Here is a 214,985-nt window from a genome sequence, read left to right on the forward strand (position 1 = left end):
AGATGCTGTGATCATTGGGATGTCCACCATGGAACAACTGCAGGAGAATCTCAAGTGCAGCGAGGAGGGCCCCCTCCTGCCCGGCGTGGTCGAGGCCTTTGAGAAAGCTTGGCATCTCACAGCCCACGACTGCCCCAGCTACTTCCGCTGAAGGCTTTTGCAGCCTCCTGGAGAAACGAGAGCACCCATCGGAGACCCCCACCCCTCTGGACTCCTGTTTCGCCACAAACACCCTCTTCTGCTTCAGAGATTCCTCCCTTTCCCTTGGAATAAACCCAAGCCAACACCTCTGTGGCCTTAGATCAAGAGAGCACTTTTCCCTGGCAAGATTTCTGCCAACGCTTTCTGGGTCCCTGAAAGTGGCTTTCACCCTTCAAAATAAAAATATTGGTTGCACCTTTTAGCTCTCTTCTCTGCTTCCCCCCTCAGAAGTTATGCACGTCAAGTAGATGCTTCTTAACACTTTGGGACTCCCTGCCTGTTGATATCAGGCAGGTATCTTCACTATACCTTTTGGTGCCTGCTAAAACCATTTTTGCTTAGACAAGGCTACCCAGATGCTGTGAGCCTTGTTGTTGTTTTGTTGTTTAGTCGTTTAGTCGTGTCCGACTCTTCGTGACCCCATGGACCAGAGCACGCCAGGCACTTCTGTCTTCCACTGCCTCCTGTAGTTTGGTCAAACTCATGCTGGTAGCTTCGAGAACACTGTCCAAACCACCTCGTCCTCTGTCGTCCCCTTCTCCTTGTGCCCTCCATCTTTCCCAACATCAGGGTCTTTTCCAGGGAGTCTTCTCTTCTCATGAGGTGGCCAAAGTCTTGGAGCCTCAGCTTCACGATCTGTCCTTCCAGTGAGCACTCAGGGGTGATTTCCTTCAGAATGGATAGGTTTGATTTTCTTGCAGTCCATGGGACTCTCAAGAGTCTCCTCCAGCACCAGCTGTGAGCCTTAGTCTGTGTTTAATAGAGACTTCCAAAAAGTTAAAATAATAGACTAGAGTTTCTTTGGGTCTTGTTTTAACAATCCAGTGATTTATAAATTTTATGAAATCAATACAGTAGTACGTCAGGTTAAGATCTTAATTCGTTCTGGAGGTCCGTTCTTAACCTGAAACTGTTCTTAACCTGAAGCACCACTTTAGCTAATGGGGCCTCTAGCTGCTGCCGCTGTGCGATTTCTGTTCTCTTCCTGAAGCAAACGTTCTTAACCCAAGGTACTATTTCTGGGTTAGCGGAGTCTGTAACCTGAAGCGTCTGTAACCCGAGGTAAAGGTAAAGGGGACCCTGACCATTAGGTCCAGTTGTGGCCAACTCTGGGGTTGTGGCGCTCATCTCGCTTTATTGGCCGAGGGAGCCGGCGTACAGCTTCCGGGTCATGTGGCCAGCATGACTAAGCCGCTTCTGGCAAACCAGAGCAGCGCAAGGGAAATGCCATTTACCTTCCTGCCAGAGCGGTACCTATTTATCTACTTGCACTTTGACATGCTTTCGAACTGCTAGGTTGGCAGGAGCTGGGACCAAACAATGGGAGCTCATCCCGTCGTGGGGATTTGAACCACCGACCTTCTGATCGGCTAGTCCTAGGCTCTGTGGTTTAACCCACAGCGCCACCCGCGTCCCTTGTAACTCGAGGTACCACTGTAAAAGAAATGCTCTACCCCTGAGCTGAGGCCCTTTCCTATAAAGAAACTGGTTGTTCTGTCAGAATAATTTCTTAACTGGCAATGTTTTGCAAAGGTTTGGTGGGCTGCGTAGCATTCCCTACAGTAGGCCAAGCCCCTCCCACCAGTGCTTTATCTGACCCTTCAGCCAAATCTATATAATCATGCCCAGGGGTGAGGTAGTAGCTGCTCTTTTTCATTTGAAGTTCTGAGCCTGAGCAGAGACAGCGACCGTATCTTGGAACACATGGAACTATGTGGGGAAGGGGGAGAGCAGTGGAGGTTGGAGAAAGATGTAGGGTTTTTTTTTTTTGCAACTCATCCTGGCAAAGCTGCTGATCTCATTTTAGGATTGTCTGCACTCCCTCGCAGTGGGTCTAGGAGCAAGTGGCGCTGTGGTCTAAACCACTGAGCCTCTTGGGCTTGCTGATCAGGTTGGCGGTTCGAATCCCCACAACGGGGTGAGCTCCCGTTGCTCTGCCCCAGCTCCTGCCAACCTAGCAGTTCGAAAGCACACCAGTGCAAGTAGATAAATAGGTACCACTGTAAATGACATTTCCGTGCGCTCGTTTCCATCACGGTGTTTCTGTAGTGCCAAAAGCGGTTTAGTCCTGCTGGCCACACGACCCAGAAACGCTGGCTCCTTCAGCCTGAAGCAAGATGAGCGCTGCAACTCCATAGTCGCCTTTGACTGGACTTAACTGTCCAGGAGTCCTTTACCGTTCACCTTTGCAGTGGGTCTCCAGAGTTTCAGACGGGAGATATTTCCAACCCTGGAATCAGCAAAGATTGAACCCCAGAAACCGCTGCGTGTAAAAGCAGGTAATAATAATAATAATAATAATAATAATAATAATAATAATAATTTATCATTTATACCCCGCCCATCTGGCTGTGTTTCCCCAGCCACTCTGGGTGGCTTCCAACAGAATATTAAAATACAATAGTCTATTAAACATTAAAAGCTTCCCTAAACAGGGCTGCCTTCATGGTATTCTACCATGGAGCTGCAGTCCTTCCCCTCCGAAGTAAAAGCATGAGTCTAGTCCTCATGGATGTGAATAAGCTTCTGCGTGTTATGTAAAAAGCTGCCATGTATCAACTCTAGACTAATGAGTCCATCTATCTCAGTACAGTTGGCACTGAGTAGTAGCAGCAACAGCAGCAGCAGCTCGCAAGGTTTTCTGGCTGGGAGTCACGAAATTAAAAGACGCCTGCTCCTTGGGAGAAAGGCAATGGCAAACCTAGACAGCATCTTAAAAAGCAGAGACATCACCTTGCCAACAATGGTCCATATAGTTAAAGCCATGGTTTTCCCAGTAGTGATGTATGGAAGTGAGAGATGGCCATAAAGAAGGCTGATTGCCGAAGAATTGATGCTCATGAATTATGGTGCTGGAGGAGACTCTTAAGAGTCCCATGGACTGCAAGAAGACCCAACCTATCCATTCTGAAGGAAATCAGCCCTGAGTGCTCACTGGAAGGACAGATCGTGAAGCTGAGGCTCCAATACTTTGGCCTCCTCATGAGAAGAGAAGACTCCCTGGAAAAGACCCTGATGTTGGGAAAGATGGAGGGCACAAGGAGAAGGGGACGACAGAGGACGAGGTGGTTGGACAGTGTTCTCGAAGCTACCAGCATGAGTTTGACCAAACTGCGGGAGGCAGTGGAAGACCAGGAGTGCCTGGCGTGCTCTGGTCCAGGGGCTCTGGTCCTTCGGGGACTGAACACCTGGGCCTTCTACATGCCAAGCAGCTGCTCTGCTAAGCTATGGGCACAGCTTGGATTTATCCAAATTGGGGTTTTTTAAAGGGTGTGTAAAGGAAACAGACCAAAACTTTAAAAGTTCTTCATACAGGTTTATATCTATATATAAAAATACGATAAATAAAGTCCTTAGATGAGCAGTTTAGTCCTCTAGGAACAGTCCTGCTCCTGCCTAGTTGTCATCCTCATCACAGTTATCCTTTTCCTCCTTCCTCCTCTTCCATCCCTTCTGTGACGTCCTCTCCCTCTTCGGCCAGCTGCTCAAAGTCTCCTGTCTCGGCATTCCACACGCTCCTGATCGTCACCTTGAACTCTGCCATCGTGTACCCAAAGAGTTTCTGAAACAAAGAGAAAAGTGATTGCCACGCCCAATGTCCTTGGCCACAGCTGCTTATGCGAAGAAACAAAACACACAAAACTGCCCCCTCTTTGTACCTAAATCTGTATCTTATTTGCCTAGCACAACAGCTACATTTCTGTAGTTGAGGAGTGAGGGTGGGCTTCTTCTCTGGGCAGTTTCCCAGGTGTCCACTTCTGGGACTCTACCCAAACAATGAGGTCTAGCAACTTGAAACAAGTATGATGTGGTTCTGAACTGAGCCAATCTTCCTCTCCATGAGAAAAGGACAGAAGAGGGAGGAGACTAGACAGCGGAAGTAAAGGTAAAGGGACCCCTGACCATTAGGTCCAGTCGTGGCAGACTCTGGGGTTGCGGTGCTCATCTCGCTTTATTGGCCAAGGGAGCCGGCGTACAGCTTCCGGGTCACGTGGCCAGCATGACTAAGCCGCTTCTGGCGAACAAGAGCAGTGCACGGAAATGCCGTTTACCTTCCAGCCGGAGTGGTACCTATTTATCTACTTGCACTTTGATGTGCTTTCGAGCTGCTAGGTTGGCAGGAGCAGGGACTGAGCAACGGGAGCTCATCCTGTCGCGGGGATTCAAACCGCCGACCTTCTGATCAGCAAGTCCTAGGCTCTGTGGTTTAACCCACAGCGCCACCCGCGTCCCAGACAGTGGAAGAGGTAGCAGTATTTATTATATTTACAGCCCAACTTTTTCTCCACGGGGCTCAGGGGGGCATACATGGTTCTCCTTTGCCCTCATGTAATCTCCACAACAACCCTGTGAGGTAGGGTTAGGCTGAGAGAAGACAGTGATTGGCCTGAGGTCACCCGTTATGCTTCACGGCCAAGTGGGGATTCGAACCCAAGTCTCCCAGTTCCTAGTCCAATCCTCTAACCCAGTGCTTCTCAAACCTGCGTCCCTGGCTGTTGTTGGACTACAACTCCCATCATCCCCAAGTAGCAAGACTGGTGGTCAGGGATGATGGGAATTGTAGCCCAACTGCAGAAGTTTGAGGAAACACTGCTCTAACCACTACACCGTGCTGTCTCTCACAGTAAAGCACCAAAGTCCGCGGGGATGAGATTCATTGACTCCAAGCTTCGACGCGTCGACCTGTAAGGAAGACGCCTTGCACAGCAGCAATCAAAGACACCCCCCCCCGCAGGCCTCGGAGATCCCTCGGTTGAGGGATCCACCCTGCATTATTTGCCACTTGCTCACCAGGATACGTGCTTGTTCAGGGGTCAAGACGCTCCCCTCTTTGCAGACCTCGTAATCCGAGATTAAGGTCACCACTCCTGCAAACAAGAGAGGAGGATTAAGAGGGGAAGTGGCTAGAGTGAATTGGCTTATAGAAGTCAGTTGGCCCATAACCTGGCCATGCTGGCTGGAGCTCAGGAAGTACTGCTGGTACAAATCAGGGTTCCAGAAATGGGTAGAAGGCTGGCAGAGGATGTGGGGGAAAGGATATTTTTTTTGCTTCCTTGCAGAGGTGTTCTTGAGAGACCTACATTTGCTGCCAGTACGTTTCTGAGCACAATTCAAAGTGTTGGTGTTGACCTTTAAAGCCCTAAACGGCCTCGGTCCAGTATACCTGAAGGAGCATCTCCACCCCCATCGTTCTGCCAGGACGCTGAGGTCCAGTGCCGAGGGCCTTCTGGCGGTTCCCTCATTGCGAGAAGCAAAGCTACAGGGAACCAGGCAGAGGGCCTTCTTGGTAGTGGCACCCGCCCTGTGGAACGCCCTCCCCTCAGATGTCAAAGAGATAAACAACTACCTGACATTCAGAAGACATTCAGAAGACATCAGGGAAGTTTTTAATGTATGACATAGTAGTGTATTTTTGGTCTTTGTGGAAGCCGCCCAGAGTGGCTGGGGAAACCCAGCCAGATGGGCGGGGTACAAATATTATTATTATTATTATTCAGAGCTTTCAGCAGCCGCATAGCTGTCAACCTTCCCTTATTCCAGCGCCGTTTCCCGCTGCTATCCCGGAGTGTTAGATATCCCATAGACTGTCCCCAGGACAGGTGAGGCTGCTGATCCCTTATTTTCAACTCTGAAAGTTGACAGCTATGCAGCTGGCAAAGTTCCTATCAGCACAAGCTATCAGGGAAGAGGCCCCCTTCCTCCCAAATTGAGAGACAGGAGGAAGGAATGAACATCTGCTGAAGAAGGGGCAGAATCGACCCCCTGCATATGATCAGGAGACCCCCACACACAAACCAGGACTTTCGGTTGGATCTATGGCGAACCAATATATCGTCTGCTAGCAGAGATAACTGCGGTGAAGAGAGGAAGTTGGAAAATAAATCTGACCACCTAACTCCCTTGTGGGCTAAAGGGCACAGCCTCAGATGTCCTGAATAAGAAATTCATCACTGTACTGGGGGAAAGACATATCTTTGGGGAGGTGATAAGCTTCTAGAGCAGGGTTTCCCAAACTTGGGTCTCCAACTGTTATTGGACTACAACTCCCATCATCCCTAGCTAACCAGGACCAGTGGTCAGGGATGATGGGAATTGTAGCCCCAAAACAGCTGGAGACCCAAGTTTCAAAAACCCTGGTCTAGAGAAAGGGAATATGATTGGGTCGAGCACTGAATAACTACTCTTAAAATAGATTTTAAAGTTCGCACCTTCTTTCTTAATTATTATTATTAGGACTGGGAAGGAAGAAATGAATTGGATTCTCTATTTGTCAATGAACCAACACAGAAGGAAAAGGCTGTGGACAGTTAAAAGCAGTAACAGGTAACAGACCTTTTAAAAGAAGCTTCAATTTATTGCCTAGAAAGATTTAAAAAAACAGACTGGAGCTCAGAATTGCTTATAATTTAATTCCTTACATTTTTGCGTAAATCCTCGTTTCCCTGTGCTGAGCTGATGGAAAACGAACATGGGAATTTTTCACTCTGGCCCAATGCAGGGAAGTGAGGACAGCCAAATAAATCATGCTAACACGAAAGGAGACTCACACACATAGTTTTCTTCTCTTGAGAGTTGGGTCCACGTTAATGCACGGCTAAGCTATTTCCAATACCGTGCCCATAAGAATGTAAAAAGAGCTTGCTGGATCAGAGTACCGCCCCATCCAGTCTAGGCTCTGATTCCCACAGTGGCCAATCAGATGCCCATTAGGGGAAACCAGCAAGCAGGATTCAAACACATGTCCACCCTCTGTTCCTCCATGAATGTGTCTCATCCTCTTTTAAAGCCATACAAGTTGGTGGCCATCACTGCCTCCTGTGGAAAGGAGTTCCATAGGTTAACTCCGGGACACATCTCTCACCTTTTTTCAGCGCCGTCGGAAGCCCCAGCTGCCGCAGCTGCGGCTCCATGGAGTGGGGAAACTGTTCTAAGGGCCCCATATCCAGATTGACGGTGAAGGTTGCTTTGTTCCCAGCTCGGGCGAAGTCGTTCTCTTTAAACTGAGAGAACCACCTGGGGGAGGGAAGGAAGTGACAAATCTATTAAGCTTAGCTGTTTGCAAAACCTTGGAATCTGGATTTAATATTTATACAGTGGTACCTCGGGTTAAATACTTAATTTGTTCTGGAGGTCCGTTCTTAACCTGAAACTGTTCTTAACCTGAAGCACCACTTTAGCTAATGGGGCCTCCTGCTGCTGCCGCGCCGCCGGAGCACGATTTCTGTTCTTATCCTGAAGCAAAGTTCTTAACCTGAAGCACTATTTCTGGGTTAGTGGAGTCTGTAACCTGAAGCATATGTAACCTGAAGCATATGTAACACGAGGTACCACTGTACGCCGCTTTTCTAAGGAAAGAACACTCAAAGTGTCTTACAATACAAAAAAAAAAAAAAAAAGCACAGGCAAATAAAATGGAAAACATAAGAATTACATACAGTCATATCTCATGTTGCGTCCGCTTCAGGTCGCGTTTTTTCAGGTTGCGGACTGCTGAAACCAGGAAGCACCGGAACGGGTTACTTCCGGCTTTCGGCAGTCGCGCATGCGCAGAAGCGCTAAATCGTGCTTTGCACATGCGCAGAAGCGCCGAACGCAACCCGTGCATGCGCAGACGGGGTCGCGAACACTGCGGGTTGCGATCGTGCATCTCGCACGGATCACGTTCGCAACCCGAGCATCCACTGTACAGTGGTACCTCGGGTTAAGTACTTAATTCGTTCCGGAGGTCTGTTCTTAACCTGAAACTGTTCTTCAACCTGAAGCACCACTTTAGCTAATGGGGCCCCCCGCTGCCGCCGCCGCGCCGCCGGAGCACGATTTCTGTTCTCATCCTGAAGCAAAGTTCTCAACCTGAAGCACTATTTCTGGGTTAGCGGAGTCTGTAACCTGAAGCGTATGTAACCTGAGGTACCACTGTATCCATACTACAGTATCAAGAATTATGACATATTCCAGCTTCCTGTTCCTAATTGTTTATAGAACATAAGGGAGGACCCTGTTGCTGGATCAGGCCCACTGACATCTAGTCCAGCATTCTATTCTCACAGTGGCTGAACAGTTGCCTGTGGGAAGCAAGCAAGACATGAGCACCAGAGTCCTCTCCCCTCCTGCAATTTCCAGCAATTGGCATTCAGAAGCATTGCTGCGTCTGACCTGTGGAGGCAGAGCCGAGCCATCATGGCTAGTAGGCATTGATAGCCATCTCCTCCTCCTCCTCCTCCATGAATTAGTCCAATCCTCTCTTTAAAGCCACCTTAAAGCTGGTGGGAATCACTTCCCCCTGTGGGAGCGAGCTCCACAGTTTAACAGTGTGCCGTGTGAAGTACTTTCTTAAGGCCCTCGTATTTACGGGACTGCGTCTCCTGGTATGCCCCGCAGAGGACCTTAAGGGCCATGAATAAGCATAATTAAGAGGTCCCGGGCCCTAAGGAAGTCAGACTATCCTCCACCAGGGCCAGGGCCTTTTTAGTGATGGCTCCGACCTGGTGGAATGCTCTGCCCCAGGAGACTAGGGCCCTTCACAATTTAACCTCCTTCTGTCGGGCCTGTAAGACAGAGCTATTCCGCCTGGCCTTTAAATTGAATTCAGCCTCATCTTTTATTTCCCTTCTCTTCCTCCCCCCCCCCTTTTATGAAGATTACCTGCTCTGAGACCCCACAGCTAATTCTCCCCTGGCCTCCTCGCTGGCCCATGTAGGACAAATTCAGCCAGCTAGCCCTGGTGATTGTAGATGGATTTCCCCTCAATTGATTTCTGAACTTTGAATTTTATTGTTATTCATGTTTTTATACTGTATTTTATGCTGCTTTTACAACTAAGTGTTTTAAATTTCTTGTTAGCCACCCTGAGCCTGGTTTTTGAACTGGGAAGGGCGGGGTATAAAGAATTTTTTTTTCTATCTATCTATCTATCTATCTATCTATCTATCTATCTATCTACAGTGGTGCCCCGCAAGACGAACGCCTCGCAAGACGAAAAACCCGCTAGACGAAAGGGTTTTCCGTTTTGGAGGCGCTTCGCAAAACGAATTTCCCTATGGGCTTCCTTCGCAAGACGAAAGCCCATAGGGAAATCTCCAGGACAGCGGGGAAGCGCAGCGCATCTTCCCCACTGTCCTCGGACCTCCTCCGAAGGCTGGCGGTGGGGCGGAGAGACCTTCTCCCCGCGCCAGCCTTCGGATGGCTGTCCTGAAGACTTGCGGTGGGAGGAGGGTTTTCCTTCCCACCACCAACATTCAGAATGCTGTTCTGAATGTTGGCGGTGGGGAGGAAAAACCCTCCTCCCACCGCAAGCCCCGGGAACAGAGGAGAAGCGCTGCGCGCCTTCCCCTCTGTTCCCGGACCTGTCCTGAAGGCTTGCGGTGGGGAGAAAAGCCCTTCTCCGCACAGCCAGCCTGGCAAGCGGTCTCCATAGGAACGCATGAATTGATTTTCAATGCATTCCTTTTGGGAAACCATGCTTCGCAAGACGAAAAACTCGCAAGAAGAAAAAACTTGCGGAACGAATTAATTTCGTCTTGCGAGGCACCACTGTATCTATCTATCTATCATCTACCGTATTTTTCACCCCATAGGGTGCACCGGCCCATAGGGCGCACTTAGTTGTTTGGGGGGGGGGAAATAAAGGGGAAAAAATTATTCCCCCCCCCCCAGGCACGGGGCTGGGGCGGGGGAAGCCCGAGCTTTCCCCGACCCCAGCCCCCAGAACAGACTGCTCTCCGCAAGTCGTGGGAGGGCTCCCGTGGCTTGCGCAGAGCTACCCAAAGCCCGGGTGCGACTGCTCAGCGCGCCCGGGCTTTGGGACAGAGCCAGCTCTGCGCAAGCCGCGGGAGCCCGGTGGCAACTCCCGCGGGCTCCCAAGGCTTGCGGATAGCTTCCTGAAGCCTGGAGAGAGAGAGGGGTCGGTGCGCACCGACCCCTCTCTCTCTCCAGGCTTCAGCGAAAGCCTGCATTCACCCCATAGGACGCACACACATTTCCCCTTCATTTTTGGAAGGGAAAAAGTGCCTCCTATAGGGCGATAAATACGGTATCTATCCTGAGTCTTCCAATGTTCACAAGCAAGACGTTATCCCCTAACATTATAAGCGACAGAGACGACTCGGAAAGGCTTACTCTGCAACTTCCTCTTTGGTGCGATTGGTGAAGAGAAGTCCAACCTCTCCCCGCAGATGCTTACTGACCTGAAAAACAAAAGGAGAATGGAGATAATAGGGAAATATTCACTGCGTGCCCCTAATTTGTCACACACAGAATCTAAGTTGCAGAAGTCATTGGTGAAACTGTTTACACTCCAGACACCCCACCTGGTGTAAATTATCTTTGTATTCATCAGCTGGGCTCCGTCCTAAGGCCACCATCATCACTTTGTTTTTCCCGAAGAATATCCTGCAAAAAGGGAAATCAATCGATCAAATCTACTGCAGGAGGAGACCCCAATATCAAACATTTCACACCAACATGCTCTTACTCAACAAACACTTAGCTAACTCATTTTGGGAGTGTATTTAAGCCAGCAATGCAGACAATAATGGATTAAGTAGATTTAAGGAGCAGATCACTGTGGGATGTGGGAGTCTCTTCTGTAAGGGCCAATGATCTCAAAAGCCTGTTCTGAGTAACTCAGGGCCTTTACTGTAGCTACCATTTTTCTGCAAAACAGCATCCTGGTCAAGATAATAGTTGGCACCCTCTAGCAGGAATTTCCAGAAATGATTGAATACATATTGTTCCGACAAGCTCTACCATATGTGACTATTCTGTATTGTATTACTTTTGCTTTAAATGACCCACCAGTGTTGTGGTTAAACTGCTTTTATTCTACATTGTTGACGGTTGTGTAGAAAGTGACTAAGAAATGGATGATGGTAATAATAATAATAATAATAATAATAATATAATAATAATAATAATAACCCCCCACCTCAGAATCATGTCCTTTCCAGGATACTCCATTCCTCCACTATGACAGTTCCCTCACTCTTTTCAACAATTACCGTATTTTTCGCACCATAGGGCGCACCCAGTTTTTAGGGGGGGAAATCAAGAAGAAAAATCCCCCCCCAGCCCCAAAGAGCAGCGTACAGGCTGCGCACAACCTCTCCCTGCCGGAGGGGTTGCGCGCGGCTATGGCACAAGCCAAGGCAGCGAGCAGGATGGATCCCGCTCACTGTTTTGGCTTCCCCTTTAGCCCCGTGCAGCCTCTCCTTGCCGGGAGACGCTGCGCAGGGCTTTCCTGGCTTTACTGGGAGGTGGGGGGGATTCACCCACCTCCCGCAAAACCGGCAGAAGCCGCGCAACTCCTTTAAAGAGATCACGGCTTCTCCTGGCTTTTCTGGGAGGTGGGAGAACGGACTGATGCGGCCAGTCAGTCCCTTCTCCCTCCTGTGGAAAAGCCCGCAAGAGCGCACGGAGCTTGTGTGCAGCTCTTGGGGGCTTTTCCCGCCTGCCTCCCCCCTGCATTCGCTCCATAGGACGCACACACATTTTCCCTTGCTTTTTAGGAGGGGAAAAGTGCGTCCTATGGTGCGAAAAATGCGGTATCTTATGGCTGCTGAGCATGCACAGTCCTCCATCGTTCAGGGGGAGGTTCTCCCTGAAAGGTGTTTTTTCTTTCTTTCTAAGTCAATCCAAACACTTTTGCAAGCAGGTCAGAGAAAGAGTCACGGGCGACCCGACTTCTTCTTTTTACCTGCTATGCTTCCAGGCATTCCGAATATCCTTCAGCTTGTTGTTTCTCATGTTGGCGATGGAAAAAATAAAGAGATACTTGTAGGTGTCCACACATTTCCGCAGCTGGAGGTGAAGAAGTTTAGAAGTCAGAATGTAAGACGAATCTATTCTCTAAATAGAAACAGCCTTTAAGATTCAGAATGAAGGAAGAAACCTTTAACGTTTCTGTTTTTGGGGTGCGATAGTTATGTTATCATTATATTGCTTCTGCCATTTTATATTATGGCCTCATTTTACTTTTTGTGGTTTCTGTTCTAAGACAGGCAGAAAAATAAAAATCCTTCAAGACTGTGCATTTACATGACTCTAAATTGCAACATAATCCCAAGCCAAACCCCTCCAAAGCAATTTTTCACACGGGATCAGAGTCATGGTTTGCAATGTTGCTTACCTCTTCTATTAAGCTCTGTTTAACTTCTAATCCTTTTTTGGCGGTTTTTGTCAAGGAGACTGGAAGGAAGAAGAAAGAGATTCAGTTGCATATGGGACACTCCAGCTGGGCAGCCACAGGGAGAGCCTAGCTAAGGCGGTTTCCGGGGCAAACCTGGAGTTTGTGCAAACCTGACGTTTTGCTCAGTGTTATATTTGACTTATTGCTTTACCCTGCAGCAATTGTCGTAGTTATGGTAAGTCAAGCTATTATTATTATATATTTATTTATACATTGCGTTCTTCCCTGACAGGGACTTAAGGCGGATTGCAGATGGAAATAAGATCAGCTAAAAACATAGGGGGGTGGGAAACAATAGTTAAAGAACAATGAAGCATTAACAGAATTAAAACTATATACCGTATTTTTCGCCCTATAGGACGCACTTTTTCCCCTCCAAAAATAAAGGGGAAATGTGTGTGCGTCCTATGGGGCGAATGCAGGCTTTCGCTGAAGCCTGGAGAGCGAGAGGGGTCGTTGCGCACCGACCCCTCTCGCTCTCCAGGCTTCAGGAAGCTATCCGCAAGCCTTGGGAGCCCGCAGGAGTTCCTGCCGGGCTCCCCCGGCTTACGCAGCGCTGCCTCTTATCCCGAAGCCCCGGCGCGCTCAGCAGTCGCTGAGTCCGCAGGAGGGCTTGCGGAGAGCAGCCTGTTCTGGGGGCTAGGGTTGGGGCAAGCTCGGGCTTCCCCCGCCCCAGCCTCGCGCCTTCGGGGGGAAATAATTTTTTCCCTTTATTTCCCCCCCCCCCCCCGAAAAAACTAGGTGCGCCTTATGGGCCGGTGCGCCCTATGGGGCGAAAAAGACGGTATAATACGAACACGCACATTTTGGGTATTGAATGGCATGACAGAATTTCAAACAAAGATGTGCTCTCCCAAACCCCCATCCCTAGCACGTTCGCATTCCTGTCTCAGCAACATTCACGCTTGCTTGGTCATGTTCACAGAATGGAAGATGGCAGGATACTATGGGGAGCCAGCTTCCAGCCCCAGACCCATTTGGCAGACCAACTCTGCATTACAAAGATGTCTGCAAACATGACACAAGGCTGGCAACATCAACTCTGCTCTGTGGGGATCCTTTGCAAAGGACCACCAGTGCCTGAAGACAGGCAGTCAGGCTGTCCATCCATAGCAGTGACTGCTGGGAGGAGTGCAGAGAGAAGAAATGTCTGGTGCATCTGCAGCAGCACAAGCAGGTGCCTTCATTTGCCCCACCTGAAACAAAACACGTCTCTCCCGTATCAATCTCTACAGCCACAGCAGGCGCTGTAACTCTCCAGTGGCTTCACCCCCAAAAGCACACTCCTCCACTGTCTCCTGAGACAGATGGATCCAAACAACAACACTATAGATCCGTGGTTCCCAAAGTGGGGCACATGCCTCACAGGGGGGCAATTTGATTTTTAAGGGGGGCAATTTGAGAATGAGTTACTAACAGTTAATGGCCTTCTAGGCTTCCTCCACGTGAACAGGAGCTCACTTTTTGAATAATAAGAATTACATGTCACCGGGGGCTGGGGATCAGGATTTTAGAGATGCTTAGGTGGGGCCTGGCCAAAAATGGTTTGGAACCACTGCTATAGATAGAACTGTAGAGTTGGAAGGGACCATGATGGTCATCTAGTCCAACCCCTTGCATTGCAGGTGAAATAAAAAAATTAAGGTCTTATATATATAATAAATGTTCATAAATGTACCAACCAAGCACATACATAGATATGTGGACCACATGTCTGGAGCAGCACAGGAAGACCACCCTGAAACCATTTTGACTCCCAAACTGACCAAATGTTTTCTCTGCAAGGAGGGAGGGGGTGAGGGAACCTTCCCATTGTCTCAGGAAGTGGGTAATCACCATCTCAAAGGAATGCCTAGACTACCAGGAAAGGCAATCAGATGGGGCATTATCAGATAACCTGGCAGACCGGAAAAACAACAACATCCAAATTTCTGTTGTAGACCACCTTTTCTGTGATGTAGGTATGTTTGTGGGGGGTGTTCTTAGGTTACACCCCTTCTGTGATGTATGTATGATGAATGGAGGGGTGGTCTTGAGCTCCAGGGTAGGTAATTTAAAAATTTTTAAAACAAAAATTGCCCTTTTCCCTTATGGGGTATCCAAGAGCCCATATAGAGTCCTTACGTAGGTTCCCTATTGGTAGGTGAAAATAACAAAGGCCAACCAGAGAATACTGAGAAGCAAAGCAGCTAGTAAGCTTGATCTTTATTGCTCTGTTGCAACAGGGTGCTCCCTTCACAAGCAGGAGAGGAGGAGGGACCCAGAACAATGGCGCGCAAGGCCTTATAAAGACTTTTGAAATTGCCACCCTGTAGCTCAAGACCCCCCCCCCAGAAACATCATACATACATCACAGAAGGGGTGTAACCTAAGACCACTCCTCAGATACATCACACCTACATCACAGAAAAGGCGGTCTAAAACAGAAATTTGAATGTTGTTTTTCTCCTGCCGTTGTTTATCTCCTGTCTGGCAGGTTACTTGATTGGATTGCCTGGGGAGCCTGGCCAGTCTTTTGTAATGATAAATACTTAGTTCCTGAGCCAGATCACAGGCTTACCCTATTCATACACAGATATACCCTTAAGACAGGATATGTGAAGGAAAAGACAATGGGGAGGCTTTTCCATTTTCCTTTGACCTTGCAGAGAAAACATTTGGTCATTTGGGACAGTTTGGGAATCAAAAATGGTTCCAGGTCGGTCTTCCTGTGCTGATCTATGTATGTGCTTGGTTGGTACACTTATGAACATTACCATATATCTAAGACCTCAAAATTCCTATCACACAATGCATGTATCTTTTGCCCAACATGGGACTCGAACCCACGACCCTGAGACTAAGTTGTCTCGCGCTCTACCGACTGAGCTGTCCCCTCAGTCTAATCCTAGCCTATGAGAACCATAAAGTCACAACAAAAGCAACACGGCACCAGCCCCCTCATTAATACAATAATAATGGACAATATTACGGCTATACAGTATAGGTATAGCTTCCAACGTTTTAATTATCACTCTTAGGCTACATAAAGCTCTGAACACTAAGCATACATAGGCGTGTGGGGGGGAAATACATAGGTGAGTAGGAAAACGCTCCTTGAGGACCTGCGGCATCACTCACCCTTCTTGTCCCGCTTGGACTTGGGCATCTTGTCCAACACGTGGGTTCTGCGCCTTCTTCCTGCTACTGCTCGGCGCGGGGGCTGATGGGAAGGACGTAGGCGTCGAAAAAGACGCCCGACTCGCCAATAGGAACCCTTCTTTCTCACCTCTCCGCAACCGCCGTCGAAGACGCCCGGCGACCTTCTCGGCTAATTAAACTGCGCTATAAGACGGGCTGAGCGAGGCGCATCAGTTCTTTTTTTTTTTTAAATCAGGCGATTTGAGTAGATAGTCCCGAGAGGGGTCCTCGCGCTGTCTCGGGTGGCTCCTCGTCATAGGCAGGACCCCGGGGCTGCTTCCGCTCAGGGCCTGACGGTCTCTGTCACATAGAGTTTGAAAGGAAGATACGCCCTGGAGGTTCAACTTGTGGGTTGACTTTGGACACCATCTCCACCAGCTTTCCACGCAGAAAGTTCCAGGTTAAATCCTCAGCTGAGCCTTCGGGTCGCGCTGTTAATAATCCATGTTGCTGCCAATTAATAATGTTTTTAAACATTTCTACCCCACATCGGACCTAAATTAGCAGGAACTATTTTTTCTCCATTTCTTTATTTATACTTTTCCAATTCATACATTTCACTTATTTTATACATTTCACTTATTTTACCATCATTTTGACATTTCAAAACTTGACTTCCTTCCCCCTCTTTCTGCGGTTCCTTAAATTGGTTTTTAATATCTTCTGCCTATCCAAATTAATTTACTCATTTATTCATTTTATTTAAATATATACTCTTACAAAACTGCAGATTATTACAACAACCCTGCCAATGTTTTTATCTGTTTATAATTTACCTGTAAATATTCAATAAACCATTTAAGTACATTCTTTTGTAAAAAAAAAATTGCTATCTTGATTTCTTATTGAGCAGGAAGTATTCCCACATCCTTTGTTGTTCGCTTTTGCTTCTGGGTAGCAGATACAGGTGTGGTTAAAAGAATAATAATTACAATGTTTATATATTTATCACATTCTCCGCCCTCCGCGTACGAAGGGAAGGAGAAAAGTCTCAAGGGGCTTCGAAACTCCTACGTCCAGATCACTGGGGGGGTCACTCTAACTCTTCTCATCACATATCTCTATGGAGGCAGAAGGCCTAGGAGCTGCTCTCTATGGTCCCGGAAGCTCTATGGTCCCGCGGTGCCCGATGGGATAGCGAGGGCCTCCTTCCCTCTCTTCACCCACCCCCCCAATTCTCCCCGGCCTGTCATGGCGGCGTCCTGGTTTCTGGGGCCTTTGCTGTCACTCCGGCTGTTTCTCCTGCTCTCGCCTGACCCAGCGGGCGCCGTTTACGAGGACCAAGTGGGCAAGTTTGACTGGTGGGTGACAGGCCGAACTGACCTCACCTGCGGAACTCCCTGCCACAGGAAGTGCTGATATGAGGGAGGGAGGTTTCTGATATAAGCTGATGGAGGGAAAGAGAACCCCTGATCAGTCACTGCTAGTTCAGACCCCCATAATTGATTGATTGCATCAATCCGTTCTTTGATGTTGCCTAATATTAATATGTATTTATTTATTTATGTATCCCACCTTTTTCCCTAACAGAGACTCAAAGTGGTTTACATAGTAAATCTGGATTATTTTGAAAGTTGCATGAAGTTTTGCATTAAATGTTCGGTGCCTGACAGAACTGACCACATTATTTCACTACTTTCTGCTATGTGCTCTTCATTATTTTTAGAACAAAAATACACCCCTTTGTGTTTCTAATAGGAGACAGCAATATGTGGGAAAGCTTAAGTTTGCCTCCTTGGAAGCTTCGCAGGGCTCCAGGAAGCTCATTGTGGCCACCGAGAAGAATGTGATGGCTGCTCTGAACTCCAGGACAGGAGACATCTGTGAGTATCTCTTAGACAGTGGACAGGATAGGGCCTGTTTATACCTATTGCTCTGATAGATGCATTGGTGATAACAACTGTATGAGGAGCAGGGGCTTGAGTGGATGTGCAACTCAGACTAAGGCAACTTCGCATGTAGAGTACCCGTATTTTTCGCCCTATACGGCGCACCTAGGTTTTTTTTGGGGGGGGAATAAAGAAAAACAATTATTCCCCCCCCCCCAGATGCGGGGCGGGGCTGGGGCGGGCGAAGCCTGAGCTTCCCCCGACCCCAGCCCCCAGAACAGGCTGCTATCCGCAAGTCTTGGGAGCCCGGCGGGAACTCCGGCCGGGCTCCCCAGGCTTGCGGATATCTGCCTGAAGCCCGGGGCGCACTGCTCAGTGCGCCCCAGGCTTCGGGATGCAGGCTGCTATCCGCAAGCCTGGGGAGCCCGGCGGGAACTCCCGCGGGCTCCCCAAGCTTGCGGATAGCTTCCTGAAGCCAGGAGAGCGAGAGGGGTCGGTGCGCACCGACCCCTCTCGCTCTCCAAGCTTCAGCGAAAGCCTACATTCGCCCCATAGGACACACACACATTTCCCCTTAATTTTTGGAGGGGAAAAAGTGCGTCCTATAGGGCAAAAAATACGGTATTTGCTCTGAGTGCGTTAGGCTAATGGTAACAGTACCACTCTATTCTGCCTTGGCCAGACCACATCTGGAACACAGTGTCTAGTTCTGGGCACCACAATTTAGGAAGGATATTGACAAGTGTGATCGTGTGCAGAGGAGAGCGACCAAGTTGATCAAGGGTCTGGAAACCAAGCCTTATGAGGAACGGTTGAAGGAGCTGGGAATGTTTAGCCTGGGAAAGAGGAAACGGAGAGGGTATACAATAGCCATCTTCAAATATCTAAAGAGATGGAAGAGGGAACATGCTTGTTTTCTCCTGCTCTGGAGGGTAGGACTCAAACCAATGGCTTCAAGTTACAAGAAAGGGGATTCTGACTAAACGTCAGGAATAACTTTCTGCCTATAAGAGCTGTTTGACAGGGGAACGGGTTCCCTTGGGAGGTTGTGGACTCTCCTTCCTTGAAGGTTTTTAAGCATAGGTTGGATGGCCATCTGTCAGGGATTCTTGAGCTGTGATTCTTGCATTTCAAAGGGTTGGACTACATGGCCCTTGGGTCCCATCAAACTCTGCAATTCTGGGAGGAATGGGTGCTATTAGACAAAATGGCCCAACCCTTGAAATGTAGCTTCCTCTGTTCATCGGACTCCTGTTTCTTTTTAAGTGTGGCGCCACGTGGACAAAGGAACTCCTGAAGGAGCGATAGATGCAATGTTGATCCATGGACAAGGTAAGTGAAGCATTTGTATTCTAGCTGAGTTATTAGGTCTGTAGTGCTGGCCATAATATTTCTTAACGATCTCACCTCCCTACAAATTCTGTTTCTTTGAGTGTTCCCATTTTACAGAAAGGAAGACTGAGAGTTCTTTCTTTTTTTATTATTATTAAAGATTTTCTTGTTTTACAGAAGTAAGTGTAATGTCTCTCGTATTTTTTCCATGTAACATTTTTACAAATCCGTTTCATTTGTTGAGACATTAGGGGGAGAAAAAAAAGGGGGGTGGAGTGAGGGAAGATGGGTGGGGGTGGGGTCGGGTGGCAATGTTTCTATTATGTTTAATGTATGTAGGGTTTGGTGTCAGCGTTGCTTGTGCTGTTCACTTGTGTTCCTTTGGTGGTGAGAGAGGTTGGGGTTGGCCTAGGGTGTGGTTGTTTGTTTGTGATTGGCTGTGGTGATCTTTGTTTTCGTGTGTGAGTGGGGTGTGTGTGTGTTTTGGATCAGGTTAGCCATATTGATTTGTATGCTGTCGGTGGATTATTGTCATTGTCTTGTTGGGCTCTGTATGTGATAAAGGCGAGCCATAAACGCGGGAAGACTGAGAGTTGAGTGTTGAGAGACAAAACTATGAGCCCAGCAAGTCCTTGGCTATTTTACAATAGGGGCAGGGATTCTTGTTTTTTCACTTGAGGCCCGCATTCCCTACTGAGTCAAAAGTGGGCAGAGCAACAAGTGTGAATTTTACCTTAGCACAGTCTGGTTTCTACACACGCACCCATATGCCTCTCTTTATCCTTTGGGCATGCAAGAACCATTATATGAATCCAAGGACATAATTGCAGTCATATAAAAACCCTCAGGAAGGGTGCTGAGCTGGTCCAGGAGAGGGTGTGTCCTGGGGAGAGTACTGTGTTCCTCATCCCGTTGTATAGAGTTGAACACAAATGGAAGAGACAGAGTGGCTGCAAGCCTTGCTTGTCCCAAAACAAAATGAGGAAAGTCAGGTGCAGATCCACCACCCCTTTATTATGAAGGAGGGATATGCTTCTTCTGAGCTCTATTTGTGGGTATTTATAATATACCGGCTGTTTTCACCACCCCATCGTATAGATGCCATCACTGTCTCCAACGGTGGTCGCCTCCTGCGCTCCTGGGAGACCAACATCGGGGGCTTGAACTGGGAGATATCGATGGATGCTGGCAGGTGAGAATTTTGGGTGGGTGGAATGTTGGGGAACTCGTTTGCAACTTTTTGGGGGTAATGGCAGATTTTTAAACACCATATATAGGGTCCCGTTGATCATGTTCTTCCTCTGCATTGTGAGTGTATACAGAGGTTGATTCTCCCACGATTAAGAACTCTTTCCCTGGAAAATCTTCTGTAGACATTGTGTTCTTTTGCTTAAGGAATGCTTCTTCCTGTTTTATCAAAAGGGTTGCAGAAAGCTATCTGACTTCGGCATAAATCAGGTGTAGTATTTTGTCAGTTCCTTGAAAAAAAGTACATTTATAGAGACCTGCACTGGTTGCCGATTTGCTACCGGACCAAGTTCAAGTTGTTACTTTTAGTAAATAAAGCCCTGAGCGACTTGGGACCAGTTTGCTTGTGAGATCACCTTACCTTACCCCATACAAGCCCACTTGACCGCTCCAGAGAGAGAGAGAGAGAGAGAGAGAGAGAGAGAGTGAGTTTTGGATTTGATATCCCGCTTTATCACTACCTGAAGGAGTCTCAAAGCGGCTAACATTCTCCTTTCCCTTCCTCCCCCACAACAAACACTCTGTGAGGTGAGTGGGGCTGAGAGACTTCAAAGAAGTGTGACTGGCCCAAGGTCACCCAGCAGCTGCATGTGGAGGAGCGGGGAAGCGAACCCGGTTCCCCAGATTACGAGACTACCACTCTTAACCACTACACCACACTGGCTCCAATCTATGGAACTGGCACTTTTGCAGAAGCCACACAATACTTGTTCCACATTTTTAAGAAATTGCTCTTTTAGTGTGGCAGCACCCACACTGCGGAACTCCTTGCTGATTAACATTAGGCAAACACCTTCACTCTTCTCTTTTTGGGGCCTGCTAAAAGCACTCTTGTTTAGGCTGGCCTATCCAGGCACATAGAACGCTGGTGCCTGTTTTAATCTGGCTTTTAACTTATTGTTGGTTTTAATTATTTTGGAATGTTTTCAATAGCTGTTTTTAACTGGCTTCCCCGCCCTTCCCTTATAATTCCATTCTTTTGTTCTTTTCATAAACTGCTTTGAGGTTTGTTTCTGCAGTCAGGCATAGTATCAGTTTTGTGAAACAAAATGAATCTCATCCTCTAGTCATAATTGTTTTAGCTAGTTGTATGTTTTTAATTCTGCGGTGAGTTCTCTCGGTCTGTGGCTGTACTAAACCATTTGTGTGTCTGACTGTTCAAGTTTTCAGATGGCTAGTTTGGTGGGACTTCAGGACATGGTGAAACACGTAGCCATCTTGAAGAAGAACGTGCTCTCTCTTCACTACCTCTCCAATGGCCATCAGAAGTGGTTAGAGCATTTGCCAGAAAGGTAGGAGGTGATCGTGAGCCGTGCTCATCTCTGGTTCAGGGAGGGGCTGTAGCTCAGTGGTAGAACACCTGCTCTGCATGCAGAATACTCCCAGGTTCAATCCATCTCCTGGAAGGGTTGGGAAATAATAGACCCAAGTAGCTGAGTGATCTGCCATACCCCCCAAAAAATAAATGCGCTCCCACACAGGCAGAAAAACATTAGGTCATTGTCTTCGTAGGAGGCAAACGGGGTCTGCAAATGGGGTGTTGCATGCTGCTTATTCAGGATTTAGATTCCTCAAGGACCTTTAGGTTCTTCTTATGCACATTGGGATGGATCAGTTGAATAAGAACAAGTGGAATACGAAAACACACGGGAAGGGCTGTAGCTGTTGACGGAGCACCTGCTTTGCATGTGGAAGGTCCCAGATTCATCTCCTGGTAGGCCTGGGACTGTCCTCCACCTGAAACACTGGAGAGCTGCTGCTGGTCAGTGTAGGCAGTGCTAGCTAGCCAGACCAGTGGTTTTGACTTGCTGTAAAACCCTTTCCTATGTATTCCAGCTGCTCCGTTCTGTTCCACCTCCTCCACCCCCCTCTCACGGTTTTCTGTTTTATCCGCCTTCTGATCAGCTAATCAGTCAACTTCCCATGCTCACAGTCCTCATTGGTCTGATCTTGGGGCTCCCTTCTCCTCAACTTAAGTCCCCCCTCTTTTTTTGGTACTTCTACAAACCTTTGGGTGCCCCCCAGTCTGGTGATGTGCATATGGTGCTGTTTTGCCTGTGGAAATAACATCACCAGCAGCCTGGTCATTGGATATGCATTGTCATTCCATGTAAATCTGAAGACATTTGTTACTGAGGGTTGCACCTCCATGTTCAGGGGCAGCCTACCACTGATTACTAGGTTCTGATGGTAAACAAGAGGTAGCTGCTCTTGTCATGCTTCCTCGGGGCTGCTTTGCTGGTAGGCTGGAAGGTGACCACGTAGATCCTGGAGCGAGCCTGGAGCTTCCAAGCTCTACCTTCCCCTGTCCCCCAAAGACTTGTGGTGACAGCCGGCTGACTTAATCAACTTCTGATATTCCTTGCTAGTGAGGTTGTCCAGTATCAGCTGGTGTATTCCCACGGGACAGGGTCGGTGCACGCAGTTGGAGTCAGTCCTCAAAGCCACTTCAGCATCGTAACCTTCAGCGTTGAGGATGGAGAGATCACAAGACAGGTAGGACAAGGTCTGGGCTCAGAATGGAGTTTCTGTTTCCTTGCAAAAAGCTGGGTTTTTGCTTACTTTTTTCTCCAGCAGGGAGGATTTTGGCATTTGGGAAATTTGCAGATTTAAGGCTGTGATTCTGTGCGTGCTTACTTGAGGGTGAACTTGACTGGCCCCTGTGAGAATTATTCCTGAGTAGCACTGCAGTGTTTAATCAGTTGGGTTAGTAAACTGTAACTGTGCACTCCAGAGGTGATTGGACTCCCAGCTTCCATCCAATAAAGCGAGATGAGAGCCGCCACCCCAGAGTCGGTCACGACTTTACGTTTACCTTTAGCAGGGACGCGAGTGGCGCTGTGGGTTAAACCACAGAGCCTAGGACTTGCCGATCAGAAGGTTGGCGGTTCGAATCTCCACGATGGGATGAGCTCCCGTTGCTCGGTCCCTGCTCCTGCCAACCTAGCAGTTCGAAAGCACCTCGAAGTGCAAGTAGATAAATAGGTACTGCTCCAGCGGGAAGATAAACGGCGTTTCCGTGTGCTGCTCTGGTTCGCCAGAAGCAGCTTAGTCATGCTGGCCACATGACCCGGAAGCTGTATGCTGGCTCCCTCGGCCAATAAAGCAAGATGGGCGCCGCAACCCCAGAGTCAGTCACGACTGGACCTAATGGTCAGGGGTCCCTTTACCTTTACCTTTAGCACTGCAGTGTTTAATCAAATGGGTTAGTAAACTGTAACTGTGCACTCCAGAGGTGATTGGACTCCCAGCTTCCATCAACCCAGCCAGCACAGTTAGTGGTCAGGGATAACAGGGGTTGTAGTCCCAACAACATCCAAAGGAGCCACAAGTTCTCTATCCTTCATTAAAAGAAGGCAGAGGTTACTGGGGACAGTAAAGGCAAGGGATGGAGGGAGCTAGCTGAGGGGCAGCAAAAGCAAGAGTTCAAGGACAAGGAACCTGCGGCCGTCCATCTGCCTGTTGGACTCAGCCCCAGACAGCGTGGCCAACTGTCAGGGATTATGGGAGCTGTAGTCCAGCATCATCTCATAGAATCATAGAATCATAGAATCATAGAGTTGGAAGAGACCACAAGGGCCATCGAGTCCAACCCCCTGCCAAGCAGGAAACACCATCAGAGCACTCCTGACATATGTTTGTCAAGCCTCTGCTTAAAGACCTCCAAAGAAGGAGACTCCACCACACTCCTTGGCAGCAAATTCCACTGTCGAACAGCTCTTACTGTCAGGAAGTTCTTCCTAATGTTTAGGTGGAATCTTCTTTCTTGTAGTTTGGATCCATTGCTCCGTGTCCGCTTCCCTGGAGCAGCAGAAAACAACCTTTCTCCCTCCTCTATGTGACATCCTTTTATATATTTGAACATGGCTATCATATCACCCCTTAACCTCCTCTTCTCCAGGCTAAACATGCCCAGCTCCCTTAGCCGTTCCTCATAAGGCATCGTTTCCAGGCCTTTGACCATTTTGGTTGCCCTCCTCTGGACACGTTCCAGTTTGTCAGTGTCCTTCTTGAACTGTGGTGCCCAGAACTGGACACAGTACTCCAGGTGAGGTCTGACCAGAGCAGAATACAGTGGCACTATTACTTCCCTTGATCTAGATGCTATACTCCTATTGATGCAGCCCAGAATTGCATTGGCTTTTTTAGCTGCCGCGTCACACTGTTGGCTCATGTCAAGTTTGTGGTCAACCAAGACTCCTAGATCCTTTTCACATGTACTGCTCTCAAGCCAGGTGTCACCCATCTTGTATTTGTGTCTCTCATTTTTTTTGCCCAAGTGCAATACTTTACATTTCTCCCTGTTAAAATTCATCTTGTTTGTTTTGGCCCAGTTCTCTAATCTGTCAAGGTCGTTTTGAAGTGTGATCCTGTCCTCTGGGGTGTTAGCCACCCCTCCCAGTTTGGTGTCATCTGCAAATTTGATCAGGATGCCCTTGAGTCCATCATCCAAGTCGTTGATAAAGATGTTGAATAAGACCGGGCCCAAGACAGAACCCTGTGGCACCCCACTAGTCACTCTTCTCCAGGATGAAGAGGAAAGGGCACCGTGTTGGCTACCGCTGAATCGTCACAAAGCCTTTTGATTGACTAAAAAGGAAAAACAGCAACAGGTGCCCTTGATAAATAGGGCGCCATATTATATCAGTATTTAGACTCTTAATGAAAATGTCTCTGCTGTGTGTGGTGGAGAAGGGAGCTGCTGTTGGGGAGGCGAATCCAGTTTCTCAACACTTTTTTCCTTCTGCAGGTCAGGGTGGCAGCCCCCTGGGCAAGGACTCTGAATGGAGCTTGTGGCGTGGTCGGAGAGGGAGTCCTCTTGTGCGCCGACTCAGCCACTCACTCACTCTATGCCTTGTCCCTGGATTCTGGGGAAGAGGTGAAGCAGATTCCACTGCAGGTGAGGGGGTCTAGGAAGCAGGCTGGTAACTTTGGATGGGTTTGGCTTTCAACTTGGCATATCTGAAGGGTTACTAGCTATGGCAGCTATGTTCTCCTTCCCCTGTTGGAGGCAGTGTGCCTCTGAATGCCGGTTAATAATCACAATACCTTTGATTTATTAATTGCCTCCTAAACCTTACTCTCAAGGCAATTGACATACATGATGCAGTGGAACCTCGGCTCCCAAATGCCTTGGGAGCTGAATGTTCCGGCTCCCGAATGATCGTAAACCGGAAGTGATTGTTCTGGTTTTCAAACGTTCTTTGGAAGCCGAACATCCAGCGCTGCTTCCGATTGGCTGCAGGAAGCTCCTGCAGCCAATCGGAAGCTGTGCCTTGGTTCCCGAACCATTTTGGGAGTCAACTGGACTCCCGGAACGCATTCTGTTCGGGAGCCAAGGTTCCACTGTAGTTAAAAACAGATTTTGTTTTTGTTTTTGTTTAAAGATGCATTTAAAACAAGACTAAAAACCTAACAAGTGGGTACTCTTGATAAAGACCCATTTATTTAGCTGGGGAAACCTGTCGGGACAAAAATGTCCCCAGTTTTTTCCGGAAAGCGCATTTACGGGGAATCCCCAAGTCGGGAGATTGCTGCTGTTCTCAGATTCTGTGCACAGAGTTCGGTGAGATCAGAGCACTGCATTGTGATGGCTTACTGGGCTAGATTCAGCTGTGCTCTTCCAATGGCTTTTGTAACGCAGCTGATTTTCCCGTCTTTTTGACGCTGCACCATCTGTGTCAGCGAACCCCTGTGGGAAGCTCAATAACATGGATAGCCTCCATGGAGGAGGAGAATGGCTATCAATGGCTGCAAACCACAACAGCTGTGCTCTGCCCCTGTAGTCTGAGGCCTTTGAGTACCAACCAGTTGTTGGAAATCACAAGCCTTTCCATTCAGGCATCCTTTTAAGACTTCTGGTTGACCACTGCAAGAACCGTATGCTGGCTTAGATAAGTATTCGACCAGATCTAGCTTCAGGGCCCATGCTTTTACGTTATAGGATGTAGTGATAGCTGTCAGCTAGGATTAGGCAAATTCCCCTGTTGGAGTCCATACGCCTCTGAATCCCAGTTGCTGGGAATTACACATGGCAGAGTGCTGTCGTGCCCATATCCCAGTTGCTGGTTTCCCATTGAGGCAACTGGTGGGTAACTGTAAGAACAGGATGCTGGACCAGATGGGCCAGTGGTCTGATCCAATGTTCTTGCGTAGCAATGGACACCAATGTGGATTACACAAATCCATGGGGAATAGGGCTATCAGGGGCTATATACTCTCTCCACTGCCGGAGGAAAAGGGGAGAGTTATTGTTGCACTCTGGTCCTGCTTCCGATTCCCAGAGGCATCCTTTGGTTGGCCGCTGGATGCTACAGGGCTCTTCTTAATAATAATAATAATAATAATAATAATAATAATAATAATAATAATTATTATTATTATTATTATTTATTATTTTTACACCCCCCCCCCCCAATCTGGCTGAGTTTCCCCAGCCACTCTGGGCAGCTCCCAATGAAGTGTTAAAAACAGTACAGCGTTAAATATTAAAAACTTCCCTGAACAGGGCTGCCTTCAGATGTCTTTTAAAGATAGGATAGCTGCTTATTTCCTTCACATCTGAAGGGAGGGCGTTCCACAGGGAGGGCGCCACTACCGAGAAGGCCCTCTGTCTGGTTCCCTGTAACCTTACTTCTTGCAATGAGGGAACCGCCAGAAGGCCCTCAGTGCTGAATCTCAGTGTCCAGGCTGAACGATGGGGGTGGAGACGCTTCTTCAGGTATACAGGACCAAGGCCGTATACCTCCTCTTACATCTCACATTTGCCTGACTTGCCTCCACCTCTTCCCCCCTCCACAGTCCCTTGGTCTGGAGTTTGCCAGTGGCTTCCGGCCTCGTTTGCTTTCCTCTCAGCCCAATTCCGCCAGCGCTTCCCGCACCCAGTTCTTCCTGCAGCTGTCTCCAAGCCACTTTGCGCTGCTCCAGCATCGGAACGGCGTGCTGAGCCTCCTCCGGGATTTTCCGCAGGTAAAAGGAATGGTGCCCTATTATTATTATTTTTTAAAAGGAAAAATGAAGATGAGAAGCTGTTGCTGCAGTGCCAACACCTTGATGTTTTACCTGTGAAAAGCCAGTCCCCTTGAGGAATGTTACCAACTCTCTGCCGATGTACATTGAGAAAGGGCTGTAGCGCAGTGTGTGTGATCTCTCCATAGATCAGGAATGAGGAACCTGTTGTCCTCCAGAGACTGTTGGACTCCAACTCCCATCAGCCCCTATGATTGGCCATGCTGGCAGGTGGGATGGTGGGAGTTGTAGTCCAGCAAGTTCTGGGAGTTGTAGTCCAGCAAGTTCTGGAAGACCACAAGCTTCACATCCCTACATTAAAAGAAGGCAGAGCTGTGATGGCAGTAACCCACCTGTAAATGTAAGTGATGGTCTAGTTAGTGGGTGGGGAGCCTGTGGTGACCTAGAGGATGTTGCACTATAACTCCATCAGGCCCAGGCAGCATGGCCGGTGGCCAGGGATGATGGTGGAGCCCAGCAGTGCCTGGAAGGTGGCAGGTTTCCGCATCTCTGCTGCAGAAGGCTCCAGAACACCACCTGTTTTAAAAAGATCGGGGCAGCCAGTTTGAGAAGTTCTCCCACTTAACTACAGCCCATCTGCTTTGCATGCAGAAGGTCCCAGGCTCAATCTCTGACATCTTCAAGTAGGTCTGGGAATGTCCCTCTTTCTAAAACCCTGGAGCATCACTGCCAGCTAGTGCAGACAATACTGAACTAGATGGACCAGTGGGTCTGATTCAGCATATTCCTTATGTTAAAGATTTTCTTGTTTTACAGAAGTATGTGTAATGTCTCTCGTATTTTTCCATGTAACATTTTTACAAATCAGTTTCATTTGTTGAGACATTGGGGGGGGAGGGGGGAAGATGGGGGCGGGTCGGGTGGCGATGTTTCTATTTTGCTTAATGTATGTAGGGTGTGGTGTCAGCGTAGCTCGTGCTGTTCATTTGTGTTTCTTTGGTGGTGAGAGAGGTTGGGGTTGGCCTAGGGTGTGGCTGTTCATTTGTGATTAGCTGTTTTCGTGTGTGAGTGGGGTGGGTGGGTGTTTTGGATCAGGTTAGCCATATTGATTTGTATGCTGTTGGTGGATTATTGTCTTTGTCTTGTTGGGCTGTGTATGTGATAAAGGGGAGCCATACCGGGGTAAAGGCGTCTTCTTCTGTTTGTCCCCTTGTTGGTTTCAGTTTACTGGTTAATTTTTCTATTAGGGCTGTTTCCCATACTATTTGGTACCAGCAACTTCCTTATGTTATCGAAATCCCTCTCTGCTCGAAACCTTGGGAACTCTGTCTCTCTAAGAGGAAGATCTGAGCAGAGTGAGCTGGTGATGTGTCTCGGTGCAGGGATTTTTCAGTAGGCAGCCAGTCCTCCTGTAGTCTGATGTTCAAGCTCAGGTTTATCGCCTAAGCTCCTAGGCCAGGGTCACCCAAGGGAACTTTTATCCAAGTGCACCTCTCACCCCACCAAGCCCAGTGTTCCTTCCAGGAGCATTTTCCTTATTCATTCTCTCACTGCTGCGTTTCTCAGGCTGTCCTTGTGACCTTCGCAACCACCAACGAGAAAACGGTAGCTGCAGTCCTCACCTGCAAGGCCGAAGTGGTAAGTTTGAGGGTGACAAAGGCCGAAGTGGTAAGTTTGAGGACCCTCGTACCTACGGGACCGCCTCTCCTGGTATGCCCCACAAAGAAACCTACGGTCTGCAAATAAAAACATCCTGAAGGTCCCAGGCCTCAGAGAGGTTAGGCTGGCCTCAACTAGAGCCAGGGCCTTCTCGGCTGCGGCTCCAATCTGGTGGAACGCTCTGTCACAAGAGACTAGGGCCCTGCGGGACCTGACATCTTTCCGCAGGGCCTGCAAGACAGAGTTGTTCCACCAGGCCTTTGGTCAGGGCGCAGCCTGACTCCCTCCTCTGGCAACCTGCACAGAGTTTTGCTTAATGGTTGCCATCAACTTGATTTTAATTAATTTTTATAATGAAATATTTTTAGAATGTTGGTTTATTTGATTGTTTGATTATTTGATTGTTGTTAGCCGCCCTGAGCCCGGCTTCGGCTGGGGAGGGCGGGATATAAATAAAATTTATTATTATTCTTCTTATTATTATGACATGTTGGGTGAAATCAGAAGCTTGTCTTGTCCCTGAAATGCCCTCGACTTCCTCAGGATCATGCTGGCTTTTGTTGCTGCAGTGTGATTACTTGTCTGCATTCAGGCAATCATCTCTCTACTTTTAATAAGCTGAGATACAAACATTTTGGCAACTTCCCTTCTCTCTTGGTGTGAGCCAGCTAACAAATGGGGATGTCTTTAATTTAACTTACCCATTTTCTCTGAATCAGTAACTATAGTTAATAGCTCTGGGATGAGCCAGGATATGAAGTCAACTGCAAACCATGGCTTAGTGTCCTGGCTTGTTACAGAAGCTGTTAACCATAATTTCTCAGATTGCAGGAAACAGGAAATGCAGCTGGACTACAGCCCTGGGCAGCACAAGCATGCTTACTTGGGCTGATGGGTACTGTAGTCTGAAACATCTGGAGGGCACCAAGTTGGGGAGGGCTGAACTATAGCTGACAGCTTCGTAGTTGGTTTGCTGGTTTGTGTGAAAGGAGGCAGCTAGTCTTGTTTCATATCTTGGTTTGTTCATTCTTGTTACCTGAGATTCTCCCACTGTGTGACTTTGGAAACCTTGTGGTAGACTTATTTTGTGTTAAAGAATAAAATTGCAGAAGGCAATTGCCCACACTCTGAAATTAGGTCTTCTTGTGAGCCAAAATACTGGTGAGTGCAAAGAGGGCATTATTGCTTTGTTTTTTAAATAACAACAAATTAAGTAGTAGCTTAAAGGTAAAGGTAAAGGTACTCCTGCCCGTACGGGCCAGTCTTGCCAGACTCTAGGGTTGTGTGCTCATCTCACTCTATAGGCCGGGAGCCAGCGCTGTCCGCAGACACTTCCGGGTCACGTGGCCAGCGTGACAAGCTGCATCTGGCGAGCCAGCGCAGCACACGGAACGCCGTTTACCTTCCTGCGTAAGCAGTCCCTATTTATCTACTTGCACCCGGGGGTGCTTTCGAACTGCTAGGTTGGCAGGCGCTGGGACCGAACGACGGGAGCGCACCCCGCCGTGGGGATTCGAACCGCTGACCATGAGATCGGCAAGTCCTAGGCGCTGAGGTTTTACCCACAGCGCCACCCGCGTCCCCAAGTAGTAGCTTAAATGAATGCTATTTATAGTGGTTTCAAATGCTCAGAGTGCTGCATGTGGATTATCTTGTGATCCACACAACAACCATGTAAAGTAGGCCTGCATTATCATCCCCCTTACCAACTGCAACATGGCAGATGATAACGTGTCTGACACTTGGAAAGATGTGAATACCCAGGCGCCAGAGCTAAGGTTGTGCAGCGGCTGAGAGGCTGAGCTATGGCTCGCAAAGTCCCCAGGTCAAATCTTGCCTGCCATGAACTCACCTCTGACCTCATATCAGTTCACAATCTATGGTTTGAGAGAGGCCACCAAATCAGCATATCACACATGATTTGTCCCGACTGTGGTTTGTTGGTACGTCTGTGTTCACCATCCATTGACAAGCTACGGTGAGAACTGTCCTTTTGCCTTAATGACCATGGAGACAGGAGTGAACTTCTGAAGCTGATGGAAAATGGAAGCAGGCGGCACTTCCTGTCCTAAGTTTGGAAGCTCAGAATAATGGTCTAGGTTCACATCTGTAGTAAGCAAAAACTATGATTTCAGGTGTAACAGGAAACCTTGGCCTTATGTTATGGCCTTATGACCATGAGGTAGCACAAGCCTTGGGTCTGCACACTTTCCCCTCTTCTTTCCCATCTGAAATAAGAGGTTTTAGGGACGCGGGTGGCGCTGTGGGTTAAACCACAGAGCCTAGGACCTGCTGATCAGAAGGTCGGTGGTTCGAATCCCCATGACGGAGTGAGCTCCCGATGCTTGGTCACTGCTCCTGCCAACCTAGCAGTTCAAAAGCATGTCAAAGTGCAAGTAGATAAATAGGTACCGCTCCAGCGGGAAGGCAAATGTTGTTTCCGTGCGCTGCTCTGGTTCGCCAGAAGTGACTTAGTCATGCTGGCCACATGACCTGGAAGCTGTATGCCGGCTCCCTCAGCCAGTAAAGCGAGATGAGCGCCGCAACCCCAGAGTCGGCCATGACTGGACCTAATGGTCAGGGATCCCTTTACTTTTACCTTTACTTTGGTTTTAGAACCAAGGGCAGTTCGCTGTAGTACTACTACTACTAGTAGTAGTAGTAGTAATTTATTATTTATACTCTGCCTATCTGGCTGGGTTTACCCAGCCACTCTGGACAGCTCCCAACCGAATATTAAAAACACAATACAGCATTATACATTAAAAACTTCCCTAAACAGGGCTGCCTTCAGATGTCTTTTGAAAGTAAGATAGTGCTTATTGCCTTGACATCTGTTGGGAGGATGTTCCACAAGGCAGGCGCCACTACCAAAAAGGCCCTCTGCCTGGTTCCCTGTAACCTCACTTCTCAGAGTGAGGGAACCGCCAGAAAACCCTTGGCGTTTGACCTCAGTGTCTGGGCTGAATGATGGGGGTGGAGACACGCCTTCAGGTATACAGGACCGAGGCCATTGTACACCAATGCAAGGAACTGTAGTTAGTTCCAACTGTGGCGAGTTAGAACAAATTGGGATCAAGCCATGCTTCAATACCTTTGTTTTTTAAAAAAACTCAACTGAGTTAGAACAAACCACAGTTTCCTGAGTTTGTGCACAGTGGGGAGCTATTAATAATTATAAAAGCAGATGTTTTCAATCTTTCCTTGCATGCAAAGGAGGAGCAAGGAGGGTGAGAGCATGACCCTTTGATTCATGCAGGCTCGTTCTTGGGACAGGAAACCATGGTTTTCCATTATGTCTGAACCAGGTTTACCTTGCATTTGAAGTGTGCGGTTTAAAGTGCTAGGGTTTAAATGTATTTCGTGCACCCCACCCCACCGCAATCTTCACTCCTTGGGTCAGGTAGCTACTCTGTTGCTCGTGGTGACACTGCATGCATGTCGGTGGCCTTGATATTAAATCCTAACCCACCTTTCCTTTAATTTCTTCTGAATGACACTTAAGGAATCCTTATCCTGCCACAACCAGTCCTACGTAATTAATCTGTACTTGGCTGAAACTGGGCAGAGGCTGCTGGATACCATTATCAGCTTCACCTTGGAGAAAACTTCTACGAGGCCAGAACAGGTATGGGGAGTGGTCTTGGGGAGAGAGCGGGAGCAGAGGAGCCTTGGTGGGTGTCTGAATTTTCTGTGCTGTCCATGGGCAACACAGTGGGTGAGACTATATATATTAATCACAAATTGTATTTGGGGGGCAGCTCAGAGCAGACCCATTTAAATTAATGGACCTAAGTTCTCAGTTCTCCTCAAAGTAGACTTGGTGAAATTATGACCTACTTGATCCCATTAATTTTGACAGGTCTGCACTTAAGTAAAACCTGGTTGGATACAATCCAAGTTTCCCCTCCAAAATAAAGTTGATATGAACAACAGGCCTCAATCATATAACTACCCACACCAAGAATCTTAGCAGTCTTCTCAGAAGGCTTTAAGTTGCTTCCTTAATTGCTTGACATCTTGCTAATCCTGCAAGCTGATGACACCCTGATGCTCCGTCCACCTGCCCACTCCTTTCCCCTTTTTCTTTCAGCTTTACATTCAGGTATTTCTGAAGAAAGACGACTCCGTGGGCTACCGAGCCCTGGTGCAGACAGCGGATCACATGCTCTCCTTCCTTCAGCAACCAGGTGACCTTTCTGCTGTGTTGCACAGTTCATTTATTGCATATATTCCCCACAGAGCTCAAGGGGGCATATGCAGTTCCCTCTCTCATTTAATCCCTGTGAGGTAGGTTAGGCTGAGAGGCAGGGGTGAGCTTCATGGCCCAGTCTCTTGGTTTGCTAGTCTGACATTCTAACCACTACCCCACACTCCAAGCTTTACCTTTCTGGTAACTGGACGACAGAGAGCTGGCTTTGCCAATGGCCTAAGAAGCAGAATTAGAAGCCCTGGCTGTCTTTCCAAGCATGTGTTTCTAGGATTGCAGTCTAAGAGTTGCATCTGCCTCAGAGTAGACCTGTTGTAACCAATGGAGCTAAGTATGATTCATTCATTTCCGCTAACACTGGATACACTGGATTCCGCTAACACAGGATACAGCCCCCCCTCCATATTTCCTTTTACGACCGCCTATGCACGCGGGTGGCGCTGTGGGTTAAACCACAGAGCCTAGGACTTGCCATTCAGAAGGTTGGCGGTTTGAATCCCCGCGACGGGGTGAGCTCCCATTGCTCGGTCCCTGCTCCTGCCAACCTAGCAGTTCGAAAGCACGTCAAAGTGCAAGTAGATAAATAGGTACTGCTCCGGCGGGAAGGTAAACGGCGTTTCTGTGCGCTGCTTTGGTTCGCCAGAAGAGGCTTAGTCATGCTGGCCACATGACCCGGAAGCTGTACGCCGGCTCCCTTGGCCAATAAAGCGAGATGAGCGCGGCAACCCCAAAGTCGGCCATGACTGGACCTAATGGTTAGGGGTCCCTTTACCTTTACCTATGCATCTCTTGTTTTTTTCTCCACAGGGAAAGTTCTGTGGAGCAGAGAAGAGTCTTTGGCTGAAGTGGTCAGCTTGCAGATGGTGGATCTGCCCCTGACAGGCGCGCAGGCAGAGCTGGAGGGTGAATTTGGGAAGAAAGCAGGTAAAGCCACAGTTGGTGTTTCTTTCCCTTTCCCAATCCTGAGGAAACTCAACAAGACCCTCCTGGTCAGCAAGGCTGCCAGGTAGTGTTGCGCAGGTGGATTGCAATTTATTATTCACCCTTCACCCTAAAGGTAACAACAGTTAAAACACAACATTAAGAACAACTTTTAAAAAGATAAAATTACAAAAACAAGGTGGGTCCTAAAAATATTCATCTCATGTGTCAAAAGCTGGGGTGGGGGTGGTGTAAAGAGGTGCATCTTCAGCATTCTCCAAAAGCTGTGTAATGAAGGTGCCAAAATAATCTCTGCAGGGAAGGTTCCATAACTTAGTTGTTATATCTCTGATACTGCGGCTTATGTTCTTACTCCAGTAAGTACATTTCAAATATTTTCTCCTTTGTCTTTTTTGCTGTCTTGGAACCAGCAATTCAAGGTAATTCTCCAGATGTCTTTTTCACTTGCTTTTCTTGACAATCTTGCTTTGGAAAGGTGTGTGTGTGAGAGAGAGAGAGAGGGGGGGGGATCTGTGTCAATCTATGGGGCTCTATCTGTCTTCCATGAGCTTCCTTGTCCTGTTGAGTTGTGCTTGCTGTCTGGACCACACGGCTCCACAAACATGCTCTCCTGCTTGCCAGCAGTGAGGAACTTTGTCCTCTCTCCAAGCTTGGAAGAGGATGAGGGATTTCGCATAGGCTTCAAGCTTTCTTTATTAGAGAGGCTCAGAAATGTCAGCCAAGTTAAGAATATGAGAATGCAAGAGCAATACTGAATTGGTGCAGTGGCTCATCTGGTCATGCTGCAGGCTCTTCCCTCTATTTTAACCTCTTAATTGTTGGGTGTGACATGTTTTCTTTCTCCCTTTCCAGATGGTCTACTGGGCATGTTCCTGAAGCGCCTGTCCTCTCAGCTCATCCTCCTCCAGGCCTGGACCGCTCACCTTTGGAAGATGTTTTACGACGCCCGCAAGCCCCGCAGCCAGATCAAGAACGAAGTCAACATTGACAACTTGGCCCGGGATGAGTTTAACCTACAGAAGATGATTGTGGTGGTCACAGCTTCTGGAAAGGTGAGGAGTCTGCTTGTGAGCCAGGAACTTAAGTTACATAAGAGAGCTCTGCTAAATCAAGGGTCAAGTCTTATCTTTAGTTCAGTGGCAGAGTGCCTGCTTTGTAGGACTGGGAATGTCCCCTGCCTCTGGAAACTTGGAAGAACCGCTGCCAGCCAGTGTCAACAGAACTGACCTAGGTGGACTCAAGGGTCTGACTTTGGTATAAGGCAGCTTCCCATGTGTCCCACTATCGTCAACCAGATGCCATGGTGGGAAACCCACAAGCAAGGCATGAAGGCAATGGCCTTGCGTTAAGAGGTGGTAGACTGCCACTGAACATGGAGGTTGTGCTCCTAACTCTTGTGGCTAATGAGAACATTAGGAAGAGTCTCACTGGATCAGCTCAAAGGCAGCCACCCTCTTCCATCACACACAATATTTAAATCATAGGATTGTAGAGTTGGAAGGGACCCAAAGGTTCATCTAGTCCATGGGTATGCAAACTAAGGCCTGGGGGCCGGATCCGGCCCAATCGCCTTCGAAATCCGGCCCATGGACAGTCCGGGAATCAGCATGTTGTTACATAAGTAGAATGTGTCCTTTTATTAAAGATGCATTTCTGGGTTATTTGTGGGGCATAGGAATTCGTTCATTCCCCCCCCCAAAAAAATATAGTCTGGCCCCCCACAAGGTCTGAGGGACAGTGGACCGGCCCCTTGCTGAAGAAGTTTGCTGACCCCTGATCTAGTCAAACCCCTTACAATACAGGAATCATTTTCCATGCGGATAACCACATGCTGTTGTGTCCGCTTGCTGTTGTGCTATCAATCCTCTTTGCTATATGCACCCTTGCGGCTTGACCATTGTGTGGTCTTTGTGTTCTCTGTCCAGCTCTTTGGAATCGAAAGCAGCTCCGGGACCATCCTGTGGAAGCAGTACCTCCAGGACGTGCGGCCGGGCTCGTCCTTCAAGCTGATGGTCCAGAGGACGACTGCCCACTTCCCCCACCCTCCGCAGTGCACCCTCCTGGTCAAGGACAAGGTCAGGACCCACGTCTGTGATTGCCGGTTTGGACTTGGGAGATATTGTAGGGGGAAAGTTCGTCTGTGGGTAGCTAGCAAGGCCTGAGTTTGAAAACTGAATTGAAAATTGAAAATAGAATTGCCAGTATCATAATGGCAGTATACAAAGCTGTAGTGCAACTGCATTTGGAATACCGTGTACAGTTCTGGTTGCCTCACCTCACAAAGGAAAAGGTTCACAAAAGGGCAACCCAAAATGTTGAAGGGGGTGGAATGGCTCCCCTTATGAAGAAAGGTTGCAGTGTTTGGAATGTCTTAGAGAAAAGGCAAAGAAGAGGCAACATGGTAGAAGTTTATAACAATTTTGCATGGCACGGAGATAGTGGATAGAGACATTTTTATCCCTCATATCACTGGAACTTGTGGCATCCAATGATGCTGATTGTGGGAAGATTTGGGAGAGAGAAATGAAAGTCTTTCTTCACGTAGCACAGAGTTAAACTATGGAACTTGGTCCCACAGGAGGCAGTAATTAGAGAATTAGAGAAAATGCAAGTAGGTGGAGAGGGCTGTCAGTGGCTACTAGCCACAATGGCTATACTCTGCAGCCAGGAGGCAACCATGCTTCTGAATATTGGTTGCTGGAAAGCCACAGGAGGGGAGAGGGGTCTTATGCTCAGATCCTGCTTCTTGCTTTGAGGCCACTATGAGAACAGGTTGCTGGGCTAGATGGGCCCATTGACCTGGTCCAGCAGGCTCTTCTTACTTTCTTATGAGCTTCCTGTCCCCGTGCCTCTTCCTCTCCCAGGAGACCGGCAAGAGCTCCCTCTACGTCTTCAACCCCATCTTTGGGAGGTGGAGTCAGGTGGCCCCTCCAGTGCTGAGCCGCCCCATCCTCCAGTCCCTGCTGCTCCCCATCATGGACCAAGATTACGCCAAAGTTCTGCTTCTGATCGACGATGAGTTCAAGGTAGGCTCTGCCTCGTCTGTCGGTTATGCGGAAAGCCTCTTGAAAAACCCTCACACTTCTTTGACCTGTCCTTCCTTCCTTCCTTCCTTCCTTCCTTCCTTCCTTCCTTCCTTCCAGGTCACAGTGTTCCCAGCGACAAGGAACGTCCTCCGGCAGCTTGAGGAAATTGCTCCGACCGTCTCTTTTTACTTGGCGGACACTGAACAGGGCAAGTTGATGGGACGGAGGCTGCAAAAGGTACTTAGCTCTCATTTCCCCCTTGTTAAGATGGTGTTAAATACTCTTGTGTGTTGTTGTGGGCCTGTAACTGAGGAGTTTAGTGCCCCCCCATACTGCTGGCGTGTCCGTCCAGGTTGGTTAACTCAGAAGTGATGTCATCAGTGGGTGCTCTTGGGCTTACCCTGGAAGTGGAAGTTTGAACCAGCCCCAGTAAGCATGGAGATTGATGGTAGTTGTAGTTAATCAATTTCCAGAGGGCCAAAGATCCCACCCACCTGCTGCAGCGGGATGGGGCTCTGAATGCATTAAGCTTCTTGCGCAGGGAAGTTGCATGCAAGCAAGGAATCGTCCTTTCTTTTTTTCTTTTTTTAAATAATTTTTATTGAATGATTTTATGTTACAAAATACAATACAGCCATACTACCACTAAATATAATTAAGAAATAAAAATTACATACATCAATATTTAGTTTGTTATTTGTTATTTACTGTCTTATTTCCTCCCAAACATTCCATACAAAAAGACACATATGTGCAGACACACCCACACCCGCACACAAAATGATAATAATGAAAGTAAATATTTTTCCCATTTTATCTTTCAAAATCTTTTCTTCAACTCTGACTTCCTGTCAAGTCCCTTTGCAAATATTTTATCTTACAATCGAATGTACACAAAACAATAAACCTTTCTATATAAATTTTCCAATACATTCTAAAAACATAATAAATCCTTAATTGTTGCCCACCGCCTTTTAGTTCCTTTATCACTCGAATGCTAGCATGGAGTCAAAACTATTATTGTATTTTTGAACATATTTTCTATAACCATCCCATTTTTCCACAAATTTTTGCTTTGAGTTTCCTCTGAGTTTACTAGTCAGTTGAGCCGTCTCCACCAATTCCTGCAATTTGATTTGCCAATCTGTTATTTTTGGAGGCTCCAGGAATCGTGCTTTCAGTACATCTCGGACTGGGGGCCTTATATTGGGAGGACGGGACTTTCTAGGAACTGGCTTGACATTTTTTATATCCTGGGGTTCTTGGCCATGTGTTGCAGGACCTGACAACGGAGGAGAGCTGGGAGATCAGCATCCCCCCTGACGTGCAGCGGATCGTAACCATCAAGGGGAAGAGGGCCAATGAACACGTCCATTCCCAGGGCCGGGTGATGGGAGATCGCAGTGTCCTTTACAAGGTAGGAGAGGGTGTGGGAACGTCCAGTGGGTCAGACAACATCACATGCCTTTGCAGTTCTCACAGGAAGAATAGAAAGATGCCTTATAGTGAGGCTGGTCATTATTCTATCTATCTCAATATAGCCTACACTGACTGGCAGCAGCTCTCCAGGGTTTCAGGCAGGATTCTGTCCCAACTCTACTTCGAGATGCTGCCACGGAATGAACCTAGGGCCTTCTGTATGCAAAGCAAATGCTCTAATGCTGAACCTTGGCACTTCCTCGTAAAATAAACTTAAGAGCTTAGTCCTCATGATTCTTAATAAAGAGCTGATTTATCGTATTTTTTGCTCTATAAGACTCACATTTCCCTCCTAAAAAGTAAGGGGAAATGTGTGTGCGTCTTATGGAGCGAATGCAGGCTGCGCAGCTATCCCAGAAGCCAGAAGAGCAAGAGGGATTGCTGCTTTCACTGTGTAGTGATCACTCTTGCTGTTCTGGCTTCTGAGATTCAAAGTATTTTTTTTCTTGCTTTCCTCCTCCAAAAATTTGGTGCGTCTTGTGGTCTGGTGCATCTTATAGAGCGAAAAATACGGTAAATAGAAGCATAGGAAATTTTCTTATATCTAGACAGATCTCTGGGTCCACCTGGCTCAATACTGTCTGGTTGGCAGCAGCTTTAATATTGAGCCATTGTAATTCCCCTAAACAAGAGCCTTGTCCTTGTGGTTCTTTAAAAAGGGAGCTGATTGAAACTGAAACATAGGGAACTCTCTTATACCAAATAAGACTGACCAGCTCAGTATTGGTAACACTGATTGGCAGCAGTTCTCCAGGGTTTCAGACAGGAGATTTTCCAAGCTGTACCTGGAGGATTGAACCTGAGACCTGCATGCAAAGCGGGTGCTTGAATACAGAGCCATGGCACTTCTGTTGGGATTACACTCCTCCCGAGCTGCAGATACGTGGATTGTTGCATGTTACATGTCTGTTTACATTCCAGCACCGATTGCTGGAGTCCTAGGGCGGAACTTCTGCTCTGTATTGCTTTTGTTTTCAATTTCTCTCTGAGAAGACGGCAAGGAGAGAAGACATGTTTCTCTTTGTCCTGATTTATGTATAATAAATGTGTAGTTTAGTATGTGTCCATGCCTCAAGCCTCACCTGTTGCGCGGTTTACACTGCTGAGAAATGTGTGCTCAAGGCTGCTCATCTTGAGTCACAGACGCACGTCAGAGGAGCAGAGGTCGATGGATCTCTGCAGCGGCAAGGCTGAGAGGGAGACGCTCCAGCTGAGGCCGAACAAGCTGGCTTTTCGTCCCCCGATTCTGACAACTTCCCCATCTGAGTCGCATTGTTTCATGCTGGGAAGGGGACACACAGGCTAGTAGGGCCTGTTTCAAGGTGTCAGCCTTTGTCTTGTTGCAGTCGTTGAACCCAAACTTGCTGGCGGTGGTGACGGAGAGCACGGACACCCACCCGGAGCGCACGTTCATCGGGATCCACTTGATTGACAGCGTCACTGGCCGGATCATCCACTCCTCGGTGCAGAAGAAGGCCAAGGGGCCGGTCCACATTGTCCACTCGGAGAACTGGGTGGTGGTAAGCAGTGTCCCCATGCCTTACCCTTTCATGCAGGTGGAATTTGTGAGACCATCATGAAGGAGTTGTGGAAGGAGAAAGGCCTTGCCTAGTGTGCCATTGCCTGGGAGTTTGGGGTTTTAGTTAGGATCAGCTGTTGTTAAAATACCATACAGTGGTACCTTGGTTCTCAAACTTAATCCATTCTGGAAGTCCGTTTCAAAACCTAAACATTCCAAATCCAAGGCACACTTTCCCATAGAAAGTAATGCAAAATGGAGTAATCCGTTCCAGACTTTTAAAAACAACCCCTAAAACAGCAATTTAACATGAATTTTACTATCTAATGAGACCACTGATCCATAAAATGAAAGCAATAATCAATGTACTGCACTATAAAATAAATAAGACCGTATTGTAGATGATTAAAAATAAATAAATTCTAACCTGCACTGATGATAGTCATTGTTTGGATGGGGGGCTTTTATCCATTTCCACAGTCACACAATCAATCAGTAGCTGAACTGGATTCCACACAGTGACAAAAACAAATTAATTGAAAAAGCCTCAAAACCAAAAACGCAAATTAAATAGCAAAAACAAAAGCGCCAACTTAATCCGTTCCGGAAGTCTTTTGACTTCCAAAATGTTCAAAAACCAAGGCGCAGCTTCTGAGTGGTGCAGGCGCCCCAGAAACAATAGCCGACAGCTGCATCAGACGTTCGGCTTCTGAAAAAGTTTGAAAACCGGAACACTTACTTCCAGGTTTTCAGCATTTGAGAACCAAGGCATTTGAGAACCAAGGTACCATTGTATTAAAAGTAGTTTAGATTGATCACTATTAGTATTTTTATTCTTACATCTGAGCAAGCTTTCCCCTCTCCCACCGCAGTACCAGTACTGGAACGCCAAGGCCCGCCGCAATGAATTCACAGTTCTGGAGCTGTATGAGGGGACGGAGCAGTACAACGCCACGGCCTTCAGCTCCCTGGACCGCCCTCTCCTGCCCCAAGTCCTGCAGCAGTCCTACATTTTCCCCTCCGCCATCAGTGCTATGGAGGTCACCATCACAGAACGGGGGATCACCAGCCGCCACTTGCTCAGTTAAGGAGTGGGCCGGGTTTTGAGCTTTCTGATCAATCGGGATTTGAGAGTGTGGCCACCTTGAAGTGGTGAGGGAGCAGCCCCTTCCTTTCAGTTTCAGAACATGCAGTGAAAGGCTTTCCCACCAACTTTTACCAAAGGCCTAGTGGTTTGGAGTGGTGAGGAATTTGAAGACCCTTTACTATTTCTGCAGCAGGGTCTCTTGTCCCCAGTGTCCTAGAGCCACCCAGTCAGCATGAAATCGGCTTCTGAGCCACCGAGAAAGTGTCTTCTTACTTTTCATGCCGATTGGAGTGGAATGAGGCAAGTCAGCCACTGAAGTTGGCTCCTAGGATCACTCTAGGAGGCGTGTGGGAAGAACACCAATGAGTTGTTATCTATGCTCCAAAGCTAAGCATTTAGGAACATGGAGAACTTAAGTTGCTTCTATTTCCAGAGAATGGTGCACAAGTTCTGTTATGTACAATGGGTTTTCAAGGAAAATGTCGGACTTGTGTTCGACCGAGCAACTCCTCTGGAATCGCCTCCGACGTGATTAACGACCTGAGCCTCTGATAAGGCTCCAAGCACGTTCCCATTACGCAGAGTATCCAGCACAGGGAAGGATGAGAAATATGAGCTACATGCTAAGAGTTTTATTTCTAGTTACGCAGACAGAAAAGAAACATCCTCTCTCTGTGAAAGCAGAGAGCAACGGAAAAACAAAGGAACAGGAAACCAGTAACATCACATCCGTCTCCTGTCTTCCGTGAGACTTCCAACAGTCTGGAATGTCTCTGGAATGCAAAACAGAGTCTTGTGACTCTGAGAGCACTGCACAGTGGCAACACACAGAAAGCAACAGAAAGTACAACTTGGATCACCCCAAAAGGAGATACAGGAGACCTCCAAATCATTTGCCCGTGAAAATAGTAATTCTAGCTGAAAGGCAACACATGGAGATCTGCACTGCAATGCATTCCTGATCATGATTACCGTATAATCTTAGAAAATTGTATAATCTAACACTTCTGTTGCTCAGGAATTTTGTGGCAGTTGTTGAAATAACGTTTGCCGTGGTGTTTGTTTCATTTGTAACTCTGCAGTTGGACTTCCTTCTGGGGCGATCCTTTCACTCCCCAAGGCTCTGTTGGACCCGCGGCGGCCAGAAATCCCTACAGAGCAAACTAGGTAAGGAAATTAGGGTGGGTGTAACTCCTAGGCCTTTGGAGAAGCCTTTGAGTGTGTGCAGCAGATTTTAGACAGGCAATCTAGTAGAAGGACTGTAGGAAACTAGGATTGGCCTCAGGTAGAAACCAGATAGGTCCTGTTCTGTGAAGCACTCTTCGTTCCCTTAACATTCACTTTTTGGTCTTGCTCTTGAAATCCTTTTTATGCTGCCCCAAGCCAGACAGCTTGTCCATCGATAGTCCAGTGTGGTCTACTGTGATTGGATTCCACTCTCAAGGAATTCCTGCAGAAAAGAAAGGTCTTTCTCCCATTATCAGGATTGGGGATTGGGGAACCTGTGGCCCTCCAGCAATTACAGTGGTCTGGGATGATGGGAGTTGTAGTCCAGAAATATTTAGAAGGCCTCAACCTCCAATCATCATTATTGGTTCCACAACCCTGAAGTTCTAAACGGACCTTTTATTTATTTAACAAAATTAAGATACCACTTTATTGTGGGGAAACCTTTAAGCAGCTTACAAAGAAATATTAAAATCATCAGTAGAATGCAACATGAGAAGGGAGGGGGGCTTTGGGGAGTTTCCTTCATTTTCCTTTTTTTTTCTTTTTTTTCATTTTTTTCCTTCTTTCTTTTTTAGTATACTGCCTTTCCATATTGCTGTACACAAGGCAGCTGAAAAAACAACAAAATATACAGCATAGATCTCGCATCTTTTAACAATGTGATCCAATACAAATACAGTAGGTCACAATAGAAGATATGACTTAAAGTAATATTCAGTAATCCGTTAGAATATAGTAATATGCAATAAAATTAACTCTCAAAATATCAGCAAATAATAATCGAACAGAAATTCACTCTCAACAATTTCAATAAATTATACTCAATGAAAACAACAGCGAAGTTACAATATATAAAATACCACAATATTGGGGGGGGGAGCCCCATGGAGCAGTCCGAATGAATCTTGTGGAGAGGTGACTGAGCCTGTTGCTTGGATGTCCTGCTCTTGCTTGCCTTTTTCCAGGGAAGAAAACTTGATCCCGTATTCCCCAGACGTGCAGATCCATGCAGAGAGGTTCATCAACTACAACCAGACCATCTCCCGAATGAGAGGCATTTACACAGCCCCGTCAGGCCTTGAGTCTACATGTCTGGTGAGCCCTCTTAACTCCTCACTCGAACGATGCACTTTCTTCAACAAGGGGGTGATGGTCACATGGGGCTTAGATCAGGGACAGGGAAACTCTGGCCTGCCAGTGGCACCGTACAAGGACAGAAATGGACTCCTTGGCCTGATTCAGTACCCCCCTGCACCAACTATATCCAAATATTTGCTTGAGGCAGGACTCGGCTGTCCTCGGCCTTTCGTCACTTCTATTTTCTTAATTTCACCCGCAGGTTGTGGCGTATGGCCTGGACATCTACCAGACCCGAGTCTACCCCTCCAAGCAGTTTGACGTCCTGAAGGATGACTACGACTACGTCCTGATCAGCAGTGTCCTTTTCGGGCTGGTCTTTGCCACCATGATCACCAAGAGGCTGGCTCAGGTGAAGCTCCTCAACCGGGCCTGGCGATAACCAGATTTGCAGAAGCAAACCTGCTGGGGCTGGACAACAAAGACCCTGGTCCACAAGGAGAGGGAGGATCTCAGCCACATTGTTGATTAGATAGCTGTTACCCTGATGGAACAAGATCTGTGGGGTCCTTTTTTTGTCTGCGTCTCATCTGCTGGAATAGCTAAGCCCAGTTCCTCGTGGGAAATGAGAAACGTCGGGAACAAGAATATGCTATGAAACAAAAGACTATAAAGGTTTTATTTTTTCCTTGGGAACTGGTCCAAGGTGGTCCAGGTGCTTTGTCTTGACTACCTTGTAATGTAACACAACTGATCCCATCTCTGAAGCACCTTTGCCATAAAAGTCAATCTCCGGGTCTTCAGCCTGCATCATCACATACATTTTACTTGGGAGTAGGGGAGGGAGTCCCCTGCCTTTCTTGCCCCAACAGTTTCTGATCCACCCCTTACCCTCCCTGAAAACCCTTAACTCAAGAAAGCAGTTGGAAAAAGACTGGATTTGCAGTTGGGAGAAGAGGACAGTGGGAGCCAGCCTTCCTCAACCTGTTGCCTTCCAAATGTTAGACTCCAGCTTCCATCAGCCAGCATGGCCCAGTGGTCGGGGATAATGGGAGCTGTAGTTTGAATAACATCTGAGGGAGGGGTGGGGGAGATCAGGTTAGGTTAGGGTGGCATAGGGGAATTTTGGAAGTATGCTATAATTAAAATGGATTTGAATACAGATCAGATCAGCTTGACATTTAATAGCTCAGGGAAGGGGCATTGGAGAAGATGTGACTATTATGGTCTAATATTCTGGTTGTTGCACTGATATTTCCCCCCATTTGATCTTGTGTTCCTGCTGCAAACACACATAATTGTTTGACTGTTTCCTGTGATGTTGATCTCTTTGCTCTAGGGCTTGCCGTTTAAATTACACTGACTGGTGTAATGGTAAATGTGACTGGTAGGCTCTGAAAACATATCCTGCATTGGGGTGAATGGAAGTACTTGAAGCTAGGTTTCCTCCCTTGATAATATAAAATAAAAAACCTTTTAAGTTCTAAGTGAACCCTTTTTGCTCTGCATGTTCTTTACCATGGGATGTATCAGATTGTCCTAATCAGAGTAGATCCATAATGGTCATGGCCAACTTGGGTCCAGTAATTTCAGTGGGACTACTCGGAGCAGGATTTAGATACAACCCCATGCGGGTTTTGTTTTTCCTTATGGGGGGCAGGAATGTTGATTTTCTGGTGCTGACTTGTGGCTGAACTACACCTCCCATCAACCACAGCAAGCATGGTCAATGACCAGGGATCATAAAATCATAGAATTGTAGAGTTGGAAAGGACCCCAAGGGTCATCTAGTCCAACTGCCTGCAATGCAGGAATCTCAACTAAAGCATTCAAGACAAATGGCCATCCAACCTCTGCTTAAAAGCCTCCAATTAAAGGAGAGTCCATCTTCCAAGGGAGTCCATTCCACTGTCGAACAGCTGTTAACTGTTAGAAAGTTCTTACTGATGTTTAGTCGGAATTTCCTTTCTTATAACCATTTGTTTGAGGATGATGGGAGTTTAGTTCGGCAACATTGGGAGGGCCAGAGGTTCCCCAGAGCTGGTTTAATAAGAAGAATCTAAACCTACTTTCACCAGCCTGGTGCTCTCCAGACCACAACTCCTGCCACAACTTAAGGGCTGCCACAGAGAAGGCGCTCTTCATAAGCCGGGTCACACTCCCTGCATCTCTCCCAACAAGTGACATCCACAAATGCTACCACAGCAGTTCTGTTAACACGGCCTGAAGCCAGATTGGGATGGATCCAAGTAATGTCTTTCCTCCAAACATGTCTCCAAAGCTGGGTGGCCACCAGAAGCGCAACCTTCTCTTTCTGTATGCTGGCACAACAATAATTTTTACCGTTGAAGAACTGAGATGCAGACAGGCTCATGCTTACCCCAGACCACTTATTCTGACCATTAATTATTGACAAATACTTACATAGCAGCCAAACATGGCAAATCACTTTCTTTTCTTATTACTGAAATCAGCCTGGGTCCTGCTGTGCAGAAGTGACTTCATGTTCCTCAATGTACAAATGGGGAGAGGTGGGTGGGAAATGGCACCATTTTCTACCCTGAAAGCCCAAGATCCAGGCCACCCCTTAACCAGCCCAAGAGTAAGCCAGCTCCTCAGTCTCCCCAGTGTCCTTATAGTGTGGTTATGTGCAGGAGAGATGTTCCCTCCGATTCAAATCAGTAATAAATTATTACTGGTTGAAGGCTCACAACTGAGACCAGGCTTCACCAATCTGGTGCCCTACAGATGTTGTACTACAACTCCCCATGGCTGTATGATGATGTGATTTATTTTGATGAAGAGGGTAAAGCGGGTATGAAAGGATCTGTATTTGACTCTTCTAAATAATGACAGAATAAATCGCAAGATCTCTTATATTTTCCAAAACTTAAAAGTGAATACCCAAATTTGATTTCCAATGTTACACCACCTAGCTCTGAAGATAAGAAGGAAGGAGTAGAGATCCCAACTCCTAGCAGAAGCAACGTTGCAGGAGATTATGTCCAAAGGGAAATGCCAAACTTCGAATGCGACGAAAATACTGATGCAGTTTCACAGCTGGAAATCAGATGCTTATCTAGTAAAGACATCCCACCAGTAAAGATTGTCCTACACAGCAAGGACAGTGCAACCCTGTGAACCCTCTAATTGGGAGGAAATTGAGCAGATGCCAAATGCGGAAGCTCATTTACGGAGAAAGGCTGCACAGGAAGAAATCGATGCACTACATCAAAATAAAGCATGGCCACTTTCCCAGCTACCTACTGGAAAGAAGGCAATTGGATGTCAGTGGGTTTTTAAAATTAAGGTTACACAGAGGCTGACTGCACAGGAAACACTAAAAAATTTAAATCAACCAGAGGCTACATTTATATGTTTGCAAATGGACCTACTTCTTGGGGGAGCTATAAGCAAAATTGTATGACTCTTCCTTCTACGGAGTCTGAATATATAGCAGCTACAGAAGCCAGTAGAGAATTACAGTGGTTTGATCAACTAATGAAAGACTATGGTCTAGTGAGAGAGAAACCAATTCAACTAATGGAGAATAACCAGAGCTGTCTAGAGCTGACTCAAAGTGATAAATTTTGTGCAAGAGCAAAGCATATCCAAAATGAAATATCATTTTATACATGAAGTTATACGGGAAGAACTTGTAAACATGTCATATTGTTCTGCAAAGGAAATGATAGCAGATAGTCTAACGAAACCTCAGGCAAAAGTTTCAACTCTCTTCAAAACAAAATGGGACTGATACAGCAGACTTCTGGGTCAGCGCCAACGACGAATGGCGGAGTTCCTCCGATCGCAGGAACGGGCTCTGTGGAAATTGGGTCTTCCCGCCGCGGCGAAGGCGGGGGCCCGCTAGAAATCCCAGGCGGAGAAGCCTGGGAACGTGGGGTTCGGCAGAGCACCAAGAACGCCTCCCCTACTCACGAGGAAACCCCTTTTCGGGGCTCCGGAGTGAAGTGGGGTGAGCAGCACGGTGCTGCGAACCGATCGCTATTTCCATGGAGGGAAGCCGCGCAGCCATCGCCGGAGAGCACTGACTTTTTCCTGATGACATTTGGACTCTAAATCAAGTACCCGTGAGTAAAAACGGAGAATTGGATTAAGAAATTTGCAAAACTTAGGAATTAGGCACGAAGCGGGAAGGTTTAAACAGGAAGTCCGCCTTCCGCTTTTTGTATATAGACTGAAGCAAAGACCTTGCAAGCTAATAGCCTGGAAAACTGCTTTAAAGTTGGAAATTTCCTGCATCCACAACCAATAAAACCCCCTTGGAAGCAGGAGAAAGGGGGGGGGAACTTGACTGTTTAATCCTGCAGGAGGAGAGTAAAGGAATTTAAGTTTCCATCGTCCCAAACCTGGGGACGGGGTGTCGGGACAGAAATAGTTTGAGACGTCCATTGATTGAAAGCAGAGTACTTTGACAGATAGTTTAAAAAAAAAGAGAGAGAGAGAAACAAATTAACTTTAACGCTACTTTATGTACTTCTGCATTTTAAAGAAACAAAGTTTTGAAATCGAAAGTAATCTCCTTTGTTGGATACACTTTAAAAATGGATACAAATAGAAATTGTGTCCCCTAGAGGGAGCCTGTCAGTTTGTGGTTGCAGTTTACTGGAGACTCTACAGCTGCGAGATTTGGATCGTGGGACCAGCCGTTTGACCTTGAACAGAAATGTGTTGGAAGGAAGATTTGGTGTCTGTCCTTGGCATGACAAATGTTTTGCTGGAGCAGCTGCATGAGAAAATGAACTTGATGCATGAAAAATTTGACTTGATGAGTGCTGTGGCCAGTGAATATGATTTAACAGAGAATAAGGATAAAGAAGTTATACAGCGATCAATTCAGGAATCTGGTTTAACAAGGCAAGTCCAAGGGCAGATGAAGAAGGAAGAGGCAGTGATTACTCCTCAAACAATACAAATGGAGAGATCCAAAGTCCTGCAGGAACAAAAGCCACTGCGTTGGAAGATTGAACTTGGAGAGTGCTGGGAAGTGTTTGAAGTCAAGGAAGCTTTTAACTCTAGTGGGACTGTGAAACAGGTGAATAACTATCTTCTGGATAAATATTTTTTGGATTACAAAGATGACAACGGGGAGTGGGACTGGGGGGAAGGGGCCAGCCTGACGAAGGAAAATGGAAACTATTACCGGATGGAACCCTCCGGAGACCCACTCCCCAAGAAACCAACAATAGACAAAGAAGTGCGTAAGCACAAACAAGAACAAGAAAATTTGCAGAAGGGGCCTAGAAGAGATTTAAGGGCCTCGGACATAAGAACACCAGATTGATGGACTGGATGTAATGGACAGAAAGGACTGACACAACCCGAAACCAGGAAGAAGGGACGTTGGATAAAAATTTGAGATATCAAGGGAAATTATTTTGTTAATTTTGGAATTAGTGTAACATTAATGAAATATCAGGGAATATGCTGGAAAGGAACTAAATTGGCTTTAGCAGAAATGATTTAAGGAGATATGTATGAATATGATGTAAACTTTGAAATTTTAAGATTTTTAAGATAAGATAAGGTCAAAGAGATTAAGGTAAATTGAATAACAGATTATATTAAAAGATGGAAAGGTGATGTTGAATCAATAAATAAGATAGATTGTGAAGATTAATCATTTAAATTAAAATTGAGACATGGGAAGAATTTGCTGGAATAACAAATTAAACTAGAATACAAAAAGGGAGGTGTGAGGAGGTTCAAGAAATAAGCAAATGAAAAGTTGTAATCAGAGATTTGTATTTTTTTTCTTTCTTTTTTTGGTTTTTTCTTTTTGTTTTATTTTTTGCTGTATTTTTCTGTTTTTCTTGTTTCTTTTTTGTGTTTATGTATTGATGAAATTTTGAATAAATATTTAAAACACAAAACAAAACAAAATGGGACTGACACTGAGATCCAGCGGCAAGGGCCTTCTGGCGGTTCCCTCATTGCGAGAAGTGAGGTTACAGGGCCTTCTCGGTAGTGGCGCCTGCCCTGTGGAACACCCTCCCTTCAGATGTGAAGGAAATAAGCAGCTATCCTATCTTTAAAAGACATCTGAAGGCAGCCCTATTCAGGGAAGTTTTTAATATTTAATGCTGTATTGTTTTTAACACTTGATTAGGAGCCGCCCGGAGTGGCTGGGGAGACTCAGCCAGATGGGCGGGGTATAAATAATAAATTATTATTAAATTATTATTAAACTTAAAGCAGAGAGAACCATCTAATCTCACCTCTGGTGTGAAGCTCCTTGAATTACCAATAGCCCAATTGCTACCTCTTGGGGATCATCCATACTGTTGTCCAATGTGGATATTAGGCCTTTTTTATAATTTTTATTATTTTCTTTAATAAAAACAAAACAAAACACATACAATATAACAATAATAAAAAAAGACATAACATTTTGTCCGAGAAGGGGCTTGTGGGACGAAAGCATCCAAAATGCAGAGTAAAACGCCCTGAGATCTTTTGATGAACAATGGGAAGGGGAAGGGAAGAAAAGAGAAAGAAGAGAAAAGAAAAGAGAAGAGAAGAGAAGAGAAGAGAAGGAAAGGAAAGGAAAGGAAAGGAAAGGAAAGAGAAAAGAAAGGGTTAATGATCACAAGGGCTACGGCATTGTAAGTTTGAATTCTGTGATGTCATAAACCTTTGCCAGAGGCAGTTATGTCAGTTGAGGCAGTTATTAACAGTAGGCCTTGAGTGCAGTCAGGGAAAAGGCAGGGAAGGGAAGGGAAGGAAGGACGAAGGAAGGAAGAAAAAAAAATCAAAATAAGTGGGGTTATGTATATGGCATGGCAAGCTGGTGGTCGTCTGGATGTCCAACATGCCCCCCTGCCCCCCATTGAGGAGATATGAGGAGTTTCCCTCAAAACCTCGGTCAACCTTGAGGTGAACTGTCAGTTCCCCTCAAAAACATTTGGAGTGATGTGTCTGATGGGGAGTTCTAGCAGTTGCCAGTGTTATTTCAGTGGGGAAGATATCGAAGATTTTTCTCCTCAGAACACTTCTCCCGAGAGCAGGCCGGGGTTTGAGCAGGCGGGGGGGGGGGGCAGAGACATGGGAGTGTTCTTCCATCTGAGGAGTTTCCTGCTCTTTTCCCCACAGAAGGTGCTTGAATGCAAAGTTCAAATTATTTTCTCTAGATATGGTAACTGCCTCTCAAGGCCTGAAGGATCAGAGATGCATTTCCAACAGGGATAACAGACAGCGTGTTCATCAAATAAATAAATACAAATCCCCTCAGGAGTTTTTATTTTGAGGGTTTTTTTTTCCCTGAGAGAAGGCCTTGCTTATATTCATTTTGTGGAAGCTCTTCCAAGGGCATTTGGCTTTCCTAATGAGCCACAGTATGAAATTAAATTCACAACAGATTTACCTCATGAGTCCATCAAAGGGTGTGAAGGGTTTGCCCAGCGTTGGTTCTCAAACAACCCCACCCTAACCCAGACCACTTGAAAATTACCAAGGGTCTGCATATGAAATTCAAATTTTAATACTTTTTGAAAAGCAATAGGAATATTTGTATTAAAAATACAATTAAAGATATAGCATTGTAAGTTTGAATTCCGTGATGTCATACACCTTTGCCTGAGGCAGTTATGTCAGTTGAGGCAGTTATTAACAGTAAGCCTTGAGTGCAGTTAGGGAAAAGGCAGGGAAGGGAAGGAAAGGAAGGAGGAAGGAAGGAAGAAAAAAAATCAAAATAAGTGGGGTTATGTATATGGCATGGCAAACTGGTGGTCGTCTGGATGTCCAACATGCCCCCCCGCCCCCATCAGTTCCCCTCAAAAAAATTCTAGCAATTGCCAGTGTTGTTTCAGTGGGGAAGATATTGAAGATTTTTCTCCTCGGAACACACTTTTCTCCTCAGAGCAGGCTGGGGTTTGAGCAGGCAGGAGGGCAGAGACATGGGAGTGTTCTTCCACCTGAGGAGTTTCCTGCTCTTTTCCCCACAGAAGGCGCTTGAATGCAAAGTTCAAATTATTTTCTCTAGATATGGTAACTGCCTCTCAAGGCCTGAAGGATCAGAGATGCATTTCCAACAGGGATAACAGACAGCGTGTTCATCAAATAAATAAATACAAATCCCCTCAGGAGTTTTTATTTTGAGGGGTTTTTTTTCCCTGAGAGAAGGCCTTGCTTATATTCATTTTGTGGAAGCTCTTCCAAGGGCATTTGGCTTTCCTAATGAGCCACAGTATGAAATTAAATTCACAACAGATTTACCTCATGAGTCCATCAAAGGGTGTGAAGGGTTTGCCCAGAGTTGGTTCTCCAACAACCCCACCCTAACCCAGACCACTTGAAAATTACTAAGGGTCTGCATATGAAATTCAAATTTTAATACTTTTTGAAAAGCAATAGGAATATTTGTATTAAAAATACAATTAAAGATATAGCATTGTAAGTTTGAATTCCGCGGTGTCATACACCTTTGCCTGAGGCAGTTATGTCAGTTGAGGCAGTTATTAACAGTAAGCCTTGAGTGCAGTTAGGGAAAAGGCAGGGAAGGGAAGGAAAGGAAGGAGGAAGGAAGGAAGAAAAAAAATCAAAATAAGTGGGGTTATATATATGGCATGGCAAACTGGTGGTCGTCTGGATGTCCAACATGCCCCCCAGCCCCCGTCAGTTCCCCTCAAAAAAAATCTAGCAATTGCCAGTGTTGTTTCAGTGGGGAAGATATTGAAGATTTTTCTCCTCGGAACACACTTTTCTCCTGAGAACAGGCCGGGGTTTGAGCAGGCAGGGAGGGCAGAGACATGGGAGTGTTCTTCCATCTGAGGAGTTTCCTGCTCTTTTCCCCACAGAAGGCGCTTGAATGCAAAGTTCAAATTATTTTCTCTAGATATGGTAACTGCCTCTCAAGGCCTGAAGGATCAGAGATGCATTTCCAGCAGGGATAACAGACAGCGTGTTCATCAAATAAATAAATACAAATCCCCTCAGGAGTTTTTATTTTGAGGGGTTTTTTTTTTCCCTGAGAGAAGGCCTTGCTTATATTCATTTTGTGGAAGCTCTTCCAAGGGCATTTGGCTTTCCTAATGAGCCACAGTATGAAATGAAATTCACAACAGATTTACCTCATGAGTCCATCAAAGGGTGTGAAGGGTTTGCCCAGAGTTGGTTCTCAAACAACCCCACCCTAACCCAGACCACTTGAAAATTACTAAGGGTCTGCATATGAAATTCAAATTTTAATACTTTTTGAAAAGCAATAGGAATATTTGTATTAAAAATACAATTAAAGATATAGCATTGTAAGTTTGAATTCCGTGATGTCATACACCTTTGCCTGAGGCAGTTATGTCAGTTGAGGCAGTTATTAACAGTAAGCCTTGAGTGCAGTCAGGGAAAAAGGCAGGGGAGGGAGGGAGGAAGAATAAAAAAGCATAGATACTGTTGAAAGATTCGGGACAGATAAAAGAAAGTCCCTTTTCATGCAGTGCATTGTTAAACCACAGAACTCACTCCCACAGGAGGCAGAAATAGCCATCAACTTTCTTGTTGTTTAGTGGTTTAGTCGTGCCTGACTCTTCGTGACCCCATGGACCAGAGCACACCAGGCACTCCTGTCTTCCATTGCCTCCCGCAGTTTGGTCAAACTCATGCTGGTAGCTTCGAGAACACTGTCCAACCATCTCGTCCTCTGTCGTCCCCTTCTCCTTGTGCCCTCCATCTTTCCCAACATCAGGGTCTTTTCCTGGGAGTCTTCTCTTCTCATGAGGTGGCCAAAGTATTGGAGCCTCAGCTTCAGGATCTGTCCTTCCAGTGAGCACTCAGGGCTGATTTCCTTAAGAATGGATAGGTTTGATCTTCTTGCAGTCCATGGGACTCTCAAGAGTCTCCTCCAGCACCATAATTCAAAAGCATCAATTCTTTGGCGATCAGCCTTCTTTATGGTCCAGCTCTCACTTCCATCCATCACTACTGGGAAAACCATAGCTTTAACTATACGGACCTTTGTTGGCAAGGTGATATCTCAGCTTTTTAAGATGCTGTCTAGGTTTGTCATTGCTTTTCTCCCAAGAAGCAGGCGTCTTTTAATTTTGTGACTGCTGTCACCATCTGCAGTGATCAATCCATCAGCTTAGATTACTTTAAAAGATCAGACAAATCTGAGGAGGAGAGGGCTACTACTTGCAAGTAGTCATGATGGCTATGCTCTGCCCTCCACAGTTGGAGGCAGCAATGTTTCCAAATAACATTTACCAGAAACCATAGGAGGGAGAGTTGCTCTTCTCTTGCTTGAATTGTTTTTTCAAGGTGTATAAAATACATCTCTGTAGAGCAAATAATTGCATTGTATATCTGTGGTTTTCCTGAACAATTTTATTTATTTTTACTTATTTTGGGGGGGTTAACGCCAAGTGTTTTATTGTTGGGTTGACCTTGCATTATTCCTATCCATTTATATATTAGGACACACAACTAAAGCTTTAGCAATTCTGTTTGTGATTTTGAAGTGTGGAATCTACACACACATATGCTTTGAAAGCATTGCTTTGTCATCTTTTAATTCCAGCAGAATACCATAAGCCTAAAGAAGCATGCCTCCCTGGCCAGAAGCAAATTAACTAGCTATATTTTGGAAGAGCAGCAAAACTTGTAGAACGTTTACCAAAAATCACTGTTGTTTTTTTTAAGGGGTGTGGGGGGGGAAGATGGGTGGGGTTGGGGTTGGGTGGCGATGTTTGTATTTTGCTTAATGTATGTAGGGTTTGGTGTCAGCGTTGCTTGTGTGGGTTCTCTGCTGTTCATTTGTGTTTCTTTGGTGGTGAGAGAGGTTGGGATTGGCCTAGGATGTGATTGTTAGAAAAAAAAGAAGCTGGCTCTTATTTTCTGTTCTTCTCTCCGCCCTCTCAGTTGTATCACTGGCTGATTACCAGATCTTGTGCAGTCTGTCCTCAGGTACAGATAGGGACTGTCTGCTGCTGAAGAAGAGAGATTTAGGCGTGTATAAACGCATATTGGGAAACAGGAGCACTTTTGCCATGGAGCAAGCACTTGCCATGGAGTAAGCACTCCTCTCCTGACAAGTGTGGGGAACAATGTAAGACACTTTTGTTGCCCACTAAATTAGCACTGCTGTTGGTGGATAAATAGAAAAAAAATAAGGCTTTTAATAACAAACAAATGCAACAAAACAACAAATGCAACATCAACATTTATTAGCACTGTGTAAGGATGGTCATGAGGGCAGCAGCGCTCCACTTGTTCTATCCTGTTTTCCTATCAATAGCACCAGAGTTCTTGAACAGTGTTCCTGTCTGCACTTAAAGGTGTTTTGTTACTAAGCAGTATTTTAGAGATACTTGTAGTAACATCTCATTATTTGACGGTGGTTATGAACAGAAGTGTGTTTTTTATATATTTTCCTTTCACTCATGTCTTTTGGGAAGCCTGAAAGTGAGTGCTGTTTCCTGCCCCCCCCATGTACCTACTGGCAAATGAAGTGTATCCCTAGTGGGTGGGGGTACATTCATAGATACTATGGCTCCGGACACTCCCCCCTCTCTCATGAAGAGAAAGAAATTCTTTAGTGATGAGAGGGAATATTTTTCTTGCTCCCGCAGGGCACTTTTCCTCTGGAGGTTTAGACAGGTTCTCTTTTTTTAAACTAGTATAGCCTCTGTGCTTGTATGGAGTGCATGATTTAGCAAATCTGTTATACCACTTAAAGTGTTAACACCTCTTGGCTAAATTACCATTTGAAGAAAGGAAGGGTAAGGGGTAGATTTAAAAAACAGGGTTAGATTTAAATCAAAAACAGAAATTCAAGTTTTCACCAAAGCCAATAATACAAGTTTGGTCAAATTAAATTTCTACTAAAGCCTCAGCACTAACGGATCATGTTTCCTGCATTAAACAGACATATCTGCAACCCTGGCAAATAAAATTGAGAGCTACATGCCTCCTTTATCTACAGGAGATTGGGGTACAGGTCTCTATGTTTCAAAAATGTGGGTTATTACTTTTTTGTTTGCCCCCCTCTGGTCATTAGTGGAACAAACAGCTGTGAAATGGCCAGTCTGGGTTCATAAATTCCAAATATGTTCCTAGTCATTTCAGCCATGAGCAGACTAAATTCTCTGCCCCCCTTATGTACAGGAAAATGGCCAAAGCCCATCCATCCTAATTATGAATTTGTATGTGCTTAAATAACTTTTGCTGGACTTTAGCATATTTGAAGTTTGGTTTTAAAATGGCAGAGAAATGGTGAAAACCCCATTCACTCCAAAACCTGCAGACACACTCCCTTCCATACAGCCATATATTTGATAGGAGTTCTTTGTCCTTGCCACAGTAGTGACAGACTCCACCAAGCGGCTCTGATGAAGTTGCTTGGCCATCAGACGGAGTAGTTGTTCTTGGTTGGCCGATGCCAAAACCTCCTTCCGTATTCACTTGCAGCTGTTGTGAATGGAAAAACAAGAGCAACGGTCAGATCCATTGGCTCAGGGATGGCCAATTATTGCACTGAGGGGCCATTTGGTTCTCTGGGCAGTTTTCGGGGAGGGCAGCAGGGTGGTTTGCCTCCGAACCTGACTCCTCCAAAGGTGGTCAGGCTCCATAAGGAACTGCATGCCACAGACAAAGAAAATGGCTTGGTCTTCCCTGGTCTCCTGCACTCCAGAAGGATCCCCGTGTGATCTGGATCAGGCCCTTTGTGCTACTGCATATCTGCAGATGGCAAAAAGACCATGTGGTGATCACACAGGGCCCCCGGACGTTTCACGGTCTATTGACCCTGTGCCACCACTGCGACTGCTTTCTTCGCTGCCACCATCCCGCTTCTCACGGGGACACATGGAGTCCGGACAGTTGTTAACATTAACAAATAATCAAGTTTATTTTTAAATGCAGGAACAAGCGTATGGTTACAATTTATTTTTCTCTTGTCAGTGTCCTAATCTTAGTTCCTAACAACTCCAAACTGTTTAATCCAACTATCTATCTGCCTCAACCTAACAATTCCTCTCACTCTCTCACAATACAACTCGACCAACCCACTGCCTATTCCAACCTCTTCCTTCTCCAACACCCAAGCCTCCACTCCCAACTGACAAACCTCAACTCCCAACAACCAAACCTCACCTGACTTTCAAAACCTCCCACTCTATCTTTTACTCCCCCCTTGCATTCTCACTGGCCAATCACATCACACCCATTTTAACCCTTTCCTTGACCCATCCTAGGAGGCAAACGCCACAGACCGCTTCTGTCCAGAGTGGGGAAATCTGTACCAATCTCACCCCTTTGCTGCCTTGCCAAGAGGCTTGTCCCTGCCTCCTTGGCTTCTGCTCTGTTGCTTTTCCTTTAAAAGTTCTTAATAATGGCTATGGTACCACTGCAAGAACCTCCCCCAAACCTCTGTCTGTTGCCATTCCTGCAATTCTTCCCTTCAGTAACTCACATATTCCTGAATATTCTGTAGGAGGTCGGAAAGATCTCATAGCGTCTTTCTTCGGACTAGCTTCCAGAGAGCGATCAACAGCTGTGGGAAGTGCTGGCACACAGCTGCCTTGTATTCCTCCATCATGAGGATGGTGTGCAACAGGCTGGTGAAATTTTGCTGGGAGAGAGAGAGGTGCAAGTCACTTTCCCCACATTATTTTGCCCTGAACTGGATTGTTCCCTTATGTTTTATGGGGCATCTCAGCATGTCATCATGAACAGAATAGCATGGACTGTATATCTGTTCTTATAATCCCCCATTGCATCATGGAGGGGGGCATCCTAGCCCCTTTAGGAAGAAGCCATAGCTCAGTGGTAGAGCACTTGCCATGCCGCTGAAAGAAATAATTATTCCTTTATTCCCCTCTCTGACCATGACTCTCTTACGACACCACAGAAGGTCCCAGGTTCAGTCCCTGGCAGGCTCTGCAAAGCGCTGCCTGAAATCCTGGAGAGTCACTGCCAGTTTGTCCTGACAATACTGAAGGAGATGGACCAAGTGTCTGACTCAGTATAAGGCAATTTCCTGTGGCCCAATTGGGCAGAAGAAATATTAAACCCTTCTTCTCGCCCACACAAAAAGGTCCTGACTCCAGATGTAAATAACCCGTCACCAACATTTGGGGTTGGGGAAAGGGGGACTGGCCCCATGGCCACGGAGAAGTCTGGGAGCAGAGTTACAACTCTCAAGTAAATAGCAGAGCAGCTTTGATTGGGTGTTGCTTAGACATCTGGAAGAAGCCCCTTCCTTCACACATCTCTTTATTCCTTCCTTCCATCCCTTTATCATGGGGTAATAGATTCAGGTGTGTTTTGTTTCTGGCTTTTTCCTAAACGAAAGCTGGCCTTTTTCAAGATGTACTTTGCGTGTGTGTGGAATTCTGTGGCAACATCATCTTTTGGGGCTTTTCTTTCCTCTGTTCCCACTGAACTGCAGAATACAGAAAGCCCTAAATATTACGAGGTTCTTTGTCCTTACCACAGCAGTGGAAGACTCCACCAAGGGCCCCAGATGCAGTTACTCAGCCATCAGATGGAGTAGTTGTTGTTGGTCAGCCGATGCCGAAACTTCCTTCCATATTCTCTGGCAGTCTCTGTGAATGCAAAAACAAGAGCAATGGTCAGATTCAAGTCTTCTGCTTGCTGCCATGCAACAGAAAGAGGAAATGGCAGCAAGGGCTTTCTGAGTAAGCCCTGCAGATTCCTAACCTTTCCCTTAGCCCAGTAGAACCTGGAGGGCTCCATACCTGAAGGGAAACTGGAGGAGATATTGAACCACTTTCGCCAGGTGGTGGTGCGACAAGATGGAGAAAGCGAAGATTGCCATGCTTCTGCCTTGCACTGTAGGCCCCTGGCTGATCTTATAGAAGGCTTCCAGCAGCACCTCAACCTGTCAGAGAAGGAGAGGGTTACTGAGACAGTACAAGAAGTGGGGCTGCCATCCTAGGCAGCGTGTGGGATGTTCAGCCTTCCTGCTTTTTTCGGGGTTCCAATGACAGGACCTAGGAACTTGGGGAACTCCCTCTCCCCCTCTTTCATGTACACATGTGGGTTGAGAAACAGCTGTACCTTGTGCAAGACCAACTTACACTGGCAAGAGGGCAGCAATTATTGATGGGACAATTCTGGAACTGGTCCTCCAGTGGAATTGAGGAGACAGGGAGCTCTTATGAGGAGTCCTCAGCCTCACATTGCTCGTTCCAGCTCCTTCTATGGTACCACTGCAAGAATCTCCCCCAAACCTCTGTCTGTTGCCATGAGGAAGTACATTAGCTGGGGAGGAAGAGATTTGGAGAATGGTTCCTGACACTGTGGGGAGTGGGGTTCTCCAGCTACCTGGCCCCCACACTCAGGGAGAGAGTTACTTTCTGAGCAAGCCCTACAGATTCCCAACATCTCTCTTAGGCCGGTAGAAGCTTGAGTGCCCCACACCCGATATGGAACTGGAAGAGGTACTCTGCCACTTTCTCTAGGCGATGGCAAACTAAATGCAGAAAGTGCAGGTGTCTACTTTTCTGCCCTCCATTGTAGGGCCCTGGGTGATCTTGTAGAAGGCCTCCAGCAACACCTCAACCTGTCAGAGAAGGAGAGGGTTACTGAGACGGTACAAGAAGTGGGGCTGCCTTCCTAGGCAGCGTGTGGGTTGTTCAGGCTTCCTGCTGCTTCTTTTTGGGTTCCAATGACAGAACTTGGGAACTTGGGGAACTCCTGTGGAATAGAAATATGCAGATCCATCTATGCAATTAGCATAAATTAGCTTGATTAGGCACACTCTCCCTCTCCTCCTCTCTCATGTACACATGGTTGAGAGATGGCTGTGCCTTGTTTTAGACCAACTTACCCTGGTAAGTGAATAGTAGGTATTGATGCAGAATGCCGGACTGGTCCTCCAGTGCAACTGAGGACACAGAGCTCTTATGAGAAGTGCTCAGCCCCACATTGTTCATTCCAGCGTCTCTGCAAAGGAAAGCCAAAGAGTGAGATAGGGTCTCACTCACAGTACCCAACGCTGGGATGCCCTTGAGAGCAGCTCCTCACTAGCCTCTGTCCCAACAAGGAACTGAATCATGCAGTCCAGCTGAAGCTGGTCAACCCCCTTCTAGGTGGTCCTGAGCCGGCTGGCTTTTGGTACCACTGGCTAGAGCCTCCTTGGAGCTAGAGGAATCCCTGAATGCATCCAGTACTTCCTCTTCGCCATCTTTTCGCCAGCTATACACCCGTAGTTTCTTTAGCATCAGTGTTCATCAAGGCAAGGCTAATTTAATCTCTCCTACAGTTATACCTCCTTACCTCTAGTGCTTTGCCGCTGAACTGCTTGATAAATTCCTGTAGCAAGTGGGAAATGTCCAACGGGTTGTAGCTGCTCTCAACAGCAAGGTCACTGGCCAGAAAGCTTGTGGCCTCCAAGAGCTGCTCCGCAGGAAGGACCTCAGCAGCACTTTTGCACAGCTCTGTTCTCTAGATTGCTAATGCGCTCAGATGCCTTATTGTCCCTAAGTGTTTTTATTATTTTAAGAATTTCATAACGTACTGCTTATTTACAGTATTCATGGCCCATTGAATAGTAGAAATGAAACAGGGCTGCTTGTGTCAGAAAGGAAATGGCTGCCTTCTCAAACCCCCAGTTGTGGTCCCTCAATTCCCTGGAAGTGCCCAGCAGCTTCCATTGCCTCCCGTCCTTCAAAGAACCCAAGCAGCAGCACCATAGAAATGAACCTGGGGGTATCTGAAAGTGATTGATAATTGGGGGGGGGGGGAATTAGCACAGCATTACCTTGGAGGAAGATCCTCCCTCCTTCCAGGCTGAATTCAGAGATTTCATCTTCACTGAAATCAATTCCCTGTCCATAAGAATAGAGAGAAAAGAAACATGAACGTCAGAATATGGAGTCCCAGAATGCAACCAAGGCCCCATGGGTTCTGTGCATGTAAAGCAGTCTCACACCACTTTAAAGAGTCCTGGCTCCCCCCCCCCAAGACCAAGGGAAATGTCCTTTGTTAAGGGTTCTGGGAGTTGTTAGGAGACCCCTCTCTCCCTCAAAGAGCTGCAATTCCTAGAGTGTGTAGCAGTCCATGGATATGTTTTGGTGGGAAAAGGTTTAGGGAGTCTTGCAGGCAAGACATTCCTTCCAGTCTTACCTTTGCGCTGCAGGATGGGCAACAGATGGCAGAGGGTCTCTGCTGCCCACTGTCTGCACTCCATATGCGGATCCAACATGTACAGGCAAGAAACAGCCACCAGTTGACCAAGGGGGGATGCAGGAAGCGCTACCGAAGTCTGAGAAGAGACCCAGAGAAGTTACTGCCAAGAGAAGCAACCCATTATTGATGGCAGTGCTTTGGCCCGCCAAGCATTCTCAGAATATAATTATAATATGTATATCCCGCTCCCCCCCCCCCCGGCTGGATTCCAGGCAACTTACAGATAAAAAAGAAGCACAAAAAAATAGAAAAAACAATCATCAAAAAAACAATTAAACATGGATAGAATTAAAAGTATAACTCCCAGTACGTTTCCGAGCACAATTAAAAGTGTTGGTGCTGACCTTTAAAGCTCTAAATGGCCTCGGTACTGTATACCTGAAGGAGCGTCTCCACCCCCATCGTTTAGTCCGGACACTGAGATCCAGCGCCGAGGGCCTTCTGGCGGTTCCCTCATTGCGAGAAGTAAGGTTACAGGGAACCAGACAGAGGGCCTTCTCGGTAGTGGCGCCCACCCTGTGGAATGCCCTCCCAGCAGATGTCAAGGCAATAAACAACTATTTTACTTTTAAAAGACAACTGAAGGCAGCCCTCTTTAGGGAAGTTTTTAATGTCTGATGCTGTATTGTTTTTAATATTCAGTTGGAAGCCGCCCAGAGTGGCTGGGGAAACCCAGCCAGATGGGCGGGGTATAAATAATAAATAATAATAATAATAATAATAATAATAATTATTATTATTATTATTATTATTATTATTATTATTATATTATTATATAATCTCACTTTATCCTACATATAATTACAATGGAGGAGACCAGCCCTTTCATTCAAAGCAGTCAATTACCCAAAATCGGTTGGAATAAGAAAGTCTTCTCCTGCCAGTGGAAGGAGGAGCCAGTCTCACTTCTCTAGCCAGGGAGTTCCAAAGTCAGCCACTGAGAAGGTCCTCTCATGCAGCCCCACCAAGTGTGCCTGGGAGGGAGGCAGGACCGAGAGAAAGGCCACCCCCAAAAGGTTTGGACCCAGGCAGGTTCGTAGGAGAGAATGTGGTCTTTCAGATAGCTTGCACCTGAGCTGTGTAGATTGCAGCCTAAAATAACCTTGTGGACTCAGTCCAAAGGCTCATCTGGGCCACCCTTCTGTTCTCACAGTGGCTAACCAGATGCCTAGGAGTAGCCTGCAAGCAGGACCCGGGTGCAACAGGTCTCTTCCCAATTGCAAACTCCAGAGTGCAGCCAATTCCTGCCAAATTCCTGCCTTTGAGAGCAGCTCCTCACTAGCTTCTGTCCCGATAAGGATCTGAATCCTGCAGTCCAGCTGAAGCTGGTCAACTCTCCTCTAGGTGGTCCTAGAGAGGCTGGCTTTTGGTACCGCTAGCTAGAGCCTCCTTGGAGCTAGAGGAATCCCAGAATGCAGCCAATTCCTGCTGAAAGAAGGCTTGCAATCTGCACCTATCAGCTGATCCATGCCAAGGGCAAAGCCCACTAGGATCAGCTGTACTATGGTCCAACTCTGTTCTCTAGATTGCTAATGTGCTCAGACGCCTGATTGTGTCCTGGGCACCTTGCAGGGTGGGCCTAGAAGGGGCAGCCTGAAGGCTTTGACATACCTGCATTCCTGCAATGCTTCCCTTCAGTAACTCACATATTCCTGAATATTCTGTAGGAGGTCGGAAAGATCTTGTAGTGCCTTTCTTTGGACTAGCTTCTTCTAGCTCTTCATTTCGGTCCTCACTGAAGCCTTTGGGAGCAACATCAGCCGCATCCATAGAAGGTGTAGTTGGGATGCTGGATAGAAATGGATGGGGGGGGCGCTTCTGAAAGCAATTGATGCTGGGGAAGGAGATTGGCACAGCATTACCTTGGAGTAAGATCCTCCCTTCTTCCAGGCTGATTTCAGAGATTTCGTCTTCATTGAAATTAATTCCCTGTCCATGAGAAGAGAGAGAAAAGAAACGGGAACGCCAGAATGTGAGGAATGGATCAGGCCCCCAGGCAGAGATGTCACATTTTTGACAGATTTCTAAAGATGCTAATATTTAGAATGGGAGGGGTGTTGGATGGAGAACCTTTTCGCAAAATGGGAACAAGGAAGCATCTCAAAGCAAATTTCTGTTTGTGTGTTGATCTGGGAAGCACAGATAACATATGTTTGCATTAAATGGAAATGACATTCATTCTTTTCTTCTAAAAACTTGCCCAAAGGTCAACACTTTATTTGACCTTTGATAGCACATTGCCAAACCTGGTCGTACCTGAAGTATATGCAGGTTATAGCAAAACCCAAGGCAGTGATTCAGCTTAAAGGTTTTATTGCAGCCCCAGTTTTGAATAAACATTCACAAACTCTTTATTGTAATATATAGATAGATAATTTGAGGATCTCTACAATTTTATAACATGCAGATAGAAATATGTGTTGAGAAATCAGAGAAAGGAGTTGAGGGAAGTCCAGGGGTGGGAGGTTGGGTTTTCTGTTCAGAGGGGGGAGGGGGGAGGGAAAAAATAATGTGCATGATGTATTTTTGTTAAAATTATTGTGTTGAAATTTCCAATAAAAAACAAAACAAAAACAAAGAAACCAAAGTTTTTATTGTGGCCCCAAGAACAGACTGGGGGAAAGGGTCTGATTTTTAAACTCTTTAGCCAGTCCCTGGCGACACCCACCTAATGTAAGGTTACCAGACGTTTCTGGGGACAGTCCCCGGTTTTATAGCTCAGTCCCCATACAAAATCCATTGAGACTGAAAAGAGTCCCTGGACTCATTGAAAAAAATCTGGTAACAACCTAATGCATGACTGGCTGCTTTGCACCAGGCAGTGAATCACAATGCAGGTTTGAGGTTCCTGGCCTGCCTTGTGATGCGGTCTCAATCTCAGAGCAGGAGACACCAAGGAATGTACATAACAGGACCAGTATGCTATGTTCTAGAGCTAAGTCCACAGGAAATGTCAACATTCACTTACTGCCAGGAGTTTTTCAGATGCCATATTCTATACCGACTAAGCAAGGGCCACTACAGCAAACCTCTGCAAGGCTCTACACGCTGAGGGTGCCAGAACCTCCGTTCAAACGGCCACACACTTTGTTGCTGGGCAACAGCCCTTGGTGACATGGAATGGACGGCCACCGTGCCAAGATTCTAGGAGAGACAGTGTGTCATAGTAGACTTGGACCTGGGAAAGCAAGGTGAAAAGCCCCACTCAGCCTGGAGACTCCCTGGGTGACCTTGGGCTAGTCACTCACTTTCAGCCTAACTGGCCTCACCAGATTCTTGTGAGGAGGAGAAATATGGACCTTACCTTGAGAGAAAGACAGTATATACATGCCATAAACAGATCCATAAACCACCAGTTGTGAAAATACCAGCTGCAGAGTATTTCTTCCACAGGATTTTGTACTTGATAGTCCCCTATGCTAGACTGAGAATATCCCTTCCAACTTGCCTGCATTTAGACACAGTCACAAGATTGAAAGTGAAGTCAATTTGGGTTCAAGCAAGACCAGAGGCTTAATGGCTTTACTGAGGCCTCAGCAACAGACTGGGGAAACAGGGAAAGGGTCTGATTTATATAAACCTCAGCCAGCCCCTGGCAACACCCACCCAGTGCATGACTGGCTGCATTGTGATGTGGACTCAAGCTCAGAGGAGACAGAAAGCACCTGCTGAAGTCCCTGAAGGCAGCACTGGATACAACCCTGTATTTTCAGCAGATGCTGTTAAGTGCTGAAGGGACAAGAAGTTGAGTTTTTCTATTGCCCCCACCTCCCACAGGCAAGAAGACCCTTTTCAGTCCTGCTTCCCAGTGTGAACAGGATGGAAGACATTGGCAAAGAGCTTTCTCTTTATTATTTACGTTGGCTAAGCAGTCCCAATAGCCTGGTTCCTGCAGGTAAGATGTATTATGAGAGAACTGATGGAGCATCTTCTGTTCTTCACAAGGGGAAGTGGCGTGGGACGGTGAAAAAGGGCTGTTGTGAACATCCCCATCTCTGGGTGGCAGGAGACTCCAGGGTATCTGTGCTTACCCAGGGTTCTGTTTCCTTGGAATGAAGACAACATGTCTTTTGGCAAGCCTGAAAGTTAATGCTATTTCCTGTTCAGCTCCCCCCCCCCACACTTACTGGCAAATAAGGTGTATCCACAAAAATTCTGGGCAATGCACGCTGTACAGTGGTACCTTGGGTTACATATGCTTCAGGTTACAGACTCCACTAATCCAGAAATAGTGCTTCAGGTTAAGAACTTTGCTTCAGAATGAGAACCGAAATCGTGCTTTGGTGGCGCGGCGGCAGCAGGAGGCCCCATTAGCTAAAGTGGTGCTTCAGGTTAAGAACGGACCTCCAGAACGAATTAAGTACTTAACCTGAGGTACCACTGTACAATTACAAAGGAATAAAGTGAAACTATGGAAAAGGGGGGGAAGTGAGGGAAGAGGGTATGAGGGACAGTGGACCGGCTCTGTGCTGAAAAAGTTTGCTGACCCCTGGTTTAGCTTCTAAGGCAGATTGAATATTCAGATTGCAGCTGTAATAAACGAAAATCTGCCCTTATTCCATTATAAGAGCCTTTATAGTCCTTTGCAGGTTCTCCATCGGTTGGAGAAAATAACAGGGGACAACCATAGAATATTGAGAAGCAAAGCAGCTAGTAAGCCTGATCTTTATTGAACTGTTGCAACAGGATGCCCGCTTCACACGCAGGAGGAGGAGGAGCACGGACAAAGGTGTGCCTGCCCTTATATAGAAATTTTAAATTGCCCGCCCTAGAGTCCAAGACCACCCCCAGATACATCATACATACATCACAGAAAGGGCGGTCTACAACAGAAATCTGACTGCGTTGTTTACCTCCTGTCTGGCAGGTTACCTGTTAATGCTTTCTTGATTGGATATCCTGGGGAGCCTGGCCAGTCTTTTGTAATGATAAATACTTAGTTCCTGAGCCAGGTCACAGGCTCACCCTACTCATACATAGACATACCCTTAAGACAGGATTTGTGAATGAAAAGACAGTGCGGAGGCTTTTCCATTTTCCTTGACCTTGCAGAGAAATCATTTGGTCAGTTTGAGAGTCAAAATGGTTTCAGGGCTGTTTCCTGTGTTGCTTCAGACATGTGGTTTATATATTTATGTACGTGTTTGCTTGTACATTTATGAACATTTGTTATATATATAAGACCTTACATTTTTTCTTTCACAGCATACACAAAACTTTTTTTGAAACACTATTTCTCTCTCCCCTCAGCATCCCAACATTTCCAATGGTTTCTGATGGCACCAGAAGGCTTCGGTGAGGACCAGCTCAAGCTTCAACTGACTGCTGTCATCGTGCCTTAGAAGTTGGAAGAAGCAGGTATGTATTAAAATGCTGCAAGATCTTTCCGTCCTGAAGAAAGCCAAAGAACATGTGAGTTACTCAAAGGAATCATTGCAACCACGCAGGGATGTCAAACCTTTCGAGCTGCCCCTTCCGGGCCCACCCTGCTCAGAGGATCCATATGGGTATATCTGTCGATCCATGTGCTGAACAGGACTTGGTAATAAGAAGCAAACATGCTACTTTGGAATGACTTTATTTCTTCCATTAACCAAGATCTTGAGACACAAGCTCCAGATGCTACTTTTAAGGAGAGTCAGAGAGATGTTGAAATATAGTACAAAATCAATTCCTCTTTAGGCTGGGATTTGATGTTATCGTGGTTATATTGCATTGCTATAAAGGATACACAGTATGACAATAACCTTTTGATATGCCCATGCTATTTTGGAGTGTTTCTTGTTTGCTTTAATAACTTTTTTATTAACCATTGAGATAAGAAGCAGGAAGACTCAATCTGGGATGGCAGAACCCTTTCAGACAGTCCTGCTTCCTTGTACAGTCTAAGTAATGGTAATAAACAAAAATCTGCCCTTATTCCCTTATGGGGGACACAAGAGACCTTATAGAGTCCCTTGCAGGTTCTCCATCGGTAGGAGGCCAACCAGAGAATATTGAGAAGCAAAGCAGCTAGTAAGCCTGATCTTTATTGAACTGTTGCAACAGGGTGCCCCCTTCACACGCAGGAGAAGGAGGAGGATCACGGACAAAGGTGTGCCTGCCCTTATATAGAAAATTTAAATTGCCCGCCCTGGAGTCCAAGACCACCCTCAGATACATCATACATACATCACAGAAAGGGCGGTCTACAACAGAAATCTGAGTGCGTTGTTTATCTCCTGTCTGGCAGGTTACCTATTAATGCTTTCTTGATTAGATACCCTGGGGAGCCTGGCCAGTCTTTTGTGATGATAAATACTTACTGGTAGTTCCTGAGCCAAGTCACAGGCTCACCCTATTCAAACACAGACATACCCTTAAGACAGGATTTGGGAAGGAAAAGACAATGGAGAGGCTTTTTCATGTTCCTTGACTTTGCAGAGAAATCATTTGGTCAGTTTGGGAGTCAAAATGGTTTCAGGGCTGTTTTCCTGTGTTGCTTCAGACATGTGGTTTATATATTTGTGTATGTGTTTGCTTTATGAACACTATATATATATGTGTGTGTGTATATATATATATATATGACCTTAATTTTTTTTATTTCATAACCCTCTCCTTCTCTGACAGGTTGAGGTGCTGCTGGAGGCGTTCTACAAGATCACCCAGGGCCCTACAGTGGAGGGCAGAAAAGTGGCCATCTGCCCTTTCTCCACCTTACCATCACCTGGAGAAAGTGGTTGAGTACCACCTCCAATTTCCTATTGAGTATGGGGTACTCAAACATCTACTGGACTAAGAGATGCTGGGAATCTGTGGGGTACACAAAGGAAAGGATGCAGAGGACAGAGGAAGAACACGTTTAACAAAGCCCAAGGCTTGAGATGTCTGCAGGCAAGTCATGTCTCGTTGGGGCCAAGCTGACCTTATTCGCCCATAGCTGTACTTGGACAGAGCTGCAGCAAATGATCCAGCCGTCCTTCATCCCTGGCTGATGGAGCAGGAGAGAGCAGGCTTTACTTCAGCCCTGCAGTCCCAGAGCAAGTGCTGACTGAAGCCCCTTTTTCTATTGGCAAGGATGGAGACAAACAAGCACAATCTTCTTATTATCTATTTCATGTATGAATCGCTTCCTATGAAGACTCTTGTAGGCGTTACACAGTACAATAAAAAGAATGTTCTGAAACACAGGTCAGTTTCTGTGGTGCTTATAAGGAGTTCCTTGCTTTGAAACTCTTCAGGCGCCGTGCTTCTGTTGTAAACGAAATCTGTCCTTTTTCCCTTATGGGGTATCCAAGAGCCCATATAGAGTCCTTATGTAGTGTTGTAAATAAAAATATGCCCTTTTCCCTTATGGGGTATCCAAGAGCCCATATAGAGTCCTTACATAGGTTCCCTATTGGTAGGAGAAAATAACAGAGGTCAACCAGAGAATATTTGAGAAGCAAAGCAGCTAGTAAGCTTGATCTTTATTGATCTGTTGCAACAGGGTACTCCCCTCACACGCAGGAGAGGAAGAGGACCCCCCAAAAATGCTGTGCAAGGGCTTATAAAGACTTTTGAAATTCCCCTCCTCTAGATCAAGACCACCCCCAGAAACATTATGCATTCATCACAGAAGGGGTGTAACCTAAGACCACCCCTCAGATAAGGCGGTCTAAAACAGAACATTTGCATGTTGTTTTCTCCTGTCGCTTTGTTTATTTCCTGTCTGGCAGGTTACTTGATTGGATTTCTTGGGGAGCCTGGGCAGTCTTTTGTAATGATAAGGCTCACACCCTTATTGAAACACAGATTAAGACAGGATTTGTGAAGGAAGAGACAATGGGGAGGCTTTTCCATTTTGACCATGCAGAGAAACATTTACTCAGTTTAGGAATCAAAATGGTTCCAGGTTGGCTTTCCTGTGCTGATCTATGTACGTGTGGTTATGAACGTTGCCATATATCTAAGACCATAAAATTCTTTTCACAGTAGGTTCCCTATTGGTAGGAGAAAATAACAGAGGCCAACCAGAGAATACTGAGAAGCAAAGCAGCTAGTAAGCCTGATCTTTATTGATCTGTTGCAACAGGGTGCTCCCCTCACACGCAGGAAAGGAGGACCTCGAACAATGGTGCGCAAGGCCTTATATAGACATTTTAAATTCCCTGCCCTGGAGCTGAAGATCACACCTCCATACATCATACGTACATCACAGAAGGGGTGTAACCCAAGACCACCCCCCACAAACATCCTACCTACATCACAGAAAAGGTGGTCTACAACAGAAATTTGAGTGTTGCTGTTTTTCTTGTCTGGCAGGTTTTCTGATAATGCCTTTCTGGGTAGTCTGCCCATTCCTTTGAAATGGTGATTATGATTACCCACTTCCTGAGGCAATGGGAAAGTTCCCTCACCCCCTTCCTCCTTGCAGAGAAAGCATTTGGTCAGTTTGAGAGTCAAAATAGTTTCAGGAATGGTGGAAGAAGACTGGAAGAAATTTAAAGACTATCTTCAGAAATACTGTAAAATTAATGAATGTTAAAATGATGTTGGATTGAAAATAAGTGGCATTAGCAACAAAGTTAATAAGAATATGCAAAAATGAATTGATAATGGATGAAAATATAGAGTTATAATATGTTAAGATACAGAGTTAAGATAAACGAAAGAGGGTAAGGATTTGCTGATTTGATTATTTAAATGGGAATACAAAAAGGGGAGGTGTGAGGAGGCCAAGGAAATAAGCTAATGAGTTCAAAGTTACAAAAAACGGATTTGTTTTTAATTTTTTTTTAGCTATTTGTCTTTTGTATTTTTATTCCTCTTTTTTCTTTTTCATGTATTTTTCTATGTTCTCTTTTTTTGTATCTTTTTCTTTTTATATGACCTTTTTTCATTTTGTAAACTTATGTTTTTGTAAAACTTCAATAAATATATTTAAAAAAACAACAAAACAAAATGGTTTCAGGAAGGTCTTCCTGTGCTGCTCCAGACATTGGTACATTTATGAACATTTATTATATATATAAGACCTTAATTTTTTATTACAGCGTTACATAGTACAATAAAAAGAATGTTCTGAAATACAGGTCAGTTTCTAAAGTGCTTGTAAGGAGTTCCTTGTTTTGAAGCTCTTCAGGCGCCACACTTCCTCAGCAAAAGTGTAAACCTCAGGGGGTCTGTGGGGCTCCAATTTCCTGGGGTGGGGGGGGGGACTTATCTGGGCTCCACGGGCCGCAGACACTGCCAGGCAAATGGACAGGCTCACCTGATGGGCTTGGTTGCAACAGCGTTTTACTAAGGGTTCCACGTTTGTTTGTGTGTGAGTGTTTTGAAAATTTATAGCCTACCTCAAAGGGGCTATTGCCCCCACAAAGTGCCTTCATTCTGAAACACCACCCACTTTTTTGGAGCGACAGACTGTAAGGCTGTGAGGATGTCTGAACTAGTCTGACACGAATATAAATACCATCGTGAATATATTTTACAGGGACAATAATCATCTTGTCACAGTTGCAGTGGGCATGACAAACAACAACCAGGAGTCTGTGGGACTTTATTATTATTATTTTTATTGATTTTAATTCGTTTTGCTACATCAAACATTAAAACATACAAAAAAAACATACATAACACATACATACAAAAAGAGAGTACATTAAAAAAAGAAATAATAATAAAAAAACAAAAGAAAAAACATCTCCTAACATAAGACACCAACAAATTAACTTCCATTAACTAAATAACACACAACATTAATTGACTTCCCTTCATCTCGGTTTCAGAATATATTGTATGATTTTTTATCTGCAGTTTCTTTTCCTCAAAAAACTCTTTACATCACAAGTGTTACGTCACACCTACTGTGATTTTTAGATTTTTTACCTCTGTTTCCATGTATGTCATAAATTTATTCCATTCTTTATTAAACTTTATGTCTTTTTGATTTCTTATTTTCTGTGTCATTTTTGCCAGTTCTAAATAATCAAATAGTTTGGTTTGCCATTCATTTATAGTTGGGATTTTTGATGTCTTCCAATTCTGCGCTATTAGAGTTCTGGCAGCCACTGTCGCGTACTGAAAGAGTGTTTGGTCTTCCTTTTTGATTTCCTCCCCAATTATCCCCAGCAAAAAGGCTTCGGGTTTTTTTTTAAGGTATATTTGAATATTTTTTTTAGTTCATTGTAAATAGATTCCCAAAATTTTTTGATAGGCTCACACAACCACCACATATGATATGATTTAAAGTCTGTGGGACTTTAAATGACTGTTTTTATTAGGGTGGAAGGTTCTGTAGGCCAAAGGCTACTTCCTGACATATGCTGAGGTTTGTAAGGACAACACTGAGGAAGAGGAGCTGACGGTCATACCACTCCGTAGCTCTGTGAGGGAAAAGGGTCTGCCAATAACTTTCAGCACTCCTAACAAAGGCCTGTACACAGGATTATTTGAGGGAGCTCCATGACAATGAGGTCTTGAATGTATAGTGCAGATGAGATTTCTGCTGTGTAATTCCTGGGTTACCTCTCGGTCTGGGTGATATATCTATATATCGTCCAAAACCGAAGTCTGTTTTGTGATACTGGTTTCATAATTTTTGACCTGGCATTATAGCATGAATCATTATGTGTGTGTGTGTGTGTGTGTGTACTATGCAAAAATCACAATGTGGTGCAATAAACGAAAATCTGCCCTTATTCCCTTATGGGGGACACAAGAGCCCTTACAAAGTCCTTTGCAGGTTCCCCATCGGTCGGAGAAAATAACAGAGGCCAACCAGAGAATATTGAGAAGCAAAGAAGCTAGTAAGCCTGATCTTTATTGCACTGTTGCAACAGGGTGCCCTGTGCAGGAGAAGGAGGACCACAAACCAAGGTGTGCCGGCCCTTATATAGACATTTTTAATTGCCCGCCCTAGAGTCCAAGACCACCCCCAGAAACATCATACCTACATCAGAGAAGAGGTGTAGCTGAATACCACCCCCAGACACATCATACCTACATCACAGAAAGGGCGGTCTACAACAGAAATCTGAGTGCGTTGTTTATCTCCTGTCTGGCAGGTTACCTATTAATGTTTACTTGATTGGATACCCTGGGGAGCCTGGCCAGTCTTTTGTAATGATAAATACTTAGTTCCTGAGTCAGGTCACAGGCTCACCCTATTTATACACAGACATACCCTTAAACAGGATTTGTGAATGAAAAGACAATGGGAGGCTTTTCCATTTCCCTTGACCTTGCAGAGAAATCATTTGGTCAGTGGGAGTCAAAATGCAGGAGGTTCCAGGTTCAATCCCTGGCTGCTCTGCCGAGGGCTGGGCAAGATCCCTGCCCGAAATCCTGGCCAGCCTGTTAGTGTAGACGATACTGAAAGAGATGGACCAAAATTCTGGCTCACAGAATCACAGCTTGATGCAACGCTGAATAAATAAAGGATATGTATTCAATAATTATTAACGTTAATATGTAATAAACACAACCATATTTGCAAGTAAGCAATACAGTTCTACCAGATACTGATCCTTACCCCATGATTCTAGTTACTTTATAGTGTAATGCTATCCATGTCTCCTCAAAAATCATTTCCATTAAGTTCAATTGGTAAGCATTGGAGCCCTTGTCGAGAGCCTCTACAGAGTCCCATCTTGGGCTTTAAAGGCTGCAAACGTATGCCTAACCGGCCAGGAATAAGCTGCACTGAACTCAGCAGGGTTTTACTTGGGGGACAAAAATAGGAACGTGCTGTCAAGTCACTAGTCCGTACGTAAAGCGGTCTTGTACTTGGCGCATGCGCACAACGCCATCGAGACCGAAACTCGCTGACTCACGTTTCTGCGCATGCGCCCTTCCCAGGCGCCTGGAAAGCAAAGAGCTAAGAGAAAGCATGTGAAATGACCGCGCCTCCAGTCACTACCGGTATTCGTTCGGTCAACTTGGAAACCATGGAGTGCTAGATTTGCTCCTCGGAAATAGGAGGAGGGATTTGAAGCAGCTCTAGTGGCTCGGCAGTCTCTATAAACAACCCCTACATACTTTGCCTCGCCTGTCAAAAAGCAGAGAACTTCCGCTTTGCAATGCGGGTGGGACCTTTTAGCCACTCAGCTTCGAAAAGAACGGAATTTTATTGGAAACACTCCGCAACGCCTATCTCTAAGGCGAAGCTGCGTCTCTAAGCGGGGATTGGTCGTCGCCGCCACCGCCCCGTCGTCACTTCCGTCCTGGCCCGGAAGCGGTCTCCTGGCCTCTTCTTTCCTCGCCTCAGCAACTCAAACGCTTCTGGAACCTGAGCTGAGGAGAGTCGTCGTCAAGATGGCGGCGTCGGGGGGAGGCGGTAGCGCCGGTTCTTCCCCGACGGCAACGGCGGAGCGGGAGCCCGGCTGGGAGGTGGCGGTGCGGCCGCTCCTCTCCGCCTCCTACTCGGCCTTCGAGATGCGGGAGTTGCCGCAGCTGTTGGCCTCCGTCATTGAGAGGTAGGCGGGGCGTGGGGCGTGGGCGGGGCTTCGGCCGGTGGTGGGCGTGGTCCGGCCAACACCTGTTCCCGCCCCTTTGGCGCTGAGCGGGAGTCATGGCACGTGGAGAGTGACTTGCAATTGTTGCTGCTATAAAATGGGGTTGAAATTTACAGGTCTGGCGACCGACATTTCCATTTCGAGTTATGTCTCCTATCCATTGATATTGATGGACCCAGGTTGGTTGGTCACGTGCATTGAGCTCAGTGGATCAACTCTGAGCAGGCATGACACTCGACGATTTGATCCTTTTTTGGGGGGGGGGAGGAGATTTTTTTTTTATAGAGTAAATATCTCCCCCCCCGATTTATTATATTATTACTTTTTTATGAGGGACGTGGGTAGCGCTGTGGGTTAAACCACAGAGTCTAGGACTTGCCGATCAGAAGATCAGCAGTTCGAATCCCCGCGACGGGGTGAGCTCCCGTTGCTCGGTCCCTGCTCCTGCCAACCTAGCAATTCGAAAGCTTGTCAAAGTGCAAGTAGACAAAAGTACCGCTCCGGCGGGAAGATAAACGGCGTTCCCATGCGCTGCTCTGGTTCGCCAGAAGTGGCTTAGTCATGCTGGCCACATGACCCAGAAGCTCGGCCAATAAAGCGAGATGAGTGCCACAACCCCAGAGTTGGCCACGACTGGACCTAATGGTCAACGGTCCCTTTACCTTTACTTTTTTATATACTGTCCTTCAAGAGACAACAGGATAACTTACCACATAATACCCAAAATACATGAAGTAATAATAATAAAATAGGGGGGAAAGAAAAAAGGCATATGCTAGCATAGAATAAATGCTGATTTACTAGCATATATTATACCTGCATTTTTCATTATTTGGTGAGGGGAGAATCAGCATGGTGTAGTTGTTAGTGAGTATCTGACTAGGGAGCTGGGAGAGGCAAATTCAGATTATTATTATAGCTCATTACCTGCTCTTCACTCTAAGGTTCCATGGCGGGGTTAAAACAATTTAATATTAAAACGTATTTAATCCCCCCACTCAGGCACATGAAGCTTTCAGTGGTTAGCTTCGGCCAGCACCTGTCTTCACTACCTCAGAGGATTGTTGTGTGGCTAAAATGGAGAGTTCCTCACAGGACAGTTGGCGTATAATTATAAGATATAAGGAAATATATAATCTATTATTTTGTGGTGCTTGGGGGCTAATTAAATTATGGGAAGCTGGTTCCCATCAGCCCCAGCAGTGGTGGTCAAACAATGTGTGAGTTGTAGTCCAACAGCAGCTTTGAGGGCTACCTCTCTAGTAAACAATTGTTTTAATACTTTATTGTAGGTATTTTAATGGAGGTGTTTAGTTCTGTAATTCCCATGGTGGTTTTACAAGAAAGCTTGTTACCAGAAAGGTGGCCTTGTTTGTGGTTTGTAGCACCAATTTAGGATTGCCCTTCGTGTCTCATAGGCATGGGCATAGCTGGGGGAGCCAGGGAGGGGCCGCTGCCCCCCTAAATCAATAAAAATCAATACAAAAACATAGCTAACTGAGGTTTACCCCCCCCCCCCAACCAAAATCTTGGCTACGCGCATGCTCAGAGGGATTGAGGTTTTTACGCTATAATGATCATCCTTAAAGTGCCTAAGGGGTATTTTTGTTGTTACTTATGATTGCTTCCAACTCAGTTTTATTCCTGTTGAACCCAGTGAAGTTACTGGACCGAAGTTAGTCATGTCCATTAATTTCAGTGCGTTCACCCTGAGTAGGACTAACATTAGATATAACCCTAAGTTGAACATTAAATGTACATTAAAAATTGTCTGCCTCCAAAGCATTTGTCAGAATAAAAATGCAGAAACGCAACAATAGTAAAATTGTATGCTATGTACAATTTACGTTATTAAAGCAGCTTCAGGAGAGGAACATGAAACTGCTTGGTCAATTTCAGAAGAACAGCAAGACGTTAAAATTTTAAAATTCAATGCTTTAGGGGTTTTTGTTTAAGTCTTGGTTGCTTTCCTAAAATTCGAGAGAGAATGGGGACCACTTGAACCTCTGTCCAGGGGGAAGGGGGGGGGGAATTCAATAATCTGGGTGCTGCTGTTGGATTAGCCTTGTTGTAGTTAAATTTACTGTTTGTTTTTAATTTTGTTGCATGGTACATAAAATAGGATACGCTAACAAAAACAGCAGGACCATAACACAACAGTGCATATCAGTTGGTCAAAGAAGTGTAAGGAGCCACGTCCAGAGGGTCACACCCTAGACATGTTGGCATATGTCTGTTTCGGGAGAGAATGGAGTGTGCCTTTGCGGGTGAAGACAAGCCGCTAGAGAATCACAGCACCCACTGTTGTTGCAGAGACTGATAACTCGTAACTGCTGCCTCCCATTGTTATTTCTGCTCTGTTATGGAAGCCGCCCAGAGTGGCTGGGGAAACCCAGCCAGATGGGCGGGGTACAAATAATAAATTATTATTATTATTACTATTATTATTATTATTATTATTATTATTATTATTATTACTATTATTATTACTATTATTATTATTATTATTATTATTATTATTATGTTAGCAGCACTGAAATGACCTCTCCGGGGCACAAACCTAGGCAATGTATGGAGGTCCAGGGCTGCCCAGATGACAAGATCCCCTCTCTCGGCTTCACTGATGTGGTCCAAAGGAAAACAGAGCAGTACATTTGGCACTAGCTTAGCTGCAGGAGCCTTGCTATTATTGAGAGGGTGCTTTCCATTCATGAACAGTTAATCAACAGCTGCAGAACAGATGGGGACAATAATAATCTTAATAGGAATTTCTTTTACTTTTAATGAGCAGTACATCATAGCTCAGTTGGTAGAGCATGAGATCAAGGTTATGGGTTCTAGCCCCATATTGGGTGAAAGATTCCTGCACTGCAGGGGGTTGGACTAGAACGTCCTCGTGGTTCCTTCCGATTCTTCAATTCTGTGGTTCAGTGATAATACTGATCCTTCCTGGGATCTAGTGAGATTTAGGGCAGCTGTCACTGTCTTTTTCTGGTAGAGCTGCCATGCAGAAATTCAACCGATACACCTTTCCCTCCAGCTGGGAGGTTTAGGGAGGTTTTAAAATGTCACAGTTGTTGATGTTCTGTCTTGTGCAGCTGTCAGAAGCATCCCAGCTTCATCAAAATAAAGGTGTCACCTCTGTTCTGATTCGCACAATAGTTCTGAAATAATATTGCATTTATGTGAGTGCTACAAAGCCCTCTAAAACTACCACTGACCACAGTCTTTCCCTTTTATGTATTTTCTACCATGTTTGTTCTTACAAAGCAGCTTTCAGTTGCGTTGCTTTCGTGTCTGCTGTATGGGTGTCATTTGGTGGTGGTTTTGTTTTGCCACTTAAACTGGTTTCTTCCACAATTGCTCGTGAGTGCATTAATAGCCTTCTCTTTAAATCAGAGTGGGAAACCTTGGATCCTAAGACCTAATGTAGCAGCAACCCGCAAGTCCTCTCTCTGGTCTTCAGGACTCCTCCCAGGCCTCTCTTTCTCCTTTTCTGATGATTTTGCCTGGTTGGAATGTGTCCTTGAATTGTGATAATAATGCTTTGTTTTTGCCTGACTGGAGAGAAGTGTCTCTTTTGGTGTAGAAACCTCTGGTATTTGCACGGCTGGAATGCAGTACAGTATACTGCACAAAATTAAGAGTTGCATCCATTGCTTTGCATACTTTGAGCTTTGGTCCTGCCCACCACTGGCATGTAGTCCCTAGAAGGTTCCTGAAAATGAACTTCTACCACTGCTTAAGTAAAGGATTTTCTAGATCAGCTAACAATGATAAAAACAGAGGTGCTTCAATACAATGGATGTAGCATAAACCACATTAGAACAGTAGCAGGAACAAGCGGAGCACCCCCCACCCCGGCAGAAAACAAACTATTCTGAAATGCCCTTCATCTTTCCTTGCATCAGGTTGTTTTTGTGCCTCTGTTGTGCAACTGTCTGCTTTGAACCCTCTGTTTTGCAGAATTGCACAAACTTCATCCAGCTCTGTGTGTGCATTAGTGTGTGTTCATGCTTTCAAAGTTCTGGGGAACTGCTGTGGGGCATTAACAAAGCAAACAGCGTGAAGCTCATTGAAGCAGCAGAGAGGGGAAAAACATGTAAGTGCAAAAGGGTGCTTTGACTCTTTTGGCTGTTCCTCTTTGAGGCTCAACTCCTGAGTTGTTTTGTTGTCCCATCGCCTGGATTCTTCAGAACTTCCCAAAACGATTTGAAAAGGGATGGAGTCAGTCTGATGGAGCATTCAGAAACTTCCTGTTATAGTTGTAAGAGCTTTTTTGGCCACTTTTTGTAAGTGTGTGTCAGGTCCATATTATATGTTGGGACCCTCCTACTCAGTAATGGGTATCTGCTTTGGTTGGCCTGATGGGTGAACTCCATCCATTCTTCTCAGTCACTCTGTGGTTTTTGTTACCATTGGCCATGGTATGTACCTGAACTTGCTATGTGAGATGGGTATTGGGAGCACTGTGTTACAGTTGTCCAGGCCCCGCCTATGGGACTGTGTGTAGAAAGTAGCAATTGTTGTTGTTGTTTAGTCTTTTAGTCGTGTCCGACTCTTCGTGACCCCATGGACCAGAGCACGGCAGGCACTCCTGTCTTCCACTGCCTCCTGCAGTTTGGTCAAACTCATGTTGGTAGCTTCGAGAACATTGTCCAACCATCTCGTCCTCTGTTGTCCCCTTCTCCTTGTGCCCTCCATCTTTCCCAACATCAGGGTCTTTTCCAGGGAGTCTTCTCTTCTCATGAGGTGGCCAAAGTACTGGAGCCTCAGCTTCACGATCTGTCCTTCCAGTGAGCACTCAGGGCTGATTTCCTTCAGAATTCAAACCTGGGTCTCCCATGTCCTAGTCCAACATTCTAACCACTATACCACACTGGCATTGGAAAAGTTCACTTTGGCCCCCTTGCAGTTATTCTGTGGGAAGTAGTAATCTATTGCCAAAGCTGTTTAACATATACCTGAAGCTGTTGGGAGCTTTATACATAGGGCTGGTTCAGAAACTTCAACTAGTGCAGAACTGCTCACCGGGACAAGATGGTCTGCACATATTACACCGATCCTAGCCCAGTTGCACTGGCTAACAGTTAGTTCCAAGCCCATTTCAAAGTCCTGGTTTTCACCCATGGTGCCTTAAATAGCTCAGGACCTCAGTATCTCAAGGACCGCCTCTCTCCATATGAACCTAACTGGATCTCTGAGCACAATTCAAAGTGTTGGTGTTGACCTTTAAAGCCCTAAACGACCTCGGCCCAGTATACCTGAAGGAGTGTCTCCACCCCCATCGTTCAGCCTGGACACTGAGATCTAGCTCCGACGGCCTTCTGGCAGTTCCCTCACTGTGAGAAGCCAAGTTACAGGGAACCAGGCAGAGGGCCTTCTCCGTAGTGGTGCCCGCCCTGTGGAACGCCCTCCCACCAGATGTCAAAGAGATAAACAACTACCTGACGTTTAGAAGACATCTGAAGGCAGCTGTTGTTTAGGGAAATTTTTAATGACTGATGTTTTAATGTATTTTTAATCTTTGTTGGAAACCGTCCAGAGTGGCTGGGGAAACCCAGCCAGATGGGTGGGGTATAAATAATAAATTATTATTATTATTATCATCTTCATCATCATCATCATCATCTTCTGAGGCCCTTCTTCATGTGCCTCCTCCTGGAAAAGTGAGCAGCGTTTCCCAAACTTGGGTCTCCAGCTGTTTTTGGACGACAATTCGCATCATCCCTAGCTAGCAAGATGAGTGGTCAGGGATGATGGGAATTGTCGTCCAAAAACAGCTGGAGATCCAAGCTTAGGGAATACATGTCTGGAGGGTGGCCACACAAGAGCAGCCTTTTCTGTAGTAGCTCCCTGTTTGTGGGATGCTCTCCCCAGGGAGGCTCGCCTGGCTAGATGGATCAGTAAGTCTAGCTCAGTCTAAGCAGCTTCCTCTGCTACTAAGTCAGACCATTGGTCCCTTTAACTCAGTATTGTCTACACTGACCAGCAGTGGATCTCCAGGGTCTCAGGCCAAGGGTCTTTTTCTAGCCCTTCCTGAAGACACCAGGGATTAAACCTGGGACTTTATGCAGGCAAGGCAGGTGCTCCAACACTGAGCTGTGGTCTCTTCCCATAAAATGTTTTCTTTCCGAGGCTTAAGTCCTCATAGGGTGAGTCCAGGGACATAGAAAGATGCCTTATACAGAGATAGGCCTAGCTCAGTACTCTCTAGTCCGACTAGCAGTGACTCCTGGGTTTCAGATGTAAGTTTCTCCCAGGCTTACCTGGAGTAGCTATAGTCCTGCCCCAGAGGCAGCGTTCTGTGGGGAGAGGTAATAGCTTGGTGGTAAATTGAAAGCTTTACAATATCTGCAGGAAGTCCAGTGTTCAATCTCCAGCTTTAAAATTATTTTAATTGCATTGTTTTAACCCAGAGTTTTCCAAACTGTGTGTCGTGACAGGTTAGTGTGTTGACTGCAGTGTGTAGGTGTGCCGTGTGAATGCTCCCCATGCCCCTCCCTGGGCTGGAAAGGGATTGCAGTAGTTTAATCTCCAGTTCGCTAGTAAAACTGAATTACTGTGTCACAAAAATGATGCATGTCTAAATTTGTGCGTCACCAACATGAAAAGTTTGGAAAGCTCTATTTTAACCTTTCGATGGGCTCTTTTGCAGGGAAGGATGGGATAGAAATGTAATAAATAGTTTCAAAAAAGGATCAAGGCTAGCAGGGCTGGGGTGTGTGTGGTGGGGAAATTCTTCTCTCCCTGAGACTGGAAAGCTGATGCCAGCCAGAGCTGGCAGCACTGAGTTAGACGCTCACCTAACTCCCCTCCAGCTCTCAAAAGGTTAAGTCATAAAAGAGTGGGGTGGTTAGTGGTGCTGCTGCTGCTGCATCATCAACTTTGGTACTACTTTTGACTGTGAAATTCTCTGGATATTTTTACTTGACATGCTGGTGGGATTCCCCCACTGGGTTAAACTTTTGATGAACATTAGAGGAACTGCTAGTTACTGTTTTTATGTTGATGTGATAGTTATACTTTTGAGAATGCGCTGTTGTTGTATTTACACTGTTAGGTTTTTTTATGTGTGAATCGATCCAGTTGCTACTCTTGTTGCAACAATTACATTACCAAAAAACCCAACCCTCAAATTTTTCGGAAAGCACATTCTTGCTGATATTTTAAAGAATATTGGGTTGGATTCAGGATAAGTAGATTTGCTAGTAGTTCCATTGTGGAGGGCAGTAATGTTTCTGAATCTTCTTCTTTGGCGATCCCTCATAGCAGAGTAAGATTGTCTTCCATGAACACGGTCTTAACAGTGTTTCTGTAAGTGACTGTGGAGACCAATTCTGGATCCACACGTCTTTCCACAGTGGGGGACATAGGTTTCCGGGCGGGAGTTGATGATGGTGGGGGGTTGCCAAGCGTGCCTTCCTCTTAGCACACTTCTCCTTTTCGTCCTGAGTTTGAGTGTCTTCATAGTCCATGACATTTTGGGTAAAGGCTGTGCTCCAGTTGGAGCGCTCTCAGGCCAGTGTTTCCCAGTTGTCAGTGTTTATCCTACATTTTTAAAGATTTGCTTTGAGAGAGTCTTTAAAACCCTCTTGTTGACCACCAGCATTATGCGTTCCATTTTTAAGTTTGGAATAGAGCAGTTGCTTTGGAAGACAGGCATCCAAACAACATGACCAGTCCAACGAAGTTGATGTTGAAAAATAATTGCTTTGACACTGGTGATCATTGTTTCTTCCAGTACACTGGCATTAGTTCACCTGTCTTCCCAAGTGATGTGTAACATTTTTTGGAGACACTGGAAAATTTCTGAATACCAGACACCGAGCTGGTTTCTGAATACCAGTTGCTGGAAACCACAGGAAGGGAGACAGTGCTCTTGTGCTCGGATCCTGTTTCAAGTTTCCCTTTGGGGCATCTGTTTGGCCATAGTGAGAACAGGCTGCTCGACTAGATGGACCACTGGCCTGACCCAGCAGGCTCTTCATACGTCCTTATGGATACAACCTGTGATCTTTAACATACTGTATGCATATGGTCAAAGTGCAGGGCAGTCCCTCTGAGAGCATAGAAATAACTGCTTCATAATCCGCTCTCTGTCTTCTTTCTCTCTCTGCAGTGAGTCTGAAATCTTGCACCATGACAAACAGTATGAACCTTTCTACTCGTCCTTTGTCGCCCTTGCGACGCACTACATCACCACAGTGTGTGGACTGGGTGAGTGTCCAGATTGCGAGTTTTGACGTTCTGCTTGAGCCATCATGCCTTCTCTCCTTGTTCTTACCAACAGGTGTCTCTTTCCCTTGATGGCTTGTAATTTATAAGGCAAACAGAGGGCTAGACAGGGAAGGGGAGGGTTGCAAACCAGAAATGTACTTCCAAGGTGGGGAGACAGATCAGCAAATGGTAAATCAGTTTCTGAGGTTTCTTTGTAGGGAACTAACACCTCTTTGAATGATCTGACACCTTTGGCTTTTTAGTACCTAGAAATCAGCTGCAATCTGTGGCAGCTGCCTGCAAAGTCCTGATTGAATTTTCCCTGCTGCGACTTGAAAACCCAGATGAGGCTTGTGCTGTTTCACAGGTGAGAGGAGAAGCCTTTTTCATAGTGTATGAGAATGTGTGTATGTGTGGGTATAGTTTAATAGTAGAGCCTATGCTATGCATCCAGAAGTTTCCAAGGCTTGACTTAAACCAGGGATGCAGAGCTTCTATGCTCCCTTGCCTGCCCTGAATGTTGCTGGACTCCCATCTCCCATCATCCTCAACTGGTAAATAGTCAGGGATGGTGAGAGTTGCAGTCCAAAGCACCTGGAGGGCATCAAGTTGGCAAAGGCTGGTCTAGATTAATACCTTGTCCACCTACCCCTTTGCATGCTGCATCTCAGCAGCCCAGAAGGAAGGCTCACCAATACGTGAACTGGGATTTTATTTAACTGGAGTTGCCAGGCATTGAACAGTTGGGGAAGCCTGGGGTAGAGAATATGCGGGATTAGATGGTCCTGTTTCCTTACTGGGTAGAAAGTATTGCATATTGCAGCATGCTGCAGAGTGCGTGCAGATTAGACCACACAGATGGAATCACTGAAAAGACGCAAAGTGAGCTTTGTAAGGTTTAATAACAACTGCCCAAATATACATCTTACAGTCATCCCTTCTACATAGTGTCTGTAACCATCACTTATCCACCCACAGGGGGCAGAGTATGGTACATACAGCACATTATATACCGTTCACAATTGCTGACACATGCAATATGTTAAAGAAAAAGAAACACTGTAATCACCTTATTTGGCTAATTATAGTGACTTATCAGCACCTGCTACACAGCTGCAAAAACTAGGTCAGGATATGCACCCTGGCTTTTAAAGTAGTACACATCTTGTGGAACAGTAATGAACCCTAATATTTAAACAAGATATTCAACAGAAAGCTTCAAAAGCCTTGCAAACTGCAGCATGATGACAGTCTTACATTTTTGGCATACAGAAAGATAGCCTTGATGACGTGGTACCACTAGGCCCATCTCTACTTACCTGTTAAGTTAAACTTGTGTTACGTCAGATGAATGCGTCTGTCATGGTTGCCTACTTTGTATTGCTTTTAAAATGCAATTGCTGTTGTTTTCTGTGTTGTTTTTATTGTGTTGTGTACATCACCATGAGATATACTAATAAATAATATATGGGAGATAATTAATAAATAATAGTAATAACTGGGACACCATAAAAATTCTGCTGCCCATGTTTACTGAAATACCACCAAAGCATGTCCTCACATCTGCCTTGACCTTTGAAGTTGTCTCTTTCTCTTTAGAAACACCTGATCCTGCTGATCAAGGGCCTGTGTACTGGCTGCAGCCGCCTTGACAGAACCGAAATCATCACATTCACAGCGATGATGAAGTCAGCCAAACTACCCCAGACAGTGAAGACCCTCTCTGATGGTGAGAACTGTGGTATGATGTAGCAGGTTAGAGTGTTGGACTGTTACCTGTGAGGCTAGGGTTCAAATCCCCACTCAGTCACGTTACGCTGCATTAAGCTCACTTGGCCATTTCTCATCCTTGCCTACCTTGCAAGGTTGTTGTGAGGATGAATCAGTTAGGGGCAGGGAGAAGCCCGAATGCTGTCTTGAGCTCCTTGGAGGACAGGTGGGATATTAAATGAAATAAATAGGCAAACTTTGTTGTGAGCTCTCTCATGCTGAATGTGACCAGATGATCACATTCAGCCTTTCTGAATTAATGTGTTTTCCTCTCTCACTTCTGCAGTGGAGGATCAGAAAGAGCTGGCATCTCCCGTCAGCCCCGAACTGCGACAGAAGGAAGTGCAAATGAACTTCCTCAACCAGCTGACGTCTGTCTTTAATCCCAGAGTGGCAACCTCTCCAATCCTGCCACAGACTCAGGTGTGTATGGAAACCTGGGGACTCCCTCTGTCCAGTGACAACAGTTCAAGTGAAAGGAGCTGGGGAAGGACTACAGCTTAGTGGTAGGGCACCTGCTATGCTTGCAGAAAGCACTCGATTCACTCCCTGGTAGCATCCCTTGGTAGGGCTGGAAAAGACCGCTGGAGGGCCGCTGCCGGTCATTGGAGACAGGACTGAGCCACTGGTCTGATTCAGTACAAGATAACTTCTTATGTCTTAAGGCGGTGGTTCTCAAACTTTCCTCCTTGCAAGCCACTTGAAAATTGCTGAAGGTTCTTGACAGACCGTTCTGCCAACTGCAATGTCCTGTGCTAGGTTTTGTCTGATTTTTTATTGTGTTTTCATTGCTTCTTTTATTTCCTGTACAGTGGTGCCTCGCAAGACAAAATTAATTCGTTCCGCAAGTTTTTTCTTCTTGCGAGTTTTTCGTCTTGCGAAGCATGGTTTCCCATAGGAATGCATTGAAAATCAATTAATGCGTTCCTATGGAGACCGCTTGCCAGGCTGGCGGTGCGGAGAAGGACTTTTCTCCCCACTGCAAGCCTTCAGGACAGGTACGGGAACAGAGGGGAAGGCGCGCAGCGCTTCTCCTCTGTTCCTGGGGCTTGCGGTGGGAGGAGGGTTTTTCCTCCCCACCGCCAACATTCAGAACAGCATTCTGAATGTTGGCGGTGGGAAGGAAAACCCTCCTCCCACCGCAAGTCTTCAGGACAGCCATCCGAAGGCTGGCGTGGGGAGAAGGTCTCTCCGCCCCACCGCCAGCCTTCGGAGGAGCCTTCCGAAGGCTGGCGACGGGAGGAGGTCTCTCCGCCCCACCGCCAGCCTTCGGAGCAGCCTTCCAAAGGCTGGCGGTGGGGCGGAGGGACCTCCTCCCGCCGCCAGCCTTCGGAGCAGCCTTCCGAAGGCTGGTGGCGGGAGGAGGTCTCTCCGCCCCACCGCCAGCCTTCGGAGGAGGTCCGAGGACAGTGGGGAAGACGCGCTGCGCTTCCCCGCTGTCCTGGAGATTTCCCTATGGGCTTTCGTCTTGCGAAGGAAGCCCATAGGGAAATTCGTTTTGCAAAGCGCCTCCAAAACGGAAAACCCTTTCGTCTAGCGGGTTTTTCGTCTTGCGAGGCGTTCGTCTTGCGGGGCACCACTGTATTACTCTTCATTGCATAGAATTCAAATTGCAATACACTAAAATACAAAAGCACTATGTAAATGTGGAGCGGCACCATGGCTGGTGCCCATTTCCCCTTTTTCTCCTCAGGGGGAAGGTGAAAGTGACGACCAGGCGTCCACGGACCAAGCCTCTGCAGCCAAGACGAAGAGCATATTCATTGCTCAGAACGTGGCCAGCTTGCAAGAACTTGGTAGGGAGAGGATTTAATGCTTATGACTACTATCACTTGTTTTCAAGCGAGCAATCTTAAAAGAAAGGAAGAGGGGGGAAAGTAGGAAGTTGGGTTTCCCTAGCTGTATAACGTTTCCATCGGCTGAGGCTGACTATTGTTGAACACCAGTTGCTAGAGGGTGGGCAGGAAAAGGGTTATTGCCTTCCCACCCTACTAGTATTCCTCCTGAAGCCATCTGATTGGCCACTGTGGGAAGAAACAGGAGGCAGGACGAGATGGATGGCGGGATGGCTCAGTTGATAGAGCATGAGACTCTTAATCACAGGGTCCTGGGTTTGAGCCCCACTTTGGGTATAAGATTCCTGTATTGTAGGAGGTGGAACTAGATGAGCCTCGTGGTCCCTTCCAACTCTACATTTCTATGAAAAGGAATTGGTCTGATCCAGCAGGGCTCTCTTTTTTTTGTCACACTGCTTGCCTTTCTTCTTAACAGGTGGCTCTGAGAAGCTGCTGCGGGTCTGCCTGAACCTCCCTTACTTCCTGCGCTACATAAACCGCTTCCAGGACGCTGTGTCTGCTAATTCCTTTTTCATCATGCCAGCCACTGTAGCTGATGCCACTGCAGTCCGTAACGGGTAAAGAGAGCTCCCCTTTTTATGTTCTCTTCTCCCCCACCTTCCAATCTATCACCCAGTTTGGGTTGGACGTTGCCTGTTGGCCCTGGCTTTCATCTATTCAATGCTGGGTTTCAGCACCAGGGGGCCACTGATTTCCCTGCCTTGGTGAGTCCCATGCTACCCTTCCAATGCTGTCAACCTTCTTTCTGCAGGTTCCATTCGCTGGTGATTGACGTGACCATGGCCTTGGATACTCTCTCCCTCCCTGTTCTGGAGCCTCTTACTCCCACAAGGCTGCAGGACGTCACTGTTCTGGCTCTTAGCTGCCTCTATGCAGGTGAGCACTTGCCTGACAGTAACATAATGAAACTGAACTTGGCACATATTGTCATTCTGATCTCAGAGTGAAAGGATGGACCTCTTCCTCTTCTCGGCTCTCCTTATGCCCCTCCTGTTCCGATTAAGTTTCCCCTTTGTTGAATTTTAGATTGCAAGCTTCTCTGGGCATGGGCCTACCCTCTTCTGCTTTGTCACGTGATGTGCACGTCAAATGGCGTTGCATCAGCCCAATAGTAACAATGGGTTGTATCTAGTTAGTTCTACCCAGAGTAGACCCATTGAATTTACCAAACATGATTAACTTGGGTTGATTGGTTTCATAGGGTAAGTATAACAATCCATTTAAATTAGTGGATGTGACTAACTTAATTCTACTGCATCTATGCCAGCCTCATACCCTCCAGGTGTTTTGAACCACAAGTTTGCAGCAGGGGCTGATGGGAGTTGTAGTCCAAAGCCTCTGGAGGGCAGCGGGCTCTTGAAGGCTGGTTTGTGCCTAGTCTAGTTTAGTTGAATACAGCCCAGTCACGGTGCCTACCTGGTTTGTGCTTTGGAAACTTGTCTTTCAGTAGGAACTCTATAGAGAAGCACTGACAGTTAAAAAGAAGTTTCCTCAATTTGCGATTGGGGACACTTCTTCTTGCCCCTCTGCCCAGGCTTACTATGGGATGTAGCTTACAGCACTAGGTGAGGCTCTGCCTGACACTGAGATCCTCTCTTTCTCTCTCTACCCAGGTGTGAGTGTTGCGACCTGCATGGCCATCCTGCATGTAGGCAGCACCCAGCAGGTCCGAACTGGGTCCACAAGTTCAAAAGAAGAAGACTACGAAAATGATGCAGCCACTATTGTGCAGAAATGTGTAAGTGGGGAGGCTGGATGCTTAGAGGAATCCTTTGTGTGTGTCCACAAGGGAAGATACGGTGCTGAATTTGCAACCCAAAGGGTTTTTGTTTGTTTGTTTGTTTGTTTTTTGTATGCATGCATGTATAAATGGCAGCTTTTCATTAAGTCCTGAAATTTCTTGTTTCCATCTATGTCTGCAGCTTGAAATCTACGATATGATTGGGCAGGCCATCAGCAACTCACGCCGTGCAGGTGGGGAGGTAAGGGCGATAACCTCCAAGCAGAACTCCTTTGTCTTGGCAACTGTGCCCCATATGGCTGGCTGGAATGAAATGTTATTTGTTTTTTCTGCAAGGCTTATATGTAGGCACTTGATTGTAATAAGGCCTCAAAGCAGTTTACCAAAAGTGGTAGTAGTTTCTTGTTGTTTATTATATTAGTTGCTTTTTGAAAAAAATAACTCAAAGTAACTTACAGTAAGTAACACTTACATCAAAATCAGTGAAAAACACAAGGGGGGGGAATCTTAAAACACATTCAGATTTTTAAAAAGCAGGATTAAAATATCCCACCCCACCCACTGAAAGAAAATAATGAAACAAAATATCATTTGAAAAGTAGTTTAAAACTGTTACTTAAAACTGTAAAAAATAATTAAAATGAATGATAAGCTGAAAACCAGAATAAAACAACATTCTGCAGTTCTGGGTAGGCTTTGTCCAAACAAAAATGGTTTGGAAGCAGTACAGTGAAAGCACACGCCTGGTGTCAACAGGCAGGGAGTTCCAAAGTGTAGGTGCTGCTACACTAAAATATTGATTTCTTACAGATGTGGAATGAATATTGTGTGGCATCTGTAACAGTGCTCGTTTTGCAGATCAAAGTGGTTGTGGAGTTAAACATGGGTTTTTATGTGTTCTCACTCTTTTCCCCCTCTTTCCTGGGATGGCAGCACTACCAGAACTTCCAGCTGCTTGGCGCCTGGTGTCTGCTGAACAGCCTGTTTCTCATCTTGAACCTCAGCCCCACAGCCCTGGCTGATAAGGGGAAGGAGAAAGATCCCCTGGCGGCCCTCCGGGTACGGGACATCATTGCTCGTTCCAAAGAGGGAGTGGGATCCCCCAAGCTGGGGCCTGGGAAAGGGTAAGTTTGGTATCAGTCAAGAGAGTAACATCAGGGACTCCCCCCCCTCACCTTCCTGTATCTTAGATGCAAAAGCTCTTGGGTTCTTAAAATGCTTCCTTTTTCTCTTCTCCATAGGCACCAGGGTTTTGGCGTCCTGTCTGTTGTCCTTGCCAACCATGCCATTAAGCTGCTCACTTCCCTCTTCCAAGACCTGCAAGTTGAAGCTCTTCACAAGGTGAGAGAGAGAAAGACAACTCAGATCAGGGTTCTGATGGGTTCTGCTTTCCAAACATGACAAAATAACACAGCTTTGACCCTCCGTCCTCCAGGGCTGGGAGACCGATGGCCCCCCGGCTGTGCTGAACATCATGGCCCAGAGCACATCGATCCAGCGAATCCAGCGGTTGATCGACTCCGTGCCCCTCACCAACTTGCTCCTGACTTTGCTGTCGACCTCGTACAGAAAGGTACCTTGGGCTTCCTTCAACCTGGAGGTCTAGAAACTCGCGCAATTTTTTTACATCATTTGTAAAAGTCATCTTTTACAGTGTGGTGTAGTGGTTAAGAGCAGTGGACTCGTAATCTGGTGAACCGGGTTCGATTCCCCGCTCCTTCACATGCAGCGGCTAGGTGACCTTGGGCTAGTCACACTTCTCCGAAGTCTCCCAGCCTCACTCACCTCACAGAGTGCTTGTTGTGGGGGAGGAAGGGAAAGGAGATTGTTAGCCGCTTTGAGACTCCTTAGGGTAGTAATAAAGCGGGATATCAAATCCAAATTCCTCCTCCTCCATCTTTGAAGTCTAAGCTTTCAAGAGCTAAGCTTTGCAGAAAGCAGCTGACCTGACCTGGTCTTTCTTCTCCTTCCCACCCCACCCCGCCGACCCAAACTTTCAGGCTTGTGTTCTTCAGCGACAACGAAAGGGTTCCATGAGCAGCGACGTGAGCGCTTCCACAGACTCCAACACTTACTATGAGGACGATTTCAGCAGCACCGAAGACAGCAGCCAGGGTGCGTGCAAAACAGGGGAGGCCTGGGGATTTGTGTTTCGTGGTGGCAGCAGTAGAATCAGTAGAAGACCCTTAATTGCATGTTACACTCTCGTCTCTTAAACAATCTCTGTGTTTACTTTGGGGTTTTTTCCTAGATGACGACAGCGAGCCCATCCTCGGGCAGTGGTTCGAGGAGACCATCTCTCCCAGCAAAGAGAAAGTGGCCCCTCCTCCTCCACCCCCGCCCCCACCCCTGGAGAGCTCCCCTCGAGTGAAGAGCCCCAACAAGCAGGCCGCCGGAGAAAACGGGAACATCTTGGCCAGTCGCAAAGATCCAGAACTGGTGTGTGGTGGGAACTTTCTAGGGTTGTGTCCAGCTGGTTTTGCTCAGAGTAGACCCATTGAAATCAGTGGTGCATAGTTGAACCATGAGACTCACAAGAGGCAGTGATGGACAAATTCACGGAGGACCCAAAGATTATTCTGTTTCTTTGTTTTGAGACAAGTACAGTGGTACCTTGGGTTACATACGCTTCAGGTTACATACACTTCAGGTTACAGACTCCGCTAACCCAGAAATAGTACCTCGGGTTAAGAACTTTGCATCAGGATGAGAACAGAAATCGTGCTCTGGCAGCGCGGCAGCAGCAGGAGGCCCCATTAGCTAAAGTGGTGCTTCAGGTCAAGAACAGTTTTGGGTTAAGAACGGACCTCCGGAATGAATTAAGTACTTAACCCGAGGTACCACTGTACACACAAACACTCACACCGGTTACTGCAGTTTGCCGAATAAAAGGCGCCCTTTACACAATGACTTTCAATAAGGAGTACATGGGCCAGGAAGGTGTGTATGGGGTGGGGTGGGGGACAGTACTGACAACCATATTCAATACCTGTTGGCCTTTGGAAGCAAAAAATCTTGGGCCTTCTATTTTTGAATACAAAAAGTGAATTTTTGGGATGTGACGGATCTGTGGGGAAAGCACAGCTGATTACCGTATTGGCCTGAATATAAGCCTCACTTTCCCCCCAAATTCTGACTGTGAAAAGTTAAAGTGCGGCTTATATTCATGACCATTTGATTAGTCAAACAGTGCCAAGAGCACGGCAAAGCGGCACCCACCCTGTACGTAGTCCCTCGTCTTCTCCCCCAAGGCCAGGAAGCGAGAGAGCGAGGAAGGGGAAAGGCCGCTGGCAACACAACATGGCTCGCACCCCCATTATGCAGCCAGGAGCCACGAGGAATGGAGTGGCTTCTTTTTCTCTCCACCCCCCTCCAATTTTAAAGGTGTGGCTTATATTCAGGCCAATACGGTATTATCCTCCTGGTTCCGTTCCAGTTTCTGTTTGGCTCATGCATCTTTCTCCCCTGTCTTCTCTTCTCCTTTGGCTTCTAGTTCTTAAACCTGGCCTCCAATATCCTGAACTTTGTGACTTCCTCCATGCTGGACTCCAGGAATAATTTCATACGCAACTACCTGAGCGTCTCGCTGACAGAGCAGCACATGGCCACGCTGGCCTGCATCATCAAGGAAGTGGACAAGGACGGGATCAAAGGTTGGGGAGGAAGTCCTTTCTCTCTCTACCCCCTGCCATTCTAGCCTAGTGTCTTTGCTTGAGACCCTGGAGGGGAAATTTAGCCAGATCTGGGATGGGCAACCTTAGGCCTTCACAATCCTGCTTTGCATCCTCCTTGGATGGTTTTTTTCCTGGCTGGAATGTCTTCTTGAGCTCTGATGATGTTTCTGGCTTGCCTGGATGGAAGGTAGAGAGGGATGTGTGTAAAAACTAGCCATCTCCAGCAAAGTAAAATTTACCCTTGTTGCCCCACCCATTTTTGCCTCTGGCCCCGCCCACCACTGGCATGTGGCCCCCAGAAAGTTACCCAGAGGGGAATGTGGCCCTTGGGTTGAATAAATGGTTTCCCCACTCCTGAACTCGATGGATCACTGGTCTTGACATGGTCCAGCCAGCTTCATATTTTCATAGGGCATGTCCCTAGCTGTCTCTGAACCTGGCAGATGTGAGTTGATGGTTGTAAGGGCAGAATTGTACACAAACAGGAGACTAGAAATGGCAGCCCTGCGTCTCCTCTACTTCTGGAGAAAGAGGGACACAGAAGGGGTGGCCATCTTTGGTGGCGTCTTTCGTCACTTAAAAGTTCTGGCTGAAGTTCAAAGATGGACGAGTATAATTATAAGCAGAGTGCTTACATAGTGCTTACATAGTGCTTCCTTTTTTTTTTAAGAAATATTTATTGAGGTTTTACAAAAACAAATATGCAAGAACACATAATAAAAGAAAAAATAAAAATACAACATATAAAAACACAGAAAAAATAAGAAAAATTAAAAACAATTCCATTTTTCATAACTTAAAGCTCATTTGCTTGTTTCTTTGACCTCCTCACACCTCCCCTTCTTGTATTCCCATTTAAATAATCAAATCAGCAAATCCTTACCCTCTTTCATTTATCTTAACTCTATATCTTAATATTTTATAACTCTGTATTTTCATCCATTATCAATTCATTTTTGCATATTCTTATTAACTTTATTGCTAATACCACTTATTTCCAATCCAACATCATTTTAATTATGTTTTTACCTATTTATAACCCTTTTTTCATATTCTCTTAAAGCATTACAGCTGTAAACCACTTAATTTCTATCCAACATCATTCTAACATTCAATAATTTTACAATATTTCTGTAGATAATCTTTAAATTTCTTCCAATCTTCTTCCACCGACTCTTCTCCCTGGTCTCGGATTCTGCCAGTCATTTCTGCCAATCCCATATAGTCCATCACCTTCATCTGCCATTCTTCCAGAGTGGGTAGATCTTGTGTCTTCCAATACTTTGCTGCATAGTGCTTCCTTCTGACACCACCTCAACTGAGAGGTTCCATTCAGCTATGCCGGGTTTCTGTTTATTTTGTGTGAAGTGGTGGGATCCTGGGATAACCAGCTGACTCTGACCTTTGTCATAGGTACCACAGAGGAGGAGGAATTTGCTGCTGCACTGTATCACTTCAACCACTCCTTGGTGACCTCGGACCTCCAGTCCCCCACTTTGCAAGTGAGTCTTGCATTGCTTGTGGGGCTAGTAATAAGAAGGATCTAGGGGGCCCCCCACCTCTTAGGAAAGCCAGGGCCAGCAGTTTAGAAATTAGCATGGGGGAATGGTGGGGTGGTGTTAATGTCTGAAAATTTGATGGCCAAGTTGAATCTAGAACAGTGTTGTGGAGCCATCTGTGGCCTTCTGGGAACCATTGGACTCCAGATCACAGCCGCTAGCATGGTCCAGTGGTCAAGGACAATGATAGGAGCTCAGTGGTAGTACATCTGCTTTGCATGCAGAAGGTTACAGGTTCAATCCACAGCATCTTACAGATGCCATATAACACTCATTCCGTATTTGTAAGAACTGGATCTTTTAGTGTGGCAACACCTACGTTTTGGAACTCTCTGCTTTTTGATACTAGGCAGCTGCCTTCACCATACTCTTTTTGGTCCCTGCTAGAAACATTCTTGTTTAGAAAAGCCTACGCAGTTGTTTAGAAAGCTGATGTGAGTTTTTAAAATCTTTTTTTTTAGGTTGTCATTTTAACTTTCTTTAGTGTTAAATTATTGTTAGTTTTTCTTACTGATAGCTTGATTATGTTACCTTTTTTGTAAACTGCTTTGAGGGTGGTAGTGGTGGTTTGTTTTTAACAACTGAGTGTATAAATTTTATGAAGTAAATAAAACAACAACTCTGGAGAGCCACTGTTGATCGTATAGTTAACACTGAGCTAGATGGTCTGGCTCAATATAAGGGAGCTTCATACGTCCCCCAAATTGCTCCTCTGTGCTGACAAGGAAGTCCCCTTTAGCAGCAGTTGTTTAGATTTTATTGAAGGACTTCATGCAGGCACTTATTTTTCCCCTCTTGCCAGAGCACTCTTCTGCAGCAGCTGGGCGTGGCCCCTTTCTCCGAAGGCCCCTGGCCCCTTTACATCCACCCCCAGAGCTTGTCTGTCCTCTCTCGTCTCCTCCTCATCTGGCAGCACAAAGCGAGCACCCAAGGAGACCCTGACGTGCCCGAATGCCTGAAGGTTTGGGAGAGGTGAGCAAGGGGTTAAAGGAGAGCTGTAGTCAAGGCCTTGCTGAATAAGAAACAACGGGTCTCATCAACTAGTATCTTCACCGGGATAATCCTCAACTTCCTCCCATGCCACCGTGTCCCTTATATATGTTAAGATTGGAGTCCTACTTCTTAAAACATGTTGGTAGACCTTAAGGCCCCTGCTTGGAAGTTCCACTGCCCTCAGACGTTCGGGTGGCAATCCAGGGGAGGGCAGCCCCAAAGTGATGGAATCTTCCCAAGTCAGCACCTTCCTTGTGTAGCTTTTGTCCTTTGCCAGAGTTGTACCTGGTGCTGTTGAGCTCCTTGCTTTGCTGTGACCCGTTCCCTGATTCTTCCCTTCCCCCCTTGGCAGGTTTGTGGGCACCCTGAAGCAGAATGCCATGCAGGGGACGCTCCCTGGCGACACCGAGGACCTGAACGTTGAGCACCTCCAGCTGCTCCTGCTGATCTTCCACAGCTTCTCCGAGAAAGGCCGCCGGTCGGTCTTGACCCTCTGCATCCAGACCATCCTGGAGCTGATGGCCAACCTGGATTCGCAGCTGAGCTGCGTCCCTCTCCTCCTGGCCCGCCTCCTCTTGGTCTTCGACTACCTGCTTCACCAATATTCAAAGGTTCCGGTGTACCTGTTCGAACAGGTGAGCACTGTGGATGGGTGTTGCTCTGCTACTGGGTGCTGCAGTCCTCAGGCCAGGGATTCTTTAACTGCGATTCCTGCATTGCGGCACACGGGTTGGGCTAGATGACCGTTGGGGGTCCCTTCCAGCTCTATAGTTCTGTGGTTCTGTGATGAGCAGCCAACCAAACTGACGTCGTTCTTTTCTCCCCTCACATCTGTCCTCCCTCTGCTTGCCTTTTTAGGTGCAATACAACTTGCTCACCCCACCCATTGTTTGGGCTGGCGGGTCCCAGGATGGCAGTCGGCGAACCTCTTCTCCCCTCTACCACGGGTTCAAGGAAGTGGAAGAGAACTGGGCCAAGCACTGCTCATCAGGTATGGTTTCCTTCGACAGTTAGTGGCATTCAAAAGGTTCCAAGCTTATTTTAGGACTTTTCCGAATGCAGCAAATCTTTTTTTAAAAAAAATTCACCATGGTGGTGGAGCTGATGAGTGTATCTTCTCTTCAGCTGAAAAGCCTCCACAAGAGTGGCTTTAAATACAATCAATTTACAATCTTAAGAAAACAACCCACATGGGGGAAAGGGGCAGGGAGGGAGTGGGGAGGGAAGAAAGGAACTTGGGCCGCCATTTTTTAAGCAGTGGTTTTGATAAAGATCAGGTAGCACAGTTCAGGAGGTGCCTGATGGAGCTGAGCTTTGGCAAAGCCGACAGTGAGCCCTGCTTCCCATCTCCTGTTGAGGCAATCTGAGGCTTGTCTGTTTTTGGAGGCCCCCCCCCCATGCATGGCCAACCTGCAGTACAGGTGTCCCCCACACTTACACATGATTGACCCGCATGTAACCCCATATATACATAGTGCCGGGAAATAAATAATTTGATTCAAACCAGGAAATGATGGGAGAGAACTGGAGAGTCTTCATGGCTCGTAAGGCAACCCTCCCTGGAGCCCAAATAGAATGTCTGTAAGGGTGGAGGAAGCCTGGAAGAGACCAGAGGCACAGCAGCGGGGCTTTGTTTAGACTGCACAGTCTTCCTGCCTAACAGCTGATGGCGCATGGTAGCATAGCAGCGGCTGCTTTTCAGCACATTCTCCAGCCTCTAACTGGCCCCAGAGCTTCAGTTCCAAATATCCAATTTGGATATTTTGGGATACAGTATTTTTGGTCTAGATGGGAGAGAGAGTGGCAGAGAGGGTGTTTAATGGGTGTTTAGATGATGTTCTCCACTATATGCAATTTCACATTAAATGCACGGAATCCAGGAGCGTAACCTCTATGTAAGTGGAAAGTTTCCTGTGTTTCCATTCTGGTTATGGAGGGAAGTTGCTTCCCCCCTTTTACAGCCTGCACTACTTACATGGACTTCCTGGCCACTTTGTGGCTGCTGCAGAGCTGCTTCAGAGTACCTGCTTCACAAAGCACTGCCAGGAATTTGCTGGGTAACCTTAGCTCTCTCCTCCCTCGTCTGCAGTAACGGGAATTGCATGGGCAATTGCAGGGTGGCTGGGTCACTTATGTCTTTGGCAGTGGTGTTTCTGTATTCTTTATTCCCTTTGGGGTGGCATTTGAAAGCCTAGCTGTCCTGGTTTCAAGGATCACTTACGTCTGTGTTCCCTTGGAGGCAACTTAAAATAACCCAGTCCTTTGAATTGTTCTCTTTCTCCCAGATGCAGCCCCCCAACCCAGGTTCTACTGCATTCTCTCACCAGAAGCACCAGAGGACGATCTGAACCGCCTTGATAACACGGTACCTATAAGCATCTCCCATCCCTGTAGGACTTGAATTTTGCTACACTGGGCAAGGCTTCCTTGGTGATGTCCAGCAGTGTTTGGCAGCTGGCTTGGGACCATCTGCGGGCCCCCGTTGATCATTGCATGTACAACGTACAAGACCTAAAGCTGTGTTCCCCAAACTTAGAATAGCTGCTTTTTCTCTTTTGAGGGTGTGGTCTTAACCCATGTGCCCCAGTGCCCTCTGTCTGCATGCAGAGGGTTGCAAGGCCAGCTGGCTAGCCCCAGCTGGGTTGTCTCCTTCCAGCTGTCCCGCTGCAAAGACCCATTGGCCTCTGCTCTGACGTACGTCAGCGACCCAGGCTTCAAAACCAGGGCACACTATGTCATCAGAGCGAACTGCGCACACAGAATAGGCGTGAGGCTTGTGGAAGCATACTACAACTATGGATTTATTAATCATAAATCAGGACAAAGAAACAAGTCGTCTCTCTCTTTGTCTTTTCAGAGAGACAGAGTCAAAAGCAAAAGCTACACAGTGGTACCTCAGGTTACATACGCTTCAGGTTACATACGCTTCAGGTTACAGACTCCGCTAACCCAGAAATAGTGCTTCAGGTTAAGAACTTTGCTTCAGGATGAGAACAGAAATCGTGCTCCGGCAGTGTGGTGGCAGCAGGAGACCCCATTAGCTAAAGTGGTGCTTCAGGTTAAGTACAGTTTCAGGTTAAGAACGGACCTCTGGAACGAATTAAGTACTTAACCTGAGGTACGACTGTAAACATAATGGATGTTCCAGCAAGCTGTGCTGGAATGTAAACAGACATGTGACACGCAACAGTTCCATGTCTGCTCCTTAAGGTGGAATGGAATATTCCCAACGCCCTCTTCCCTATAAAAAAGCATGATTCAGAACAGTGTTTTGCACAATCTGCTAAGGAAGATAATAACACAATAAAATTCAAAACATTTACAGTTAATTAACAGTTAATTGCACATTTATTCAAAATCCAGTTAATTTAATTAATTCAACAAATAACTTGATCCATCAATACCAGCTTTTCAAAGTATTTTTATACCTCCTGTGCCTCACTGCCTCCCCCTTGCCTCTCAGCTCTCCCCATTTCCTCCTTTGGGAACTGCTGGCCTAAAGGAAGGCATTTTTCCTGTGGGGGCGAAATTGTACTTTTAGCAGATCCTCTGAACCAGAGTGGCGAGTGGAGCAAAGCCACAGTGAAACAGTTTGGACTCCTCTGCTTCTCTTTCAGGTGTGCGAGGTCTTGTTTGCGAAGGCCACAAAATACGATGACCTGTACTCCGCCCTCACCTCGCTGCTGGCTGCTGGCTCCCAGTTCGACACCCTCCGAAGAAAGGAGAACAAAAATGTCACCGCACTGGTAAGGGCGCCCCTGGCTCCTGAGCCAGACTTTGATGTGGCTGTTCTTCTGCTGCCCTCTCCAGATAAACTTGAATTTGTTTCACTAGATGAATCTGGCAGGGAGCTCAGCTGCTGATCTGTCCACTAAGTCTATTGGCAGTGGTGGTTCATCTTTTGCACTGTGCAGTTTGCGGGTGGGGCAGGCGGCAGCAATGTGGCTCAGTTGTGGGACCTAGTGCGGCAGCAGAATAAGTAAAGGTGGTCTCGAGTAGACAGTAGAGGCCTGTTTGAGACTCTGGTCATTGAACTGGCATGATGATGTGAGCCTTATTTGCCCAAGACATGAGATTTGTATGAGAGGAAAGGGTCATATACTATGGCTGCACATGTGTTCTGCTTGCAGAAAGTTTCTGATTCAATCCCTGGCATTTCTGGAAGGTAGGGTTGGGAGAGACCTCTGCCTGTGAAACTTTGTAGAACCGCTGGCAGTCAGTATAGGCAAGGATGTACTTGGCTGGACCGATGGGCCAACTCAATAGAAGGATGCTTCCTATGTCCTTCTGCAGGGCTTTCTATATCAATTAGGCTTCCTTGCCTTTGGCTTCCCTTTCAGTTTTAGTCCCTGAGGGTTGGACTGCTGTAACAGAACTGCAGCTAGCTAATTCTTTCTTGCTTCCTCTTTTGCTCAGGAGGCCTGTGCGCTTCAATACTACTTCTTGATCCTCTGGCGGATCCTGGGGATCTTGCCACCCTCCAAGAACTACATGAACCAGCTGGCGATGAACAGCCCTGAGATGAGCGAATGTGACATCCTGCACACCCTACGCTGGTCTTCCCGTCTGCGTATCCCCACCTACGTCAGCTGGATCAAGGTAGCTGCTCCGCTTGGCATGAGAACTTCAGGTTTTGTAGGTCGTCTAGATGGAATCGTCCCCATTTCCCCTGCTTGTCCACATCCAGTGATCCACTGTGTAGCATTGTTTTAATGGTTGTGTTTGCCATGTATTGCATTTTCCTTTCATTGTAAGTCTTTGAGACTTTTTTGGTTTATTGGAGTTGACACATATAAATAAATACAGCTAAACCATGGTTTACTGTTACACCAAGGCAGACTTGTACTTCCCTCCTGCAAGTGAGCTGTAAGAAGTCCTACTTTAGGATTGCGTACAGCTTAGCAGTGGCGTAGCGTGGGTTGTCAGCACCCGGGGCAAGGCAAGTAATTTGCGCCCCCTAACCCGTGGATTTGCGCCCCCTAACCCTAACCCCCAGATGTTGCGCCCGGTGCAGCCGGCCCCCCTGCACCCCCCACGCTACGCCACTGCAGCTTAGCTGTTCTCTCCAAAGTCAAAACTGTCATTAATTATAACTATGGTTTGCTGAAACAAGGCAGCTAAATAAACCATGGTTAGAAATAGCCTCCCAGTCTATAGCCTCCCAGAGTGGCTGGGGCAACCCATTCAGATGGGCAGGGAACAAATAAATTGTTGTTGTTTTAGCAAACTATAGTTAAGATTAGCCACAGCTTGTTGGATTTTGGTTGTTTCCTCAAGCTGCTGTTAAACAACAGTTAGTCAGTTACAAAACAAGAATATCCTCCCTCCCCCAGCAACAGGATGAACACCTAAAATAGCCACTGCCCCCATACATGGAGCGGCAAAAAATATATTTCTCTGGTGCTGAAAAGTTGACAATGTTGGCGCCAGCCAATCTTACATGTGGGAGACTACTCCAGAGATGGAACAATAATAACACAATAGTGCTTAAGCGTTGTGGTCAAACACAGCCACTCTCTGTTCTCATGCGCTGCTGAGACCCCGGAAGCTACCCGTTTGATTCACTATGGCACACACTTTTCATGAAATTACCTTTCAGCATAAGAGATGCTGCAGGCCTGTTGCAGTTCTCTTTCCCACGGTGTATTGTCTCTTTTTGTTTTCTCCTTCTTTCGCTTAGGATCACCTTGTTAAGCAGGGCATGAAATCTGAACACGCCACTTCTCTTGTTGAGCTGACCTCGGTCAAGTGCAGCTGTGTGAAGTACGACGTGGAAATAGCAGAGGAGTACTTTGCCAGACAGGTGTGTGTTGAGGTGCATAGAACTAGTGGCAGCAGCTGGGTTTTTGTTACCTGCTCTGATGCAGTGCAGAGGGTAGTGAGAGGACTTAGATGCACAAGAACATATTGAACTTGCTGGATCAATGCAATGGCCCATGTATCACAGCTTCCTTTTCTCATAGTGGCCAACCAGGTGCCTGTAGCAAACTGCAAACAGGACCCAAGCACAAGAGCACTTTTGCCCTCTGTGGTTTTCCAGCAGCATCCAGCTGTGGTGGCAGAACATAGCCACCATACTAGGAGCCACTGATATCCATATCTTCTCTCGTTAATTGGTCCAATCTTCTTTTTTTAAAGCCATCCAATTTGGCAGCCATCTCTGTCTCCTATGGGAGGGAGTTCTGTTGTTTAACTATGCACTGGGTTAACAAGTCCTTTTGTCTGTCCTGAATCTTCCATGGAGGATAACAATAATAATAGAATGAGCTGGCAATATCCAGATGCTTCAGACATCTTTTTGAATCAGACTTGCCCAGCACAGCTGTTGGCACCCGGTTAGCAAAGGCCAAGTTAGGATGTGACCCAGATTCCCAATCCTATCTTGCCTGTGAAACACATTTGGGTGATTTCAGGCAAATCTCTCTTAACCTAATGTGCTATTTCAGGGTTCTATTTTGAGACTAAAACAAGCTGGCTCCATGCAAGCCACCCCAAGCCTGCTAGGAGGGAAGATTTGGGATCCAAAAGTTCTCAGTAAAAATAACCTCTGCCGTTCTTTCCAAAGATCTCCTCATTCTGTGGGATCGACTGCACCACCATCCTTAGGCTGCACGAGATCCCCAGCTTGCAGTCGATTTATACTCTGGACGCCGCCATTTCCAAGGTCCAGGTCTCCCTCGACGAGCACTTCTCCAAGCTGGCCGCTGAGACCGATCCCCACAAGTCGTCTGAGATCACGAAGAACTTGCTCCCGGCTACCTTGCAGCTGATCGACACCTATGCCACCTTCACCAGGTAAGTGGGCTGCATCGTATTCCTGGAAGGGTTGTATACCTCGGCCCAGTATACCTGAAGGAACGTCTCCACCCCCATCGTTCTGCCCGTTCTGGCGGTTCCCTCATTGCGAGAAGCAAAGCTACAGGGAACCAGGCAGAGGGGCTTCTTGGTAATGGCTCCCGCCCTGTGGAACGCCCTCCCATCAGATGTCAGAGAGATAAACAACTACCTGACATTCAGAAGACATCTGAAGGCAGCCCTGTTCAGGGAAGTTTTTAATGTGTGACATTTTAATGTATTTTTAAACTTTGTTGGAAGCCACCCAGAGTGGCTGGGGAGACCCAGCCAGATGGGCGGGGTACAAATTAATAATAATAATAATAATAATAATAGTAATAATAATAATAGTCTTAGAACAGGGGTTCCCCAACTTGGGTCTCCAGCTGGTTTTGGACTACAATTCCCATCATCCCTGATCACTCGTCCCTCTAGCTAGGGATGATGGGAGTTGTAGTTCAAAAACAGCTAGAGACCCAAGTTGGGGAAACCCTGCCTTAGAGCCCTGTCTAATCAGCCCAAGGGCCCATCTACTTCAGCAGCCTGTTCTCACAACAGCTAACCAGATGCCCATTAAGGGGAGCCCTTAAGGAGGTCCTGAATGCAGCAACCCACTCTTCACACCTGTGATTCCCAGCAGCTGGTATTCAGTAGCATTACTGCCTCCCAACAGTGGAGATGGACCATATCCTTAGCCTTCATTTCATTTCATTTTTCATTTCACTTTTAATTTGTTTACCGCCTTTCTATATCGATACACGTGAGGCAGTTTACAAACCGTAGACAAAAGCACAATTCGCAACAAAAAACACATATCCTATGCCACTCTGATCGAGTGCAAATAAGTCATAATAAAAATATGAATTTAAAATAAGCAACTTACATCAAATAAAGTCATGTTCAACGATCAATTTAGAATAAGATATTGCACTATAAAATTAACCTTTGGAATATCAGCAAATAACAGCGAAACAAAAATTCACTTTCAGCTATTACAGGAAATAATTACTAGACGATAATCAACAGCAAAGTCATAATACATAAAAGACAATGTTAAAAGATTGAACTCCTCCATGAATTTATCCGATCCTGTCTTAAAACCATCCAAGTTGGAGGTCATCATTGCCTCTTGTGGGAGGGAGTTCCACAGTTTGACTATGCCTGCTCTGAATCGTCCAGCTTTCAGCTTCTCCAGGTGGCCTGGACTTCTAAGTATTTTGAGAGAGGGAGGTATCTTTTTCAGAGACCCCCAAAAGTCTGAATCGGGAACTCCCAACCTCCCTTCCCCTGTCCCTGGTGCAGGTCTTACTTACTGCAGAGCCTCTCGGAAGAAGGCGCTTCTGAGAACAAGCCCACAGAGGAGAAGCTACAGGGCTATGCAGCCGTCCTGGCTATCGGCTCCAGCCGATGCAAATCCAACACTTTAGGTAAGTTGTTTTTTGCCCTCCATCCCTGGTGTGGCTTCACCGCTGTGATTGCATTCCCAGATGATGTTACGGCTCCTCCTTGTGTAGAGCACATGCATTCAAAATCTCCTGGATTCAATCTCCAGCATCTCCACTTGGTTGGGGGAGGGGGCTAGCGGGCAGCTGAGCTTGGAGTCTCTCCAACTCCATGAAGTTCCTGGGTGGAGTTTGAGTTCGTGCCCTGAAAGCGTGTCTCTGTTTGCCGGTCTTCTGTGGAGCAGGGCCAGCCCTTGTCCAGAACTTGCCATCAGCTGTGCAGTCTTTGTGCGAATCATGGAACAACATCCACACCAATGAATTCCCAAACATTGGCTCATGGGTAAGTCCAATTTTATAAATATTATTATTATTGTTTATTTTCTGGCTGCAGTGGCAAAGGGCTAAGTATTTTTTCCCCCATTTGCTACCCGCGATGGGGCGAGCTCCCATTGCTCGGTTCCTGCTCCTGCCAACCTAGCAGTTCGAAAGCACATTGAAGTGCAAGTAGATAAATAGGTACCACTCTGGCGGGAAGGTAAACAGCGATTCTGTGCACTGCTCTGGTTCGCCAGAAGCGGCTTAGTCATGCTGGCCACATGACCCGGAAGCTGTACGCCGGCTCCCTCAGCCAATAAAGCAAGATGAGCGCCGCAACCCAGAGTCGGCCACAACTGGACCTAATGGTCAGGGGTCCCTTTACCTTTATATTTATATACTGCCTTTTCCTCCAAGGAGCTCCAAGTGGTGTATACAGGTCTCCCCTTCCCCATTTCATCCTCACGACAACCCTGTGAGGTAGGTCGCTGAGAAATGGTGACTGGCCCAAGGTTACCCAGTGAGCTTCATGGCGGAGAGGTGATTTGAACCCTGGTCTCTCAGGTCCCAGTCCGACGATAACAACTTGGTTGTTGGGAAAAGGAAGCAGCTCACACTGGCTGCTTCACCTTCTCACATTTTCCTCTCCTTCCTCCTTGTCAGTGGACCTTTACAGTGGTGAGCTCTCCTCTCTGACCACTAGATGGCAGGCTCATCCGCTCGTTTAATCCCCTCTTCTGCTTAACACTGTTGGAATACTGCCGGGGAGATGGGGGCATTTGCCAGCAGGCCCCCAGCTGTCTCCAACCACCGGCCAGCAGCCGGGCGATCTCCAGTTCCCGGTGCAGCATCAGTCAGCGACACGAGCCTCAGATACGTTTAGAGACTCGGCACGCTCTTATCAGCAGAGTGAATAAATCCTCCCAACGGAAGTGGCGGACAGAGACATGTTTGAGCATTATTTACAGCAATTTATTCAGCATAGTTCAGGAACAAAGGAAAAACATGTCTGCTTCCCTTCGTCTCCAAGCAAACAGCAGCAAAGCAAAACCAATATACAAACAGAAGTTCCCAGCAAGCCTGTGCTGGAAGTAAACAGGCATGTGACACACAACAGTCATGCCTGTTCCCTTTTAAGGTGGAAAGGAACTATATCCTAACAAACACATCTCTCAAGCTAGCTACAGTATGAGGTCTCTCTCTTCAAGAAAATCTTTAATAAAAATACATTTTAAAAAAACAACTCAGCAGAGCACTACCAGTTTTTTTTTTTTAAAGCTAGCTATGAGGTCTCTCTCTCTAGGAGGTGAAGGGGAAAAAGGTGCTTAAAACTTAACTTGACCAACCCCCCAAAAGCAGCTGTGGGACAGCTATCCTTAAAGCAAAACCTTGCCTTATGGGGTGATAAGAACCACAAGATGAGCCTGCTGGATCAGGCCAGTGGCCCATTTAGTGAAGCATCCTGTTTCACAGTGGCCAACCAGATGCCTCGATGGGGGAATCTCCCCGCCAGCAGAATCCACACACAAGACCACCCTCCCTTCTACAGTTTCCAGGGACTGGTATTCAGAAGCAAGACTTTCTCTATACATGGAGGCAGATTGTAGCCATTGCAGTGGAAGTCTTTTGTGTCTTCATACAGCTGCAGCTGACGGCCATAAAAGAAGCAGCTTTCTCATCTGTATTTTCACCCACCCAAACCTGATTATGAAACACTCCCTTGGGCTGTTTAGTTTAGGGCTGTAGCCAACTAAGTCCTACTCAGAGTAGACCTATTGAAATGAATGGACATGCCTGACTTAGGACCATTTGTTTCAGTGGATCTCCTCTGCGTAGCCCAATGCTGGGTACAACCCCTTAAATTTTATACACCCTGGGAGTCAAGTTTTCCTTGGTATTGTATTTATTTGCTGATTTTTAAAAAACGTTTTCCTGCATATTTTACTCACTCTTAATTGTGCACTCTAAATAACCCTGGAATAAATATTAAATGAAGAGGGTAGTTTAGGAAATGTATTTAAAAAACAAAAGCAAATGAGTTTGAGCTAACTCAGTTTTACTCAGAGTAGACACTCTGAAATGAATGGACCTGGGAGAGGCATGTTAATTAATTTAGTGGGCCTACTGTGAGGAGGACTAGCATTGGATGCTCTTTTGCTTGCTTCTAGCGCAACGCTTTTGCCAACGACACGATCCCAGCGGAGAGCTACATCAGCGCGGTTCAAGCCGCCCACCTTGGCACCCTCTGCAGCCAGAGCCTTCCCCTTGCGGCCTCCTTGAAGCGCACCCTCCTCTCCTTGGTCAGGCTCACTGGTGATCTCATTGTGTAAGCTGAAATGTGTTTGGTTCACAGACAGCCCCTCTTTCATCTAGACCAATGGGCATCACTTTGGGGTGGGCCATCTGTCTGTCTAGCTGAGTACTGAGTGGCAGCAGCTCCCCAGACGGGACATTTCCTAGCCCTACCTGGAGATACCATTGCAGATCCTCTTCTACTGAGCTAGGGCTCTTCCCTTAGACCAGCGGTTCTCAACCTGTGGGTCGCCTGGTGTTGTTGGACTACAACTCCCATCATCCCTGAGCTCTGGCCTTGCTAGCTAGGGGTGATGGGAGTTGTAGTTCAACAACATCTGGGGACCCACATGTTGAGAAAGGCTGCCTTAGACGAAGGAACACAGAACACTGCCTTGTACCAAGTAAGACCATTTGTCCCATCTAGTCAGTATTGTTTGCACAGACTAGGAGCAGCTCCCCTAGGTTTTAGACAGGTGGTGTTCCCAGCCCTAGCTAGAGATCCGACTGGGGATTGAACTGGGGACCTTCTGCATGCAAAGCAGGTGCTCTGAGCTACTGGCCCCTTCCTCTTCAGCCTTTTGAGTGCCCTCTTTTCCCTCCCTCCACCTCCAGCTGGTCAGATGAACTGAACCCGCCCCAGGTCATCCGCACACTGCTTCCCCTTCTCCTGGAGACCAGCACGGAGAGCGTAGCGGAGATCAGCAGCAACTCCCTTGAGAGGATCCTGGGCCCAGCGGAATCGGACGAGTTCCTGTCACGTTTCTATGAGAAATTGATCATGGGCTGTTACAACATCCTGGCCAATCACTCTGACCCCAACAGGTATGGATTCTTTCACAGCCCTGAATGCCTTGAACAATAAGAAGAGTCTGCTGGATGAGGCCCATCTAGTCCAGCATCCTGTTCTCACAGTGCTCAACCAATGGGAAGATGAAAAGCAGGATTAGAGCACAAGAGCACACTCCCTCCTGAGGTTTCCAGTAACTATTACTCAGAAACATTGCTGCCTCCGACTGTGGAAGCAGAGCAGAGCCACCAGCCATCAAAAACCATCTCCTTGGTCTTGTGCTCCGTGAATTTGATTTGTCCTCTTTTAAAGCCATCTAGGTTGTTGGCTGTTGCTTAAATATATGCCCGGTTCTTTCCCTGGAGGCAATGCAATGTCCTCCATTGCTTGCATCCTTTTCCAAAGTGCTTTTATACAGTTTCAGCAGAGCAAATCCCTTGTGCAGATAAATCCAAATGTAACACGTGTAGCTGTTTCTGTATAGCTGAACTGCAAAACTGGTCTTAGCTGGGTCTCTTCTGCAGGCGCCTTGTTGTTCTGCTGATTCACTAAAAAGGTGGGGCCCTATTGCCCCTCTTCCCTCAGAGGGAATGCAGCTCATGAGATAAGAAGGCCTCGAAAGGCCTTGAGCATTTCTAAGCAACTAACATAGAATTGTAGAGTTGGGAAGGGACCCCACGGGTCATCCAGTCCAACCCCCTGAAAGAAAACCTACTGCAGCTTTACTGTAACATGGTTATCACACCCTCCCATGGAAGCGACTTCCATAGTTTAATTCTGTGCTGTGTGAAGAAGGACTTCTGGGTTTACCACAGGCATTTGATTGACAACTGTGAGAAGAGGATGTTGGACTAGATAGGCCATTGGTCTGATTACGTTTTTAAGCTGAACTTCCATGGCTGCACTGGGTTCCTTCCATTAAAACAAGTGAATAACCAATGCTGCCCTCCTCACTGTTAAAAATGTGTCCCGTGCTTGGTAAAACTTAATCTCTAGGTAAAGTTCCCATCTCTGGAAAAACAATTTCCCCTTCCCTTAGTGGCCTTGATGAATCCATCTTGGAAGAATGTCTGCAGCATCTGGAAAAGCAACTGGAAAGCAGCCAGGCCCGGAAAGCGATGGAAGAGTTTTTTTCCGAGAGGTGAGCTTGGCCATCCACCTCCCTGTTACCTCCGCATTTCTGACATGCCTTTCTGCTCAGGTGCTGCCGAACTCCTGTCTCCTGTGCAGCTTGGCCAGGTGACCAAGGATGATGGGAGTTGTAGTTCAACAGGGGTCCCAGCTATGTCACCCTCTGCCAACTTGGTGCCCTTCAGATCTTTTGAATGACAACTCCCTGTATACACTGGGGCTGAATGGGAGTTGTCCCAAAACATCAGGAGGTTTATGGAGGCTGGGTGATGCGCTAAGAGCCTAAGCAAATGTCCATTTAGTTTTGAAAGGTGTCCAGACAGATGCCTCTAAGAAAGGTGTAAGTGGAGGAACGGAGGCCAAAGCCTTTTCCCCTGTTTATTTACTTTTTTACTTACTTATTTATAAAAATAGTTACAGACTGCATTTCATAAGAGAAAACCAGAGTGGTTTACAAAAACCACATGAAAAACCATATATAAATCCTAAGATCAGAAATAAGCTGTTATGGAAAGATGCATTCTTAATCACCTGCAGAATAGAAAAGTTTTCGGCAGGCATGAAATGAAAGGCACCTGCACTGAAGGCTCTGTATCATTGTTGTCAAATGAGCCCCTCCAACTCTGGGAATGACCCAAGGATGCTCCCTGCAGGTGGTCTCAGCAACTGAGCTGGAATTTAAGGGCTCAGGCAGTCCCTGAGGCACTCTGGACCAAAGTTGGTCAGGGCTTTGTAAATTAATACAAGGACCTAAATCCCATATATCTGCTATTCTAAGTTATGCTGTTTCCAAACATGGCGGTTCCGTTTTGCCATCAATGGGGCTTAATGGCATGTAGCGTGGGGAGGACAGACTGCAAATTCCAACATTTTCTTCGGCTCGTGACACTTAACGTAAGTTGTGTGGCTACCAGCCATCTTGTCTAATGCCTTCTATCCAATGTTCCTTTTGAACCAGTGGAGAACTGGTGCAGATCATGATGGCGACAGCCAACGAAAGTCTTTCGGCGAAGTTCTGCAACAGGGTCCTGAAGTTCTTCACCAAGCTCTTCCAGCTGAGTGAGTGGTCCTGCTCAGTCCTGCTTTGTGGCTATAGTTTTGACTTGTACAGGAATAATAAACTGTTCGCTGCATTTAATGCTTGCTACGTTATGCAGAACGTTGGCGAGGTGCTTGCTTTAACACGGTTGCTGGTGCATGGGCCCGGTTCCATCTGAAACCTTCCCCTTCCCTCAGCTACTACTGAGGCTGTTGGAGGGATGAAGGGAATCTACCACCAGCCCCAATTGCGTCAGATCATGTGAAAAACCCTTATCTCCATTCCTCCTTGTGGGATAACATCCTTCTCTTTTCCTCTCCCCTTTTGTGGCTGCCCAAATTCAAGGAGCAAGGCAGTTGCTTCCGAATTTCTACAGCTCTCTTTTATAGACACACTGTTGCTTAGCAAAAATCTCTTGAAACTGACTCAGGGATGGGGGGAACCTTGGTAGACACCAGCTCCCATCAACCCCAACCAGCATGGCCAGCATTCCAGAGGGCCCCTGGGCCCCCATCCCTGCATGATAAAGAAATTCTGCCGTTAAAAACCCCTGACTTCCTTTGTAGCTAAGCAGGACATGACACCTGCAAAAGAAGCTCGCCAGTTTCCTCTGCAAACTCATCAGATAACTCACTTTCCTTTGTTGCAAAATGCAGGTGATCTTAGCCTGCAGTATTTGGCTAGAGCAGTGCTTCTCAAAATTGGGTCTCCAGCTGTTGCTGGACTACATCTCCCACCATCGCTGAACACTGGTCCTGCTTGCCAGGGATGATAGGAGTTGTAGTCTGACAGCTGGCAGCTCCACTGGGATAGATGGTTGTCTCTCTCTCTCTCTCTCTCCCCCCCCCCCACCCACGGTAAAATAAGTGCTGGTGAGCCCTTGGGGAAACTGCCTTAGGAGCAGAGGAAGATGCCTGATACAGTGAGTCAGACTGTTGGACCACTTGTCTCACTATTGTCTGCAATGGCTGGCAGCAGCTGTCCAGGCCTTCAGGCAGGGAGTCTTTCCCCAGCCCTTTCCCAAGGTGATGCAGATTGAACCTGGGATCTTATCCATACAATCTCTGTCCCCGAACCTCTCAGCTTTCCGTGGAGGTTGCTGGTTGCTCAGTTCCACCTTCTTTTTCTCTATCTCTTTTAGCTGAGAAGAGCCCCAACCCCAGCCTCCTGCGCCTGTGCGGCTCCTTGGCCCAGCTGGCATGCGTGGAGCCTGTGCGCCTCCAGGCCTGGCTGACCCGGATGACCACCTCACCCCCGAAAGAGTCTGACCAGCTGGAGGTGGTGCAGGAGAACAGGCAGCTGCTCCAGCTGCTGACAACCTACATTGTCCGAGAGAACAGGTAGGTGGATCGGCCCCATCCAGGTGGGGGGGGGGGGTCTAGTTTTTAGCCACATGGGAAGTTGCCATTGGTTTATCTAGCTCAGTACTCTCTGCACCAGTGGTTCCCAAAGTGGGCAATACTGCCCCCTGGGGATGGGGGCGGAATTACCTAGGAGGGCCCTAAGGCAGAGGAGTTGGTGATGCAAGACTCCCGCTAAGGGACTTTAAATCAGACATTGGGAAACTGGTGCCACATCCTCAGGCTTTGATCATCTAATGTTTATTGGATGGATTTTCCCCTAAATTGATTTTTGAATTTTGAATTTATTGTTATTCACACTTTTATACTGTATTTTATGCTGTTTTTGTTGTATCACAATTAAGTGTTTTAAATTTGTTGTTAGCTGCCCTGAGCCCAGTTTTCTGAACCGGGAAGGGCAGGGTATAAATAAAAAATTATTATTATTATTATTTATTATTAAGAAGTTACCAACAACCAAGTAGTTAGTAAGCGTCATATCGGAGGCTCATGCAACTAGCAGACTTTGAAATGCTGGTATCACTGGATCAGGTTCATCATTTTGCTGGCTTGATTAACCTGAATAGCTTTGATTGGATTTGGAATGAATGTGCAGATAATTGAGTTTCATTGTGTTACTACCTTCCATAGCAGGTTGTGCAAACCACTATTCTGAATGATGCTTTTTGTAGGGCGTGGGCCGCTGGGGATGAGTTCATGGAACCAAGGGGGTGCTGGGGCCCTGAAAACAGTTCAGGAACCAGTGATTCATACACTGACTGGCAGTGGCTCTCCAGGGTTTCATTTTTTTTTTTGGTTTATATGATAATATTTTATTAGATTTTAACAAAACAAAAAAAAAAAACTTACACAGTCTTAAACAATAACCAAATCATAAGTTCAACACAAAAAGCATAGAAAAAAAGAGAGGGAAAAAAAAACCAAAAAATTTATCTTGAGGACAAGATAAAATTAATGAAATTATTGTAAAAAGGAAGTGGTTTGAGTAATAAGGTGAAATAAGAATTTGTAAGAACGATTTGATTATAAATGAAAATATGAGGATATTATATGGGGATATATAATTAAGGGTAAGGTAAGAGGCATGAATTTGCTGAACATATCTTTAATTGGAATACAAAGAGGGAGGTGGGAGGGAGTCAGGAAAATAAGTTAAAAAAGAAAAAATGGTGAGAAATTGAAAAGAGGCTCTCCAGGGTTTCAGAGCAGATTCCCAGCTCTACCTGGAGGTGCTGCCGGCGATTGGAGCAGCCGCTCTGCCGTTGAGCGGCTGCCCTCCCCCTTAGTCTCCCAAACCCCTGTTTCGATTCAAGTGGTTACAAGCGTGAGCTGTCAGGATGCTTCCCTGCAGTAAGTAAATGGGAATGACTTGATCTCAGTGTGATGGGGTGCTACTGTCTTGCCTTTCCAGCCAAGTCGGGGAAGGCGCCTGCACTGTCCTCCTGAGCACTCTGATCCCGATGGCCACGGAGATGCTGGCAAATGGTGACGGAACCGGCTTTCCTGAGCTGATGGTAGTCATGGCCACCCTGGCCAGCGCCGGTCAAGGGGCGGGGCACCTCCAGCTTCACAGTGCCGCCGTCGATTGGCTGAGCAGATGGTAAGAAGGGTGGTGGGAAGTGTCTTGTCTTGTGTGTCGGCCTCTCCCTCTCCCCCTCTCCTGAACAGAAATGGCTTAAGGTGGTTGGATGGTTTGTATTGAGATGCAAAGGCGTTTGCCTGTCCATAGCCTGGAGAGGTGAACTGAGCCACTGGGGCAGGGCATGCCTTCTTTTCTTTTCTTTCTTTCTTTTATTTAATTTTCAATATTTAATTATCATTATGAATAATGGTCTGGTAGGAAATACGTAAGAAGAAAATGGGGGGGGGGGACAGCGGTAACAAAACAACAACCAGGGTTCACAGCCATTGCATCATAAAATAAAGTATGTTCTCAAGAGACTATACATTGAATTAGATGTTACGACAAAATCCTACCTGAAAGAGTACAGAGCTAAAATTACAAATTCCAAATGTTGCCATATTTCATTGGGACTTGTCATTCCTGTGATTAGGTTGGAGATCCAATATTCTAGGCCAATTTTCTGCCATCTTCCCCGCCAACCACTCTTTTTATCTCACGCTGTTCTAGCAAGAAATACTTGTCTCAGAAGAACGTCGTTGAGAAAATGAATGCCAACGTCATGCATGGAAAGGTAACGCCTCTCTTTGCTTCAGGGGTATGTGCAGTTAATTCCCTTGTGGTCTTGTAGATCAGGCAGCACCAAGGGGGAGCCAGGGAAGAAGGGATGGAGGACAGGGCAATATAGAGCCTCCTTCCTGAACACAAGGGTGATCCTTCCTTGCATAGAGAATCTTGAGCTCAGTCTGTCATGGTGACTTTTGCCCAACAGTTGAGAGAAGCATTATGGTCTCTGGGAGTCTACCCTGGTGGATGCAGTCCAGAGAAGCCCACCTTTGCTTTGTGCAGTTTAGTAGAATCGGCTTGGAAGGTGTATCTGAATACTTGCCATGGCAGGGAGCTGCCTTATACTAAGTTAGACTATTGGTCCACCTAGTTCAGTATGGTCCACACTGACCGGCAGCAGCTCTCCAGGGTTTCAGGCAGGGGACATTTCCAGCCCTACGTGGAGATGCCTTTGTGGATTGAAGCCAGGACCTTCTGCTTGCAAAGAGGTGCTCCACCACTGAGCTATGGCCCATCCACAGTGCGGTGGTGGAGAGAGGACTTCTTGGAACAAGGGGCATATTCCAGCCAGGCAAAAGCACTTGGGTAGGGCATGGTTGGTTGAGAGTCCCAGGGGGCAGTACAGAGAGGTCCACAGGCCTGAGTCTCTCAGCAGAGTCAATGCTGCAGCCTGACTGTCACGTTGCCGCAGGATTTAGTAGAAAAGTCCTCTTTCTGTGTGACTGAATGCCTCCTCCTCCTCCTCTTACCTCTTGCAGCACGTGACTATCCTGGAATGCACCTGCCATATCGTCTCCTACCTGGCTGATGTCACCAATGCCCTGAGCCAGACCGGTGGGCAGGGCCCCAGCCACCTCTCGGTCGATGGGGAGGAGCGGGCCATCGAGGTGGACTCGGACTGGGTGGAGGAGCTGGCCGTGGAGGAGGAGGACTCCCAAGCTGAAGACTCGGTAGGTGGCCTGAGACTCGCTTGGCAAACTGGTCTAGCAAAGTGGCGAGCCCACTGTGTTCTGTGAAAAGGTTTATGAAGACAAAACACTAAATTGTAAAAGACCCCTTACATTTAAGGCTTCCTTTTTTGCCTTTGTGTGAGGCTAACTCGGATTGGTTAAATTTAAATTTAGAAGGGCTCTTAATCTTCCCAAAGCAACAGATGTGATGGTAAAACTGTGCCCATACTGTACAATTTTCAAGTACCACATGCATGAGGATTTCCATGAATGAAGGGTGTTTCATATCTTTTTTTCCAAAAGCTCCTTGCAGTGCAGAAAAGTAGGGCATTTGGGAGAAGGTGACTCTGGTTTAGCCTTCTCCCTGAGTTTCTACTATTCTACATGCAGAGATTTTATCACTTTTTTAAAAATAAAGGAGCATTCAGCCAAGTGAATTGTCCACAGGTCTGATACCTCTTCAGCTGGTTGTGAATACAAAGCCATTGTGTAAACATTGATCTGAAGAGAGCTTGTGTAGCTTTCCAGCTAAAAGTCCCTTTCTTCTCCTCTCTGGTGTGTGTATGTGTGTAGGATGAGGACTCGCTCTGCAACAAACTTTGTACGTTTACCATCACTCAGAAAGAATTCATGAACCAACACTGGTGAGTCACCCTTGATTTTGAAATTTGAGTTGCGGGGCTTCTCTGTGGTCACCCGTTGTCTTGTGGCGTTTGTCAGCCTGATAGCCCTGTCCTGGTGACCCAGGGTAGGGGGAAGTGCCCATTGCTGTGCTGGTCATCCAGCAGCCAGTCATCATGCAAACACAACCGAAATAAAAACCCTTTCTCTGCAGGTACCACTGCCACACCTGCAAGATGGTCGACGGTGTTGGGGTCTGTACCGTTTGTGCGAAGGTTTGCCACAAGGACCACGAGATCTCGTACGCCAAGTACGGCTCTTTCTTTTGCGACTGTGGGGCAAAGGAGGACGGCAGCTGCCTGGTATGCTTCTCTGGTGATTCGGGGTCTTGTGATCTGTGGGGTGTTGGTGGCAGCCCAAGTGAAGGGGTGAAGCCACGTGCCGTGTGTGAGCCTGACCACATGGAAATCCTGCTCCTGATTTTGCAGGCCTTGGTGAAGAGGACGCCCAGCAGTGGCATGAGCTCCACCATGAAGGAGTCTGCCTTCCAGAGCGAGACCCGTGTCCCTGAGAGCGTCGTCCGGCACCCCAGCACCTCCCCCACGGACAAATCCAAGACCTCCATCAACGACGGGCGGGGAGGGTCTGACGAGGAGAAGCCCAAGAAGAGCAGCCTGTGCCGGAACGTGGAGGGCTGCCGGGAACAGCTGCAGTCCCAGGTATGGTCCTGCTGGGCTGAAGGCCTCTCTCTTCAAGGGAGGAGCCTGGTGGCGCCATGGGGAAACTAGGGGGGCACCTGCCCCTTGAGATCAGGGACATAGGAAACTCCCTTAGGCCGAGTTAGGGCAATTGGTCCAACCAGCTCAGTATTGTCTACACTGACTGGCAGCAGCTCTCCAGGCTTTCAGGCAGGGAGTGTTTCCCCAGCCTTTCCTGGATTGAACCGTGGGCCTTCTGCATGCAAAGCAGGCTCTCTGCCACTGAGCTTCCCCTAAATAAAGTAAGAGTCTAGTCCTCATGGTTCAGAATGAAGTTCTGAGTTAAATCGAAAGCTGTCTGATACTGAGCCGGACCCTTAGTCCATCTAGCTCACTGGCAGTGGCTCTCCAAGGTTTCAGCCAGGAATCTTTCCTGGTTAGGGTCGGGGATTTAACCTGGGACCTTCAACATGCAAGGCAGATATTCTTACCATTGAACCATAAAGGTAAAGGTAAAGGGACCCCTGACCATTAGGTCCAGTTGTGGCCGACTCTGGGGTTGTGGCTCTCATCTCGCTTTATTTGCCAAGGGAGCCGGCGTACAGCTTCCGGGTCATGTGGCCAGCATGACTAAGCCGCTTCTGGCGAACCAGAGCAGCACACGGAAATGCCGTCTACCTTCCCACCGGAGTATTTATCTACTTGCACTTTGAGGTGCTTTCGAACTGCTAGGTTGGCAGGAGCAGGGACCGAGCAACGGGAGCTCACCCCGTTGCGGGGATTTGAACCGCCGACCTTCTGATTGGCAAGTCCTAGGCTCTGTGGTTTAACCCACAGTGCCACTCGCGTCCCCCACTGACCCATATCCCTTCCCTATTGTTTACTTGATTTGCTGCCAGAGCCCTTGTGAAGCAAGGAGGCCACTAAGGCTGTTTCCTTTTCTCTCCCCACCCCCCACCAATCTTGCTGCAGGCCAACTTCTCCTTTGCTCCTCTGGTGCTGGACATGCTGAACTTCCTCATGGAAGCCATCCAGGTCAACTTCCAGCAAGCCTCAGCCATGGGCAGCAGCAGCCGAGCCCAGCAGGCCCTCAGCGAGCTCCACACCTTGGACAAGACGGTGGAAATGACAGATCAGTTGATGGTAAGAACCTTGTGGTTTCATTTGAAGCACACAGGGCAGTGGCTCCTCAATAGTCTTCCCTTCTCCAGAGGGACCCCAGGAGCCCATCCCCAGTGGCCAGCTCACCTCCTTTCACTCCAGTTGGCTCCAATCAGCAGGCGCCCTGCTGCAGAAATAGTAGCACGTGTTTGATCCCTACCCCACTCTGCCGACAGCCCCAGACCACTACACATCTGAACGCAGGAGGTGGCATTCACTCTTTACTTTCATGCTTTATATAAGAGCTGATCACAAGAGCACTCTCCCCTCTTGAGGTTTGCAGCAACTGGTATTTGAAAGCATTGCCGCTCCCTGCTCTGAGGCAGAGTATAGTCATCATGGCTAGTTGCCATCGGTACCCCTCTTCTCCATGAATTTGTCCAGTCCTCTTTCGGACCCGCCCAGGTTGGTGGCCATCTCTGCTTCCTATGGCAGCAGTTCCACAGTTTTAACTCTGTGCCACATGAATAAGTCCTATTTTTTATCTGTTCCTCATCTCCCAGCGTTCAGCTTCATGGGCTGTTCACAAATTCTAGTGTCCTGAGAGAGGGAGAAAAAACTTTTTGCTATCCACTTTACGCCTTGCTGCTTAAGGGCCCCCCCTGAAAGGCTCTGACTTCAGCCTTGGCAGGGCTCCAGACGCACTTCTGCCATAGCCGGGAGGAAGCAGAGTTCATCGTTATGACTTCTGCCCAGTATTAAGCGTGAACAGAGACTCTTCCTTCCTTTGGTGTGGCACCGCTCACAGGCTTGGCCTCTTCTGTGCTCTTCCCACTTCCCCAGGTGCCAACTCTTGGCTCCCAAGAAGGTGCCTTTGAGAACGTCCGCATGAACTACAGTGGGGACCAGGGCCAGACCATCCGGCAGCTGATCAGCGCCCATGTACTGCGGCGAGTGGCCATGTGCGTGCTTTCCTCGCCTCATGGGCGCCGCCAGCATCTGGCCGTCAGCCATGAGAAGGGCAAGGTGAGTCTAGACGGAGCAGGGAAACATCTACATTTGGGGCAGTCACCTGCAATGTGTGTGTGCATTTTAAAAATCAATACGTTTTATTTAATCTTCCACATAGCATATTACACTACGAATGACGCTCGTCTTACCCAGAGTAGACTCGCTGAAATGAGGAAAACAAAATTAGTCCTGTCCAACTTCAGTGGGTCTGCTGTGAGGAGGATTAGTCTTTGATACGGCTCCATAAGCTTCTTCCATCAGAGAGCCAGCATATGGTGTGGTGTTTAAGAGTGTTGGTCTAGGACTGGGGTCAGCAGCCTTTTTGGTCCACCGTCCCTCAGGCCATGTGGTGGGCCGGACTATATTTTGAAGAAAAAAATGAACGAATTCCTATGCCCCACAAATAACCCAGAGATGCACTTTAAATAAAAGCACACATTCTACTTATGTAAAAACACCAGGCAGGCCCCACAAATAACCCAGAGATGCATTTTAAATAAAAGGACACATTCTACTCATGTAAAAACACACTGATTCCTGGACCATCTGCAGGCCGGATTGAGAAGGCGATTGGGCTGCGTCCGGCCCACGGGCCTTAGGTTGCCTACCCCTCGTCTAGGACCTGGGAGATCAGAGTTCAAATCCCCAGTAAGCTGAGGCTTTCTGGGTGACCTTGGGCCAGTAATGGTCTCTTAGCCTAAACTACCTCGCATGGTTGTTGTGGGAATTGAATGAGGAGGTGGAGAACCAGGTACGGCACTTTGAGTTCCTGGAGAAAAGGTGAGATATAAATGCAATAAATAAATAACTATTAAGTTCAAAATACGTTAGAGTATTAATATTCTTACGTTTGATTATATATATGCATAATAAAATAGCTTGTTGGTGCCATATATCATTACTTAGCAGTTCATCCTTCTACAGAGATAAAGAACTATCTGGTCTGTAAATGCACAAAGTCAGTTTCTTGTCTTGAAATTCTCACTTGTCTCTTTTTGTATTGAGTTACCAGGCTCCCATTTATCAGTAGCGTCTCACAAAAACATACTTTCCCCCTTTAATACAACTGTTTAGCTTAGCTATATTTTGACTGTTCTCATTGTTGCCTTACAAAGCTCTGTGCATTTACATAGTCTTGTAGTGGGGTTTGGGAAACTTTAATGAGCATAATGGTACCGTAGAGATGAAGCTGACGACTCTGGGCTGTTCAGTTCCCATTCAAGTGCCAAAGTGCCTCACACTCTCTCTGCAACGCCTCATGTTTGTATTTTGCTCTTAAATGCAGATCACGGTCTTGCAACTCTCTGCGTTGCTGAAGCAAGCCGACTCCAGCAAACGGAAACTGACCCTGACTCGCCTGGCATCTGCCCCGGTTCCCTTCACTGTGCTGAGTCTGACGGGGAACCCTTGCAAGGAGGACTACCTGGCTGTGTGTGGGCTGAAGGTAAAAAGCATGGCAGCAGCCTCTGGGGCCACAGCGCCGCTGCCTCTCTTGGCATGACTTATATTGGGTCCGTTAATTGCAGTGGGATAAAATATTTTCTCTCCAGTTAAAAAAATACAAAAAAGCTACCTTGACATAGTAAAAGAGTGTAAACATAGGACAGCTTGGAAGAGATGCCTCATGTAGTGGTGGTTAGAACCTGGGGGGATTTGAACCGGGGGGAGACCTGGGTTCAAATCCCCACTTGGCCGTGAAGTTCACTTCTCAGCCTAACCTACCTCACAGGGTTGTTGTGGGAATTAATTGAGGAGAAGAACAACAACCATGTGCGCCACCTTGAGCTCCTTATAGAAAAAGTGGGATATAAATGCAATCCATCAATCATTTTCCAGTTTATGTACTGTATTTTTTCGCTCTATAAGAAGCACCAGATCACAAGACGCACCTAGTTTTTGGAGGAGGAAAACAAGAAAAAAAAAATTCTGAATCTCAGAAGCCAGAGCAGCAAGAGGGATTGCTGTGCAGCAAAAGCAGAAACCCCTCTTGCTGTTCTGGCTTCTGGGATAGCTGCGCAGCCTGCATTCGCTCCATAAGACGCACACACATTTCCCCTTACTTTTTAGGAGGGAAAAAGTGAGTCTTATAGAGCAAAAAAGACGATATATTAACAACTTATGCATTCTCTCCAGCATTTAATCGGTTTATTTCAATTTCTCTCTCTCTTGACAGGACTGCCATGTGCTCACCTTCAGCAGCTCTGGATCTGTCTCGGACCACCTGGTCCTTCACCCCCAGCTGGCCACGGGCAACTTCATCATCAAAGCTGTGTGGCTGCCAGGCTCGCAGACGGAGCTTGCCATCGTCACTGCGGATTTTGTGAAGGTGCAGTGAAGTTGGGAAACAGGTTGGGGGCAAAGGATGGGACCTTTTAGGGTCTGATCTAGAGAAGTTTGCCGTTGTGCTGCTCCTCAGCTGGGTATCCTGGACCCAAGCTGCTAAGGGCCTTGTAAATTAATGCAATTTTTTTTTTTAACCCGGCCTCATAACATGTGGGCAGACACTACCGACTTTGGAGCAATGGAGTTATGTCCTGGTGGTAGTCTGTCCCCATTGACAGTCTAGCCCACAGCATTTTGTTTTTTTTTTTTAAATAATATTTATTGAAGTTTCCAAAATACAGAAAGAGAAGAAAAGAAATTATGAAGATACATTCAGAACCTTATTTTCAAACATCCACTTTCTGGGACTCCCCCCTTCCCCCACCCCTACCGTATTCCCCTTTCATATTGTTGTTTCCACAAGTTCTATTTCTGATTTAAAGCACAATTTATATACCCCATTGTTCAAATTTAAATTTATACAAACCTTATGCAACACCCTTGATAAAAAAAAAAAGCAAAAGATCTCTCCCCATAGCCCACCCCCTTTTCTTTCCACAATGTCCCCCTTTTTTCCCATTAAAGTAAAAGCACACAGAATAAAAGTATAAAAAAATAAAAAATATATTAGAAAAAAGAAAACCAATTCAGAAAATAGTTGCAAGCCTTTGGATTCTAATTCTCCCTCCCCTTCCCCGGTTTAATTTCCCTTATCCTCCAATCTATGTTTCCAGCCTGGAAATCTTAAGTCCATCAATCCCATTTTTCCCCCAACTCCTTGCAGAATTATTTCCCATTTTTAGGATTACTTTTTTTAAAAATTAATTCCTAAATCTTTAAAAATGTCAAATTATAAAATTCCCCCCATTGTTCTTTCAAGGTTATAGTCCAGCTTCCTCTTGTTCCGCTGCTAAAACTTTCTTATTCAGAAGTTTAGTAACTCTACATGGGTTGTTGTTATTCAGGAACAAAAACTTGCGTTCAGTCCCTTCCTTCTTCAGTAAGGTATTCTGTTGTCTCCTTTTAGTCTAAACACCCTGTAGACGAGATTCAGTTTCAGTTTTGCAGCTTTCCCAGGAGATAACCAGTTCTGTGAAATTCCGAAGTGTTGTATTTTTCCCGGCTTACGCCCATCTTTGTAATGTCCCGAAGCTCCTCTAGGGGGGTTGTTGTAACTTTGTTTCCAAAAATCCGATTGTTCTCCGTATTTTCGCCATTTTGTATTCAAGTCTTAACAAATTATATCAAGTTGTAACAAATTTGACCAGCAAGGTCCTTGTAATAAAATCCTCTTTAAAATTCCGACTTTGACAGCTACTTTGACAGCTGTCAAAATCACCGGCTCTTTTCACCAGGCTCACTCCTCAATCGCCCCGGTTCCCAGGGAGGGGGGTGCATTTTCCTTCTCCTTCAATTCTTCCTCCAGCACAATTCTTGTACTTTCCCATCATGGAATTCTTGATTTTAGCAAAGATACCGTTCTTTTTGGGCCTTGGCTTCCCAATCCTTGTTTTAAAATGTCTACAATAGGGAGGGGGACTGACTTCCTTTTTAGATCCCCCCCCGCTCGTCTCAAATCCCAAAAATTTTTCTTCTTTTAAACCCGATTTCCAATTTACTCACGGGTTGTTGTTAAAAGTCCAAATTCTCAATGGAAGAAGTCAGCGCTCTCCGCCGGATGGCATGCGGCTTCGCTCGGCAGGGATGGCAGAGGACTCAAAGCACCACGCTTCTCCCCGGCACCCGATCCGTAGCCTTTAAAAAGGCTCCTTCACGAGTCGGGAGGGCGCTAGCGGTGCTAGCCGAGTCTCCAAGTCCACGGCCCCCGTGGCCGTGGTTTCTAAGGGTCCCCGCATCGCCGGTGCGGTAAAACCCAGCCCCTGCCGAGCCGGCTCCCTCCGGAGCTCGGAGGGAGTCCGCCATTCGGCGATGGCGCCAACCCGGAAGTCTAGCCCACAGCATTTTGACTCAGCTGGAGCCTCTTCTCATAGTGGCCAACCAGATGACCCAAGGGAAACCCAGAAGTTAGACCTGAGCATTGCAACGCTCTCCCCATTTGAGATTCCCAGCAATTGGCTTTTAGTCCATCAGCATGCATCTAGCTTCTGACTGTAGCCCTTTTTGTTGGCCCCAAACTACTAACTGTCCCTTCTGTTCCAACAGATTTATGACCTCTCAGTGGATGCCTTGAGCCCGACTTTCTACTTCCTGCTGCCCAGCTCTAAGATCAGGGACATTACTTTCCTGTTCAACGAAGAGGGCAAGAACATTGTGGTCATCATGTCGTCTGCCGGCTACATCTACACCCAGCTCATGGAGGAAGCCAGCAGCGCCCAGCATGGCCCTTTCTATGTCACCAATGTCCTAGAAATCTCACACGATGACCTGAAGGTAACACAGCACTGCATTTTATATTTCTGGTACCTGGATCGATGAAGGTTTCACAATACGACACCCCTAACTATGATCAAGTTAAAAAGCACAGGTCCCAGTACCAGTCCTTGTGGGGCGCTACTTTCTACATCTCCCCATTTGGAGAACTCTCCATTTCTTCGTATTTTTTGCTTCCTGCTACTTAACCAGTTCCTGATCCGCAAGAAGACCTCTCCTCTTATTTCTTGACTGCTAAGCTTACTCAGTCTTTGGTGAGGCACTTCTTTTTGAAAGTCCAAATACACCATCTCTACAGCTTGTTAACACTCTCAAAGAACTCTTAATAGGTTTGTGAGTCAGGGCTACTTCAGCAAGGCTTGTTCTTCTACATGCTTGGTTATTTTATCCTTAACAGTACTTTCCACCAGTTTTTCCAGTTAAGCTAACAGGACTGCAATTCACAGCATTCACCCCCCCCAATGCCCTGATCCTGTTTCAGTCTCTTCCCCTTCTGGAACATGTCTCCTGGCATCCAGCAAAATGTGGCCGTGTGTTTAAGAGGGTATGTTCTGTATAGCAAGCGCAAATGGAAATTGAGCAGGTAGATCAACAGGTTATTGTGCATTCCTGAGAGGATATTTTCCTGCGTTGTCCCCAACCCAGCCCTACACAGAGTAGACCCATTTAAATTACTTGACCCAGTCGCTAAAAACTGCAGGAGGGGCAAGTGCTTTTGTGGTCGGGTCCTGCTTATGGGTTGGGGCATCTGGGTGGCCAATGTGAGAACAGGATGCCAGGCTAGATGGGCCACTGGCCTGATCCAGCAGTCTCCTAAGTTTTCATGCCTCTTCATTTCAGTGGATCTCCTCTTGAGTGGGACTCACATTCATAGAATCAGAGAATTGTAGAGTTGGAGGAAACCCTGAGGATCATCTAATCCAGCGGTTCTCAACCTGTGGGTCCCCAGATGTTGTTGGACTACAACTCCCATCATCTCTGAGCTCTGGCCTTGCTAGCTAGCGGTGATGGGGGTTGTAGTTCAACAACATCTGGGGACCCACAGGTTGAGAAAGGTTGATTTAGTGTGACTCCCTGCAATGCAGGAATGTAAAGCTGTCCCATTGGATTGGATGTAACCCTGAGAACTTTTGCGGGCGCTGCTGGCGCTCCCTTGGCGACCCCTGATCTTGCCACTGCATCACCTTTGACATCCTTTCCTCCCACAAGCAGTTTGGCCTCAGGAGTGCTCGGCATCACCTGAACTTTCTCAAATGCCACATCGAAGCAGCATTTGGGCCAGGGAAAGCATTTCCCAGTTTGCCTTCTTGGTAGCCTTCAGAGTCCCGAGTCGCATCCAGAGGTTTTCGGGTCCCGACATGCCTCTTTTCTCCCTGTTCCCTGCAGGACAGCAACGGTCAGGTGGCCGGAGGCGGTGTTTCTGTCTACTATTCCCACGTCCTGCAGATGCTGTTCTTCAGCTACTGCCAAGGCAAGTCCTTTGCGGCCACAGTCAGCCGGGCCACGCTGGAAGTCATGCGCCTCTTCCCCATCAACGTCAAAAGGTGAGGCCAGCTCCCCCACCTCCTGCTCCTGTGGCATTTTGTGAGGTGGCTGTTAGGAACACCTTTCTATACAGTAGGCTGTGGAGCATAGGGGCATAAGAAATTGCTTTCTACTGAGCCAGATCACTGGTCCACCTAGCTCAGTACAGTCTGCACTGACTGGCAGCTGCTCTCCTTAATTTCAGGCAGGGAACATTCCCAGAGATACCGAGGAGTGAGTCCATGGGATTTTGAACTTGAGACTTCAGACATTCTTCCACCGAGCTATAACTCTTCCTTTAGAACACAGGAATGTAGGAAAATGTCCTCTGCATTGTCTGCACTGATTGGCAGCAGCTCTCAGAGTTTCAGACATGGGACATTCCCAGCCGTACCAGGAGATGCTGCAATATATTGAACCTGGGACTTTCTGCTTGCAAGGCAGATGCTCTACCGCTGAGCTATGACCCTCATACCATAGCTGCCTTATAAGGCAGACCATCAAGTTCAGTATTGCCTACACTGATTGGCAGCGGCTCTCCCTAGTTTCAGGCAGGGAACATTCCCTGATACAGTCAAACCTCAGGTTAAATATGCTTCAGGTTGAGCATTTTCAGGTTATGCTGCGTGGCGACCCAGAAGTAATGGAGCGCGTTACTTCCGGGTTTCACCGCTCGCACATGCGCAGACGCTCAAAATGACGTCACGCGCATGTGCAGATGCGGCGAAACACAACCCGTGCACGCGCAGTCGCATGTTACATTCTACTCAGGATGTGAACGGGGCTCTGGAACGGATCCCATTTGCATCCAGAGGTACCACTGTATACTGAGGAGTGAGCCACCAGTCCACGGTTGCCTCTGCTTGTGATGCTAGACTGACTTTACCTACCCTTGCAGCTCCAACGGGGGCAGCAAGACCTCCCCAGCACTCTGCCAGTGGTCAGAGGTGATGAACCACCCTGGCCTGGTGTGCTGTGTGCAGCAGACGACCGGTGTCCCTCTGGTGGTGATGGTGAAGCCAGACACTTTCCTGATCCAGGAAATTAAAACCTTACCGGCTAAAGCAAAGGTCAGTTTGTTTGCTTTTTTGTCTTCAGACTCCTTCTCCCTTTGGGCAGTTTCCATAGGTGACAGGGAAAGCAAAAGGGGAGGAGGCTCAAGTTAGGGAGGAAGAAAAAAACAAGAGCACCCAGTAAACCAAGTAGAATTACAATGAATGGAAAATTATACAGCCTGATAACGTAAAAATGTAACATTAAATCGGCTTGCAGAGTAGCACCGTATTCCAAATACTGTGTGTTAGCATAGGATTTTATTTGCCAAAGAATAACTTGCCAGCTTGCTGGTGATTCTGTGAATCATGATTTTCTGGATTGGCTCCATCACATTGTATTTGACATTGTTTTTGTAATATTTATACGTTCAGTTGGTTTATATTTCTCAATTTCTTGCAATGGGTGGTGGACAGAGAAGCAGATCTAGCTGTATTCTTACCTCCTCACCCCCCATGTCTGTTTTAAACTTACTGAGTTCCATATTTCATTAAGTAGTTTAAATGCATATGAAGATCTGCGGAATGGTGCCACTTCGACTGATCATTTCCCTCGCCCCTTTTCCAAAGGCATCTCAATGTGTTCAATGGCCCTAGTGAAGGTGCAGTCAATGTGCTGCCCCCCAGAAGTTGCTGGGCTATGACTCCCTTTCATCCCTCACCACTGACCATGATGCCTGGGACTGATGGGGGTTGGAGTCCCAATGACATCTGGAAAGCCACACAGATTCCCCATCCCAGGGATTCCGCATCCCTGAACTAGACCGTCAATTACCTTTACTGTCTCTAGCTACCTCTGTCACAGTTCTGACCATCACTTGCCTTTACTGCCCCTAGTTACCTTGTGTCGCAATGCTGCCTTGCTTTTCTGCACGTTGCTATACTGGTTTATGCTCACCGTTGGAAATGTAAGGAGCTGCCTACCTTTTGTGTATCTTTGGCCTTCCAGATCCAAGACATGGTGGCCATCCGGCACACGGCCTGCAACGAGCAGCAGCGGACCACCATGATCCTCCTGTGCGAGGATGGCAGCCTGCGGATCTACATGGCCAACGTGGAGAACACGTCCTACTGGCTCCAACCCTCCCTCCAGCCCAGTAGCGTCATCAGCATCATGAAGCCCGTCCGCAAGCGCAAAGCGGCGGCCATCAGTAAGTCGCTGCAAGGTCAGATTGGCTAGGGACTGTGAAGTGGTGCATACACTCTCTGCATTGTGTTGTTTGGCTTACTTATCCGAATAATCTGATTTTTATTAATCATTACTACTACTTCTGTTATAATCGCTATTGTTCCTTACTATGATTATGGGGTTGTTGTTTTTGTTTTCACTGCCATTGATACCCATGGATTTCATAAGCCTAATATTCTTCAGGAAACTGTATTATTCAGACGGACCGTTTTGAACCCGAGATTCTTTGCACAAGCAGCCTTTATGGCTGTGTTTCTGGGTCTCATTGTTTGTCTAGCAGTCTTGTGTTTCTACGTGGTAATACTGCATTGCAATATTTTATATGAAAGTGTGGTTTGAGAATACTCAAAGAAATAAAAGCAAATGAAATCGAAACTTCCCCCTACCTTTAAAGGGGCCTCAATCTAAAATTAAATTTAGCATAGAAGATAGAAGAGGAGGGAGAGATTACGGATGAATGTTGGGGAAATGCTGTTACATGTGTAGTTTTATTTGACTTGAGTTTGAGATAAGGCCCAAGGATTTGAGTTTGCAATAAAGGGTGTAGAATCACAGAAGTGTAAAAGCTGGAAGGTTCCCTGAGGTCATTTATTTATTTGATTTATGTCCTGCTGTTCCTCCAAGGAGCTCGAGGTGGTGTACATAATTTTGCCCCCTCCTTTGTCCTCACAACAGCCCTGTGAGGTAGGTTCAGCTAAGAGGCAGTGACTCACCCAAGGCCATCCAGTGGGCTTCAGGTAGTTTGAAGTCTGGTCCCCTGTTCTGACACTGCACAACATGGACTTTTGCTGGTACTCTGAGGAAGGTATCTCAGGCAGGACAAGAGAGGAAAGAGCATCATGTAGATTCAAGCGACTTGTTGCAAGCATTGTTGCTTTACTCCCAACACGGCCAGCTATAGGTAAAGGTAAAGGGACCCCTGACCATTAGGTCCAGTCGTGACCGACTCTGGGATTGCGGCGCTCATCTCGCTTTATTGGCCGAGGGAGCCGGCGTACAGCTTCCGGGTCATGTGGCCAGCATGACTAAGCCGCTTCTGGCGAACCAGAGCAGCGCACGGAAACGCCGTTTACCTTCCTGCCGGAGTGGTACCTATTTACTTGCACTTTGATGTGCTTTCGAACTGCTAGGTTGGCAGGAGCAGGGATCGAGCAACGGGAGCTCACCCCATCACGGGGATTCGAACTGCCGACCTTCTGATCGGCATGTCCTAGCCTCTGTGGTTTAACCCACAGCGCCACCCCCGTCCCTCTACCGTCAGCTATAGCTGGTGGTTAAGTATGATGGGTGTTGGGAAGTCAGACATCTGGAGGGCCACAGATGTTCCTCATCTCTCCCTTGGTGCAGTATCCTGGTCCACTGGCCCAAAGGTGGGCTTGTGGGAGTGGTTTGGTGCAGGTATACCAAAGAAGGATGTCAAGAACGCTAGAGGGATCAGTTCTAGTGCTTTATTGTAATAAAGAGTAAACTTACAGTAAGTCAGCCTGCCAGGCCTTGCTGTTACAAGCATGGAACAGACACCACAGCAGTGAGAGGTTGCCATGACTTGTCTGCGACCAAGCAAACACTCGTCCAGCCTTTATGCACAAAGCAGCATACGTCAGTTTGCCCAGAACCTCCCATCACACCTGGCTGGTGAGATCATAGATGGCATAGAAGCTTCTTCCCTAGAGCCCAGCATCCCAATGCCTACAAATAAACACAGCATCAAAGCAAGCCAGTTAGGGTATACCAAAGCAAGGGAAAAAATAAACACATGTGAGCTCAACTACCAATTATTTTCAGGTTATCTTGACTACCAGGATGGTGTTTGTAGGCCTTCTGGAACATTTCTTTTTTGTTCGAAATATGCGTTTATTTTATTAGGTGGGCAGCAAAAATGTATCTTCTGATGGTTTTTAATATCTGTCTGTCCATCCTCTCTGTATACAATTGGCCTGCTACTTACGCGAGGGTTCAGTTCCTAGGGTCCACGCCCAAAATGGCACAAAATTTGGGTATCACCTAAACTGGACTCTAGGTAGGTTGTAGGAGAGCCCTTCTCATGATCTTGCAGAGAAATCCCACTGGGGGTGTGGGTGAGATGAAAATAAATGGAGAGTGGGGAATGACTGGTTTTCCTTGCTCTTCATTTATTTCCTATCCCTGCTCCCCTCTGTTGGTTTCTATTTCCCTCACTGAGCAGCAGAACTCCTTGTCACAAGACATTGTTTACATTCCACAGTCAGAGTTACTGTTGGGTTCCCACGGGAATGGGAGACTGGATGTGACGTACACTGGTTTCCTGTTTTTCAGTGTTCTCTCAGTTTCTTTGTGTCAAGGGAGTTGCTTCTCTGCTCTCACAGAGGCAACATGTACGTTTGTGTGTTCTCGGTACAGATGAGAAATAAAACAATTAGCAGGTAGCACGATACCTGCTTATCCTTTCATTGCGGACAAAGAGATTACACTCTGCTTGTATCAGCTCAAGATGGACCAGAGCTGGTCAAATCTCACACCCTCCCCCATGTCATGTTTCGATCACGTATGTAAAGTGAGTGAAAGTTGCGGGCCCAGTATATATTTTTAAATGTATATACTGCCTTTTGTCAATAAACCATAAGACAGTTTAAATACAGTATAGAACATAACAAACTACACATAAACACACACTTAACATAATACCCATACACCACAAAACATTGAAGCGGTTATATAAATACTAATAATAACAAGCGATAAACAGTAATACATAATAAACATAGTGGATGCATACTAAGCAGCAGTGTCAGATTATAAACAGTGTCAGTCTAGTGATTAACTCCACAACTCAAACCCCTGTAAACTTGCAGAGTCTCACAACAGGTGCCCAAAAGTTTGAACTCTGCTCTTTTTGATTTTATATGATTTAGTGTTTTAAGCTTGATTCTGTGATGCAGTTTTGTGGAGCTGGTGGATTACTTATTGTGAGTTTAGAGATTACTTTATAAATGAAGAGTTCTCCCTGATTTTAACTTTCAGTGTTTTTTATCACTCTCCTCCCCCCCCCCTTCCTCCAGCAACCCGCACCTCCACCCAGGTGAATTTCCCCATTGACTTCTTCGAGCACAACCAGCAGCTGACGGACGTGGAGTTTGGTGGCAATGACCTCCTGCAGGTCTACAACGCCCAGCAGATCAAGCATCGGCTCAACTCCACCGGCATGTATGTGGCCAACACCAAGGTGAGCATCCTTGTGAGGACCGGGGTGGTACTGGGGGTCATCTCTGGCCCATTTATTTACTTATTTCATATAATTTATACACCCCTTGTTTGTAAAATAAATCAATCTCAAAAGTGCTTTAGCAATAAGAAATAGAAAGCACAATAATTTAAGGCATTCAAAAAGTTAAAATACCAAAAGCAGTAAAAACTTCCATCAACTTTGCAAATAAAAATGTTTTTGGGAGATGCCGGGAAGAGTACAGCAATTGTGCCTGCCAGGTGTCAATAGGAAGAGATTTCCAAATTGTAGGTGCTACCACACTCAAAAATTGTGTTCTTACAAATTTGGGATAGTTGTTATGTGACACGTGGAGCAGTGCCAGTGCTGCCGATCGAAGCGTTTGAGTGGGCACATGTGGAGTAACACAATCTCGTAGGTAAACTGGTCCCAAGTTGTTAAGGGCTTGGCCTGGCAGCAAATCAGCAACCAGTGCAGACCTCTGAGCACAAGATGTTCTATGCCAGCCTTTCTCAACCTGTGGGTCCCCAGATGTTGTTGAACTACAACTCCCATCACTCCTAGCTAGCAAGGCCAGAGCTCAGGGATGATGGGAGTTGTAGTCCAACAACATCTGAGGACCAACAGGTTGAGAGCCGCTTATGCCATGGGTAGGCAAACTAAGGCTCGGGGGCCGGATCCGGCCCAATCACCTTCTAAATCCGGCCTGCGGACGGTCCAAGAATCAGCGTGTTTTTACATGAGCAGAATGTGTCCTTTTATTTAAAATGCCTCTCTGTGTTATTTGTGGGGCATAGGAATTCGTTCATTTTCCCCCCTTCAAAATATAGCCCGGCCCCCCACAAGGTCTGAGGGGCAGTGGACCGGCCCCCTGCTGAAAAAGTTTGCTGACCCCTGTTCTATGCTGACAAGGTTTCACTCCTGTCGGTGGTCACGCTGCAGCATTCTGCACTGACTGCAGCTTCTGGATCAAGCATGAGGGAAGCCCCACGTAGAGTACATTGCAGTAATCTAGGTCTTTTGCACTCTCTGTTCCCCCTCCGCCTTCATGCACGGTGCCTTCCCCTCTCCCGCAGCCTGGCGGCTTCACCATCGAAGTGACCAACAACAACAGCACCATGGTGATGACCGGCATGAGGGTCCAGATCGGGACTCAGGCCATCGAGCGAGCCCCCTCCTACCTGGAGATCTTTGGCCGCACCATGCAGCTGAACCTGAGCCGGCCACGGTGGTTCGACTTCCCTTTCACCCGAGAGGAGGCCCTGCAGGCAGACAAGAAGCTGACCATCTTTGGTAAGATTCCCGAGGTTCCCCCCGTCCACGTTTTAAACTCTTGACTTTTGGTAATTTGTCTGTTTCCAGTTTCTCCGGTGGACACCACCAAGTGAGAGATCGTTGTGCTTCTGCTTTACAGTGGACCCGCCACTTCCGCAACGGTTTGGTTCCAGAGGTCCACACTCAAAGCCAAAACCATGGAACCCCTAGAACCCCCCCCCCATACAATCACCCCTACTGGTCCAGAGTGGGCCTTGCCCTCTGCCTTGCTTACTGGCCTCTGGGAGTGTCCCACCTCCTCCCCAAAGTCTCATAAGCAAGGCGGAGGGTTTAAAAAGCTCTTTCTGTGGTGGGTTTCCCCTGCTTCCCATTAATTTATTTTTCGGCCGTGTGCCTAAGGTTGTGATCACGCAAGAAGATTATGCATGAGCTGCGGGCCCGCTGTGTTTATTTATTGCCTTTAATACACACACTCACATATGTTAGCTTCTTACAACATATAACATCACACACATGTAAAATAAAATATTGCACCCTAATCCCGAAGGGGGGTGTTTAGGCAATACATCCCAAACAGCATCCCGATAACATAATAAAGTTCTTGTTGTGGACATTTTCATTCCATTAGTCACATCTGTTGTTATGTTTAAGACAGCTTTATTTGGCTAAAACAGCAGGTGTTGGGGAATGAATTCCAAAGGCCTATCAGGGCAGGTCGGCTTTTTATAAGCAACAACTTCATCTGGCACAGCAAATAATAACATTCCAGGGACAGAGGAAGAACAAGGCCGTAAACTCATTCATTAGTGTGAGCAAATCCCTTCACATGTCTTCATGGACAGCTTGGGTATTCCCCCCCCCCCGAATCCTTTCTTAATATTTTCTTTTGCTCTGCATCTTAATTACCAGCAACTCCCTGTTTGTGCAGGGGTTGTGTTCCGGGTCATGGTACCCATAAACCGCTCCCCACCCATTATACCCCCATTCCTCCCTCTTCCGGGTCCAAAACAAACCATGTGTCAGCGGTTGCATGTCAATTGGATGTTCGCAAAATGGTCGCCTCCCCCTGTATATACCGATAGTTTATTTACTACACTGTCCCAAACAAACTTTCATGTTTCATGCTGCAGCATTCTGGACTGACTGCAGCTTCTGGATCAAGCATGAGGGAAGCCCCACGTAGAGTACATTGCAGTAATCTAGGCCTTTTGCACCTTCTGATATACAGTTTTACGTTAAAATAAAGTTTTTACAGTGTGAGAGGAGTTGCCTGTTTTCATTTTTAGCCCTGTCTATCAGAAAGCCATACCAAACAGTTGCCAAAGAGTCTTTATGCTACAAGCCTTGCTCCAATTTTATTTTATTTGTCAATCCGCTCTACCCTGCCCCCCGTGGGCTATTTGCCATACTTGATTGCATTATACCTCATCTCCCAAGGGGCTCAAGGTGGCATACATGGTTCTCCCTCCCTCCTCATTTAATCCCCACAACTACCCTGTGAGGTTGGCTAGGCTGAGAGGCAGTGATTTGCCCAAGATTACCCCAGCAAGCTTCATAGCTGAGGGGGTGGGGGTGGGATTTGAGCCCTGACCTCTCAGCTCATAGTCTGACACGCTAACTGCCACGCCTTGCTCGCTCTCCCTGCCTTGCTTGAAAGGTACGGAAAAAAGCCATGGCTCTTCTCCTCTCTTGCAGTCGGGGCGTCTGTGGATCCTGCCGGCGTCACCATGCTGGACGCCATCAAAATCTATGGCAAGACGAAGGAGCAGTTTGGCTGGCCAGATGAGCCCCCGGAGGATTTCCCGTCAGCCTCAGTCAGCAACGTCTGCCCCCCCAACCTGAATCAGAGCAACGGAACTGGAGACACAGAATCGGCTACTCCGGCAGCTGCTAGCGGCACTGTTCTCGAGAGGTAAATCTTCAGAACCGTATGTTCCTTTTTCGACTTACCACCCACCCTGTCTTCCTGCAGGTACCGTTTATAACTCCAGGAACGTAGGAGCAGTTTTGTGGTCTAGAACCCCTTTGGATTCTATAATAGAAGGTGGGGGGGGGGTCAGGGCAGTGCTTTTGCTCTGAGCAAGCTGGATCCTCATTTCCCCACCTTCCAGGCCGATGTTTGGCAAATGGGTGTGATGACTCTCCTAATTAATCCTCTGGTGTCCTAATGATGTCGGGAGATTGAACCCACCCACTGTATTGCGGGGGAGAATCCTTTGCTCATCAGCTGATGGGCGTATGTGTGCTTAAATCTTTCTTTCTGTAAGGCTGAACTGCATGTAGGAGTTCCTTGCGAGGTTGTGGCGTGAGTGGACCAGCCGGGCAAGATTTAGCCCACCTCCCCAACACTCAACAGCTGATGGGGATTAGATCCTGCTTTCTGCAGGAATTGATTGTGTATGCCACTTCACTGCAGGGAACCATGCAGAGTTGAAACCTGCCCTTCGCTCTGCCTGTCAGTTGGTGACATCTGGTGACTGACAGGTGGGCGTGGTTTTTTGGTCCTACAGGCCAAATCTGAACTCCTGGCGGGCCCAGATTGGGACATCGGCTGGAGGTTCCCCTCCCTGCTGTAATGGCCGTATTGTTGTGTGTTTGCACGTGCATTGAATGAGTGGTGGCAGGGAATTTTACAAGAGCCCCCACCCGTGTCAGTTCATCCCTTACAGCGCAGCATGTAAAGATCCTCTCCGGCTCCTCTGCCCTGGCAACCGAGAGGTTGTGGTGCCCAACATTCACCATGCAAGTTCTGCACATCACCGCAGAAACGTCTCTCCATCTCCTCCTCCCTTTCCTCATTTTTCAGTCAGTCTCTAGGGAGACCAGACTCTGCCATGTAGCTCTGAGGGAGAGGATGGGGATGTAAAGAAAGAACGAGGAATTAAAACTGTTGTCCCTAGAGGGCAGCAGTGCTCTAGGACAGGGGTTTGGCAACATGGTGTCCTCAAGGCGTTGTTGGACTTCAGCTCCCATCATCCTCCCTGCCTGTTGGCCTGTGCTAGCTGGCTGAGACTGATGGGAGTTGCAGTCCACCAACCACTAGACAGCACCACTTGCTTTTGAGACTCAACTCCCTTGTTCTCTCTCTCTCTCTGTGATTGGGAGGGTGGAGATGGAAGGAGCAGCCAGTGGCAGGCATGGCAGGAGAGGACAGAGTTGGGGCGGCCACCTAGAGCCAAAAATATATGTATTTTGGGCAGAGAAAATTCATCTGTGAGGCCAAACCAGCCTCAATGTGCGCATGTTTCTTATTTTTGCTAGAACCTGTGTGGCCTGCTAGTGTTGTGTGCTAAAAACAAGCATGGTGGTGTTGGGCGGAAAAAAACAACAGGGTTGGCTTTTGCCACCCAGCTCCTCAAGGGCCTCTTGAGTCCCCCAAGTCCATGATTGGACAGAGAAGAATGGAGGCAGGAAACAGTAGAAGGAAAGCACGGAGCTGGACCTCAGTGTGATGGAGTCGGTGGGGGACAGGGGAAAGTACGTGTGGAGCAAATGCATACCCTTTGTAGTTCCTGGAGAGCAACAAGGCAGCAAACCACCTCTTGCGTTTGGGAAACGTGTGAAGGACTCGTGGCTGAGTGTAGGATGGATACACACACTCAGTGATGGACACTGACATCCATTGACTAACTCCCATTCAGTGGCTGCTGCCCAGTCACTGACACACAATCGCTGACACATGGCTACTACAGGGTTGTGTATATGTCCCGCAGTTGTTGTATCTTAAATTAAAAATGTGAAATTCTTGCGCTGAGGAAAGCTCCGTTCTGTGAACTGCCAAAATAGATTCAGTCAGTCTGAGAATATTTCCTCTGTTCTTGTGCATCATTTGTTCTGCAAGCAATCTTTAGCCACTAAAAAATCTTGTTTAGCATCCAACCCCCACCCCCACCCCCGAACACAAACATTGCCTCTCAGATTTTAGCAGCCGCTAACCTGCTGACGTTCAAGTGCATTTCCACACATATGAAGGCTCGACACCTAAAGAAAGGAAAACAGCAATATGAAATCTTGAGATTCCGAGGAAGCTGAGTTCTGTGATCCGTTTTGCTTATTGTAGGCCCTTCTGCACACCTGCAGAATTGCGGCTTACGCATGTCCCATAACGGTTAAACCCCACTGGAAATAGGAGCAGTGTGTGAGGTGTTGTAGAATTTACCCTTGCCTTCTATAGCACAGAGAATCACCTTTGGCTGGGGGTCGGGGATGCAGAGGGGAGGCTTGGGGGTGCCTCTCAGACTGGCCATTTCCTGCTCATTCTCTTCTCAGGCCTCCTTTTAATTCCTTAAAGCTAGTAAAGTAACTGTTGCTTGAAATTGTTTCTGACCTTAGCCCCACTTCTCTCTCTCCTCAAACACTTTCATTTAATTTGCCTGTTTCTCTTCCCTCCCCCTTTAATTTTTTTGGTATGGTTTGCTTAGGACGTGTTTCTTCAATATTTTTCTGTGAGCTTCATATCTTTTTTTATTTATACGTGTATATACATATATATATTTTCCTTTTCCTTTGCTTCCCCCAAAGTTCTGAAACTGAGTCCTTAACCACCCTGGACCGGTTAGTATACTATCTTTTGTTTTCTCTCTCTCTGTGCACGAATGATTTTTTGCTTTATTACTTGTGTGTGTAAGACAATAACAGCACATTGCTTTGATTTCTGTTGGTTGGTGTTTTCTTTTTTAAAAGTGCGTAGATAATCTTGAAAAAGTGACCTTCATGCTGCTTTTTTTTACATTAGGACCTCTTGCATGGCAGATCAGCCAGCCAAGAAACCCAAGCAAAATTGAAATGAGCTGCTTGTCTCTTCTCCCGCTCGGCTTTCCCCCTCAATCTCTCTCCCCCTGCTCCTTTTGACTTCTGATTGGGAGAGATCTGCTAATCCTTGTCGGCAGCTAAATGCATTTAATTATTTTTTAAAATATTATACGTTGCTCCCCTCCCCCTGTCCAGGAATAAAGCCTCTCTGAACCAGCCTTGCAACAGAGGCCTGAGGCATACATAACATTAAGCTATGGTTTGTTGAACAAAACTATGGTTTGTTCAGTTTAAACTATGGTTTGTTCAGCCTACGGTTAAGCTAAACTTTGGTTCATTAATCCATGGCTTGGTGTTATGCGTGAACCCAGCCCAGCAGTTTAATTCTGGCTTAACTATGGTTAAAGGTCACTCATTAACCGGGGATTGTAGGTGGTTTACAAACCTTAGTGAATGTTAACCGTAGCTTTGCATTACAAGCAAACCCCAGACCTCCTAAGGGAGTTGTAACTTCCACAAAGCTACAGAGCCATGAATGAAGAGCAGGGGGCAGGGGACCAAAGTGCTCTCAAGGTTTGGCTGCTCTTGCTGGTGCTTTCTAACTCTTCTGCGACGTTGCAAACTGATGTTCAAGAGATCTGCCCGATGCCTCAGCTTCAGCTTGTCAACCATGGTTATTCCTAGCCATGGTTTAGCATTATGGGCAGGGCAAGCCCATAAAAGCTACATTTTTTAAAAAAAACAATCAGTATTACATCTCTCCTCCAATAAAACCTGTTCAGACATTCCATAACATAACATACTCCCAGCCTCCAATCTCAGCAAATGGAACATAACTTACTTGCAAGAAATCAGTCTTTTAGTGTGACCTGTTCTCTTGCACTCCCTGCCTGTTGATATTAGGCAGGCATCTTTGTTTCACTGTTTATGATCCTCTAGAAGCTTGGTGTGTGTGACCCAGGAGAGGGCCTTCCTCTGGGGGAACCACTCCCCACTGAGCTGCCTGTACAGCTTTTGTCGAATCCCGAGACGCATCCATTTGACACTTGAGACGTGTGTGTTTTCGGGTTTTTTAATTTCTAATTTTCAGGTGGGTGTGTATCCGCCTTGAGACTTTCAGGTGAAGGGCGGATCATAAATCTTAACAACAACAGCAATAATAGCACCCAGATATACCATTGGGGATCGGGATGCGGGTGGCGCTGTGGTTTAAACCACAGAGCCTAGGACTTGCCGAACAGAAGGTCGGTGGTTCGAATCCCCGCGACGGGGTGAGCTCCTGTTGCTCGGTCCCTGCTCCTGCCAACCTAGCAGTTCAAAAGCACGTCAGAGTGCAAGTAGATAAATAGGTGCCGCTCCGGCAGGAAGGTAAACGGCGTTTTTATGCGCTGCTCTGGTTCGCCAGAAGCGGCTTAGTCATGCTGGCCACTTGACCCGGAAGCTGTACGCCGGCTCCCTTGGCTAATAAAGCAAGATGAGCGCCACAACCCCAGAGTCGGTCACGACTGGACCTAATGGTCAGGGGTCCCTTATACCATTGGGGATTGGACCTGGGACCTTCTGCATGCAAAGCAGGTTCTCTGCCACTGAGCTCCATCTCTGGCCACTTCAGCTAGCAGCTCCCTTGCCTGAGCTTCTGGCCTGTCTCATCTTCCCTCTCCCTCCTCCTCCCACCCCTTGCTTACATCGTGCTGCTTCTGCATGGACCAAAGGAGCATACATTTTCGTGGGCAGGGTGGCCGTTCGGTTTGCAAGCTCTGGAGCAATGCGGCAACATGAAATAGAGCCACTAATGTAATCACTGTTTAAGAGTTTTCCCCATTGTGCAATTGGTGTGCGTAGCACAACGGAGAACAGCGTGGGTCTGTGCTTCCAAGGAGCTTACAGTCTGAAAGCAGACACAATGGAGATGTGAGAAGAAGGGGAGGATAATGCTGGAAAGGGGAAGGAGAGGCAGTCATATCAATTACAAGTACTTGGGCTGCACCAAGGAAGCCGCTTCTCTTGTGGACTAGCACCTTGTCAAATCCTGAAAAGTCTGCTGCAGCGGTATTGGGGCTCGGCGTGGGCAGTTCCACAAGAACACTGAAAGAGCGTTGGTTGGATTAAGGGTTAAACTCAGTGTCAGTCCTGCTCAGAATAGACCCACTAAAATCAATGGGCATTGCCCACTGATTTCAGTGGGTCTGCTATGCATAGGACTTACTGTATTTTTCGCTCTATAAGACACACCAGACCACAAGACTTTTTGTTTTTGGAGGAGGAAAACAAGAAAAAAAATATTCTGAATCTCAGAAGCCAGAACAGCAAGAGGGATCACTGTGCAGTGAAAGCAGCAATCCCTCTTGCTGTTCTGGCTTCTGTGATAGCTGCACAGCCTGCATTCGCTCCATAAGACACACACACATTTCCCCTTACTTTTTAGGAGGGAAAAAGTGAGTCTTATAGAGCAAAAAATACGGTAGTTGGATTACAATCCAGTCTCTCGCATTTGGTTATCTCCGCTCGTTTATGAAACTCACTGGGTGACCTTGGGCCAGTCGCTGCCTCTCAGCCTAACCTGCTTCACAGGGTTGTTGTGGGGATTAAATGAGGGGTGGGGAAAACTGCATAGGCTTCTTGGAGGGAATAGGTGGCATATAAATGCGATAAATAAATGTACCCATTCTTCTGACAGGAAGACAAAATAGGGAAGTATTATAATTGTGCGTGTTATAATTCTGTGGCCCAGGGCTTAAAGATTATTGTTATTTTCTTAAATGAAGTTGTTGCCAAAAAAAGGGGGGTGTTGAATATTTGTGCGCAATGGCTGCTGGAATCTCAGGAGCCACATTTGGGTTGTGTGCATCTCCAGATCACTTCTGCCTCGTGTTTGTCAGAGCTGCATGAGCTTCCAGGAAGCTTGATTTAATTTTTCTTGGGAAGTGTTTCCGGTCCTCCTTGTCTTCTCGATGAATTCTCAACCATTTTCTTCCCCACAACTAAAAGCACCCAGTGGTGCTAGCTTTTCCTTGTTGTGGAGTTGCTCCTGGACCCCCTGATTATTTTAGTTGCCCACTTCTGCACCCTTTCCCCCAGTTCTATGACATCCCCCTTTTTTTCTCTTTTGAGATGGGGCAGCCAGAACTGCCCCCATAACTGCATTCTTTATTTGTCTTCCCAGCCTGACCGTGGGAAGCTGCCTTATACTGAATCAGACCCTTGGCCCACCTAGCTCAGTATTGCCTGGCACTGACTGGCAGCAATGGCTCTCCAGGATCTTAACCAGGGTTTTCTCCCAGCCCTACCTGGAAATGCTGTGCAAAGCAGGTGTTCAACCACTGAGCTACCACCCTTCCCATAATGCAACGGGATGCTCTTTTTTTCCGAGTTAAAAAATAAATAAATTGTGGAAGTGACGTTTCCTCTCTACAGGCAACCAGGTAGGGTGATTGCATCCTGGAGAGATTTAAGGGTGTGTTTTTTTGCCAGAGATGTGCCAAATCTGGGCTTTTTTGAGTGCTGTTCCTCACCGTCTGCCATCCAGGTTTGCTGAAAAAGATGTTATAATATTCTGCATTTTTTGACGGGGGAGAGTGACCTCTTTGGGAACAGCAAACGCCCCCTAAAGCCCCTCTGAGCAGCCTCTTTATATGGCTCTCCCTAACCCCCCTTCTCCGCAAAAGTACATGTCACGCCACCCCTTGATCTGCTCCGCACGTGTGTGCGCTTCTCAGAGCAGAAGAGGGGGGAGGCGTGCTGATGAATCAGTCCTGTCAATGTCATCCAAGTTATCCCTGCTGCAGGCTGTGTAAGGAGAAACGTTCTTATCCTCTTTGGGGAGAGAAAAGCCTCTCTTTCTCCCCCCACCCCACCCTCCCCATGGATTTGCAGAAGCGGCCCTAAGTTTTTTCTCTGAGCGGGAGCCAGGTTTAACTCTCTGGTCTGCAGCACAATGAATGAGATATGCACGATGCCTGTGGCAGTATTTTTTATTTTTTATTTTTACATTTATCTTGCTGCGATTCCTTTCTCTCTTTTGGTGGCGCCGGCAAGGGACTTGGCATCTCTTAGCGCTCCCTCTCTCCCTCCCTCCCTCTCTCTTTCTGAGCCACCCAGAGCTGCTGCTTGCCATGAAGCAAAGAAATAAATAAATCTTAAGGAGTCTTGCCTTTTTTTTCTGAAACCAGCTTTCTCCTTCGTTTTTTACCCCCTCCAGGCTAGTAGTCAGTTCTTTAGAAGCTCTGGAAAGCTGCTTTGCCGTCGGACCAGTCAACGAGAAGGCAAGTAACTTTTCTTGAGGTTTTGGGAACGTTGCGGGTTTAGCTTTGGGGCGGGGAGGGTGGGAGGCAGATGCACAGCAAAGGGGATCAGCCACCCTCTAAGCCCTGATCTCCCCTCCACCCACCCACCCCAAAAGTGTTCTTATTTGCTGATTTGACTTTGATGCCGCTGGAAGCGGAGATCTGTCAGGAAAGCTGCCTAGCCAAAAAAGAGAGAGGGAGAAAAGGGGTTTTTTTTGGAGCTGGGTTTGAAAGCCAGTGTTCACTTCTCTGATCATTGCCAGCAGGGAGACATTTGTTCCTGCACCAGAGGGGTTTTTTGTGGGGGACGGTGGGCTTGTAGGAGACCTGGACTTCCTGGGTCAGACTTTACTGCTGCACTCCAAATGTCTGGTCTCCATCAGTGGCTCATTTGGGAGACTTTATAGCAAGGGTAGAGGGCCTTTTTGGCCCTGGGGGCCAGATCTTTATCTAATACTCTACAGGATAACCTTGACAGCCATTTGACCCCCCCCCCCGCCAACTCTGCATTTCCGGGACAGGCGGGCCGGACCACCCACCTATCATCTCACTTGACAGCATTATGCCCTTTGGAGGAAGATAGTGACCAAGCAGGATTGAACTCCCCGCCCATCAGCTGGTGTGTTTTGTGCAAAGATCCCATGAAGAACCAGTATACATACCTGAGCTAAGCAGGCTTGAACACCCGCCCTCAGCGGATGGGTCAGGGGCATAGGCGTTGCCGGGGGGTAGCTCCCCCCCAAATCCTCAAAAAGTATTAAAAAGCATTAAAAATACTCAGTTCTGCAGGGGTTGGGTATGCACACTGGTTCCCCATGGAGAACATGCGCAACTGAACCAAACAGGATTTAATTCTCCCTTGTTCCCGACCGGTGGGGTTACATCGCCCCATTGACAAGTGGATATAGCTTAAGGGAAACTGGATCCCCATGGGCCAGAGGCACCCACCCTGCTTTATTTGGTAGTTGACAAACACATTCAGGCCTTCCAGGGTCCCAAGTTACTCTATTTTTCGCTCTATAGGACGCACCGGACCATAGGACACACCTTGTTTTAGAGGGGGAGAACAAGAAAAAAAAATTCTCCCCCTCTCTGCTCAGCACCGCTTCAGCGAAGCGGCAGGAGAAACAGAGCCCCTTCCATTTCTCCTCCCACTTGGCTGAAGGGGCACTGCGCAGCTCTCCCTCTCTGCTGAAGCCAGGAGAGTCTTGCTCTCCTGGCTTCAGTGAAAGGAACCTGAAGCCTGCGGAGCGCAGCGGGAACTCGCTCTGCGCTCCGAAGGCTTCAGGTGGCTTTGGGTTCCTTTTGCTGAAGCCAGAGGGAGCGCTCCCTCTGCGCTTCGGAGGCTTCGCGTTGCTATCGCTGAAGCCAAGGAGCCTGCATTCGCTCCCTAGGACGCACACACATTTCCCCTTAATTTTTGGAGGGAAAAAAGTGTGTCCTATAGAGCGAAAAATACGGTAAGCTTCCAAAGAGCCGTGTTGTTGTTGTTGTTTGTCTACAGCCAACTTTATGGGACTGTTTACTCTTGTTTCCTGCCTTTCTGCCTGATTATGCTTTTGGGTGGAAACTCCCAACTTCAGAGGCACCGCTAGCTCAGTTTCTGTGCCCCGTTTACAGGAGAAGAGCAAGGCTGCCGCTCAAGAGTTGGCTACCATGCTTCTGTCGACGCCAGCCCCCTCCAGCGTCCAGCAGCAGACCAAGAGCCTGCTGGCCAGCCTCCACACCAGCCGCTCGGCCTACCACAACCACAAGGTAAAGCCACAGAGCCATCTTCATTCTCCTACCACACAAACCTTTGGGGTTCCATGTCCTAGGCGCCAATGGCTTCCCTGAGTTTCCCATCCTCGACGGATTTATTTTTGGCTTTCTTGTGTCTCAGATAAACCCTTGCGCTTCCCTGTAGATGCTGCAGAGGGGTCTGGGCTGGCTTTCAGGAGCTGTTCCCTTGAGGCCTCCCTGTCTGCAGCTGTGGAGAAGGGAGGGTCTGTATGTTCCAAAACAGAGGTAGCCGCTGCCGTGCTGCTCTCCTGATGCTGCTGAACTTACATCACCCAAACCAGCGACATCTGGGGCATAGCTGTCAACGTTTCCCTTTTTAAAGGGAAATCCCCTTATTCTGAATAGGATTCCTCACAAGAAAAGGGAAAAGTTGACAGCTATGATCTGGGGGGGGGGGGTACACCATTGGCTGTCCCTGCCCTGGAACAACTCCCCGCAGATTCACAGAAGTAGTGGTGGCAGGTGTGGAAGAAAACCAAGCCTTCACTTCGTGATTAGGGCAACAGAGTTCAAGACAAGGCAATTGTGTTGGAGAAGAGACCCTCACCAGCATTACTCCTGTCTGAACTGATCAACGTGGCGTTCTTCTCTCATATACAATGCTTAACTGCTTTTGCAACGTTAACACGACCTGGTTAATAAGAAAGCAAAATAAACTAGCTTTGCAGGGAAAACAACAACAAGAAACCCTCAAACATTCCTCGCTTCCTTCACCCTTTCTCTCCCACCCTCATGCTGACTCTCTTTTACACTCTGAGGGAGATGTGGCCTTAAGAGAGAAGCAGGCTTGGGCTTATTACAGGCCCAGGTCCTTGAGACCCCAGACCTATCCATTTTGCTTCCACTAGCAGCCTCACTGAAGGGATGTGGGCGGCACTGTGGGTTAAACCACAGAGCCTAGGACTTGCCGATCAGAAGGTCGGCGGTTCGAATCCCTGTGACGGGGTGAGCTCCCATAGCTCGGTCTCTGCTCCTGCCAACCTAGCAGTTCGAAAGCACGTCAAAGTGCAAGTAGATAACTAGGTACCGCTCTGGCGGGAAGGTAAACGGCGATTCTATGCGCTGCTCTGGTTCGCCAGAAGCGGCTTAGTCATGCTGGCCACATGACCTGGAAGCTGTACGCCGGCTCCCTCGGCCAATAAAGCGAGATGAGCGCCTCAACCCCAGAGTCGGCCATGACTGGACCTAATGGTCAGGGGTCCCTTTACCTTTAGCAGCCTCACTGAGGTGCCCTCAAGCAGTTTGTGAGAAACTCCCAGGAATTCCCCCAGAAAACTTCTGCTGATAATATAGTACTGATAATAACCAGAATGAAGGGGACAGAGTGCTCCAGAGTGGATCCTGTTGCTGTGGGGAGGAAGAACTACAGCCAGGGGGGAGTTTCCTCCAGTGGACTCTTGTCTCTGGCCTTCCCTGTGGAGCGACTCAGACACGTGAAGTGTCTCCGGTTAACCTCCCCCCGCAGTTCAAGTGCACTGCTGAGAACGAGGTGGATGTTTGGTCTCTTGATCAGTCCAGGATTTGCTCCTGAGCCTTCCTGTACTCTGTCCTCTTTCTTTCTTTTTTAAAAAATTGATTAACAAACAAAAGTGCAAGCATAACAGGAAGAAAACAAAGAATCAGAGATTTAAACTGCAAAGCATCACAGGCTGGAAGGCTGTGCAAAGTTACAGCTCAGCTCCAAAGGGATAATAAAGTATTAACGCATACAAAGATTCCTTTTACAAATAATAAAAGATTTATAAAAATAGAAGTACTCTCCACCTGTGTGTTCCTTTATAGAGCCTTTTTTCTCAATAATATAGTCTTAAGTGAGCCATGCATTTGTATATACTGGTGACACTGAATGACCGTGTGCCTCAAATAGTCATTTGAATGCTGCCTCTTAGATACTTTAAGTTTGTGAGATACCTTTCCAAGAAGGGCAAACTGTGTTGTTGTTTTTTTAAAAAAATAATGCTTTGTTATTCATTTCCCACATATATACAACACGTAGTCATCTTCATTTTGATAAATCCGGTAATTATATCACAAGAGATACATACAGTTTCAACTATGTGCTTTCTACACGAACCTATGACTTCCCACCCTCTCCATGTTTCCTTTATATTAAACATCTTGCTTTACTTAACCATTGTTAGTTTATAAAAATTCTCTTTTCTATTTCAATATAATTTTCTATCATATGTATTATTTACAGAAATCATTCAAAGGTAACTACTGTGTTTAAGTTACAGCTACTTTTCAAATAGTTTTTGAAGTTATCCCATTCTAGAATGAACTCCTGTCTGGGTTTATCTCTTTCTGAAAGGGAGGCTAATTCTGCATATTCTGTCAATTTGAGTAACCATTCGACTCTGGTAGGGAGTTTATCATTTTTCCAATATGTCGCAATAAGCACTCGTCTTGGGTAAACTCTTCTCTCTTTGTAGGATCAGGCTCTGCTGAGCAAAGCCATCCAGTATCTGACGGCTTCAAGCAAAGAGGGGAAGGACCTTGACCCGGAAGTGTTCCAGAGGCTGGTCATCACTGCCCGCTCCATTGCCATCATGAGGCCCAATAACCTGGTCCACTTCACAGAGTCAAAGCTGCCTCAGCTGGAAGCAGGTGCATCAAGCTCCCTTCTGCTCCCCTTCCCTTTGCCATTTTTGTTCATGCGTTGGCTTCTCGTTCGTATTTCTGACCCTCGTGGTAGTAATGAATTGTATTTGTTTGGCTATAAACCATCACAAAGCAAAATTGCATTCAAAACCGAACCACAGATTTGGCTCCTAATTTTGTGGCAGAGAAACATGCAAGGTTGCCTAGCTTTCCTCATCCAATAGTGAAAAGCACGCTAGATCATGTGGTGCAACAAAAAATTTCCTGTGGCTAAACTTGGGACAGATATTTTTCACAAGGATCTTGTATAAAGGGCTCTGGGTAACATAGTGAACTGCTGTTTTACAAAGAGTACAGAAATTCCATTCCAAGTGTAATTCTTACAGCAGCAATCCAGAAAGGCAGAGGGTATAACAATTTAAGTCTTAATTCATGGTGAATTGGTGAAGACTGTTATTCCAGCAGGCCTTTGAGAACTGCTTTTAAGGAAGGGCCTTTCAAATAGTGCTATGCTGTTTTTACTGTTTGTATTTTAGTAGGTTTGTTTTTTTACATTGTTTTAATTCCATTATAGTTTAATTACTTTTGAACTATTATCTGTTCTATGTTTTTAGCTTTCTACATTCTATCTGTGTTTGTTTTAGTTTTTGTACTGTGCTTTGAGTCCTGGCGCTGGGAAAAAGACAGGGGATGTTGTTGATGATGATGATAATAATAATAATAATAAAAGCAATTTTTGTCAGAGCCAAAGTAGTTAATGAGAGCCAGTGTGGTGTAGTGGTTAAGAGCGGTAGTCTCGTAATCTGGGGAACTGGGTTCGCGTCTCCGCTCCTCCACGTGCAGCTGCTGGGTGACCTTGGGCCAGTCACACTTCTCTGAAGTCTCTCAGCCCCACTCACCTCACAGAGTGTTTGTTGTGGGGGAGGAAGGGAAAGGAGAATGTTAGCCGCTTTGTGACTCCTGAAGGGGAGTGAACGGCGGGATATCAAATCCAAACTCCTCCTCCTCCTCCTCCTCTTCTTCTTCTTCTTCTTCTTAATTCCAGATGGTTAGCTTTCTGATAGTTTTAATAGAGGGATGCAACATATTTCTGGCTTGCTCCATGGGATGCTTTGGGTGGTCTGTTTTTGACATAGTTAAAACCAAACAAACCTGCAGCTAACTAGCTAGCTAGCTAGCTAACTCTCTTCCCTTTTCTTTTAAAACAACGTTCAGAAGGGGGTGAAGAAGCTCAGGAGACCCAGAAGAACGTCGAAGGAGAAGGGTGCACTTTTATTACTCAGCTGGTCAACCATTTCTGGAAACTGCATGCCTCGAAGCCCAAGAACGCCTTCTTGGCCCCTGCTTGCTTGCCAGGTACTCGCTTTCTATCTTTAAAACTTGCTTGAGTCGCTTGTTCCTGAGCTCACCTGCAGGGCGAGCAAACAAGGAACTCGGATAGAAATGTAGGAAGCTGCTTTACACCAAATCAACCAATTTGGCCTGTCCAGGGGGTATGGGGTGCCAAGGTAAAGGTAAAGGGGACCCCTGACCATTAGGTCCAGTCGTAACTGACTCTGGGGTTGCGGCGCTCATCTCGCTTTATTGGCCGAGGGAGCCGGCGTACAGCTTCCAGGTCATGTGGCCAGCAGGACTAAGCCGCTTCTGGCGAACCAGAGCAGTGCACGTTTACCTTCCCGCCGGAGCGGTACCTATTTATCTACTTGCACTTTGACATGCTTTCGAACTGCTAGGTTGGCAGGAGGGGTGCCAAGAGGGGCAGCCAAAGAAGAGAAGTCAGGGGAAGGGAAACAGTTTTTGTCCCAAGCGCTGCAGCTCATTTTGAGGACTTTTCTGGGGAGGGGTGGGAAATGTCCAGAGGCAAAAAGTGGGTGTAGCAATGAATGTGAATGTTACCTTTGCCCAATAGACTGCCTTCCAGCTGGGCAAAGGCAGAGGTTTCTGCGCAGACACACACACACACACACACACACACACACACACACACACACGTCCTCCATCCATGCAAGCAAAGAGGCATTATCACAGTTCAAGCCAGGCAAGAGCACTTGCGGAGGGTGCGGAATGGAGCCAGTGAGTGGGCGTGGCCTTGGGAAGAAGCCCAAGGGCCAGATGGAGAAGCCTGGGGGGCCATAGTTTCTTCACTCTTGCTTCTGGTCCAGCATACAAATGCCCTGGGCTGTTGAAGGAGGCTTTCAGTGCTCCATCCCTCCTCTGCTAGCCCCCAACAGACTAGTGGAACAAAACTGCAGGCTAGTAACTTCCTTTGTGGGCTTTATTAACCAGGTGGAATTGGTCTGTGCCATCAGATCAGCGACTGCAGCACCTTTCCCCTCTTGTTCCTGTAGGCAAAAAAAGTAAAAGATGCAAAACACCTCAACACATCAATTGTCAAATTCCTAAAAACAATTCCTTTCTTTCCCCACCTTAGGCTTGACCCATGTGGAAGCCACCGTCAATGCTCTTGTGGACATAATCCATGGCTATTGCACCTGCGAGCTGGACTGCATCAACACGGCCTCCAAAATCTACATGCAGATGTTGCTGTGCCCGGTACAACTCTGAGCCGCTTTGGTTTGGGGGCAGGGTGGCGGGAGGAAGGGAGAGATGCCTGGGTGCAGCCAAATCCGTTCACTCTGGCTCTTCTGAGGCTCCATCGCTCTGCAGGGAGACTGGAGACCCCTGGGCTTGAAAAGGTTTCTTCTGCCCTTTCATACGCTGCCTGCTGTTCATCATCTGCATGTCTGGGGATTTGGGGAACGGTGTCATCTGATGACGCATAGCAGTCTCTCCCCCTCTCACCTGAAGGAGAACCTCCACCACCAGAGAAGAACGCAGGAAATGGCCTTATGCAGAGTCAGGCCCTTTGTCCATGTAGCCTAGTGTTGTCTGTACTGACTGGCAGCGGTTTCAGGCTGGGTATCTCTCCCTTCCTTACCTGGATGAATGTGGGAGTTTTTCTCCCTTTCCTTAACAATGAAGCAAGATTGTAGCCGTTGTAGTTGCAAATGAAGAGTAGAATTAAACAGGTACAAATGAAGCTGCCTTACACTGAGTCAGACCATTGGCCCATCTAGCTTAGTATTGCCCGCACTGACTGGCAGCAACTCTCCTGGCTTCTAGGCAGGAGTCTCTCCCAGCCCTACCTGAAGATGCTGGTGATTGAACCTGTGACCTTTTGCATTCAAGGCAGGTGCTCTGCCGCTGAGCAACCGCTCTTTCTATCTATCGAGAGGACATATCCACATAACCCCTTTGTAGACGTAGCTCACAGGCTAGAGCATATCAAGCTGCTCTTAATGTTGTATTTTAAATGCTGGCGCCCTGCCCTGGGACCTTATGGTGAAGGGTGGATAATGAATCAAATTATTATTATTATTAACGGCTGGTGCTTTTCGGGGGACATCAAGCAGCAGGTTTCATCTCCAGTCAAAAGAATTTTGGAAGCTGGTCTGGGGAAGATCCTAGCCAGAGATCATCGGTGGCATGCCGTTTCAACAACCGCATGGAACAATGGCAGGTGAATGACACAGGCCAACTTTTGCTTTGCTTGCTATCCAGGATCCGGCCGTGAGCTTCTCCTGCAAGCAAGCTTTGATCCGTGTGTTGAGGCCCAGGAACAAGCGGAGGCACGTGACACTGCCCTCGTCTCCTCGGAGCAACACCCCGATGGGTAACTAGTACTTGGTTTTTGGCTAACATGGCTGTGCTGGAGGAGTTCCTCTCTTGTGGGGCCTGTGCCATATGAAACCCTAGTTTAAAATCCCCCCACAAGCTGACCCGCAGTCAGAATGTCAGAATTTTGGTACTAGGCAAGATCCCAAGAGAGCAACTGTGCATCCTACAGAGATGCATGTGGCTGGGATTGGAGCTTCCTAATTTGTACCTCCTTTCCTACACCTGAAATTCCATAGCACAGGTGGAGAACCGTTTTATGCCCAAGGGCCAGCATGACTAAGCTGCTTCTGGCGAACCAGAGCAGCACACGGAAACGCAGTTTACCTTTCTGCCATAGCGGTACCTATTTATCTACTTGCACTGCATGCTTTCAAACTGCTAGGTTGGCAGGAGCAGGGACCGAGCAACGTGAGCTCACCCTGTCGCGGGGATTCGAACCGCCGTCCTTCTGATCGGCAAGTCCTAGGCTCTGTGGTTTAACCCACAGCGCCACCCACGTCCCTCTACTTTCAATAGTACTCGGTCACAAATAGCTTTAATTGGATTGGGGCTAGTGTGTTTAAAAGGCAGCAGTTAGAAAGTGGAACGATCATATGCAGAGGGCCACATTCTGCTCTCCCAGCCTGAGGCTGACATGCATAAGACTGTACCACCCAGTAGGGGTCGTGGCTATGCAAGAGTGTCAGCTCACTTGGTGGGGGAGCCGACTGCACATCCAAGGCCTCCAATCCTGGCTGCAGCACAATGCAGCAAAGCATTGTGGGATTTCTATGTGCCCGTGCCAATGTGCATTATATACGAGGCCGACAACACCACTTCTGCCCCAGGAGATAAAGACGATTATGACGATGATGATGCAGAGGATAAGATGCAGAGCTCTGGGATCCCGAATGGTGAAGACATCCGGCAGGAGAGCCAGGAGCAAAGCGAGGTGGACCACGGGGACTTTGAGATGGTGGTAAGTCTCACCGGCTTCATTTCCAAAAGGGACTTGGTGGGTAGGCAGTGTGATCCTGGACTTCAGCTCCTATCATTGACAGCCCCATTGGCTGTGCTGGTCAGGGTGGATGGGAGTCGTAGTCTCATCAACATCTAGAGGGCACTGCCTTGCCAACCCCCTAGACCAGACTGATGTGACCAGACGGATCGTAGGAGGAGGCAGTGGTCCATTAGGTAAGCACAAAAATTGACCCTCTTTCAGGCTCAGCATCAAAGCTGTGTAGGCTGGGGATCAAGAACCTGTGGCCCTCCAGGGGTTGTTGGACTCCCAGCATCATCCAGTATGATTCAAGGTCAGGGATTAAGGGAGATGGGAGTCTAGCAGCCCCTGGAGGGGCACAGATGGCTTTCGTCTCTGCAGTAGAACTTCCTACCTTCTCCCTCTCTGCTTTAGAATTTCAGTAGGCCGCTTGAGTGCATATCATCAGACATTTTGTTGTCCTGGTTTTCTTAAAAAGTTTGTTGTTTATTGTTTAACAAGTGGGGTGGACACCAAACAGCCAGTAGACTCTGTGCAAAAAACACTGGCCTTTTAAGGAAAACTATGTGTCCTGGCTGTACCTTGTAAGATATTTTTTTTTGTGTGTGTGTGTACTTGCCCAACAATTGGGTTCTGGAGGCTGCCCTGGCATCTATCTGTCTATCTAGCAAAGTGCAGAGGCAGCATACCGTATGCGGAAGACAAATATCTGAAGGGCAGCTCTCATGTAGAAGCTGGAGCAGACTTACTCCCCGTTGGCTCCAGAAGGCAGGATTAAACATAGGACATGCTCAGAATGGGTTGCATCCTGCTAACTTCTATTCAACTTAAGCCCATGATGGAAATTAAAGTTTGCTGTGGCCATAAATTCCAGTGAGTTTGATTTGAGTAGGCCTAGCATTGGGTGCTCTTTTGTGCATCTCATGTGCATTTTCAACAGGAATTAACCAGATGGTTATTTTATAGCGCTGCTTTGCAGTGTGCATTGGGCAGAGGGTGCTATGGCATCAAATCCACTTCTCTTTCTCCCCTAGTCCGAGTCGATGGTGTTGGAGACAGCTGAGAACGTGAACAATGGCAACCCCTCTCCTCTGGAAGCCCTCTTGGCTGGGGCTGAGGGGTTTCCTCCCATGCTGGACATCCCCCCAGATGCCGACGATGAGACAATGGTGGAGCTTGCCATTGCCCTGAGTCTGCAACAAGACCAGCAAGGTGAGAAGCACCTACGGGGAGGCGGCATGGAGGGAGAGGGTCAGGTTGCCCCCAGTTCAATAAAGCTGTGCTCTGCCTCCACTGTCACAGGCAGTAGCGCTGAATACCAGTTGCTGGGAATCAGAAGTGGGGAGAGTACTGCTATTGTACTCAGGTCCTGCTTGCTGGTTTCCCTTTGTGGCATCTGGTTGGCCACTGAGAGCAGGATGCTGGACTAGGTGGGCCACTGGCCTTATTTTGTAAGCTTTCATGTACAGTGGTACCTCGGGTTACATATGTTTCAGGTTACAGACTCCGTTAACCCAGAAATAGTACCTCAGGTTAAGAACTTTGCTTCAGGATGAGAACAGAAATTGTGCTCCAGTGGCGCAGCGGCAGCAGGAGGCCCCATTAGCTAAAGTGGTGCTTCAGGTTAATAACAGTTTCAGGTTAAGAACGGACCTCCGGAACGAATTAAGTACTTAACCCGAGGTACCACTGTATGTGGCTTAGGATGTTCCCAGTCTGGTTTTGTAATTTTAATATTGAAATTTGTTTTATACTTAGTTGTGGATTGCTGCGAGCCCTTTTTTTTAATCCGTGGGAAGAATTATAAATTTAATTAACCTAGGTAAAGTAAAGGAACCCCTGACTATTAGGTCTAGTCGTGGGCGACTCTGGAGTTGCGGTGCTCATCTCGCTTTATTGGCCGAGGGAGCCAGCGTACAGCTTCCGGGTCATGTGGCCAGCATGACTAAGCTGCTTCTGACAAAACCAGAGCAGCGCACAGAAACGCCTTCCCGCCGGAGCAGTACCTATTTATCTACTTGCACTTTGACGTGCTTTTGAACTGCTAGGTTGGCAAGAGTCGCTTCCAAATTTGCTGCTTGATGAAGGGTTATTTGGAGGTGACGTTTGGGGAGAGCAGCATTCTTCCTCGAGGCCAAAGCATTTTCACTTGCTGTGTGAATGAAGGCACATCCCTGGGCGTTGGCTTTTCTGGGGATGAGGATCTCCTCCTTTTCAGAGGCATTTTTCTTCCTTCCCTCGCACAGGGAGCAGCAGCAGTGCACTTGGCCTGCAGAGCCTGGGGCTGTCCGGCCAAGCCCCCAGCTCTTCCTCTCTCGACGCCGGGACGCTTTCGGACACGACAGCATCAGGTAACTGTTCACAGCGTAAAACCCCAAATGATACCTCCTGTTTCAGAGCGCAGGCAATACCGCTTGGAATTCCGTATGTGCCTTTTAGCAGCTGGGGTGGTGTAGACATGCAGCAGCCTTATAGCAAGTCAAACCATCCTCCCATCTAGCCTGTCTTTGGCAGAGAAGGGTCTTTCCTGGTACCTGATAACCGCAGATGCCCTTGCCACAGAGTTACAGCCCCTGCGCATCTATACGCTTGTATCAAAAATAATAAATATCTTCGTAATCTGCTAATTGATCAATCAAGACCACTTTTTGAAAGCCGTTTTAAAAAATCCAATTGATTATTCTGCAGCCATAATGTTTGAAATCTACTAAGAGCTTTAAAAAATCCTTATCGCAAGCTTTTGTGTTGGAGTTGCTCAAAGACGGTGTTTTTACTTGTAACAGCCCTCCTTACTCTCTTAGCTCCAGCTTCTGACGATGAAGGCAGCACGGCAGCAACAGACGGGTCCACCTTGCGGACCTCCCCGGCTGACCACGGCGGCAGCGTGGGCTCCGAGAGCGGCGGCAGCGCGGTGGATTCGGTGGCCGGGGAGCACAGTGGTAATGCCCACAATGAACTTGGCTTGGGCCCCGTCCCTCCCTTCAGCTGGCAGCACATGTTGGAATAAAGATAGGAACCCGGGAAGCTGTCTTAACACTGAGTCAGAGCATTGTTCCATCTAGCTTTTAGTTTTGTCGGCACTGACCGGCAGCGGCCCTCCAGGGTTTGGGGCAGGGCGCCTCTCTCACTGGAGATCCCAGTGGGGATTGAACCCGCATGCAAAGCAGATTCTCTTCCACTGAGCTAGGGGCCATTCCCTGATGCAATCCCTATGTTAGATAGAGTGCTTTCCTGATCCATTTTGAATGTGTTTACTTCATTTTAGAATTTTAATAGTTTTAACTAGAGGTGTTTTGTTTTGGTTTTGAAAAAATTGAATGCTCTGTTGTCACCTACTCTGGGACCTTGTGGTGAAGGGCAGGTGAGGCATAAATAAATAAGCAACAGCTCTGCTGGATTGATCCGCCCAGTCCAGCGTCTTGTAACCAAAATGCACTGGCTTCCAGCCACCTGCCAGCTTTCAAGTTTAGCAATTAACCTGTAACAGCCTTTGGCCAACCTGGTTCCCTCTTTAAATGTTTTGCACTACAACTCCCATCAGCCCCATCAGGGGACCAGGTTGGCCATAGTCTCACCTGTAAAGCTGTTAAGCAGCTTGGGCATAGGCTCCCTTTTCTTCCTGTTGCCCAGCAGAGGAAGCCCTACTTCTCTGGAAGTTTCGTCAGTGGCCACTAGGGGGAGGACCTTTTCTTGCAGTGGTGCCTATACTGTGAAGCTGCCTCCTCTCTCAGCCTCCTATGAACATGGACAACATTGAGGCATCTCTTAAAAAACACATCAGTTCTTTGCTGGAAGTGGATCTTGGTGTGTGCCCCCCCCCGCCCCGATTTTAGCTCTGCCCTAGTGTTTCCAGTTGCCTTATCTTCCTGCCTGCGAAAGCTTTGTCTGTGTCGTTGGGTGCAACCCCTTTTTGCTGAATTGGAACATTGTACAAAGTCAGAGCTTGAGTCCCAGGGTACCAGGCAGGGAGTCCTTCCCAGCCGTCCCTGGAGATGGTGCCAGGGACTGAACCTGGGCCCTTCTGCATGCAGAATAGGCGCTCCACCGGTGAGCTGCGCCACTCCCCCCAGCAAATGTGCCTGTGTTTGGGGTCCCGGGAGTGCTTATCGCCTCTCCCCCTTGCCCTGCTCCTCTCTTTCCAGTGTCCGGCCGCAGCAGCGCCTACGGAGACACGACCGCCGAGGGCCACCCAGCTGGGCCAGGGAGCGTCAGTTCCAGCACGGGTGCCATCAGCACCACCACCGGGCAACAGGAGGGCGAAGGGTCTGAAGGAGAAGGGGAAGGGGAGGCGGAAGGAGACGTCCACACCAGCAACAGGCAAGGCCTCCCTCCTTTCTGGCTTATGGGGGAGTCTTGGGTTTCTGAGGCTAGAATGGGACACCCTGCCCTCACCCTGCTCCCCGTGTTGAGGCATCTCTTCTCCCACCCCTGGCAGCGCATCCCGTTAGATAGATCCCTGCCAGATGAACCCACCGTTAACCTATAAACTGTTGTGAGATGCAAATGAGAGTCGATTCAGAAGCTGCAAGTGATGTGAGCCAAAGAAGTCTTGTATGTGTAGTGGGGAACCAGATCATCAGCTGGTCAGACTGGGAAACCGTCTCTCCCTCTCCCAAATGATGGAAACTGGCTCAGCAGCCCTTTAGAGTTCGGTGGTGCCCACTCATTTTCCATGGTCGTTGACTGTGCTGCCCGTAGAGCTGATAAGGTGGCCGTCAGGTTGGTAAAGGCCTTTCCCAAAGCACAACAGTGACGTCCTTTCTCCCGGCTGCAACAGCACCTGGCATGCAAGAAAGCCATGCTTCCCTCCCATTTTTATGCGGGAAATGGGATACTTGTGGTCCCATTGAGCTTCCAGGATAAACGTTGCAAGACTGCAGTGTCCAATCAGGGAGGCTCCCAAGGATTTGTGGGAAGTGGTGGCAGCAGCTCAGGATGCTGTCCTTTTGTTTTTATGGCCTGTGTCCTTCTGCAAGAAGTCTCCTCACCACCGCCTTTCTGGGAAAAGTTGTTGATGTGGGCAATGAACCAGTTCCTGGTTTGTTTCTCACTAGTTTGCTGCTTTTTTGGGTGTGTGTGTGTTACATTTGGCTCTTCACCGGCATGTGAAGACTGCACTCGTACCGCATTGCTCTTATTTGGAGCAGGCTGATTTAAACCAGGGTTTCCCATACTTGGATCTCCAGCTGTTTTTTGGACTACAGTTCCCATCATCCCTGACCACTGGTCCTGCTAACTAGGGATGGTGGGAGTTGTAGTCATAGAACAGCTGGAGCCCCACGTTTGGGAAACCCTGATTTAAATGAATGAACGTGACTTGAGTCCTTTCATTTGATTGGGTCCACCCTTGAGTTAAAACTGAGTTGCCTACAACCCTGTGTGATATTGCTTGGCCACACCTGCTGCTCTTAAATGCCTTCTCCTCTCCCCCTCTGATGTTCAGGCTGCACATGGTCCGTCTGATGCTGCTGGAGAGGCTGCTGCAGACCCTTCCCCAGCTGAGGAACGTGGGCGGGGTCCGTGCCATCCCTTACATGCAGGTAACGTACAAAGTAGTCTCCCTCACTGTTTGGATGAGAGTCATTGCTTAGGAATCTTTGCCATATTCCCTGGGTGGGGAACATCAGGCCCTCCAAGACTCTCTGTCTGCCCTTGGGATCTCTCTAGGCAACACAGAGGCCCTGCCTTGAACCCTCCCGCGATGTGCTTGCCTGGCTGGAAACATGTCTTTGGACTTCAATCATGCCTTGTTTGCCTGGATGGGAGCATGCAGAAGCCTAGCCTATTATAGTCATTGCTGTGTCCACTCTTCCCTCTGGCCCTGCCCAGCATGTGTCCCTTAGAAGCTTTCCCAGAACTGAGTACCCCTGGCCTAGAACGTGGACTGTCCCATTATCTGCCAGGGGCCAGAAGGGGCTGCCCCCCATTAATAAAATACAGTCATACCTTGGGTTGAATACGCTTCGAGTTGAGCGTGTTCGAGTTGCGCTCCGCGGCAACCCTGAAGTAACAGAGCGTGATACTTCCAGGTTTCGCCGCTTGTGCATGTGCAGACGCCCAGAATGCGCAGACGCCCAAAATGATGTCATGCGCAGAAGCGGTGAAAAGCGTGCGTGCGTGCGCAGACGTGCCGTCACTAGTTACATTTGCTTCTAGATGCGAACGGGGCTCCGGAACGGATCCTGTTCGTATCTAGAGGTACCACTGTATAACAGTGCTTCCTTAGGGATACTGTAGTTTTCTCTGGTTCCAGCTGGCTGCTGGAGTTGCTTTACCGTGTTGTTTGAAATGAAAAGTACAAATGAATTACATCATTAGTAGCCATTTTGAAACTGTGGTTTGTTCCAACTCCATTTGTAAACGCTGGCTTGTCGCTCACTACACAGCTAGTGTTAGATACCACACTGCACTATGGTTAGCTCCAGGAAGGGAGAGAAAGGCTTTGCAGAGGATGGGGTGGGGGACAAACCACAGCTGCGAGTTGGCAGCATCGCTGTCTGTCTGAGGTTCTCAGCAGCTGTCCAGCATGGATACCCAGCTTGTGTGCTCCCAAGGAATGTTAATAGCGGAAGAACCTATGTCCCGGATGCCTTTGAGGTCCCCTTTCTTTGTGCCTTATGAGCTTCTGTGTGCCCAGGTGATCCTGATGCTTACGACAGACCTGGACGGCGACGACGAGAAGGACAAGGGTGCCCTGGATAACCTGCTCGCCCAGCTCATCGCAGAACTGTGCATGGATAAAAAGGTACAGGGAGCTGAGTTGCCCTCCTCCCCATCCTGATCTCCTTTTGGCCAGGAGGGAAGGTATATTGGGTTACTACTTCTTCTTCCGGTTGAGGCAGGAAAACAGATGCTTTAGGAATTAGGCTATTGCCCCCATGAGCCTTTCTTTGAACGCAGCTGCAATCGCCTTAGGCTGCCTGTGTGTTTTTTTGCTGCCCTATTATCTTACCAGTAGTGAGTTTTTGTATTGTTCTTCACAGCTGATGGGAGTGGAAGTCCAAAATATCAGGAGGTGTGAAGGCTTGTATAAAGTAGGACTGGGCTTCCCTTCCAGTAGCTGAGCAGGGAATGTAGCAGCACCACTTTCGTCGGCAGGCGGTCCCAAGCAGAGTATTATGGCAATGTGGGTGATTTTTTTTTTGGGGGGGGGTTGCCAAGCAACCTCCCACCCAGCCATCTCCTCCCTTCCCTTGAAGCTTTTGAAAACACAGACAGCACAAAGCAGGCTTGACAACCTGAGTCGCCCGTGTCTGGCTTCTTTGGGTGGTGTCGGAGGCCAGCTGGTTTTGGCCCATGGGGCAGGGTGGCCTAACTACTGGGAGATCTTCTGCTTTGCAGCCATAAAGCTGGGATTTATTTGAAGACTCCCCCCCCCCACTTACTTCCCCCCCCCAAACCCCCATTGATATAAGACGGTCACCTCTTTCTGAGCCGCACAGTAGCCCCTCCACCAGTGAAACCATTTCAGGCCACTGACTACATGGGCCACCACCAGCGCAGGGCAGCATCAAGTGGGCCTCCTTGCAGTGGAGGTGTGCGTATTGTGGACACAAGGCAGGATGTGAACCACCCTGATATTTTATGTGAACCATCTTGAGACCTTCAGGTATAGAAATAAAAATATTAATAATAATAATAATAATAATAATAATAATAATAATAATAATAATAGATAACAATGTGTATGGGACAGTCAGCCTTTGGACCAAGTTGGCCACCCCCAAATTGATGGCTGTTTGCTTGGACTCTCCAGTAGTGCCCTGAGATATGCACTGTGGAGGGATGTCACATAGCAAGCTGCCTTATACTGAGTCAGAACGTTGGCTCATGCAGCTCAGTATTGTCTACACTGACCGGCAGCAGCCCTCCAGGGTTTCGGGCGGGAGGCATTCCCAGCCCTACCTGGAGATGCTGCCGGGCATTGAACCTGGCACATTCTGCCTGCAAAGCAAATCGTGGGGCAATTTGAGGCTTTCTGCGTAATCTGTTTTATTTCACCCTGCAGTTCTTGAGATTTGGGCTGGATGGGGTGGGCTTGAGGTCTACTCCTGTGCAGCTTCAGCGGCAACCAGTTCCTCTCACCTTCTCCCTTCCCCACCCTTCCCAGGACGTCTCCAAGAAAAACGAGCGCACCGCCCTGAACGAAGTCCACCTGGTGATCATGCGGCTGCTGAGCGTCTTCATGTCGCGAACAAAGTCAGGGTCCAAATCTTCCATTTGCGAGGTACCAAAATCCCTTCCGCAGTTCTGGTCTTGCAAAAGAACTTTGTTACGTGAGGTTGGTAGAGGGAGAATGTCTGCGTGTGGCTGATAGAACGGCCGGACCACCTCCGGAGAGCAGCACCCTTGCTCCCTTTTGCCCTTGAAACCCCAGTTGGCAAAGAAGTGGTTAAAAGTGGGGATGGGGGACAGGGATTTGCAGATGTGATTATAGGGGAGCAGAGATGTTGCAGCACCAACGTTTCAAAGTCGCTAAGAGGATTCCATCCCTGTTTTGTTGTTAAAAGGTGCAGTAATAAGGCTTTTTTTCTTTTTTTTCTGAAAAAGAGGGGGGAAAGCTGGGGGGCTTGGTGGGGGGAGAGCCGGCAAGCGTGCAGGCAGAGGGAAGAAGATTAATAACAAAAGCGTAGAGGTTAAAAACGGAGACCGAAGTGCGTCGGATTTTAATGAGCTTATGAGCTGTGGGGTTTGTTTGGATTTAACCAGAGTTTCTGTAATGGTTTTATTTACACTTGCGTTTTTGCCGGTCCTTGTTTTGCCTGTGGTTCATCTGACCCAACAAAAAGAGGTGGGCTATATATATATCTATTTAGTGCAGAAGTTTGCTGTTAAAGGACATGGGTGCAAGAGATTTCCCTTCTGCATACGGGAGGCTAAAACTCTCCTCGTCGAGGCCTTTACCTTCCTCCCACAACTGGCCAGATTCCAGAGAAATGGATCGGAATTGCAACTTCTTTTTTAAAAAAAGAAATTGTATGTGTGTGTGTCTGAGAAGTATCTCGCTCCTCCTCCTAATCCTCAGCTCATTGCCCTCTGGCATGTGTGTTGAGGGGAGATTAGACTTAAGAACTGATTGCCTTTTTTTTTTGTCCTCTCCTCCCCCCCCATCCCTTTTGCTAAGCACTTGTTCAAAAGACCCCCCCCCCGCCCCTCTTCATAAACACATCATCAATTGATGCTTCCTTTAAGAAATGATATCAATACATCACACCACCGAAACTTGAAATCTAGCTGTCAAGGCCTCAGCAGCTATGAAAGGAAGCCCCAGGTGTCTCCTGACCTGCTTCCATTCGAGCGATCCTAAGCCCCCATCCTAAGCCTGCTGAAATGAGTCTTCTCAAGCAGACGTATCTCTGTACTGGCAACCATCTGCTCTCTTAACAATTTTCTGGATCCTCCAACATTTACTTTGTCCTAGTTTCCGTTGTTTCTGCCCTACAAGTTACTCTATTGTTCCTGTTTTTAACAAAGATACTACTTTCTGCCCAACCCCTCTTCACTTCCCCCCGCTCTGAGCTATGGCCCTTGTGGGGAAAGGGTGGTCAGCCAAGACCCAGGGGTAGCCAATGTGGTGCCCTTCCTAGACATTGCTGGGTTCCCGTCATCCCTGACCATTGGCCATGCTGGCTGCTGGGGCTTCTGGGAGTTGTAGTCCAGCAAGTTCCAGAGGGGAACCCCATTATTATTATTTTTTTTAAATGAATATTTATTAAATTTTCCAATTATATATAAAGACAAAAAGAAAAAGAAAAAGAAAAATATTAAAAACAATTCAGTTTCAATAACAGTTTTTCAGTCCCATGTTTCTTTGACTTCCTCATACCTCCCCTTCTTGTTCTCTAGTTCAATTTGTTAATTCAGCAAATCCTAATCTCTTAACATTCCTTTTAAAATATCACCTTATTTTCCACTCAACTTTTTTTTTTTAAATTTAGTAACAAAAACCATTATAATCCCCATTATCTTTATCATAACAGCTGGAGACCACCAAAGTTCAAACCAACATCTTTTCAAAGTTCATTAATTTTATAATATTTCTGTAGATATTCCTTAAATTTCTTCCAATCTTCTTCTGCTGACTTTTCTCCCTGGTCGCGGATTCTGCCGGTCATTTCTGCCAGTCCCATACAGAGGGGAACCCCATTAGGGTTGCGATGCATTCCTCGGGATCACCCTTACTTGGGAAGAAACAGTTATCTGCCAGGAACGATACCCCTGTTGGGAAGCTATCTGTGATCCGATCCGTCTTTTGGAAAGGGCTGTAGCTCAGTGGTGGAGCATCTGCCTTGCATGCAGAAGGTCCCACGTTCAAGCCTCAGCATCCCAAGGTAGGGCTAGCAGAGAAGTCTGGAGAGCCACTGCCAGTCAGTGAAGGCATGCCTTCAGTATAAAGGCAGCTTCCTAAGTTCCTAAGATAGTTAGGGAGCTGCTTTGTATGGAGTCAGGCCCTTGATCCATGCAGCCCAGCATGGTCTACACCAGGGGTCAGCAACCTTTTTCAGCCGTGGGCCGGTCCACCGTCCCTCAGACCATGTGATGGGCCGGACTATATTTTGGGGGTGGGGGGTGGAAATGAATGAATTCCTATGCCCCACAAATAACCCAGAGATGCATTTTAAATAAAAGCACACATTCTACTCATGTAAAAACATGCTGATTCCCGGGCCGTCCGCGGTCCGAATTGAGAAGGTGATTGGGCCGCATCTGGCCCCTGGGCCTTAGGTTACCTACCCCTGGTCTACACTGACTGGCAGAGGCTCTCCAGAATTTCAAGCAGAGAGGACATTCCTGGCCCTGCCTGGAGATGTTGGCAATTGAAGCTGGGATCTCAGTGGGTTGTACCACTGAGCTGCGGCCAGCTGTCAGTAATCAGACTGCTAGAGTGGGTTCACTCAACCCCAAATTTGTCACTCGGGTCTGCAAACACCTGCGAGGAAATAAGCTGGAAATAAGACTTGACTCTCTCTCTCTTCTCAGTCCTCTTCCCTGATCTCCAGTGCCACCGCAGCCGCCCTGCTGAGCTCTGGCGCGGTGGACTACTGCCTTCATGTCTTGAAATCCCTCCTGGAATACTGGAAGAACCAACAGAATGACGAGGAGCCTGCGGCCACCAGCCAGCTGCTGAAACCTCACACCACCTCCTCCCCACCAGACATGAGCCCCTTTTTCCTGCGCCAGTATGTCAAGGTGAGTTGCGGATCGAACTGGCGGGTCCAGCACCAGCAGCCACTGCAGATTGGACACATCTGTCCAAGCCTGTCCCATTTCCACAGGGGAGCAGAATAAAGTCTTAACCGTGTTCCCGGGCATATTTTTCCCCAAGGAAAATTCTGGGGAATTCCACCCCCCCCCCACCTAAAAATACACCAGGCAGAAAAATGGAAATCAAATACAGTGGCACCAACCCCCACCTAAAAAAACACCAGGCAGAAAAATGGAAATCAAATACAGTGGTACCTCGGGTTACATACGCTTCAGGTTACAGAATCCGCTAACCCAGAAATATTACCTTGGGTTAAGAACTTTGCTTCAGGATAAGAACAGAAATTGTGCTCCGGCAGCGCGGCAACAGCAGGAGGCCCCATTAGCTAAAGTGGTGCTTCAGGTTAAGAACAGTTTCAGGTTAAGAACAGATCTCCAGAACGAATAAAGTTCTTAACCTGAGGTACCACTGTAACTTAAATCTTCAACCCGACACCCTTTTATTTTTTTCTAACTGTTGCAACACTGTCAGTTGTACAGAAGCGGAAAGACGTACAATGACTGAATAGGTATTTACGGTTTAAAATATACAAAAGCTGTTCGCTCGGTGCCGCGGGCCCAAACCTGTTGAGCTCCCTCCCAACTGAGATTTCACACACAGATGTGTTGAAAACCTGACTAAGACCTTCTTATTGGTGTTCAGAGTCCTAAGGAAGTGTGGGGAGTGTATCACCCGCAGTCCCCTGCCTTGTCCCAACATCCCCCCTCACACTGAATGGGTGTGGCATGGTCTTAAGGTGAGCTCTGAAGGAAGGGGGAGGCTTATTTCCAATAACTGACTGGCGAGGGCCCCTCCTGGCTCCTGGCAGCCCTTGTGAACGACGTGGATTTGCCAGCTTAGTTCCTCGGCCACTGCAGCCGCCGTGGTGCCTCCTTTTATACTCAGCGCCTGGTGGTGGAGCTTTATTTTTTATTTCCTGCCCCGGCAAAGTATAATGGAATAAGCCGCATTAAACGTTAGGGTGCTCTTTGCTGGAAGAATAGAAGCTGTTGGGATTCTGAAGGCCTGTGGTGATGGTTGGTGCAGTTTTAAGCTCTCGCCTTTTCTTTCCTTTCTCTCAAAGGGGACCTGCTGTTTTCACATTACTCTTGTCAGTCAAGAGGTGTTCTTTTCTTTTTAAAAAAAAAAAAATTAGCCGGAGAAAGAGGCTGTGCTAAGGATTGGGGAGGATATAGTGTGCAACAGCTCTCTTGATTACCCAGCGATGCCACGTTGAACACAGTTTAGAACTCTGATCTGCGGAGGTGGGCAGCAGATGTAAAACGAAGGGGTAGCTTCCTCCAGCTAACAGCTTTAGTTCTGCCTTGAGAGATCTCTCTCCATTACCCATATTCGGACGAAAATATTATAAGGAAGGGAGAGTTGTGTACTCTCCCCACCAGCTCCCAGCTTGGGTACTTGATGTCTTGAGACTAGATTTGCTTTTGCTTCTTCTCAAGAGGTTCCAACCAGCTGGTGAGGGATGTAAAGCAATTGTTTATTTGAAAGCAAGACAGTGATGGGAGGCAAAGTATCTATGCTCCACCTCCACTATAATAATAATAATAATAATAATAATAATAATAATAATAATAAGAAGAAGAAGAAGAAGAAGAAGTACCCTGCCCATTTGGCTGGGTTTCCCCAGCCACTCTGGGCAGCTTCCAACAAGGATTAAAAATACATTAAAACGTCACACATTAAAAACTTCCCTGAACAGGACTGCCTTCAGATGTCTTCTAAATGTCAGGTAGTTGTTTATCTCTTTGACATCTGATGGGACGTTCCACAGGGTGGGCACCACTACCGAGAAGGCCCTCTGCGTGGTTTCCTGTAGCTTTGCTTCTCGCAATGAAGGAACCGCCAGAAGGCCCCCGGCGCTGGACCTCAGCGTCTGGGCAGAACGATGGGGGTGGAGACACTCCTTCAGGCATACAGGGACTTTAAAGGTCAGCACCAACACTTTGAATTGTGCTCAGAAATGTACTGGGAGCCAATGTAGGTCTTTCAAGACCGGTGTTATGTGGTCTCGGCGGCCAGTCACCAGTCTCATCAGAAACAGTAATGCTTCTGAGTAACAGTTGCTGCAAACTACTGCAGGGGAGAGCGCTCTTGAGCTCGGGTCTTGCTTGTGATGACCACCAACTGCATGGCTTTAAAAGAGGATTATGCGAGTTCACGAAGGAGGGCAAAGCTACCTGCAGCTACTACCTACAGTGGCTACATTTTACCTCCACTGTCAGAGGCATCATGCCAGTTGCTGAAAATCACAGGAGAGGAAAGAGCTCTTGTGCTCAGGTCCTGCTTGCAGGCTTCTCAAGCCCACAGGCATCTGGCTGGCTACTGCAAGTAGAGGATGCTGGGCTAGATGAGCCATTGGCCTCTTGGGCTTGCTGATCAGAAGGTTGGCGGTTCGAATCCCCGTGACAGGGTGAGCTCCCGTTGCTCTGTCCCAGCTCCTGCCAATCTAGCAGTTTGAAAGCACACCAGTGCAAGTAGAGAAATAGGTACCGCTGCGGCAGGAAGGTAAACAGTGTTTCCGTGCACTCTGGTTTCCGTCACAGTGTCCCGTTGTGCCAGAAGCGGTCTAGTCCTGCTGGCCACATAACCCGGAAAGCTGTATGTAGACAAACGCCAGCTCCTTCTTGGCCAGAAAGCGAGATGAGCTCCGCAACCCCATAGTCTCCTTTGAGTGGACTTAACCGTCCAGGGGTCCTTTACCTTTTTTACCTTTACCAGCAGGGCTTTTCCTATGTTCTTACCGGTGCTTGGCTTTTGATTTTGATTAAAGTTTCCGGGCCTTTTCAGTTGGTTGTGGCTTTGGGGCGTGCATCACAAATGGACCAAAATTCAACCAAGTGGGCTTCATCAAAACTTAACAGCGCTTCTGTGATTCACAGTTAGAAGCAGAAACAGGTTCAAAAGCAGCTTGATTATAAAACCAGAAATCAATATGTGCTTACATATCCAAGAGGTCACCTTTCAGTGCCGGCACTGGCACCTGCCATCCCTGGGCATCTGCAGATGCCCCCTGCAGATGGTCTGGCTTGGTACAAGGCAACTTCCCGTGTCGGTTGGAGGAGACAGTATTACACTAAATGCATAGCTGTCAACTTACAGATTTGAAAATAAGGGATCAGCAGCCAAAATAAGGGATTTTAGTCAACCAGCTGAAATGCGAAGTTAAAAGGGACCAGATAATTTGGGAGAGCAGCGCCGGTTTTTAGCCCTTCGTTTCCAGAGGTTGCTGCTCGGGACACCAGCTCAAGACACCAGCTGATGAAACACTGCAGTTAAATAACTACAAGCAGCCACCACAAAACAAAGTCCAAGCTATGAAGATGCTGCTGCAGTTCTGTATCTTTTCTCTCGTGCTCCATCTGCAGCTCTCAGTTCCATCAGGCAGGGCGGGAGGAAGTGGGGGGGAATAGCACCCGAAGTAAACCCGCAGATCAGACCATCTGTGCTAGTCTACCACTACAAATCTATGGGAGAAGCACTTGCGGTCCTTCCTCCACTTTCCCCCTCTATGGTTAGCCCTTGGAACACCTGCCTGCGCCTCCGCCTCCTCCTCCTCTCTCTGAACTGCTTTCTCTATGGTTGCCCTTGCTCTCCTCTCAAGGCTCCTCAGTCCTGGCGGGGAGGGGCTCCCGGGGGCTGAGGCTGGTGAGAGGAGGCCGGAGGGGTGTGTGCCAGGCAGCCAAGCAACACTGTTGGAGCCTCCCTCCTCCCTGGCCGGCAGGGAGGGAGGGAGAGGAGCTGCTTCCTTTGAAACCTGGGAAATTTTAGGGACATCATCAATAAGGGACAGCAGCGGGACACGGCGCTGGGATAAGGGAGTTTCCGCCCAAATAAGGGACAGTTGACAGCTACGCTAAGCGGCATGTGGCAGCTTCATAAATTAACTTCTGTTCCGAATGTTTCTCCCTTTCAGGGCCACGCCGCTGACGTCTTCGAAGCTTACACCCAACTCTTGACGGAGATGGTGCTGCGGTTGCCGTACCAAATCAAGAAGATCGCCGACACCAACTCCCGCATCCCGCCACCGGTCTTCGACCATTCCTGGTTCTACTTCCTCTCGGAGGTAGGTCGGCAGGAGACTGCAGGCCTGTTGAATCCTTGGCGGAGGAAGCAGCCTTGAATCTTCACCTTCTGAGAACCACCTCCCAGCTACCCTTAGGATGCTGTCTCTTACCCTGGCGGGTCCTCCTCATGTTGAGAGAGGCCATATTTGAGCCGGTGATCTGGAATGCAGACAGGAGCAAAAAGGGTTTCAGAAACCAAGTGCATTTCCGCTAGAAGATGCTGAGCTACAACTGAGATCAGCCCTCTCTGATCATGATGACTCTGAGTGGCGCTGATGGGAGTTGGGGTCCAGCAAGTGTTGTGCACCAGGTTGGAGAAAGCCTGGTCTGTGTTTATATGCTAAAAGCAGAGCTTGACTTCACTAAACATGATCCTCCTTTGAAGAAGTGAGTGCAGGTGCAGGTGCAGGTGCAGGTGCGGTGGGGTAGATTGGTGAGAGCAGGTTGTGTAAGAGAGCCTGTGTTGTGATGGTTAAGAATGTCTGACTAGAACCTGAGAGACCAGGATTCAAATCTCCAGTCGGGCATCAAGCTCCTTTTGGGCCATTGTAACCTACCTCTGCCGATAATGATAAATGGAGAGAAGGAAACCATGGACACCACCTGATTTCATATATATTAATTTCATGAAATGTATATGTTGCTAGATTGTAAAAACTTCAAAAGTGGTTTTAAAAAAAAGTTCCTTGGAGTAAAGATGGTTTCTTCTTCTTCTTCTTCTTCTTCTTCAGATTTATCTCAGAGCAGTTCACAGGATAAAAACACAAGACAAAAACACAAATAAATAGTTTGTTGTTATTTATCAGATAAAATAATAATAATAGTAATACAGTGGTACCTCGGGTTACATACGCTTCAGGTTACAGACTCCGCTAACCCAGAAATAGTACCTCGGGTTAAGAACTTTGCTTCAGGATGAGAATAGAAATCGTGCTCCGGTGGCGCAGCAGCAGCGGGAGGCCCCATTAGCTAAAGTGGTGCTTCAGGTTAAGAACAGTTTCAGGTTAAGAACGGACCTCCGGAACGAATTAAGTACGTAACCAGAGGTACCACTGTAATCTGGCCAAATGGGAGTGAAGATTCTTTAGGTGATGCCTGTTTGCTTCCATTGGAAAGGAAATTTCTAGACCTCAGTGCTGCCCAGAAAAACACTTGGATGAGAGGGCGATGGATCCTGCAGGTTCTGGACTTCTCTGTTGTGTTATCAGCAGGCAGCACAGTTCTGTTACTGTTATTACAGAAGGGCCCTGAGAACCTCACTCTTCTCTTTGTGCCTGTGCACTTGCAGCACTTTCAACTATATAGGTTTTCTTACGGAAAGTCTGCACCCTTTTCTCTCCCCCCCCCCCAGTACCTGATGATCCAGCAGACGCCCTTTGTGAGGCGCCAGGTCCGCAAGCTCCTGCTCTTCATCTGTGGCTCCAAGGAGAAGTACCGCCAGCTGCGCGACCTGCACACACTAGATTCCCACGTCCGGGGGATCAAGAAGCTGCTAGAGGAGCAAGGGATCTTCCTGAGGGCCAGCGTGGTCACGGCCAGCTCAGGATCTGCTCTGCAGTACGACACGCTGATCAATTTGGTAAGGAAGCCTGTGCGTGTCCTTTTGAGCATGGATCAATGCAAAGGCCCAGTAGAGCGGAGGTGCAAAGCCAGAGCAGTGAGTCATGCAGAGACACAGCAGAAGACCCCCCTCCCTCCCTGGTTATGGTGTGCGGCTGTCATAAATGAGCTTCCTTCTGTGCCTATTTAGATGGAGCATTTGAAAGCCTGTGCGGAAATCGCCACCCAGCGGACAGTGAACTGGCAGAAGTTCTGCATCAAGGATGACTGTGAGTTGCTTTCCTGTGAGGGTGAGGGGTGGCAGAAGGCGATTTGGGTGGAATTGTGTGGGGATGGGGGTGGTAGTGCTGGAAAAGACCTACCAATCTAATCAACTGGATTCCTCCCCTTTTGAATAGTGAGATTTGATTGAAGAGGAAGGAAGGCTGAGATTTTTTTAAAAAAAAAATTCTTTCATAAAACTTATACAGTGCTTGATTGTAAAAAAAACAAAACCCAAAGCAGTTTACAAAACAGATAAAAGAGTAAGGTTATCAGTAAGAATTAAGAATAAATTAAGACTTTTGAAAATAACAACAGAATAGAATAAAATCACGTCACTAAATATCTGGGTAGGCTTTGCTTTTAGTTTTAGACGTATCAGGGAGAATCGCAGAGGGTTTTAGTCTTGCAGGAGGCGATGATCTCTGCTGCCTGCTTGGCACCCAAGAGGCAAATCTATTGTCTGAAGAATATGCCACCCCCTTATCCCAAGTTTTTGTTCTCTTTGCCAATGACGTCTAGGCGAAAGTGAATGGGATGGTACTCAAAGCTCCCGTGATCCCATTCGGCTAGATTTTGCTGCCTGTCTTCTTTTTAAAAGGGAGCTCTGACAGGGAAAGCTGAGATGACTTGTTTGTTGAGACAGTCCCTTTTTCTTCCTCCTCTAGCCGTCCTCTACTTCCTCCTGCAAGTCAGCTTCCTAGTCGACGAGGGCGTGTCCCCTGTCCTGCTGCAGCTCCTTTCCTGCGCCCTGTGCGGCAGCAAAGTCCTCTCGGCGGCGTCTTCCTCCGGATCATCCGGCGCGTCGACCTCGACGCCTGCGGGCTCCGGGACCTCTGGGCAGCCAGCCGGGCAGAGCAAATCCTCTACTAAGAAGAGCAAGAAGGAAGAGAAAGAGAAAGACCGAGAGGGTGAGAGGAGTTGTGTGATGGAGGCTGTCAGATGCTGTGTGGTGGTTGCTCATGAGTAACCAGGCAGGACTCCGACCTGTTTTTTACAGGTTCTATTGTGCAAACTATTTACAGTGCAGATATGCAAGTTTGATGTCCGTCTTAGTCACTTGCAGAATCCGGGAGTAGCCTCTTCCGGCTTTCCCCCCAACGTAAGAACTTCGTTGTTGTTGTTGTTGTTGTTGTTTAGTCATTTAGTCGTGTCCGACTCTTCGTGAGCCCATGGACCAGAGCACGCCAGGCACTCCTGTCTTCCACTGCCTCCCGCAGTTTGGCCAAACCCATGCTGGTAGCTTCGAGAACACTGTCCAACCATCTCGTCCTCTGTCGTCCCCTTCTTCTTGTGCCCTCCATCTTTCCCAACATCAGGGTCTTTTCCAGGGAGTCTTCTCTTCTCATGAGGTGGCCAAAGTATTGGAGTCTCAGCTTCAGGATCTGTCCTTCCAGGGCTGATTTCCTTCAGAATGGAGAGGTTTGATCTTCTTGCAGTCCATGGGACTCTCAAGAGTCTCCTCCAACACCATAATTCAAAAGTATCAATTCTTCGGCGTTCAGCCTTCTTTATGGTCCAGCTCTCACTTCCATACATCACTACTGGGAAAACCATAGCTTTAACTATATGGACCTTCTAAGAACTTAGACACCCCAAACCTCCGCCTCCCCTCTTTGCTTTTCACCCCTCTGTGCAAGCTGGGCGACGGAAGTGGCATGCATTCCTCCTGGCCAGCCTGGCTAGGTGAGGCGCTGGGGCTCTTAGCAGCATCTTCAAGCCCTTTCCCACCTTGGCTGGCCCCTTCTCTCTCTTCTCCATTGGAGGTGTGGCTTTTCCCCTCACTGGAAGAGGAACTGCTCCTCAGAAGCGTCAGAGGCTTTCTGTATCCCAAATGCCCCTCTGCCTCCTCCCCTGTTCTGATGGCAGTCCCCTGACAGAGGCAGGTCTTTAGGCCTGCTGCCAACTTTATAAAAAAATTAATATGCTCATTCATTAAAAAATCATCAGGTGTTTTTTTACAACAATTATATCAGTTCGCGACAATTATGCACAAAACTGTACAACAAAAACTATACGAAAACCTTAAAACCAGAAACCAGCTATCCGTTATGGAAAGACAGATTCTTAGTTGCCTACCTGCCTGCCTGCATTTTTCCATTTGTATCCCATTTTTCCTCCAGGGCACTCAGGTGTGGTGTACATGGTTCTGTTCCTGTGCATTTAATTTATTATTTTTATTTATTGAATTTAGACACTGCCCTATACCCAGTGGTCTCAGGGCAGTTCACAGAACAAAATCAGAATATAAAACCACAAAACATAATCAAAATAAAAACAACAACCCAATAACCCACTCACCCCCAACCACATTTTAAAAGGGCATAGGAAGTCATAGGATTTTATCCTGACAACAACACTGTTAGGCATGGCTTAGGCTGAAAGACTGTGAGTCTCCCGAGGTCGCTAACTACTGCACTATGCTGGCTCTTTAAATTATCTTTAAATTATCATCAGGGGGTTAAATGTTGGTACAGAAAATGGTGACAATGACACCAAAGGCTCAGTTTCTCGTTGCTATCTAATGATCCTTGCCAACTCTGGGAACAACCAGTGACGTTCCTACAGATTTTGGGGGTGGGAGGGAGGGTGGACTAATGCTTCTAGAACTGCCAGTCAAGAAACTGGTAGAATTCACAGGGTCAGGGCAAAAACCTGATTTGCCCAGTCCTCTGTCTCCGCTTTTGCACACAAGGCAGGATGTTGCTAGCTAGCCTCTGTCTCCTGTATTGTGTAATTGGAGGAGTCCTGCCTTCTGAACAGGGAGCTTCCATTCAGTATAGATCCATGTTTGTTAGCCAGTAGCCTCGTGTGTTCATTCAACTGGAATATGCGGGCAGCAGAGGAACCGGACTGGTCACCTGCTGCCAAGAGCCGTACACACAATCATAGGAACATAGGAAGCTGTCTTCTACTGACCTGAACTGTTGGCCCATCTTAGTATTGTCTACACTGACTGGCAGCAGCCATCCAGGATTTCAAATAGGGTTTTCTCCCAGCCCTGCCTGCAGACGACTTTGGGGGTTGAACCTCGGATCTTCTGCATGCAAAGCAGGTACTCTGCCACTGAGCTGTGGCCACAGGAATGCATGAAGCTGCCTTATACCAAGTAAGACCACTGGGCCATTTAGCTGTATATTGTCTACACAGACTGGCAGCAGCACCTCAGGGTTCCAGATGGGACATTTCTGTTCCTATCTGGATGCAAACAGCAGGTGCTCTACATTCTCTCCCCCACCCCAAACTGTAGCCTAACGATACACCTGCCTAAGCAATCTCTACCTCCTCTTTTTTATTCCTATGCCCCATCTTCCAGGAGAGGGTTCATCAGGCAGCCAGGAAGACCAGCTGTGCACAGCCCTGGTGAACCAGCTAAATAAGTTTGCTGACAAGGAGACCCTGATTCAGTTCCTGCGTTGCTTCCTGCTGGAGTCCAACTCGTCCTCCGTCCGCTGGCAGGCCCACTGCCTGACGCTCCACATCTACAGGTGAGTCGTGAAACTGGCAGCTTACATAAAAAACAACAACACAGTAATAAAAGCAAACTGGTTGAAAACCGCAGTATTCTGCTTGTGGGTTTCCCTTTGTGGCATCTGGCTGGCCACTTTGAGAACAGAATGCAGTTGAAATGCACTTTGCCCTGACGGCAGCCCCGTGATCAGTATCGTTTCTGAACCGTACGTTTCCAAAGCCCTCCCTGAGCAGGAAGGAATGATAACAAGGAGGGAGCCTGTTTGACCTCTGTTGGGAGGGATTTCCATAATATGGGAGCAGCCGCAGAACAGATTCTCTCTCGTGTCTCCACCAGCCATGGCTCTGATGCTGGCGAGACTGAGAGAAGATGCTCATTCAAGGATCTTGGCACCTGGGTGGGGTTGTTCTAGACTTCAAGACAGGTGGCTGCATTTACCTATTTGTTTGCTTACTTTTTAAAATACTGGACCAGGTAAAGAATGAGCAGTCTGAAATGGCTGAAGGGCTTCTAAGAAGGGCACAAGAGGGAGGGATGGGTCTGCATAAACAGCCCAGAGAAGAAATGTGTCCAGAGGGTGGGGGATAAGATCTTCAGCCATATGTGCAGGCCCCTTGGTTAACCCTCTCCTCCTCGCCCCCTTTCCCTTTAGAAACTCAAACAAGTCCCAGCAGGAGCTGCTGCTAGATCTCATGTGGTCAATCTGGCCGGAGCTGCCGGCTTACGGACGGAAGGCTGCCCAGTTTGTGGACCTCCTGGGCTACTTCTCCCTGAAGACGCAGCAGACAGAGAAGAAGGTAGGGGTGTCTTCATTGGGACGGCCAAAAGGGCTTTCTCTCACCATCCTCCTCCTTTATTCCTCAAGGATGTGAAAGAACAGCCGCTGCATGTGTTGTGTGTGTGTGTGGCGGGGTGCTTCTCAGTGTGCAAAGGAAGGACTGGAGCTAGCGTGGTGTCGTGGTTAAGAGCGGTGGACTCGTAATCTGGTGAACCGGGTTCGTGTCTCCGCTCCTCCACATGCAGCTGCTGGGTGACCTTGGGCTAGTCATATTTCTCTGAAGTCTCCCAGCCCCACTCACCTCACAGAGTGTTTGTTGGGGAGGGGGAGGAAGGAAAAGGAGAATGTTAGCCGCTTTGAGACTCCTTAGGGTAGTGATAAAGTGGGATATCAAATCCAAACTCTTCTTCTATTCTTCTGAAGAAAGGGAAGCCCAGTTCTAGCCTCCGTCTTGACCAGGCAGGCTTTAGAACAGAAACCTGTCTCTCCGTAGGCCAGGGGGCTCCTCAGGCCTGGGGGCTAAATGCAGCCTTCCAGGACCCTCGCATTTGGCCCTTGGGACTCTGCCTAGGCCACATTCTGGATGACACCTGCTCTCCCTGGGTGCTATTGCCTGGCTGGAATGTGTCTTTGGACTGTAATGATGGTGCTTCTTGCTTGCAAGGATGGAGGGAGAGGGGTGTGTTAATCTCTTGACTTTTGTGCGGTTGGAATGCAGGCCCCTATATGTTTAAAGGCATATGTGGCATGTGCAAAGGATCGTCATCATTCTTGGGAGAATAAATATTAAAATGGCAAAGAGTGAGTGTGGATAATTGGGAGCCAACTCTGGTTTTGGTCTTCATATTCACTCCTGAATCCCCTTTGTGAGTTGTTTGTTAAACCTTTCTTTCAGTTAAAGGAATATTCCCAAAAAGCCGTTGAGATCCTACGGATGCAGAACCACATCCTAACCAACCATCCCAACTCAAATATTTATAAGTGAGTGTCTCTGGTGTAAAATAAATACATATATTTCTTAATGTGTACAGGGCTGTGGTGCAACCCATCTCAGGAGTGGAGGGCAGCTAGAACTGGGGGGTGGTGGGGTGCTATTTCTTGTTCACTGAGCCATTTTCATTTTCTGCAGAAGAACAGTCTTGTGCTCCACTAACCTGCTTGTTTTCCTGTCGCATCACACTGCTTAAGACCCACCTCACACAAGAGCCCTTTGTGCAGCTCAGGGCTTTCAAAAAGGACTGTCAAGGGATGAGACTATCAGTGACTGTCAGCCAGCCCAGTGGATCTGCCAGGACCAAGAGCAGTGTACCTTTGTATACCAGATGCTTGGAACAAACAGGAAGTGGGGGTGGGACTGTTGCTTTCACGTACTACTCGAGGGCTTCCTGAAGGCATCTGATTGGCCGCTGCATCAAACAGGGCTGTTTGGCTTGACAGGTCATTTCCCAGTCCAGTAGGGCTCCTCCTTTGCCTGGGCAAATTTCTCAGATGCCTTTATCCCTCCCCTTCCAGCACGCTGTCTGGTCTGGTGGAATTCGATGGCTACTATTTGGAGAGCGACCCCTGCCTTGTTTGCAACAACCCAGAAGTTCCATTCTGTGTAAGTAGCTGCTCCTCACCATCAGTCCCGCCTTGAGGGTATCAGTGCGTCGATTTTGCACTGCTTTGCTCAGTCTCCTTCTATGCACTTCCCTTTGTGTTCTTTATTTATCACATACAGAAAGATAAATGGAAGTAACTGCTTTGCAAAACTTGAGTGCAGAATACAGAGTCAAAACTGACTGATAGCACAAAGCACATAATAAACAAATGGAAATAAAAGGGATGAGCATGTTCCTTCTTACATTTTTTTTATCTGCACCAGGGTTCATGTTTAATTTACAAAGCCTGAACAACTTAGGTCCAGGCTACCTCAGGGTTCACCTGATCCCTCATATCCCAGCTCAGTCACTGACATCATCTACAGGAGTGTCCCAGGCTGTTTCCTGAGTTGGTGAGGCTCATTTGACAGCAACAAGAAACCAATCCCTTGACTGAGTCTTGTCCAACGCTCTGCCAATAGAGATTCAGCAGGCGCCTTCTGTCTCAACTCTTAAACGCCTGCTGAAAACTCTTCTATTCCATTTGTCCTATGCAGGGAATCCACAAGGGTTTAGTTGATGTCTGTTTTTCAACCTGTATAGCTTCTGAAAAGAAGTACAATCAAACCTCATTTTGCGGACGGGATCTGTTCCGGAGGCCCATCCGCAAGCCGAAAATGCCGCACGTCAAAACGCCGCATCTGCGCATGTGTGAAGCACGATTTAACGCTTCTATGCATGCGTGAGCGGCGAACCCAGATGTAACCCGTTCCGGTACTACTGGGTTTGCAATGGACGTTTGCCCAAGTGGATACAAGCGGAGGTGGACGCAGAACGAGATTTGACTGTATTCTGTACCGTTTCCAACACTTCATTATAGTTCAAATCAGAGTCCCAGATTTCAATGCCATAGTAGAGCTTTTGACTAATCACATTGCTGCCAAAAACCTTTAGGGAAGGTTCAATCAGCTGCCCTCGCTTACTGTAACAGAACTTCATCAATGCCCCTGTGGTTTTCTGTGCTTTGACTTTCGCTGCCTCCATACGTCACTTCCAAGACAAGGTTTCACTAAAGCGTTCGCCCAGGTATTTAACTGAGGGAGTTTGTTCCATAGCTTCCTGATGTCGCTTTTTAACTTCCTTTTGTTTTTGTTAAGTTTTGACTTACGTTTTTATTGCTGTAAACCGCTTTGATGTGTGTTTTTATGTGACAGAGCGGTATACAGATACTTTTGGAGATGAATAAGTAAAATAAATAAGATAATCCATTCCTGTTAATGTGGCTGGAGCGTAGGGTGCTTTCTCCAATTTATTTATGGGTAAGTGATGCTTCTCTGCTTCTCTCCTCCTTCTCCTCCTCCTCCTCCTCCTCCTGTTCCGCAGTACATCAAACTTTCTTCCATCAAAGTGGACACTCGTTATACCACCACCCAGCAGGTGGTGAAGCTCATTGGCAGCCACACCATCAGCAAAGTGACCGTGAAGATCGGGGACCTGAAACGCACCAAGATGGTCCGGACTATCAACCTGTATTACAACAACCGGACAGTGCAGGCCATCGTGGAGCTCAAAAACAAGTAATTTCGTTTTTTTTTTTATTTAAAGGACTTGTGCCCCACTCCCTTCTGGATCCCTGCCCCCAGGTTCCCAGAATGGCTTGCAGAATGATTTTAAAAGAAAAGATAAAAGACGCCCCTCTGCCCTCAGGCATGTAATCTAAGAAACATGACACAAAGGGGGGGGGTGTGTGAAGCAAGCAAGGAGGAAACAAGTGAGCCCCCAAAGGCACTGACCGTTAATCAACAGGTTATTTTATTAACCAGCTGGGTTAGAAAGCTGTGCTGTGATTGCCCATATGCGGGCAGCAATTAAGTTTCATGTATTTCATATGTCGCAAAGAGAAGAGGATGCAGATTCTTCTTGACTTTCCATGTGGATTAATGGGCATCTCGGGAATCCTCCTCGTTCCTTGCCCCCACTCCCCACCCCTTGCGAAAAGAGCACCCTTGCCAATAAGAAAAAGGACTATGTTCAAATTCCAGGGTGGTGGTGTATATATATGTATGTATAAATAGAACTAAGTGTTACATTTTGTTCCGTCCCATAAGGCATGCACATCTCTTTAATCCTAAACAGCCTTGCTGTGGATGGGGATAATGGCTTAGTCTCCGGCTCTGGCTCCCTATCATGTTGACACAGGCGGAGAAGAAGCGAATCCAAAGAGCCCAGTCTCTCAGTTCATCCTCTTTTAAAGGAGATTTTCAACGGAGGCCGCCGCGCTTAGCTTTGGAGTGGGATGGAGGATGCTGAACCTACTTGCCTTCCTTTAAATCAGTGGCTCCCAAAGTGGGTGGTAGCGCCCCCTGGGGGGCAGGTAGTGACATCACCTGGGGTGGGGGGCGCTGAATGTGCAGAGGCCCACCGGGCTTTGAAAAGCTGGTGTCCATGGATCAAGTTAATCCATTTTGTTGAATTAACAAAGCTAAATAGTTTCGATTGGATTTTGAATAAATGTACAACTACAGTGGTACCTCGGGTTACAGACACTTCAGGTTACAGACTCCGCTAACCCAGAAATACTACCTTGGGTTAAGAACTTTGCTTCAGGATGAGAACAGAAATCGTGCTCCGGCGGCGCGGCGGTAGCAGGAGGCCCCATTAGCTAAAGTGGTGCTTCAGGTTAAGAACAGACCTCCGGAACGAATTAAGTACAGTGGTACCTCAGGTTAAGTACTTGATTCTAAAGCACCACTCTAGCCAATGGGGCCTCCTGCTGATGCCACGCCGCCAGAGCACGATTTCTGTTCTCATCCTGAAGCAAAGTTCTTAACCCGAGGTACTATTTCTGGGTTAGCGGAGTCTGTAATCTGAAGCATATGTAACCCGAGGTACCACTGTAATTGTGCTCTTACCTTCCTTTTTGGGTCATGTGAACCGCTCTTATGACTAACACTTTTTTATAGGGAAGGGCAGGGGGAACTGAGTGTGAGTTTATGGAAACCGGGGTGTGTGTGTGTGTGTGAACAAATCAAAAGTTTGGGAACCACTGCTTTAAATGATTTTCCTCTTCCTTCTCCCCCCCTCTTGCCCTCCTCTCTCTCTTGCTTGTTCACTTGCTTTATTCCCCCCTCCTCCCACTTTTGTAGGCCAGCCCGCTGGCATAAGGCTAAGAAGGTCCAGCTCACCCCAGGCCAGACAGAGGTGAAAATCGACCTGCCGCTGCCCATTGTGGCTTCCAACCTGATGATTGAGTTTGCAGACTTCTATGAGAACTACCAGGCATCTACAGAGACCCTCCAGTGCCCCCGGTGCAGCGCCTCTGTCCCCGCCAACCCCGGGGTGTGCGGGAACTGCGGGGAGAATGTCTACCAGTGCCACAAGTGCAGGTGTGTAAAATTCCTCAGGGATTCGGATGCGATGCAGGGCTCAGAAGTATGTCTTCTGTGTGCGAAACTCACTTTCACTTAGATACTGAGTTACAGTCTTCTCTCCCCACCCCAAAACTGCACCAGTGTCCCTCCTGCCTGACTATCCTCCCTTGCAGGCCCCTCCTCACCTGATGAGGAGGTGAGCCTTTCGTGGACCAGCGGTTGAGTTTCTGTAACATCAAAAGCCCTGCCAACTCGCCTTTTCTGCCCTTCCTTCCCAGGTCCATCAATTATGATGAGAAGGACCCCTTCCTCTGCAACGCCTGCGGGTTCTGCAAGTATGCTCGCTTTGACTTCATGCTGTATGCAAAGCCCTGCTGCGCAGTGGATCCAATCGAGAATGAGGAGGACAGGAAAAAGGTCAGGCGCACCAACGCTTACACGCATGCATGCCCTCTGAGCTACCCTAGTCAGAAATTATAACATAAATCCCATGTCTTGATTTGAAGGCGGTAACCAACATCAACAGCCTCCTGGATAAGGCGGACCGAGTGTACCACCAGCTCATGGGCCACAGGCCGCAGCTGGAAAACCTCCTCTGCAAAGTGAACGAGGCAGCGCCCGAAAAGCCACAGGTATTCATCTTCCCTCTCTCTCTCCCTCTCTCTCTCCCTCCTTCCCTCCTTCCAGTGCTTTTATTTGCCATTGCTCTGTGGGGAAATCTCTAAATGCGCGCAGGCATGGCAGGGGTGTGATTGTGGAGCATTGCCTGGCCAGTTCAGTCGTGGGGGTGCTGCTTTCTCCCACCATTCCTTCGCCGTTTCCTTCCTCCGTCACAACCGGTTTTGAAATCCCTCCCTCTTGTGGCATTTTCAGGACGACGCCGGCGGGAGCGGAGGAATCAGCTCCACTTCGGCCAGCGTGAACAGGTACATCCTGCAGCTGGCCCAGGAGTATTGCGGAGACTGCAAAAACTCTTTCGACGAGCTCTCCAAGATCATCCAGGTAAATAACCTCCGTGCTGCTGGCAGTGCCAGCATATGAGTCAGGTCAATCTGTGCCTGGGAAACCACCATTGAAAACAGAGGCGCCACGCCCCCAAGATAGGCTCTCCTCTCCTGTGAGGTGCCGTTACCTGGTCTGTCTTCCAGTTTGGCACAGCCCAAGATGGCAGAGTTTGGGACTACCTTAGTGCCAGGTTTGGGACTACCTTCCATGAGGGATTGCTCATGCCCCACCTGTGCTCACTCAGCCACACTATGATCTGCAGAACTGGCACTTCCACCACTTTTGTACAGTATCCATTCTTCACTTGCAAAGAATCAGTTCTTTGGTGTGACAGCGCCTGCACTGTTGGAACTCCCTGCCCATTGATAACCGCACCAGGCGCCTTTGCTGTACTGCTTTTGGCATCTCCTTATATAAGCCAGTCTATCCAGACATGTATACTGGATACGTATTTTAGAGTGCCTTTTTATTTTATAATGTTCATTTTCTAACTGTTTAGTTTTGTTTCAGAATTTCTTTTAGGCTAACTTGCTTTTATTGGTAATTTTTTGTATGCTTTTTTGCAAACCATTTAGACTGTTAAGCAGTATATAAATACTGTTGAATCAAGTAAAAAATGAACTAGAGGTTAGACACATATTAGTGCTTTTAACACTAATTTCCCCCCGTAGAAGTGGAGTTTCCAAAGGGAAGGTTTTTTGAGCATGCAAGGGAATGCTGCTTCCCAGTCTGCCCCTTTTCTGCTCATAGTTGACCCTTCCTGAAGGTTTTTCCCCCTATATAAAAGGTGGCCTTTTTGGAGTTGCTTTTTAAAAACAAAAACAAAACCTTGCATTTCTTATCTAGCTTGGCATCCAGTGTTCTTTCTGTCAAGTAACTGATGTGGCTCAATGTGGCCACTAGGGGGCCTGTTGTGGCAGCAGCATAGTCTTCCATAAGTATAATTTTGGGGCAGACTTAGCTAGGGAAAAGGTCTGAACTTCAAGCCTGCCCATATTCTCCCACTCAGCCACTTTGATCTGCGGAACTGGCACTGTTAACAGGCGCCACACCATACCCGTTCGCAGTGGTAAGAAACCAATATTTCCATGTAGCAGCATCCGCACTTGGGAACTCCCTGCCTATTGATATCAGGCAGGTGCCTTCATGGTACTCTTTTCAGTGCCTGATAAAAATATCTTTGTTTATGGAAACGCCTATCCAGATGCCTAAAGCATGTACTTTCCTTTGGTTTTAGCTTAATCGTTGAGTCTAATTATCTCTTCGTAAGCCTTTTTTACCGGGCCGCGGGTGGCGCTGTGGGTTAAACCACAGAGCCTAGGACTTGCCAATCGGAAGGTCGGCGGTTCGAATCCCCGCGACGGGGTGAGCTCCCGTTGCTCGGTCCCTGCTCCTACCAACCTAGCAGTTCAAAAGCACGTCAAAGTGCAAGTAGATAAATAGGTAGCGCTGCAGCGGGAAGGTAAACGGCGTTTCCGTGCGGTGCTCTGGTTTGCCACATGACCCTGGCCACATGACCTGGAAGCTGTACGCCAGCTCCCTCGGCCAATAAAGCGAGATGAGTGCCGCAACCCCAGAGTCGGTCACGACTGGACCTAATGGTCAGGGGTCCCTTTACCTTTACCTTTAAGTCCTTTTTACTGATGATTTCATTGTTTTATTCTTTTTTGTAAACTATTTAGAGGTGTGGAAATTTTATGAAATAAAAGGGAAAAAGAAAAAGTTAGGTGCCTGTCTAGCCAGTCTACCGCTGATCAGCAACAAAGGCAGGGGGGCCGGTTCCCTCTGTCCTCCCTCTTACCCTCCCCTCCTTTGTCCTCCCACAGAAAGTCTTCGCCTCCAGGAAGGAGCTCCTGGAGTACGACCTGCAGCAGAGAGAAGCGGCCAGCAAGTCCTCCTGCTCTGCCGTGCAGCCCACTTTTACCGCCAGCCAGTACCGGGCGCTCTCCGTCTTGGGCTGCGGCCACACCTCCTCCACCAAGTGCTACGGCTGCGCCTCGGCCGTCACCGAACACTGCATCACGCTGCTCCGCGCCCTGGCCACCAACGCTGCCATCCGCCACATCCTCGTCTCCCAGGGGCTCATCCGGGAGCTCTTTGACTACAACCTGCGCCGTGGCGCTGCCACCATGCGGGAAGAAGTCCGGCAGCTCATGTGCCTCCTCACCAGGTGCGGAGGAGGGTTTAAAAAAAATATACTTTTTGATCAAATAATAAGAATATTTATTATTTATACCCCACTCATCTGGCTCGGTTTCTCCAGCCACTCTGGGTGGCTCCCAACAGAATATTAAAAACACAATATAAAACATTAAAAACTTCCCTAAACAGGGCTGCCTTCAGATGTCTTCTAAAAGTCAGATTGTTAAAGAGGTGCCTCAATTTATCAGGCAGGATTCATGGGTTGTCTCCAACTAGGTCCTGATCAAGAGTAGGCCCACTGAAATGAATGGACCAGTTAGTAACGTTCCTTAATCTTGGTAGTTCTGTTGTTAGTAGAACTAAAATATTTCTTTCTTCATAATGTTTGGGGTATGTGTGTGTTGCTCCAGTTCCTTGGTAATTTTTCTTGTGGATGGGACCCCATGCACTTCCTTTAGTGAACTAGCATTGGATGTCACAGGATATACACAAGCACACAGACACACATGTAACGTTGACACAGACGCTTGTAAAAATAAGTGGGGTTTTTAATGTACACAGCCAGCTACATAGGTGTGTCCTTTCCTCTGGAAATGAGGAAACCAACAGCTCCTATGGACCCTCGGCCCTTTGCAAGGTCCCTCTGTAGCCTCTCCGAGCACCAAAGCATTCCCAGCTGCCTGACCTAAACAAGGAATTCGAGACGCGAGTTCCACCTTGGAAGTGCAGGCTAAGCAGACCTGCTACAACTTTTGCATGACCCAGACAGTACAGGGAGGTCTTGACGACGTGTTGAGGGAGTCGGCTCAGTGTGGAGCTTTTTAACTCTGTCTTTCCTTTTTATTCTGTGCCCGTCTTGAAAACAAGGGACAATCCGGAAGCCACCCAGCAGATGAACGACCTCATCATCAGCAAGGTGTCTGCGGCTCTGAAAGGTCACTGGGCGAACCCTGACCTGGTGAGGAGGGGGTTGGGGCTCTGGGTATTGGTCTTGCCTTCCGTCCCTCCCTGGCTGCATCCAAATTGGTTATCATAGAATTGTAGAGTTGGAAGGGACTCTCAGGGGTCACCGAATCCAACCCCCGCTCTGCAATGCAGGAATCACAGCTGAAGAATCCCTGTCAGATGGCCACCCAACCTCTGTTTAAAAACCTCCAGTGAACTTGGTTGCAACGTTTCTTTTCTTACCTTGCCGCTCCTTGCTATCTACGGGACCGCCTCTCTTGGTATGCCCCGCAGAGGACCTTAAGGTCAATGAATAACCATAGTTTAGAGGTCCCGGGCCCTAAGAAAGTCAGGCTATCCTCCACCAGGGCCAGGGCCTTTTCAGTGATGGCTCCGACCTGGTGGAATGCTCTGTCCCATGAGACTAGAGGGCCCTTCAGGATTTAACCTCCTTCCATCGGGCCTGTAAGGCAGAGCTATTCCACCTTGCCTTTAATTTGAATTCAGCCTGATCTTTTATTTCCCTTCCCTTCTCTTCCCTCCCCCTCCCCTTTTATGAAGATCACCCGCTCTGAGACCCCACAGCTAATTCTCCCCTGGCCTCCTCGCTGGCCCAAGTAGGACCAATTCAGCCAGCTAGCCCTGGGGATTATCTAATTGATTTTTGAATTTTGATTCTTATTGTTATTCATGTTTTTATACTGTATTTTATGCTGCTTTTGTAATTAAGTGTTTTTAAGTGTTTTAAATTTGTTGTTAGCCGCCGTGAGCCTGGTTTATGAACCGGGAAGGGCGGGGTATAAATAAAAATGTATTATTATTATTTATTATAAGAAGGGTTGTATCCAATGTCAGTCCTCCCCAGAGCTGGCCCGTTGAAATTCATGGACAGGACTAACTTGGACATGTGTATTTCAATGGGTGTAACAACTCTAGCAGTTTAGGGTTGCCCATGTACACAGCGCAGTCCTCTTACTATCCTCAGAACAACCTTGCAGGGTAGGCAAGGCTGACAAGAGCTCCAGGGCCAAGCAGGGATTGAAAGCCAGCTGCATCTACTGCCCAATAATAGCTCAGCACTCTTGTATACCTTGCCTGCGCTCACATTAAGAAATGTCCCTGTAGTCCTCGGTTGCAACTTGAGATCTCTTAGCTGTGATTCCTACATTGCAGGGGGTTGGACTGGACGATCTTTTGCGTCCCTTCCAGCTCCACAGTTCTGTGGTTCCTCTTGGCGCCAATCCTTGTTTTCAAGTTCTGCCGAATTTCTTTTGTGGGAGAGGAGAGAACCAAAGTGGGACGGGGCAAAGTGGTATTCTCGTCTGGCCCGCCTCTCAGCCCTGCCTTACTCTTTCTCCCTCATCTGCAGGCCAGCAGCCTTCAGTATGAGATGCTGCTGCTGACGGACTCCATCTCCAAGGAAGACAGCTGCTGGGAGCTGAGGCTGCGCTGTGGTGAGTCTCTGCATTTGGCAAGCAAGATGTGGAGTGTGTGCAATAAATGGTGTTCTATGCGGTATTCCCTTAAGTGGGTTCCCTGTCGGTAGGAGAAGACAACAGAGGCGAACCATAATAATAATACAGTGGTACCTCGGGTTAAGTACTTAATTCGTTCCGGAGGTCCGTTCTTAACCTGAAACTGTTCTTAACCTGAAGCACCACTTTAGCTAATGGGGCCTCCTGCTGCCGCCGCGCCGCCGGAGCACGATTTCTGTTCTCATCCTGAAGCAAAGTTCTTAACCTGAAGCACTATTTCTGGGTTAGCAGAGAGTGTAACCTGAAGCGTATGTAACCCGAGGTACCACTGTAAGAATAAGAATAAGAATAATATATTTTTATCCCACCCTCTTCGGCCAAAGCCGGGCTCAGAGCAGCTAACATCATGTAAATAAGACAATATACATAATATAACATATAATATTCAAATAAAATAACGTTCAACATTCATTAAAATAATATAGAATAATCTTAAATATCAACATTTCAAGATTAAACAGAAATCTACTCTTAACAGCTACAATAAGTGATTTCTAAACTCCAATCAATAAAACAACAGCAAGCCACAGCGCACAACATAATACAGTACAAAATGAGAAGCAGAGACTGAAGGGTGGGGCAAGGCAGGTGGAAAGAGGCCTTGCCTGATGCTCTCCCCTCACAGTTCTTCCTCCAGGCACAGCTTCCTTATGAGAAGCATATATTGAGAAGCAAAGCAGCTAGTAAGCCTGATCTTTATTCAAGGAACTGTTGCAACAGGGTCCCCACTCACCACACGCAGGAGGGAAGAGAACCCTAAACAATGGTGCGCAAGCCCTTATATAGATTTTTGAAATTGCCCACCCTGTAGCCCATCGTAGAAGGAGGCGGTCTCCAGCAGAAATCCTGTCTGCCTGGATACCCAATACAGTGCTATCTCGGGTTACATGCGCTTCAGGTTACATACACTTCAGGTTACAGCCTCCGCCAACCCAGAAATAGTGCTTCAGATTAAGAACTTTGCTTCAGGATGAGAACAGAAATCGTGCTCTGGCAGTGCGGCAGCAGCAGGAGGCCCCATTAGCTAAAGTGGTGCTTCAGGTTAAGAACAGTTTCAGGTTAAGTACGGACCTCCGGAACGAATTAAGTACTTAACCTGAGGTACCACTGTAATAGTCACTGATTGCATTACCTGGGCAGTCTGGCCCTTCTTCCGGGCCCCAGGCCTCAGTTTGTCAACCCATGGTTTACCCCATAGCTGCTGGGCATTCGAGAATGTGTCTGTTTCCTTGCCTTCCTGCCTTCTGTGATGTCTTTGCTTCTCCCCCTCCCGCTTGGCTCCCCCTCCAGCTCTCAGTCTCTTCCTGATGGCCGTGAACATCAAGACGCCGGTGGTGGTGGAGAACATCACTCTCATGTGCCTGCGCATCCTGCAGAAGCTGATCAAGCCCCCGGCTCCAACCAGCAAGAAGAACAAGGTAGCCTTCCCCCTGCAGCCCTTTTTGGGACTCTTGAGCCGTCTGGTTCATCGCTGGAATCCTGTTTCCACTTGAGCAAATCCTCCTAGGCAGAATGTGCCTTGGGGAGACTCTTGGGGAAAACTTTTGTACATATTTTCTGATTTTGGATGTATGGGAGCATGTAGGGGTGGCAGAATGGGGGAGCCAGAAGACTCCAAGGTGCGTTTTGAGCACATCTTTTATGAATCGCTGTGTTTGTTGATTTTGGTGTGTGTTTTCTATATTATTTGCTCCATTTTATTCTGTAAGCCAATTTGATTATTGGGTGGGTAGGAGTTGTTTGTTTTTGCAATAGGGTGGGGTATATGCTTCTTTAAAAAGGACTCAGAAGGAAATCTTCCTGTAGCTTAGCGGAAGAGCACATGCTTTCTAGGGTTTGGTCCCTAGAATTTCCAGAGAACTAGTGTGGTGTATTGATAGAGTGTCAGAGTAGAACCTGGGAGATCCGGGTTTAAATCCCCCCACTTGGCCACATGAGGTTCACTGGGGGGCCTCGGCCCAGTCGCTGCTTCTCACAACCTAGCCTACCTCACAGGGTTGTTGCGAGGATAAAATGGGATGCTCCCCCCCCCCACCCAGCTGGTACTGGGCAAGATAGACGGACATGGCATAACACCAAAATATAAAATCTGGCCAAATTTCACTTTGGTTCTGCACTGCATGTACGTATGAAGCAGTTGCTAAAACCCATTAGTAATTTAATTATCCTGTGCTTCAGGCACCGCTCCGTAGGAAACAGCCTTACACAGAGTCAGGCCATTGGTCTGTCTAGCTTAGTAAAATCTACGATGGCTGGCAGTGTCTCTCTAGCGCAGCGGTTCTCAACCTGTGGGTCCCCGGATGTTGTTGGACTACAACTCCCATCACCCCTGAGCTCTGGTCTTGCTAGCTAGGGGTGATGGGAGTTGTAGTTCATCTGGGGACCATAGGTTGAGAAAAGCTGCTCTAGGGTTTCAGGCAGGGTCTGTTCTAGCCCCACCTGGAGATGCCAGGGGTGGAACCCGCGACCTTCTGCATGCGAAACACGGAGCTTTTGTGATGAAAGCATCTGTATCAACACACTGGTGCAAAGTCTTTACATGGGGATGACCCCACTTTAAATGCAAGAAGTTCTCTGAATATCTGGCCTGTAGGTGACTGGTTCTGCTTCAGGCTGTCACAGCCTTTCCTTGTTCTTCTTTAGGACACCCCTGTGGACTCCTTGACCACCGTCAAGCCCTACAGCAATGAAATCCATGCTCAGGCCCAACTCTGGCTCAAGAGGGACCCCAAAGCTTCGTACGAGGCTTGGAAGAAATGCCTCCCTGCCAGAGGTATGTATTGTGCCCTGCAGAAGTAAGTGTGTGTGTGAGTGAGAGAGAGAGCGAGAGAGAGAACAAGAGAGAGAGAGGTCATTGGAAAGGAGGTCCAAGGTCATCTAGGTGGACCCCCCCCTACTGATGCAGAAAGCCCACTACTTTTAGGCCCCTCACCTTGGTTGCTGCCCTTTTATGGACATATTTGTGTCAGCATCCGGGGGTCGAAAGCCAGCTGGCTAGCCCCCAGCTGGATCGTCTCCTTCCAGCCGTGCCGCTCCGAAGATCCATCGACCTCTGGCTCCGACATAAATTAGTGACCCAAGCATCCCACACTTGGGCACACTATACTTAGCAGTGTAAACTGCACAACAGAAAAGGCTGAGGCTTGTGAATACATACTATGAGCTACGGATTTACTAAACATAAATCAGGACAAAGAAACACGCCGTCTCCTCGGAGGGAGAGTCAAAGCAAAAGCAATACAGCGGAATTTCCGCTTACGCCAGCAAACTGTGCTGGAATGTAAACAGATATGTGACACGTAACAATCCCATGCCTGCACCTAAAGGTGGGATGGGAAGTCCCAACAACTTGTTCTGCTCCTTAGACGTTGGGAGCATTTGGCCCTCCAGATGTTACCAAACTACAACTCCCATCAGCCCCAGAAAGCATGGCCTGTGGCCAGGGATGATGGGTGTTGCAGTTCAGCAACAACTGAAGGGCCATAAAGTTCCCCACACCTCCTGCACCTGTTGCTGCTTAATCCAGACTAATTTCCTTCACAACGGAACTTCAGTTTGAGATCGGTTCCTACACCCTCGCGCTGCATTTATGAACTTGAGAGGCCATCCCCGTGGAAAGTACCCAGCCCTTGGGAAAGTGAAGTTCTTGCCCTGCCCCTGAGCAACAGAAGTAGCTCTTGGTACCTGGTTAGGGGACACCTCCGCTAACCTCCGCTCGAATCCTCGCCCTCGCTTTAGGCCTCGACACCAATGGAAAGTCGCCCAGCAGGACGGAGCTTCGCCACCTTTACCTGACGGAAAAGTACACCTGGAAGTGGAAGCAGTTCATGAGCAGGCGGGGGAAGAGGACCTGCCCCCTGGATCTCAAGCTGGGACACAACAATTGGCTGCGGCAGGTATGGAGACCCTCCCCAGAGGCTCTAGCTTTCGCCATCTGATTAGAGCTGTTTCGCATCTGTCCCTCGGGAATGGCGTGACATTCCTCTGCAATGGATGCAGGCTTTTTATCTCATGGGTATCTTGGGTCGTCGTAAGCTGCCTTCAGACCTAGGTAGTGAAATGTAGGGTAAAGGTAAAGGGACCCCTGACCATTAGGTCCAGTCGTGACCGACTCTGGGGTTGCGGCGCTCATCTCGCTTTACTGGCTGAGGAAGCCGGCGTACAGCTTCCGGGTCATGTGGCCAGCAGGACTAAGCCGCTTCTGGCGAACCAGAGCAGCGCACGGAAACGCTGTTTACCTTCCCGCTGGAGCGGTACCTATTTATCTACTTGCACTTTGGCGTGCTTTCGAACTGCTAGGTTGGCAGAAGCAGGGACCGAGCAACGGGAGCTCACCCTGTTGTGGGGGTTCGAACTGCCAGCCTTCTGATCGGCAAGCCCTAGGCTCAGTGGTTTAGACCACAGCGCCACCCGCGTAGGGTATACAATCTTATAAATGTAGGGTATACACTCTTAAAATAGAGAAACCCAAATGTTTTTTACAGGTCTTCCATGTACACTGGGGTGGGGTTACCTCGGGCTCTGGGGCCAAATGTGGGTCATTGCAGCCAGATGTCTCAACCCTGCATGAGATGAGTCTCACTAATGCCCCAATTTTCCTCTCCCCGGTAGGTCTTGTTCACGCCTGCAACCCAGGCAGCCCGGCAGGCCGCCTGCACCATCGTCGAAGCTCTGGCCACCATCCCCAGCCGGAAGCAGCAAGTCCTCGACCTGCTCACCAGGTACAGTGCTGCAAGCTCCCTCTTCTTGGGGGACCGTAAAGGTAAAGGGACCTGTGACCATTAGGTCCAGTTGCAGACAACTCTGGGGTTGCGGCGCTCATCTCACTTTATTGGCCGAGGGAGCCGGCGTACAGCTTCCAGGTCAGGTGGCTAGCATGACTAAGCCACTTCTGGCGAACCAGAGCAGCGCATGGAAATGCCATTTACCTTCCTGCCAGAGCGGTACCTATTTAGCTACTTGCACTTTCGAACTGCTTTCAAACTGCTAGGCTGGCAGGAGCAGGGACCTAGCAACGGGAGCTCACCCCGTTGCGGGGATTCGAACCGCCGACCTTCCGATCGGCAAGCCCTAGGCTCTGTGGTTTAACCCAGAGCACCACCCGCGTCCCACTTGGGGGACTATAGGATTATAGAATTGTAGAGTTGGAAGGGGCCATGAGGGCCATCTAGTCCAACCCCTTGCCATGCAGGAATATTTCACCCAAGGCAGGGTTTGAACCCACAATGCTGAGATTAAGAGTCTCATGCTCTAAGGACTTGAGAAGCCCTGCAGGTGAAAGGCTCTCCCCACTGCTGGTTAAATAATTTCTACTCACTCTTGTATCAGTATTTTGCTTCTCTGTTTGCAAAGAAGTCCGTTCTCTTTTTTCTATTTCTGACTCGCCAGTGTTTTCTCCCTTTCTCTTAGTTACCTGGATGAGTTGAGCATGGCTGGGGAATGTGCAGCAGAGTACCTGGCACTCTACCAGAAACTCATCAAGCCTGCCCGCTGGAAGGTCTACCTGGCGGCCAGGGGGGTCCTGCCTTACGTTGGAAACCTCATTACAAAGGTAAAGAAAAGTTTTCTAGCTGGAGCTTGTTGCCAAGAAGTCTGAGAACTGAGAGGTGGGAGGGAAAGCAGTTTGCATCTGCCCAGGGCATTCACGACAGGTGTGGGGTTTGAACGGGGCATTTGGCACTTCCTGATCTAAGCTGTGCTCTGTTACACAAGTGACCTGTGTCAGTTCCCTTCCCTTCCTCCCTCCAGTGACAAAACTTACCATCAGCATCTAACACCTTGCTTTCAGGATTTGTGCTGGCTGCCAATCTGCTTCTGGGCCAAGTTCATTTAAGGCCCTCTGTAGCTCAGGACCAGTTCCTTAAGAGATCACCTTATCTCTTATACATCCATCGGATCCTTGCAGTCTGTAGGAGAGTTTCTCCTGCAAGTTCCAAAGATCTCAGAAGCCCACAGTGTCGTAATTCGGAGCAGGGCTTTTAGTGTGGCTGCTCCTGTTCTGTGGAACATCATCCCTGCCGAGAGACAACACCCCCCCCCCCCAAAATCTATTTGCCCTTTCCAGAAATAATAGAATACATTTTTGTTCTGACAGGCTTTCCCAGCTGAATCAATAAACGGGTCTTTTACTATGAGTGTCCACTTCTTGTCGTTTAAGTCTTTGTTGTTTCTCATCATTTTATATGTGAATCGCCTTGCAATAGTGGTTTAAAAAGTGATTAATAAGCCAGTGTCAATAGTAGGAATGATACCCCCCCAACATGGTACCTTCATAACTTGCGCTTCTCTGCTTTTTAGGAAATTGCCCGTCTTCTCGCCCTGGAGGAGGCCACGCTCAGCACTGACCTGCAGCAGGGATACGCTTTGAAGAGCATCACAGGTGATGTTTGTTGCTTCTCCTCCCATCACCTCCTTTCTTGACTTGACGTGCCATTTCTGTGTGTGCTGGACTTTTGTCCCACTCTCTCTCTCTCTCTTCTCGGCGTCCCCACTTTGTAAACTGAGCCTTAATTCCTTGCTCCCCCAGGCCTCCTTTCCTCCTTTGTGGAAGTCGAGTCCATCAAACGACACTTCAAGAGCCGCCTGGTGGGGACCGTGCTGAACGGCTACCTGTGCCTGAGGAAGTTGGTGGTGCAGCGGACCAAGCTGATCGACGAGACCCAGGACATGCTGCTGGAGATGCTGGAGGACATGACAACAGGTGGGGAGAGCGCCGGTGGGGTGGGGAGCTTGCGAAACTCCTGGGACCAGAGGCTTTTTGGGTTGTGTTTTTCGTTTCGTTTTGGTTTTATAAAAATATTTGTGCATATTCATGAAAAACATCAGAGGGTTTTAAAACAATTGTGCATAAAAGCTGAAAAATCAGAAACCATGTAAAGAGGTATTCTGCATTGCCTTCATAGACCTGGTGCAATACAAAAGTTTTCAGCAGATGTTTAAAGGTCAGCACAGAAGCTGAATCTCCAGTGGCAGAGCATTCCACAGGACAGGGCTGATGGACCCTAAAGGCTCTGTTCTTGTTGCTATGACGTGAGCCTTGCCAACTCAGGGAACGGCCAGCGATGCTCCTGCAAATAATCTCAGTGACTGAGGTGGGATATAAGGGTTCAGGGCTTTGTAAATTAATACAAGGACCCTGATCTGGATGAACAGCCAGTGCAGATGATTTAACAAGGGTGTTTCATGCTGTCAGCCAGATTCCCAATCAGCAGTCTGGCTGCCGCATTCTGCACCAACTGGAGCTTCTGAACCAAGAGCAGCCCCACACCCAGCCCATTGCAGTAATTCAGCCTCAAGATTAACAGTGCATGGATTTACACTAAGGAGATGATTCAGGAAGCCCCCGTGAGACTTGACTCCATCGCTTTTCTCTGCAGGCACAGAATCTGAAACGAAGGCCTTCATGGCAGTGTGCATTGAAACGGCCAAGCGTTACAGCCTCGTTGACTACCGGACACCCGTCTTCATTTTTGAGAGGCTCTGCAGCATTATCTATCCGGTAGGGGAGCTGACCTGTTTCTAGTCGCTAAGGAGGGACAGCTGGACCCAGCCAAAATCCCAGGGGTGCCTCCCTCAGCTACGCAGACATCTACCCTACATTTTTTGGGTGGCGCATGGATGTGGCTGGGAGCCTCCCGCTGCCACAGTAGCGAAACACACAATAGCGATATTGGCACAACTGCAATGGACAATGATACAGTTTCTAGAAATGTAGATTTGCGTATGGTAGCCAGGATAGTCTGTTTCCATAGCTGTCAACCTTCCCCTTTTTTGCGGGAAATTCCCTTATTCCAGCGCCATTTCCCGCTGCTTCCCGCTGCTGTCCTGGATTGTTAGATATCCCGTAGACTCTCCCCAGGACAGGTGAGGCTGCTGATCCCTTATTTTCAAATCTGAAAGTTTGACAGTTATGTGTTTCCCTAACTCCAGAGAGCTGATGCACAATATTCCTGCAGTGGAAACTTAAATTCCCTGCCCCCCAATATAAATAGGAGGCTTTATTTTTGGAAAATGTCTAAAAGGCAATGTCTCGTGCAAAGATGCAACAGGCAGCCAGCTCCAAGAGTAATTCTGCCCTGTAGCCCACTACTGCACCTATAGAATGATCAATTCCCACCCAATGCACTCCACAGGAACTGTGCTGAGGCAGGACCAGAATGGTAGGTCAAACAGAGATACAACGGACAGCCTCTCCTGTGGTTTTCAATACTTAGACCCTTCCTTTAGGCACAGAGTTTGGGCCATGCTATCCCTTGCCCTACTTCGCATTTTGTCCACTGCCAGCTGTGCAGAAGGGACCAGCCAAGTTTCAGGGCGGGAGACACGGGCTCATTTCCCACCCATTGCCATTGTTTCAGGAGGAGAACGAGGTGACGGAGTTCTTTGTCACTCTGGAGAAGGACCCACAGCAGGAAGACTTCCTCCAGGGGCGGATGCCTGGCAACCCCTACAGCAGCAACGAGCCGGGCATTGGGCCCCTGATGAGGGACATCAAGAACAAGATCTGCCAGGACTGCGACTTGGTGGCTCTGCTGGAGGACGACAGTGGGATGGAGGTGAGGATCGTTGCGGAGGGGGGCAGAGCACAGATGAGGAGCCCTCCAGATGTTGCCAGGGAGCTCTGAGGGCCGCATAAGAAAAGAGCTGAAAGGCCTCATTCAACTCTTGGACCTGACACTCCCCACTTTGTGTGTCCACTGATCCTTTTTAAACTGGAGTTGCCAGTTTTGATCCGGGACCTTCTGCATCCAAAGCATGTGTTCTTCCGCTGAGCAATGGGCCCTCAAATGTTCCAGATGTCTAGGCACAAGCACACTTCAAAAGGAGTGATGGAAGGACCACTAGTATGCATTTTACCCATGAGTGAGCTGCTGTTTCCTGTTTTCTTTCTTTCAGCTCTTGGTGAACAACAAGATCATCAGCCTTGACCTCCCAGTGGCCGAGGTGTACAAGAAAGTCTGGTGCCCAACCAATGAGGTACGGCTCTCCACACACACACACACACACACACACACAAAATGCACAATCCTGTGGGGCTTTTATTGTGTCTTACAACCTCTTCTGGCTGCAAGTTGTTCGTTGCCTCTGAAAAATAGTGACTTGGGATACAAAGCTCCAACCTCTGTCAACAGCCCCAAAGGCTTTGCTTGTTCCATGTGTTCAGGGATCCTTTTGCTGGGGCCCCCTTCTCAAGGGTCTTCTCTCTCTCTCTCTCTCTCTCTCTCTCTCTCTCTCTCTCTCTCTCTCCTTGAGGAATGGGTCGTGAAATCTGTGTGTTTGCCTGCTAATCTCCTTCCCTCTCTGCTTTAGGCCAGTGTGTACAGCCCCTGGGCCACTGTGTCACCCAGAATTATTATTTAACTCTTCTCACCACCCCTGGTTCTCCATTATCTTGAGCCTGCTGAGCAGGCCTCATTCCTCTTTACAACCAGCCAGGTCAGAATTGCAGCATGAAATGACGAAGCGATGGAACTTCTTTATGTAGTATATGAGAACGGTGATGCATCGAGACGGAAAAGGGCCGTGGGTTTATATATATATGCTTGCAGAAATGCAAAACGCTCAGGACATTTTTGAAGGGAAGGAAACTTGATTCCCTCCCCCTGCAAAAGGGGAGTTGGGGGTTGGGGTGGAAATCAAGCATTTGATGTCTTTGCTTTGACTATCAGTGCCAAACTTTGGGTATTATCCTCCAGAAAGCCTCTAGGAATGAATATGTTAAAATACCCCTGCCTTGTCATCCGAGTTCAAAAGAATCTCATGTTTGTCGAGAAGCAGTTGGGAGATTAATGCATTCAGATGCATGGATCCGAATGGCCCTGTGTTTCCAACAGACTGACAGTTCCTGAATAGAGAGACCTGCATTTCAGAATTTAATATGAGTCTAGGTTTTTCACCGTGTGTGTGTGTGTGTGTGTGTGTGTGATGAATATTTCACAGATTGCTCTTAGCATTTCCCTCTCTCCAGCCTTTCATTCTCTCTTCCTTACGGGGCCTTTTGTCAAGTTCCACTTCGTGTATTTGTGTATCCGCCCCCCCCCCCGCCCGGTCATTATTACAAATTAATGCATTAATATGCCCCTTCCATTGGCAAAATGGCAACTGATTTGTTTGTTGGGGGAAAGTCGATGACCTTTTCAAAGTAAAATTATGCTGGATGCAGAAAAGTCACTGAGAACTTGCTTTCACCCTGTTGGTTTCATGTATTTGGCTATTGAGTCTTTGGTGACACCCCACCCCCTGGTCCTCGCCACGTGCCAAAATTTAAGCTGCGATGTCCCCCCCAAGTCAGTAGATAATGGAGAAATGCTGTAATTCTGTGTTTTAAGAATACGGCTTTCAGCAATGCTGGTAACCGGCTCTTGAAATCCCGCAAGCATGTTTAAGGCTTGTCCTGAAAGTTGCCGTGAGAAGAAAACAAACCTGATCCTTACTCAGAGGCCGAACAGAGACGAGGGTCCGTTAAAGACGTGGCTCCGGGAGCTTCGTTTTAAAAATGCATTTCATTTAATTAATATATTCAGTGCCTCATAATGTAAAATTAGCTTGTCTGGTAGGGTTGCCATATTCCCCAAAGTGAATATCTGTACAAAGTTGTTGAGCTCTCCCCCAAAAAAATTCATTTTAGGGCTTTTATTTGATTTTTTAATAATTTTTTTAAAAAATAAATAAAATCTCCCTACTTTCCCTGGACATTTTGCCGATTCAGCAAAGATGGGCCCACACACCATTTTGCTTTCCGATTCCTGGATGTGTGCAGGAAAACCCAGAGGTATGACAGCCCTATTCTCTGGGCCTCTCCCGAGCGCTTAGCACCTTAAAGCATTTGGCCACCCAGCAAGCAGAGTGGAGCTTGCCGTCGCTTGGAGGTGCGAGAGTAAGAAATTTTATTTGTGTCTTGGTGCAGGTGAAAACTATACCAAAGTGTGTACAGAGACCCTCTTTAATAATAATAATAATAATAATAATAATAATAATAATAATAATAATAAATTTATTTATACCCCGCCCATCTGGCTGGGCTTCCAAAAGAATATTAAAATACTGTGATACATCAAACATTAAAAGCTTCCCTAAACAGGGCTGCCTTCAGATGTCTTCTAAAAGTCTGGTAGTTGTTGTTCTCTTTGACATCTGGTGGGAGGGCGTCACACAGGGCGGGTGCCACTACTGAGAAGGCCCTCTGCCTGGTTCCCTGTAACTTGGCTTCTCGCAGGGAGGGAACCGCCAGAAGGCCCTCGATGCTGGACCTCAGTGTCCGGACCTCAGTGTCTTTGTTTTTCTCTCCTCTTCCCTCCCCCCCAAATGCACCTTGGATCTAAGGGTTCCTAGCTGTGATATGGGAGCCAGTGGTGTAGTGGTTAGAATATCGGCCCAGGGCCTGGGAGAGACCAGGGTTCGAATCCCTGCTTGGCCATGAAGTTCAGTGGGTGTGACCTTTGGGAGCCAGGCACTGCCTTCTCTGGGTCTAACCCACCTCACAGGGTTGCTGTGGGGATTAATGGATAAGAGGGGGAGAAGCATGCACTCCTTGGAGAAAAAGGCGCGCCATAAATGCAGTCAGTCCCTCATTAATAAATATGCAACCATCCTAGCAAGGCTCTCGGAGAGTCTGAGAGTTTGGACCCTGGGTGAGAACCTGGAAGCTGTCTTGAAAGGAAAATGAATTGGTATTGATTTATGTTGTTGTTGTTTAGTCGTTTAGTAGTGTCCGACTCTTCGTGACCCCATGGACCAGAGCACGCCAGGCACTCCTGTCTACCACTGCCTCCCGCAGTTTGGTCAAACTCATGTTGGTAGCTTCGAGAACACTGTCCAACCACCTTGTCCTCTGTCGTTCCCTTCTCCTTGTTCCCTCCATCTTTCCCAACATCAGGGTCTTTTCCAGGGAGTCTTCTCTTCTCATGAGGTGGCCAAAGTATTGGAGTCTCAGCTTCAGGATCTGTCCTTCCAGTGAGCATTCAGGGCTGATTTCCTTCAGAATGGAGAGGTTTGATCTTCTTGCAGTCCATGGGACTCTCAAGAGTCTCCTCCAGCACCATAATTCAAAAGCATCAATTCTTTGGCAATCAGCCTTCTTTATGGTCCAGCTCTCACTTCCATAAACCACTACTGGGAAAACCATGGCTTTAACTATACGGACCTACATTTTAGTAAAAGTTCGGATTAATGGCAACGTTTCCATATGTAACTGTGCATTTGCGTAATATTTCGGTTGCACTGTCTGTTGTGGCTTCGGGATTTTCGTAGGTTGCTCGGAGATCATTTTTTAATTTATTAACCGGTGTAGAAATCAAACAGCCAGTCATTCATGCAACGAAGGCTTGGGAGCCAGCCCCGCTCCAGATCCCTTTTCCAGGCTGTGCGTGACCGTCGCCTGTTGCGTCTCTGCCTGCGTGGCTTCCCAGGATTCCCGGCTGCCCTGCTGAAAAGGCCGGGGAGAGTTTTTGTCAGCGTTGCTGTCAGCGCCTGAGCAGCTTTCATCTTCTTCCCCTTTGTGACGGCCTCCGCCTCTCTCCCCCCCCCCCCCCCCCCGCTTTCCTCCTCCTGCAGCTCCTTCTCTGGTTCCCTAGGAAATAGACAGGCTCACAAGGAGCTAACCTCGGGGCTGCATTTGTTTCCCTTGTCTCTCTTTCACCCGCTTTCCCTTTGTTCGTCTGCCATTTTACCAGAGCCCCCCGCGGTGCTAATTGCGGGTCTCTGGCACGGCCTTTGAGCCGATCTTCCCCCGAGGGTTTTCCCCGGCGCTTTCCGGAATCTTCTCTGACATTAAGCGCTGCTTATTCCACATTAGGCTTAGCTGCAGACTTCTTGACAGGTCCTCTTCTCTCCCTCTCTGCACCCCCCAGTATCCCCCCCCACCCCAAATAAGGCCTCCTTCTCCCAAAGCTGGGATCCCAAATATACACCCCCCTTCCCTTTCTTCCCTGCTCTGTATTCAAACTTAAAACAGCATTAAAGTTCAGAAAGGGAGAGAGAGGGAGACAAACAAACAGCCAAGGCTTCTGGCACGAAACAAGCTTCCTCCCCACAGGGAAAGTTGTAACGAGTCCCTTCTCTGCTTAGCCACTCTCCTAATACCCTGTTCAACTTAAAAGCTTATTAAACTGTCACTCTCTCTTCCTCTCTCTCTCACCCCCCCCCTTCCATCCTCTTCACGTCAGCGAGGGAGATTTGCGTCTATTTAAAAAAAAGAAAAGCCAATCAAATTAACATATCTTCTCATTCCGTATATTTTATTCCAGTCTCCCTGTTCCCAAGCATATATCCCGAATGTTATATAGATACTGGTTTTAAGGGCAAAATATGGTTGAGTTAAAGGCTGGTTTCGGCAGGGACTTCCAGGGCAGCTGCTGAAAAGCTACACCTGTACATGGGAAGCTCCTTTTATTCTTCCAACATGATGGTACCTACACCTTAGGAACTCCCTGCCTGTTGATGCCACCCAGGTGCCTTCACTGTGCCCTTTCCAGTGCCAGCCAAAAATATTTTTGCTTGGGCAAACACTCGGGCATGAAGAATGTTGACATGCATTCTAATGTAGCTTTTAGCTTATTGTTAATTATTTTGTGACGGTTTACAGTAACTGCTTTTACTGATAATTTCATTGTTTGGGTCTGCTTGTAAATTGCTTTGAGTTTCGTTTTGCTTTTTGCAAGCAAGTGGTACATCCATTTTATGAAATACAGTCGTACCTTGGAAGTCGAACGGAATCCGTTCTGGAAGTTTGTTTGACTTCCAAAACGTTCGGAAACCCAGGAGCGGCTTCTGATTGGCTGCAGGAAGCTCCTGCAGCCAATCAGAAGCCCCGTCAGACGTTCGGCTTCCAAGGATAGTTCGCAAATCAGAACACTCACTTCCGGGTTTGCAGCGTTCAGGAGCCAAAACCTTCGGGAACTAAGCTGCTTGAAAACCAAGGTACAATTGTAAATCTGTTTCTTGGGAGTCAGGCCTTTGACCCGTCAAGATGAGTACTGTCTACCCTGACTGGCAGCAACTCTCCAAGGAAGCATTTCTCTTGCTTGCTCTGCCTCTGCAGCTCTCTCTAGCTAACTAGATATGCCAGGGATTGGGCTGAGGCTGTAAAGAGGCAAGTCGACTCCGGCTTCCCTAGGCATGAATTAACCCTGCTGCCGCCCCGCATCTTGTTTCATTGCGGAGTGGGTCATAATCCTGCTTTTCCACCGTGCCCCTTTCCCCTCACCAAGAGTGATCAGGAAGAGGGGAAGGAACTGCACTTTTGTTTCTCTGCATTTATTTATTCAGAGGACTGCTGGATCAAAGAGCTCCCTAAGGCATGTACATAATAAAATTGTAGGCGCCTCCTGGCAGAGACCCTAAAAAGGTCTGCATTAGGGAGGCTCACAGCTGGCTGCCGGCTCCCTTTGGAGACTCTTCAGAGTGTAGCCCAGAACCTTGACTATCCTGATGCTACTGACAGACCCCCCACCCACTGCCTTTTCCTGTGGGGTTAGCTCAGCCCTGGTTAAAAGGGGCTGTCCATTTAAGGCTGCTCTGGGGGTCGGCAAAGACTCCACTGTGGTTCTTTCTGGCTTCTGTCTCTGCAGGGCGAGCCCATGAGGATCATTTACCGCATGCGAGGCTTACTGGGCGACGCGACGGAAGAGTTCATTGAGTCGCTGGACTCCACTACAGGTACGGCGCTTGCTTCTCCCTCGTTGGAAGGGACGACCCGGAAGTCTTCAGCTGTGGGGTCACAGCAGTTTGGCCAAAGACCTACTGGCAGTGGGAGCTCTGTGGGGCTGAGGTTGCCTCCCTTGGAGAAAGTCACTTTTGCAGTCCAACTGCTTTGAACACCTCTGACCTGACACTGGTCTCAACAACCCTGGGTTGCATCCTGCTAAGTTCTACTCAGACCAGATCCATTGACATGGGTGGAACTATATGTTAAGTCATGTCTGTTAGCCTCAATGGATCTACTCTGAGCAGGACTTAGATTGAATAGAATGCAGCGAACCTTTGGGGGAATTGAGTGATAACCAATCTGTGCATCAGCCACCCCTCCCTGGGAGGGAATTACCTGCGCAGAAGATCCATTGACTTAAGGTTTGGGGAACCTTCTCCCCTCCCCCCAATGTTCCTGAACTCCAAACTCACCTAGTGAAGCTGAATGGTGGAAGATTTAGGTTGGACAAAAGAAAGTGCATCTTCATTTAGTGCCTGGTTAAACTATGGAACTCACTTCCACAGGAGACAGTGATGGGCCACCAACTTGGATAGCTTTAGAAGGGGATGGGGCAAATTCACGGGAGGATTAGTCTGTCAGTGGCTTCTAGGCACTGTGAGGGCTTTGCTTTCAAATACCAGTTGCTGGAAACCGCAGGAGGAGAGAATTGCTCTTGTACTCAGGTCCCGCTTGCGGGTTTCCCATAATGGACATCTGGCCGGCCATTGTGAAAACAGGATTCTGGGCTAGGTGGTCCCCATTGGACCTTATCCAGCAAGCCTCATGATCTTAATTTGCATCAGTCCTGGCAAGCATCCCTGGCCAGGGATGATGGGAGTTGCAGCTCAGCCACCTCCAAAGGGTTTCCCCCCACCTGTTTAGCTGCTCTTTGGTGGAAGGGAGAAAACGTGGCCTGGCGCTGCCCCCCTTTTAGTCCTCCCCCTGCAGTGGCTGGCGTGTGCTTCCTCCCAGCTTTGTTGATGCCATTGCCTCTCTCCTGTCAGCCTCTTTCTTTTCCACAGATGAAGAGGAGGATGAGGAAGAAGTGTACAAAATGGCGGGCGTGATGGCACAGTGCGGGGGGCTGGGCTGCATGCTGAACCGCTTGACCGGCATCAAGGATTTCAAGCAAGGCCGACACCTCCTGACGGTGAGTCTCGCCCCCCCCCCCCATCGCTCCCTCTTTCTGTGTGTGTCTGTGCCCCTTTTCAGGTTCATCAACAAAGGACTGAATGGGAGAACCATTCAACAAGCTTTCTCACGGTCATCTGTTCGGCCATGGTGAGAACAGGGCGCTGGACCAGATGGGCAATTGGCCTGATTCAGCAGGCTCTTCTTGGGTCCTTGTATTCTTTTGCTCACAAGAGCGCTGTGGTGATCACACAGGGCCCCAGGATGTTTGACGGTCTATTGACCCTGTGCCAGTTGTTAACATTAACAAATAATCAAGTTTATTTTATAGGCATGAACAAGCTTATGGTTTCAGTTAATTTTTCTTGGCAGTTTCTTAATCTTAGTTCCTTAACTGTCCTCTTCGTTCCTAACAACTTCAAACTGATTATCCCAATTTACTATCTGACTCCACCTAACAGTTCCTCTCACTCTTTCACCACACAGCTCGACCAACCCACGGACTTATATCCTCTCTCTTCCTTCTTCAACTCCCAACTCTCAACTGACTTTCACACACTCCAACTCTAACCCTAACTCCTCCTATCAGTTTCCACTGGCCAATCACATCACACTCATTTTAACCCTTTCCTTATGACCACCTAGGAGGCAAATGCCACTAGCACTCCCCCCAATTTTCTTTATTATTTACTTCTTCATAACAATTGCACACCTCCCTTCATCCATAGATCTCAAGGCAGTTCACAGCATAAAAAAACAAGAAGAAACACCAGCCATCTGACCTGCTACCTGCCTGTCGTTCATTAGAGCCAGTGCTCTAGTGGTTAGCGTGTTTGTTGGACTGTGATTTGGGACACCAGAGTTTGGGACCCTGTGTCAGTCATGAAGTTCATTGGGGTGACCTGGAGCTGGTCCCCATCTCTTGGCTTCACCTATCCCCACAGGGTTGTTGTGAAAACAGCTCAGTGGCCGAGCCCCTCTTTTGCATTCAGAACTTCCCAGCAGCATCTCCAGGGAGGAGCTCCCTGCCTGAAACCCTGTGGAACTGCTGCCAGTCTAGACACAGCACTGAGCTAGATGGGCCAGTGGCCTGACTCTGTATAAGGCAGCTTCCTATGTCTTCACATAGAACTGTAGTGTTGGAACGGACCCAAGGGTCATCTGGTCCAATTCCCTGCAATGCAAGAATCTTGCCTACATCCACCCCTGGGGCTGCCTTGAGAACTTAAGCATCAGCCTCCCCTCCCCCCGCATTTTGACCTATAAAATCTTTAAACAGCTCAGCACCACAATACCTCCTTCCATATGAACCTACCTGAGATCATCTTCTGAGGCCCTCCTTCCTGTGCCTCCTTGAGAGGTCCGGAGGGTGGCAACACGAGAACGGGGCCTTCTCTGCAGTGGCTCCCCATCTGCAGAATGCTCTCCCCAGGGAAGTTTGCCTGGCACCTTCATTATACACCTTTAGGTGCCAGGCAAAATGTTCCTTTTTAACCAGGCCTTTGGTCGCAGTCGATTTACATCCTATGCCCTTTTAAAATGTTTTTGTGGTGTTGGGGGGGTGGCAAATGGGTGGTTGTTTTTATTTTTATTAGGTGTTTTGTGGTTTTATATCTTGATTTTATTCTGTGAACTGCCCTGAGACCCCCGGGTATAGGACGGTATATAAATTCAAATCATCATCATCATCATCTGATGCCACGAGCCGGGACAGTGATGATGAGAGGCACGACTTTGCCTTGGCTGGCATTGCCTGCAGTTCCTCCCCTTGACCAGAAGGTGGTGCAGGGAGCCAGTGCCTGATCTCCAAGGCTCCCAACAGGGAGAACCCAGAGCACCCAAGATATGCGAGCGAGCCAGGGGGGCACAAAGTGAGGAGCGGGTCCCGCATTGGCGTTGACCCTGGTCCTAAAATTTGTGGAGGCAACTTCTCACGTCTCCCCCTCCACACAGGTGCTGCTGAAACTCTTCAGCTACTGTGTCAAAGTGAAGGTTAACCGCCAGCAGCTGGTGAAGCTGGAGATGAACACTCTCAACGTCATGCTGGGGACCCTCAACCTGGTAAGGCAGAGCCTCCTGCCATCGGGAGATGGGGGGAAATACGGGGTGGCTGGGCTCCCTCTCTGTTCCCGGAGCCGCCTTCCCACTCCCTGGCCACATCAAGAGCGGTTTCCGTAATTGTTCAGCCACGCTGCCCTCCCTTACCTGTGTGTTACGCCACGCTGGCCTGGGAGTGGGAGGCTGGCACCAGTTGGGTGGCTTCTCGGAGGGTCAGGGCACGGGCTACTGTGACGCTTGTCACCACCCTTCTCGCCAGGCTCTCGTGGCTGAGCAGGAGAGCAAAGACAGCGGAGGGGCAGCTGTGGCCGAGCAGGTGCTCAGCATCATGGAGATCATCCTGGACGAGTCCAACGCCGAGCCGCTAAGTGAGGACAAGGTGAGTGTTTGCACGTGGGAGGAGTGGGGGCGAGGGGGGAGGTTTGCGGTTTCTGCATCCAGGGAGCAGATTTCATTCCTCCCCTCCCTTGATCCTCTTCCCTGTTGTTTTAGTTTTGTATGCTCCTTGCTGGCAGAGGCCTGCCTGCATAGCAGTATTTGCTTGTATTTTGCCCGTCTCTCTTCAGGAAACTCTTGAATCGCCACAGACACAGGCGGCATTGCCCAAATCGGGGATAGAGAGCCAGTGGTCCTCCAGATGTTTTTGGGCTGCAGTTCTCATCCCTGGGCTGCTGGGATTTGGGGTCCCAAGAACATCTGGAGGGTCACAGCTGGCTCCCCACTCCTGGTCTAAATGACAATTTCTTCATGGCTTTGTTGAGCAGCATACAGAGACAGGTGGAATTAGCATAGCTGTGGGTTGGAGTCGAGGGAAATTCCAGCAGGTGCCCAGGGGCCCCCACAGTCCACAGGATCCAGGAAGCTGTTCCGGGGACAAGGAGGAGGTGCAAATTACAAATACAATTGCAAGATGTGTTTGTGTCAGGACCCAAGATGTGTTTGTCTCATGCCCTCCCTGCCCCACCTCTCCATTCCAAAACCTCTTACTATTCCACTATCAGTTCCACTATTATTATTATTCCTCTGTTGGGGATCACTAATAGCTGAGAGCTGCTCTTGTCTTTCTGGGCTGGGGGTTAAGAAGGGATCTGACCCTGAGGGGGTTTTAATGGCAGTCGCAGGAAGTCTGGCATCCGTCGGCCTTCGGGTAGATTGACAGAGCTGTTCTGTTATTGGCCTTCTGGGAAAGAACTTAAGAGTGCCATTTCTCCAATGCCTGGAGGTTACTTTGTGGTGCCAGAAAACTGCTTGTGTTCCTCCCACGAGGACGTATGTTTAGGAAACGATGGAAGGATCTGCAGTGGAGAGCTTTTTCATTGACCCTGCGTGAGTGCCTGCTCTCAGGGTTCCTTCCAAAGGGGATCCTGTTCTGTCTCTGCATCCTCTGTAATTGGACCTTATAGTCACTCCCTTGAGGAGGCTATGCAGCTGCCTCTCTGTGTTGCCCTTCAAAGGGGGGTCTGGAAATCAGTGTATTCTAGCCAAATAAAAGCATACAGCATCATGCAAAGTGATAAGATTTATTGCAGTCTGCAGAAAGCATAAAATGGCCCAGAAGAATTCTCCAAATTCTGGACCCAGGGCAGTAGGTTACAAAGACATTTTATAATATTTTCCCATCCATGATTCCCTCGTGCCCAGTCCTTTCCAAGGCTCCAATTGGTCATCTGAGCACATGGACAGCTCATGAACACCTCATGCTTACTTTTAATTGGTCTAAGAAATATGCTTTTACCTACTATACAATATCATAACCGCACATTGCTTTAAAACAAAGGTATAAATCCACCCATTCTTCTGTCTCCTGCAAAATGTTGCATTTTTAGTACTCTATCATGTGGAGCATCTAGTCTTTTCAAGGCCACCTTGCCTCTCTGTTATGCAAAATGGATTAAGACTGAGAGGCCCAGCAGAGGCAGAAATACAGTTTATAATTCATTTAATGGGGCTGCAGAAAGGAAAAAAGAAAATAGTTTTCCCTTTGGAGGTGAGAAACAACTGAAATTTATTTCTCAGTTCTACACGAGGACAACATTTTGATAAGTGTGAGGAGCAATTACATTAGACCTAAGTATAAAAACAAACCCATCTCTGCCAGCTAGTGTGTCTGCTTTCTTTCACTATTAATTAGCGAGCGAACGTGGCTGCAGGCTAGTTGACCTTCTTGCAATCTTTCAACACCTGGCAATATTAGAATCATTTTGCAAAGCAAGCCAGCTTCTTATATGTGGGAAGAAACATAGGGCTTATATTTTCAATAAAAAGTAAAAAAAAGCATGAAGAAACAAAGGGTTATTGGGGCTCCTCTGGAAGGAAGGCGGCGAGCCAACCTTTAGATAAATGAGAGCGATTGGAAGACATGTTCAGAACACAGAGGTCCAATAGTTCTTGACCTTCCCTTTGACCATACAGTGGTACCTCAGGTTAAGTACTTAATTCGTTCCGGGGGTCTGTTCTTAACCTGAAACTGTTCTTAACCTGAAGCACCACTTTAGCTAATGGGGCCTCCCGCTGCGGCTGCGCCGCCGGAGCACGATTTCTGTTCTCATCCTGAAGCAAAGTTCTCAACCCGAGGTAATATTTCTGGGTTAGCGAAGTCTGTAACCTGAAGCATCTGTAACCTGAAGCGTATGTAACCCGAGGTACCACTGTACTAGCACGGTCAGTAGCAGGGGTTAGAAACTAGACGTTCCCTGGGTCAGAGCTGACCCTCTGGAGCAGGCGCACTTACGGCATAGCGGGGTTGAGCCGTGGACCCACCCCTCCCTTCTCAGAGTTAGCCCTGAGGGGATATTGCTGGCTGACCAGGGTCTTCAGGTCACAATAGCTGGGCCTGACCAGCCTCTGACCCTCTTCAGCAGCACTCAAGGGTGTTGAACTGTATCTTGCCATGAGCTGAAGGACAGCCAGGAACTCCCTAGCGAGGCTGGAGGTTTGGCTCCCCCCCCCCCAAATGATGCCGTAGAGATACTAGGCCTTCTCTTGTTGCCTGCCTAAGTGGGATTTTTTTCTTTTCAGCCTGCTGTGTTCATTGGAACACGTGTTTTGTTGCTAATAAATTGGTTTCAGGGAACGTTTCTGACAGAGACTTGATGGTGAATCATCCAAATGAATCTAGGACAGGACAAAAAGCCTAAGAGAGTTGGCTTTGCCAGATCAGGGAGTGGTCAAGGGGGTTATCGGAGGGGTGTTGTCCTGAAGGCGTTGAGAATAGAGGGAGAGCAGCAGAAACAGAGGAAGAGGGAATTTGCAGAGAGCAGCGAGGTCAAGAGATTGCGGGAGCCAGATTTGAGAAGCTGCCCTGTAAATGAGGTGTGGGGCAGGGAGAAGGGTGTCTGTCCCAAGGCAGATAGACTCCAGGTGTCTTGACTGACAGGCCATTTCCCCCTCCGCAGGGCAACCTCCTCCTCACGGGAGACAAGGACCAGCTGGTGATGCTGCTGGACCAGATCAACAGCACCTTCGTCCGCTCCAACCCTAGCGTCCTGCAGGGCCTACTCCGCATCATCCCTTACCTGTCCTTTGGGGAGATGGAGAAGATGCAGATCCTGGTTGACCGCTTCAAGCCCTACTGCAGCTTCGACAAGTATGCCTCCCTGGGAACCCTGAACCGAACTCTCCTGCCCTCTCCTGTTCCTCGAGTTTTTTAAGTGTGCAAAATAAATCGGGGTGCTGCTGGTTTGCAAGGGCTCTGCTTGTCAGAGGTGCACCTCTGCTTAATCTCTGGTTCCAGGCTGGCCTCAAAGCTCCCAAGACTCTGCGCAGCCTAGCACAGAATCCCCCCAACCGGGCGCCCTTCAGATAATTTGGACTATGCCATCCAGGCTGGGGTGGGGGGGGCATTGTAGCCCCAAACTCTGAAGGGGCACCAGGCTGGTCTTAAACAGTTGGGTTGTATACAGGAGTCTCTGTATGTTACACACAAAAAGGTGTGTTTTGTGCATTATACAAAGATAGGAAATGTGCTTAATTTTGACTTCCTCTACTTGTCATTAAGGGTGGGCGAGGGCATTGAAGCCCCTCCCCAAAACCACTGGATATCTTTGCATAATTTCAAGCATAGCTTCACCCTCTTGAGAACTAGAAACTTGGCACCCCTCCCTCCTTTTTGACAAAAGCCAATGCTCTCAGGAGTCTGAATGATTGCACTAGTTGTATCACTATGGTTCTCCAGTGTCCTTTTGTTGTGCTTTTAATGCACATTTCGTGGGTATTGCAACAATTAATGCTAGAAAACAGTGAGCAAAAAACTATTTCAGTTTCCTATTAATATTTTACTCACTTTGAGTTGCTTTGGGTTGCCTCTCGGACCAACAAGTGGCATAGAAATAAACAGGGGCGAGAGTCCTTTTTACAAGCTCAGCTCTGCAAAAAGCAGCCCCAGAGGCTAGACTCAGAGGGTGCAGATGGCTTCTGCTTCTGTCCCCAAGAAATGATGCGACTTAGCTTTAGAGTGGTACCTCGGGTTAAGTACTTAATTCGTTCTGGAGGTCCGTTCTTAACCTGAAACTCTTCTTAACCTGAAGCACCACTTTAACTAATGGGGCCTGCCGCTGCGCCGCCAGCACGCGATTTCTGTTCACATCCTGAAGCAAAGTTCTTAACCCGAGGTACTATTTCTGGGTCAGCGGAGTCTGTAGCCTGAAGCGTATGTAACCTGAAGCGTATGTAACCCGAGGTACCACTGTATTTAGAGTGGAGAATCTGAGCCCGGATTGGCCCCCTGACAGCCTTTGTGAGTCCCTTGCCTCTTTTCTCCCCCAGGTACGATGAGGAGCACAGCGGGGATGACAAGGTCTTCCTGGACTGTTTCTGCAAAATAGCAGCTGGCATCAAGAACAACACTAATGGGCACCTCCTGAAAGACCTCATCCTCCAGAGGGGGATCACACAAAACGCCCTCGACTACATGAAGAAGCACATCCCCAGTGCCAAGAAGTGAGAGTCGTGAGGGAGGATGGAGGCGATTTGTGGATGGCAGTTCACTGGGACGAGCCTCCTATGCGTTGGGGCATTGCCCTTTCCTTGGGGGTGGCCTGAGTGTGCCCAGTTTGCTGCTCCCTTGCAGAGCTAATGTGAGGAAAGAAAATCCCAAGCTTTGCATTCCTTTAAGAAAGCAAAATATTGGGGTTTAGGTGGCAGGGAAATTTCTCAGCCTTGAGGCCACGGAGAACTGCTGTTGCCAGTCAGAGCAGAGAACACTGGGCTAGGTGGACCCGGTTCTGGATAAGGCAGCACTAAAGGTTACCTGGGCCCTTAACAGCTTCTTGGACCCTTGACACTCTGTGTTGGCTCCCAGGGAAGCAACTGCAGGTCTCTGTCTCACCCGCCACCCCTGGCCAAGTCATTTTCTTGGGGTGTTTGGAGCTCAGCTACATGAAGCATGATTTCGGGCAAAAGGACACCACTGTGGAAATTGAGGTGGTTCATTCTTTTTGGGAGTATCTGAATTGCCTTAATTTGGGGAGCGGGTGGCATGAGTGTGTGAGCCACACAGTGGGGCTGGGGTGGAGTAATCCAGGTCTTGATGCTGATATTGACAGCTGCTTTTCAAACGCTTTCTCTCTTCCAATCTTCTCTCCGCAGTTTGGATGCCGATGTGTGGAAGAAATTCCTCTCCCGGCCGGCCCTTCCTTTCATCCTCCGGCTGCTCCGAGGTCTCGCCACGCAGCACCCCCCAACACAGGTGAAAGAGATGTCTTCTACCCCTCCCTTGGCCCGTGAATCTAATCTGGTCTCCATGTACATCAGGTTTAGGCATATACATGGTGCCTGATCCTAGGGGCTGATTCCAGGCACAGCTGCCTTCTCCTAAGTGTGAGACAAAGGCAAAGGGCTCTTTAAGCCCAGCCCCTACAGAGGCATGTTGGACCTCAGGTGTGGGTGTGTGGGTGTTGCTTGTGCCTAGGGTGGGAATGATCCAGCAATAATGGAGCTACATCAGTTCATCAAAGGGGTAGAAGGAAAACATCCCAAAGTGTGCTGCAGAACAGTGGATCCCAAATGGTGGTCCGCGAGTGTCATTCGGATGCATTGCAGTGTGTCTTGGAATTCTAATTGTAATACAGTAAGATTGTACAGTGGTACCTCGGGTTAAGTACTTAATTCATTCCGGAGGTCTGTACTTAACCTGAAACTGTTCTTAACCTGAAGCACCACTTTAGCTAATGGGGCCTCCTGCTGCCGCTGCGCCGCCAGAGCACGATTTCTGTTCTCATCCTGAAGCAAAGTTCTTAACCTGAAGCACTATTTCTGGGTTAGCGGAGTCTGTAACCTGAAGCGTATGTAACCCGAGGTACCACTGTATTGCAGGGGGTTGGTCTCCGGGACCCTTCCAATTCTGTGATTCTAGCAGTACAATATATATGAAATAAAAGCAGCAACACTACAATTGAACATCACACAGCCACTAGTGCAGTACACTGCAGTTACTACAACAGGCAGAAGAAAACAATTGTCTGGTCCGCCAAGATCCTCAGCAGTTTTCAGGTGGTCGGGCAGGGGGCAGAAGTTTGGGAACTTCTGCTTTAGAATAGTCTTCTTCTGGTAAACGAGATGCTCTTGAAGAAGAGTGATATGGTTTTGAAAGGGGAAAATTTGAAGTGTTCCATTGGTGCTTCTACAAGGTGTTTCAGGGGCTTCTGCCACATTCCTGTCTATCTTGGCTGGTGTAACTGGAACGCTCTGTATGTCATATGCAAACTTACGCCAGTTTCATCGATCCATTACTTGGTTGCTTAAAATTCACTTTGCTCTTGAACTTCAGTGGTAATTGGATAGTATCCCTGGAGGTCTGGGTGCCTTTTTGTACTATACTGCGCTTGAAAGACAGACAATTTTTTAAGAGCAAAGCTGTATCTGGTGTAGAGGGGGGAAGAGCATAGGAGATTTCCTTTTCAGGTTCCACAGCTCAGGGCCAAGGCTGACTCCTCCTCCTGTCCTCTTTCCCGCTGCGTTAACGTCTGCTCCCCGAACAGGTGCTCATTGGGACCGACTCGATCACGAACCTGCACAAGCTGGAGCAAGTCTCCAGTGACGAAGGGATTGGGACGCTGGCCGAGAATCTCCTGGAGGCCCTGCGGGAGCACCCAGAGGTAAACAAGAAGATTGACGCCGCCCGGAGAGAGACGCGAGCGGAGAAGAAGCGCATGGCCATGGCGATGCGCCAGAAAGCATTGGGCACCCTTGGCATGACGGTAAGAGCATAAGCAGAGGCAGCTGCATTAGGCCTGGTACCCATCTAGCAGAGCATCCTTTTCTCACAATGACCAGCCAGATTCCATGATAGGGAGCTGGTATTCAGAAACATTACTGCCTCCAACTTTGGAGGCCAAGCATAGCCATTGTGGCTGACAGCCATCCGAAACCCTCTCCTTTGTCTAATCCTCTCTTCAAGCCATTTAAGTTGGTGGCCATCACTGTCTCCTGTGGGAGAGAGTTCCACAGTTTAACTCTGCACAGCATGAAGAAGTCCTTTCTTTAATCTCTCCTGAGTCTTCCAACGTTCAGCTCCATTGGATGCCCACGAGTTCTAGCAATGGCTGGCTCTTTGGGTGGTGCCATTTAATCCAGCCGGACCAGTGGCTGTTCAGGTCCCACTTGTTAGGGGAGAATTAAGCGGAGAGGCAGGAGGGCAACCCAGTTCTAGCCAAGGGAAACCGCGGTTGTTTTATCACGGCCATAGCAGCAACCATAAGGTCAAGGACACATTTTCAAATGCGAAACTTACCATGCCTTGTGATGGCCCTCTTCCTCCAACCCACACGGCCAGTTTTCATTCTCTCCCCCCTCCAACCCTGCTTTTCTCCTCGACAACCTTGCTGTGCTGGATCTTTCAGACCAACGAGAAGGGCCAGGTGGTGACAAAGACATCGCTGCTGAAGCAGATGGAGGAGCTGATCGAGGAGCCGGGCCTCACCTGCTGCATCTGCAGGGAGGGCTACAAGTTCCAGGTAGACCTTGGGGGTGAAGTGGGGAGTCAGAGACTGGCAATTTTCACCCAGTCACACTGTTTCATGCAGGCACCTGTGTCTACATATGCACATTTCATTGCAGCCGTATTTCCAAGGTGCTGGGCAGCTGAGCAACATCCATAGTCGTGCAGGTGTACACTGAATTGCTGGGTGTTGGACCAGATGACCCTTTGGGGCCATTCCAAGTCTATAATTCTGTGACTCTCTACCAGAGGTTCCCAAACTCATTTGCCCTACAGCCTCCTTTTCAGGAAAAAAAAAAATCTCAGTGCCCCCCTAGAAATCTGCCTTCTTTAAGTGAACAAACAGAAAGCTGCGGTGACAAATTTGCGTTCTTTTATGTATCTCTATTTCTACCTATGTGCTACAACATGGTAAAGAAAGATGTTGTTGTAGATAAGACATGCTGAAGCTTGAAATTATAAAATTGTTTATTAAAATCAACTATGGCCACATTCACATCACACACAGAATATTTAGATAACAAAGGATAATATTAAAATGAAAATTACAAGTAACGTTAAAAATGATCCTAGTGAGAAAGATGAACCGGGGTGGATCTAGACACAGGTTAAAAACACTATAAATAAGTCAGAAATTCAATCGTTACAATGAAAGAAAAATAAAGCCTATGTAAAAATGCATATAAATTCCTATTTGCTCTCTGGTGTTGCATGCTTATAATGCATTCAAAATGTATTATTGTGATGAATGTGGCCGGGTCCCTGGTGCAGCACAAGCTGCAACCCACTTCCTGGGCCTGAGTGAAGCTGAAAAGGGTTCACCCATGCCCGGGAAAACCCCTCTCCTCCAGTACGATTGTCAGATCCAGGGGAAACACTGTTGTCATCCCGCAGCAGTGCCTAGCCTGATGGGAAGTGCCATTCCACAGCAGATGAAACATGTACGAATGGGTTTTTCAAAACGTTCTTCTTTTTTGAGAGCCAGTGTGGTGTAGTGGTTAAGAGCGGTAGTCTCGTAATCTGGTGAACCGGGTTCGCATCCCCGCTCCTCCACATTCAGCTGCTGGGTGACCTTGGGCCAGTCACACTTCTCTGAAGTCTCTCAGCCCCACTCACCTCACAGAGTGTTTGTTGGGGGGGAGGAAGGGAAAGGAGAATGTTAGCCGCTTTGAGACTCCTTAGGGTAGTGATAAAGCGGGATATCAAATCCAAACTCTTCTTCTTCTTCTTCTGCTTCCACTGCCCTCTTATTTTTATTCACTGCCCCCCAATTGCACCCAAGGCTACTACTCCCCCCCCCGATTGTTCCAGCTCCCCCCCCCCAGGGGGATGGATCGCTCGCTTTGTGAAACACTGCTCTATAGACTTCCAAGGCCAAAGAGAAAACGGCAGTTGTTTCTGTGCAGCTTTTCCCCATTTGAAGCTTGGTGCCTTGGGTTTTCCGCCGCAGCTTCTGTTTTCTCCCCACAGCCGACCAAGGTCCTGGGCATCTACACCTTCACCAAGCGAGTCGCCCTGGAGGAGTTTGAGAACAAGCCTCGGAAGCAGCAGGGCTACAGCACCGTTTCGCACTTTAACATTGTCCACTACGACTGTCACCTGGCAGCTGTGAGGTGGGTCTGAGTTTCCCTCTGGGCCTGAGATCTCCTTTGCATCTTGGCCGCAAAGCCATGCCTGATCTGCTGGGGGTTCGGTTTAGCCTGGGGAAGAATCCCATCAGCTGCAGCTTTGGTAATGAGCTAACCAACAATACTTTAAGGAAGTCACTAGTTGGTAAGCTCCAGGGTTTGTGGTGTGTGTGTGTGTAAAATATTTAAGTCTTCTGGACTGAAGTAGTCACCAGCTCTGCTCTGCAGGGAAGAAGTTGGCAGGGAAAGGGACTTTCCCTGACTGATAATGACCTTGCTTTTACTCCTGCAGGTTGGCACGTGGGCGCGAGGAATGGGAGAGTGCAGCCCTGCAGAATGCCAACACCAAATGCAACGGCCTCTTGCCGGTGTGGGGGCCCCATGTCCCAGAATCGGCCTTTGCCACCTGCTTAGCCAGGTGAGTCTGAGGAGCAGCCCTTTTGCCCGCTGTTCTGTCGGGGTCGGCAGTCTCTTGCTGCAAGTGCCCTCTTCCCACCAGCTTGTAGGGGAAGAGGGCCTGATTTCTTGGACTGTACCATCTTAACACAACCTTTTCAGAACTATATCTGTATTTTGCCCTTTCCTTAACCCTCCAACTACTCTTGGAAAGCCAAGAGGCTTTCCTGGGCCTCTTGTGAGATCTGCAGCCTAACCTGGTGTTGGTTTCCTTCCCGTAGGCACAACACCTACCTTCAAGAGTGCACGGGGCAGCGGGAGCCCACCTACCAGCTCAATGTGCATGACACCAAGCTGCTGTTCCTCCGGTTCGCCATGGAGCAGTCATTCAGCGTGGACACGGGCGGCGGAGGGCGGGAGAGCAACGTCCACCTCATCCCCTACATCATTCACACGGTGCTTTATGTCCTTAACACGTCAGTACCTTTTATCTGTCTTGTCTCTCTCTCTCTGTGTGTCTGTGCATTTGTTCCCTGAGCCATTCTCCCTTGGTGGAGCAGGGCGTTGTGAGACGGGTTGCTGCTTTGGATTGCTCTGCAGATGGAGCAATAGATTTCAAGGTTTTGTTGCTCACCCCTCCCAAAGGAAGTAGGGACGCGGGTGGCGCTGTGGTCTAAACCACAGAGCCTAGGGCTTGTCGATCAGAAGGTCGGCGGTTTGAATCCCCGCGACGGAGTGAGCTCCCGTTGCTCGGTCCCTGCTCCTGCCAGCCTAGCAGTTTGAAAGCGTGCTAGTGCAAGTAGATAAATAGGTAGCGCTCCAGCGGGAAGGTAAAAGGCATTTCCATGCGCTGCTCTGGTTCACCAGAAGCAGCTTAGTCATGCTGGCCACATGACCTGGAAGCTGTACACCAGCTCCCTCGGCCAATAAAGCGAGAGGAGCACCGCAACCCCAGAGTCGGCCACGACTGGACCTAACGGTCAGGGGTACCTTTACCTTTACCTCCCGAAGCAAGCTTAGCGGCCTGCACTGGCCTGAGCCCTGTCTGTGGATCAGGCTGGAAGGAGTGACCCATCCGGGAATACTGTCCATCCGCTGAGGAGAAGACACCTTCAGATTAAATCCTGTGGTCCTTCCTGTAGTGTGATCCTTGTGTAGTTTGGGTATATAGGCTTCTCTACAAAGGGTAGGACTCGAATCTGGTGCCCTGTTTCTGGCCCCACCCCATGCCACTGGCACGTAGCCTCTGCGAGTTTGCCCAGAAAGGAATGTGGCTGTGAGGTCGAAAACAGTTCGCCACCCCTGTTCTTTGGCGCGATGTTGATGTATGTGCCTAAACTCCTTCGGGGAGTGGGGTCCAGAGCTCATTGTGAGAATGAATGGTTTGCGTGCCTGAGATCCCAGTCATTCAGGGCTGGGGATTGGAGAGGTCTTGGGAGAGCTGCTGGTCAGGAGCAGGGCCAGCCCAAGACATGTTGGCACCTGAGGCGAGCCAAAAAATGGCAGGTGTCCCATCAGGAAAGAAGGGGTGAATGAATGAAGATCTTCTTCAGGAACAAGGTGGGGGGGCAGGGGGAGGAGACCAGTAATGCCTTCTATTGGCAGAGAGGTCGCTGTGGCGGTACTGCAACTATTGCTGCCACTGCAGCAGCAGCGAGTAATGCATTCGTTGCAGGCTGGATCTGTTGCCCCTGTGGATCTTGCTGCCCAAGGCTGTCACTTCACTTTGCCTTAGGGGTGGATCGGTCCTGGGGAAGAGACTATGCCAGGAGTCGGCAAGGTTTACCTCGGCTGGGCCAGTTCACTCCAGCGGAGATGCCTCCATGGGCCGGATCGCGTGTGCGCACCCGTGATTTCTGGCATCTGCGCAGACGCAATTTCCGGCGCTACATAAGCAAGTCCCCGTGCCATGCTGGTTTAGCGCAGCGTGCAAGGACTTGCTGAGCGGGTGGTACGGTTCGGTGGTGGCTCGTGGGCCGGTTAAATGACTCCCATGGGCCGCTTGTGACCCGTGGGCCTTAGGTTGCTGACCCCTGGAGTATGCTAAGGGGACCTGTGTTCAGGTGTTGATACATATGAAGGTGGATCTTGGCTTAGCCTGTGAAATGAAATGATGTCTGGTTGGATGGGGGAAGGCAAGCTCATTAGCTTGGTGCATCTCAGCCCTGGTGTCAGTTCTTGACACTGGAGGGAGAGCCTCAACAATATATTGTTGGGTAGTCTAGTCCTTGTGGGAGGCCGCTGTGCTACAGACTTCTGGTAGACCAATTTGAGAACAGGATGCTGGACGGACTAATCTGGCAAGCTCTTCTTAGGTCGAAGGGTTTCTTCCCCCTGCTGTTCAAAGTGCATCGCTTCTGTCTCTGCTTGACTTCCAGAACACGAGCGACCTCTCGAGAAGAGAAGAACCTGCAGAGCTTCCTGGAGCACCCAAAGGAGAAGTGGGTGGAGAGTGCCTTCGAGGTGGACGGGCCCCATTATTACATCGTCATGGCGCTTCACATCCTGCCCCCGGAGAGGTGGAAGGCGATGCGCATCGACATTCTCAAGCGGCTGCTGGTGATCTCACACGCTCGGGTGGTGTCGCCAGGGGGAGCAAGCAGGTATGCGGCTGTCCACACCCATCCACACACCCCTTTTCCTCTCCTCTCTCTGTGCTGCAGAGAAAACAGCTGGTTCCTTCCCTTCCCACCCCCAGAGAATGGGTTACCTATGGGGTTACAAAGGCAGGCTCATTGGATTGGGACCCTTGGATATGACTTGGCTACACAGCCTTTGCCTTCTGCATTAGACTCTGAGGCTGATGTGGAGTTACAGTCTGAAACATCTGGAGGGCACCTGGCTGGCAAAGGCTGGTTTTGATGATCAAACAAAATGCTCTTCTGCTTAAAAATCAGCATCTTTTTTTTTTTTTTAAAAAAGCTGAATTTCCAATAGTTCCTGGAAGAGTCGAGAACAACACGCAAGGTTTTGATGGATGCTGTTGGATACTCTCTTTCCCTATGTTGGTTCAGGTCTCGGCGCCCTCTTCAGGCACACAGGAGAATTAGATGTAGTTGACATTGACTCTAAGTGAGCTGGGCCTGCTGAAAATCCCTGGAGGAGCTTGACCTCTTCTCCTTCCTCCTCTTTGTCTGGGCCACAGAGCTGTTTCTGTTTTGCCTGCATTAAGTATGTGGCTCAGTGCCTCCCCACACCCGGTTGCATTCTGATATATATATATATATATAAGGCATCAGTAAAACAAAACGAATTCTATATATAAACCTGAGTAGCATACAAAACAATTTAAAATGCTAGACCTGCTCAGAGTAGACCCATTGAACTTGATTGGATACAACTTTCAGAGCCTAGGAAAGCTTGGCTAAACTTAATAGGGTGGTCTACAGCTAAGTTCTACTCAAGCGTAGATGCAGTGAAATGACTCTAAATTAGTCACGTCCATTGATTTCAGCAGGTTGGCTCTGAGTAGGCTTAGCACTAGATAGATTTTGAGGGGCATGTAAAGGTCACTGCTGTCCCTGTCTCACAAATTACTCAAGGGAGGACACTGCAGGGGACGGGTGCTGTCACCAAGAAGGCCCAAGGGGTGACCCTCTGGTCATTTGAAATGGCTCCAGGCTTTCCGTGTCCTCTGCCTCTGATCTCTTGTCCGTAAGAGGGAGAAAAGATGTGCTGTGTGTCCCTTGAACTCAGGGCCTAATCCTTTGGACCATGCCATGGCTGGATCAGCTGTGTTACAGGAGAGTAAACTGGGGTGCGTGTCTTTGGAGGAGACTCTGCCGGCCCCTTCGCTTGAAGTGTTTCCTTGCAGCTTCCTGAGAGCAGGTGTTCAGGGGTCATGATGGAAGGGCGTGCATTTTGGATGCTCTGTAATATGCGCCCGAGTGGTCTTGTAACCTTCGGGGAGGGGCTGCAGACTCCGGCATCGATTGGCTCTGCACATTTCCTGCTGCTGTAAGGGAAATCTGCCATTTGATTCATGCCTGTTCTGGGGAAGTAGCTTTAGCCTCCCAGGGGAAGCACTTTCCTCAGGGACCGGCAGCCTGCAGTTCTCAAGCAGCCCAAGGCCTCGGAGCCCTGACAGAAGCAGAGGCAGTTTGATGGCACCTCTCGCTTTGTAGCATTGACCTGCCCTTCACAAACGTTCTGAGAGTGGAGCCGGGAATCCCCTTTCAACATGGCTGTGGTGATTTAGGGGGCAGGGGATGCTTAACTACATGGTCTTAAGTCCTGGAGAAAATGCTTTCCCCCCTCTTTTGGGGGGGGGGATGGAAACAAGATGTCAGGAATTTCAGCAACAGTGCCAGGCCCCACGTTGCACAACACTTTGCAGTTGTGCCTGCGGCCGTAGTTGTAAATCGTTTTGCTGAGGAGAACAGTGGAGCGTCCCCGTCTCTCTGTGTGTTCCTTCCCTCCCTCCCTCCCTCCAGCGCCTGGCTGAGCTTGCCCCACGCATTTTCCCACATGTATTATGGATGGGATTCTGGCTGTCGCCACAGCCGGGGCTATTCATCAGCTGAGCTTCAGGCAGCAAAGAAAAGTGTAGCAATTAACTGCGAGGCTTGATCTTATTTTCCTAACAGGCTAACGGATAAAGCAGTGAAGGACTACTCTGCCTATCGCTCCGGCCTCCTCTTCTGGGCCCTCGTTGATCTCATTTACAACATGTTCAAAGTAAGCGAGCTTGGAATGAACTTGGTGCGTTTCTTCTTCTTTTAGCAACGCTCCTCAAACCAGTGGCCTGCTTTTTTCTAGGGGGCCGGCACCATCTGTCGTGCGCAGCTCCCAGGCTGAGGAATGTTGGGAAAATCCTAGTTCAGGGTGATCTAAATGCTGAACCAAGACATTTTACATCAGTGTTCCAGGTTCTTTCGCTCTCCCCAGTTTCCACAACTTTTATCAGTTCTGGAGAGGTGCAGCATGTACCACCCATCTTCTTAAAGTCTCAGTAGACGAGATTATTGGCATCCTCTGAATAAGAACAAAAGAAGACCACAGCAAAGGGACTCCCAGTTCTCCTGTTGCCAACTGCAGATAGCCAGATGCTCCCTGGAAGAGCCCACAAGACAACAGCCTTTCTCCAGGAGCTGGCATTCAAAGGAATACTGCTCTTGAAGCTGGAGGATCTATCTAGGCATTATTGACATAACTTCTTGACAGGCCCTTCTTTCAAAAGGGTTTTTCCCCGCCTTAGGTCCGATTCCCCATTTTAAAGCCGTGTTTGCCTGCTTCCTCTTTGTCCTCCATGCTCAAGCTTCTAACCCTCCCTTCTCCTCCTCTTTCCCATCCAGAAGGTGCCTACGAGTAACACAGAGGGGGGCTGGTCCTACTCTCTGGCAGAATACATCCGCCACAATGACATGCCCATCTACGAGGCCGCAGACAAGGCTCTGAAGACTTTCCAGGAGGAGTTTATGCCTGTGGAGACCTTTTCAGAATTTCTGGACGTGGCTGGTTAGTTGCTCCGGAAAGCTCTACGCGTGTTTTATAATAACGCTGTATACTGACATGCAGCCTTTGAGTGATGGGAACTGATTCAGATGTAACCGAGATGTTTCCCACAGGGATAAAAACTCCAGTGAACGTGTTCACGTGGGTAGCAGGGTTGGGAAAGGCTTGAGGAGCCTCTGCCAGTCAAGAATACAATTTGCTGGGTTAGATGGGTCAGCACTGACTTGGTATAAAACAGCTTCCTGTGTATTCTGCATCTTGTGAACCAAAAGTGATTTGGATAGTATTAGCAGTGGGTAAGTGAGCAAGACAGTGAACTGCAGACCTTTCCTGTGGGTCAGCAGTTTGGCTACTAGCTATTCCTGCCTCCTTGGTTTTGGGGACTGAAGCTGTTAAAGTGTGAGGGGGAGGCACCAATCTTCTCCATTAGTTCCTATCCTCCCCTGCCTCTTCACTTGCTTGCCTGAATTGGTGGCAAAGGGAGATGCTTCTAGGAATTGGTTTGCTGAATGTGCACAGCTGACGTGCCCTTTCCTGGTTTCAGGACTGTTGTCAGAAATCAGCGATCCCGATGGCTTCCTCAAGGATCTCCTCAACTCCATCCCCTGAGCCCTGAGTGGCTACATGAAGAGACCACAATCAGCTTGCCTCCCTGCTGTTCCTCTGTATCCTGCCCAACCAGCCCGCAAAGAATGTTGCAGTTACTTTATCTCCAAGCCCCTTGTCTCTCCCCCCCCACCTCGCCCCCTGCCTTGACCCCAATCTTGGAGTGATGTTGGATTTTCAGCTTGTTTTCTCCCCTGTCCACCACCGCCGGTCCACCCCTGTGCTTCTCAATGTTCTGCCTTGCGTGCTCCGAGCCAGTGAAGGAACGTGCAAGGACTTGAATAACCCAAGCCGGCCCCAGTCAGTTCTACTGCTTCTTTGTGTGTGTGACCATTTTACCAGTCAATAAATAAGTTAAATACAACCCTGGTGGGAATGAGTTTTGCCTGCTTTGTGTTTACCGCTTCCTAAGGGTTGGTTTTCCTGCTATCTGTTCATTGGAAATCTTGATGTACTGACCCATAGAAAAGTGTCTGTACAAAATATTTTTGCTTTACGCAAACTGTAGCTCTTGTGGTTTAACATTTTTAGTGCATGCATGTGCAGAGGAGTGTTCTGTTGTCGCCCCCTGGGACGTTCCACGGTCCTCTGCCGGACCCCTGGAAGTCGCCAGGTCAGATGTTTGACTACTGAAATCAGACTTCCCTCAAAAGTCCTTACAGAACCTACAGCCTGCACCTACTAAGTATTATCGAGAACAAAAGAACTTCCCCTCTATATCCTTGTTTGAGTATATCCCCGCAGGAATAACCTAGACCAGAACAGAGTAATGCTTTTATGTGGGAAAAAATTTCCAAGAGTTTGACTATTGTGACAACATAATTGTCTCTCCTCCTTAATATCCATCCTACGCTTTTGTTATCCCTCATTATCATCTCATTTTCTACCTCTCAACTGTCCTACTCAGCCAGATGCACTTCACCTGTCACTCACTTGTAACTCCGCCCAGCGTTCCACCACACTCCCCAGCCGTCCAGCATTCTTCCTCCCTCTTCCAAGTTCCACATCTGAGCAGAGTTTGGAGTGCATGATCCCCACTGGCTTTCCCCCTTCCTGCTCCCCTAAGAGACATGAATATTCTTCTAGAAGTGGCCTATGAGCTGCAAGCTTTTGAACCAAGGTGTTCTTTACAAGTACACAAATAACCATTCGGAGAAATCTCATTATGTGATTTGCCAATGATAATGTTGGGTGCGGGCAGATAAGGGTAGGCGGAGGTGCTCTTTCCTGACTCACTGCTCCCTGGAAGGTTTCTGGAGGCGCCCGTTCCAGTTCTAGTTTCCTCATCCCACCCCCAAATGAAATTAATTAGCTGCCCTGCAAGGCTCTACCTTGGCCTGAAGGAAAGCATGGCATGGAGAAGAAGAGCTGGGATTCTGATACAGTTCATTGTGAGGATGCTGTGATGTGGTGAGCTCCGATCCTGGCAAGGGCAGCTGTTTTGAAGCCCATTTTACCTGAGCTGGTTAGCACCAGGCATACAACCACGTGCCGTTTTGCACTGTAATCAGCAAAAGATGAGCCCTCTGTGACGCAAGGAGATTTCATTCTAAATTCATCCACTGGAGGAAGGGACAGCCAGGAGGATCTCTGGATCAATAAAAGCACAGCCCTACAGCCTACCTTGGAGATTCAGGTGTTCTGGACCATGACTCCCATCATGCTTTGTTCTACAACGTGCTGCTACATTACATGCTGCATTGCTGGAGGTGGAGGGAAGGCATTGCCCCTTTCCTTCTACCTTTTGACCTGACTCAGGCCTTCCCCAGCTTGGTGCCCTTCCATCAGCCCCAGCATCCTACGGCCACGTTGGCTGGGGTTAATGGGAGTCATAGTCGAAAACATCTGGAGGGCACCGGGTTGACAAAAGCTGCTCTACAGGTACGTTGGGCTGGGTTGCTATAGGAGGGTGAGAACTAAGGAACGAAGCCCAGAGGCTTAATGGAAGAGAGGGATTTGAACGAATGGGTGCTGGAAAGAAGTTTCAAGCATAAGGGGCAGTGGAGACTTTGAGCCTACAGAAATTGAACCTCCAGGGCAGGGCCACTTCTTTGCTAGTCCTACTCAGAGTAGGAAATTAATGAACCCTAGTCATGTCTGTTAACTTCAGTGGGTCTACTCTGAGTAGAACTAGCACGGGATACAGCCTGGGTTGTCCTGTCCACCCATTGCCGGACATCATGACCTTAAAACCCCCAGGCTGCCGCTTTGTGTCCTTCACAACATGTTGAGTGGATCGCCCCCTCACATCCAGGGACAACCCCAACTGCTCCTCACAGGACAGAGAGCATGCACGACTTTGTCCCAAGGGTATCCTGGAAACAATCCTCATCTGCTTTCATTTTGGGGTGCCCAACTTTTTGCTGCTGCTGAATTGGTTTGACCTGGAGCAAGGGGAAATCCTGGCCAACGTCAGCCTTGCTCAGCTGCCCTCAACCACCGTCCTACTATGGTGCCTTTGACAGGATGTTTTCTATCTCTTACTTGCACAGGCAGATCTCTATATCCCGTGACCCTTTCTACCAGTGGAGGAGAGAAGCTCCGTTCAGCCAGCCACTGTGGGAATGTTGGAGCCCTTCCCTGAGCACGGGGCCTGGCACTCGCTTCCTCGGCTGCCTACAAACTCCTTGGCAGGTCTGCAGGGATGGATCCTTGATGTGGTTTTGGCAGAGCCGGCAGGGAGATCTTAAGAGCGCTCTCCTGGCTTGTTAAACAAACTTTCACATGGCTGTGTGGCATACCAGTCACGTTTCTATCCTGCCCCGTGCGCAGGATTGCCTCGCCTGGTGCAATGGATGCATCACCCCGGGAGGAGGGCAGGCTCTTCTGTTGCAACTGATCCATGCTGGTTGGCGCCTGTGGGTTTTGCTGGGATCTGCTCTTAGTTAGCCATCAGGGTGGAGGTCAATATCTCTCTCTAAACACAAGGTGCAGGCAGGTGTGTGAATCAGATGTAGCCTTTCCTCTCTTTCTCTCCTGCCTGTTCCAGGAGGAGGGAAGACTGCAAGGACCACCTGTCTCTGTTCTGCTGTCTAGATGTGCAGAGGGGGGTGGCATTGTTTAGCAACTACACATTGTCTTTGTCGGTTTCCTCTTCCTGAGTTGTTTCTGCATAGGAACACAGGAAGCTGCATTATATAGCGAGTCAGACCATTGGTCTATCTAGCTCAGTATTGTTCAGAACAGCACCTGGGACTGTTTGTGTGCAAAGCATGTGCTCTGCTACTGAGCTATGGCCCTTTCCCTAAAAATAAAGTAAGATTCTGGTTCTCATTGTTCTGAATAAAGGGCTGAATTAAATGACATGAGAAGCTGTCTTATACGGAGTTGGATCATTGACTCCCATCTGCAGCAGCTGCAGTGTGTGTGTGGTGTTTGGGGGGGGGGGGGCTATTGGCAGCATGGTGCTGAGGGCCTGCTGAAGTCTGGCCCTGCACAAACAAGTTCTTTTTTGGGGGGGTCAGTTAAAGGCATAAGGGGCAGGAAGGGAGAAAGGGTGGGTGTTGATGTGTTTCATAGTGAAACAGGAAAAGCCAGGTCACAAAATGCTTTTCCCCTGGAAATTGGGAAGGGGCTTTGACTGCACATCAAATGGTTTGGGCCAAACCTTGCTGGGAACATTTTGTCATACGTAGTGCAGTGTCTATTCTGGGAACAGGACGGTCCTTTTCTCCC

The 214,985-nt window shown here is 47.8% G+C and overlaps 4 protein-coding genes and 1 long non-coding RNA gene across 6 annotated transcripts in view; 4 read left to right on the forward strand and 1 right to left on the reverse strand.

The window, feature by feature from the left end:
• The window catches only part of LOC310769475 (aflatoxin B1 aldehyde reductase member 2-like), a 16,118-nt gene extending 15,722 nt beyond the window's left edge, over positions 1-396 (forward strand). For both annotated transcript variants that reach the window (XM_083628887.1, XM_083628886.1), the window contains exon 7: positions 1-396. This exon is cut by the window's left edge and continues 11 nt beyond it. In XM_083628887.1, coding sequence (XP_083485013.1) covers positions 1-151 — 151 coding nt within the window. In that variant the 3' untranslated portion in view covers positions 152-396.
• A 3,100-nt stretch (positions 397-3,496) lies between these two features.
• MRTO4 (MRT4 homolog, ribosome maturation factor) lies at positions 3,497-15,701 on the reverse strand. The gene is made up of 8 exons (XM_083628993.1): positions 15,506-15,701; positions 12,326-12,384; positions 11,894-11,997; positions 10,509-10,590; positions 10,318-10,385; positions 7,064-7,215; positions 4,993-5,069; positions 3,497-3,763 (listed from the first exon to the last, which is right to left on the reverse strand). The coding sequence occupies exons 1-8, from the start codon at positions 15,531-15,533 to the stop codon at positions 3,620-3,622; spliced, it is 714 nt and encodes a 237-aa protein (XP_083485119.1). The 5' UTR covers positions 15,534-15,701; the 3' UTR covers positions 3,497-3,619.
• Positions 15,702-16,611: 910 nt separating this feature from the next.
• Positions 16,612-44,664, forward strand: EMC1 (ER membrane protein complex subunit 1). The gene is made up of 22 exons (XM_083628589.1): positions 16,612-16,866; positions 17,264-17,388; positions 18,661-18,726; positions 19,825-19,918; positions 21,138-21,266; positions 22,344-22,470; positions 24,725-24,874; positions 26,776-26,943; positions 28,510-28,581; positions 32,108-32,230; positions 32,696-32,792; positions 33,620-33,736; positions 34,607-34,806; positions 35,680-35,829; positions 36,619-36,780; positions 36,898-37,017; positions 38,060-38,197; positions 39,606-39,779; positions 40,651-40,861; positions 41,948-42,032; positions 43,061-43,190; positions 43,435-44,664. The coding sequence occupies exons 1-22, from the start codon at positions 16,757-16,759 to the stop codon at positions 43,612-43,614; spliced, it is 2,928 nt and encodes a 975-aa protein (XP_083484715.1). The 5' UTR covers positions 16,612-16,756; the 3' UTR covers positions 43,615-44,664.
• A 5,375-nt stretch (positions 44,665-50,039) lies between these two features.
• On the forward strand, positions 50,040-51,274 carry LOC310769637. Its single transcript, XR_014551765.1, has 2 exons — positions 50,040-50,139; positions 50,991-51,274. It is a non-coding gene; the product is annotated as an uncharacterized lncRNA (long non-coding RNA).
• A 21,252-nt stretch (positions 51,275-72,526) lies between these two features.
• UBR4 (ubiquitin protein ligase E3 component n-recognin 4) lies at positions 72,527-211,674 on the forward strand. Its single transcript, XM_083628333.1, has 107 exons — positions 72,527-72,778; positions 80,940-81,037; positions 81,301-81,404; positions 82,637-82,766; positions 83,094-83,230; positions 84,501-84,603; positions 85,079-85,220; positions 85,415-85,539; positions 86,277-86,401; positions 86,586-86,645; positions 87,338-87,528; positions 87,646-87,745; positions 87,840-87,977; positions 88,405-88,519; positions 88,656-88,843; positions 89,898-90,057; positions 91,492-91,580; positions 92,440-92,609; positions 92,983-93,265; positions 93,489-93,621; positions 94,916-94,995; positions 96,248-96,376; positions 97,047-97,229; positions 98,311-98,433; positions 99,196-99,425; positions 100,767-100,891; positions 101,152-101,249; positions 103,393-103,550; positions 104,132-104,341; positions 105,346-105,447; positions 106,396-106,496; positions 107,618-107,816; positions 109,249-109,437; positions 109,969-110,032; positions 110,784-110,975; positions 111,549-111,619; positions 111,811-111,958; positions 112,085-112,315; positions 113,267-113,437; positions 114,239-114,421; positions 115,692-115,850; positions 116,580-116,732; positions 118,892-119,119; positions 120,506-120,663; positions 121,542-121,713; positions 122,645-122,846; positions 125,923-126,086; positions 127,163-127,379; positions 129,057-129,273; positions 131,883-131,915; positions 136,312-136,375; positions 138,017-138,151; positions 140,611-140,785; positions 141,995-142,135; positions 143,211-143,332; positions 144,341-144,452; positions 145,285-145,415; positions 146,471-146,648; positions 147,683-147,787; positions 148,238-148,375; positions 149,579-149,753; positions 150,880-150,976; positions 152,074-152,181; positions 153,547-153,663; positions 156,417-156,626; positions 160,616-160,765; positions 162,118-162,345; positions 162,517-162,595; positions 163,256-163,498; positions 165,904-166,075; positions 166,712-166,856; positions 167,733-167,818; positions 168,350-168,437; positions 169,801-169,994; positions 171,564-171,803; positions 172,067-172,205; positions 172,295-172,420; positions 172,662-172,790; positions 174,620-174,963; positions 175,803-175,893; positions 177,250-177,334; positions 178,706-178,833; positions 180,059-180,188; positions 181,154-181,311; positions 182,027-182,136; positions 182,825-182,966; positions 183,713-183,794; positions 183,942-184,115; positions 184,792-184,913; positions 185,773-185,970; positions 186,311-186,391; positions 191,983-192,070; positions 193,124-193,251; positions 195,186-195,293; positions 195,550-195,669; positions 198,686-198,876; positions 200,055-200,228; positions 200,877-200,976; positions 202,268-202,486; positions 203,129-203,242; positions 204,697-204,839; positions 205,147-205,272; positions 205,532-205,726; positions 207,629-207,853; positions 209,837-209,927; positions 210,545-210,707; positions 211,249-211,674. Exons 1-107 carry the CDS (start codon positions 72,618-72,620, stop codon positions 211,311-211,313), a joined length of 15,564 nt encoding a protein of 5,187 aa, XP_083484459.1. The 5' UTR covers positions 72,527-72,617; the 3' UTR covers positions 211,314-211,674.
• Positions 211,675-214,985: the final 3,311 nt, after the last annotated feature.

This window comes from Podarcis filfolensis (assembly GCF_964270895.1).
Source record: "Podarcis filfolensis genome assembly, chromosome: 8".
In the NCBI taxonomy this organism is placed as follows: Eukaryota; Metazoa; Chordata; class Lepidosauria; order Squamata; family Lacertidae; genus Podarcis; species Podarcis filfolensis.

Excerpts from the sequence above, each read along its gene's own strand:
- UBR4 (XM_083628333.1), top strand. The coding sequence starts at position 72,618 with ATGGCGGCGTCGGGGGGAGGCGGTAGCGCCGGTTCTTCCCCGACGGCA. Across the intron at positions 101,250-103,392 it reads TCCCAAACATTGGCTCATGG|CGCAACGCTTTTGCCAACGA; the intron begins GTAAGTCCAATT and ends GCTTGCTTCTAG. Across the intron at positions 138,152-140,610 it reads CGGCCTACCACAACCACAAG|GATCAGGCTCTGCTGAGCAA; the intron begins GTAAAGCCACAG and ends CTCTCTTTGTAG.
- EMC1 (XM_083628589.1), top strand. The coding sequence starts at position 16,757 with ATGGCGGCGTCCTGGTTTCTGGGGCCTTTGCTGTCACTCCGGCTGTTT. Across the intron at positions 33,737-34,606 it reads TGAATTTGGGAAGAAAGCAG|ATGGTCTACTGGGCATGTTC; the intron begins GTAAAGCCACAG and ends CTCCCTTTCCAG. Across the intron at positions 43,191-43,434 it reads GCCTTGAGTCTACATGTCTG|GTTGTGGCGTATGGCCTGGA; the intron begins GTGAGCCCTCTT and ends TTTCACCCGCAG.
- MRTO4 (XM_083628993.1), bottom strand. The coding sequence starts at position 15,533 with ATGCCCAAGTCCAAGCGGGACAAGAAGG. Across the intron at positions 12,385-15,505 it reads GTCCAAGCGGGACAAGAAGG|TCTCCTTGACAAAAACCGCC; the intron begins GTGAGTGATGCC and ends TCTTCCTTCCAG. Across the intron at positions 3,764-4,992 it reads CTGAACAAGCACGTATCCTG|AAACTCTTTGGGTACACGAT; the intron begins GTGAGCAAGTGG and ends TCTTTGTTTCAG.